General features: G+C 46.8%; 1 protein-coding gene across 1 annotated transcript; it reads left to right on the plus strand.

The window, feature by feature from the left end:
• The first annotated feature begins 44,728 nt into the window (after positions 1-44,728).
• On the plus strand, positions 44,729-154,996 carry LOC142246666 (endogenous retrovirus group PABLB member 1 Env polyprotein-like). Its single transcript, XM_075319731.1, is given in 4 exon segments — positions 44,729-44,926; positions 153,545-154,010; positions 154,013-154,107; positions 154,109-154,996. Coding segments are annotated over 4 exon segments (1,647 nt in total).
• The last annotated feature ends 133,362 nt before the right edge of the window (positions 154,997-288,358 follow it).

A 288,358-nucleotide genomic window follows, 5' to 3' on the forward strand; every position in this document is an offset into this window, starting at 1 on the left:
TTTTTTTAATTATTTATTTATTTATTTCACTGCACAGTATAGACCCGCCCACCGGCTGCTGTGATTGGGTGCAGTGTGACACCTGTCACTCAGAGTGGGGGCGTGTCTCACTGTAACCAATCATAGGCGCCTGTGGGCGGGGAAAGCAGGGAATACGAAATTGTTTAATGGGCGGCCGGCTTTTTCAAAACAGTAAAAGCCGCCGGAGCAGTGAGAATGCCGTGCAGCGCCGGGGATCGGGGATTGGTGAGTATATGAGAGAGGGCTGCTAACTTTTACTCAGGAGATTAGCGGTCACCGGTGAGTCTTCACTGGTGACCGCTAATCAGGACGCGACACAGACAGAGCCGCAGCATGACAATGAAGTCGGGTGAGGTTCACCCGAGTTCATTCTGACAGTGCGGCTCTGTCTGTGTCTGCTGTCATCTGCCATTCAGCTCTGCTACATGGCTGTCTGTGTCTGCTGTCAGCGGCCATGTAGCAGCGCTGAATGGCAGATGACATAGTAAAAAATACGCATTACACACGCATTACACACGCATTACACACGCTAGTAAAATCTCAGAAATAGCATCGCACTTGCGTTGCACTCGCACCTAACGTGAACTAAAATCAGCCGAGTTTTTTTCAGCCCAGTCGGACCGATTTTACTCGCATAGATGTGTTTCCACCCTAACACTGACTCTTTAGAGGATCACTCCCAGGATTTTTTGTATTGTCCCCCTGTTAACGAGTACTTTAACTTTTGTTGATGAGAATAAAGCGGGCTTTACACACAGCGACATCACTAGCGATGTCGCTGATGAAAGCATCAACAACATCACTCGGACCCGTCACACGAACTTACCTGCATAGCGACGTCGCTGTGGCCGGCAAACCGCCTCCTTTCTAAGGGGGCGGTTCGTTCGGTGTCACAGCAGTGTCACTGAGCGGCCGCCCAATAGAAGCAAAGAGGCAGAGATGAGCCGGCCGAACATCCTGCCCACCTCCTTCCTTCCTCATTGAGGGTGGCCGCAGGGACAGTGATGTTCCTTGTTCCTGCGGTGTCACACATAGAGATGTGTGCTGCTGCAGGAACGACGAACAATCTGCGTCCTGCAACAGCAACGAACAACCGGTCAACAATCAATCAGTGAGTAATTTTGATCGTTTAACGGTCGTTCGTGCGTTTCACATGCAACGACGTCACTAACGAGGCCGGATGTGCGTCACGAATTCCGTGACCCTAACGACATCTCGTTAGCGATGTCGTTGCGTGTAAAGCCCGATTTAGACTCATTCTGAGTCTCATAGACTCTTATTGAGAATATAAGACCGGGGCCACATGGGGACTAATGCGATCCTCGCATGACACTCGGCTCACGCTGGCAGCACAGCGGGGCCAAGTGTCATACGAGTGTCACTGTGACTGAGGTCGGGTCATGCGATCGGACCTCAGCTGCGGGGGACGGGCTGGCAATGTTGAGGGGCGGAGTCAGCGCTGAGGAGGGACGGGCCGGTACAGAGGAGGAGAGGGAGTGATTTATCTCCCTCTCTCCTCCGTAGCCGGCTATTGCCATTCTCGCCCTGCCCTCGCGTTTCACCGGTGTACTGCGAGTGCAGTGCGATCTTATTCTTGCCCCATAGACTTGAATAAGTGCGAGAGAAAGAGTCTCGCATTACAGTCGCAGCATGCTGCGATTGTTTTCTCAGTCCGATTGGGGCCGAGAAAATAATTACTCATGTGTGCTGACACATAGGCTAATATTGGTCCGAGTGGAATGCGATGTTTTATCGCATTTCACTCGGTCTGATTTTCATGCCGTGTGACTTAGGCCTAATACAAAGCCTCTCTATACTTTGCAATGTTAATTTCAGATAGCACATGGCTACATCCATGCATCTGCTGCACGTGTTTTTCATGTTCCCATAGACTTGTATTGGCCCTTGTCATCCGTGCTGGCAGTATGAAAAGGACAGGTCTCCAAGTGTTTTGTACGGACACGGGGTTCGTGAAAACAGGGGCATCGCTAGAGTCAAAGATCCGGCCCAGAATGTCTTTCTTCTTTATCATGTCTATGTATCAAAATTGGGGGACCACTTACCATTTTTTTTTTATTATTTTTTTAAATAATAAAAAAAGCTACATGAGGTTCCTCTTATTTTGATACACAACCAAGATAAGCGCACGGCTGGGAGCTGCAGCCTGTAGCCATATGCTTTATCTGTGCTGAGTATCATAATACAGGGGGGGCCCTACTCCAAATTTTTTATTTATCAATCTTTTGAGGGTCATCAGGTGGCCCCTTTCTCCAAATTTTTAGAGCGTCACCAGGCTTTGCTCCAAATTTTAAGTGTCAACAGGCAACCCTTACTCCAAATTTTATGATGGTGATTAAGTAGCCCTTGCTCCAAAATTTGAAAGAGTTATCAAGCAGCCCTTGCTCCATAGTTTAATAGCGTAAACAGGTGTACAAGGGTCATCATGTGACCCTCGCTCTTAATTTTTCCAGGTTGTGTTTGATGCCCTCCTTTATAATTTTTTCAGGATGTGTATGAGGCATACCTCTTCAATTGTCTTACATATTGTTAGGAAAAGGGAGAAGGAAGTGGAAGTTACACCCCTCCTTTCCACCAGACAGAGCACGTGACTCGCTCTCTAGCGTCCCTCTTATAGTCAGGCCAATATTGGAATTGCCCGACAATAAGCAAGGAGGCTGCTATTCTACTATGCCGATGATTGAAGGGTTCCCGGTGAGAGTAAGGTATATATTCCCCCCACTCCTGCAGGCGGAATATATCTAAACCTCCCCAGATCTCACTGGGTGCCCCACAATGATCCTTGGCATAAACTCGCTGCCAGCAATTGATTACAATAACTAATATGCCGAGCTCACCGACGTGGAATTCAGGATCAATATAACAGAACAGCCCAAGATTAAATTATCTATTTTTAATCGCCTTAAGGGCACACTAGATACTACAATATATACAATATGGAATTTACAGAATATATATCTAATATATAAAGCTGAATGTGTGTGTGTGTGTGTGTGTGTGTTTTTGTGTGTGTGTGTGTGTTTGTGTTTGTGTGTGTGTTTGTATGTATGTATGTCCGGCATCTGTACCGTCGCAGCTACAGCCACAAAATTTTGCACACTCACACTTCTGGACCCCGAGAGCGTCATAGGCTATGTTTTGAGGGGAAATTTTAACCCCGCTTTTTACAGTTATTCACCAAAAAACCTGCCTCCATTAAAGCGAATGGAGCTGGGAGCCACAGTGCAGCCAGAACTTCAGAAGAATGCGCAGCCACGCCCTTATATGGAATGTTGGCATGTCACAATGCAGCCAGGGAAAGAGACAGAGACAGACAGGGAAAGAGGCAGACACAGACAGGGAAAAAAACAGACATAGACAGGGTAAGAGACAGACACAAAGAGACAGACACAGACAAAGAGACAGACTGACAGCGAAAGAGCCAGGGAAAGAGAGGCAAAGAGAGAGACCGTTTAAGAGACAGACACAGACAAGTAAAGAGACAGACAAAGAGACAGAGACAGATACAGGGAAACAGAAACAGGGAAAGAGGGAAAAAGACAGACAGGGTAAGAGACAGACAAAGACAGGTAAAGAGACAGACAAAGAGACAGACACAGGGAAAGATACAGAGGGAAAGAGGGAAAGAGACAGACAGGGAAAGAGAGGGAAAGAGACAGACAGGGAAAGAGAGGGAAAGAGACAGACAGAGTGTAAGAGACAGACAGGGAAAGTGACAGAGATAGATAGATAGACAGGGAAAGAGATTGAGACAGACGGAGAAAGAGACAGAGACAGTCAGACAGACAGGGAAAGAGACAGACAGACAAAGAGATAGAGAGAGAGACAGAGAGATATATACAGAGGTGGAGACAGACATTTTAATTACATTTATATGTATCTGTTTTGTGGTTTTTGTGTGCAGAATACATTTTTGTTAATACAGTCTATTTTGTTAACAGCAGTTATTAACCCGGGTGAAGCCGGGTAGTACAGCTAGTATGTATATGTATATATATATATATATATATATATATACACACATATACATATATATATATATACAGTTAGGTCCAGAAATATTTGGACAGTGACACAAGTTTTGATATTTTAGCTGTTTACAAAAACATGTTCAGAAATACAATTATATATATAATATTGGATGAAAGTGCACACTCCCAGCTGCAATATGAGAGTTTTCACATCCAAATCGGAGAAAGGGTTTAGGAATCATAGCTCTGTAATGCATAGCCTCCTCTTTTTCAAGGGACCAAAAGTAATTGGACAAGGGACTCTAAGGGCTGCAATTAACTCTGAAGGCGTCTCCCTCGTTAACCTGTAATCAATGAAGTAGTGAAAAGGTCTGGGGTTGATTACGGGTGTGTGGTTTTGCATTTGGAAGCTGTTGCTGTGACCAGACAACATGCGGTCTAAGGAACTCTCAATTGAGGTGAAGCAGAACATCCTGAGGCTGAAAAAAAAGAAAAAATCCATCAGAGAGATAGCAGACATGCTTGGAGTAGCAAAATCAACAGTCGGGTACATTCTGAGAAAAAAGGAATTGACTGGTGAGCTTGGGAACTCAACAAAGGCATGGGCATCCACGGATGACAACAGTGGTGGATGATCGCCGCATACTTTCTTTGGTGAAGAAGAACCCGTTCACAACATCAACTGAAGTCCAGAACACTCTCAGTGAAGTAGGTGTATCTGTCTCTAAGTCAACAGTAAAGAGAAGACTCCATGAAAGTAAATACAAAGGGTTCACATCTAGATGCAAACCATTCATCAATTCCAAAAATAGACAGGCCAGAGTTACATTTGCTGAAAAACACCTCATGAAGCCAGCTCAGTTCTGGAAAAGTATTCTATGGACAGATGAGACCAAGATCAACCTGTACCAGAATGATGGGAAGAAAAAAGTTTGGAGACGAAAGGGAACGGCACATGATCCAAGGCACACCACATCCTCTGTAAAACATGGTGGAGGCAACGTGATGGCATGGGCATGCATGGCTTTCAATGGCATTGGGTCACTTGTGTTTATTGATGACATAACAGCAGACAAGAGTAGCCGGATGAATTCTGAAGTGTACCGGGATATACTTTCAGCCCAGATTCAGCCAAATGCCGCAAAGTTGATCGGACGGCGCTTCATAGTACAGATGGACAATGACCCCAAGCATACAGCCAAAGCTACCCAAGGAGTTCATGAGTGCAAAAACGTGGAACATTCTGCAATGGCCAAGTCAATCACCAGATCTTAACCCAATTGAGCATGCATTTCACTTGCTCAAATCCAGACTTAAGACGGAAAGACCCACAAACAAGCAAGACCTGAAGGCTGCGGCTGTAAAGGCCTGGCAAAGCATTAAGAAGGAGGAAACCCAGCGTTTGGTGATGTCCATGGGTTCCAGACTTAAGGCAGTGATTGCTTCCAAAGAATTCGCAACAAAATATTGAAAATAAAAATATTTTGTTTGGGTTTGGTTTATTTGTCCAATTACTTTTGACCTCCTAAAATGTGGAGTGTTTGTAATGAAATGTGTACAATTCCTACAATTTCTATCAGATATTTTTGTTCAAACCTTCAAATTAAACGTTACAATCTGCACTTGAATTCTGTTGTAGAGGTTTCATTTCAAATCCAATGTGGTGGCATGCAGAGCCCAACTCGCGAAAATTGTGTCACTGTCCAAATATTTCTGGACCTAACTGTATATATATGTCAGAGTACATTTACAGATAAGACGTCGTCACAAACAGAGTCAGATCTAGCAGTTACCTTATGCATCTGGCCACAAGGGGGCGCCGTTTGACCAGGGTTTCATGGACTACCTCACATGTGTATAGTACACATGACCCCCGAGTAAAGACAATGCGCAGACCCCTGCACCTACTTTTATCTGTTTTGTCTTGGGTTTATACGGCCCCCCCCTCGTGACATCATCCTGGCTGGGAATTCCCTCCCCCTGCTGCTAGCTGAGAATAATCTAATGTTATATTTCCCAGCCTAGCTCTGCCCCTGAGCTACTCACACGGACGATATGACCCTCATTTTTGTCGTCGTGAATTGATCTCCGTTTTGATAGGAAATATGAGAGTCCTGCGGGCTTCCTGTGTCCAGTTGTTAATTATGGAGGGCTACGCATGTCATACAGTTTTGCCGAAATATGTGTTACATACGTCTGTCCCTCAGGAATTGGAAAATATGCCTGTCTTGTTTGTGGGGGCGATGTACCCCCCAATATCAAAACTCTTCTGACGGTTCCGAATTGACTGGAGGAGACATTTGAAATTAGGTTATAAACCTGGAGCTCCCCTCCCCCCTCCTGTGTAGGCAATTCACTCCGCAGGGGGTATACTGGTTCAAGAGCTATCCTAATTTTTATCTTGACACCTTGAGTTTTACATTTGCTGGGTCTCCAGGCAACAGGAAGGGAGGGGGTGACATCCTGGAGTAGCTGACTAACATGAATAACTGTCATAATTCTCATCATCATATCTCAGGATGTCTCTCACACCTCCCTCCTTTAGAGGGCTCTAGGGGGCAGCACATTCCTGTGTTCCCCTGCGCGCCCTTCTGCGACCTCTCCTTGTCGGGACAGGCCATCAGCATTGCCATGGTCACAGCCCTTCTTGTGGCAAATAGGGAAGTTGTATTGTTGGAGTGAAAGGCTCCATCGCAACAACCTTCCATTGGTCCCAGAGACAGTATGTAACCAGCTGAGGGGGTTGTGGTCCATCTGCACGATGAAGCGGCGCCCGTATAGGTAGGGTTGCAGATGCTGTAAAGCCCACACTATGGCCAGGCATTCCTTTTCCATCGTGGAGTAGGCGACCTCCCTCGGCAACAGCTTCCTGCTCAGGTACAAGACTGGGTGCTCTTGGCTCGCAGAGTCTGCCTGGCTGAGCACCGCACCGACGCAGAAGTCACTGGCGTCGGTTTGTACCAAACACAGCTGTGTGAAGTCGGCTGCCTGTAGCACTGGGAAGCTGGACAGGGCAGTCTTGAGGGCCTGGAATGCTGTCTCGCAGTCCACTGTCCAATTGACTGCGGAGGGCAGTTTCTTCTTGGTGAGGTCTGTCAGGGGCTTTGCCAGGCTACTATAGTGTGGAACAAACCTCCTATAGTACCCGGCGGTCCCCAAGAAGGACATCACCTGCTTCTTGGTCCTGGGGGTGGGCCACGACGTGATGGCTTCTACTTTCCCAGGCTCTGGCTTCAGAGCTCCCCCGCCTACCTGGTGACCCAGGTAGAGGACCTCACTCATGCCCAGCTGACACTTCCCCGGCTTGATGGTCAAACCTGCCTGGTGGATCCGCCTGAGCACCTGTGCTAGATGCTTTAGGTGATCCTCCCAGGTGGGACTGAAGATGGCAATGTCATCCAGGTATGCGGCCGCGTACCCTTTAAGTCCCTTGAGCAGGGTGTTGACCATCCGCTAGAAAGTGGCAGGGGCATTCTTCATTCCTAAGGGCATCACCGTGGACTCATACAGTCCAAATGGGGTAATAAAGGCAGAGCGTTCCCTGGCCTCGCAAGTCAGCGGGGTCTGTCAATATCCCCGGCTCGGATCCATGATGGTCAGGTACTGAGCCCCGGCCAACTGATCGAGCAGGTCATCGATGCGTGGCATTGGGTACACATCGGCAACCGTGACAGCATTGAGCACCCTGTAGTCCACGCAGAATCGAGTGGTTTGGTCCTTCTTTGGGACAAGGACTACAGGCGAGGCCCAAGCGCTGTTGGATGCCTGGATCACCCACAGCTTCAGCATCTCGTCAATCTCCTCACGCATGTGTTACTGCACCACCAGGGAGACCCGATATAATGAGCGCCGGATCAGTCGGTGATCCCCAGTGTCCACGTGATGGACGGCCAACTCAGTGCTTCCAGGCTGATTGGTAAACAACTCCCTGGGAACGTTGGTCTTCCAAAAGCTGGTGGCCAACCTCCACATCCTCGATGGATCCACCTGCCCTGACCTGGGCGAGCATATCCAGGAGGGTTTCCGCCTCTCCCTCTTCGGTCAGGTTGCACACGGGGAGTGCACATGCCTCCCGCTCATGATGTGCCTTCATCATGTTCACATGGAAGGTCTTCTGCCTTCCACGGGCAGGGTACAGGGTGACCAGGTACGTTACAGGGTTGAGCTGCTGGTACATGAGGTATGGGCCTTCTCAGGCTGCCTGAAGCGTATCCTTTGGTACGGGGACCAGTACCCACACCTTTTGACCCACTTGGTAAGTCCTCTCACAAGTAGAGATGAGCGAACCGGTCGCGGTTCGGCTCGAGGTCGGTTCGCCGAACGGACGTCCCGTTCAAGTTCGGCTCGTCGAACGTTCGACGAACCGAACTCAAACTGCATAAGAAACAATGGCAGGCAATCACAAACACATAAAAACACCTAGAAAACACCCTCAAAGGTGTCCAAAAGGTGACAAACAACTCACAACACAACACAAACACATGGGAAAGTGACAAGGACATATATTCATGCGAAAACAAAAGAGCTGGACAAGGAAAAAGAGGAGGACACACAGATATATGAGTATATGCAAGGAAACATCGATGCCATTACTGTGCAACTTGAGCCCTGCTCATTTTAGGCTTCCAATCTGGATAAATTGCCTGAGATTGCCACGTACGCCTTGGGGATCTTGTCGTGTCCTGCAGCCAGCGTTCTCTCAGAACGTGTCTTCAGTGCTGCTGGGGGTCTGCTGGCAGATAAGCACACGCGTCTGTCCACTGACAATATGGACATGGCTCTCAGAGGACTTTTCTTCCCCTGGGTCAGCCAGGGGAGGCGAAAGGCACGCGTATTTTTGAGACTGCTTCATGCAAAGCATCTTTTTCATCTTGAAAATTGGGTCAACTGATGCCAGTCAAGTGGGGTGTGTGTGGCCCAATTAGTGGCAACGAGGGAGACTGTGGTTGGAGTCCCCTCGCTGTGTTTCTAAAAGAACCAAGATGAACAAGTCATGGCTCTCAGAGGACTTTTCTTCCCCTGGGTAAGCCAGGGGACGGGAAAGGCACGTGTATTTTTGTGAGTGCTTCATGCAAAGCATCTTTTTCTTTTTCAAAAGGGGGGTCAACTTATGTCAGTCAAGTGGGGTGTGTGTGGCCCAATTAGTGGCAACGAGGGAGACTGTGGTTGGAGTCCCCTCGCTGTGTTTCTAAAAGAACCAAGATGAACAAGTCATGGCTCTCAGAGGACTTTTCTTCCCCTGGGTCAGCCAGGGGACGGGAAAGGCACGCGTATTTTTGAGAGTGCTTCATGCAAAGCATCTTTTTCTTTTTCAAAAGGGGGGTCAACTGATACCAGTCAAGTGGGGTGTGTGTGGCCCAATTAGTGGCAACGAGGGAGACTGTGGTTGGAGTTCCCTTGCTGTGTTTCTAAAAGAACCAAGATGAACAAGTCATGGCTCTCAGAGGACTTTTCTTCCCCTGGGTCAGCCAGGGGACGGGAAAGGCACGCGTATTTTTGAGAGTGCTTCATGCAAAGCATCTTTTTCTTTTTCAAAAGGGGGTCAACTGATGCCAGTCAAGTGGGGTGTGCGTGGCCCAATTAGTGGCAATGAGGGAGACTGTGGTTGGAGTCCCCTCGCTGTGTTTTACATGATTTTCGAAGGGCATGACATGCCTAAGAGGTTGAGTTTCATCATCTGCAACTTGTTGGCAACAGAAAGGCTGCCTTTACACCCTTTTGAGACCGAGGATTTTTGAGACCTTATGCCCATTGCAGTGCCCCAAGAGCCGATGGCCAGTCGTCACTCCTTCTCCAAGAAAGGCGTGCCCGCGCAACCACAGTAGGTCGCACACAACCTCACCGATTCCTTGAGAAACTCTGTGTGTGACAGGGTGCATTTCAACACAGATACTTGGACCAGTAAGCATGGACAGGGGAGTTACATGTTGCTGACTGGGCACTGGGTAACTATGGTGAGAGATGGAGAAGGGTTTGCTGTACAAGTCTTGCCGTCCCCACGACTTGTGTGTCAATCCTTCCTCTGTATGTACAAGTTCCTCCACTGCTTCTGCCTCCTCAACCTCGTGTGGGTCCTCCACCTCGGCCCAAACCCTGTGTGGTCAGGCCACCCTTCCTTGTAACTGCGCCCAAGGAATCCCACACACCTCCTTACTATGCTGGCAGCAGAGCTCAAGGCCATCAGGCGGTCAAATGTTTACTTTGAAATGTTAGGGAAATGTGAGACACCGCTGAGGAATTGTGGACGGTTAGCTCTGGAGAGTGAGACCGAGTTTCATCAATGGTTGTCTACAGTCAACCAGCAGTCAGGGGAGGTCGGGTGCGACAATGATGCAAACCAGTCTGCGACCCTTCTTCAGGGCAATGTGACACACGTGCCTTGTATGGCTCACGTGTTGAACCTGGTTGTCCAGCAATTTTTAAAACACTATCCCGGCCTACATGGCCTTCTGCAGAGGGCACGGTGTAACGCCTGCCTGGATCGACACACTCAGATGGGCTGTAAAGGATAGGCTAGAGGCAAGCCACTCACCAAGCTGGAAACCCAGAACCCTGAAACCCTTTAACCCCTATACAGTGATTTGGAATTACACAGGGCCCAAGTTGATCAATACCTGTGGAAGGCTGCAGTTCCAGAGAATAGTAGTAATGCAGGGTCAAAAACATTAATTGAGGAAGAGGAACAGAATGGGATGGCTAGGACTTAATCAGAAAACAAGCAGAGGTGAAATGCGGATCGGCCAACGAGGTACATAAACAGCAAGCAGGAAACGTAGTCAGGTAACAAGCACACAAACTCATAAAACTGAACTGGGGGTAACAGTAACAATAGGTTCATAGCTTTGTCTGGTAGTGGTCTGCAGACAGGAGGGGCCTAAAAAAGGGTGTGGTGTCTTCCCATTGGGACCAGAGTACAAATTGATTGAGTGGACTACGTTGGTGACTTAACAGCCGTGTGCGGCAATGATGCAAACCTGTCTGCGGCCCTTCGTCACGGCAATGTGACACACGGGCCTTGTATGGCTCACGTGTTGAATCTGATTCTCCAGCAATTTTTAAAATACCATCCCGGCCTACATGGCCTTGTGCAGCGTGCACGCTGCTATGTGCTCACTTTCATCCTTCGCACCCAGCAGCTCAACAACTTTCATCGCTCCGGAAGTATTAGGGTCTGGCAGTTAAACGACGGAAATGCGATGTTCCGACACGCAGGAATTGGAATCTGCACATGTTGCAGCGTGTGTGGCAGCACCGCAGAGCCCTGCTGAAATACGGTATGACGTATACCCTGGGCTAACTTGATCCAGAGGTGGTGCAGATCACGCTGCTGGAGTGGTGTCAGATCAAGGACCTATGCACCCTTCTACACAGTTTACAAATGTCGACGAGGATGTTTAGCACTGGCAATGCCATTCTCAGCGTGACAATTCTGGTCATCTACATGATGGAGCACACTGTAAGCATTATTCGGAGTCAGGTATTGGTCCAAGAGGAAGGTGAGGAAGTACAGGAGGAGTCATATGCAGAAGGGATAATAAGATCTACAAGGTCCATACGGTAAGCGGCACCTAGGCAGCAGTTATGGTGGGGGATAGGGATTAACAAGGGCGCATAGTATCAGCAAAAATTGTTGAGGAAGGTGCAGGAGCCATGAAGAAATGGAGGACGAACTTGCGATGGGCATGGAAGACTCAGCAGATGAGTGAGAGCTTGCTCACATTTCGGTTGTGCGAGGTTGGGGGGAGAGGGCAGAGGAAGGAGGCACGATTCTCACCTCTCTGCCACCAACACACCAAGGACTTGGTCCTCCTGGATGCACAAGACACATGAGCGTCTTCTTGCTGCACTACCTACAACATGACCCTCGGATTGTACAAATTCGAAGTAATGCTAACTACTGGGTTGCCACACTGTTAGATCCCCGGTACAAGACAAAATTTGGCGAAATAATTCCTGCCATAGAAAGGGACGCACGTGTACAGGAGTATCTTCAGAAGGTGGTACGCAATCTTCGATCTGATTTTCCACTAAACACCAGTGCTGCACAGAGTGAATGTCAACGCTTTGTCATGGATAGGAGGAAATGGTCTTTTACTTGTCCATATCTGAGGGACCGAGGGCTGGCTGCTGTGCTGAGATGGCATTGAGTACGGTGTCCCTGCAGAGTTGCACTTTTGGTCATATACAAAATGAGTTGAAAAAGGACAGATGCTGGTGGAAAGGGGAACAGGTGTGTTGGAAAGGGGAAAAAAGTTTTGGTCCGTGGGTTTGGTGGTTAAGCAAAAGTAACATTTGATGAAGAAACACCATCTGTTACGGTGGGACTGGCAGATTTGGATAAGGTGGTATATACTATGTTACCGCTATATAACGAAAATTAATAAGAAAAGAAAGAGAAAGGTATATATCCCCATCAGCAGTCAGTGTCCACCGTGCTCCCAGATGGAAAAGGAGAGGTTGGCAACTGGAAGGTTCGGTGGAGGATACAGTGCTGTGTGGCTATGAAACTAATAGTAGCCTGAACCAAGTTAGACGCCACTCGGATCTTGAGACTGGGAGCCCTGTTAGCGTCACAGGGTCCACACGCCCACCCAGCCCAGGAACTCCCTGTTAACATCACAGGGGCCATTCAGTACGCTGACCGTGTGCATTGGGGCCACACCTGTGGACAGCAGGCGCATCAGCAGCAGCAGGCCTGTTAATGCCACTGGGCTGCACAAGCAGGACTTGTAGGACAGGAGCTGGTCTTAACCGTTCTGCGTTACCAACTGTGGTGGCGGCCTGCATCGACGCCCTATCCCTGCCTACCTCTGGCCTAAAGCCGCAATGGGTTCAACACATGGAGGTGTGCTCTTTCGGAGCATAATAGAAGACGGCGCACCTCCTTGTTGTCTCCAGCCCCTTTTATAACCTGGGTCCGCCACAAACCAGGGTGGACCACAATGCACCTCCTGGAGACAAAAGCAGAGTGATACGTCATGAGTGGCATAACTAGCGTCCTATTTGGAACCACAACTTCAATGATGACCTTATGGCTGTCATGACCCAAACACCTCACCAGTCATCGTCTGACCATCAATAATGAGGTGACAAGTCATAGGGGCGGGCCTCTGCAAGCCATTTGGGAGTGGCCTGGCCACATCGTCAGGACACCTGATGTCCTGTGGTCTAAATGGGCCCCCCACATCAGGGGTAGGGCCAAAGAGTTCATTACCGGACCTAGTTTCTGATGCAGTAAGTGCCTGACCATGGTCAGTTGCATGAAATACAGTCTCTGAAAAAAGACTATCAGCTTTAGCATGGTGTCTAGGCACAACACAGGACTTAGACCCGGCACGGAGTGCAAGTACCTGTGCAAAGAGGCTTTTCGCACTAAGTGTGGGAGCATGCGCTGTAGCCCGAAATGAAGACTTAGCCTCAGGAATGGCACAGTCAGGCTGAGCATACTCACTAGGCGAAACACTGGAGTTAGGCTGTGGCTGGGGTAAATCGGCACACGCATGCGCACTAGCTGCCTCTCCACACTTAGACGTGGAGGAGAAAGCAGCCAGCTGGACAACCCGAGGCACAGGCCTAAATGGCAGCTGATGCCTGGGCGCAACTGAAACCGCAGCAGGCTGCTTGCGTTTAAGGCGTCACCGTTTTGTAGCAACAAATACCATCCAAAAGAACAGGAGTACTTCTTCCCATGGATAATCTGATATGATCCCTTTTTTCATGGACACGACCATCGCTAACAAATGTAGATGAGGCCAAAACAGCAGCTGCTTCAATGGATCTGAAGTGCTCCATAAAGTGGCCTCTCCTCCACCCCAATTTCAAGATCCCAAATACTCCATTCCTCTGTGGTGTCAATCCAATCGCACTTGCTTCCTAACAGCTCTCAAGTTTCCACCAGCCCTGCTGAGTATGGGGTGACAGAGATGGCTGAGTTTGCATAGCTGTTCAGTCGCACTATAGCCTGGGAATCAGAGGTCTGCTCCAAAGCTGCAATGAGTACAGACAAGGAAGTTATTATTATTTTTATTATTATTGATTTATAGAGCACCATTGATTCCATGGTGCTGTACATAAGAAGGGGGTTACATACAGAATACATATACAAGTAACTATAGACAGACTGGTACAGAGGGAAGAGGGCCCTGCCCTTGCGGGATTACATTCTAAAGGATTTTTGGGAGGAGACAGTAGGAGTGGTTTAGGTTGAGCGTCAAGTACGTATGGTGGTGGTGTCATTGAAGGTTATAGTCATTTCTGAACAGATGAGTTTTCAGATTCAGTTTGAAGCTTGCGTGTGTAGCAGATAATCTGACGTGTTGAGGTAGCGAGTTCCATGAGACAGGGGAAATGATCTGCGAAGATGGCCAGAAGCTTTGTGAGTGGGATCAGGGCAGGAAGAGGTTGTCTCGGAGGACTCAGGATGAGGGGAATGAAAACACACAGGGTTATTGATGAGGTTGGAGACCACACTTACTGTCAAACCAAAGTCAGCCAGTCGATGAGGTCAGCAGAGGAGGTGGAGGAGGATGCTACTGACGACGAGGTTACGTTGCGTCTTCCTGGCCAGAGACAAAGTACTGGAAGCACGTCAACAACTGAATCCTGGACCACAACTTTGACTCTGAGCAGAAGTCGTGTTGGCTATGCAGGTCGCATGGGCTGTAAGCCTTGCCTAGCCTGTGAATTTTTGGACATCGCAAAGGATCACCCAAGTCATGGAATCTGTAAGATTTGTCAACAATCTGTAAGTAGAAGGCAAAAACTCACACTTTTGAGTACTTACTCCATGAAGTATCACATGGATATGAATTGACAGCGTGAAGGTGTATTGCTCAGCTTTAGCAACTGTCAACGCAATATGCTTATTTGCCGTTCATTGCATGCATTGTTGCAGACTACACACAAGGGGCTGCTGTTTTTTTGGATCTGCCTTTGGTCACTATAGCAATATAAAATTGCTCTTCGGGTGTGGACTTGGAGATGCTGTCTATGAACAAAAGGAAAAGCTAAAGGTGTGTGTTACAGCAAGGAGCCACCGCGGAAACACTTCGTTCAATTGTGAGAGGAGTTGTGTTGTACTTTGATGATGAGCACTGTAACGTCAGTGAGCAGCATCCTGTGCCACAGACCAACATTCTTACGGTGCTGTCTATACTGTTTACCGTGAGAGGAGCGTAAAGTCTGTATTTCTGGCAACTGGACATCACAGTACCCGGGTACGGTAGGCTGTGCCCAGACAATAATGCGGGCACGCAACACTTTGTTTTATTAGCAAAACACATATCTGTTCTGGGTAGGCCGACTATATAGACAATAAGACTTGCTGCCTGTGCACTGTCAAATTGTCACATACAGTTTAAATCATAGAGGGACAGCAACACATGTTTGCATTGACTGTTGCTTTTCAAGATTTCCATGACTGTGTTGCAGAGCTGTGTGGTTTGCATTCACACTGTTATGATCTGCATTATCTGTGAGGCTGCAGCTAACAAGGGTATTCGGGGGGGTAATGTGTTTTGTCTATGTTTAGGTAGATAACTTGGAAGCTCTTGTGATGCGCCACTGGTAAGTCGTGTTCGCACACACACACACACACACGCACAAACATACAATTACTGCTACACAGAGGGATTAGCAGGTAGTAGGCAACAGAATAGATTGTTCAATTATTTAATATGTATGCATGGTTCTTATTGTTTGTTTTGGTAAAGTTAAACAATCATTTATCAACCCAACTGACTAGAGTCCTTTTCCTGTTGCCTGGTTTTGCTGCATACTGGGGAGCCCACCCTGTACACGACTTAAAATGAAGCATAAGTCGCAATGTGAATTTCACTGTGCTACAATGCAGCCTAGCGTGCCTGTGCAACCACCGCCTGCCCCATCAAGTGCATCTGCGTGCTCTTCATCCTCTGTGACTGTGGGGACAGCAGTCACACATGGTTTTTCACACTGAACTTCCACTCCTTTACCCGCAACAGGGAGTGTGATTGGCAGGTCATCACTTGTTTTGGAAGTGGAAACAGAAGGTATTGTTGAGCTGTCAGACATCGAGAGAACCATCATTGGATGCAGGCTACATTATATCCACGCCTGCACCTTCGTCACAGATTGCCTGGACTACCTGCAGTTAATAATTGCATTCCAGAAATGGAAAGGAGTGTAGAATGCACATGTGTTGTACCTTGCTTGGCAGCAAAGGAACACTTAGTATTCCAGACAATTTTAGGATGGCAGAAAAAGAGTCAGCTCTTTGGGCAAATTAAATAGCGTGGCAAAAGTGGACAGATGGGTACAGTGGCCGTGTTCTGTGGGTACCAGGACAGTAAAAGAAGCCTCACTTTCTATCCCTCCTAATGATCAATTGCAGCAAGGAATTCCCTGAGTTTGCTATAAAATTAGCATAGCAAAATGTGCATGAGGGTAGAATGCAGAGGTGCTTGAGATTGCTTGGCACAAGTGGCACAATAAAGGAGTCCTACAGGCATTTTTTGTATGCCACTAAGTTGCAGTATTTTTTGCTATCATTATAGCTTATTAAAAACAGAGCAGGAGGGTGTCATGCAGAGGTGCTGCACATAGCTTGGCACCAGTGGGGCACTAATGGAGTACAACAGCCACTTCTTGTATGCCACTAAGTTTACTCAGTGTTTGCTAGTATAATGGTTTAGTAACAATGAGTTTGAGTGTGCAATGCAGGCAGACGTGCTGCAAATATCTTTACACTAGTGGGACTATACAGAAGTCCAATAGCCACGTTTAGGATGCCACTAGGTTCACTGAGTGTTTGCTAGTATAATGGCTTAGTAACAATGAGTTTGAGTGTGCAATGCAGGCAGACGTGCTGCAAATATCTGTGCACAACTGGGACTATACAGAAGTCCAATAGCCACGTTTAGGATGCCACTAAGTTTCCTCAGTGTTTGCTAGTATAATGGCTTAGTAACAATGAGTTTGAGTGTGCAATGCAGGCAGACGTGCTGCAAATATCTGTGCACTACTGGGACTATACAGAAGTCCAATAGCCACGTCTAGGATGCCACTAGGTACACTCAGTGTTTGCTAGTATAATGGCTTAGTTATAATGAGTTGGAGTGTGCAGAGGACAGGAGGGTACAGTGCCAGGATTGTGGGGCTCTGGGTAGAGGAATGGAAGCCTGCCTTTCTATTCCCTCCTAATGGAGAAATGCAGCGAGGAAATCCCTGACCTTAGCTACACAGACGCTGTCTCTGTTTTCAGGACCTGTCACCTATGGCTCTGACCCTGCCGGTACGAGCCCTTAAAAGGACTGATAGAAAGTGCTCTCCCTAAGCTGTCCAGCGCTGTGTATGGAGCGCATACAGCTGTATCGGCGATAGGACTCAGGACGGAGCTGCGCCAGTGATGTCTGACACCAAGGATGCAGAAGGCAGATAATGGCGTGCTGGAGGAAAATGTCCATTTTTATAATGCAGGGACATGTGACATGGACATCCTATCACACATGCCGTTGCTTCTCTGGCTAAAAGTCCACTTAGCGGTGTGTGTGTCTGGGATTGGCTGACATGCTGGCCCTCCCCACTACACGCGCGCGCTTAGGGAAGGAAGACAAGGAAAAAAAAAAAATGGCGATCGCCATTATACAAACAGCAGTGATCTGAAGGCGCTGTTCCCGCACACTATACACTGAAATTTCATAATAGTGTGAGTCACAGAGTGACTTACACTATTACAGCGGAAAGCCAGCTAGGAATTAGCTGGTTTTTTTCTGCTAGAAGCGTTCTCGAACGTTTCTAGAACTATCGAGCTTTTGCAAAAAGCTCGAGTTCTAGTTCGATCTAGAACAGGCCCCAAAATCACTCGAGCCTAGTACTGGAGAACCTCGAACCGCGCTCAACTCTACTCACAAGCATTCTGGTCCTACCAATGCTTCTGATTGGCCTGGGCTTGAGCCATATTGTGCACCAGCTGCGTCAAGGCCTGCATTTTGTCCCGGAAGCGCACAACATACTCGATGACCAACACTCCAGGGGTGACCAAATCCCCTTCCCAAACCTCTTTCACCAGAGCCAGGGGGCCCCACACACGTCGCCCGTACAGGAGCTCAAAAGGTGAGAATCCTGTTGAGGCCTGTGGAACCTCCCGATAAGCAAATAACAGGTGGGGGAGATACCGTTCCCTGTCATGCCCATGGAAGTCAACCAACATCTTAAGCATCTGCTTTAATGTGCCATTGAACCGCTCGCACAGGCCATTAGTCTGTGGATGGTACGAGCTGGTCACCAGATGTTGCACCTGGATTTGCTTACAGAGGGACTCCATCAGCTGTGACATGAATTGGGTCCCCCGGTCAGTGAGCATTTCCTGGGGAAAACCCACTTGGGAGAAAATCTCCAGCAATGCGGTGGCCACCTTATCGGCCCGAATGGACGACAAGGCTACCACTTCAAGGTATCGGGTGGCATAATCTACTGCCGTCAGTATGAAGCATTTCCCGGAGCTGCTGGGGATGGCCAGCAGGCCGACCAGATCCACAGCCACCCTCCTGAAAGGCTCATCAATGATGGGCAAAGATACCAGAGGGGTTTTGGGGCGTGGCCCCGCCTTCCCCACTCTCTGACAGGTGTCACACGAACGGCAGTAGGCAACCACATCGGCCCCAAACTTTGGCCAGTAGAAATGCTGGCTTAATCTGGCCCTGGTCTTAGCGATCCATAGGTGTCCGGCCATCGGAATCTCAATGTGCAATCCACAACAACTCCGTCTGGAATGGATAGGGTACCACCAACTGTTGGTCCCTGGGCCACGCCTCTGGTGAACTCTGCTGGATCGTGACTCAGTACAGACATCCTTGGTCCCAGACCACTCGCTCCGGGTCCGATTCCGAGGGAGGCTGTGCCGCCTGCTCTTTAAGAGCTTTCAGGCTGTCGTCAGCTTCTAACACTGCCTAAAACCCCTGATTAGATGTGGCCAGAATCAACGAGACTGCCACATCTTCGGTCAGTACCCCGGGACCTGTGTCATGGCCTCCGTCTGACTTGGCTGCCACTTGGTCAGAAGGGGAGGAGTTATCGGAGTTCCGGGAGGCCCCTTGGGTTCCAGCACTCCCACTGCTGTTACCGTGGGTCGTGCCTGCTTCCCCTCCGTTCCTGACCAAGTCGTCGGTTGAGGCAGACCAACCTGGCTTCCTGACACCCCGGTTGTGGGGGAATCCTGCACCACGATCTTACCTGGGAGCACTTCTGGGCCAGCCCCAATCTCACCTGCCTGTTCCCCCCCTGCAGCAGCAGAACCTTGCTGTGAAATCTCCGGGGGTCACACATTTGCTGTGGTAGCCACCACCTCACGCACTGGCTCTCTCCCTGTAGTATCCTGCTCTCTGCTTATCCCCGCAGAGGGCAACAGATCCCAGCTCACTGGCTGATCACCTGCAAAGGCATTGTCACACCTTTCTCTGACCCCCTCCCCTGTCACAGCTGCAGCTGCGTGTGTGTCTGTGGTGTCAGTGTAAGCAGCAGACTCAGAGCTCACTCCCTCCTCCCTTACAACAGTTAAAGATAACACATCAACATCACCAGGGGGTAGGTCAGCACTGGCTGAAAGATCAGCCCTCGGGGTTTCAGTGGCCACATAGTGGGACATTAGCCACCCCAAATCGGTCCCAAGCAGCACCTTGGCAGGATTATTATCAGTTATTCCCACCTCCCTCACCCCTCGTTCTGCGCTGGAATCCATAGACACCTTCGGGAAGGTAAGCGCCGGTTCAATGCCTCCAATCCCAGAGACAGCAAGGGATTTTCCGGGTACCAAGTCTTTGGGGGACACCATCTCAGGCCGTACGAGGGTCATCTCAGCGGCTGTGTCTCGCAATCCCATGGTCATAGACCGGCCGACGGTGACAGGTTGGAAGTTGTCCAGGGTCCTACCACCATGCCCACCCATACACATCACCATGGACGGCCTTTGGGATGGGGACGGGGCCTTGGGGCGCTGAGGGCACATGGCCTTGAAGTGTCCAGTTTGATTGCACTGGTGGCACCGTCTTGGTTCTGCCACTGGCCTGTAGAGGGTAGTCAAGGGGGACACCCCCTGCAGTCTAGGGGCAGGTGGAGCAGTCGCAGGGTTCATCTTACCCCCTCTCCAGGTGTTGCTGGCGACCGCTCTCTTGGCTTCATGGGCCCGATTGTTGGTGTAGTCATCTGCCAGGGCAGCTGTAGCAGTGGATCCCTTTGGTTTCTGGTCTCGGATGAACTGGCGGAGATCCTCAGGGCACTTCCACAAGAGTTGTTCCGTGATGAACAAATGCAGGATCTCCAGTCCGGTGGTAAGCTGCAGGCCTTGGGTCCAGTGGTCAGCAGCTCTGGCAAGGGCCCGCCAGTGGTCAGCCCAGGTATCCTTTGGTCCCTTCTGCAGGCTCCAGAACTTCTTGCGATAGGACTCCGGAGTAAGGTTATACTGTTGGATCAGGGCCCACTTGATGGTGTCATAGCCCTGAACTGCCTCAGTAGGCATGTCCCCAAGATTATCCAGGGCCTTAACCCTTAAACGGGGGGTCAGGTACTTGGCCCACTGGTCCTTGTCCAGATGGTGCTGCAGGAAAGTCCGTTCAAAGGCCATCAGAAAAGAATCCAAGTCTCCATCCTTCTCGAGTACTGGGAAGTCCTCAACACGGACCTTTGGAAGATTGGTGTCTTGATTGTCACGGGTGGATGATGAGGGCTGAAGCTGAGCTAGCTGCAGCTGGTGGTCACGTTCTGCCTGTCGATCTCGCTCGGCAGCCTCATGCTCTGCCTGTCACTCTGCAGCCTCACGCTCTGCCTTTCGATCCTCCTGCGCTACCAGACGCCCATGCTCTGCCATTAGCATCTTGTAGGTATTCTGGCCTCCAGCTGTAAGACTGGCTACAGCAGCTTGAAGGAGGGCCTCTGAACCTCTCGGGCTAGAGGGATTGGCAAGTGGTCATCTGCGGCACGCTGCTGAGCTGCTGCTGAGCCAGGTGATGAGCGACCCGCTGCAGAGCCTGGTGATTCACTGTACACTGCAGAGTGGAGGACTGGCATCTGGCTCCTTGAGGACCCTTGGGTGAGCTCCTCCTCACCGTGTCCACAATGGCCAGGTTGTGCACTGTCCTCTGCAGAGCGGTTCACTGGTATCGGGCTCCTGGAGGGCTTATTGATAAGCTCCTCATTGCTGCCCACAGCACCGTCCTCCACCTCTTCGGCTCCGGCCATAGCCTTGGCCAGTTGCATAGTTTTACTCCTGGTGCTCTCAGCCATTCTTGCAGACTTTAGTTACTGACTCAGAACTTCCACCTGATGCCTCCACACACCTTACAGTATCTGCACTCTGACACTCTAGTGTTGATCTGGTCTTAAGACCCCAGCAGCCACAGCTGCTACTGGCAGTCTTTAGTGTCTTGGAGTATGGGTCTCACACTCAAACACATTATTATCTCAATCCGACCGCTGCCACCAATATGTCAGGAAAAGGGGGGAGGAAGCGGAAGTTACACCCCTCCTTTCCACCAGACAGAGCATGTGACTCGCTCTCTAGCGCACCTCTTATAGTCAGGCCAATTATGGAATTGCCCGACAATAAGCAAGGAGGCTGCTATTCTACTATGCCGATGATTGAAGGGTTCCTGGTGAGAGTAAGCTATATATTCCCCCGACTCCTGCAGGTGGAATATATCTAAACCTCCCCAGATCTCATTGGGTGCCCCACAATGATCCTTGGCATAAACTCGCTGCCACCAATCGATTACGATAACTATTACACCGAGCTCACCGACGTGGAATTCAGGATCGAGATAACAGAACAGCCAAAGATTAAATTATATATTTTTAATGGCCTTAAGGGCACACTAGATACTATAATATATATACAATATGGAATTTACAGAATATATATATATATGTCAGAGTACATTTACAGATAAGACGTCGTCACAAAAAGAGTCAGATCAAGCAGTTACCTTATGCGTCTGGCCACAGGGGGGCGCCGTTCGACCAGGGTTTCATGGACTACCTCACATGTGTATAATACGCATGACCCCCGAGTAAAGACAATGCACAGACCCCTGCACCTACTTTTATCTGTTTTGTCTTGGGCTTATACGGTTTCCCCTCGTGACATCATCCTGGCTGGGAATTCGCTCCCCCTGCTGCTAGCTGAGAATAATCTAACGTTATATTTCGCAGCCTAGCTCTGCCCCTGAGCTACTCACATGGACAATATGACCCTCATTTTTGTCTTTGTGAATTGATCTCCATTTTGATAGGAAATTTGAGAGTCCTGCGGGCTTCCTGTGGCCAGTTATTAATTATGGAGGGCTACGCACATCATACAGTTTTGCCGAAATTTGTGTTACGTGCATCTGGCCCTCAGGAATCTGAAAATATGCCTGTCTTGTTTGTGGGGGCGATGTACCCCCCAATATTGAAACTCTTCTGATGGTTCCGAATTGCCTGTAGGAGACGTTTGAAGTTAGGTTATAAACCAGGAGCTCCCCTCCCACCTCCTGTGTAGGCAATTCACTTCGTAGGGGGCGTGCTGGTTCAAGAGCTATCCTAATCGGATTTTGACACAGTTTTACATTTCCCATGCTGTTCCCATTGCATTTGAGCTCTATTTCCATCCACCTCAAAGATTTCCCTGCCTCCCCAGACCTCCTGTTAGGGTCTTCAAGAAAAATGCTCAAATTTCCCATTATATTCGTTACTCGAGTCGAGTTCGCCCGAGATTCCAACCTGCTTGATTCAAGTAGTGAGCATTTGAGCATTTTAGAACTCACTCATCATTAGTAATGAGTATTAAGCATTGTCTCTGTCTGACTATTGGCTTTTTTAAGCTGGCTTTTATTAAGGTTCATTTACAAAGGTGTTTTTACACTGTTTTAGAGTGTAAATTAGGACTGCTTAAAGGGGTGATTCACCCATATTCATTATTGGCCACACCAATATGTTGAGAAATAATGTTTCTCTCAAATATCTTGTGTTGCCAATAGTGCCTGTGAGCAGAGCTACTGTGCTCCACTCACCCACTTCACGTGAACACCGGGGTCTGTGAGCTTTGGGATCCAGTGATGTCACGTCAACTGAGGCGGGCTGAAGTCTTCCTGAGTGACTGGGCTCTGGACGGAGTTTTACCGCTCGTCACAGCCCAGTATCACAGCTCAGAACCTTCCTGCTCCCTCCTCCTTCACTGCAGAGCGTTGAAACACCACCTACAGCCCAGTGACTTATGGACATTGGGGCCAGCTGCAGTGATGTCAGGTGAGCAGGAAGTTGACATGACATGTTGATCCCTGAGGTCAAGGAGCCCAGGGGTCAGGTGATGCCGAAGAGCCGACTATTAGCAACGCAAGGTACTTGAGAGAAACCTTGTTACTCAACATATCGTTGTGGCCAATAATGAATATGGGTGAACCACCCCTTTAAATCCCACTTTCAAACACCCCTCCACCTGCAATTATTAGAGGCAGGTACTGGCAATAATATACAGCCATTACCTGCCAAGTATAGGATAGGTTCACCCCATGAGCCCGATCAATATATTTGCTTCAGACTTGCGCCGTACATGTACAGATGTCTTGAAGGGGTTAAAGGGAATCTCTCAGCAAGATTAATGCCCCTAAATATTCATTAATCTTTTAACATAGGTATGTAGGTCAGTGAAAGATAAGTGCAGTGCTACATTTGTATCTTCTATCCAATGCCTGAATCTAAAGAAATACTAATATAAAAAGACTGACAAGCACATCTGTAGCACCCACGGGGCAGGGGTTAGATGTACTCGTCGCCGAGCCGGTGATATCTGGTCTGGGATGTCACGGGTGGCCCCAGCTTCGCGGCCCCAAGGTGTACAATAAAAGGGAAGAGGATGGAGGATGGGATGATCGTAGGATGATGGAGGTTGAGGATATTGAGAGTTGTAGCTGTCCATGACGCCACCTGTGGTACGCGGCCAGGGATTGGCTGCCGCTGCAAGTGATGTCCACTAAGGCTGGTGGTGTAGCAGCAAGGATGGTCCTGCTCCCCAGAGATGGAGAGGGCCCCAGGGAGGATAATGAGGGACTGTAATGGCCATTGGTGCCAAAGTGTGGGGCGACAGCTATGGCAAAAATAGTGTGAGTCAGCTGCTGCGGTTCCAGGTCTTTTTACTCATAGTTCAAGAGCTGCCCTAAGGGTACTGGTCTCTGCCATCATGGGCCCCAGCCGATCCCGGATAATTCGGAGGTCACCGCCAGTGTTCCCACTGTGTGTCCTTTCTGGTCGGGGTCCCTCCAATCCCGTGGATGGAATTTGGAACGGGCTGCGGGTGTTTCCTGCACTCGCCGCAGATCCTGGAATCCCCGGTAGCTGTAGAGAACCCGGGCTGAGCTGCCTGCTCCAAGCCACGTGTCTTGTAGTGCTCCCAGAAGTGTAAAGGTAGAGAGAATATGCCTGGACCGAAGTTCCGGCTGTGCTCCTCACCCTAACCTGTGCCTGGGGCTAACTAATTATGTGTGAAGATGCTCCTTCCTTTTCCCCAAGTGGTGCCCGCCCCCCGGTGGTTGTCCTAGTGACCGGGGAAGTCCCATGCCTCGTGATGGCCACCCCCCCTGTATACCACAGGCCAATCCTAGTGGGAAAGTACCTAACTGTGTGTGGTTTGTGAATGTAAGAAACACCAGCAATTAACCTCTTTGTTACCCAGGATAAGTACGGCACCTTAAGTGGGGTGCAGTATCCTGTGGCGACTAAAGCCTCAGGGACGCCACACATCCACTAGGTGTGAACAAGTGCCCACTTGGTTTACAAATAGGGTCCTGACAAAGAGAGGTACACCTTGTTGTTGGCTGTTGGGCTTAGATGAATAGGCCAATTTGTAAACCAAACTGTAAAAAGTCCTATTTTTTCCAATAGCAGTAATGCAGTGCTAAAATTCCTATATTTCATATTTCAGCTTTTCTGAGTGCTGCTATACATATTTTTGTAACTTTGTTGAATTTTCAGTGCGTACCTGTTCACACTTAGAGGATGTGCTGGTCAGTTTTTTCATGTTAGTATTCCACTACTTTCTGACTGAGCACTCCACTGTTCAGCCAGAGTGTTTTCATTTAGCTGGATCCTACCTGCCCATTAATTTCAAATTGTTTGAAAAAAAACTTCCATGTGGTAGCATAGGCAAATTCTATTCATGGAGGTCACAACACCACCGCTTAGACAAAGAAATAAGTATTAAAACAAATATTTTATTAATTACATAAAGAAAAGAGTGAAAATATTTCTCTTGTAATATTGCAATATCTAGGGTCAATATCATACCAGACATGATTTCTCCAAAGGTAACCACAGAAAATGACAGAAAAAGGCCCACTGGAGATAATAAATAACCACTTAAAATATTCACATACAATTATTGCTGCAAGAAAAGAAAATGGGGTGAAGATTTCCAAGGAGACATATAAATATAAATATCAATGAAACTGTAATATATTCAAGTGATAAGATCTACCTGGGAAATCCGGCACACGTGTGCCGAGAGTCGGGGTAAGCTAGTAACCATGTTACACATTGGGTAACTAAGCAAAGCGGTTTCTATAGTTACCCGATGTGTACCATGGTTACCAGCGTACGCCGGCTCCGGCACACGTGTGCCGGGAGCCGGGGTAAGCTAGTGGTTTCACACATCTGGCTTTTCTTGACTTTGTCGGATGCTTCGCGCCCCAGAGAAAATATGGGTCTTTTTAATAAAAATATTCTCTATATTTACTTCTCTCCAGCGATGTTGTCTCCGACTCTGCTGCCTCCCGCTCCTTATCGCCGCTCATTATACTCACTAAATATTCAGTGCCCTGAGGAGCTGGAAGCAGGAACAGCGCTGGGGACTTCAGTGCCGGGGACCGCATCGCTGGGTGAGTGTACAGCAGAGTATGTGTGTGTGTGTGTGTGTGTGTACATGCATGTGCGCTATGTGTGTATGCGCACGGTGTATCCATGTGTGTCTGCTGTGTGTGTGTGTAACGGGGTGCCAGGGGTGCCTCGGGGGTTGTAGCCGTGGCCCCATTTTCTATCAGGCTAACCCCCGGCTCCGCCGTCACTATTGGGACAGGAGATGGCTTGGTGGGGCAAAGTGTGGTGATGCAGAGAACGTTGTCAGACGTATAAAAACTTTGCAGACGACGGTCAGTTGAATCAGAAGGCACGTTTATTGCACACATCTTTACAACAGTGGCAGTAAGCTGATAGAGTCGTTTCACAACTCCTGATGGGGGAAAAACACCTCTTCTTATAGTCTCCTCTCGTGGGGATGTGCCCGGCTACTCTACTTCACCTGGGCTCCCACTCCGGCTACCGCAGACCTGACCCACTCAAACCTGTTTCACCATAGAGGACACTTTCTCTTTCTCTGTTCTTCGTGCGCTGCTCACTTAGCTCCCACACCCTGCCCCCACTGCTCCTTCTCTCCTGTCCCGGACTCGACTGCCTCCTGACTCAAAACCTTTTTTTCCAACACACTCTCTCCCTCCCCCCAAGCTGCCGGCTCCACCTCTCTCCTGCACTGTTTCTATGGGGACAGCCGTCCCACCCGGCCACTAGAGGAAACCACTAAAACAGTATAAACACAATTTATCATTAACATTAACATTACAACTTTATCTACCCCAGCATGGGGTATCTTCAGGGGGGAAAACTACTCCTCTTTGTAAGGGGAACGTCCACCCCTTACATTCCTCCCCTCTTTTTGCCTTAGCCTCCCGGCAAGGCCCGCACCTGCAAAACACAAACTTAGCAGCAAAGTCACTTTTCTAAAAACCTTAAAAATGTTCACATAAAGGCACACTCAAGGGGCGCACAAGTCCGGCGCCCGGAGTCCTTCCAAGGGAGCTCCCGGTCTTTGCAGTAGATTTGCCCGGAGGCCGTTACAGCACTCCCGGTCTTGGCTGGTCTTCTGCCCGGAGGCTCTCACAGCACTCCCGGTCTTTGCAGGCAGGGAACACAAACAATAAAGCCTCCGTCAACATCACGGAGGGGAGTCCTTGCACAGTTCAGCATCAGGCTCCCTCCGGGCTCGGTACCTTGAACATTGTTACAACTTTAACTCTTTACCGGTTCTTCTCCATAACTCCGGTATTTAACACAAGTATGTCCACCACCTCCGGTCGCTATGATTCACTCGGGGTGGTATGCACGCTGCCATTCAGCCCGCTGAGCCCTCACATAGTCGGACAGGGATTGGCCTGGCAAGCGGTGTAGCCTCCGGAACGGTTCATAGTTGATCGGGGGCTCTACCTCCTCTGTCTCCAGTTTGGGCTCCTCAACCCCCGACGGGGGTAGCTGAACGTGATGGCCGAGGACTACCAACGACGACCACCGGGTGTGTTACCATACTCTGGTGGATCGCTAACACCGCCGGTGTCCCCCTCTCCATCTCAGATGCCGGTCCGGCATCTACTTCGGGCGTTACCGCCAGCGTATTTCTCGGCCGGCAAGTCTCAGCCAGCACCGGTCTCTGTTGAGCACGTCTCCGGTATTGACACTCCTCCCACTCAATCTCTTGTTGCCACTGTGCGGCCTCTTGCTCGGTGGGCATCCGGGTCACCCCCACGGCAAAGAGGCCCCGGCATCCCACTTCTCTCCGGAACTTCACCTTTTCTCCCGGGTACAGAGTATGAAGGCGTTGTGGCAAGCCCTCAGTGTCCAGGTTAACCCGGTTGTAGAAAAAATGGTCCCCGGTCTCTTTGTCCTCAAGGAACCCGTAGCCTTCAGCCTGGTTGAATTTGACCACAGTGCTAACGGTACATTGCCGATCAAACTCCTCGCTAAGGGGACCGGCCATCATCTCACGGGCCACGGTCTCGGCTAGTAACCTCTCCTGCACTGGGTCGGTTTCAGGCGGCGGAGACTGTCGTCGGGTCAGGGGCGTCGGTTTCACCGGCTCCCAAAAGAATCCCCACTCATCTTCTTCTAACTCCGGGGTCGGAACTTCTGTGGGGACTGGGGGACCCACCTTGTCTGGTGTAACCGCCTCCGGGCTCTGGAGCGGTGCTCCCAGGGTTCCGCTTCCCGGTCATAGCTGCGCCTGGTAGGTGGCCCGAACTTCAGTAGAGGTTTCACCGGTCGCGGCATCCCAGGAAATGACCCACGTTACTTTTGTGGGCCGCTCCAGACCTCCTGGCACAGCCGGTAGTTTAATGGTAAGTCCTTCCTCGGCTGCGGTCTGCTTCGGGCGTCCTCTGCCCAGGCTGGTTGCTACCAGCGCGCCCACTGCAGCTCGCTGTTTTCTCTGGGTCTCCATCTCACTCGAAGTCAGTCTCTGAGTTGGCGCTTCTTGCAGCCCTTCTTGTAATGGCGCCGGGGACAGTGGAGATGCTGGGGAAGGTGGAGGCGGGCCTTCTTTTCCCGCTCTTGTATACACTCCACCCCCAGTCTCACACATCAAATCGACCCAGCATAAGCGACTCTTCTTTTTTTCTGTACTGCCGCCCTCTTCACATGTTTTCAGCAACATCTTAGGGCCAGCACCTCCCCTCTTTGGACGGCGTACTCTGTACTTCTTTTTCTTCGCCGGCCAGCTCAGGGTTCTTCTTTTGGCGCCAATCTTCCGCGCACCCACTGTGTTCGTGAAGACGGCGGCCATCTTAGCGCCATCTTCTGCCCAGTCCAACGCCTTAGGCACCACTTGTTCTTCCCAATATGGAACCGGGACCCTTCGCCAATAGTCCGGATCCTGCCGACTACGCCACATGTAACGGGGTGCCAGGGGTGCCTCGGGGGTTGTAGCCGTGGCACCATTTTCTATCAGGCTAACCCCCGGCTCCGCCGTCACTATTGGGACAGGAGATGGCTTGGTGGGGCAGAGTGTGGTGATGCAGAGACCGTTGACAGACGTATAAAGACTTTGCAGACGACGGTCAGTTGAATCAGAAGGCATGTTTATTGCACACATCTTCACAACAGTGGCAGTAAGCTGATAGCGTCGTTTCACAACTCCTGATGGGGGAAAAACACCTCTTCTTCTAGTCTCCTCTCGTGGGGATGTGCCCGGCTACTCTACTTCACCTGGGCTCCCACTCCGGCTACCGCAGACCTGACCCACTCAAACCTGTTTCACCATAGAGGACACTTTCTCTTTCTCTGTTCTTCGTGCGCTGCTCACTTAGCTCCCACACCCTGCCCCCACTGCTCCTTCTCTCCTGTCCCGGACTCGACTGCCTCCTGACTCAAAACCTTTTTTTCCAACACACTCTCTCCCTCCCCCCAAGCTGCCGGCTCCACCTCTCTCCTGCACTGTTTCTATGGGGACAGCCGTCCCACCCGGCCACTAGGGGAAACCACTAAAACAGTATAAACACAATTTATCATTAACATTAACATTACAACTTTATCTACCCCAGCATGGGGTATCTTCAGGGGGGAAAACTACTCCTCTTTGTAAGGGGACCGTCCACCCCTTACATGTGTATACATGCATGTGCGCTATGTGTGTATGCGCTCGGTGTATCTATGTGTGTCTGCTATGTGTGTATATGTGCTCAGTGTGTGTGTGTATACATGCATGTGCGCTGTGTGTATGCGCTCGGTGTATCTATGTGTGTCTGCTATGTGTGTATATGTGCTCAGTGTGTGTGTGTATACATGCATGTGCGCTGTGTGTATGCGCTCGGTGTATCCATGTGTGTCTGCTATGTGTGTATATGTGCTCAGTGTGTGTATGTATACATGCATGTGCGCTGTGTGTATGCGCTCGGTGTATCCATGTGTGTCTGCTATGTGTGTATATGTGCTCAGTGTGTGTGTGTATACATGCATGTGCGCTGTGTGTATGCGCTCGGTGTATCCATGTGTGTCTGCTATGTGTGTATATGTGCTCAGTGTGTGTGTGTATACATGCATGTGTGCTGTGTGTATGCGCCCAGTGTATCCATGTGTGTCTGCTATGTGTGTATATGTGCTCAGTGTGTGTGTGTATATACATACATGTGCGCTGTGTGTATGCGCTCGGTGTATCCATGTGTGTCTGCTATGTGTGTATATGTGCTCAGTGTGTGTGTATATACATACATGTGCGCTGTGTGTATGCGCCCAGTGTATCCATGTGTGTCTGCTATGTGTGTATATGTGCTCAGTGTGTGTGTGTATATACATGCATGTGCGCTGTGTGTATGCACCCAGTGTATCCATGTGTGTCTGCTATGTGTGTATATGTGCTCAGTGTGTGTATATACATGCATGTGCGCTGTGTGTATGCGCCCAGTGTATCCATGTGTGTCTGCTATGCTATGTGTGTATATGTGCTCAGTGTGTGTGTGTATATACATGCATGTGCGCTGTGTGTATGCGCCCAGTGTATCCATGTGTGTTTGCTATGTGTGTATATGTGCTCAGTGTGTGTGTGTATACATGCATGTGCGCTGTGTGTATGTGCCCAGTGTATCCATGTGTGTCTGCTATGTGTGTATATGTGCTCAGTGTGTGTGTGTATATACATGCATGTGCGCTGTGTGTATGCGCCCAGTGTATCCATGTGTGTCTGCTATGTGTGTATATGTGCTCAGTATGTGTGTGTATACATGCATGTGCGCTGTGTGTATGTGCCCAGTGTATCCATGTGTGTCTGCTATGTGTGTATATGTGCTCAGTGTGTGTGTATACATGCATGTCTTCTATGTGTGTATGGGTCGGTGTATCCATGTGTGTCTGCTATGTGTGTATATGTGCTCAGTGTGTGTGTGTATATACATGCATATGCGCTGTGTGTATGCGCCCAGTGTATCCATGTGTGTCTGCTATGTGTGTATATGTGCTCATTGTGTGTATATACATGCATGTGTGCTATGTGTGTATGCGCCCAGTGTATCCATGTGTGTCTGCTATGTGTGTATATGTGCTCAGTGTGTGTGTATACATGCATGTCTGCTATGTGTGTATGCGTCGGTGTATCCATGTGTGTCTGCTATGTGTGTATATGTGCTCAGTGTGTGTGTTGGTATATACATGCATGTGCGCTGTGTGTATGCGCCCAGTGTATCCATGTGTGTCTGCTATTTGTGTATATGTGCTGTGTGTGTATATACATGCATGTGTGCTATGTGTGTATGCGCCCAGTGTATCCATGTGTGTCTGCTATGTGTGTATATGTGCTCAGTGTGTGTATATACATGCATGTGTGCTATGTGTGTATGCGCCCGGTGTATCCATGTGTGTCTGCTATGTGTGTATATGTGCTCAGTGTGTGTGTGTATATACATGCATGTGCGCTGTGTGTATGCACCCAGTGTATCCATGTGTGTCTGCTATGTGTGTATATGTGCTCAGTGTGTGTGTGTATACATGCATGTGCGCTGTGTGCATGCGCCCAGTGTATCCATGTGTGTCTGCTATGTGTGTATATGTGCTCAGTGTGTGTATATACATGCATGTGTGCTATGTGTGTATGCGCCCAGTGTATCCATGTGTGTCTGCTATGTGTGTGTGTGTGTGTGTGTGTGTGTAACCGTACACTGTACAGGACAGTGACTGCTCCGCAACTTCCTGGTCACATGAAAACACGTGATCGGAGGTTGTCGCGCGGCAACTGTAGTATACACAGTGCACGGGAGCGCGCCGGATGCGACAAAGTGGAGAAAAGGTAAGCGACAGTGCTGACGTGTGCTGGGAGCCAGGGTAAGCTAGTAACCATCTTACACATCGGTAACTAAGGAAAGCGGTTTCTATAGTTACCCGATATGTACTATGGATACCAGCCTACGCCGGCTCCGGCACACGTGTGCTAGTGGCTTTTCTCCACTTTGTCTTGCGGTGTGGGCTTCGGGTGCTGCAGCAGTCACCTGGGTGTCGGGCGTCTCCGTGTGGGTTCGGGGAATGCGTGCGGGGGGACGGGGCCAGGAAGAGCATCCAATGCGTGAGGGGGCGGGGCCTGGCCAAGCGTCCAATGCGTGCAGGGTGCCGGGGCGAGCGGCCAATCCATGGGGGGGTGGGGCAAGGGCGAGCCAAGCGGCCAATCCGTGCTGGGGGGCGGGGCCATGCCGAGGCCAGCGGTCAATCCGCTGGTTGTCACCGTAAGGACACAATTTTGGAGCAAGACAGACAGATAGACAGACAGACAGACAGACAGAATAAGGCAATTATATATATAGATACTTAAAATCACAAACTTATCCCACACCGTGAGTAAATACACACAAACTAACAAAACACAATTTGGACTCTATGAGGCCACAATGAAAACCTCTTTAAACATGGAGTCGCTATGGATTTCTTGGTATCATCTGTCTATGTCGGGGCAGATAATCTAAATGCACCCTATACCAAATCTGTCAGCTACCTATCAATGGAGATATAACTTAAGTTAGGGTACCGTCACACTTTAGCGACACTCCACCGATCCCACCAGCGATCTGACCTGGTCCGGATCGCTGGTGTGTCGCTACATGGACGCTGGTGAGCTGTCAATCAGGCAGATCTCACCAGCAACCAGTGACCAGCCCCCAGCGACGCGTGGAAGCGATGCTGCGCTTGGTAACAAAGGTAAATATCGGGTAACCAAGCGCTTGGTTACCCAATATTTACCTTAGTTACCAGCGCACACCGCTTAGCGCTGGCTCCCTGCACTCGTAGCCAGAGTACACATCGAGTTAATAAGCAAACTGCTTTGCTTATTTACCCGATGTGTACTCCGGCTACGTGTGCAGGGAGCAGGGAGCCGGCACTGGCAGCCTGAGAGCGGCGGATGCTAGTAACCAAGGTAAATATCGGGTAACCAAACAAAGCACTTCGCTTGGTTACCCGATATTTACCTTGGTTACAGCTTACCGCAGGCTGCCAGAAGCCGGCACACTGCTCCCTGCACATTCAGATTGTTGCTCTCTCGCTGTCAAACACAGCGATGTGTGCTTCACAGCGGGAGAGCAACATCCAAAAAATGAACCAGCACTGTGTGTAACGAGCAGCGATCTCACAGCAGGGGCCAGATCGCTGCTCAGTGTCACACACAGCGAGATCGCTGATGAGGTCACTGGTGCGTCACAAAAACCGTGACTCAGCAGCGATCTCGCTAGCGATCTAACTATGTGAGAAGTACCCCTTACACGCACCCTAGGGTTCAAGTGGTGGCTCTGCAGTGGCTATCCCTCTGAAGCTGCCCCTAATCTCCCTCACTAAATTAGATTCGGGTAGATTAGACCAATAGACAATAGTTCACAGTAATCACTTATCTCAGATGTATTCAAGGCAGCCTCTTCAAATTGTTTTCATTGGTATGTAATAAAACTTTCCATAGACACAGTCCTCAAAGAGTCCAGACAAACTCAACGCATTTCCCCCCACTAATATATTGGGGTTCATCAGGAGTTAAGGCCCAATCATCATTCTGGTGTTCAACTGCACATGTGGCAGCATATGTCCCTCAAAGACGGTGCTTGTGGCAGATATATGGACCCTGCACTGAACACCATTTACATGTATTTTAGAGAAAAGTCATTTTTCTTACAGGCTCATCGTTTTTATCTTTGTTATAATCTACACAGCATTATTTCTCTAGACTATAATACGTAAATGTAATGTTAAAATCAAAGTGCTACAATCCAATGACGTCTCTGTTCTGCAGCTGCCAATGCTGTAATCTCTGCAGCACAGCAGGTCAGGAGAAACATACAAATGAGAAAAATACAAATGAGCACGGTGCAATGTAACAGAATCCCAATGATTAAGAGGAGAATATAGAAAACATGTCAACACTCATGCTAAAACAGGGAGACGGCAAATGTGTCCCACAGGACAGTCATTGTAAAAAACATGACATAAAGACACAGGGTAGAACGTAAAGAAAGAAGTTCAGAACACACTAATGCCTCAGGATAATATTTATAATAATAATCTTTATTTCTATAGCGCCAACATATTCAGCAGCGCTTTACAATTCAGAGGTTCATATACAAACAAACATTCATAAGTAACAGTTCTAGAAAATACAATAATTAAAACAAAAATAATGACACCCCTACACGTAAGAGCTTACAATCTACAATGAGGTGGTGGTGACATAAAGTACAGGTCCTTATTTACAAAGATTACATTGAGGGATCTAGAAAAGAGTAAGTAGAGAGGTAGCAGGTAAGGTGGGAGTAGACTAGTCCCTCCAAGAATCACTTGATGGTGTTGTCCATCAATGGATAACCCTTATCTCCAGAGAGGATCTCCTTCCTGGTGCTTCCTAAAATGTCTTGCCCACTCCTCCTGGGACTGCCTTGGATTTGTACCCATAAACGTTTTTTAAATTATTTATTAAAACTATTTTTTCCTATGTGGTGTTTTTTTTCACTTTATTGTAAAAGGAATGTCTTAAAGATTCTTCTCCATTACTAACACAAGGGCTTGATTCTAGCTGACAATTCACAGCTGACATCAACCACAAAAAATATTACCCTGATTTCCACCGCACCAGGACAATCAAGAAGAGCTGAGGCAAAGCGTTACTATTGGTGCAACAAATATAGGCTCCAAATCTGGGGCTGCTGCTAGCTGGTATATTTAAGCTGAGAAGCTCCAAATAACCATGAACCTTTACAGACTGATAATACCAGCCCGCAGCTGTCTGTTTTACCTTGGCTGGTTATTCAAAATAGGGGGGACCCTATGTAATTTTTTAAAATTATTTATTTATTTCCCATCAGCGACTTGAGAGTCAGAAATGTATTCAGGCGTCTTCCCCACGCTTTTCCCAATCCATTTTAGCACTGTTTCCATCCATTTCAGTGATTTTCCTACCCATTTAGCCCTCCTAGGGAGGTCCACGGAAAAATCCTTGCGTTTCCCACTGACTTCCATTATACTTGTTACTCGAGTTGAGCCCATCTGAATGTTGGACCTGGTTTATTCAATTAATGAGCACTCAAACAGTTTAGTGCTTGCTCATCACTAAACCACTGGCTTGAGCTTCACACAAAACCTGGAGCAAGTAACTGATTGGTAGTTTGAGTCTCCGCCCACAAACAGCCAGCAACAAGCAGATCACTTTCTGGGGAAGGTAGGCAGGCTTTTTCAAATAATCTTTGGGGTTGCACACTACATCTGATCCCACTGTTGTTACCCCCAGTGCGAGCTGTTCAAACACTACAAGAGACTAGGACAGGGCTGGGCACCAAGCGAACCCGAGCACAGCATTGCTCGCACAAGTGAAGTTCACACATAAAGCATCCACACCCTGAACCTTGATTTTTTAAGTTGTTGTTTGGTTCAAAAATCGAATCTGAGGTTTGCTCGCCTCTAGGGTTGAGTTCCTTTTCAATGGAAGTCTTCAAACAGAGGCAGGACAAGACATCTGTCTGAGATGGTTTACTGAATCCTGCATGGAGCATTGGGTTGGACTTGATGACTCAGGAGATCCTTACCAACTCTTACATTCTATGATTCTATGATCTACTAAGTATTAAAAAAATGAACATTTTATCTATGGTAAAAATAATTTCTCCAAATACTTCTGAGCCCCTGAAATGAGGAGGCTTTGTAGAAAATTGGTTGTAATTCCTAAACATTTCACTTAATATTTTTGTTCAACCCCTTTAATTAAACCTAAAAGTCTACACTTCAATTGCATCTCGGTTGTTTCAGTGTAAATAAAAAATAGTGGTGTGCAGAACCCAAATCATGAAGATTCGGTCATTGTCCAAACCAAATATTTCTGGATTTAACTGTAAGGCTATGGTCCCACGGGGCGTGTTTGCTTCATTTTCTTCTGCAGCAAAACCTTATCCTGTGGCAGGAAGTCTCATGGTGGTTTTGTATGGTTTTGGCCAGGTTTTTGGTGTGGTTTTTATAGCATTAATGCAGTGTTTTTTCCTGTGTTTTTTTGCCTTTCTCTAGAAGTGATGGCCGGACCAAGTCCAAACCCATGGGGGTTCAAAAGTACCCGAAATAAAAAAATAAAAGAAAGAAAAAAAATAAAGCAAGCGCTCTATATTTACCAGTCTCCGGGACGGCTGTACTCGCTCCTGCAGCCCTTATTCACTTCCGTGGTCACTCATTAGCCTCATGCATATTCACTGCATTCCCCGCCTAGTATCGTCTGTGATTGGTTGCAGTCAGACGCACCCCCACCCTGAGTGACAGCGTGTCTGCTGGCTTCCAATCTCAGACGCTACGTGCGCCTAATAGTGATATAAAATTAAAAAAATAAAATAAAATTGGCATAGGGACCCCCTTATTATGATACGCAGCACAGATAAAGCATACAGCTACAGGTTGCAGCCACCAGCAGTGCACTTATCTTGCCTCTATACCAAAACAGGAGGAGCCACACGTGGCTTTTTTATTATTATTATTATTAGTTAAATCATGTAAAAACACAGTGTGCCCCCCCCCACCCCAATTTTGATATCCAGCAAAAATAAAGCCCGACAGCTGGCGGCTGGTATTCTCAGGCTGGGGAGACCCATGCTTATTGGGCCCCCCAGCCTAAAAATAGCAGCCTGCAGCTGTCCGGGATTGTTGCATCCATTAGATGCGATAATTCCAGCACTTTACTTGACTCTTTCCAATTGCCCTGGTGCTGGGGCATTCGGTATAATAAGGGGTTAATTGCAGCTCACAGCTGCCTCTAAGCGCTAGAGTAGTAATGGGAGGCGTTTATGAGACCTCCCTATTACTAATCTCCAAGTGAAAGTAAATAAACACAAACACCAAAAAAATCCTTTATTTGAAATAAAGTACAAAAAAGCCCTCTGTCACCACTTTATTTACCTTGAAAATACCCGACTCAGGGTGGGGGCATGTCTGACTGCAACCAATCACAGACGGATCAATTCTGGGTTTTTTAGTCCTGCCGATCCAAGGTTTTGCAAGTCCACCCATCACTAGGGTGAAATAAAAAACAAAAAAAAAAATGCTGAAAGAATTTACATGGTCATTATTTCAATAATGCATCAAAAACCAAGGAGGTTGACAAAACTGTCAGGAAAATACCACTTGTGTTTTGTGTGTGTTTGTGTGTGTGTGTGTGTGTGTGTGTATGAAATTTCCGTGATCTCATAGGCTTTGCTAGGACTGTGAAAGCAGAGTTTTAAAAAATTCTGCAAAAACGCCCTGTGTGAATATAGCCTAAATGTATGTAACACCTTTTTTGTAAAGCGATGTCTGACTCCGTATTATTGTCTGAAGTTTTGAAATGAGATGTTAAATAAATATATAACGCTGTGCTGTTTGGGGATTTGCTTGCATTGGGCATAATAGTGAAATGTTCAGTCTTCTAGATGGTAAATCTGCAATGTTTGTCTGTCAATATATATTATAGTTATATTAGTTGCTGATCACAGCACATCATTATAAATTATCCTGCAATATCTAAGCTTGTCACTATAACTTACACTGCCAAAATCAGATGCTGACATGTCACACTGAATCTGCAAACTGATCAAGAGCATCCCCATGATATCATTAGACAAATTCACACTACAATTATTTAATATTTGTATTTACTACCAGGAGATGATTTCTAAGAATGAAAGTTGAACTCACCCCCTGCAAATTTTGCGTTTTTGTTTTTTTCCTCCCCTTCTTCCAAGAGCCATAACTTTTTATTTTCTGGCAATATACCTATATGAGGCCTTGTTTTTTGTGAGACGGCTTGTACTTTTGAACGACACCATTCATTCTGCCCCATATTGTTCTGAAAAACGGGAAAAAAATACAAGTGCAGTAAAATTGCAAAACAAAGTGCAATTGTATTGCTTTTGGAGTTTTTTATTTACCATGTTTCCTATATCTCAGTAAACAGAATACCATATTAGTGGTTCCAGTATACATTACCATATACAACCTACAAAAAGAATACTGAAACTCATATTAAAACAATAATTTTTATTATTGAAAATTGTTAAAAAGTTTTTACAAGAAGAAAAGTTGAGGGAGGGGGAAAAAGGGAGCATGAAAAATGAACAGTGAATAATATGTTCCTGAAATGGTCACCCAATATCTATGAAAAGAGGAATGGATTGGTTCAATGCACAGAGTAAAAATAAGGGTCTCAATATAGAATGGAGCAGTAAATGGAGAATTGGACACCTATGTAGAAGGTATCCTATATATATATTTAAATACTTTACAGGTGAAGGGATTGCTATTAATAGCATGTAAGGCCCGAATCGGCCCACATAGATCACTCCAAATCAATGGTCCTCACCATATAAAATTCCAAATGCCAAAATTAATTTTTTTTTGGTAGCCGCAACATTGCATTAAGATGCAATAACAGGTGACTGAAATATCGCATCTACCGATAGATGGTATAATTAAAAATGTCAGCTCAAGACACAAAAAATAAGCCGTCACTGAGCTGCAGATCCCAAAAACGGAGAACACAGGTCTCGGATTATGGCAACAAAAATGCAGTTCTATTTTTTGCCAAACTTCTGAATTTTCTGTCTCCACTTAGATAAAAGTAAAAAGATACATGTTTGGTGTCTACGAGCTCATACTGACCTGGGGAATCAGATTTTCAGATTTGTTTTAACATATAGGAAACATGAAACTCATATTAAAACAATAATTTAAAACTTGTTTCCCTTGATAAAGATGGCGAAACGCGCGAGAAATGAAGGAGTTTTCCTCTGAGTACGGACTCTCTGCCAGAATTCACAGGGAATAAGTCATGACAGCGACAGTGGTTACCATCTGACCTCACGCTCTCATAGCAACACACTGGCACCCCACGATCGTGTCACGGGTCCGACGATGGCGTTGGGGAACAGCACGGTCCCCGTGGAGCATGTTAGATCGCGCTGTCAGTGTTTGACAGTGCAATCTAAGGGGTTAACAGTAGTGAGTGGATCTCCGATCCGCCCACGCCTGTTAGCTGCACATGTCTACTTATCAGATGAGCAGGCAGTTAAATAGGTTATAAAAAGACCTAGGTCCATCTAGTTCTACCTTCCTCCACCAATTATATATTTTGTCACTAAGTCACTTATAACCAATAATGTAATGTGTACTGAGGAAATCATCCAGCCCATTTTTAAAAGCTGTTGTAGTATCTGCCATTACTACCTCTTGTGGTAGGGCATTCCACAGTCTGACTGCTCTAACTGTAAAGAACTCTTTCCTACTTAGCTGCCGGAATCGCTTTTCTTTCACTCGCAGTGTATGTGTTAATTAACAAAACTATTAGTTTAGTGAAAATGATTGCAATTTGTAAAAAAAAAAAAGCATAGACAATGTTCAAATAAGTTTAAGATATATAATAAAGTAAATAAAGTCTTTCCATTTGGGTGTATAGTATTGTAATTAGAATTTTCTCATTTAAATTTCAATAAACGAATAGCACTGACGTTAACTGAAATTACCTTTCAAGTCCCCTGGTGCAAATAGATGTCCTTGACCATCACAGGGTTAATATCTTTTATAGGAAATAAAACGGGATTATAGCGCAAGATGACAAGGTATAATAAACCACTAAACAGTTGCCGATAGATAAAAATAAAAAAAAGTTCCACAATTACCGGTATCTTAGGTGTTGAAGTACTAAAAGCAGATCTGGCAGTCCAGACATTAGATGCCCATAGAAACGAGTGAAAGGTCCACATTCAAAACATCCATTTCCACTAGGCTTTGTCTTTGTAGATTTATTTTCGCCTGAACTTTTGAGATAGTGCCCAGCTACTACCCCAATGTCTGTGATACACCCAAGGAACTCCGAATGACAATGGTGACATCACCTGAATTAGCTACAAAATCTTACTAGGTCCAGCACACTGCGTTATCCTACGTGTTTAAGAGAACACTGTCTCCTTCCTCCTCCAGAATTTCACAAAAGCTTGGAGAAATTAGAACATGATATGAGAACACTAAAAATGAAAAAATACTAATGTGACATCAATGACTATGAAATGACGAAAGTCTACCAATGACAGTATTCAAAAACTATTCTAGAAAAGCAACTCTACAGGAATACATCTAACACATCACTGCCATCTCATACTAGCAGTACAATATCCCGCCATTAATTTGAGCCACCCAATGAAAGATACATAAAGACCAGATACAGCGGCCAAAGGGTTCTCAAGCAAAGACTGGTACAAATGGAGGAAATAAAACGAATAACCAACCTAAGGTAATACATTTATTTTCTCACTGTCTTATATCCCTACAAGAGAAAGTATTTCAAAAAGGTCTAACTTTTCCCCTGCACAAAATCTACATGCACTCATAGTGGTAAAGACATACATCTATTTGCCAAAAAGCTTAACCCTAAAGAGATACCATGATAAATGGACTATTTACACCAATTTAACAAATTCAAAATGTAATAAGAGACTGATGATGAATCCACTGCCACAGTTTCAACAAGAACTGATAACCATCTTAGAAAAAGCTCATTAAAATAGCATCACTTAAAAAACTATGTGACAAATCACATCTACCTACTTGTTATTTAATACCAAAAATACGCAAAAGCCTGGCTGATCGAGCTGGTCAGCCAATATTGTTGGAAAAATGGAGGCTTATGTGAAATAGCCTGCCAATTGATAGACTTCTACTTGAATTGAAGCCACTGTTACATTACCATCTCATAGAGAGTAGAGATGAGTGTTGCTCGAATCGAACCGTTCGCCAATTTCAAATTTGAGTTGTTTTTGGCGATGTTCGAGAGTTCAAGGTTATGTTCGATAATGGTTCGATCACCAAAAGCGTAATTGTAGCTTTTTACAGCTACATGTGCAGGGAGCCAGCGCTGGCAGCCTGTGGTAAGCTGGTAACCAGGGTACATATCAGTTATCCAAGCAAGGTGCTTTGCTTAGTAACCCGATGTGTACCCTGGTTACCAAGCACAGCGTTGTTACACGGGTCACTGGTGGCTGGTCGCTGGTCGCTATGGTGATCTGCCTGATTGACAGCTCACCAGCGACCATGTAGCAACGCACCAACGATCCCTGCCAGGTCACATCGCTGGTCGGTTCATTGGTGCGTTGCTATGTGTGACGGGACCAATACCCCTGCTTCCACCTCCCGTGCGGCGCCATGTTCGGACGGGAGGTGGAAGCAGCTGCGAAATCAAAAGTGAACAGTAGAAAAAAAATAGATCATATTCACCTGTCTGCAGACCGCCCGGTGCATGTCCGCACCCAGCTCCTCTTCCCGGTACCGCCACCCCCGATCCGGCTGTGTGCAGACTCCCTGGACACGTCCGATGGCTGCAGGACCTGCGATGATCAGCTGATACGGTCACCTGACGGCATCAGCTGACAGTATAAGTCCAGCGGTGAGGCCGGCTTTTTACCGCACCGGCTAAACGATCAGCTCATGCCGTCAGGAGACTTCATCAGCTGATTACCGCCGGGTCCTGCACCGATCAGACAGGAGTCTGCACAGAAGTGTGTAGTTTGTTTTTTCTTTTTTTTTTGCACTCATGCACCAGCTGATTGTATAAACGCCGTTTATACAATCAGTTTCTGTTTCATGTGATTCAGGCCCTTGAACCTGACACATCATCTGATCCCTTTGCCGTCCAGCAAACCGATCCTATGATATTGGATCTGGATTGGACGGCACGGGACCCTTGACCCAGGATTACTGCGGAGGGGGGTTCTTTTTTTCAATAAAGAGGGAGTCACTAATTGAGTTGTGTTTTATTTCTAATAAAAATATTTTTCTGTGTGTTGTGTATTTTTTTCTGTTCTAGAAATTCATGGTGGCCATGTCTAATTTTGGCGTGACACCATGAATTTCGAGCTTAGCGCCAGTTGATGATATACAGCTAGCCCTAACCCCATTATTACCCAGCGAGCCAGCTGTCACCAGGACAGCTGGAAGAGTTGGATACAGCGCCAGAAGATGGCGCTTCTATGAAAGTGCCATATTCTGGGGCGGCTGCGGACTGCAATTCGCTGCGGGGGTGCCCAGAAAGCTTGGGCACCCTGCGCTGCGGATTCCAATCCCCAGCTGCCTAGTTGTACCTGGCTGGACTCAAAAATTGGGCAAAGCCCACGTCATTTTTTTTTTTAATTATTTCATGAAATTCGTGAAATAATTAAAAAAAGGGCTTCCCTATATTTTTGGTTCCCAGCCGGGTACAAATAGGCAGCTGGGGGTTGGGGGCAGCCCGTAGCTGCCTGCTGTACCTGGCTAGCATAAAAAAATATGGCAAAGCCCACGTCATTTTTTAGAGGGGCAAAAAACTCCTGCATACAGTTCCTGGATGGAGTATGCTGAGCCTTGTAGTTCTACAGCTGCTGTCTGCTCTCCTGCATACACTAGTGGATGAAGTATGCTGAGCCTTGCAGTTCTGCTCCCCTTGCCTCTCCCTCCAGCATACAGTCCTGGATGGAGGATGCCGAGCCTTGTAGTTCTGCAGCTGCTGTCTGCTCTCCTGCATACACTAGTGGATGAAGTATGCTGAGCCTTGTAGTTCTGCTCCCCCTGCCTCTCCCTCCAGCATACAGTCCTGGATGGAGGATGCTGAGCCTTGTAGTTCTGCAGCTGTCTGCTCTCCTGCATACACTAATGGAGAATGAAGAACATATTGAAGAAGGAAATGACATATCAGACCTTTTTTTTTTCAACAATCTTTAAAAACGCATAAAAACGCAGTGAGCAAAAACGCAGCAAAACGCAGCCAAAAACGCAAAAAGCACATTTTTGATGCGTTTTTTGTGTGAAAAAACGCACAAAACAATGCAGTGTGTGAACTTAACTAAGCGTTTCTATGACTATAAACGCAGCTATAAACGTAAGGGGTGGGTAGTACAATCACGTGTACAAGAAGAGGATTCCTTGTGTTGGCACAGAAGAGTGGATCCTCCTGGTACCGCCACCCCTGCTTCCACCTCCCATCCGGCACCATGTCCAGACAGGAGGTGGAAGCAGCTGCGAAATCAAAAGTGAACAGTAGAAAAAAGAATATCATATTCACCTGTCTGCAGACTCCCGGGACACGTCCAATAGCTGCAGGACCTGGCGGTGATTAGCTCATGCAGTCACCTGATGGTTGCTACTATTGCAACGGTGATCACTGATCACCTGATTCCCGGCGCCGCTATTCACCGGCTGTGGCATCCAGTCCCTGCATGTTTGCTGACTCTGTAAAGAGCACCGACATACAGGAACTGGGAGCCAAGCATGTGCCCGAGTATCTCGCAGGTACTCGCCGAGTATACTGAGTACGGAGATGCTCAGGCGAGCACCGCATACTGGCGACATACACTGACAGGACCTAGCATGACGTCATAGCCATGTGACCAGTGTGTAGCCAATGAGATAATACACACATGACTGGTCACATGCTATGACATTACGGAAAGGTTCTATCATCAGTGCTGGTTATCCGGAGGACACAGCGATGATCGGAAGGAGAGACGGAGGGAGACAGTCTGCAGGACGCATCGCGGGACCTGTAAGTATAATGACAATGTTTATTATTAACTGTATGTGTATACTGTATCTATAATGTGTTTATGTTTGCATGCCATTGTTTTCAATGGGGTTCGAAGGTGTTCAACGAACCGAACTCGAACACTAGGGGGTGGCTCATCTCTAATAGAGAGGATACCACTGCAATAATAAGGAACTATGATAGCCTTTATTTCCAAGAAAACATGATCAGGGTCACGGCAGATGTAGACAGCCTATATATGTTAATTAGGCATGAAGACGGCTTGAAGGAAGTCTCATGGTTTTTACGAACAAGCAACACAGCGCAATGATTATGTCACGCTCCCGACCCAACCACGCCGCTCACCACCCGTCGCTCCAACCCCTGGGGTCCCTCCTCCCCGCCGAGCCCGCTCTCCTGCTACCCCGTCCATACCTTTTCCCCGTCGGTCCTGGCCCTGCACCGCTTACTCACTGCAGCCACCTGCGCTCCAGCGTCCTGCCTCTCCTCCTGTGGTCTCGGCTCTGACTTCTGGGTTCCGGCTCTCACACATGCACCCTAGGAGGCGCACGCGTACACTCTCCTCGACTTAAAGGGCCAGCACAACTGTCCGGAATATCACTAATAAGTAACCTTGGGTATTTAAGACTTGCTACTCCCCATGACCAGTGCTTGTTCAATGTGTCCCTGTAGCTTGTCTCTTGTACTAGTTGTTCAGGTCCCTCTATGCCTGTACTTGGTGTAACTCTGTCTCTGCTTGCATATCCTGAGTACTGTTCTAACCACACACTCCAGCCTGATCCCAGTAATCTGCACTAGTCTCCGGTTCTGGACTTCAGCCTGATGCCGTTAACCTGTAATAGTCTCCACCTCCGGACCTCAGCCTGATCCTGCTAACCTGCACCAGTCTTCTTCTGGACTTCAGCCTAATCCCTGTGAACTGCACCAGTCTCAGTTCTGGACTTCTGCCTGATCCCATTAACCTGTACTTGGTCCAGATCGGATCCTGCATCCAGTGACTCTTGCTGATCCCGGCTTCCGTGCATCTAGGCGCTCTGCGGTTACGCCCGACAGTCCCTGTATAACGGTTCGCTCGAGGCGGCGTAGAAGGGGAGTCTGGTGCATGGTCCAGTGGGTCCACTCTCAGGACTATCCTTACAGATTAGCAGAACTCTTACTTCTTCTATTGGAATTCATCTTAACACACAATTGCTTTATCGGTAACCACCAGATATGCCTCCATCTTTGAGGAACTGGGATGGGTGCGGCCTGTGCCCCTTTGTAAGCTAACTTGTTCCTTGAAGCCTTGGAAATAGAATTCTTAAAAAAGAACAAAATTGATCAAGTCCGTTATTGACAACATGAGGGCACTCTCAAACAACTGGAAGAAATCATGATTAAACTGAATACTAATAACCTCAATATTAAAGTCACCTATGACTATGATCCAAAACTGAGTTTTCTGGATATAGAAATTCAACTAACATCACAAGGCTACCTGGAAACAGATATCTATCGTAAGATGATGGCAACCAATACCATCTTACAAGCTGAGTCTTCCTATCCCACAGGCACTATTCATGGAATTCCAGTAAGTCAATTCTTGAGAGTGAAGAGAATTTGCTCAGCTGAGGAAACATTTAAATCTTTATGAACGATTCCGTGAATGAGGCTACAGCCACAGGACTACCCAATAGGGCTATAAGAGAGAAAAAATACACCAAGAAATCAATTGCTATATAAGCGGTCAACAAACAAATAAGATAAATCAGGTAACATTGTATGAATGATCACCCAATATAAGAACCAATGGGACAATTCCAACAAAAATAACAAACATTCAAATGTACTCCTTACTGAACCATTTTTAAAACATACTCTTTTTCCGAAACCATCCATTGCTGCCAAAAGATCAAAAAACTTATGTGACCTTATAGTAAGAAGTCATTATTAACCAACTGCCAAGAATCAGATTTCTAAGATAACCAAAAAGCTTCTTTCCATGCAGCCTATGTAAAGTGTGCAGAAACATGACAGATGCAAGTAGTTGCTTAGAGAGATGTGCCTTGTGAGGGGACTTCTGCAGTAGGGTTTGAGGAGTAAAGACATGGTGCAGTGTGAGAAGTCAGTCAGAGAACCCTGAGGCAAGCTTATAAAAGTGCGGAGCCTACGGCTCACTCCGGCGGGCTCAGGGAAGTCATGCGACTAGACATCATCTGGGCCCAGAAGTGGACAGCAGTGAGAAGAAGAGTGGGGGAATGGAGCCACAGGTGCCTGGCAGCTTGCAGATGAGATCTACAATAGTAGATAGATTGAGTTTGAGTACCCCAAAAACACAGTGCCATGTCTGTCATAGTGTGGAAAAAATAAACTGTTCAAGTTTTTGTTTGCCAAGAGCATTCAGTGTCATGTTTGCCTACTGCATCTCTGACGGGGACCGGCTGTGGGGTGATGGACACCAACCCAAAGAAAATAGTCCACATTGGGAACTTAGGATGAATCACAAATGGGTTGATTGAAGCGATTTGTCACTGTTACAGAAACAGGAATGATGGTGATTATTTAAAAAACAAAAACAAATACTTAAAGGGGTGGTTCACCCATATTTTTTATTGTCTAGATTGATATTATATTGAGAAACAATGTTTCTCTCAAATACCTTATGTTGGCAATAGTGCCTGTGAGCGCTATTGCAGACCGCTGTTCCCCGCTCCGTGACCCCCGTGCTCTGTGACGTCCGGGATCCGGTGACGTCACGTTAAGTTCCTGACACCGTGACCGGCTGCAGTGTCCATGAGTGATGGGCTGTGGGTGGTGTTTCACTGCTCGTCAAAGCCCATCAGCTCCCTCCTCCCTTACAGCAAAGCGCTGCAAGCAGGAGTCACGCTAGGCTGTGACAAGCAGGGAAACACTGCCCACAGCCCAGTGAATCAGGAAGACTGGGGCCAGCCGCAGGGATGTGACATGTCCGGAACTTGACGTGACGTCAACGGATCCCTGAGGTCACAGAGCCCGGGGGTCACAGAGCGGGGAACAGTGGTCTGCAATAGCGCCTCTCACAGGCACTATTGCCAACATAAGGTATTTGAGAGAAACATTGTTTCTCAATATAATATCAATCTAGACAATAAAAAATATGGGTGACCCACCCCTTTTAAAACAAATGCAACACGTTTCTAGAAAGATCAGTGCTCTTCATCAGGCATGATAAAACAGGAATCTAGGTACAATTTAAAGCACACACAGTGGGTGTGGTACAGGAATTGAATTAATCCTTTCAGGTCATGTACAAATTCCATTCTTTACTGGACACCTATTCAAATAGGGATTCAAGCACACATAATATACAATAGCTAAGATACAGGGATCAAATTAACCCTTTCAGAGCATATACAAATACCATTCACTACTATACACCTATGCACAAAGGAATCCAAACATGCATAATGGATGTGGTACAGACATCAAATTGACCCAATCAGGGCATCCAAAATTACAATTCATTACTAGACACCGCTTCACATAGGGATTCAAGAACACAAAATAGGTGTGTTAAAATGATCAAATTAACCCTTTCAGGGCATATACAAATACCATTACTAGGCATCTATTCACATAGAAATTCTAGCCTACATAATAGGTGTGAAAAAGGTATCAAAGTGTGTGTGTGTGTGTATATATATATATGTATATATATGTAATGTATATATATATATATATATCTATATATACTGTATATATATATACAGTCATATGAAAAAGTTTGGGCCCTATTAATGTTAACCTATTTTCTTTATAACTATTTGGGTTTTTGCAACAGCTACTTCAGTTTTCATATATCTAATAACTGATGGACTGAGTAATATTTCTGGATTGAAATGAGGTTTATTGTACTAACAGAAAATGTGCAATCCGCATTTAAACAAAATTTGACTGGTGCAAAAGTATGGGCACCTCAACATAAAAGTGACATTAATATTTTGTAGATCCTCCTTTTGCAAAAATAGCCTCTAGTCGCTTCCTGTAGCTTTTAATGAGTTCCTGGATCCTGGATGAAGGTATATTTGACCATTCCTGTTTACAAAACAATTCCAGTTCAGTTAAGTTTGATGGTCGCCGAGCATGGACAGCACACTTCAAATCAGCCCACAGATTTTCAATGATATTCAGGTCTGGGGACTGGGATGGCCATTCCAGAACATTGTAATTGTTCCTCTGCATGAATGCCTGAGTAGATTTGGAGCGGTGTTTTGGATCATTGTCTTGCTGAAATATCCATCCCCTGCGTAACTTCAACTTCGTCACTGATTCTTGCACATTATTGTCAAGAATCTGCTGATACTGAGTTGAATCCATGCAACCCTCAACTTTAACAACATTCCCGGTGCCGGCATTGGCCATACAGCCCCAGAGCATGATGGAACCTCCACCAAATTTTACTGTGGGTAGCAAGTGCTTTTCTTGGAATGCCGTTTTTTTTTGCCTCCATGCATAATGCCTTTTTGTATGACCAAACAACTCAATCTTTGTTTCATCAATCCACAGGACCTTCTTCCAAAATGTAACTAGCTTGTCCAAATGTGCTTTTGCATACCTCAGGCGACTCTGTTTGTGACGTGCTTGCAGAAACGGCTTCTTTCGCATCACTCTCCCATACAGCTTCTCCTTGTACAAAGAGCGCTGTATTGTTGACCGATGCACATTGACACCATCTGCAGCAAGATAATGCTGCAGGTCTTTGGAGGTGGTCTGTGGATTGTCCTTGACTGTTCTCACCATTCATCTTCTCTGCCTTTCTGATATTTTTCTTGGCCTGCCACTTCTGGGCTTAACAAGAACTGTACCTGTGTTCTTCCATTTCCTTACTATGTTCCTCACAGTGGAAACTGACTCTGAGACAGTTTTTTATATCCTTCCCCTTAACAACTATGTTGAATAATCTTTGTTTTCAGATCATTTGAGAGTTGTTTTGAGGAGCCCATGATGCCACTCTTCATAGGAGATTCAAATAGGAGAACAACTTGCAAGTAGCCACCTTAAATACCTTTTCTCATGATTGGATACACCTGCCTATAAAGCTCAAAGCTCAATGAGGTTACAAAACCAATTTAGTGCTTTAGTAAGTCAGTAAAAAGTAGTTAGGAGTGTTCAAATCAAGAAATTGATAAGGGTGCCCATACTTTTGCACCGGTCAAATTTTGTTTAAATGCGGATTGCACATTTTCTGTTAGTACAATATACCTCATTTCAATCCAGAAACATTACTCAGTCCATCAGTTATTAGATATATGAAACTGAAATAGCTGTTGCAAAAACCCAGTGTTATAAAGAAAAAAGCTTAACATTAATAGGGGTAGCCAAACTTTTTCATATGACTGTATATATATATATATATACAGTATATATATATATATATATATATATATATATATATATATATATATATATATATATATATATATATATATATATATATGTATATATATATATATACATATACACATATATATATATATTATATATATATATATATATATATATATATATATATATATATATATATATATATATATATATATATAAAAGTGCCTTGCGAGAGTATTCGGCCCCTTTGAATTTTTCAACCTTTTGCCACATTTCAGGCTTCAAACATAAAGATTATTATTATTATTATTATTATTTATTATTATAGCGCCATTTATTCCATGGCGCTTTACAAGTGAAAGAGGGTATACGTACAACAATCATTAACAGTACAAGACAGACTGGTATAGGAGGAGAGAGGACCCTGCCCGCGAGGGCTCACAGTCTACAGGGAATGGGTGATGGTACAATAGGTGAGGACAGAGCTGGTTGCGCAGTGGTCTACTGGGCTGAGGGCTATTGTAGGTTGTAGGCTTGTTGGAAGAGGTGGGTCTTGAGGTTCCTCTTGAAGCTTTCCACGGTAGGGGAGAGTCTGATGTGCTGAGGTAGAGCGTTCCAGAGTATGGGGGATGCACGGGAGAAATCTTGTACACGATTGTGGGAAGAGGAGATAAGAGAGGAGCAGAGAAGGAGATCTTGTGAGGATCTAAGGTTGCGTGCAGGTAGGTACTGGGAGACTAGGTCACAGATGTAGGGAGGAGACAGGTTGTGCATGGCTTTGTATGTCATGGTTAATGTTTTGAACTGGAGTCGTTGGGCGATGGGAAGCCAGTGAAGGGATTGGCAGAGTGGCGAGGCTGGGGAGTAGCGAGGGGAGAGGTGGATTAAGCGGGCTGCAGAGTTTAGGATAGATTGGAGGGGTGCAAGAGTGTTGGAAGGGAGGCCAGAGAGCAGGAGGTTGCAGTAGTCGAGGCGGGAGATGATGAGGGCATGCACTAATGTTTTTGCAGATTCTTGGTTAAGAAAAGCACGGATCCGGGAGATATTTTTGAGTTGTAATCGGCATGAGGTGAAGAGGGCTTGGATGTGTGGCTTGAAGGATAGAGCAGAGTCGAGGGTCACTCCAAGGCAACGAGCTTGTGAGACTGGGGTGAGTGAGCAACCATCAAGTTTGATGGAAAGGCTTGTTGGAGGAGATGAGTGAGGAGGAGGAAAGACAATGAACTCTGTTTTGTCCATGTTAAGTTTTAGGAATCGTGCAGAGAAGAAGGATGAAATAGCAGACAAACATTGTGGTATTTTGGTTAGTAGAGAGGTAATGTCAGGTCCAGAGAGGTAGATCTGTGTGTCATCGGCATAGAGATGATACTGGAAGCCGTGGGACTCTATGAGCTGTCCCAAGCCGAAGGTGTAGATGGAGAACAGCAGGGGTCCAAGAACTGAGCCTTGAGGGACACCGACAGATAGGGGGCGAGATGAGGAAGTGGTGTGAGAATGGGAGACGCTGAAAGTTCGGTCGGTTAAGTATGAGGAGATCCAAGATAGGGCCAAGTCTGTGATGCCCAGAGATGAGAGAATCTGTAGTAGGAGGGAATGGTCTACTGTGTCGAAGGCAGAAGACAGGTCCAGGAGGAGGAGGATAGAGTAGTGTCGCTTGGCTTTGGCGGTTAGTAGATCATTGGTGACTTTGGTTAGGGCAGTTTCGGTAGAATGATGTGGTCGGAAGCCAGATTGAAGCCGGTCAAAGAGGGAGCAGGAGGAGAGGTATGAGGACAATTCAAGATGGACATGCTGTTCTAGTAGTTTTGAGGCGTAGGGGAGAAGGGATATGGGGCGATAGTTTGACACAGAGGATGGGTCAAGGGAGGGCTTTTTGAGGATGGGTGTAATAGAGGCATGTTTAAAGCATGAAGGGAATACACCACTTGCTAGTGATAGGTTGAAGAGATGGGTTAGGGCTGGGATGAGGACTGCGGTGATGTTGGGGATGAGGTGCGATGGGAGCGGGTCCAGTGCACAGGTGGTTAGATGTGATCTTGAGAGTAGAGTGGAGAGATTGTTTTCTGTCATGGTGGAGAAGCTGGATTTGGAGGAAGAGGGATGAGTAGCTATGATGAGGGGCTGTGGTGATTGTGGGCCAAAGCTTGCTCTGATATTGTCAATCTTCCGCTTGAAGAAAGAGGCAAAGTCTTCAGCTGAGATGAGAGGAGAGGGAGGTGGTGCCGGAGGACGGAGGAGAGAATTGAAAGTGTTGAATAGCTGTTTAGGGTTGTGAGAGAAAGAAGATATGAGGGATGAGAAGTAGGATTGTTTTGCAGCAGTGAGTGTGGACTTGAAAGTGGTGAGGGACTCTTTATATGCAATGAAGTGCTCAGTGGAATGAGACCTCTTCCATCTGCGCTCAGCAATTCTGGAAGCCCGTCTCAGTTCTTTAGTCTGCCTTGTGTGCCAGGGTTGCCTGTTGATTGTGCGGGTTTTGGTGTGTGTGAGGGGGGCAGCTGATTCGAGAGCTGCAGAGATTGTAGTGTTGTATAAAGTTGCAGCGGCATCTGCATCATGTAGAAATGCAATGTCTGTGAGGGGGAGAAGGGACTGAGAAAGGGCGTGTAAATCAATGTGTTTGATATTTCTGCGAGGGTGTGAAAATTTGTGGAGGGGGGGTTGGATACTTGGAGAAGAGAGGGAAGAGAATGTGAGTAGGTTGTGGTCAGACAGGGAAGAGGCGAGTTAGAGAGGTTAGATAGGGAACAGAGGCGAGTGAAGATGAGGTCCAGCGTGTGGCCATCTTTGTGAGTAGCTGCAGAAGACCATTGGGTGAGGCTGAAGGAGGAAGTGAGTGTTAGAAGTTTGGAGACAGATGAGTGGGAAGTGTCAATGGGGATATTGAAATCACCCATGATGATGGTGGGGATGTCGGTGGAAAGGAAGTGTAGTAGCCAGGTGGTGAAATGGTCAAAAAAGGCAGTGGCTGGTCCTGGAGGGTGGTAAATGACAGCCAGCTGAAGGTTGGAGGGGGCGTAGATGCGTACGGAGTGCACCTCAAAAGAGGGGAGAGTAACAGAGGGTGGTAGTGGAATTGTTGTAAAGGAGCATTGGTCGGACAGGAGCAAACCAACTCCTCCACAATGCTTGTTACTGGGGCGGGGGGTGTGAGAGAGTTGGAGACCGCCATAAGAAAGTGCAGCAGGAGAGGCAGTGTCAGAGAGGGTGAGCCAGGTTTCTGTGATGGCGAGGAAGGAGAGTTTATTAGTGATGAACAGATCATGAATATAGGATAGTTTGTTGCAGACAGAGCGAGCGTTCCATAGAGCTCCTGTTAGTGGGACTGGGGGAGCGGGGGCTGGGTGGATGGGTATGAGGTTTGCGAGGTTGCGGAAATTTGTGTTAGGTTGTTGAAGAGGGTTTGAAGTGACAATAGGGATGTGGTGAGGAGGACCAGGATTTGAAGCAATATCCCCAGCAGTGAGGAGAAGCAGTGAGAGTGTTAGTAGGTGGGAGCAGGAGAGGCCATGAGATGGACGTGTGCGTCTGGAGACACTGGGTGAAATGTGGAGGAAAATATCTGAGGGGAAGGTGAGATGGGTGGGGAGGATGGAGGGAGAGATGAATAGTTCATTACTGGCTTTAGGGATCAGAGGGGGCAGTAAAAAGTGAAGTATTATAGGGGAGAAAGTAAAGAAAAATGCAAACATTGTTTACAGTGACTATGTATTGTGATATAATCACTGGTACTATGCTGAGAGGGTTAAGGTGTGTTACCTGGGCCGGCTCTGTTGTGGACAGCTAATGAGATAGGTGGGACGGCTGTTCACCATATCTCCACCTCGGGGTGTGGTCCCAGGAATGAAAGTCAGGCCTCTGGACACACTCAGGGCCCTGCTCTGAACTTCCTGTGGTGAAGGAAGTAACCGAGTTTGTCTGGGGGTGGAGGTGTGGAAACCTGCTGTCTGAGAAGGCTAGGCTGGGACTTCTGTGCCGGACTGAACCAGGAGACCTGGTGTTTGGGGAACGTGCCTGTATCCTGCTTGTAATGCCATTGTTGTATGCAGTCCTGGCAGTATGCTGTGTAAAGTCTGAATAAAGCAGCCTGAGAATAAGGATGTGCCTCCCGTGTTTACCTGAAGCCCTCATGCTGAGTGAGTAACCCCCAATGTGCAAGGTGCAACATCACAGTATGCAGGTACCTTCCGGTCACTTCCGGCCCAATTCTGGCCTAATTCAATGCATCATACTTATATGGTGCATACTTGTCATGGTGCAGACGAAAAGTCTTGTGCAGACTTTTAATTGCCCCACTATATACACATACAAGTGCACTCAGCTGTGAAGGGGTGGGTTGCAAGACTAACCCCTTGATCACTCAAAAAAAAAAAAAAAATGCAGCTTAACATAGGCAACATAAACAAAGGTCATAAAAGGGGGGTGCAAAACAGGGGGGGAAAGATCACACAGATGCTGGAGGATGTCAGGAAGATATTGAAGCAAAGAAAGAACAGGTCAGATATAGTGCAAAAGTAGAGTGCATGAATTGACATACCAGGTATTAGCACACACAGCAGAGCAATGTGGAGTGAAGATCAGTTCATGGGAAAGTAGAGTGCATGAATTGACATACCTGTGGGAAGATAGACATGGTGATTAGATGATGGCAGATGATAGATGATAGATGACCAAGTGCATCATAATATCTCTGGCCTAATTCAATGCATCATACTTATATGGTGCATACTTGTCATGGTGCAGACGAAAAGTCTTGTGCAGACTTTTAATTGCCCCACTATATACACATACAAGTGCACTCAGCTGTGAAGGGGTGGGTTGCAAGACTAACCCCTTGATCACTAAAAAAAAAAAAAAAATGCAGCTTAACATAGGCAACATAAACAAAGGTCATAAAAGGGGGGTGCAAAACAGGGGGGGAAAGATCACACAGATGCTGGAGGATGTCAGGAAGATATTGAAGCAAAGAAAGAACAGGTCAGATATAGTGCAAAAGTAGAGTGCATGAATTGACATACCAGGTATTAGCACACACAGCAGAGCAATGTGGAGTGAAGATCAGTTCATGGGAAAGTAGAGTGCATGAATTGACATACCTGTGGGAAGATAGACATGGTGATTAGATGATGGCAGATGATAGATGATAGATGACCAAGTGCATCATAATATCTCTGGCCTAATTCAATGCATCATACTTATATGGTGCATACTTGTCATGGTGCAGACGAAAAGTCTTGTGCAGACTTTTAATTGCCCCACTATATACACATACAAGTGCACTCAGCTGTGAAGGGGTGGGTTGCAAGACTAACCCCTTGATCACTCAAAAAAAAAAAAAAAATGCAGCTTAACATAGGCAACATAAACAAAGGTCATAAAAGGGGGGTGCAAAACAGGGGGGGAAAGATCACACAGATGCTGGAGGATGTCAGGAAGATATTGAAGCAAAGAAAGAACAGGTCAGATATAGTGCAAAAGTAGAGTGCATGAATTGACATACCAGGTATTAGCACACACAGCAGAGCAATGTGGAGTGAAGATCAGTTCATGGGAAAGTAGAGTGCATGAATTGACATACCTGTGGGAAGATAGACATGGTGATTAGATGATGGCAGATGATAGATGATAGATGACCAAGTGCATCATAATATCTCTGGCCTAATTCAATGCATCATACTTATATGGTGCATACTTGTCATGGTGCAGACGAAAAGTCTTGTGCAGACTTTTAATTGCCCCACTATATACACATACAAGTGCACTCAGCTGTGAAGGGGTGGGTTGCAAGACTAACCCCTTGATCACTAAAAAAAAAAAAAAAAAAAAAAAAATGCAGCTTAACATAGGCAACATAAACAAAGGTCATAAAAGGGGGGTGCAAAACAGGGGGGGAAAGATCACACAGATGCTGGAGGATGTCAGGAAGATATTGAAGCAAAGAAAGAACAGGTCAGATATAGTGCAAAAGTAGAGTGCATGAATTGACATACCAGGTATTAGCACACACAGCAGAGCAATGTGGAGTGAAGATCAGTTCATGGGAAAGTAGAGTGCATGAATTGACATACCTGTGGGAAGATAGACATGGTGATTAGATGATGGCAGATGATAGATGATAGATGACCAAGTGCATCATAATATCTCTGGCCTAATTCAATGCATCATACTTATATGGTGCATACTTGTCATGGTGCAGACGAAAAGTCTTGTGCAGACTTTTAATTGCCCCACTATATACACATACAAGTGCACTCAGCTGTGAAGGGGTGGGTTGCAAGACTAACCCCTTGATCACTCAAAAAAAAAAAAAAAATGCAGCTTAACATAGGCAACATAAACAAAGGTCATAAAAGGGGGGTGCAAAACAGGGGGGGAAAGATCACACAGATGCTGGAGGATGTCAGGAAGATATTGAAGCAAAGAAAGAACAGGTCAGATATAGTGCAAAAGTAGAGTGCATGAATTGACATACCAGGTATTAGCACACACAGCAGAGCAATGTGGAGTGAAGATCAGTTCATGGGAAAGTAGAGTGCATGAATTGACATACCTGTGGGAAGATAGACATGGTGATTAGATGATGGCAGATGATAGATGATAGATGACCAAGTGCATCATAATATCTCTGGCCTAATTCAATGCATCATACTTATATGGTGCATACTTGTCATGGTGCAGACGAAAAGTCTTGTGCAGACTTTTAATTGCCCCACTATATACACATACAAGTGCACTCAGCTGTGAAGGGGTGGGTTGCAAGACTAACCCCTTGATCACTCAAAAAAAAAAAAAAAAAAAAAAAAAAAAAATGCAGCTTAACATAGGCAACATAAACAAAGGTCATAAAAGGGGGGTGCAAAACAGGGGGGGAAAGATCACACAGATGCTGGAGGATGTCAGGAAGATATTGAAGCAAAGAAAGAACAGGTCAGATATAGTGCAAAAGTAGAGTGCATGAATTGACATACCAGGTATTAGCACACACAGCAGAGCAATGTGGAGTGAAGATCAGTTCATGGGAAAGTAGAGTGCATGAATTGACATACCAGGTATTAGCACACACAGCAGAGCAATGTGGAGTGAAGATCAGTTCATGGGAAAGTAGAGTGCATGAATTGACATACCTGTGGGAAGATAGACATGGTGATTAGATGATGGCAGATGATAGATGATAGATGACCAAGTGCATCATAATATCTCTGGCCTAATTCAATGCATCATACTTATATGGTGCATACTTGTCATGGTGCAGACGAAAAGTCTTGTGCAGACTTTTAATTGCCCCACTATATACACATACAAGTGCACTCAGCTGTGAAGGGGTGGGTTGCAAGACTAACCCCTTGATCACTCAAAAAAAAAAAAAAAAAAAAAATGCAGCTTAACATAGGCAACATAAACAAAGGTCATAAAAGGGGGGTGCAAAACAGGGGGGGAAAGATCACACAGATGCTGGAGGATGTCAGGAAGATATTGAAGCAAAGAAAGAACAGGTCAGATATAGTGCAAAAGTAGAGTGCATGAATTGACATACCAGGTATTAGCACACACAGCAGAGCAATGTGGAGTGAAGATCAGTTCATGGGAAAGTAGAGTGCATGAATTGACATACCTGTGGGAAGATAGACATGGTGATTAGATGATGGCAGATGATAGATGACCAAGTGCATCATAATATCTCTGGCCTAATTCAATGCATCATACTTATATGGTGCATACTTGTCATGGTGCAGACGAAAAGTCTTGTGCAGACTTTTAATTGCCCCACTATATACACATACAAGTGCACTCAGCTGTGAAGGGGTGGGTTGCAAGACTAACCCCTTGATCACTCAAAAAAAAAAAAAAAAATGCAGCTTAACATAGGCAACATAAACAAAGGTCATAAAAGGGGGGTGCAAAACAGGGGGGGAAAGATCACACAGATGCTGGAGGATGTCAGGAAGATATTGAAGCAAAGAAAGAACAGGTCAGATATAGTGCAAAAGTAGAGTGCATGAATTGACATACCAGGTATTAGCACACACAGCAGAGCAATGTGGAGTGAAGATCAGTTCATGGGAAAGTAGAGTGCATGAATTGACATACCAGGTATTAGCACACACAGCAGAGCAATGTGGAGTGAAGATCAGTTCATGGGAAAGTAGAGTGCATGAATTGACATACCTGTGGGAAGATAGACATGGTGATTAGATGATGGCAGATGATAGATGATAGATGACCAAGTGCATCATAATATCTCTGGCCTAATTCAATGCATCATACTTATATGGTGCATACTTGTCATGGTGCAGACGAAAAGTCTTGTGCAGACTTTTAATTGCCCCACTATATACACATACAAGTGCACTCAGCTGTGAAGGGGTGGGTTGCAAGACTAACCCCTTGATCACTCAAAAAAAAAAAAAAAAAAAAAAAAAAATGCAGCTTAACATAGGCAACATAAACAAAGGTCATAAAAGGGGGGTGCAAAACAGGGGGGGAAAGATCACACAGATGCTGGAGGATGTCAGGAAGATATTGAAGCAAAGAAAGAACAGGTCAGATATAGTGCAAAAGTAGAGTGCATGAATTGACATACCAGGTATTAGCACACACAGCAGAGCAATGTGGAGTGAAGATCAGTTCATGGGAAAGTAGAGTGCATGAATTGACATACCAGGTATTAGCACACACAGCAGAGCAATGTGGAGTGAAGATCAGTTCATGGGAAAGTAGAGTGCATGAATTGACATACCAGGTATTAGCACACACAGCAGAGCAATGTGGAGTGAAGATCAGTTCATGGGAAAGTAGAGTGCATGAATTGACATACCTGTGGGAAGATAGACATGGTGATTAGATGATGGCAGATGATAGATGATAGATGACCAAGTGCATCATAATATCTCTGGCCTAATTCAATGCATCAAACTTATATGGTGCATACTTGTCATGGTGCAGACGAAAAGTCTTGTGCAGACTTTTAATTGCCCCACTATATACACATACAAGTGCACTCAGCTGTGAAGGGGTGGGTTGCAAGACTAACCCCTTGATCACTCAAAAAAAAAAAAAAAAATGCAGCTTAACATAGGCAACATAAACAAAGGTCATAAAAGGGGGGTGCAAAACAGGGGGGGAAAGATCACACAGATGCTGGAGGATGTCAGGAAGATATTGAAGCAAAGAAAGAACAGGTCAGATATAGTGCAAAAGTAGAGTGCATGAATTGACATACCAGGTATTAGCACACACAGCAGAGCAATGTGGAGTGAAGATCAGTTCATGGGAAAGTAGAGTGCATGAATTGACATACCTGTGGGAAGATAGACATGGTGATTAGATGATGGCAGATGATAGATGATAGATGACCAAGTGCATCATAATATCTCTGGCCTAATTCAATGCATCATACTTATATGGTGCATACTTGTCATGGTGCAGACGAAAAGTCTTGTGCAGACTTTTAATTGCCCCACTATATACACATACAAGTGCACTCAGCTGTGAAGGGGTGGGTTGCAAGACTAACCCCTTGATCACTCAAAAAAAAAAAAAAAAAAAATGCAGCTTAACATAGGCTACATAAACAAAGGTCATAAAAGGGGGGTGCAAAACAGGGGGGGAAAGATCACACAGATGCTGGAGGATGTCAGGAAGATATTGAAGCAAAGAAAGAACAGGTCAGATATAGTGCAAAAGTAGAGTGCATGAATTGACATACCAGGTATTAGCACACACAGCAGAGCAATGTGGAGTGAAGATCAGTTCATGGGAAAGTAGAGTGCATGAATTGACATACCAGGTATTAGCACACACAGCAGAGCAATGTGGAGTGAAGATCAGTTCATGAGAAAGTAGAGTGCATGAATTGACATACCAGGTATTAGCACACACAGCAGAGCAATGTGGAGTGAAGATCAGTTCATGGGAAAGTAGAGTGCATGAATTGACATACCTGTGGGAAGATAGACATGGTGATTAGATGATGGCAGATGATAGATGATAGATGACCAAGTGCATCATAATATCTCTGGCCTAATTCAATGCATCATACTTATATGGTGCATACTTGTCATGGTGCAGACGAAAAGTCTTGTGCAGACTTTTAATTGCCCCACTATATACACATACAAGTGCACTCAGCTGTGAAGGGGTGGGTTGCAAGACTAACCCCTTGATCACTCAAAAAAAAAAAAAAAAAAAAAAAATGCAGCTTAACATAGGCAACATAAACAAAGGTCATAAAAGAGGGGTGCAAAACAGGGGGGGAAAGATCACACAGATGCTGGAGGATGTCAGGAAGATATTTAAGCAAAGAAAGAACAGGTCAGATATAGTGCAAAAGTAGAGTGCATGAATTGACATACCAGGTATTAGCACACACAGCAGAGCAATGTGGAGTGAAGATCAGTTCATGGGAAAGTAGAGTGCATGAATTGACATACCAGGTATTAGCACACACAGCAGAGCAATGTGGAGTGAAGATCAGTTCATGGGAAAGTAGAGTGCATGAATTGACATACCAGGTATTAGCACACACAGCAGAGCAATGTGGAGTGAAGATCAGTTCATGGGAAAGTAGAGTGCATGAATTGACATACCTGTGGGAAGATAGACATGGTGATTAGATGATGGCAGATGATAGATGATAGATGACCAAGTGCATCATAATATCTCTGGCCTAATTCAATGCATCATACTTATATGGTGCATACTTGTCATGGTGCAGACGAAAAGTCTTGTGCAGACTTTTAATTGCCCCACTATATACACATACAAGTGCACTCAGCTGTGAAGGGGTGGGTTGCAAGACTAACCCCTTGATCACTCAAAAAAAAAAAAAAAATGCAGCTTAACATAGGCAACATAAACAAAGGTCATAAAAGGGGGGTGCAAAACAGGGGGGGAAAGATCACACAGATGCTGGAGGATGTCAGGAAGATATTGAAGCAAAGAAAGAACAGGTCAGATATAGTACAAAAGTAGAGTGCATGAATTGACATACCAGGTATTAGCACACACAGCAGAGCAATGTGGAGTGAAGATCAGTTCATGGGAAAGTAGAGTGCATGAATTGACATACCAGGTATTAGCACACACAGCAGAGCAATGTGGAGTGAAGATCAGTTCATGGGAAAGTAGAGTGCATGAATTGACATACCAGGTATTAGCACACACAGCAGAGCAATGTGGAGTGAAGATCAGTTCATGGGAAAGTAGAGTGCATGAATTGACATACCAGGTATTAGCACACACAGCAGAGCAATGTGGAGTGAAGATCAGTTCATGGGAAAGTAGAGTGCATGAATTGACATACCTGTGGGAAGATAGACATGGTGATTAGATGATGGCAGATGATAGATGATAGATGACCAAGTGCATCATAATATCTCTGGCCTAATTCAATGCATCATACTTATATGGTGCATACTTGTCATGGTGCAGACGAAAAGTCTTGTGCAGACTTTTAATTGCCCCACTATATACACATACAAGTGCACTCAGCTGTGAAGGGGTGGGTTGCAAGACTAACCCCTTGATCACTCAAAAAAAAAAAAAAAATGCAGCTTAACATAGGCAACATAAACAAAGGTCATAAAAGGGGGGTGCAAAACAGGGGGGGAAAGATCACACAGATGCTGGAGGATGTCAGGAAGATATTGAAGCAAAGAAAGAACAGGTCAGATATAGTGCAAAAGTAGAGTGCATGAATTGACATACCAGGTATTAGCACACACAGCAGAGCAATGTGGAGTGAAGATCAGTTCATGGGAAAGTAGAGTGCATGAATTGACATACCTGTGGGAAGATAGACATGGTGATTAGATGATGGCAGATGATAGATGATAGATGACCAAGTGCATCATAATATCTCTGGCCTAATTCAATGCATCATACTTATATGGTGCATACTTGTCATGGTGCAGACGAAAAGTCTTGTGCAGACTTTTAATTGCCCCACTATATACACATACAAGTGCACTCAGCTGTGAAGGGGTGGGTTGCAAGACTAACCCCTTGATCACTCAAAAAAAAAAAAAAAAAAAAAAATGCAGCTTAACATAGGCAACATAAACAAAGGTCATAAAAGGGGGGTGCAAAACAGGGGGGGAAAGATCACACAGATGCTGGAGGATGTCAGGAAGATATTGAAGCAAAGAAAGAACAGGTCAGATATAGTGCAAAAGTAGAGTGCATGAATTGACATACCAGGTATTAGCACACACAGCAGAGCAATGTGGAGTGAAGATCAGTTCATGGGAAAGTAGAGTGCATGAATTGACATACCAGGTATTAGCACACACAGCAGAGCAATGTGGAGTGAAGATCAGTTCATGGGAAAGTAGAGTGCATGAATTGACATACCTGTGGGAAGATAGACATGGTGATTAGATGATGGCAGATGATAGATGATAGATGACCAAGTGCATCATAATATCTCTGGCCTAATTCAATGCATCATACTTATATGGTGCATACTTGTCATGGTGCAGACGAAAAGTCTTGTGCAGACTTTTAATTGCCACACTATATACACATACAAGTGCACTCAGCTGTGAAGGGGTGGGTTGCAAGACTAACCCCTTGATCACTAAAAAAAAAAAAAAAAAAATGCAGCTTAACATAGGCAACATAAACAAAGGTCATAAAAGGGGGGTGCAAAACAGGGGGGGAAAGATCACACAGATGCTGGAGGATGTCAGGAAGATATTGAAGCAAAGAAAGAACAGGTCAGATATAGTGCAAAAGTAGAGTGCATGAATTGACATACCAGGTATTAGCACACACAGCAGAGCAATGTGGAGTGAAGATCAGTTCATGGGAAAGTAGAGTGCATGAATTGACATACCAGGTATTAGCACACACAGCAGAGCAATGTGGAGTGAAGATCAGTTCATGGGAAAGTAGAGTGCATGAATTGACATACCTGTGGGAAGATAGACATGGTGATTAGATGATGGCAGATGATAGATGACCAAGTGCATCATAATATCTCTGGCCTAATTCAATGCATCATACTTATATGGTGCATACTTGTCATGGTGCAGACGAAAAGTCTTGTGCAGACTTTTAATTGCCCCACTATATACACATACAAGTGCACTCAGCTGTGAAGGGGTGGGTTGCAAGACTAACCCCTTGATCACTAAAAAAAAAAAAAAAAAATGCAGCTTAACATAGGCAACATAAACAAAGGTCATAAAAGGGGGGTGCAAAACAGGGGGGGAAAGATCACACAGATGCTGGAGGATGTCAGGAAGATATTGAAGCAAAGAAAGAACAGGTCAGATATAGTGCAAAAGTAGAGTGCATGAATTGACATACCAGGTATTAGCACACACAGCAGAGCAATGTGGAGTGAAGATCAGTTCATGGGAAAGTAGAGTGCATGAATTGACATACCTGTGGGAAGATAGACATGGTGATTAGATGATGGCAGATGATAGATGATAGATGACCAAGTGCATCATAATATCTCTGGCCTAATTCAATGCATCATACTTATATGGTGCATACTTGTCATGGTGCAGACGAAAAGTCTTGTGCAGACTTTTAATTGCCCCACTATATACACATACAAGTGCACTCAGCTGTGAAGGGGTGGGTTGCAAGACTAACCCCTTGATCACTCAAAAAAAAAAAAAAATGCAGCTTAACATAGGCAACATAAACAAAGGTCATAAAAGGGGGGTGCAAAACAGGGGGGGAAAGATCACACAGATGCTGGAGGATGTCAGGAAGATATTGAAGCAAAGAAAGAACAGGTCAGATATAGTGCAAAAGTAGAGTGCATGAATTGACATACCAGGTATTAGCACACACAGCAGAGCAATGTGGAGTGAAGATCAGTTCATGGGAAAGTAGAGTGCATGAATTGACATACCTGTGGGAAGATAGACATGGTGATTAGATGATGGCAGATGATAGATGATAGATGACCAAGTGCATCATAATATCTCTGGCCTAATTCAATGCATCATACTTATATGGTGCATACTTGTCATGGTGCAGACGAAAAGTCTTGTGCAGACTTTTAATTGCCCCACTATATACACATACAAGTGCACTCAGCTGTGAAGGGGTGGGTTGCAAGACTAACCCCTTGATCACTAAAAAAAAAAAAAAAAAAAAAATGCAGCTTAACATAGGCAACATAAACAAAGGTCATAAAAGGGGGGTGCAAAACAGGGGGGGAAAGATCACACAGATGCTGGAGGATGTCAGGAAGATATTGAAGCAAAGAAAGAACAGGTCAGATATAGTGCAAAAGTAGAGTGCATGAATTGACATACCAGGTATTAGCACACACAGCAGAGCAATGTGGAGTGAAGATCAGTTCATGGGAAAGTAGAGTGCATGAATTGACATACCTGTGGGAAGATAGACATGGTGATTAGATGATGGCAGATGATAGATGATAGATGACCAAGTGCATCATAATATCTCTGGCCTAATTCAATGCATCATACTTATATGGTGCATACTTGTCATGGTGCAGACGAAAAGTCTTGTGCAGACTTTTAATTGCCCCACTATATACACATACAAGTGCACTCAGCTGTGAAGGGGTGGGTTGCAAGACTAACCCCTTGATCACTCAAAAAAAAAAAAAAAAAAATGCAGCTTAACATAGGCTACATAAACAAAGGTCATAAAAGGGGGGTGCAAAACAGGGGGGGAAAGATCACACAGATGCTGGAGGATGTCAGGAAGATATTGAAGCAAAGAAAGAACAGGTCAGATATAGTGCAAAAGTAGAGTGCATGAATTGACATACCAGGTATTAGCACACACAGCAGAGCAATGTGGAGTGAAGATCAGTTCATGGGAAAGTAGAGTGCATGAATTGACATACCAGGTATTAGCACACACAGCAGAGCAATGTGGAGTGAAGATCAGTTCATGAGAAAGTAGAGTGCATGAATTGACATACCAGGTATTAGCACACACAGCAGAGCAATGTGGAGTGAAGATCAGTTCATGGGAAAGTAGAGTGCATGAATTGACATACCTGTGGGAAGATAGACATGGTGATTAGATGATGGCAGATGATAGATGATAGATGACCAAGTGCATCATAATATCTCTGGCCTAATTCAATGCATCATACTTATATGGTGCATACTTGTCATGGTGCAGACGAAAAGTCTTGTGCAGACTTTTAATTGCCCCACTATATACACATACAAGTGCACTCAGCTGTGAAGGGGTGGGTTGCAAGACTAACCCCTTGATCACTCAAAAAAAAAAAAAAAAAAAAAAATGCAGCTTAACATAGGCAACATAAACAAAGGTCATAAAAGAGGGGTGCAAAACAGGGGGGGAAAGATCACACAGATGCTGGAGGATGTCAGGAAGATATTGAAGCAAAGAAAGAACAGGTCAGATATAGTGCAAAAGTAGAGTGCATGAATTGACATACCAGGTATTAGCACACACAGCAGAGCAATGTGGAGTGAAGATCAGTTCATGGGAAAGTAGAGTGCATGAATTGACATACCAGGTATTAGCACACACAGCAGAGCAATGTGGAGTGAAGATCAGTTCATGGGAAAGTAGAGTGCATGAATTGACATACCAGGTATTAGCACACACAGCAGAGCAATGTGGAGTGAAGATCAGTTCATGGGAAAGTAGAGTGCATGAATTGACATACCTGTGGGAAGATAGACATGGTGATTAGATGATGGCAGATGATAGATGATAGATGACCAAGTGCATCATAATATCTCTGGCCTAATTCAATGCATCATACTTATATGGTGCATACTTGTCATGGTGCAGACGAAAAGTCTTGTGCAGACTTTTAATTGCCCCACTATATACACATACAAGTGCACTCAGCTGTGAAGGGGTGGGTTGCAAGACTAACCCCTTGATCACTCAAAAAAAAAAAAAAAAATGCAGCTTAACATAGGCAACATAAACAAAGGTCATAAAAGGGGGGTGCAAAACAGGGGGGGAAAGATCACACAGATGCTGGAGGATGTCAGGAAGATATTGAAGCAAAGAAAGAACAGGTCAGATATAGTGCAAAAGTAGAGTGCATGAATTGACATACCAGGTATTAGCACACACAGCAGAGCAATGTGGAGTGAAGATCAGTTCATGGGAAAGTAGAGTGCATGAATTGACATACCAGGTATTAGCACACACAGCAGAGCAATGTGGAGTGAAGATCAGTTCATGGGAAAGTAGAGTGCATGAATTGACATACCAGGTATTAGCACACACAGCAGAGCAATGTGGAGTGAAGATCAGTTCATGGGAAAGTAGAGTGCATGAATTGACATACCAGGTATTAGCACACACAGCAGAGCAATGTGGAGTGAAGATCAGTTCATGGGAAAGTAGAGTGCATGAATTGACATACCTGTGGGAAGATAGACATGGTGATTAGATGATGGCAGATGATAGATGATAGATGACCAAGTGCATCATAATATCTCTGGCCTAATTCAATGCATCATACTTATATGGTGCATACTTGTCATGGTGCAGACGAAAAGTCTTGTGCAGACTTTTAATTGCCCCACTATATACACATACAAGTGCACTCAGCTGTGAAGGGGTGGGTTGCAAGACTAACCCCTTGATCACTCAAAAAAAAAAAAAAAATGCAGCTTAACATAGGCAACATAAACAAAGGTCATAAAAGGGGGGTGCAAAACAGGGGGGGAAAGATCACACAGATGCTGGAGGATGTCAGGAAGATATTGAAGCAAAGAAAGAACAGGTCAGATATAGTGCAAAAGTAGAGTGCATGAATTGACATACCAGGTATTAGCACACACAGCAGAGCAATGTGGAGTGAAGATCAGTTCATGGGAAAGTAGAGTGCATGAATTGACATACCTGTGGGAAGATAGACATGGTGATTAGATGATGGCAGATGATAGATGATAGATGACCAAGTGCATCATAATATCTCTGGCCTAATTCAATGCATCATACTTATATGGTGCATACTTGTCATGGTGCAGACGAAAAGTCTTGTGCAGACTTTTAATTGCCCCACTATATACACATACAAGTGCACTCAGCTGTGAAGGGGTGGGTTGCAAGACTAACCCCTTGATCACTCAAAAAAAAAAAAAAAAAAAAAAATGCAGCTTAACATAGGCAACATAAACAAAGGTCATAAAAGGGGGGTGCAAAACAGGGGGGGAAAGATCACACAGATGCTGGAGGATGTCAGAAAGATATTGAAGCAAAGAAAGAACAGGTCAGATATAGTGCAAAAGTAGAGTGCATGAATTGACATACCAGGTATTAGCACACACAGCAGAGCAATGTGGAGTGAAGATCAGTTCATGGGAAAGTAGAGTGCATGAATTGACATACCAGGTATTAGCACACACAGCAGAGCAATGTGGAGTGAAGATCAGTTCATGGGAAAGTAGAGTGCATGAATTGACATACCTGTGGGAAGATAGACATGGTGATTAGATGATGGCAGATGATAGATGATAGATGACCAAGTGCATCATAATATCTCTGGCCTAATTCAATGCATCATACTTATATGGTGCATACTTGTCATGGTGCAGACGAAAAGTCTTGTGCAGACTTTTAATTGCCACACTATATACACATACAAGTGCACTCAGCTGTGAAGGGGTGGGTTGCAAGACTAACCCCTTGATCACTAAAAAAAAAAAAAAAAAAATGCAGCTTAACATAGGCAACATAAACAAAGGTCATAAAAGGGGGGTGCAAAACAGGGGGGGAAAGATCACACAGATGCTGGAGGATGTCAGGAAGATATTGAAGCAAAGAAAGAACAGGTCAGATATAGTGCAAAAGTAGAGTGCATGAATTGACATACCAGGTATTAGCACACACAGCAGAGCAATGTGGAGTGAAGATCAGTTCATGGGAAAGTAGAGTGCATGAATTGACATACCTGTGGGAAGATAGACATGGTGATTAGATGATGGCAGATGATAGATGATAGATGACCAAGTGCATCATAATATCTCTGGCCTAATTCAATGCATCATACTTATATGGTGCATACTTGTCATGGTGCAGACGAAAAGTCTTGTGCAGACTTTTAATTGCCCCACTATATACACATACAAGTGCACTCAGCTGTGAAGGGGTGGGTTGCAAGACTAACCCCTTGATCACTCAAAAAAAAAAAAAAAATGCAGCTTAACATAGGCAACATAAACAAAGGTCATAAAAGGGGGGTGCAAAACAGGGGGGGAAAGATCACACAGATGCTGGAGGATGTCAGGAAGATATTGAAGCAAAGAAAGAACAGGTCAGATATAGTGCAAAAGTAGAGTGCATGAATTGACATACCAGGTATTAGCACACACAGCAGAGCAATGTGGAGTGAAGATCAGTTCATGGGAAAGTAGAGTGCATGAATTGACATACCTGTGGGAAGATAGACATGGTGATTAGATGATGGCAGATGATAGATGATAGATGACCAAGTGCATCATAATATCTCTGGCCTAATTCAATGCATCATACTTATATGGTGCATACTTGTCATGGTGCAGACGAAAAGTCTTGTGCAGACTTTTAATTGCCCCACTATATACACATACAAGTGCACTCAGCTGTGAAGGGGTGGGTTGCAAGACTAACCCCTTGATCACTAAAAAAAAAAAAAAAAAAAATGCAGCTTAACATAGGCAACATAAACAAAGGTCATAAAAGGGGGGTGCAAAACAGGGGGGGAAAGATCACACAGATGCTGGAGGATGTCAGGAAGATATTGAAGCAAAGAAAGAACAGGTCAGATATAGTGCAAAAGTAGAGTGCATGAATTGACATACCAGGTATTAGCACACACAGCAGAGCAATGTGGAGTGAAGATCAGTTCATGGGAAAGTAGAGTGCATGAATTGACATACCTGTGGGAAGATAGACATGGTGATTAGATGATGGCAGATGATAGATGATAGATGACCAAGTGCATCATAATATCTCTGGCCTAATTCAATGCATCATACTTATATGGTGCATACTTGTCATGGTGCAGACGAAAAGTCTTGTGCAGACTTTTAATTGCCCCACTATATACACATACAAGTGCACTCAGCTGTGAAGGGGTGGGTTGCAAGACTAACCCCTTGATCACTCAAAAAAAAAAAAAAAATGCAGCTTAACATAGGCAACATAAACAAAGGTCATAAAAGGGGGGTGCAAAACAGGGGGGGAAAGATCACACAGATGCTGGAGGATGTCAGGAAGATATTGAAGCAAAGAAAGAACAGGTCAGATATAGTGCAAAAGTAGAGTGCATGAATTGACATACCAGGTATTAGCACACACAGCAGAGCAATGTGGAGTGAAGATCAGTTCATGGGAAAGTAGAGTGCATGAATTGACATACCTGTGGGAAGATAGACATGGTGATTAGATGATGGCAGATGATAGATGATAGATGACCAAGTGCATCATAATATCTCTGGCCTAATTCAATGCATCATACTTATATGGTGCATACTTGTCATGGTGCAGACGAAAAGTCTTGTGCAGACTTTTAATTGCCCCACTATATACACATACAAGTGCACTCAGCTGTGAAGGGGTGGGTTGCAAGACTAACCCCTTGATCACTAAAAAAAAAAAAAAAAAAAATGCAGCTTAACATAGGCAACATAAACAAAGGTCATAAAAGGGGGGTGCAAAACAGGGGGGGAAAGATCACACAGATGCTGGAGGATGTCAGGAAGATATTGAAGCAAAGAAAGAACAGGTCAGATATAGTGCAAAAGTAGAGTGCATGAATTGACATACCAGGTATTAGCACACACAGCAGAGCAATGTGGAGTGAAGATCAGTTCATGGGAAAGTAGAGTGCATGAATTGACATACCTGTGGGAAGATAGACATGGTGATTAGATGATGGCAGATGATAGATGATAGATGACCAAGTGCATCATAATATCTCTGGCCTAATTCAATGCATCATACTTATATGGTGCATACTTGTCATGGTGCAGACGAAAAGTCTTGTGCAGACTTTTAATTGCCCCACTATATACACATACAAGTGCACTCAGCTGTGAAGGGGTGGGTTGCAAGACTAACCCCTTGATCACTCAAAAAAAAAAAAAAATGCAGCTTAACATAGGCAACATAAACAAAGGTCATAAAAGGGGGGTGCAAAACAGGGGGGGAAAGATCACACAGATGCTGGAGGATGTCAGGAAGATATTGAAGCAAAGAAAGAACAGGTCAGATATAGTGCAAAAGTAGAGTGCATGAATTGACATACCAGGTATTAGCACACACAGCAGAGCAATGTGGAGTGAAGATCAGTTCATGGGAAAGTAGAGTGCATGAATTGACATACCTGTGGGAAGATAGACATGGTGATTAGATGATGGCAGATGATAGATGATAGATGACCAAGTGCATCATAATATCTCTGGCCTAATTCAATGCATCATACTTATATGGTGCATACTTGTCATGGTGCAGACGAAAAGTCTTGTGCAGACTTTTAATTGCCCCACTATATACACATACAAGTGCACTCAGCTGTGAAGGGGTGGGTTGCAAGACTAACCCCTTGATCACTCAAAAAAAAAAAAAAAATGCAGCTTAACATAGGCAACATAAACAAAGGTCATAAAAGGGGGGTGCAAAACAGGGGGGGAAAGATCACACAGATGCTGGAGGATGTCAGGAAGATATTGAAGCAAAGAAAGAACAGGTCAGATATAGTGCAAAAGTAGAGTGCATGAATTGACATACCAGGTATTAGCACACACAGCAGAGCAATGTGGAGTGAAGATCAGTTCATGGGAAAGTAGAGTGCATGAATTGACATACCTGTGGGAAGATAGACATGGTGATTAGATGATGGCAGATGATAGATGATAGATGACCAAGTGCATCATAATATCTCTGGCCTAATTCAATGCATCATACTTATATGGTGCATACTTGTCATGGTGCAGACGAAAAGTCTTGTGCAGACTTTTAATTGCCCCACTATATACACATACAAGTGCACTCAGCTGTGAAGGGGTGGGTTGCAAGACTAACCCCTTGATCACTCAAAAAAAAAAAAAAAATGCAGCTTAACATAGGCAACATAAACAAAGGTCATAAAAGGGGGGTGCAAAACAGGGGGGGAAAGATCACACAGATGCTGGAGGATGTCAGGAAGATATTGAAGCAAAGAAAGAACAGGTCAGATATAGTGCAAAAGTAGAGTGCATGAATTGACATACCAGGTATTAGCACACACAGCAGAGCAATGTGGAGTGAAGATCAGTTCATGGGAAAGTAGAGTGCATGAATTGACATACCAGGTATTAGCACACACAGCAGAGCAATGTGGAGTGAAGATCAGTTCATGGGAAAGTAGAGTGCATGAATTGACATACCTGTGGGAAGATAGACATGGTGATTAGATGATGGCAGATGATAGATGATAGATGACCAAGTGCATCATAATATCTCTGGCCTAATTCAATGCATCATACTTATATGGTGCATACTTGTCATGGTGCAGACGAAAAGTCTTGTGCAGACTTTTAATTGCCCCACTATATACACATACAAGTGCACTCAGCTGTGAAGGGGTGGGTTGCAAGACTAACCCCTTGATCACTCAAAAAAAAAAAAAAAAAAAAAAAATGCAGCTTAACATAGGCAACATAAACAAAGGTCATAAAAGGGGGGTGCAAAACAGGGGGGGAAAGATCACACAGATGCTGGAGGATGTCAGGAAGATATTGAAGCAAAGAAAGAACAGGTCAGATATAGTGCAAAAGTAGAGTGCATGAATTGACATACCAGGTATTAGCACACACAGCAGAGCAATGTGGAGTGAAGATCAGTTCATGGGAAAGTAGAGTGCATGAATTGACATACCTGTGGGAAGATAGACATGGTGATTAGATGATGGCAGATGATAGATGATAGATGACCAAGTGCATCATAATATCTCTGGCCTAATTCAATGCATCATACTTATATGGTGCATACTTGTCATGGTGCAGACGAAAAGTCTTGTGCAGACTTTTAATTGCCCCACTATATACACATACAAGTGCACTCAGCTGTGAAGGGGTGGGTTGCAAGACTAACCCCTTGATCACTCAAAAAAAAAAAAAAAAAAAAAAAAATGCAGCTTAACATAGGCAACATAAACAAAGGTCATAAAAGGGGGGTGCAAAACAGGGGGGGAAAGATCACACAGATGCTGGAGGATGTCAGGAAGATATTGAAGCAAAGAAAGAACAGGTCAGATATAGTGCAAAAGTAGAGTGCATGAATTGACATACCAGGTATTAGCACACACAGCAGAGCAATGTGGAGTGAAGATCAGTTCATGGGAAAGTAGAGTGCATGAATTGACATACCAGGTATTAGCACACACAGCAGAGCAATGTGGAGTGAAGATCAGTTCATGGGAAAGTAGAGTGCATGAATTGACATACCTGTGGGAAGATAGACATGGTGATTAGATGATGGCAGATGATAGATGATAGATGACCAAGTGCATCATAATATCTCTGGCCTAATTCAATGCATCATACTTATATGGTGCATACTTGTCATGGTGCAGACGAAAAGTCTTGTGCAGACTTTTAATTGCCCCACTATATACACATACAAGTGCACTCAGCTGTGAAGGGGTGGGTTGCAAGACTAACCCCTTGATCACTAAAAAAAAAAAAATGCAGCTTAACATAGGCAACATAAACAAAGGTCATAAAAGGGGGGTGCAAAACAGGGGGGGAAAGATCACACAGATGCTGGAGGATGTCAGGAAGATATTGAAGCAAAGAAAGAACAGGTCAGATATAGTGCAAAAGTAGAGTGCATGAATTGACATACCAGGTATTAGCACACACAGCAGAGCAATGTGGAGTGAAGATCAGTTCATGGGAAAGTAGAGTGCATGAATTGACATACCTGTGGGAAGATAGACATGGTGATTAGATGATGGCAGATGATAGATGACCAAGTGCATCATAATATCTCTGGCCTAATTCAATGCATCATACTTATATGGTGCATACTTGTCATGGTGCAGACGAAAAGTCTTGTGCAGACTTTTAATTGCCCCACTATATACACATACAAGTGCACTCAGCTGTGAAGGGGTGGGTTGCAAGACTAACCCCTTGATCACTCAAAAAAAAAAAAAAAAATGCAGCTTAACATAGGCAACATAAACAAAGGTCATAAAAGGGGGGTGCAAAACAGGGGGGGAAAGATCACACAGATGCTGGAGGATGTCAGGAAGATATTGAAGCAAAGAAAGAACAGGTCAGATATAGTGCAAAAGTAGAGTGCATGAATTGACATACCAGGTATTAGCACACACAGCAGAGCAATGTGGAGTGAAGATCAGTTCATGGGAAAGTAGAGTGCATGAATTGACATACCTGTGGGAAGATAGACATGGTGATTAGATGATGGCAGATGATAGATGATAGATGACCAAGTGCATCATAATATCTCTGGCCTAATTCAATGCATCATACTTATATGGTGCATACTTGTCATGGTGCAGACGAAAAGTCTTGTGCAGACTTTTAATTGCCCCACTATATACACATACAAGTGCACTCAGCTGTGAAGGGGTGGGTTGCAAGACTAACCCCTTGATCACTAAAAAAAAAAAAATGCAGCTTAACATAGGCAACATAAACAAAGGTCATAAAAGGGGGGTGCAAAACAGGGGGGGAAAGATCACACAGATGCTGGAGGATGTCAGGAAGATATTGAAGCAAAGAAAGAACAGGTCAGATATAGTGCAAAAGTAGAGTGCATGAATTGACATACCAGGTATTAGCACACACAGCAGAGCAATGTGGAGTGAAGATCAGTTCATGGGAAAGTAGAGTGCATGAATTGACATACCTGTGGGAAGATAGACATGGTGATTAGATGATGGCAGATGATAGATGACCAAGTGCATCATAATATCTCTGGCCTAATTCAATGCATCATACTTATATGGTGCATACTTGTCATGGTGCAGACGAAAAGTCTTGTGCAGACTTTTAATTGCCCCACTATATACACATACAAGTGCACTCAGCTGTGAAGGGGTGGGTTGCAAGACTAACCCCTTGATCACTCAAAAAAAAAAAAAAAAATGCAGCTTAACATAGGCAACATAAACAAAGGTCATAAAAGGGGGGTGCAAAACAGGGGGGGAAAGATCACACAGATGCTGGAGGATGTCAGGAAGATATTGAAGCAAAGAAAGAACAGGTCAGATATAGTGCAAAAGTAGAGTGCATGAATTGACATACCAGGTATTAGCACACACAGCAGAGCAATGTGGAGTGAAGATCAGTTCATGGGAAAGTAGAGTGCATGAATTGACATACCTGTGGGAAGATAGACATGGTGATTAGATGATGGCAGATGATAGATGATAGATGACCAAGTGCATCATAATATCTCTGGCCTAATTCAATGCATCATACTTATATGGTGCATACTTGTCATGGTGCAGACGAAAAGTCTTGTGCAGACTTTTAATTGCCCCACTATATACACATACAAGTGCACTCAGCTGTGAAGGGGTGGGTTGCAAGACTAACCCCTTGATCACTCAAAAAAAAAAAAATGCAGCTTAACATAGGCTACATAAACAAAGGTCATAAAAGGGGGGTGCAAAACAGGGGGGGAAAGATCACACAGATGCTGGAGGATGTCAGGAAGATATTGAAGCAAAGAAAGAACAGGTCAGATATAGTGCAAAAGTAGAGTGCATGAATTGACATACCAGGTATTAGCACACACAGCAGAGCAATGTGGAGTGAAGATCAGTTCATGGGAAAGTAGAGTGCATGAATTGACATACCAGGTATTAGCACACACAGCAGAGCAATGTGGAGTGAAGATCAGTTCATGGGAAAGTAGAGTGCATGAATTGACATACCAGGTATTAGCACACACAGCAGAGCAATGTGGAGTGAAGATCAGTTAATGGGAAAGTAGAGTGCATGAATTGACATACCTGTGGGAAGATAGACATGGTGATTAGATGATGGCAGATGATAGATGACCAAGTGCATCATAATATCTCTGGCCTAATTCAATGCATCATACTTATATGGTGCATACTTGTCATGGTGCAGACGAAAAGTCTTGTGCAGACTTTTAATTGCCCCACTATATACACATACAAGTGCACTCAGCTGTGAAGGGGTGGGTTGCAAGACTAACCCCTTGATCACTCAAAAAAAAAAAAAAAAAAAAAATGCAGCTTAACATAGGCAACATAAACAAAGGTCATAAAAGAGGGGTGCAAAACAGGGGGGGAAAGATCACACAGATGCTGGAGGATGTCAGGAAGATATTTAAGCAAAGAAAGAACAGGTCAGATATAGTGCAAAAGTAGAGTGCATGAATTGACATACCAGGTATTAGCACACACAGCAGAGCAATGTGGAGTGAAGATCAGTTCATGGGAAAGTAGAGTGCATGAATTGACATACCAGGTATTAGCACACACAGCAGAGCAATGTGGAGTGAAGATCAGTTCATGGGAAAGTAGAGTGCATGAATTGACATACCAGGTATTAGCACACACAGCAGAGCAATGTGGAGTGAAGATCAGTTCATGGGAAAGTAGAGTGCATGAATTGACATACCTGTGGGAAGATAGACATGGTGATTAGATGATGGCAGATGATAGATGATAGATGACCAAGTGCATCATAATATCTCTGGCCTAATTCAATGCATCATACTTATATGGTGCATACTTGTCATGGTGCAGACGAAAAGTCTTGTGCAGACTTTTAATTGCCCCACTATATACACATACAAGTGCACTCAGCTGTGAAGGGGTGGGTTGCAAGACTAACCCCTTGATCACTCAAAAAAAAAAAAAAAAAAAAAATGCAGCTTAACATAGGCAACATAAACAAAGGTCATAAAAGGGGGGTGCAAAACAGGGGGGGAAAGATCACACAGATGCTGGAGGATGTCAGGAAGATATTGAAGCAAAGAAAGAACAGGTCAGATATAGTGCAAAAGTAGAGTGCATGAATTGACATACCAGGTATTAGCACACACAGCAGAGCAATGTGGAGTGAAGATCAGTTCATGGGAAAGTAGAGTGCATGAATTGACATACCAGGTATTAGCACACACAGCAGAGCAATGTGGAGTGAAGATCAGTTCATGGGAAAGTAGAGTGCATGAATTGACATACCAGGTATTAGCACACACAGCAGAGCAATGTGGAGTGAAGATCAGTTCATGGGAAAGTAGAGTGCATGAATTGACATACCAGGTATTAGCACACACAGCAGAGCAATGTGGAGTGAAGATCAGTTCATGGGAAAGTAGAGTGCATGAATTGACATACCTGTGGGAAGATAGACATGGTGATTAGATGATGGCAGATGATAGATGATAGATGACCAAGTGCATCATAATATCTCTGGCCTAATTCAATGCATCATACTTATATGGTGCATACTTGTCATGGTGCAGACGAAAAGTCTTGTGCAGACTTTTAATTGCCCCACTATATACACATACAAGTGCACTCAGCTGTGAAGGGGTGGGTTGCAAGACTAACCCCTTGATCACTCAAAAAAAAAAAAAAAATGCAGCTTAACATAGGCAACATAAACAAAGGTCATAAAAGGGGGGTGCAAAACAGGGGGGGAAAGATCACAGTGAGATGCTGGAGGATGTCAGGAAGATATTGAAGCAAAGAAAGAACAGGTCAGATATAGTGCAAAAGTAGAGTGCATGAATTGACATACCAGGTATTAGCACACACAGCAGAGCAATGTGGAGTGAAGATCAGTTCATGGGAAAGTAGAGTGCATGAATTGACATACCTGTGGGAAGATAGACATGGTGATTAGATGATGGCAGATGATAGATGATAGATGACCAAGTGCATCATAATATCTCTGGCCTAATTCAATGCATCATACTTATATGGTGCATACTTGTCATGGTGCAGACGAAAAGTCTTGTGCAGACTTTTAATTGCCCCACTATATACACATACAAGTGCACTCAGCTGTGAAGGGGTGGGTTGCAAGACTAACCCCTTGATCACTCAAAAAAAAAAAAAAAAAAAAAAATGCAGCTTAACATAGGCAACATAAACAAAGGTCATAAAAGGGGGGTGCAAAACAGGGGGGGAAAGATCACACAGATGCTGGAGGATGTCAGGAAGATATTGAAGCAAAGAAAGAACAGGTCAGATATAGTGCAAAAGTAGAGTGCATGAATTGACATACCAGGTATTAGCACACACAGCAGAGCAATGTGGAGTGAAGATCAGTTCATGGGAAAGTAGAGTGCATGAATTGACATACCAGGTATTAGCACACACAGCAGAGCAATGTGGAGTGAAGATCAGTTCATGGGAAAGTAGAGTGCATGAATTGACATACCTGTGGGAAGATAGACATGGTGATTAGATGATGGCAGATGATAGATGATAGATGACCAAGTGCATCATAATATCTCTGGCCTAATTCAATGCATCATACTTATATGGTGCATACTTGTCATGGTGCAGACGAAAAGTCTTGTGCAGACTTTTAATTGCCACACTATATACACATACAAGTGCACTCAGCTGTGAAGGGGTGGGTTGCAAGACTAACCCCTTGATCACTAAAAAAAAAAAAAAAAAAATGCAGCTTAACATAGGCAACATAAACAAAGGTCATAAAAGGGGGGTGCAAAACAGGGGGGGAAAGATCACACAGATGCTGGAGGATGTCAGGAAGATATTGAAGCAAAGAAAGAACAGGTCAGATATAGTGCAAAAGTAGAGTGCATGAATTGACATACCAGGTATTAGCACACACAGCAGAGCAATGTGGAGTGAAGATCAGTTCATGGGAAAGTAGAGTGCATGAATTGACATACCTGTGGGAAGATAGACATGGTGATTAGATGATGGCAGATGATAGATGATAGATGACCAAGTGCATCATAATATCTCTGGCCTAATTCAATGCATCATACTTATATGTAAATTCAAAACACTGCACTCTCTTCAGCATGAGGTAATAGTAAAAGAAAGTCAACAGATTCGTTTTTATCGTGCAAACCAAGTGTCTTTATTTATGAACAAAGTTAGTGGGAGGGACTAAGGGACGTTTCGGCCCAAGCTGGGCCTTCTTCATACCAAGTCACACTGGGGAAGGGTAAAGAAAAAGAAATAACTATTTACATATATCACAAGAATATCAACAGATCATATACATATATACATAATTACATGGAAATTATATGGAAATTATATGGAAATTATATGGTGCATACTTGTCATGGTGCAGACGAAAAGTCTTGTGCAGACTTTTAATTGCCCCACTATATACACATACAAGTGCACTCAGCTGTGAAGGGGTGGGTTGCAAGACTAACCCCTTGATCACTCAAAAAAAAAAAAAAATGCAGCTTAACATAGGCTACATAAACAAAGGTCATAAAAGGGGGGTGCAAAACAGGGGGGGAAAGATCACACAGATGCTGGAGGATGTCAGGAAGATATTGAAGCAAAGAAAGAACAGGTCAGATATAGTGCAAAAGTAGAGTGCATGAATTGACATACCAGGTATTAGCACACACAGCAGAGCAATGTGGAGTGAAGATCAGTTCATGGGAAAGTAGAGTGCATGAATTGACATACCAGGTATTAGCACACACAGCAGAGCAATGTGGAGTGAAGATCAGTTCATGGGAAAGTAGAGTGCATGAATTGACATACCAGGTATTAGCACACACAGCAGAGCAATGTGGAGTGAAGATCAGTTCATGGGAAAGTAGAGTGCATGAATTGACATACCTGTGGGAAGATAGACATGGTGATTAGATGATGGCAGATGATAGATGATAGATGACCAAGTGCATCATAATATCTCTGGCCTAATTCAATGCATCATACTTATATGGTGCATACTTGTCATGGTGCAGACGAAAAGTCTTGTGCAGACTTTTAATTGCCCCACTATATACACATACAAGTGCACTCAGCTGTGAAGTGGTGGGTTTCAAGACTAACCCCTTGATCACTCAAAAAAAAAAAAAAATGCAGCTTAACATAGGCAACATAAACAAAGGTCATAAAAGGGGGGTGCAAAACAGGGGGGGAAAGATCACACAGATGCTGGAGGATGTCAGGAAGATATTGAAGCAAAGAAAGAACAGGTCAGATATAGTGCAAAAGTAGAGTGCATGAATTGACATACCAGGTATTAGCACACACAGCAGAGCAATGTGGAGTGAAGATCAGTTCATGGGAAAGTAGAGTGCATGAATTGACATACCAGGTATTAGCACACACAGCAGAGCAATGTGGAGTGAAGATCAGTTCATGGGAAAGTAGAGTGCATGAATTGACATACCAGGTATTAGCACACACAGCAGAGCAATGTGGAGTGAAGATCAGTTCATGGGAAAGTAGAGTGCATGAATTGACATACCAGGTATTAGCACACACAGCAGAGCAATGTGGAGTGAAGATCAGTTCATGGGAAAGTAGAGTGCATGAATTGACATACCAGGTATTAGCACACACAGCAGAGCAATGTGGAGTGAAGATCAGTTCATGGGAAAGTAGAGTGCATGAATTGACATACCTGTGGGAAGATAGACATGGTGATTAGATGATGGCAGATGATAGATGACCAAGTGCATCATAATATCTCTGGCCTAATTCAATGCATCATACTTATATGGTGCATACTTGTCATGGTGCAGACGAAAAGTCTTGTGCAGACTTTTAATTGCCCCACTATATACACATACAAGTGCACTCAGCTGTGAAGGGGTGGGTTGCAAGACTAACCCCTTGATCACTCAAAAAAAAAAAAAAAAAAAAAAAATGCAGCTTAACATAGGCAACATAAACAAAGGTCATAAAAGGGGGGTGCAAAACAGGGGGGGAAAGATCACACAGATGCTGGAGGATGTCAGGAAGATATTGAAGCAAAGAAAGAACAGGTCAGATATAGTGCAAAAGTAGAGTGCATGAATTGACATACCAGGTATTAGCACACACAGCAGAGCAATGTGGAGTGAAGATCAGTTCATGGGAAAGTAGAGTGCATGAATTGACATACCAGGTATTAGCACACACAGCAGAGCAATGTGGAGTGAAGATCAGTTCATGGGAAAGTAGAGTGCATGAATTGACATACCTGTGGGAAGATAGACATGGTGATTAGATGATGGCAGATGATAGATGATAGATGACCAAGTGCATCATAATATCTCTGGCCTAATTCAATGCATCATACTTATATGGTGCATACTTGTCATGGTGCAGACGAAAAGATAAAATGTTAATGTTACGGTGAAGAATCAACAACAAGTGGGACACAGTTGTTGAACGATATTTATTGCTTATTTTACATTTTTGTAAAAAATAAATAACTGAAAAGTGGGACGTGCTATATTATTCGTCCCCTTTAAGTTAATACTTTGTAGCACCACCTTTTGCAGCGATTACAGCTGCAAGTCGCGTGGGGTCTGTCTCTATCAGTTTTGCACATCGAGAGACTGAAATTTTTGCCCATTTTTTCTTTGCAAACAGCTGGAGCTGAGTGAGGTTGGATGGAAAGTGTTTGTGAACAGCAGTTTTCAGCTCTTTCCACAGATTCTCGATTGGATTCAGGTTTGGATTTTGACTTGACCCTTCTAACACCTGGATACATTTATTTGTGAACCATTCCATTGTAGATTTTGCTTTATGTTTGGGATCATTGTCATGTTGGAAGACAAATCTCTGTCCCAGTCTCAGGTCTTTTGCAGACTTCCACAGGTTTTCTTCAAGAATGGTCCTGTATTTGGCTCCATCCATCTTCCCATTAATTGTAACCATCTTCCCTGTCCCTGCTGAAGCAAAGCAGGCCCAAACCATGATGCTGCTGCTACCACCATGATTGACAATGGGGATAGTGTGTTCAGGGTGATAAGCTGAGCTGAGCTGGTGACCAGAGCACCTTCTTCCACATGTTTGGTGTGTCTCCCAGGTGGCTTGTAGCAAACTTTAAACAACACTTTTTATGGATATCTTTGAGAAATGGCTTTCTTCTTGCCACTCAAACATAAAGGCCAGATTTGTGCAGTGTATGACTGATTGTTATCCTATGGACAGACTATCCCACCTCAGCTGTAGATCTCTGCAGTTGATCCAGAGTGATCATGGGCCTATTAGTTGCATCTCAGATCAGTCTTCTCCTTGTTTATCAAAAAATTGTTGAGGGACGGCCAGGTCTTGGTTAGAGTTGAGCGCGGTTCGCGGTTCCAGGTTCTCCAGTTCGCGGCTCGAGTGATTTTGGGGGCTGTTCTAGATCGAACTAGAACTCGAGCTTTTTGCTAAAACTCGATAGTTCTAGTTACGTTCGAGAACGGTTCTAGCAGCAAAAAGCAGGGCTTTTTACAGCTACAGTGTGCAGGAGCCATCGCTGGCAGCCTGCCAGAAGCTGGTAACCAAGATAAACATCGGGTATCCAAGCAAAGCGCTTTGGTTAGTAACCCGATGTTTATCCTAGTTACGTGCAGGAAGCCCACACTTCCCCGCTCAGCTCACTCCGCCCCCTCCTGCACGCGGCATGTACACACACACACACACCTACACACACACACTCACACTCACCTGTCCCCAGCCAAGCAGTCCACGACACTGACGTCCTCAGCGCCACCCACTTCGCACTCCGCCGCCAGCACACATTGCTCCGCCCACCTGCACTCTGCACACATGGTCCCGATTGGCTTACCTGCGGTGATGAAGTCCCGACCTCAGCGCTGTCACTGTCCTCCATGGCCGCCGCTTGTCACATCACCTTCTCTCGCTTCCGACCCGAGACTGACTAGCGGTGACGTCACGGGCCACTCGCGATACTTGGCTGTGAAGGCGGCGGTCATTGAACTCAGTGACAGGTGCTGTCAGCAGTGCAGGAGATCAGCGCAGGTAATGTACCTCGCTGACAGCAGCACTTGTCATCCCCTGCAGTGACCTGGGCTGACCCATTGATGTTAGCTCAGGTCACTGCACTGCTCTCCCAGCCAATGGGGAACATCCTGCTCTTCATTAACTGGGACAGTGTGGATCGTCATGGCAACCCCTTGGATTACACCAGACCTGGATTTGTTTTTCTTTCAAATAAATTGGTTAAAGAGGGAATGTATTGGGGAGTGTTTTTTCAAATAAAAATGTGTTTGTAGTCTATTTTTTTTTATTACTGACTGGGTTGGTGATGTCGGGTATCTGATAGACGCCTGACCTCACCAACCCCAGGGCTTGATGCCAGGTGACATTACACATCTGGTATTAACCCCATATATTACCCCGTTTGCCACCGCACCAGGGCGCGGGATGAGCTGGGGCGAAGCACCAGGATTGGCACATCTAATGGATACGCCACTTCTGGGGCGGCTGCGGCCTGCTATTTTTAAGCTGGGGAGAGTCCAATAACCATGGACCTCCCTAGTCTGAGAATATCAGACCCCGGCTGTCTGCTTTACCTTGACTGGTGATCCAATTTTGGGGGGACCCCTACGTGTTTTTTTTTTTTTTAATTATTTATTTAATTTAAAATAACAGCGTGGGGTGCCCTCAGTTTTGGATTACCAGCCAAGGTGAGGCTACCAGCTGTGGTCTGCAGGCTGCAGCCGTCTGCTTTACCCTAGCTGGCTACAAAAATAGGGGGAACCCTACGTCATTTTTTTTTTCATTTTTTTGGCTAAATACAAAGCTAAGCACCCCTTAGTGCTACATGAAAGGCACCAAAGGGTGCAAAATTACAAAATGCAGGAGAGTGGGACATTATGTGTCTTTCTGCCATTATAATGACAGAAAAGACTGATATGAAGTGTACAAGCACAGGAAAATCACCAGAGCGCTCTACGCTGTGAAAAGCAGTAGAAAATGGCACTGGAGTGAACATGTGACCGCCTCATGTAGGATGAAGCTATGGATCCTGGGTAAATTTATGCATTTTCCCTCCTTCAGTTTTTTTGCAGTACACAAAAAAAACGGAAGGCACACGGATGACAAACAGATGACATACGGACCGTCTACGGAACGGAAACGGATGCCACACGGATGCACCCGTGAAAAAAAACGGACTGTTTTTTGCAGACCGCAAAAATGGATCGGTCGTGTTAATGTAGCCTTATTCTGATCTGCCGTTTATAAACAGCAGGCAGAAATAAGTGAATAGCGCCCCCCAGCGTCAGAAAATCTCCGGGGTTTCACGGCTAGCTGAGACCCTGGAGATCATGATTCAGGACGGTTTTTCCGGTCCCCGCTCACATGATCACAGGTATACACCGTACACCGATGATCACGTTACAGTAAATGACAGCGCCGGTAAAAAATTATTTATCTCCCATCTGGCATGAACAAACATGATAAATCTCCTCCCCGGTCCTCCCCGGTTCCCTCCGGTCCCCCGGTGTCGCCAAAGTGCCTCCCCTGATGCCCTCCCAGAAATCCAAGATGGCCGCGCACACAGCAGCGCGCCGGCCGCATTCACCCTACTCCTCTGATTTCTGTCGCATGTGCCATGACACATGCGACAGAAAACTCCTCCCCGGGCCCTGCCAGGTCACCCCCTATAACCCCACCGGTGTTCCCCATTGTCCCACGGTACCTGTGCAGCGTTGATCCCCCCACGGCCCTCTCCTTCACAATAGTCGCTGCCGCATCCACAGAGCGGCTGTCAGCTCAGCTTCCTGTGTTCAGACACAGTGAGTGGTGGTTAAACATCTGTAAGCTAAATGGGTGGCACAGTGGCTCAGTGGTTAGCACTGCAGTCTTGCAGCGCTGAGGTCCTGGGTTCAATTCTCACCAAGGACACCATCTGCAAGGAGTTTGTATGTTCTCCCCGTGTTTGCGTGGGTTTCCTCCGGGTACTCCGGTTTCCTCCCACACTCCAAAGACATACAGCGCTATGGAATTCATAACGCTATATAAATGAATATTATTATTACTGCAATGCCCTGCTCATGAGGTAAGGAACATAATTGATCAGGAGAGCTATATACTACATTTCCAAATGGAGGGATTTGCTTTTATAGTTTCCCTGCTGAATGACTACCAAACATGAGAGTCCGTTATACACCACAATAAAACACATCTAAATAGCGAGCTCTGTTGTTAAGTATTCATTCAGCTGGATAACTGGACTTAAAGGGGTATTCCATCTCCAAGATCCTATCCCCAATATATAGTAGGTGGAATAGCAATAATATCAGCAAATACCAATATTTGGAAATGTAGAATAGTTCTCCTGATTAGGCATGCCCTTACCTCATGACCAGGGCATTGCAGCTTTGGTAGCAACCATTACGACATGGACTCTGCTGCTGTGGACCCGGGGAGAGTGTGTGCAGATTCATTGCACCCACACTCCTCACATGAAGGGTCTGCACTCCTAGAAAATGGGGGATACGTTCCCTGAGTGTCTCCCCCCCATATTCTAGATGGTCCAGAGTCGTCGTGGGACCCCTTTATTTTTTTCTTACAATAAATTGGTGAAAGAGGAAATGTTTTGGGGACTGTTTTTTCAAATAAATTTCTTTTGTCGATTTTTTTTTGTTAGTACTGACAGTTTATGATGTTGGGTATCTAATAGATGCCATGACATCACAAACTGCTGGGCTTGATGTCAGGTGACCTTACAGCTAGTATCAACCCCATTTATTACCACGTTTGCCACTGCACCAGGGCACGGGATGAGCTGGGGTGAAGCGCCAGGATTGGCGCATCTAGTGGATGCGCCACGTCTGGGGTGCCTGCGGCCTGCTATTTTTAGGCTGTGAAGGCCCAATAACTATGGACCTTCCCACCCTGAGAATACCAGACCACAGCTGTCCGCTTTACCTTGGCTGGTGATCCAATTTGGGGGGGACCCTACTTTTTTTGTGTAATTATTAATATTTATAAAATAATTATAAAAAAAGAGCCCGGGGGGACCTCCACATTGGATCCCCAACCACGGTAAAGCTGCCAGCTGTGGTTTTCAGGCTACAGCTGTCTGCTTTACCCTAGCTGGCTATCAAAAATGGGGGGACCCAACGTCATTTTTTTTTTTTAACTATTTTTTAAATAGAAAAAATTAATGGGCTTCCCTGTATTTTGATTGCCAATCAAGGTAACAGCAGGCAGATGGGGGTGGCAACCCATAGCTGTCTGCTTTATCTGCGCTGAGAATCAAAAATACCGCGGAGCGCTACGTCATTTTTTTTAAAGATTTATTTTTACAGCACTGTGATGTCCAGCAATCAAAATACAGGGAAGCCCATTTTATTTTTAGTTATTTAAATAAATAATTAAAAAAAATATATATGGGCTCCCGCTGCATTTTTTGTATTGGGGTAATCCAAGCAGCTACTGGCTGCTAACCCCCACTGCTTGGTGTTACCTTCACTGGCAATGGAAAATCCAGGGAAGCATTTTTTATTTTTTTGCCAAAAAACTACAAAAAAAGGACGTGAGCTTCGCCATATTTTTGTATGCTAGCCAGGTATAGCAGGCAGGTGCTGGAAGAGTTGGATACAGCGCCAGAAGATGGCGCTTCTATGAAAGTGCCATTTTCTGAGGCGGCTGCAGACTGCAATTCTCAGCAGTGGTGCCCAGAAAGCTCAGGCCAACCTGTGCTGCGGATTCCAATCCCCAGCTGCCTAGTTGTACCTGGCTGGACACAAAAATGGGGCGAAGCCTACGTCATTTGTTTTCTAATTATTTCATGAAATTCATGAAATAATAAAAAAAGGGCTTTCCTTTATTTTTGGTTCCCAGCCGGGTACAAATAGGCAACTGGGGGTTGGGGGCAGCCGTACCTGCCTGCTGTACCTGGCTAGCATACAAAAATATGGCGAAGCCCACATAATTTTTTCAGGGGGCAAAAAACTTCTGCATACAGTCCTGGATGGAGTATGCTGAGCCTTGTAGTTCTGCAGCTGCTGTCTGGCTCAGCATACTCCATCCAGGACTGTATGCAGAAGTTTTTTGCCCACCAAAAAAATGACGTGGGCTTCGCCATATTTTTGTATGCTAGCCAGGTACAGCAGGCAGCCACGGGCTGCCTCCAACCCCCAGTTGCCTATTTGTACCCGGCTGGGAACCAAAAATATAGGGAAGCCCGTTTTTTTTAATTATTTCACTTATTTCATGAAATAATTAAAAAACAAATGACGTGGGCTTCGCCCCATTTTTGTGTCCAGCCGGGTACAACTAGGCAGCTGGGGATTGGAATCCGCAGCACAGGTTAGTCCGAGGTTTCTGGGCACCTCTGCTGCGAATAGCAGTCCGCAGCCGCCCCATAAAATGGCGCTTTCATAGAAGCGCCATCATCTGGCGCTGTATCCAACTCTTCCAACAGCCCTGAAGCCGGGTGGCTTGTTGGGTAGCAATGAGTTAATACTAGCTTTGTTTTACTAGCTAGTATTAAGCCAGAGATTCTTAATGTCAGGCACGTTTGACCCAGCCATTAAGAATCTCCAATAAAGGATTAAAAAAAAGACACCACACAGAGAAAAAATACTTTAATATAAATAAATACACAGACACATTAGAGACTCCATCTTTATTACCCCCTGTCAGCCCTCCACGATCCATGGTCTTCTGTCTTTCTCGTTCAACAAATGCAGCTCTGCTCCATCACTGCTGCATGGGGGAAGACGCTGCTTCCCGTGCAGCCTTCACTCCGTGAAGGCTGCACGGGAAGCAGCGTGCAGCCTTCACTCCGTGAGTGATCAGTGCTGCTGGCTGCCAGCGGTAACAGCGGTAACGCTGACAGACGCGTTACCATAGCAACGGTGCTCCCGGAGCCGCGGTTAGCGGTGACGTCACCGCTAACTATGGCAACGGTGATCTCCGTTAATGACCGGCTGTGTCAGCCGGTCCCTAACGGAATGGGGAGTCGAACGTGTGCTAGAGCATGTCGCCGGTACACGGCGATACACAAATGTGCACCGTGTACCGGAGAGTGCAATGACAGGTCCTACATGACGCGTCATAGTCATGTGACCAGTCTGTAGCCAATGAGATAATAGCCACGTGACTGGTCACATGGCTATTTTGACGTCACGATAGGTCCTGCATCACTGCTGGCAGTGCTGGTCACCGGGAGGATTCAGCGATCATCGGATGGAATAGCGGCAGGAGACAGAGTGCAGGAGGGATCGCGGGGACCGGTAAGTGTTATGGCAATGTTTATTAACTGTATGTGTACATTTATAATGCGTTTTTATGTGTTTGTGATTGCCTCCCATTATATCCTATTGGTTCGAGTTCGGTTCGTTGAACGGTCGCCGAACTGAACTCGAACGAGACCTCCGTTCGACGAACCGAACTCGAGCCGAACCATGGCCGGTTCGCTCATCTCTAGTCTTTGTAGATTTGCAGTGGTATGATACGCCTTCCATTTCAATATGATCACTTGCACAGTGCTTCTTGGGATATTTAAAGTTTTGGAAATCCTTTTGTAACCAAATCTGGCTTTAAACTTCTCCACAACAGTATCACGAACCTGCCTGTTGTGTTCCTTGGTCTTCATGATGCTATCTGTGCTTTAAACAGACTATCACAGAGCAGGTGCATTTATACGGAGACCTGATTACACACAGGTGGCTTATATTTATCATCATCAGTCATTTAGGACAACATTGGATCATTCAGAGCTCCTCAATGAACTTCTGGAGTGAGTTTGCTGCACTGAAAGTAAAGGGGCCGAATAATATCGCACACCCCAATTTTCATTTTTTTGTATTTTTTACAAAAATTTAAAATAAACAATAAATGTCACCTTCACCTTCACAATTGTGTCCCACTTGTTGTTAATTCTTCACCATAAAATTTAAACTTTTTATCTTTATGTTTGAAGCCTGAAATGTGGGAAAAGGTTGAAAAATTTAAGGGGCCCGAATACTTTTGCAAAGCACTGTATATATGTCATTTCAATGCATCTGAAAAATTGTAACTAGTAAAAAAATTTAAATCATCACCATCATTCCTGTTCATCATCCAGATGTCTCACAGTTGACTTTGTCTCTGTTTGGAGTTATTCTCTTTCTTTTCTTCATCTTGTCCAGACACCATGATGACTTTTCAAATCAACAGCTTATCTCTACCGACTTCCATCTTCTGTGGTCTTTTGCAGCAGATCCTGACACAATGTCCTCAAAAGTAGGAGAGTGATTATAACGCTCCTGAATAAAAATATCTGTCCTACACTGTGCGCCTGAATAAATAATTGATCCCCATTATGTTCCCTGCAAAAAAAAAACAACACACAATGCCTTCCATCACACTCCCATCTTGGCATACTGACCTCTCCTGTCTGTGCCCTCACACTTTCCTCCCATGCTATCTCCTCTCTATATAACCCCACACACACAGTACCCAGTTTCTATTCTATACCCCCACACATTTTTCTCATCACATACTGTCTCCTCAGTACGTCCACACTCATCACCCCTTGCTCCCCATACTGTGTCCTCAAATTTGGCTCCTCACTCCCCTTACTGTGTCCTTAAATTCCCTCCCCCTTTTCTCACCATACTGTGTCTCTATACATTCCCCCCACCCTCTGTCTCAATACTGTGTCTGTATACATTCCTCTCATCCTCTCTCCTCATACTGTGTCTGTATACATTCCCCCACACACTCTCCCCACACTGTGTCTGTATACATTCCCTCCCAAACTCTCTCCGCAGACTGTGTCTGTATACATTCCCCACAACCTATCTCCCCATACTGTGTACTCAGATTTCTGCCCCATCCTCTAATTACAATAAATCTTTGGAGTCTTCTGTCCATTGAAGCACTTACAACCAACTCTGTCAGCCGCCTCTGAAGCGCAAGGAATGAGGTCAGCAGCATGATCAGCTGACCTGATCACGTTGCTGAAGTCGCCCTGACCTGGAAGTGCTGGCGGTCTGGGTTTCAATTGTATACATGCCTGAAAGACATGAGAACAATTGATCGCTTAGGCCTGGCGCACTGCACCTTCTATGAGCCAATTGTAAGCTTAACAGCTAGGTCAGAGAATGTCCGACTCCCAACTACGGAGGCGGTGAAATGCAATCACTGGCGAGACACTTCAGACTGCAGCATAAGGTGGGCCAATGGCGCCCCCTGCCAGCTGAGCCCGGGGCGTATGGTTGCTTGCCCTCCCTTGATACGCCATTAGGTAGGCCGCAAGCCATGGAAAAAGAGCCAGATAGTCTATTTGATGAGCTGCTGACTAAATACACAGAGACTTGCTGCAGAATGAGGAAAAATGTCAGCACACTGTCAGAAGAGAAACAGTAGTAGAATGATGGAGTGCTGCTGAGGAGTTTGCTAGCAGACTGTTGAAAGTGTCAGCAAGTGTTGCAAATGTAAACTGTCCAAACTTTCAATAATTTACCTCTGGCGAAGTCCCCTTGTTGCCTCATGTGAGAAACCATCAAGTTAGTTTCCCCATGGAGGACTATTTACTACTAAGATCCTTGTGTATTTGTGAATAAAATTCTTCAACCATCTAGTTTGTTCACTTTGCGCAATTCTGCAATCCTTGAGTAGGTACCTACTCAGGCCATAGTTACTCCAACACACTTCAGCAGTGGTTCCTGTTTTCAGGGATGGTGTAATGCCCATATTGGCATCCCTGCACTGTCCTGCCCCTTTCCCCCGGCTGTTAGTTTGAGGAAAATTAGAAGCTGATTTTACAGTCCCAGCATAAGAGAACCAACACAAATGTATATTTTTCCTGACTGAAATGTAAAACTGTTGCATGTTTGAAAGAACGCTAAGTGTGAACATAGGCACAGGGGTGGAGGAGGCCATTTTTTTCTCATTCTTAATCTTCCTTATTCCTAACATTTTGTCCTTTAAAATCAATTTTATCTTTGTTTTTGTATGTTTTATTGTCAGTCTGTAAAAGTGGCGTAATACTGTGACTACATTGTTTCCAGCAGCGACCTGGGAGTCAGAAATGTGTCCATGCGTCTTCAACATGCTGTTTCTCATTCCGTTACAGTGGTGTTTCCATCCATTTCAGTGATTTTCATGCCCCGCAGACCTCAATTTCCCATTGACTTTTATTATGCTCATTAATCGAGTCAGCACTCGAACATTAGAAATTACTCGAGTAATGAGTACTCAAGCATAATTAGCTCACCACTAATATTCATGTCTTTCACAAAAAGGACTAAAGGGTACTTTACACGCTGCGACATCGCTAGCATCGGCTAACGATGTCCAGCGCGATAGTACCCGCCACCGTCGCACATGCGATATGTTTTGATTGCTGCCATAGCGAACATTATCGCTACGGCAGCTTCACACGCACATACCTGCTCGGCGATGTCGCTGTGACTGCCGAACAATCCCTCCTTCAAGGGGGAGGTGCGTTCGGCGTCACAGCGACGTCACCGCGACATCACTAATCGGCCGGCCAATAGAAGCGGAGGGGCGGAGATGAGCGGGACATAACATCCCGCCCACCTTCTCCCTTCCACATTGCCGGTGGGACGCAGGTAAGGAGATGTTTGTCGCTCCTGCGGGTTTACACACAGTGATGTGTGGAGCTGCAGGAACGACAAACAACATCGTACCTGCGGTCGATCCGACATTATGGAAATGAACGACGTTACACAGATCAGCGAGATTGTACGCTTCTGTGCTCGTTCATTGTTCTATCTAGGATTTACACGTTGCGATGTCGCTACCGGCGCCAGATGTGCGTCACTAACAACGTGACCCCGATGATATAGTGGTAGCGATGTCGCAACGTGTAAAGTACCCCTAAGACTCCTGGATTTATGGCTCACTAAAAGAACTCATTTCACATTTTCTCCAGACTGACTGCAGATAACCAAACTCCTAAATCTTCACCCACACCTCCTATCCACTTGTCATAAAGACCACTATTTTATTACCTTGGCTTATCTTTAGGAGGCATCACCTCAATCACCCCATGCACAAATGTCCTGTTGTTAATGTCATAAATATTGAGCTCTTAACTTAAGCTGGTGTCACACATAACGACAGTGACAACGACATCGCTGTTACGTCACCATTTTCTGTGACGTAACAGCGACCTTGTAAGTCGCTGTTATGATCGCTGCTTATCTGTCAAACACAGCGACGAAGCAGCGATCATAACGTCGCTACATGTGCAGAGAGCAGGGAGCCGCGCACACTGCTTAGCGCTGGCTCCTTGCTCTCCTAGCTACAGTACACATCGGGTTAATTAACCCGATGTGTACTGCAGCTACATGTCACAGTGCAGAGAGCAGGGAGCCGCGCACACTGCTTAGCGCTGGTTCCTTGCTCTCCTAGCTACAGTACACATAGGGTTAATTAACCCGATGTGTACTGCAGCTACATGTGCACAGAGCAGGAGCCGGCACTAGCAGCAAGAGCGGCGGAGGCTGGTAACGAAGGTAAATATCGGGTAACCAGGGAAAGGTCTTCCCTTGGTTACCCAATGTTTACAGTGGTTACAGCTTTCCGCAGCTGCCAGACGCCGGCTCCTGCTCCCTGCTCGCTTCATTTCGTCGCTGTCTCGCTGTCACACACAGCGATGTGTGCGTCACAGCGGGAGAGCGATGACGAAAAAATGAAGCAGGACATTCAGCAACGAGCAACGACCTCACAGCAGCGGCCAGCTCGTTGCTGGATGTCACACACAGTGACAGCGACGGGACGTCACTGCAACGTCACAGAAAATGGTGACGTAGCAGCGACGTCGTTGTCGTCGTCGCTGTGTGTGACACCGCCTTTAGTAAATGAAAGTATAATTCCTAGAATTATTTTGTCTTTTTTGGACATAAAAATAATTACATAGCCTGTCCTGACTAATATGTTAATATAATATAATATAATATTTTATTAGATATCATTGTATCTCAAGCCTGAAAAGGTACATATAGTATAAAAGAAAAGAAAGAAAGAAAGAAAAGTGAGTACACCCCTCAGATATTTGTAAGTATTTTATTATACCTTTTGATGGGATAACTCCAGGAGGTTATCTTTTCAAAATAGATGTACAAGTGCTGCCAGTATCGCTGTAGAGGTTAAAGAGGTAAGGAGTCAACCTGTAGGTGCTCAGACCATACGCCGCAAAATGCATCAAATTGGTCTGCATGGCTGTCATCTCAGAAGGAAGCCTCTTCTAAAGACGATGCACAAGAAAGTGCACAAACAGTTTCCTGAAGACAAGCACATTAAGTACATGGATTACTGGAACCATGTTGTCTTATGAGACTAAAATAAACTTATTTTGTTCAGATAGTATCAACCGTGTGAGGCAGCAGTCAGGTGAGGCATGCAAAGATAGGTGTGTCCTGTCAACAGTTAACTACAAGTAAAGAGTAGTGATGAGTGGACCAGTGGAAGTTCGGGTTCACCAGAATTGGATGGACTTTAGTTAAAAGTTCGGTTTGAGACTTGGACTTGACCCAAACGCTGACCCCCATAAATGTCAATGGGGGCCTGAACTTTGAATCAATGCAGGTAAAGCAGACAGCTGCAAGCTGCAGCCCTCAGCTGTCTGCTTTACCTTGCCTATTTATAAAAAATGGAGGGGATTCCACCTTGTTTTTTTAACATACTTATGTAACTAATTTTAAAAAATAGCTTGGAACCATCTATTATTGACAAGCAGCCAAGATAAAACAGATAGCTGAGGGTTGCTATTATCAGGCTACAAAGTAAATAATTATTTGGCCCTTCCAAGCCTAAAAATAGCAGCCCACAGCTGCCTCAGAAGTGGCGCATCCATTAGAAGCACCAATTCTAGCACTTTGCTTACCTCTTCCCGATTGCCCTGGTGTGGTGGCAATCAAGGTAATACTTTTGGGGCTGCTGTCAGCTGTGAATTGATAACTAGCATCAAGCTCAGGTTTTAGTAATGGATAGGTGTCGATCAGACATCTCCATTACTAACCTGGAAAGTGTAAAGTTAAAAAAACACACACAGGAAAAAACAAATTTATTTAAATAAAGACTCCCCTACTCTCCCTCTGATCAATTTTGGAAGAGAAAAAAGGAAAGTTATCTGATAAGATATATTACAAAGTTGCCTATTTTCATGTGTACTATTAATTTATGAAATAAAAATTAAAATGATGGTTACTCTTTAACATGAAAGACAAATGCAATAGTGGGAGTGCTTTCGTGTTTTATTCCCCTTTCCCCAAATATCTAATAAAACGTCTAGATTTATAGGTATACAAAAATGTTTGTTTTTGTGCTTTTTTTTAAACGCCTTTTTCTGCAAAATACAAGCCCTCGTTGTTACACATCAACAGACTACTCTAAAAATGATGGCTTTTGGAAAGCATCAAACAATTCTTTTTAGTATGAGATATTGTATTTCTCTGCAAAAGATGCAAAAGATAAATGTATACTATGACTCTGAATATGAAAATGTAAAAATTGGAAAAACCTCTCCCAATTTTTGTAGTGAAATCATTAGGTCTTTTAGTATTGAAGTGGTTAATGTCATAAAGCAGCCAAAATGTACAACACCTGAATTTAGAGTTCCCGGGAGGATACGGTGAATTCAGATCACACAATCTAAAGATATATTAACTGCAATTAATCATTTAGAACCAGGTCATAAATAACTTGTATGAATTAATATCTCTCATGGATACATTGATTGTATACATTCATCCATCATGACTTGATATAAAAATAGACGTGCCCCAGCTCCGAAGTGATTAATATACGAAAACAGACTCACAGGTAACCTAAGATAACAGGCTTTGAGGATTACACCAATCAACACAGGAAAAATATATATTTGTATCGTGTTAGCAAGTAGAATGTTATAAAAAATTATCAAAATTGAGAGTTCTCAATGGTTGATACCTTTGAACTGAAAAAATGGTAACAAATAGCAGCTTCTGAGACTGAAAAAATCTGAGCAGTCACATATTTATATACAACAGTACATAGAATAAGGCAGAAAACAAGACAAGTGACAGCAAATATTCATAGATAAGAAGAGTGAAAGTCTTATTGTCCTCTGTTTGAGGTCTGCTCGTTGTGATGCCTATGAGTCATTGGCGAGTTGTTTTTCCCTGACGTTTCTCAACGTTGGCAGGAAACTAGCCAGGTCTTTCACTGGGAAGGAACAACCACGAGAAGGGCAGTTTCCAGTCAAGGAAACCACCTATGCCAAAACATGGTATCCATCCACAGACAGCTGTTTCGGGGTATTTGCCCCTCATCAGTGTGGAGTAGGAAACTAGCTAGTGGGAGCAATGCTTAGTAGAAGACTACATAGGTAAGGATGGTTGACCTTAGGGAGATCAACATCCAGCACCGCGGAGCACCATCATGTGTTTCTCAACGCAGTTGGATGTTGATCTCCCTAAGGTCAACCATCCTTACCTATGTAGCCTTCTACTAAGCATTGCTCCCACTAGCCAGTTTCCTACTCCACACTGATGAGGGACAAATACCCCGAAACAGCTGTCTGTTTTGGCATAGGTGGTTTCCTTGACTGGAAACTGCCCTTCCCGTGGTTGTTCCTTCCCGGTGAAAGACCTGGCTCGTTACCTGCCAACGTTGAGAAACATGTGATGGTGTCTCCGCGGCTTCCTTGTTTTGCATATTTTCCAGGGGGCATTGCTCTAGAATCACTGTGTTGAGAAACATGTGATGGTGCTCCGAGGTGCTGGATGTTGATCTCCCTAAGGTCAACCATCCTTACCTATGAAGTGCGAGTTTATAGACACCAAACATGAATAGGTTTATTTTTATCTAAGAAGTTAAACAAAATTCAGAAGTTTGTCCAAAAAAGTGGCACAATTTTTGCACCATATTCCGCGACCTGTAGCGTTCTCACTTTTTAGTATATGAAGCTCAGCAATGGCTTATTTTTTGCATCTCAAGCTGATGTTTTTAATGGTACCATTTTTGCACAGGTGCTACTTTTTGATTGCTTATTATTGCATTTTCTGCAAAATTTGCAACAACCAAAAAACGTAACTTTAGCGTTTGGAATTTTTTTGCCGCTACGCCGTTTACCGATCAGATTAATTGGTTTTATATTTTGATAGACCGGGCATTTCTGAATGTGGTTATACCAAATATGTGTATATTTTTTATTGTTTTAACCCTTTAATTTTCAATGGGGCGAATGGCGGGATGATTAGAAATTTTAGGGTTTTTTACTTTTACATTTTTTAAAACCTTTTTTTATTTTACTAGTCCCTAGGGGACTCTAAGGAACAGCAGTCTGATCACTTATTCATTTCTGCTGATCATAGCTGCACAGCTCAGATCAGCAGAAATGCTGCATTTCTGTTACAGCCAGTGCTCTGCTGGCTGTAACAGGAAGTGAGTCATGATAGCGACTGGAGTCATCACATAACAATATGCTACCATAGCAACCATCGGCTCCTCATGATCACGTCACAAAGCCACCGATGGTGGCTGGTAAGTGCACGTTACCAGCTGAGACGCTTTAAATCGCGCTATCACATTTTGACAAAGCAAACTAAGTGGTTAACAGGTGCGGGTGAATCGCGGATCCAGCTGGGCCTGACAGCCGCACATGTCTGCTGTACAAATCAGCAGACGTGCAGAACTGATAGCCGGCTCACCGCAGCAGCCGGCGGTGATTACACCGACATGAGTCGTGACGTACCCAGTACGTCCAAAGTCGATAAGAGGTTAAGCACAACTTCTTCAGACACATCCTGGATGTTCCTGTTCTCATAGGTACAGCTAACGTCAGCACAAGCCAGCTTAGCTACACAGTGCATTCTGTGGAAACCATTTTACCCTCTCTGGGGTTCCGCTTCTGATTCTCCTTGTAAAAAGGGGAATTTTGCCAATATGGTGGGATTCAAGCTTCAAGCTTTCAGATGCTTGGAGAACTCTTACCTGGGACGGTCTCTTGTTTCATGTGTTTTTTTGTTTTGGCCCTTTACCTTTAAAAGCTGTAAGCCATTCAGGTCTTGACTGCTTAAAGTCCTTTAATCAGGACTGTTCCAATTAGGTCACTCAAATTTAAATGTTGGTCCCAGGACCTGTTACAGTCCCTTATTCTGTGTCTTGGTTGGTTACTTTGGATCATACTAACCTGGTTCCAGTCTACTTACTCCTGTCTGCCGCTGGTCACCTATTGTATGTAGTCGTGAGGACCATTCAGACCATAGGACTGCTATAGTCACACGTTGGGCTCTAACTGATTCTCTCTAAGGTAACTGTCTCTTTCACTAAGTACTAACCCTTCCCACTATGGGCTAGCCTCAACTTTAACTACTTATTGCCCTATTGTCAAAAGGACCACATTCTACATTGTTACACAATGTACATTACATCACAATTCACATTACATCACCTTCACAATACACAGGTCATATTACACATTACACATCACATGACAATAACATGATTAATGTATTCATGGAGGAACCCAACAACTAGTCCACCTACTTCCACAAGCTTAGGCACAAGTATGCAAAACCTAATGATCCCTCTACCGAGTATAGGCATATAACCCGTGGAGAGAAGAGGTGATCGAAAGAAACAAAAAAAATGAAATATAAAATTATTTTATTGAAATAATCGGTTAAAAAACATGTAACAACAACACAGTAATAATAAAAGGCTGGTAGATTCCTAGATAGTAGCAGCGGAAACAAGTATAAAGTGACAGTGCATATACAGAGCCTTACATATTACCGTACAACAAACACATGTAAAGAGAGTGCGGTGAGTGCTGTGCAAATATGCAAAAAATACAAAAAATGTATGTTAATGGTCGAGGTAAGGAAAGATAGTAAGCTATATTGAAATATAATAGCATACCCGCAGGGTGAATATATAGATAGAGGGAATGCGGTAGCCAAAAATCGCCAAAGGAGATGTCTGCTGGTAATGGCAGGCAAATCACTAAATGGATATACCTCAGTATGTAGGTCTGTAGGGTCCAAGTGGTCAGTGTATCCGCTGCCGACCCCGACACGTGTTTCGTGAGTTCCTCAGGGGGTGCTGGGTCACCTGCAACAAAAACACTGAAAGAATTTACATTCTGTAGATTTCAATCTGCACTAAATCTGCAAGTAGAAAATACTCTACATGTGCAGGTCCTGCCAAGGACCCTGAGGAAAAAAACAGAAGCAGTCTTCGGGTAAGCTTCTGGCTTCTCTTTTGTAGGATACATAACTCTCAATGAGCATTATATACATAGAAGCACCAACAACGAAGGTTGTTCTATTGGACTTGACAATCACATGGTAAAAAAAATAAAATTAAAATATAAGTTTTAAAACCTCTCTATCCCTCAAAAAACATGTGAAAAATCTGTCTATTAAGCATAGCATTTTATTTGACAAAAAAATAAACATAAAAACCTATTTATTAGGTATCAACACTAAACTGGAGAATTAAGTACCGTATTTTTCGGAGACACACTTTTCCTCACAAAAAATTCGGAGGAATATGAGGGGTGCGTCTTAAAATCCGAATGTAGCTTACCGGGTCATGGTGAAAAGGGGTCACAGGAGGCAGGAGCAATGCTGTGCGCTGTGCTGCGGGCGCTTCTCTGTGCGGTGGGCGGCGCTACTTTGTGCGGCTCTGTGTGGCTCTGTGCAGAGGCGCTGCTCTGTGCGATGGGTGGTGAGGCATGAGCTATTCTGAAGATGTTGGCTGTGAGGGCTTCAAATAATGGGGCCCAAAATCGGCACGTGCGCAGATGGAGCTCTCAGCTCAAGCTCTCATCTGCACACATGCCGCATCTGGCCCATTGAAGTCCCAGCAGCGGACTTAAGGAAAATGGCGCCCAGAGGTGGCGCATGCGCAGATGAGATCTCAGCTTGTCCTTGAACTGATAACTCAACCTCCCCATGCAATGACTTCGACCACCATTTCTTTGAAACCCGCAACTCTGACATCTTCAGAATGGCCGGTGCCTCATCACCCACTGCCCCAGCATAAAGTAGTGCTTGCTGCCCCAGCACAGAGCAGCGCCTGCTGCCCCAGCATAGAGCAGCGCCCTCTGCCCCAGGACAGAACAGCGCCTGCAGCTCAAGGACAGAGCAGCGCTCACAGCCCCAGCACAGTACCGCTGCCCGCAGTGAGCATCTGGACCCCGCTCTGCACTGCTCGCAGCACTCCAGCACTGCCCCTGCCTCTTGTGACCCTCGCTTCACCACTGCTGCCGCCCCTCTTCCCCGTTAAGACACCACCGGATTTCAATATGAACCCCATTATTTTTTTTTCTAAATTTGGGGTGCGTCTTATAATCTGGTGCATCTTATAAGACGACTAATACGGTAAATAGGCTGTTTAGTATGAAGTATGAACAGTATTAAAACTAAGAAACAAAAAATGCAAAACATTATTTCCTTTTTGCATGTCACAAAAAGAGTATATAAATTATAAAGTAACTTAAATGTGTCATGAAACTACACCAAAAATATAAAAGGATTTATAATGTTTAAAATAAGGCCTCATATACAGTAGCTATGTCAGAAAAAAAATGAAGGGTGTTGAATTTCTGAGAGGAAAGATGAAGATAAAAAAAGGGTGGTCATAAGTGATGAGCGAGCACGACCATGCTCAGGTGCTCGGTACTCGTAACTATGGTAGTGATGAGCGGGCACTACCATGCTTGGGTGCTCTGTACTCGTAACTAGTGATGAGCGAGTACTAACATGCTTGGGTGTTCGGTACTCGTAACTAGTGATGAGAGGGCACTAACATGCTCGTGTGCTTGGTACTCGCAAAGAGCAGTTGGATGCTCGGATGAGTGCGACTCAAGTACCCAAGTACAATCAAAGTCAATGGAAACTCGAGCATTTGTCCGGAAAATCTTCCTAAAAAATGCTCGAGTTTCTCATTGTCTTCCATTATACTTAGTACACGAGTCTCACTCATCCGACTGCTCTTTACGAGTACCAAGGACCTGTGCATGGTAGCAATCACTCAACACTAGTGGTCATTAAGGCTCTTCTAAGAGCATGTGCACGTCATCCCACCAGGTTCTTTAAGGAGAGGCCGTTTAAGAAAAATGTCAGCATTCATTTTCCAGAAGCAGCTTTACCGTGGTCTTTTCGGAGATTTTTGCGGTGGCCTTATCACCGACATCTTTTACTCTGTACTTTCAAACACAGATTTTCACCCTAAAAATATGCAGGTTCAGTTTCTGATCCCTAAAATATCTGAAAGAAGTGACATAACATGTGCACAGCAATGTCCGCCAGAAAAAGATGCCAAATGCACATACCCTCAGTCTGGCAAATAGGGAGTTAAACATAATTTTTCTTCTCTTTCTACACAATTGGCAGAAATTGGGATTTTTAGTGATTGCTTCAACAGAATAAATAGACTATGGTTTCATTACTTTAGTAAAGTTGAATGTAAATCGATGGTTAGTGAAATATACATGTGGAAAATGACTACTGGAACTGAATAAACTGCTTGGATGGAGCTCAGGGCAATAAGTGACAATCTGTAGATAAAAGCTAATTTTAGTATGCAAGCAGCTCAAATAGACTGCAGTGAAATGGCCTTTGTGATCCAAACCAATCAACTATCCAAAGCTTTATCTCCAGAAAATAATTTCCAGATGGATAACCAGTTACTAACATGCACGATGGTACTGTGGATTGTGAGCAATGGAGAAAGCAATAAAAGCAGCTTTCCATACACTCTACTTATGTATCCTAAAGTGACAGCAAATGAATAATTACAGAAATCAGGTCCACTTCATTTATTGGATAGCTGGGAAGCACAAAGACGTGCGAGATATTTTCAGACATTGTTATTTCATCAGTGTTCTATTACATTTGAAAGTTTTTCTTATCCAATTTCTAATAAATAATATAAGCCAAGAATTCATACTGTACAAGTGAATCCTTACCATTTACTAGCATGTTGTCCTTAGGTCTAAATTTCCACAGTGATTCATTTTTTTAGGTATAAAGCAACAGAAGCTCAATTTTTTTTTTCTGATATAGAGTTCAATTTTTTTTCTTCTGTTACCACTAGAGGGAGCTTAGCGCTAACCGCCCTCTCTAATTACTGGAGATGAGCAAATGAATTTGTAACAAATAAATTTAAGGCTAATCAGCACCCCCCTTGAAGAAGTCACGCAAGACGAATTGTGTGTCAGAGACGGAGTGATACAGGACTAACAGACTATGCACCAGGTATGATCCTTTGCCATAATTCTGTTACTTATTGTCACAGTCTGCTATATGAGACTTGTGACGGATCCAGGACTGGAGAGTCATTTCCATTCTTGACTCTCAATATTAAACATGTTTTCCTGTCTTTTGGCAGTCATAGGATTAATGTCAGTTTGCTTTCCAGCAGCTTCTAACTACTGCTTAGGTGTTTCTAGCTTGGGACCACTCCCAGTCCCTTGATATACCCTCTGCTACTAGCAAAGGGTGCCAGTTATTCTCTTTGCCATTTGGATGCTGAGCCAGGAGGTGGAAGGAGCTGCTGAAACTGCTGAAACCCTCTGTTGCTGTGGTGGTTGAAGTCTTGGTACTGAGTTTAGCAGTCTATTGTTGTGTTTCTTCCTGTCTGTCTTCCTTTTCCAGTGTGTTGTTTCAGTGCAACAGTGGGGCTAGTGTCCCTTACCTGCTCACTCCCTAGTCAGGGACTATTGTAGGTTCTCTCAGACCTTCAGGTTCCTGTTTGGCAACAGGTGAGGAACCTGTATAGAGACTGGCTAGGAGTGCAAGGTACAGCTGCAGGTAAGTGGATGAGATGTCCATCTTCCCTCTCACTAGTCCTAGGGCCTTGCATTGTTAAAGTGTCCCTGGGGTACTCCTTGTTTGTTATGGGGTAACACTTGTAAATTGTGTGTTTGGCCTCACGCTGGACCTTCCCCTAGTTATATCATGACATTTCAAGCCACTTAGCCTGTAATTAACACTTTCTAACTTTAGGCCACTGAGCTCGCATGTAGGGACGGGCGAACCCGAACTGTAAAGTACGGGGTCCGTACCAATCACATGGTGTTCATTCACATGACTCCGAACACAAGCTTTCTGGGACATTCGTGTTACAGTTCGTGTTAAAGTTCGGGTCCAGGGGCTGTTAAAAAGAAGCACATTATTAAATAAACATTATGATCATACTTACAGGTCCCGCAACGCGTCCTGAAGACTCTGCCTCCCAGCGTTTCTGCTTCCGCGTCCATCTGATCATTGCTGTTCCCCCCGATAAGCACCTCTGGCTAAAAGTACCTGCTGTGATGGTGATGTCATACCCATGTGACCAGTCACGTGTGAATGCGAGTGTCATTGCATCATGGCGCACAATCTCCCAACGGCAGCGGGTCAGCTGTATGTATTTCCACAGCTAAGGTGCTGCTGTTGGGAGAGTGGTGTGATGCAATGCGAGACGCAAGTGCAATCATCCCCTCACTGTCAGCCTCTGCTTCATCGCTCTGTCCAGAGCAATGTAGCAGGCTGACGTGGCTCTCTGTGCTTCTGATTGTGTATAGACACTGTCTGTGCACAGTGATGAAGCAGAGTTGACTTTGCTCTTTGCTTCTCACTGTGTATAGACTGTGTCTGTGCAGAGTGATGAAGCTGACATGGCTCTCCCTGTGGATTACATCGGACTAAGGATTTTTTTATAATAAAGATGGAGTCTCGAAATGTTTTTTATTTCATTTCTAATTAAAAAAAATGTCACTGTGTTGTGTTTTTTTAATGTTTCCTAGAAATTCATGGTGGCCATGTCTAATTTAGCGTAACACCATGAATTTCGGGCTTAGTACCATCTGAAAATACAAAGATTGTATTAACCCCTTTATTACCCAGCGAGCCACCGCCATCACGGCTGCTGGACGATCCAGGTAAAGCACCTGGAAATGGTGCTAAGAAACAATGCACCATTTCAGGGGTGGCTGCGGAGAATCCTAGCCCCCAGCTGCCTGGCTTTACCTGACTGGTGATCAAAATACGGCTGGAGCCCACGCATTTTTTTTTTTAATTATTTTTTTAAATAAAAAAAAATTAATGGGCTTCCCTGTATTTTGATTGCCAGCCAAGGTAACACGCGCCATCTTCTGGCACTGTATCCAACTCTTCCAGCGGCCCTGGTCACAATCTCCGATAAAGGGTTAAAAAAAAGACACCTCATAGAGAAAAAATACTTTAATAGAAATAAATACACAGACACACTTAGAGACTCCATGTTTATTACTCCCTCTCCCCCTCCACAATCCTGGTCTTCTGTCTTCTTTCTCCTTCAACCCATGCAGCTCTGCTATATCAGACAGCACAGGGGAGGAAGAATGCTTCTGCTCCCCTGAGCTGTATAATCACTCAATGAGTGAGCAGAAGCTGCAGGTTGGTAAGCGGTGACGTCACCGCTGCCACCATTGCCATAGTAACCTGACGAGCGGGTTACTATAGCAACGGTGATCTCCAATCACCTGATTCCCTGCACCGTGATTCACCGGCTGTGGCAGCCAATCCCTGCATGTTGGCTGACTCTGTAAAGAGAGCCGACATGCAGGGATGGGGTGCCAAGCATGTGCCCGAGCATCTCGCCGGTACACGGCAGTTGCCGAGTATACTGAGTACTGAGATGCTCGGGCGAGTACCGCATACTGGCAAGATGCACTGACAGGACCTAGCATGACGTCATAGCCATGTGACCAGTCTGTAGCCAATGAGATAATACACACGTGACTGGTCACATGCTATGACGTCACGAAAGATCATTTGGTTACCGGGCAGCACAGAGTTGATCGTACTCAGCCGGAAGGAGAAGCAGTGGGAAACAGGGTCTGCAAGACGCGTTGCGGGATCTGTAAGTATACTGACAATGTTTATAATTAACTGTATTCTTTATTTTACAGCCCCCCCGCCCCATCACTTAACTGTAAAGTCTAAGTTCAGGGTTCGGACGCTCGTTCACGTTATATCAGAACCCGAAAGCGAACTTTACAAAACAATTGGGCGAGTCTCCCAAACACGAACACTGGGGGCTCGCCCATCCCTACCCGCATGCAATACACTTATAGTTCAGGCCATTTGGCATGAATTTGTTATAGCTACATTCCATCTTCCAAGGATCATTTAATTCATTGGCAGCATAATAATGATTTTATCAGATAATATTATGTATACTTTTCCAGAGCTTGTTACACTGGGCAGCCATTAATTCTAAATTCCTGTCATACCCCATATAATCACCCTGCTGTTACTGAATTATGTGCATTGGATTTAAAAAAAAACAAAACAAAAAAAACTATTGTAAAATTAAAATATATTATTTTATTCAGTTTATTTTTGTTTTGTCACTTTATCCCCAACATGAGGAGTTTTTCCATACTTGAAGGGGATTTTTGAGATTCAGACATTCATGACAAAAAATAGAGAGTTTTTTATGTTAATTCTTGGAATTATTGCAACAATCCAGCTCAGGATCAAAGGTACTACTATTTCTTAATTTGTAAGGGTCATATTTACTTTCCCATCAAAAAAAAACTTTAATTTTCAAATTGAGACAAAATGTATAAAATTCAGCCATAAAATCCAAAAAGGTCGTGGAAAATGTAGGAACAAAATTGAATCCTTTATTAGTTACTGACCTTTCTGCATAGTCCAGTTCAACATCCGAGATGTTTATAAGTAAAGCTATTTTTTTGTTTTTATAGGTTGTTTCTGGAGCGGATTTATGTCATTTTCCTTGTTCATTTCTTCATTGTTGCTTAATGAGTCTGTCTTCTTCTGTGGAATAGATCTCTTTAAAAAAACTTTTATTCTGGTTGATGTTTGATCTTAAGACCATTCTTTTGCTTTTATTATTGTAGCTTTCTCTTGATATATCACTTTCTGAGTCGTAAATCCTAGAATTAGTTACTCGTGTCTGTTGTCTCCCTTTAGCCCAACTATATACTCTATATATATTAAACAGAAAGTCTTTTGTTTCACTGTCAAACTTCTAAGTTTATTTTTCAACAGTGCCTAAAGGGGAAGCTATTCTCCTTGCGGAGACTGACAGACCATTCCAGCATGCCAGTGGTGAGGAGACTTTAGAAACAGTGCTCCTCTGCAAATTGTGTCTTCAGAGAGGAAGTAGACAAGCTCTAGTGCCACCTATTGGAGGTATCAATCCTAAAAGTCAAAAGCAACCCTTTAACGAGTTTTGTCATATGACCTTTGCAACAGTGTAATTTTTAGTTTGTCCATATCATCTTTAATTTCTTTATTTTCTCTAGTTCTTCTATTGTACGTTTGTGTCTCAACTCAGCTTCCACTTTTTTTTATTTCCTCTTTTAATTAAATTACTGCCTGCTGTAATTGTTTGACTTTCAATAACATAAGATCCAAGGAATGTCTATTGCATAAAGCCCCCCAATTTGTAGGTATAAATTATCCTCTTTAAGGAGAATTGGAGTTTGACTATTTCTCAGTCCTCTAGGAATACGAAAGACTTTTAAGTATTATGTTAGCGTTATAGCATGTAATGTAAGATTTAATTCTCCTCCCTTAAGTTGATCAAGTTTCCTCATCAAGTTTGTGGCTTTGTTTCCTTGAGTCAGATCCCACTTTAGGCCATATGCCAATGCATTTTGCAAGATGCCTTCTCTCTCCGTATCACTAAACATTAACGTTTCTGCTTTATTTTCTGTCATTTCTGTAATTTCATTGAACAACATTATGTCTTAGTGATTTCTGTAAATTTTTGCCCAAGAAGATCAATGTCCAATAAATACTATATAAATGGGCTAATAATTATCCAACACCGCGAATACCTTTATAGTGGGGGAAATAATTATTTGATCCCTTGCTGATTTTGTAAGTTTGCCCACTGACAAAGACATGGACAGTATATCATTTTAAGGGTAGATTTATTTTAACAGTGAGAGATAGAATATACAAAATAAAATCCAGAAAATCACATTGTATGAATTGTATAAATTTATATGCATTTTGCAGAGAGAAATAAGTATTTGATCCCTCTGGCAAACAAGACTTAATACTTGGTGGAAAAACCCTTGTTGGCAAGCACAACAGTCAGACGTGTATTGTAGTTGATGATGAGGTTTGCGCACATGTCAGGAGGAATTTTGGTCCACTCCTCTTTGCAGATCATCTCTAAAACATTAAGATTTTGAATCTGTTGCTTGGTAACTTAGAGATTCATAATAGTTCATAATGTTGTCCATAACACTCCCTCCATAGGTTTTCTATGGGATTAAGGTCAGGAGACTGGCTAGGCCACTCCATGACCTTAATGTGCTTCTTTTTGAGCCACTCCTTTATTGCTTTGGCTGTATGTTTTGGGTCATTGTTGTGCTAAAAGACCCAGCCATGACCCATTTTTAATGTCCTGGTAGAGGGAAGGAGGTTCTCGCTTAGGATTTTACAGTACATGGTTCCATCCATTGTCCCCTTGATGCGGTGAAGTAGTCCTGTGCCCTTAGCAGAGAAACACCCCTAAAACATAATGTTTCCACCTCCATGCTTGACAGCGGTGATGGTGTTCTTTGGGTCATAGGCAGCATTTCTCTTCCTCCAAACACGGTGAGTTGAGTTACGGTCAAAGAGCTCAATTTTTGTCTCATCTAACCATAGCACCTTCTCCCAATCACTCTTAGAATTATCCAGGTGTTCATTGGCAAACTTCAGATGGGCCGGCTCCACATGTCCACATGTGCCTTCTTCAGACCAGCCTGCACTTGTGCCTTCTTGAACAAGATTTTAAGCCATTATGGTGTAATGTGTTACCAATGGTTTTCTTGATGACCATGGTCTCATCTGTCTTGAGATTATTAACAAGTCCCCCCCCCCGTGGAGTTTTAGGCTGATCTCTCACCTTGCTTATGATCTTGGATACCTCACAAGGTGAGATTTTGCATGGAGCCCCAGATCGATTGACACTCATTTTCTATTTCTTCCATTTTCTTACTATTGCACCAACAGTTGACTCCTTCTTACCCTGCGTCTTACTTATGGTTTTGTAGCCCATTCCAGCCTTGTGCATGTCTATGATCTTGTCTCTGACATTTTTAGAAAGCTCTTTGGTCGTGCTCATGTTGTAGAGGTTACAGTCTGACTGTAAATTTGAGTCTGTGTACAGGAGTCTTTTATGCAGGTGACAATTTAAGACAGAGCTGTCTTTAATGTAGGTAACAAGTTGATTAGGAGCATCTAAGGGTGGTGTCACACACAGCGACAACGACGTCGCTGCTACGTCACCATATTCTGTGACGTTGCAGCGATGTCCCGTCGCTGTGTGTGACATCCAGCAACGACCTGGCCCCTGCTGTGAGGTCGCCGGTCGTTGCTGAATGTCCAGCTTCATTTTTTGGTCGTCGCTCTCCCACTGTGACGCACACATCGCTGTATGTGACAGCGAGAGAGCGACGAAATGAAGCGAGCCAGGAGCAGGAGCCGGCATTTGGCAGCTGCGGTAAGCTGTAACCACAGTGAACATCGGGTAACCAAGGGAAGACCTTTCCCTGGTTACCCGATATTTACCTTCGTTACCAGCGTCCACCGCTCTCACTGCCAGTGCCGGCTCCTGCTCTCTGCACATGTAGCTGCAGTACACATCGGGTAATTAACCCGATGTGTACTGTAGCTAGGAGTGCAGGGAGCTAGCGCTAAGCAGTGTGCGCGGCTCCCTGCTCTCTGCACATGTAGCTGCAGTACACATCGGGTAATTAACCTGATGTGTACTGTAGCTAGGAGTGCAGGGAGCCAGCGCTAAGCAGTGTGCGCGGCTCCCTGCTCTCTGCACATGTAGCTGCAGTACACATCGGGTAATTAACCCGATGTGTACTGTAGCTAGGAGTGCAGGGAGCCAGCGCTAAGCAGTGTGCGCGGCTCCCTGCTCTCTGCACATGAAGCACAGCGACGCGTGTCGTTATGATCGCTGCTGCTTCTGCTGTGTTTGACAGCTAAGCAGCGATCATAACAGCGACTTACAAGGTCGCTGTTGCATCACAGAAAATGGTGACGTAACAGCGACGTCGTTGTCGTTGTCGCTATGTGTGAACCCAGCTTAAGACCAGAACCAGAACTCTTAATGGTTGTTAGGGGATCAAATACTTATTTCTCTCTGCAAAATGCAAATAAATTTATATAATTTATACAAGTGATTTTTATGGACTTTACTTTGGATATTCTATCACTTACTGTTAAAATTAACCTACACTTAAAATATAGGCTGTTCATGTTTTTGTCAGTGGGCAAACCTACAAAATCAGAAAGGGATCAAATAATTATTTCCCCCACTGTATACAGGCTATCTTCTCTTAGCCATAGAATCCAATATTGAGAAAATATAATGGTAATAAAGGGTCTTGTGAAATCTTTATATCTTTACTTTTAATTCAGAATTATTACATATCCAAAGATGAATTTTCTCCAAATTTTTTTCATTTAATCATTATTTCTACGGAGTATACATCAGGTCCACTTCATTTCCACTTGCACAATGCACCAACATATTATTAGGATGAATGCAATTTCATTCCATTTCCAATAAGTGCAAGTGGATAAATGTCTTTTGACTTGAGTATGTCGGCATACAGTCCACAAACAATATTGCCCATTGGGTGTATATTTATAAAGTGCAAATATTAAGTTTATTTTCCCAGAAATGTCTGGCAACAGTGGTCTCACACCATTTTATTAGTATCCTTATTTTGTCTCTTTCTGTCTTTTTTTCAATATTTTCCATTTGTTCTTTATTTTTTGTATTTTTCCACAAATTGTTTAATTCTAGATCAATATTCAATAATTCTAATTTTTATTTCTAAAACACCACTAAAACACTCTTCTGACCAGTGTCACGTTATGAGGTTATAAATCTAGAACACTTCAATGGATCCTGGTGATTCTGACATTGTTTTTCGTGACATATTGTACTTCATAATAGTGGTAAATGTAGACCGATATTTTTTGCGTTTATTTGTGAAATTTTGGAAATTTGGCAAAAATGTTGAAAATTTTGCAATTTTCAAACTTTGAAATTTTATGCTCATAAATCTGAGAGATATGTCACACAAAATAGTTACTTAGTAACATTTCCCACATGTCTACTTTGCATCAGCGCAATTTTTGAAGCAATTTTTTTTTTTCGTTAGGAAGTTAGAAGGTTTCAAATTCAGCCATTTCTAATTTTTCCAACAAAATTTACCTTTAGGTAAACCTTTAGGTTCTTCACAGGAACCAAAATAATGTGCAAGGAAAAAAATGAAAATTTACTTTTTTAAACAAAAATGTTACTTTAGCCATGAAGTGTTGTATTTTCACAAAGATATCAGGGGAAAAAATGCACCATAAAATATATTGTGCACTTTCTCCTGAGTACACCGATATCTCATATGTGGTGGAAATCAATCGTTTGGGCGCACGGCAGAGCTCGGAAGGGAAGGAGCGCTATTTGAATTTTTTTAAAGCAAAAAATTGGATGGCATCATGTCATGTCACATTTGGAGACCCCATGAGGTGATTAAACAGTGGAGCACCCCCCACAAGTGACCTTATTTTGGAAACTGACCCCTCAAGGAATTTATCTAGTTGTTTGTTGAGTTCCTTGAATCCCCAGGCGCTTCACAGAAGTTTATAACGTTGAGTTGTGAAAATAACAAAAATAAATTTACCATAAAATTTTTGCTTCAACCAGGTAGCTTTTTTCACAAGGGTATCAGGAAAAAAATGCACCACAAAATTTATTGTACAATCTCTCCTGAGTACGCCGGTTCCTCATATGTGGTAGAAATCAATTGTTCGGGTGCACAATTGCACAATTGCAAAATTGACTTGAATCATTAGTGGACGCCAAGGACTTCACAGACGTTTATATAGTTGAGCCACTAAAATATATATATATATATATATATATATATATATATATATATATATATATATATATATATATATATATATATATATATATATATATATATAGAGAGAGAGAGAGAGAGAGAGAGAGAGAGAGAGAGAGAGAGAGAGAGAGAGAGAGAGAGAGAGAGAGAGAGGTTTTTTTTTTTTTTTTTACTACAAATTTGTTACTTCAAATAGGTAGTTTTTTTACAAGGCTATCAGGAACAAATGAACCATAAAATTTATACTGATACCTCATATGTGGTGAAAATCAATTGTTTAGGCACACGGCAGGGTTCAGAAGGCAAGGAGCGCCATTTGTCTTTTCAAACGCATGGACACCGATCTATGATGTGTATCACTGATCAGCGCTTGGTCAGGATGCACGGTCGGATGAGATGCAAAAAGCAACGGGGGCAGCGGATGGAACAAAAAAAAATCCTGCCCAAAATTGAGCACGGATGCCGATTTATGATGTGCATCACTGATCAGCACTCTGCAGCTACAGGGCGCATGGAAGGATGAGGTGCAAAAAGTGACGGTGGATACGGCCAAAAGCAAAAAAAATCCTGCCCAAAATTGAGCATGGATGCCGATCTGTGATGTGCATCACAGATCGGCACTCAGGACACACAAACGGATGAGGTGCAAAAAGCGATAGGAGATGACGGACAAAAACAAAAAACAAAAATTATACTCACAAGACCCAGGGGATTACCAGGAGGATCAGTGACCACAGGAACTGCAGGAGGAAAAAAAGGCAGCAAGAAGGACAGCTCATCACAGGACACAGCAGCAGGCAGCAAGATAGATGGCTCAAGCTCCTGGACCTAGGAAGGACCCAGCGACGGAGGCAGATGTGATAGTGTCGCGGGCGGGGAGGACGCCGCCGCTGCTGCGCTCTCGCTAACGCTCGGGTCCGGCGCTGCTGCGGCTGCTGCTGCTGCTCGGTTTTCTCGAGCGGTGGGCCGGATCCGGGGACTCGAGCGGCGCTCCTTGCCCGTGAGTGAAAAGGGTGGTTGGTTTGGGGGTTTTAGTCTGTGACGCCACCCACGGGTCGTGGTGAAGATGGGCACCACCGCTGGTGGTGACCGGGATCCCGAAAGCAATGGTAGGGAGCAGCTGGGATGTTGTTTTCCCCCTCCGTGGGTAGGGGTCGGTAGTCCCGGGGCCCGATGATGTGACGGGGAGGCCGGGTTGGTGAAGTACAGGGTTGCAGGGACAGCGCGGTGCGGTGCCAGATGGCACGGGTGTACTCAGTAAGAAACGTACAAAGTCCTCGGTAAACCAAACGGCTGGATGGACGGGTCCCGCAGCCGGCTGCTGTGTCTCTCCCCGGACAGCTGATGGCGGCTGTCTTTTCCTGCACCTTGATGTTCTCGTTTGACTACTATGGATCCCCAACGGTAGTCCGCTCCCCGGTGTATGGGTACCTGAGGAGCCCGTTTGCCCGCAGGTGCTGGCCCTAGGGTCTCTAGCCTTAGGCGGTAGCTGTATACCCTCACGGTGTGGGCGGTTGCCTTCAATCGGGACTTTTGCTGTTAGGAAACCCCTGGGGTTCCGGTCACATTCGGATTTGACTATTGTCGGCGGCTCCAAGCCTGGTCGGGGTCAAGATGGCCCTGCCTGTGTGTGCTGGCTTCACTTCACTCCCCGGTCGGTACCAGTGGGCCATCGCCCGACCCCGGTCCTACGGTTCCGCGTTGCTTCACCACTTCTGCAAACGGCCACCACCGTCAGCCAACCTTGCTGTCAGTGCCTGGGCCACAAACCCAGACACCCAAGTGTTTACTCCTCTCACTTCAAACTCCAAACTCTATCTCTCACTTTTCCCGCCTCCAGGCCTGTGAACTCCTCGGTGGGTGGGGCCAACCGCTTGGATCTGCCCCACCTTGTGTGGACATCAGACACTGGAGGGAGGCAACAAGGGTTTTGTGTTTGGCTGGTGTCCCTCTCTAATGGGGGTGGGGGTGTTTGTGTGTTATCTGTGACGACCTGGCTAGTCCAGGGCGCCACATTCCCCCTTGGTGAAATGCAGACCGTCCGCGGGCTGCCTGTCCATCACCGATTTTATTTTTTTCAAAAGCTGTAAAAATATAAATTAACATATAAAACATTTTGAACATGTAAGCATTTTTGTGAGTACACTTAAACGTTGCACATATAAACAAAAACATTTTTAATAATGACAGACCGACGGACGGATGTCTTCCGCTCTCCCACCCAAGCAACCTAGCCCTGATGCTGCCCCTAAGAAGTGGGCAGCACCCCTTGACCCCAGTCCAGGTTCAGGCTGCCCGAGCGGGAACAGGTACGGTTACTCGCACCCGGCTGTCACTTCAGGGGACCCCACGTCCTTGGGGGACCCCTGACCCCCGGAGGATGGCCACCGGTCCTGGTGGTGGCCGGGCCCCAGCCTGCTCTGCTGCGGGCCCTTCCTCCAGTCTGCCTCTCCGGAGGCGGCAACGGCTTCCATCCCATAAAATTATTTACATGCCCACCAGTTCGTGGGTGGCCTGCCAGTTCTCGGCCATGTTCATGAGTAGTCTCTCATGCAGGTGGTACAAACACATAAAGTCCCTCCTGGGACAACTTGCCAGCAATGGCAGGAATAATCACGTAGTCAATCAGGTGAAGGTCACAGTTGATTAATGTCATTCATTTAAACTGCTGAGAGTCCCAACGGGGGACAACTGCTTGCAACGGCGGACTGCTGCCACTACTTGAGGTCATACTCCTCCAGGACCTCTTCTAGCTCCACGCCCGGACGGCTTGGTGGAGGAGGAGGGGGCTGGGGCCGCATCTGCTCACTGCGGCTCATCCTCTGCTTGACGTCCAGGGCAAACCAGCCCCTCTCCCCGTAGTGGCGGGTGTAAGTCACCAGGTCTCCCGGCAACAGATCACGACCTGGATGGCCCGTGGGGAGGTGCGAATTGACATCGCGGCGGGCCACAAATACTTCGGCCTCGGACTCCTCTCACTTCAAACTCCAAACTCTATCTCTCACTTTTTCCGCCTCCAGGCCTGTGAACTCCTCGGTGGGTGGGGCCAACCACTTGGCTCCGCCCCACCTGGTGTGGACATCAGACACTGGAGGGAGGCAACAAGGGTTTTGTGTTTGGCTGGTGTCCATGTCTAATGGGGGTGGAGATATTTGTGTGTTATCTGTGACGACGTGGCTAGTCCAGGGCGCCACAATAGGACTAATGAAGACCTCAGATGACCCAGTGGCAGCAGGTATGGGACACTGGAGGGAGACAGCAGATGCCGAGGGGGAGACCGGAGAAGCCGAGGGATCGCATTGCCCACAGAGGCAGGAGAATCCGGGCAGGAGGAGAGAACCCAGGGGGGCAGATTGAGAGATTACAAGGAAAGCGCAAGGGGGGGGGCAGATCAGCAGGGGGGGCGGATTGACAGGAGGGCAGGTGTAGGGCCAACAATACTTACAGCGGCAGCAGGAGCGGCGATCAGACAGCAGCGGCAGCATGGTACTACAAGTACCATCAGAGGCACGTCACCAACATGCTGGGGGAGTTCTCTCTACGCCAAAACAAGCCTGAGGCGGGTGGTCACCGCCAGGCCAGACCACCCCCCTGCATGCTGATTGGAGTGATTGCACGTCATAGCACGATCGCTTCAATCAGTGCGTCAAGGGGTGGGGGCGCCATGTTTGCTGGCCTCCAGCCAATGATCAGTTGCTGCTGCAGCACCTCATAGCTGGATCTCACCGGATCACTTGGTTTGGGGAATTTTTTTTAGACAAAATCAGTACGATCACAGTGATTGGTGGTTCAGATTTGAACAGCCAACCACAGCGATCGTGGATGCCACCCCCATGGTCAAGCAAAGGTCTCCCGCTGTAAGAAACAGCAGGGGGCATTATTTGAAAGCCGTTGCTATGGCCATGGCGATCAGTTGAATTTTAGGCCATACCGTTACGTCCCTGGTTGTTAAGTCATGTAAAAATAGGGCGTAATGTTACGGTCATCAGTCGTGAAGGAGTTAATTGGTATTAGCCCATTTATTTGGTATGTATTGGATGTAAATTTAGCTACCACCATTTAGCTAAATCCATAGCTTTATGTAGATGAGATACATGATAATAATAATAATTTGTATTTGTATAGCGCCAACATATTCCGCAGCGCTGTGGAGTCTGCAAATATAATTCACACTATAGGAGGTAAAAAACTCACCAAGTACTCAACATGTGCACATGGCCTATGTGTACACGTTGAGTACTTGGTGAGTTTTTTACCTCCATATTTGTAGCCAAAACCAGGAGTGGGTGTAAACAGAAGTGGTGCCCGTGTTTCTATTATACTTTTTGTGAAAGGATAAATATATGACAAAGAGAAACCAAGGAAAAAATTTGTGAAAACATACCCTGCTGTAACTAAATAAAAGCATAGTGCATATAAACATAGGGTACTTAGTAAACACTGTTTTTGATCAAAAAAAGCATAAAGCTATCCCACCAAACGTCAAGGTGTACCCAGTTGGGATAGTACCTACACTCTCTAATATTAAAACCTTACCATGGGTCTAAAATAGGCCTCAATGTGGCTAAGGGCTGAGAGCGACCGGGTCCCAACAGGACACACACAGTCAGGGGGATTCACAGAATGAAATGTCCAGCTCGCTAAGAAGGGGGCCACTCCCTGTTTGTACTGAATACAAAAAAACTACATAAAAACAAAAAAGTGAGCCGGAGTATGAAATGGTATACATGGAACTTGTGAGACCATGTTCACACTGGCCATGAGACAAAGAGAAACCAAGGAAAAAAAATTGTGAAAACATACCCTGCTGTAACTAAATAAAAGCATAGTGCATATAAACATAGGGTACTTAGTAAACACTGTTTTTGATCAAAAAAAGCATAAAGCTATCCCACCAAACGTCAAGGTGTACCCAGTTGGGATAGTACCTACACTCTCTAATATTAAAACCTTACCATGGGTCTAAAATAGGCCTCAATGTGGCTAAGGGCTGAGAGCGACCGGGTCCCAACAGGACACACACAGTCAGGGGGATTCACAGAATGAAATGTCCAGCTTGCTAAGAAGGGGGCCACTCCCTGTTTGTACTGAATACAAAAAAACTACATAAAAACAAAAAAGTGAGCCGGAGTATGAGATGGTATACATGGAACTTGTGAGACCATGTTCACACTGGCCATGAGACAAAGAGAAACCAAGGAAAAAAATTGTGAAAACATACCCTGCTGTAACTAAATAAAAGCATAGTGCATATAAACATAGGGTACTTAGTAAACACTGTTTTTGATCAAAAAAAACACCTCATAGCTGGATCTCACCGGATCACTTGGTTTGGGGAATTTTTTTTAGACAAAATCAGTACGATCACAGTGATTGGTGGTTCAGATTTGAACAGCCAACCACAGCGATCGTGGATGCCACCCCCATGGTCAAGCAAAGGTCTCCCGCTGTAAGAAACAGCAGGGGGCATTATTTGAAAGCCGTTGCTATGGCCATGGCGATCAGTTGAATTTTAGGCCATACCGTTACGTCCCTGGTTGTTAAGTCATGTAAAAATAGGGCGTAATGTTACGGTCATCAGTCGTGAAGGAGTTAATTGGTATTAGCCCATTTATTTGGTATGTATTGGATGTAAATTTAGCTACCACCATTTAGCTAAATCCATAGCTTTATGTAGATGAGATACATGATAATAATAATAATTTTTATTTGTATAGCGGCAACATATTCCGCAGCGCTGTGGAGTCTGCAAATATAATTCACACTATAGGAGGTAAAAAACTCACCAAGTACTCAACATGTGCACATGGCCTATGTGTACACGTTGAGTACTTGGTGAGTTTTTTACCTCCATATTTGTAGCCAAAACCAGGAGTGGGTGTAAACAGAAGTGGTGCCCGTGTTTCTATTATACTTTTTGTGAAAGGATAAATATATGACAGCAGCAAGTAGTCATAAAGTAACATCTCTACACAAATGGCATACTATTTAGGCATTTTGATTACATGAACTTAGAACCAAGGAGATTTCTATGAGACTACAGAGGGTGTAATTTATGGCACCTCAGTCTGAGCTTCAAAGCCTGAACTTCAAAGCCTGAACAGATAGTTCCTAGTGACCAGGCCTGACATTCTCTATTTACTATTGGAAATGGAGTGCTTGGGGAAAAAAACAGGACATTTAAAATGCATACTCACCCCTAAAATACTCAACCCTAAAATTGCCCAAGGTCCAGTCACAGGCCTGAGATTAGAATATTAAAATCTAGGCCACCCTGAAAACACGAGTCTAGCATCAAACTAAAGCTGTTCACATGTGGGGGTTGGCCAATGCTGATGTGATCCATATTTCATTTTCTCCTCTCCCCAAGGAAGCAGAAGACTTCTTTATACTTTAAAGTTTAGATATTTCTGTTATTTTCTCCCTTTTATTTTATAATTGTTTTACATACAGTATTTGTGTGTAATTTTATCTTTTATATCTTTTTACTGTAAGCACTGTATTTATTTATATTAAAGCTCAAAACTGGAATAAGTGCGATCCTTGCATGCTCTAAAGAATCCAAAGCCTAACAGCGAGCGTGTGACCGTGCTGGTTGTCAGATTGTATTGATTGTATAGGACTCATCACCCCTTGTGTTTGATGAGTGGTGGCAGCGTGTTGTGTAACTGGGGTCTGTGGACTGTATCGGGGTGTGCTTTATGCTTACTTGATAGCCTATAACAGAGGTTGATTGCTGGATAGATTGAGTGGAGATAAATTAACCATCGTGGGTGCACCCCACGTGTATGTGACAAATTGGCGGCAATGGTTGTATAAAGATTACTTTTATTAGGGCAATATGTAGTGCATGGTTTAAGCAATTATTCCCTGCACTAAAGAACTGGTCCTTACGATTACACCAGTTCTGCAAGGTTCAACTTGGTGCTTAATTAGACATAAGGCCCCGTTACTCACAACAAAATAGCTAATGAGATATCGCTGGGGTCAAGGAATTCATGACCCACATCCGGCCTCGTTAGCGACGTCGTTGCGTGTGACACTTACGAGCGACCGCTAACGATCCCAAATGCTCACCAAATCGTTGATTGCTGACACGTCTTTCATTTTCCAAATATCGTTGCTTGTTTGGGATGCAGGTTGTTCGTCGTTCCTGAGGCAGCACACCGCTACGTGTGACACCCCTGGAACGACGAACAACAGCGTTCCTACGTCCTCCGGCAACGAGGTGGGAGTGACGTTCATGCGGCTACTCTCCGCCCCTCTGCTTCTATTGGAAGCCTGCTGTGTGATGTCGCTGTGACGCCGCACAAGCTGCCCCCTTAAAAAAGAGGTTGTTTGCCGGCCACAGTGACGTCGTTACGAAGGTAAGTTAGTGTGACACGTACCTGTGATATTGTTCACCACGGGCAGCAATTTGGACGTGACGCACAAACAACGGGGGCGGGTGCTACCGCTAGCGACATCACTAGCGATGTCGTTGCGTCTAAAGCAGCCTATACTTATGCGGCCTATACAGTTTTCCCCTTCTCTGTTTTACTATTCTGTCTTTTATTTAGCTAAAGGCTGTTCACTAATATGTCTTGTACAAGAAGCAGAGCAAGGAGGCTCTGATCAACCTCGGAATAGAGAGAGCAGACAAATCCAAGGATCTGCCGATTAATGCCTTGATGGAGCATGACTCAGAGAAGTGTACTGTGGTACTTGGAAAAGAGAAAGCCCAACTCAGGGAAGTATTAGGCCCCTTTCACACATCAGTTTTTTTTTTTCCATCCCTCACAGTCGGTTATGTGACTGATGTGAGGGATCCGTTGCAGATTGTGGTAAAACTGATGCGACAGATCCCTATAAAAAAAAAACGGATCCGTCGTACCACTTTTTTTTAATGCCAAAGGTTATTTGCTATTGAAAACCTATATCACCCCATCCTGTAGGAGAGAGAGAGAGAGAGAGAGAGACTTTTTCTGAGCAGCAGGAAATTTACATCTGAGCGTGCTCAGTTAAAAAAAAAACGGATCCGTCGCTGGAATCTGTTATTTAATGGTTTACAATGAATCCTGCCTGTGCCAATAGGCTCCCATCATGACAAATGACGGACGGCGACGGATCCGTCGCCGTCTGTTTTTTCGTCGCAAACAAAAAAGTTACTGGGGACATCGTCTCCGTCGGATTTTTTGACGGATCTGTAGAATGACGGATGAAACATGAGGCCATCCGTCGCAATCCATCACTAATACAAGTCCATGAAAAAAAACGGATCCAGTGCTGCATCCGTTTTTTTTCAAAATGCGAAGGATTGTGACTGATGGCAAAAAACAGATGTGTGAAAGGGGCCTAAAGTAATGGACTTATCCCAGAAATAACTTCTGGAGGTACCAACACTGCCAGTTTCGAGGAGCGCATGGTCTTTTCTTTCCAAATGGCCTTACAACAGCTGAGAGCAAGTGATGCCAGTATGCATGCAGCTTATTCTACAAAACCAACAGGTTGAGAGAGAGGCTGCAGAACACTGGGCTGAGAGAGAGGCTAACCAAGCTGAGAGAGAGGCTGCAGAACACTGGGCTGAGAGAGGGGCTGCTGCGGGTCAACATCAGGCGCAAACTGAGAGAGAGGCTGCAGAACACTGGGCTGAGAGAGGGGCTGCTGCGGGTCAACATCAGGCGCAAGCTGAGAGAGAGGATTCAGAATGCCAGACTGAGAGAAATTTCCATCTTCAGATGACTCAAGTACAAAGGGGGAGCAGTCATCAACTAACCAACTCTCCGGATATCAACCCAAGGAGACCACGCTTGGAAAACTTCCCTGTGATGGAGAAAGGTGGAGAAACTTTTCTTCAGGGCCTCAAAAAAACCTGCAGGCAATAGCATCTGCCCTGTTATCAATAGGCACAGTATTTAATTCCAGGGTTGAAAGGCAAAGCCTTGGAAGTTTTTGCTGACCTCTCCACAGAGATTGATAGGGACTAAAGGGTGCATTACATGCTGCGACATCGCTAGCGATAGCTAGCGATGTCTCGTGCATTAGCACCCGCCCCCGTCGTTCGTGTGACATTTGGTGATTGCTGCCGTAGGGAACATTATCGCTACGGCAGCGTCACACGCACATACCTTTTCAGCGACGTCGCTGTGACCGGCGAACAATCCCTCCTTTAAGTGGGAGGTGTGTTCGGCGTCATAGCGACGTCACTGCGGCGTTACTAAGCGGCCGCCCAATAGCAGAGGAGGGGCGGAGATAAGTGGCCGGAACATGACGCCCACCTCCTTCCTTCCTTATTGCCGGTGGACGCAGGTAAGGAGATGTTCCTCGCTACTGCGGCGTCACACATAGCGATGTGTGCTGCCGCAGGAACGACAAACAACCTCGCTACTGACCAGACAACGATTTTTGGTAAATGAATGACGTGTCACAGACTAACGATTTTTGTCTCCTTTTGTGATCGTTTAAGGTCGCTCATAGGTGTCACACGCTGCGATGTTGCTAACGTTGCCGGATGTGCGTCACAAACACCGTGACCCCGAAGATATATTGTTAGCGATGTCGCAGCGTGTAAATGGCCCTTTAGATGTAACAAAAGAGGCTTTGGTCAGGAAATACAACCTCACCCCAAAAATGCATGTAACAGAATTTGAAGCATGGATTAAATGACAGCTATGTGTATGTCATGAGCACCTTGAGGACCACGTTCTGTCAATGTATCCGAGGAATTTCTGTTACCAGCTTCGAGGAACTAGAGGATCTTGTGGTCAAGTATCAATTTCTCCATATATGTCCGATAGATGAGCGACAATTTGTGTGTGATCAACTGCGGAATCGGGCTACAAAGATTGCAGACTGTTATGTGGCTAACAGGATGCCAGAGAATTGGAAACCATTGGGATTCAGCTGGAGAAAAAGTAGGCCAGTCGAGCACCGCTCTGCTTCTGCCAGCTCATGACCAGTGCTGTCTAAATCTACTTTATCTGAGGCCCCTGGGACCAGGCATTCTTTTGCTGATTCATGTTGATACTTTATATTTAACAAGGAGGAAGATGTTAGTGTCCTTTGTCCCGACAGGGCAAAGTGTCCACCTACAACCAGAAAGCTGTTTGGGCCCCAAGTTGTCTTTTTCCTGACTGGCACTGAAGTGAGGAACTGTCAATATGTCACTGTGGGCAATAAGGTTATCATTGGCCCCAGAGCAGTGGTGTAGCAAAGGGGGGCAGAGGGGGCGGTCCGCCCTGGGCAGCAAGTGGCAGGGGGGTGGCATTTTGGGGGTACAAAATAAAAAATAGAAAGCTTATAGAAAAGGGCCATCCGCAGCTGCATTCCCAGTACGTCATGGCGAAATCGCGGCCCCGGAGCCCCGGTGGCTGCGATTAGTGTGCAAAAACCTTAGATTCGGGGAGGAGGGGACCTCTGCCTGACCTCTGGATGGGTGGTGTATCCCCCCGGACCTACGGAGGCTGTGATTGGCTGACGAAAGCCGCTCAGCCAATCACAGCCACTGTGATGTTTCAGCCATTGAAAATGTCTGAAACATTGAAATCCAGCCATGATCAGTGCAGCTATAGCACTGATCGTTGGCTGGAGCTGGGCAAACTTTGTTTCACCCGCCCCCAGCTCTGATTGGAGAGATCGGCCTTGTGACCGATCTCTCCAATCATCTTGAATCTGGGGTCGGTGACCTGTTGGTGACCACTCCCCTCAGGTTCACTCCATCCGTGAAAGCTGAGGAAGAGTGATCCCTGCAGGTGCCATTTGGTAATTACCCCCGATCTACCGCTGCACCCGATCAGCTCCCACAGCAGCAGCAGCAGTAGTCACCGCCCCCGATCAACCACCGCTACTGCCTCCGATCTGCCACCGCCCTCCTCCATCTGCCACCGCTCTCCCCATCATCCGCTGCCCCCTTCATCCGCCACTGTTCTCCCCATCAGCCGCTGCCTGCCTTCATCCACCACCGCTCTCCCCATCAGCCACTACCCCCTCCATCTGCCACCGCTCTCCCCATCAGCTGCTGCCCGCCTTCATCCGCCACCGCTCTCCCCATCAGCCACTGCCCCCCTTCATATGCCACCACTCTCCCCATAAGCCGCTGCCCCCCTCCATCCGCCACCGCTCTCCCCATCAGCCGTTGCCCCCTCCCCAATCTGCTGCCCACTCTCCCCCACCTCTCACCCTCCTCCATCTGCTGCCTCCTCCATCTGCTGTGATCCTGCTGTCTAGATCCATCCTGTAAGGTAGCTATCCCCAATCTCACCTTCCACCCTCCCTCCCCCCCCTCACCCCTCGCCAACGGAGGGGGCAGCTAATTTGACAATCACCCCTAGCGGCAAAAGCAGTTGCTACGCCACTGCCCCAGAGAGACCAGAGCAGAAGTAACCCTGGTGCGTCCAGAAATAGAGACCCCCTGTGGATATAATTCCAGGAAAGGCAATGTCTGTAACTGGAGATGGGGGGGTGTCAGCACTGGGTGTATCTGAACTGGGAAGCAGGGAAAGGATTGAGGAAAGTGGGAGTATCAGACACTATCCCTACCAATGTGTGTGCTAGGCACAGATTTGGGCAAGATGGTTTCCCACTAAGTCCCTGCCTTGCCAGTAAATGTCACAGAGACAAAAGAAGCCAATGACCCACTCGAGACCCTGTGTGATTCAGGGAAATGTACCAATGCGCATCAACCCACTTATGTGTCAGCTGTGACCTGCAGTCAGGTTGGTACTCAGACTCAACCCCAGAAATTAGAGGATGAGCCTCAGAAAGAACTGACAGAAATGGAGAGCCCTTCTACCACCCAGGAACCTTCCAACATGGCAGACCCACTGGAATCCCTGATAACAGCCATTGGAGAGTTAGCATCAGACCAGAGGCTGCAGTTCCCATTAGGCTGTGGCCTACAGACTGATAGAGCTTCCAGAACGCCTTTCTAACAGATGCCAGTCTGGAGAAGCTGAGATGCCTTGCAGTTCAACACGCTGATGGGTTCGACAAGGAAAGATTATACTGGGAGTAAAGCCCCCGTCACATTTGACGACTTTCCAGCGATCCCAAAAAGAATACGACCTAATAAGGATCGCTGGAAAGTCGCTACGTGGTCGCTGGTGAGATGTCAAACAGTCAGATCTTCCCGACGAAGCAGCAATGATACATTCACCTGTATAATGATCTTGGTGGGTATGTTTCTGAGCTGAGTCATCAATGAGGTCGTTGATAAGGGGTCAAACACACCGATGCATCTTGCCCAGCAGGACCTCGACGACCAAAAAATGGTCCAGGCCATTCCGACAAGACCAGCGATCTCACAGCAGGAGCCTGGTCACTGCTATGCGTCAAACGTAGCGAAATCGCTGGCGAGGTCGCTGTTGCGTCACAGAATCTGTGACTCGCTAGCGAACTCGCTATGCTGTATAACGAGACCCTCCCCCATGACACAACAGAGTGTTGGGACTTTGAAAAGCGTCTGGTTGTTCCTTATCTATTCATCGAATAGTTATTAAGAATCACTCATGAAATCCCTCTGGCCTGGCACCTTAGAGTACAAAAGACAAAAGCCCGTTTGAGACATAACTTTTATTGGCCCAATATGGGGACAGACATAGCCAATTACTGTCAATCTTGCATGATTTGTCAAACAGTTGGAAAGACCAGGAACATCTATAAAGCCCCCTTAATACCACTACCAGTGATTGATGAGCCTTTCCAACCAGTACCCACTGGCGCATCGCCATTGTGAAGGCTCTCACCCGCTTCCTCGGACTCCGAGACCGGTTCTGTGTCAGCCCCCGAGCTGCTGCTGTCATCTGACTCCAGGGAACTAACGGTGGGACTTGGCAGGTCGGTGACGGTTTCCAGCTGAGCCCAGACTCGTGGCTCCTCAGTGGCAAGTGACCCGTCATTGGCCGGTGTATGGAGGTCCGCCATCAGTCCTTTTACGTTGCCCGCTCCAGCGGTTGATTGGCTGGCTTCCTCTCGGGCCTCCGGGCCCTGGCGGGGCAAGACGGACTCTGTCACCTCCATCGGGGACGGTGATCTGGGTGGGGTTGTATGGGCGGTCAGCACAGGCGATGGGTTGGGCCCTGCTGGGGCCAGGGGTAGACCGGATCCTTCCGCCGCAGCGGCCGGTCCTCTGGGGACACAAGGGTGTGGGTCTCTCACCAGCTCCTCTAGCATGGTCTCTATCTGGACTATCAAGTCGTCACAGGCTATTGTGCAAACTGCCCTTCTGCACGGTATCCAAATCCTCCTTAGTTACGGATCAGTGTCCTTCGGTGTTGCTAAGAGCAGAGCCAGTCAAAACCCTAGGAACACTCTGCACCACACCCACCAGACACACCATTGGGGGGGCCTGAAGGGAATAGGGCCACCCACTTGGGGGGTTGTTAGGGGATAGTGAGAAGTGTTAGGAGCAAGAGAGTGAAAAGTGTGAGGAGCAGGAGAGAGGAGGTCAGGAGCAGGGCTCCCTGTAAACACTAGGTGGCAGACGTTGCTCTGAGCATGATAGGAGCTGGAACCCCGGTCACCGGGGATCGTGTCAAGGGGCACGGATATGTCGAGGAGGGCAGCCGGCAGCCTTGAGCCATTTCCGGGCAGGGGCCAGGGCACGACGGAGCACGTGGACCCTAGAAGTAGCTTCACACATCCTGGTAATTTACTCGACGAGGGTGAAGTCTTCAAGATTCATCCTCCACCTGCTCCAAAATCGGGGTACTAGTGGAACGAGGGGATAGGACTTTCCCAAACATAGTCCAGAAAATCCCAAGCGTGAACCCTGAGAGCAAGCTCACTCCGTTAACCATACGGGTGAGCAGCATCCAACTAGTTCCACGCTACAGGGTCCAAATAGTGAAGAAAGTGCCACGGAAAAGGTCACAGGCTAACAAGCAACACCAAGGGGCACTGATCCACGCGTGCTACCTCCTTGCTGCAGCGGTGCTTAGAATTCTGGTTTACAAGTTGTCGGTGTCAGGATTCTTGGAATGAGTGAGTACGCAGAAAACCCTTTCCTCCCCAACGTCCCCCCTTCACTACCATCACCGGGCCCCCGGGGCAAACCCCCTACCCACGGAGAGGTTAAACACCTTGCTGCCATACCACCGCCACCAGGTGCTCCCAACAGCAGCAGTGGTACTCCATCTTACCACACACCGTGGGTGGCATCACGAACTTCTAACTCCCCTGTACATATCCCTCCTTTAAAATTCGAGTGTACGCACGACCCCTCCACAGGTCCGGAGACCCCTCGAGCCACCGGATCCGAGTGGCTCGGCCGCTGACACGGGGGAAGTACAATATCATAGGGCCACTCACAATACCTAGCAGCTCTGGCAAATGCTTCATTGTCGCAGTTGTCGACTATGCTATGCAATATCCAGAAGAAGGGCCACTGTCCTTGCACTACTACTGTGTTTTCTCATGTGGGATTCCCCAGGGAGATGTTAACTGAAAAAGGGACCCAATTCATGTCTAATCTGATGGAAAGTCTCTGCAAGAAAATAAAAGTGCACCATCTTGTAGCCAGTTCCTATCATTTCAGACCAACGGACTATATAAATTTTTTAATGGAATGCTAAAACAAATGCTCAAGATGCTGGTGGAGATGGAAGGAAGATATTGGGAACGTTACCTCCCTCATCTCTTGTTCGCGTACCGAGTAGTACCTCAAGTCTTTACAGTATTCTCCCCCTTTAAACTCTATTATGGTATAAAGGTCAGGTGGCCACTTGATTTGATTAAGGACTGTTGGGCGGGTGACGCTAAATTTCAAGGAGTCTCCGTGGTGGAATATGTACTGAGACTCAAGGAACAAATGCAAAAACTGAGCAACTTGGCACATGTGAATGTGACCTTGGTCCAAATCAACCAGAAGGTCTGGTATGACCGTAATGCCAGACTGAGGGCCTTTGAGTAGGGGCTGAAGGTTTGGGTGTTGGTCTCTATTAGTGATGAGCGAGTACTAAAAAGCTCGGGTGCTCGAGGCTCGGGCCGAGCATCCCAAGATACTCGTGTACTCGGCCCGAGCACCGAGCCCAATGTTATCCTATGGGAGACCCGAGTATTTTTCTGAAATGACCCCCGGCAGCATGTAGAAACCCTAAAAATGTCACAAAAGTCTCAGAAGAGTGCTCAAATGACATGGCAACAGCATGGGGAAGACCCCTTGAAGCATTTATCACTCAAAAGTCACAGCTGTGAACAATTTTGTCCGAGTTTTACGCCATTTTTACGGACTCACCAGAAAACCTTCCAAAATGACACCAAAATGAATTTTCATGGCGGAAATGTTAAGGGCACATACCCAATAGTGAGATAGAGCCGGTGTATGTTACTTTTTGAGATTAATACATGAAAGATTTTACGTAAAACATTGTGTGGCACTCCGATGTACAAAACGCACGTTTTGTGCTTTTTACTAGCGATGTCGGTCATTTTTTTTCATTCTATCTCCCGTCGGTCGGTCTCGCTCTGTCTGTCTCTCTCTGTCTCTCTGTCCCCCTCTCACAGTCTGTCGGTCATTCTCCCCCCTCTCTCTTACTTACCGTTCCCCGATCACTGCCGCGGCGCTGCACAGCTGTTCACTAAACTCCGGCGGCTTTTCCTCTTTTGAAAAAGCCGGCCGCTCATTAATCAATCTCGTATTCCCTGCTTTCCTGCTTTTCGGCGCCTATGATTGGTTGCAGTGAGACACGCCCCCACGCTGAGTGACAGGTGTCTCACTGCACCCAAACACAGCAGCCGGTGTGTGTGTGTATACTGTGCAGTGAAATAAATAATTAAATAATTTAAAAAAACGGCGTGCGGTCCCCCCCAATTTTAATACCAGCCAGATAAATCCATACAGCTGAAGGCTGGTATTCTCAGGATGGGGAGCTCCACGTTATGGGGAGCCCCCCAGCCTAACAATATCAGTCAGCAGCTGCCCAGAATTGCCGCATACATTATATGCGACAGTTCTGGGACTGTACCCGGCTCTTCCCGATTTACCCTAGTGCGTTGGCAAATCGGGGTAATAAGGAGTTAATGGCAACCCATAGCTGCCACTAAATCCTAGATTAATCATGTCAGGCGTCTCCCCGAGATTCCTTCCATCATTAATCTGTAAATTACAGTTAAAAAACACACACACCCGAAAAATCCTTTATTAGAAATAAAAAACACTAACAAAGCCCCTCATCACCAATTTATTAACCCCGACAAACCCTCCATGTCCGGCGTAATCCACGGACCTCCAGCGTCGCGTCTAGCTGTGCTGCATGAAGGTGACAGGAGCTGCAGAATACACCACCGCTCCTGTCAGCTTCACACAGCAACTGAAGACAGCTGCGCGATCAGCTGAGCTGTCACTGAAGTTACTTGGATCCAGCGGTGGATGCAGCGGTGGCCGCGGGTAACCTCAGTGACAGCTCAGCTGATCGCGCTACTCACCGCCGCTCCGGTCAGCTCCACGCAGCAACTGAGGTGAGTATAGCGATCAGCTGAGCTGTCACTGAGGTTAATCGCGGCCACCGCTGGATTCAGCGGTGGCCGTGAGTTACCTGACTGACAGCAGCTGATCGCGCTGCTCACCTCAGTTGCTGTGTGGAGGTGACAGGAGCGGCGGTGTATTCTGCAGCTCCTGTCACTTGCATGCAGCAGAGCTGGACGCGACGCTGGAGGTCCGTGGATTACGCCGGACATGGAGGGTTTGTCGGGGTTAATAAATTGGTGATGAGGGACTTTGTTATTGTTTTTTATTTCTAATAAAGGATTTTTCGGGTGTGTGTGTTTTTTAACTGTAATTTACAGATTAATGATGGAAGGAATCTCGGGGAGACGCCTGACATGATTAATCTAGGATTTAGTGGCAGCTATGGGCTGCCATTAACTCCTTATTACCCCTATTTGCCAACGCACTAGGGTAAATCGGGAAGAGCCGGGTACAGTCCCAGAACTGTCGCATCTAATGTATGCGGCAATTCTGGGCGGCTGCTGACTGATATTGTTAGGCTGGGGGGCTCCCCATAACGTGGAGCTCCCCATCCTGAGAATACCAGCCTTCAGCTGTATGGCTTTATCTGGCTGGTATTAAAATTGGGGGGACCGCACGCCGGTTTTTTTTAATTATTTATTTATTTATTTTACTGCACAGTATAGACACGCCCACCGGCTGCTGTGATTGGGTGCAGTGAGACACCTGTCACTCAGCGTGGGGGCGTGTCTCACTGCAACCAATCATAGGCGCCTGTGGGCGGGGAAAGCAGGGAATATGAGATGCTGTGTGCAGAGCACAGCGCGCCCGCCGGTATAAAGGCTCGGTCACGCTGTGCAGGCCGGCCAATCACTGCAATTCCACAACTAACAGGGCTGTGGCATTGCAGTGGTCTGCCAGCCAATCCCTGCATGAGGGCTGGCTCTCAAAAGAGCGCCAACATGTAAAGATGAAGACCACGAGTACAGCACGAGTATCGCGAAATTACTCGGTACCCGCCGAGTAGCCCGAGTACAGTGATACTCGTGCGAGTACCGAGTAGTAACAAGCATACTCGCTCATCACTAGTCTCTATGTTACAGAACAAATTAAAGGCCCCATGGGAGAGACCGTACACTGTACATAATGATGTTAAATATGTTGTGAACCTGGATAAGCATACAAAGTGTCAGAACATTTTCATGTGAATTTGTTGAAAGCTTATCATGAGAGGGAGAATTGTGTCTTGTCTGTCTGCAGTATGTCAGAGGAGGGTGACCTGCTGCTGGATCTGGGGGCTGGGACTCAGTGTATAGAGTCCTTAGAGTCAGCAAAGTTAAAACCTGAACAAGGGAAGGTAGAAGCCATCACAGCCTGGCCTACATCCCAAATCAAAAAGGTAATGTCCTTTCTGGGTACGGCCAGCTATTTTAGGAAGTTTGTGCCAAACTACTGTGCTCTGGCTAATCCATTAACCGATCAGACAAAGAAAAAGCTTCCCCAAATGATTTCCTGGAATTCTCAATGTGAGAAATCAATTGGTGCCCTAAAATCAGCATTGGCTAGTTCATCCGTCTTTCAGGCCCCAGATTTCAGTCGCTGGTTTGTTGTGCAGACTGATGCCAGCACTTTTGGACTAGGTGCAGTTCTTAAGCAGGAAACGTCTGCCCTGAGAGGTTGCTTATGCCACAATCGAAAAGGAGTGTTTAGCAATTGTGTGGGCTCTGCAAAAACTACAGCCATACCTGTATGGGCGCAACTTCACTGTGATCACAGATCATAACCCACTGATTTGGCTCAACCGAGTAGTTGGAGATAATACGAAACTGCTCAGATGGAGCCTGATTTTACAACAATATGATTTTACAATTCAACATAAATAAGAATTTCAGCTGCTCCATCTAGTGCTTAAGAGTGGAAAATATCAAACTTTTAAAATTATTTTTTAAAATTTTGCTCAATTAAAAACAAATAATAATATTTAAACAAAACATTAAAAATTAATACTTTACAATTTTTTTTTCAATTATTGAATCTTTTATTTTTTATTGACGACTCCTTCCTTTTAAGAATCAGAAGAGCAGACAAAAAGGGAAATGTCAATTTTGAAACAGCACACAGTGAAAGTCAGGTTAACCACAGAGGTTTTGCAAAGATATGTCCAGAAAATGAAGAGTCCAATACATGATATACTGCAACCAGGAGACAATAAGCAAAATGTTAAACAACATCACTGAAGGTATGTTATTCAGGAGTCATAGGAGTTTTGCAAGATAAATGGACAATATGATTAACAGTTTATGCTTACTGTAACCGAAGGGTTAATACAGATGGTGGCTAGCAAAGGGTTAACCAGCAAAACTAAGGCATGTAAAAATCACAGGAGAACTGCAAAATGACTGCACATTGTGAACAAATATTGGAGCACGCCAAACAACTGAAATCTAGAGTCTCAATACTATGACACAGGCCTAGGGAGATGATGTCGCAGAGAGATACACAAAAGAACTTGTAAAATTTGACATGAAGTACACAAAGTGCAGTAAGTAACCTTAGTGTAAGGGAACGGAGACCAGCCTAGTACTTGTTGTCCTAGGGCACTGTTGCATGATCATTTTTGTGAGGAAACCATGGGGGCAACACACTGTGATGTGGTATGTACTATGGTGGCATCATACTTCCTGGGGTCATTGTGGAAGCAGCATACTGTGTTGTAGGCACTGAGGGGGCATCATACTTCCGGGGGTCATTGTGGAGGCAGCATACTGTGTGGTGGTCACCTAGGGGCATCATACTTTTTGGGGATTGTGAGAGAGTGTAGGTGACGCCTGCAGTGTTTACTCCCGTCTGTCAGAGGAGTGTCTGCGCAGTCAGGACAAAAAACTTTATGTGTTCAGATACAGGACAGTGTGTGGACCAGGAGTGCAGATGTGCTGTGAATTGCTCTTGGTCCGCTTATCGAGAGTCTTGGATCTGGTCGCCAGACTGAGATTGTCTTTCGAGCATGTGGGTGGTGAGAGTGCCACACCTGGAAAACAGGGCATTTGCTGTCCTTCTGAGAATTGAAATCAAGAAGATCCTTAGGGATTGCTAGTGTCGCGGGCGGGGAGGCCGCCGGCGCTCTGCGCTCGCTAACGCTCGGGTCCGGCGCTGCTGCGGCTGCTGCTTGGTGGCTCGAGCGGTGGGCCGGATCCGGGAACTCGAGCGGCGCTCCTCGCCCGGGAGTGAAAAGGGTGGTTGGTTTGGGGGATTTAGTCTGTGACGCCACCCACGAGCCGTGGTGAAGATGGGCACCACCGCTGCTGGTGACGGGGATCCCGGGAGCGATGGTAGGGAGCAGTTGGGATGTTGTTTTCCCCCTCCGTGGGTAGGGGTCGGTGGTCCCGGGGCCCGGTGATGTGACGGGGAGGCTGGGTTGGTGAGGAGCAGGGTTGCAGGGACAGCGCGGCGCGGTGCCAGATGGCACGGGTGTACTCACTCAGTAAGAGATGCACGAAGTCCTCGGTAAACCAAACGGCTGGTTGGATGGGTCCCGCAGCCAGCTGCTGTGTCTCTCCCCGGACAGGTGATGGCGGCTGTCTTTCCCTGCACCTTGATGTACTTGATTGACTACTATGGATCCCCAACGGTAGTCCGCTCCCCGGTGTATGGATGCCGGAGGAGCCCGTTTGCCCGCAGGCGCTGGCTCTTGGGTCTCTAGCCTTAGGCGGTAGCTGTATACCCTCACGGTGTGGGCGGTTGCCTTCTATCGGGTCTTTGGCTGTTAGGAAACCCCTGGGGTTCCGGTCACATTCGGATTTGACTATTGTCGGCGGCTCCAAGCCTGGTCGGGGTCCGATGGCCCTGCCTGTGTGTGCTAGCTTCACTTCGCTCCCCGGTCGGTACCGGCGGGCCATCGCCCAACCCCAGTCCTACGGTTCCACGTTGCTTCACCACTCCTGCAGACGGCCACCACCGTCTGCCAACCTTGCTGTCAGTGCCTGGGCCACAAACCCAGGCACTCAAGTGCTTGCTCCTCTCACTTCAAACTCCTAAACTGTTCTGACACTTTTTCCGCCTCCAGGCCTGTGAACTCCTTGGTGGGTGGGGCCAACCGCTTGGCTCCGCCCCACCTGGTGTGGATATCAGACTCTGGAGGGAGGCAACAAGGGCTTTGTGTTTGGCTGGTGTCACTGTCTAATGGGGTTGGGGGTGTGTGAGTGTTATCTGTGACGACCTGGTTAGTCCAGGGCGCTACATTCCCCCTTGGTGAAATGCAGACCGTCCGAGGGCTGCCCGTCCATCACCGGTTTTATTTTTTTTCAAAACTGTAAAAACATAAATAACATTTAAACATTTCAAACATATAAGCATTTTTGTTAGGTCACTTGAACGTTGCACATATAAAAACATTTTCAATACTGACGGATGGACGGATGTCTTCCACTCTCCCACCCAAGCGACCTAGCCCTGATGCTGCCCCTAAGAAGTGGGCAGCACCCCTTGGCCCCAGTCCAGGTTCAGGCTGCCCGAGCGGGAATGGGTACGGTTACTCGCACCCGCCTGTCACTTCAGGGGACCTCACGTCCAGGGGGGGACCCCTGACCCCCGGAGGATGGCCACCGGTCCTGGTGGTGGCCGGGCCCCAACCTCCTCTGCTGCGGGCCCTTCCTCCAATCTGCCTCTCTGGAGGCGGCAACGGTTTCCATCCCACAAAACTATTTACAAACCCTGAAGTTCGTGGGTGGCCTGCCAGTTCTCGGCCATGTCCATGAGTAGTTCCTCATGTGGGTGGTAAACACAGAAAGTCCTTCTGGGGACAACTTGCCGGCAACGGCCGGAATAATCAAGTAGACAATCAGATGAAGAACTCGGTTGATTTTTGTCATTCATTCACATATTTACACACTTAATATATGACACCCCTAAATGGTAGTTTCCCTGTACCTAAGCGGGGGTTGGCCTAGGTTGGGGCGTGTGGACCTTCTGGGTCCAATGCTATCAGTGGAGGGCAAGGGGACAGAAGAGACAGTCAGTTCCTCTTCCCGTCTACTGTGTGGGGCCGGCGGAGACTCAGGGGGACTGGGTACAGGTGCAGCCCTGGGCACTGGTCCACTGGCGGTTACTTCCGTCTCCTTTTCCTCCACGGGTTGTGGGAACATTATTACCGGAATAGGCACCGCGCCGTTCTCTGTAGGCCAGTCCGTTGGAAATCACCCATCACTGTGTGAATCACCTCTTTTTCTTTCTCCCCAGTTGGTCTGGGGGTTGGAACTTCAGTTGCCACCTTCAACGGCGACGGGCACCTCTTCAGGTGGTCCCTGGACACTGTAGCCGAAGTCTTCCCCTGGTCACGACTAATCTGGTAGGCCTTCTCATTCTCCCATTCAGTGGGTTGTATGACATACGGGGTCTTTTCCCACTGGTCATGAAGCTTATGGGTTCTTCTCTTTCGTTTCAGCACTACATCTCCAGGTTTAAAGGGGCCAGCTGGAGCCCGCTTGTTGAAGTACTGTTCCTGCTGTTCCCGGCTCCGACACAGGTTCCTTTCTACGTACTCCTGGACCTGTCGGTACTGCGCTCTCCGCCGAGTGTCCCATCCAACAGTCAAAGGGAGGGCTTCTGGAGCTTCCAAGCCCATTTCTAGGTCCACCGGCAACCGGCCTGGCCGAGCTCTCATCAAATACGCTGGTGTACATTTGGTAGAGCTAGAAGGCATGTTATTGTACATATCGACCAGGTCAGCCAGCTTTTCTGGCCACAGGTTCCGCTCTTCTAGCGGTAACGTCTTGAGGAGACCCAGGACCAGATGGTTCATCTTTTCACACATGCCATTAGTCTGGGCATGGTAAGGCGTGGTCCGAATCTTCTTGCAGCCGTACAACTGGAAGAATTCTTGAAACACCTCCGCTTCAAAAGTCGGGCCCCAGTCGGTAAGCACCCTCTCCGGGTACCAGTGCGGTCGGCAGAAATAGGCTTGGAATGCTCTAGCAGCGGTGCGGCCGGTCAGGTCTTTGACTGGGACAACCACCATGAATCTTGAATAGTGGTCTACAATGGTCAGGGCGTAGGTGTACCCACTTCGGCTAGGGGTGAGCTTCATGTGGTCGAGGGCGACCAACTCCAGCGGCTGATGAGTGATGATTGGGCATAGAGGGGCCTTCTGGCTGGCCTCGTCCCTTCTTCTCAGCGCACAGGGACCACACTCTCGGCACCAGGCCTCCACAGACTCCCGCATCCCATTCCAATAGAACCGCTCTCTCAACAGCATCAACAGCTTCTTCCACCCAAAGTGCCCGGCACCGTCATGGTAAGCCCGTAGAACTGTGGGCACACTAGCCTGAGGAACCACCAGCTGACGAACCTTCTCATGGGTCTTCGGGTTGATCAGTTCCCGATACAGTGTCCCCCGGTCCAGATGCAGCCGGGCTCGTTCTTTCCACAGCCGTTGGGCCTCAGGCGGAGCAGCAGGGTCCAGTCTAGTGGAACCTTGTTCAATCATGGCCTTGATCACTTGGACGGCAGGCGCTTGGTCTTGGGCTTCTTGCCATCCCTGACTGGGCAGCGGGTCCAGGTTCGCCTGCTGCTGCTTGACATGCAACTGCTTGACTGGTGGCCGGTGAAATGCAGGCAGCTCGATTTCTTCGAGATCATCGCCTTCCGGCCCCTCATCCGACAGGTGGGGCAACCATAGCCATTTTTATATTTGCAATACACCGGGATAGCGCGTCCGCGTTGGTGTTCTTGCAGCCGGCTCGGTACTTGATAGTGAAGTCATAATTAGACAGCCTGGCCACCCACTGCTGCTCCAACGCGCCCAGCTTGGCCGTGTCAAGATGGGTTAGCAGATTATTGTCCGTATAGGCGGTGAACTTAGCTGCTGCGAGGTAATGGCTGAATCGCTAAGTAATGGCCCACACCAGTGCTAGGAACTCAAGTTTGAAGGAGCTGTAGTTTTCAGGGTTCCTCTCCGTGGGCCGGAGTTTTCTGCTGCCGTAGGCGATCACTTTTTCCCTTCCGTTCTGGACCTGGGACAGGACGGCTCCAAAGCCTACATTACTGGCATCGGTGTAGAGGATGAATGGGAGATTATAGTCAGAATACGCCAGGATTTCTTCCCCGGTCAAGGCCGTCTTCAGCTAGCGGAAGGACTCTTCATGCTTCTCTTCCCATGCCAACGGGGTTCCAGAGGGCCTACCACCCTTGGTCTGTCCCACGAGGAGGTCTTGCATGGGGGCGGCCATCTTCGTATACCCCTTAATGAAGCGACAATAGTAGCCCACCAGGCCCAGGAACTGTCTCACCTCTCTCACCGTGGTCGGCCTCGGCCAGTCCTGAATGGCAGTGATCTTCTCGGGATCTGGGGCGACGCCTTCCGCGCCTACCACGCGTCCGAGGTACTGCACCCTGGGTTTCAGTAGGTGACACTTAGAGGGCTTCAATTTCATCCCATATTTGGCTAGGGACGCGAACACTTCAGCCAGATGTTCCAGATGGGCCTCGTACGTCTGGGAGTACACGATCATATCGTCCAGGTACAGTAGGACCGTTTCGAAGTTGAGATGTCCTAGGCAGCACTCCATTTGCCATTGGAAGGTTCCAGGGGCATTGCACAGCCCGAAAGGCATGCTGTTAAACTCACAGAGTCCCATGGGAGTGGCGAATGCCGTCTTCTCACGGTCCTCTGGCGCGACCGCTACCTGCCAGTACCCGCTAGTGAGGTCGAGGGTAGAGAAGAAGTTAGCAGTTCTCAGTGCAGCTAGCGACTCTTTGATACGGGGGAAAGGATAGGCATCTTTATGCGTGATCTGGTTGATCTTCCGGTAATCCACACACATTCTCATGGTGCCGTCCTTCTTTTTTACCAGCACCAGTGGGGCTGCCCAGGGACTACAACTATCCCGAATGACCCCCGCCTCCTTCATGTTCCTCAACATGTCTTTAGCGCATTGATAGTGTGCTGGCGGAATGGGCCTATACCTCTCTTTAATGGGTGGGTGTAGGCCTGTAGGGATATGGTGTTGAATCTCCTTAATCCTCCCGAAATCTAATGGGTGCTTGCTGAAAACCTGTTCATACTCTTGCACTACCCGGTATACCCCCTCTTTGTGATGTGTGGGTGTGGTTTCAGTACCTACGTGAGTTCCTGGCACCATCCCTCTAACTGTTCAGAGGGTGTATGGTTACTGGCAGGGGATGCTGAGGTAGGAGGGACAGCTTCGTGAATGGTGTGAGGGTCTAAGGTGAGCAACTTGGCGAGGGTAGCGTAACGGGGGAGCCTGACTTCCTCCTCTCCACAATTCAGCACTCTTACAGGCACTCTCCCCTTTTTAACGTCAACCACCCCTCTGGCCACCATCACCGTGGGCCAGTGTTCAGAAGGCGTGGGTTCCACCATCGCCGGGTAGTCGCGCCCCTGGGGGCCTACTGCTGCCCTGCACCAGATCATCATTTCACTACTAAGGGGGCCACATTCATCACCCTCACTCCACCAATCTCTCCGCCAGTCGAGCTCACTTGCTGCCAATACAGAAGGGCCCGGATCTCATGCTGCACAGCCCTCTGCCGGCCCCCTGCTACTGTGGCGGCCAACTGCTGCAACAGATTCAGCACCTCACTCATACAATGCTCCATCACGTTGGTCCCCAAGATTATTTTCGGGGTGTGATCACTGGGTTCATTCATTACCACAATCATCCCTTGATTCTTTAACTCCGCACGTTCCACAGTCAGGGTCACTTGCTTGTAGCCCACCTGGGTTAGCGGGAGTCCATTGGCTGCGATACGGGTCAGGCTATCATCAGAGGGGGCAAGTTCGTCAGGGCCCCAATACTGCTGGTACAGTGTATATGATATGGTGGTTACCTGTGATCCTGTGTCCAAGAGGGCTATGAGCGGGACGCCGTCCACTGCCAGGGGGATGATGGGGTGAGCTCCGACGTCCCGGCTCGCCAATCGGGGGGGCCGTTGGTGTCTACTCCTGAGGATTGGCCCTTGGCCCCAGGGGTTGCTCGTTTAACGGGCACCACCTAGAGTAGTGGCCAGGCTTGCTGCACCTGTAACAGATAGGAGGCCCATACCGTGAGTCATTGGTCCTTCTCCGCTGCATCCAGGGGACGTCCTCCGGGCTGTCGGCGAGCTGGATCCCTCCTGGGGGCTTGACTCTTGCCGGAAGCTGGAGTGCGGCGAGGATCTTGGCTAGGTCTCCATCCATGCGGCGGACCTGGGCCGCTAGTTCCTCCATCATCCCGACGGGCGCTGTTGGGCCCGATAGAGCCGGGGGTGGAGGTGCCACCGTGATAGGAGCGGTTTCAGCCAGCTATGAAGCTGCTTCAGGAGCATCTGGCGTTGGGGCCTGCAGGGCCTTGATAGCCCACTCTTTCAGCACGGCAAAGTCCAGATTGGGGTGTTCTAGGGCCCACAGCCGCAGCTGCTTGCGGTCTTCCGCGGATCCCAGCCCTTGCAGGAATTGTTCTACTAGCATCTTATTGCTGTCCGCATCATTATTAGTGTCCACCCGCTTCAGCGTACGCAGGGCTGTTTGCAGGCGCAGGGCATAGTCTCTTATATTGTCCGCAGGCCGTTATCGGCACTGATAAAACTGCATCCTCAGCTCCGCTTCTGTGCGGGTCTCAAAAGCGATTTGTAGTTTCTCGAAAATGGTAGTCACCGAGGCCTGGTCCGCGTCGGTCCAGGTCTCCGCCTCCTGCTCAGCCACGCCGGTTAGCTGCCCTAGCACTATCGCTGCCCGTTGCCTATCAGCCAAGGGATATAAATCAAGGACCGGGCTAATCTTTTTCCGGAACACCTGCAGAGCATCAGGCTTCCCATCGTACTGCGGTAGCCAGGTAGCACCGGGCACATAGGGCAGGGAGAACGGCATCACCTGGGCGACCGCTGGGCCCGTGCCCCCCCCCGCTCCTGCGGCCGGAGCAGGGGCTATCCCGTTTCCCACTATGGGTGCGGCGGCAGCTGCCACCGCCACTCCTCCAAAAGCTCCGTTGGGCGCAGACATCTTTTTCCTGTCCCCCCTTGGTTCTCTTCAGCACGTCCGCTAGTTGGGGGCGGGGCTTTGCTTTCGCGCCTTCCCTGCTCGGAGAAGACACTCGAGCGGGAGATTTTTGCGCCAAGATGGCGGCGCTTCAAAATTTTCGGCCGGACACCACCGGCGGAGATCACAAGGCGCACTTCTACTGGTAAGTAGATGGGTTCAATCCTGTTCATGACGCCAAGTTGCCGCGGGCGGGGAGGACGCCGCCGCTGCGCACTCGCTAACACTCGGGTCCGGCGTTGCTGCGGCTGCTGCTTGGTGGCTCGAGCAGTGGGCCGGATCCGGGGACTCGAGCGGCGCTCCTCGCCCGTGAGTGAAAAGGGTGGTTGGTTTGGGGGATTTAGTCCGTGACGCCACCCATGGGTTGTGGTGAAGATGGGCACCACCGCTGCTGGTGACGGGGATCCCGGGAGCGATGGTAAGGAGCAGCTGGGATGTTGTTTTCCCCCTCCGTGGGTAGGGGTCGGTGGTCCCGGGGCCCGGTGATGTGACGGGGAGGCTGGGTTGGTGAGGTGCAGGGTTGCAGGGACAGCGCGGTGCGGTGGCACGGGTGTACTCACTCAGTAAGAGACACACAAAGTCCTCGGTAAACCAAACGGCTGGATGGACGGGTCCCGCAGCTGGCAGCAGTGTCTCTCCCCAGACAGGTGATGGTGGCTGTCTTTCCCTGCACCTTGATGTACTTGATTGACTACTATGGATCCCCAACGGTAGTCCGCTCCCCGGTGTATGGATGCCGGAGGAGCCCGTTTTTCCGCAGGCACTGGCCCTTGGGTCTCTAGCCTTAGGCGGTAGCTGTATACCCTCACGGTGTGGGCAGTTGCCTTCTATCGGGTCTTTGACTATTAGGAAACCCCTGGGGTTCCAGTCACATTCGGATTTGACTATTGTCGGCGGCTCCAAGTCTGGTCGGGGTCCGATGGCCCTGCCTGTGTGTGCTGGCTTCACTTCGCTCCCCGGTCGGTACCGGCGGGCCAACGCCCGACCCCGGTCCTACGGTTCCGCATTGCTTCACCACTCCTGCAGATGGCCACCACCGTCTGCCAACCTTGCTGTCAGTGCCTGGGCCACAAACCCAGACACTCAAGTGCTTGCTCCTCGCACTTCAAACTCCTAAACTGTTCTGACACTTTTCCCGTCTCCACGCCTGTGAACTTCTCGGTGGGTGGGGCCAACCGCTTGGCTCCGCCCCACCTGGTGTGGACATCAGACTCTGGAGGGAGGCAACAAGGGTTTTGTGTTTGGCTGGTGTCACTGTCTAATGGGGGTGGGGGTGTGTGAGTGTTATCTGCGACGACCTGGCTAGTCCAGGGCGCCACACTAGCATGAAAACCCTTGTTGAATCTGTTAATGTGGTGACTTTTCCGATACAGATAATCTGTCTAAATCTACTGACACCACCTTCCAGCCCGTTATTCATGTACAGGATGAGTTGAACTGTAAGTCCTAAAATCAGGCCCCTAGTGGATATTTTTTGGCAGGAGGTTTGCACACATCCGATAGAATTTTATGTCAAACTAGAGGAGGTAGACTGCAGGTGTTTAGACAGGAACTGAACTTGTTCTCACAGTAGACTGCAGTTGCTGTTAAAGCATGGCACCCGGGTAGCCTGCTGCGGTATGTGGCGTTCAGGGGAGGGGGAGATTGGCATTGTAGCTAAGTTTGTAAATCATTGTGCTGACCCACCGACAGGTCCTTCTGCTCATGGAGTGATTTTCACCTCCCATACAGAGCGCACGTTAGGTAAATTTGTTTTGAGATTTTCAGACATATTGGAAAGTGTCACTTGGGCAGCACAGTGGTCCCGATCTTTCCTGGCTTGATGTATATTATATTTCCTTCTTGATTATCTTTGTGATTTACTTTCTTCTACCTATTCCAATCCCCTTTGATCATAAAAACCTGCTTCCACTACATTGTATGGTCTCATTTCTGATCTGTGACCTAATGTGTTGTGATAGTAACCTCGTCGGTTCACAGGGACTGTGTGGGGACATCAAAAACGTAAAGTAATGCACCATGGCTGGAATAATCATATTGTTACATATACAATAGATTGAACTATAGTCAGGATTATAGAACAGGAGAAGGATTTAAGTATTCTGGTTACAAATAGGCTGAGAAGCAGCACTCAATGTCAGACAGCAGCTGCAAAAGTAAGCAAGACATTGTGGTGCGTAATCCTGTTGTCGCGGGCGGGGAGGACGCCACTGCACTGCGCTCGCTAACGCTCGCCCGTGAGTGAAAGAGGTGGTTGGTTTGGGGGATTTAGTCCATGACGCCACCCACGGGTCGTGGTGAAGATAGGCACCACCGCTGCTGATGACTGGGATCCCGGGAGCGATGGTAAGGAGCAGCTGGGATGTTTTTTCCCCCCTCCGTGGGTAGGGGTCGGTGGTCCCGGGGCCCGATGATGTGACGGGGAGGCAGGGTTGGTGAGGTGCAGGGTTGCAGGGACAGCGCGGCGCGGTGCCGGATGGCACGGGTGTACTCACTCAGCAAGAAAGGTACAAAGTCCTCGGTAAACCAAACGGCTGGATGGACGGGTCCCGCAGCCGGCTGCAGTGTCTCTCCCCGGACAGGTGATGGTGGCTGTCTTTCCCTGCACCTTGATGTTCTCCTTCTGACTACTATGGATTCCCAACGGTAGTCTGCTCCCCGGTGTATGGGTACTAGAGGAGCCCGTTTGCCCGCAGGCGCTGGCCCTTGGGTCTCTAGCCTTAGGCGGTAACTGTATACCCTCACAGTGTGGGCGGTTACCTTCAATCGGGACTTTTGCTGTTATGAAACCCCTGGGGTTCCAGTCACATTCGGATCTGACTATTGACGGTGGCTCCAAACCTGGTCGGGGTCCGATGGCCCTGCCTGTGTGTGCTGGCTTCACTTCGCTCCCCGGTCGGTACCGGTGGGCCGTCGCCCGACCCCGGTCCTACAGTTCCACGTTGCTCCACCACTCCTGCAGACGGCCACCACCGTCTGCCAACCTTGCTGTCAGTGCCTGGGCCACAAACCCAGACACCCAAGTGACACTTTTCCCGCCTCCAGGCCTGTAAACTCCTCGGTGGGTGAGGCCAACCGCTTGGCTCTGCCCCACCTGGTGTGGACATCAGACACTGGAGGGAGGCAAGAAGGGTTTTTGTTTGGCTGGTGTCCCTGCCTAATGGGGGTGGGGGTGTTTGTGTGTTATCTGTGACGACCTGGCTAGGCCAGGGCGCCACATTCCCCCTTAGTGAAATGCAGACCATCCACGGGCTGCCCGTCCATCACCGGTTTTATTTTTCTTTTCAAAAACTGTAAAAAAAATATAAATAACAGGTAAACATTTTCAAACATAAGTATTTTTGTTAGGACACTTGAACGTTGCACATATAAACAAAATATTTTTAATAATAATGGAAGGACGGATGTCTTCCGCTCTCCCACCCAAGCAACCTAGCCCTGATGCTGCCCCTAAGAAGTGGGCAGCAACGTTTGACCCCAGTTCAGGTTCAGGCTGCCCGAGCGGGAACGAGTACGGATACTTGCACCCGGCTGTCATTTCAGGGGACCTCACGTCCAGGGGGGACCCCTGACCCCCAGAGGATGGCCACCGGTCCTGGTGGTGGCCGGCCCCAGCCTGCTCTGCTGTGGGCCCTTCCTCCAATCTGCCTCTCCGGAGGCGGCTCCGACGGAAAATCACCCCTCAACTTATCTACAAGCCCACAAGTTTGTGGGTGGCCTGCCAGTTCTCGGCCATGTCCATGAGTAGTCTCTCATGCAGGGGGGGGGGGTAAAAGCACACAGGGTCCCTCCGGGGATAACTTGCCGGCAACGGCCGGAATAATCACATGGACAATCAGATGAAGGTTTACGGTTCATTAAAGTCATTCAATCACACTACTGAGGGTCCCAACGGGGGACAACTGCTTGCAACGGTGAACCGCTGCCACTACTTAAGGTCACCATCACCACTCACTTCCTCCGGATCCGCCCTAGGACTGTATGGCGGGGGAGGTGACCGGGGCTGTTCGTGATCGTCATGGCTCACCCTTCTCCGGACATCCAAGGCGAACCAGCCCCTCTCTCCCAGATGGCAGGTATAGGTGACCAACTCTCCCGCACAAAGGTCACGCTCTGGACGGCCCAGAGGCAGTTGGCTGTGCACGTCCCGACGGGAGAAGAACGCTTCGACTCCCAGGTAGGGCTCATGAATGAACCCCCATCCTCGCCGGGGGTAGAACTGCTGGACTTGACCTTCAAAGACCGGGCCCCGAGCTTCAGGAGAGGCCCTCCGGAAAGCATCCTTTGCTTCTACAGTACGGGCCAGGATTGCAGCCTTCTCCCGGGCCTATGCCTGTCGTCCCATCAGGTCTGGCCGCCGATCCCAACATGGCGGCTCCTCTAGCGCAGGGGTTGGGCCCAGCTGGTACCCCCCGATGCGGGCTACGACCGGCACCTTCTGGTTAGGGGGGCATCGCTGTGTCGCGGCCTGCTTTGCTGCCTTGCAGCGGCAACCCTCCGCAGCCCCAGCCGAGGCCTGGAGTTTGGAAGTGGTCAGCGTCACCTTCCGGGCTGGAGGCGAGCTACCCTCCACCTCTGTACTAGCCGGACAGACTGCCGGGGCCTCTTTGGATGCGGCCGCCTCCGGACGGGATGACTCCCTTTTGGAAGCGGGCGTCTCCCAGGGGAGCAGGGTCGGGACTGGCAGGGCAAGTTGTCGTTCGCGGGCAGCACCCGCAGGTGGATCTTCGCAGGCAGGGGTGATGTCATCTGTTCTCGGGTTCAGGAGCAGCTGGCCGGCCGACGGGGTGGCGCCGACCAATACGGGCAGCGGGGAACGCAGCTGGCTGAGCGACGGCAGACCGGGCCCCTCGGCCGCAGCGACCGGTCCCTCTGGGACACAGGGGCGTACGTCACTCACCTCCTCCGATTCTGTTTTCGCCTCACGGGCCTGCATGGTCATCACCACTTCCACCATTCCAGCCTCCCATTCTTGCACCAGGAGCTCGAGCCGGGTCTGCAGCCTGCGGCTTAACTGGGCCACCCGAGCCTCCACCCATGCCGCTGTTCCGGGCGTGGGTCTGCTGAACCGGATGGACATCCTACTTGCTCGGCCTCCAGGAACGGGATATCTTGCAGAGTCCTGGCGTCCCCGCTTTCCATAGCCTCGGCTACATCAGGCAGACACACTCTCGCGCCCCCTTGGTACTCTTTAGCACTTCCGTTTGTTGGGGGCGGGGCTTCGTTTTCGCGCCTTCCCTGCTCGGAGAAGACGCTCGAGCGGGAAATTTTCGCGCCAAGATGGCGGCGCTTCAAAATTTTCGGCCGGACACCGCCGGCAGAGATCACAAGGCGCACTTCTACTGGTAAGTAGAGGGGTTCAATCCTGTTCGTGATGCCAAGTTGTCGCGGGCGGGGAGGATGCCACTGCGCTGCACTCGCTAACGCTCGGGTCCGGCGCTGCTGCGATAGCTGCTCGGTGGCTCGAGCGGTGGGCCGGATCCGGGGATTCGAGTGGCGCTCCTCGCCCGTGAGTGAAAGGGGTGGTTGGTTTGGGGGATTTAGTCCGTACGCCACCCACGGGTCGTGGTGAAGATAGGCACCACCGCTGCTGATGACGGGGATCCTGGGAGCGATGGTAAGGAGCAGCTGGGATGTTGTTTTCCCCCTCCGTAGGTAGGAGTTGGTGGTCCCGGGGCCCGTTGATGTGACGGGAAGGCAGGCTTGGTGAGGTGCAGGGTTGCAGGGACAGCGCGGCGCGGTGCCGGATGGCACGGGTGTACTCACTCAGCAAGAAAGGTACAAAGTCCTCGGTAAACCAAACGGCTGGATGGACGGGTCCCGCAGCTGGCTGCAGTGTCTCTCCCCTCTCTGGCGGCTGTCTTTCCCTGCACCTTGATGTTCTCCTTCTGACTACTATGGATTCCCAACGGTAGTCCGCTCCCTGGTGTATGGGTACCGGAGGAGCCCATTTTCCCGCAGGCGCTGGCCCTTGGGTCTCTAGCCTTAGGCGGTAGCTGTATACCCTCACGGTGTGGGCGGTTGCCTTCAATCGGGACTTTTGCTGTTATGAAACCCCTGGGGTTCCAGTCACATTCGGATCTGACTATTGACGGTGGCTCCAAGCCTGGTCGGGGTCCGATGGCCCTGCCTGTGTGTGCTGGCTTCACTTCGCTCCCCGGTCGGTACCGGCGGGCCGTCGCCCGACCCCGGTCCTACGATTTCGCGTTGCTCCACCACTCCTGCAGACGGCCACCACCGTCTGCCAACCTTGCTGTCAGTGCCTGGGCCACAAACCCAGACACCCAAGTGTTCGCTCTTCTCACTTCAAACTTCAACACTGAACTCCTCGACTCAACTGACACTTTTCCCGCCTCCAGGCCTGTGAACTCCTCGGTGGGTGGGGCCAACCGCTTGGCTCCACCCCACCTGGTGTGGACATCAGACACTGGAGGGAGGCAACAAGGGTTTTTGTTTGGCTGGTGTCCCTGTCTAATGGGGGTGGGGGTGTTTGTGTGTTATCTGTGATGACCTGGCTAGGCCAGGGCGCCACACTGTAATCCAAATGTATGGTTACCTCTCTATAAATCACTCATAAGGCCACATCTACAATATAAGCTCCATTTTTTGGCTCCACATTTTAAAATGGCTATTAAAAAGCAAGACTTGGTTCAAAAGCGAACAACTAGATTTTTATATGGGACTAACTGTAGTACCTGCCGTTGCCCGGGATAGAAACTAAGTGTCTCTCTCACTCTCCCCCTCTCCACTCCCTCTCTCTGTCTGTCTGTCTGCCTCCCTGTCTGTCTGTCTCCCTCTATGACGAGCAGTTGGAAAAGTTGGGCTTGTTAGAAAAAGACATCTCATTTATATGAATAAATACATGTGTGGTCAATACAAAGGACTGGCACATGACTTATTTCTTCCAAAGACCTTACAAAGGACAAGGGAACATTCATTATTTATGGAGAAAAAGGCAAATCAGACAGCTAAATAGGAAAGGGTTTTCTACAGTTAGACTGTAGAATGCTCTACAGCAAGAGGTAATAATGTAAGACAATATATCATCATGTAAAAAAAGCTGGATTCTTTTCTAATAAATAATGTCATTGTAGGTTATAAATAATCTGGCTATAGATAACTTATAATTAGTCGTGAAAACTTGATGGACCTATGTCTTTACATAACTAATTTTGGGGCACTTTGGGGGCCTCAAACTGTGTTGACCGCTCTACGAGAAAATTATACTGCACGGAAGGAAGTGTGGAGGCATCATATTGGGTAGGGGGGATTGTGGGGGCATTATACTTGGTTGGGTGCCCTTTGGGGGTATCATATTGTGCATGTGGGGTACTGTTATTGTAAATAGAATCAACATACAGTATGTGAGCTGTGATAATAGTATTGTACTGGGTGAAAACACAAGAGCACCTCAGTAGGGGCACTATTTTTGTGTTGGGAGGAATTGTGTTGGGGAAATTGTGGGGGCATTATACTTTATTGGGTTCACTTTGGGGGTATCATATTGTGCATGTGGAAGTACTGTTGGGGTTACTGTTATTGTAAAAAGAATTAACATACAGTTTGGGAGCTCTGATAAGAGTGTTGCACTGGTGAGAACGCTAAGGCAAATCAGTAGGGGCACTATTTTTATGTGTGCCCCATACTACTTAGTTTGGACTATTTCTATTGGGTCCAATGATTTCTATGTTTGCCCCTGGTTATTTAGCATCTTACGAAAAATCAGAATTGTTATTATTGCATTGAAATGAAGGGGAAAAAAGGCTCTGTAATCCATAGAAGCAATTAGGGATTAATGTTGATAAATCAGTAAAAGCAAATCCCTAATTAGTTGACACAGGCTGCTCGTAATTTACATTTACATACATTATTCTATAATAAGTTTTGGTAAAGTCCTTTATGAACTCGCAGCACAGTGTAGTTATAATAGAATTTGCACTTAGCCTTGCAAAAGCAATGGATGGTTAGGATTTACATTCAGTTCTCCTAGGTGACACTATTACAAGCTTCACTGCATACACATATGCCGGCTAAGATTTGTCCAATACGAAAACAAATAAATGTCAGTCATTCCGTTGAAATTGAGTCTCTCTTAATAATCATTGACATTTCGCATCCAAATATGCGTTATATTTCTAAAGCATCTATTAGCCAGAAAATACTTGGCTTTTGCTATTTTTTCATTAAAAATATACAAGTGAATTTTTCTGGAAATTTTAACATTAATGGCACTGGCTTGCAATCACGGGAAAATAATAGTATCATAAAGTGAATTGCTCTCTTTCAGCCGGCTGCTCACGCTACAGTACTTTAGCATATGCGCGGCTTGTGCTGAAGGTCATTGGTGCAGCACCTGAAGGTGAGCCAAGCAAACAGCTGTTATATTCCACGTCCTCTGAGAGTAAGTAGTAAAAAAAGCACTTGGAATAGAAAGCAGATTCGGAACTATCAATGGGCATCAAGTGTTAATTACATCCAAAATTCATGTTTTCTGAAAACCCTCAAGTGGAGTGGTCTATCAATACCATATCATAACCGGAGCTAATTTGAGTGGTAGAACAGGCAAGCAGCACACATCATCATAAAAAAATATATGTTTTAAAAAATCAGAAAAAAAATATTGTATAATAGTATAATTTATATAGTTATCAAAATGTATCTTTATATACAAAGAACACAAGGCTTTTAAGTTGTCAGGTTGAACGTGTTGCCCGGTCTGCTGGCAATATATAACAGAGCAGAAGGAGCAGAACAGGTTGATCTAATTTTGTAGGAAAATAGGCAGTAAAACTTGAAAATTATTAATTAAAATATTCTGGGCTGAGCAGTCTAGTGGGCGGGGTTTTCAATGATTGACAGTTTTGCATGTATTTGTGCACATGATTTCTTGAAGAAGGAGATGGTTCTCTCCGAAACGTGTAGAAAATAAATCACCAACTTGTACCCTTGGACTAATTTCTTATGTGACAGCTTGGCATTTAACCCTTTCCATTGTCTCTTGAGTCCAAATATTTGTAAACTGAGATATTCTACAATCTGTTCAGTTTCTCTTCTTCTATAACACGACTACAAATCACACAGCATGTTCAGTGTCACAGGTTTCCCATAAATGTAAACCTTTGAAAATGCACTAATATATTTACAATTGCAGAAGAACTGCCATCAAAGTGTCACGCATGGACTTGGGAAGGGCTGGCGTGGAATGAGGCACACAACAAATAGGAGTTTCACAACAACAAAAAGAGGTACACTGGGGGCACTATAACAATGATGGGCCCTGGTGGTAGTAAGATGGAAGATGGAACATCTCTTGCATTCACCTGGAGCTGTACCTTGCACGTCTATATAGGTTCATAGGTTCCGCACCTGTTGCTGAGCAGGATACCTGAAGCCTTGAGAGACCCTGTAATCACCGTGGCTGGTGAGTTGGCAGGTAAGAATCATTAGTCTCCACACTGCAGTAATACAACATGAAAGGAACGTACGACAAACAGGGGAAACAACAAAAGGATAAAGCCCAGTTACAAGGCTGCAGTCAGATACCCCTTCACTGCAACAAGGGCTCCAGCAGCTCCTTCCACCTCAATGCCTAGCTGGAAAATGGATTCAGAATAATCAACCCCCTCTGCTGGGAGATGTGACCATATATAGGGGAAGGGAGTGGTCACCAACCCGAAGCACCTGAAGCCAGAAGTCAGAAGCTGCTGGAAAGGAAAACTGACATTAACCTTTTCAGGACCAAAGGAAAGGGAGTATGTTTAATTTGAGGAGTATAAGGCCAGTTTCACACATCCTTCTTTTGCCGGTTTCGCGGATCCGGCACGCTCCCGTACAGTGAATACAGTACAATGACAGCGCTGTAACCTCCGGGTCACATGCGCCGGTCACATGACAGCACGTGACCGGCGCTTGTTGCGCTGTCATTGTACTGTAGTCACTGTACGGGAGCGTGCCGGATCCGCGAAACCGGCAAAAAGAAGGATGTGTGAAACTGGCCTTAGATGGCAAAGAGAGACTTTGGCCCAGATCCTGTCACAAGTCTCTAGTAACAGAGTGACGGCCATGACAAAAAGTTCTTAAAGGGGTTGTATAGTGATATACAGCTGTGAAGGAAGCACTGATGCAGACCTCTGAAGACCCATTTTCCCAAACTGGGCAGAAATACTTGGGGATGAGGAGAAGCTCCCCAAAAATCTTGGAAGAAATTATTAGGGTAAGCGAGCAGTGATCTGTGCGTAATGGAGCCAATAACATTTTTGTTTTCTACATCTTTTAATCCTTCACACCTGCAGCACCAGAACATTGAAGGTCTAATCTACCAAGGATCAAAATGATCATTAAATATGGCCATGTCTGAAGGGTGCCAGAGGAGAGGAGTTTTGGAAATCGGTGAGGCTCTTTTGTTGTTTTTTTTTTTAAATCTGTATAGGCCCCATTCACACATCCGTGCAAAAAAACCCAAATGTTTTGCAAAGTCCGTGGTGTAGGTACGGAAGTCCGTCCATGTGTCCGTGTATGTGTGTGCCACACTGGCAAAACCAGGGTGTCACAGAGGTCTGCATCCATCTTTTTGGTGCAGATCTCACTCTCCCTTGGGTAGTTTCCCACACAGATACACACCAGCCAATCAGGCCCTACTCACTCCCTCCCCAGGAAAACGGGAAGGGGGCGAGAGGAGCTTAGGAAGGGCAGAGCAGAGTTTGAGCTGTAGTCAATCTGCAGGAGGAGAGAAGTCTGGAAGGAGCTCCATTGTGGAGCTAGGAGGAGTGGCAGCAAGGGCCTCAGGAATAGGCCAGCCGCTTGTAGGGAACCGAAGTGGACCGGGGCAGGGTAGTGGCCACCGGTGTCGACTGTCAGTACCCTGTCCGGACCGGTGCACTTAGCAGACACAGACATCAGGTAGGAGAAAAACACCTGAATTACACACACGGGTGTGGGACCCATCCTCACAGCATCCGTGGGCACCAGTTACAAGCAACTTGGTTAATTCCTGGACTCAAGTCAGTTATTGCCTTATGCTGTGAGTACTCCTGCACCACCCGGTCCAAGCCGTGGACTGCACCCGTCACTCCCCAATCCATTACACCGGGCTCCCGGGACAACAACACCCTACCTGTGGAGGGAAAATCACTACCTTGCTGCCCATCACCATCCCCGGGATCCTCTGACCGACAGCAGCGGTACTCCATTACCTCACCGCACACCACGGATGGCGTCACGGATCATAGACTTACAAATTCCCCTGTACATAATCCCCCTTTTTGGTTGTGGAGCCTGGGATCACAGACCGGGTCAAGCCACCGTGATACCTACAGAGGTGATCCCTTTGCCTGAATCTGAGTACCCCTTACCCCCGGGCGACACATGTGTGTTCTGTGTGCTGTTTGTGTGCTATCCGTGCAACATCTGGATAGCACGTGGACAGCATAAACTAGAATTTTACCTGAGTCCGGCACTGCTGTCACACTTGCTTCTGAGTCCGCAGTCAGTGCAGTGAATATTCATGAGCATAATAAGTGGGCCCAGAAGCAAGTGTGACAGCAGCGGAGACAGCAGCACCGGAGACATCTAAGTATAAAAATACATTTATTTCTCAGTAACGTCTTTCCTCTGAAACGTGTCACACTGATGTCACATGGATCACATCAGTGTTCGGTCCGTGTGACAGACTAAGAACTATACAGTTCGAAACGCGTCCTCTCCGTTTCTTTGCTCTGGACCCTATTTGGACTTTTTAATATGTTTCAATAAACGTCATTAATTTTTAATACATTTCCTTGATTCGGTGCTGGATTTTTTTGAAAAAGTCTCCATACAAGATTGCCAGCTGGTTTATCCTTGCACGTGTCTGGGAAGCATTGGTCTCCTTCATACCACAGGTGAGCGGATACATACACTTTCCTTGGACTTCGGTCCATGTGATATCTGTGCTACCGGCAGAAAACGGACACGTCGCCATATGGAGCACATGGACACTTGTCTGCTCCACATGGACACATGGTCCGTGTCAAAACACGGGCGTGTATACAAGCCCGTTGATTTTAATAGGTCTATGTGTGTCTGTGTCTCCGGTACATGTGAAAACGGATGTCACACATACTGAAGACACGTATGTATGAAGGAAGTCTTAGTCGCTACACTCACAGACCCTTCTGATTATAGTAAACACATTATAACGTATTTTTCGGATTGTAAAACGCAATTTTTCTCTCAAAAATTTGAGAGGAAAATGAGGGGTGCGTCTTAAAATCAGCTTACTGGGAGGTGAATTGGTGAGGGCTGTCTGTGCGGCTATTTGTGCGGGTGGCTGGGTGCCTGTTGGTGCATGCATGCGGCCGGCAAAGAGCCTGTCGGTGCGTGCGGGCGGCCGGGTGCCTGTCGGTGTCGGCAGCCGGCTGCCTCTCTATCCCGGCGGCCGGCTGCCTTTCTGTGCGAGTGGGCGGGCGGCTTGCTGGCTGCCACTCTGTGCGGCTCGGTAGGCGGCAGGGTGGCTGTGCGGACTACGGTGGCTGTAAGGCGGGTGTCCTAGTCTGTCCTCGGTCCCGGCTTCAAATGATGGCGCCGGGAGTCAGCGCGTGCGCAGATGGAGCTTTTGGATGAGAGCTCCATCTGCGCATGCGCCGCTCTGGGCGCCATTTCTTTGAAGCCCGGACCGCGGACAGACTGGGACACTCGCCGCACCGGCCTGCTCTAGCACACAACCACCGCATTTGCCGCTGCAACCACCGACCCACCGCTGCCACCACTGACCCACCGCTGCCACTACTGACCCACCACCGCCGATTCCACCACTGACCCGCTGCTGCCACCACTGACATAAGCTGCAAGGCATTTCCAGGAAATAGCACACCAGCCCTTTAAGAGGAGGGCCGGTGTGCACGCACACACTCAGCACACTCCCGCGACACTTGGGCCATGCGCACAGGACCTGGGAAGAAAAGGAGGAAGCATCACACGTGGATGGCAGGGGGAATGCAGAGGAGGACGCGATCTGGCCAGGGCGGTAAGTCGGCATCTCTGCAGAGATGCCAGCGCTACCCGCTTACTATCATACTAGATACTCTTCCTACACATGGTCTTCACCTCCCACTCCCTGGGTATTCTACCACCACCGGTAATATTTAACTATGTAAATCTTCTCTTGCCAGCAGTCTCCACACCCCCTGATGAAGCTGTGCTGAACAGTGATACGCATGGGGTTTGTCTTGCCTGACATCCAGGCTTTTCATTCTCTTGCCTCTTGATTCCTATATCCCTTATCTTCCCTGTTGACTGCATCTGACATGCTATAGTTTATCCATTGTCTTCCTCTTCCCCCATGTGGTTTATTGGATTATTATTATTCTATTGCATTTTTTATAGTATATCCTGTATATCCATCTTTGATATCTAGCTGTTTTGAAATGTTGTGTACAGACATTGTGTGGCGCCCCTGACCCGATCAGGCGCCACTGAGTACTGCACCCATGCTGGGACAGTACTTTCAGGTAATCCTAAAGGCCAGAACGAGGTGTGTACGCACAGACACATAGCAACCAGTTCTCCCACACCAGTAGATGGGACCCTTGGGTAGTCTCCGGAGGGGGCTGGCCTTCAAATATTATCAAGGGGTGTAGCGGAGGGGCTGGGAACTAGAGTGCAGAGGTTGTCAGGAGGAGAGTGGAGTTTTGTAGAGGAAGAGAGACAGTCTGGTGGTGGTAAGCGGTGGTCGCGAGGCGGTTACGTGCGCTGCCACTAGTCAGACCCTGCACGGGGTACTAACCATTAGCGGGGGAGAACGGTCACCTGGTAGAAACAGTGGTGTGTTACTGGTTACTAGGCACGTACGTGGTACAGGTCCCTAGAGCAGACTCCAGGTTTAACTACCTGCTAAACCTGCCGGTGAGGGGAACTACACGTACCTCACCAACCTCACAGAGTCCGAGCCTCAGCAGCAACGCAGGGACCCATAAGGGGACAGAGCCTGGAGACATCTCACTTAGTCCACGCTGCTGGCAAACGGGCCAAACACAGGGGAGAAAAGGCAGCAGTGACTCCCTGGATAGACCCCCATGGTACTCCACATCAGGGGGTTATCTGAACACAGAGTGCTAGGAAGGCGAGCTAACAGGTTACCCTCAGGCTGGCCCGAAGGAGCCCTGGTCCTACCTGGTTCATCACAGCAACACCCGGGTCAGCTCACCGCAACATCTAAAGTGAGTAAAAAACAGTTAAAAGACTTTTGGACTCAGCCTGTGTTATTCCGGGACCCGCTATCCTCCTCACTCGAGTCCCTGGGGCCTGCCTCACTCACAGGAGGCTACATCATCTGGCTGCAGACCCCATGAGCCCCAGACGCTTGAAAAACCTGCAGCGGCGGTCATTCACATCCCTGACCGCAAGCCGTGAGTGGCGTCACGACATAAAAACTGACATTACCTGTTCACCATATTGAACAAGCCCTGTGGCATCCCCGAACAGGATCGGCACCCCTGGGACGTCACAATTGCACATTCTCTTTACATTTTTCTGCATAAAAACACATTTTTGGGGGGGTTTATATATTTAAGTAGCCTGCTTATCTCTGGTGGCTACATTTAGGGCTCATGCGTATGTTGCGTACTGACATGCATTTATGCTGTTGTGAGGAAAGAGTTAACTCAAATGCCTAGAAATATCATGGAAATTCATTCTTCTTTGCAAAGTGCACGAATAGACTTGTTTACGCAACAGACGCTGAGAACTCGAAATGTTATGTCTTAAAGGGGAGATAAGACTTTTCTGGGAAAGAACGTGCTTTTTGTTTTGAGAATAAAATTTATGTTATGTTGTTTTTGCTGGGAAAATGTAATCCACGCTTATGACTAATCTAAACTAATGAATATGCATGTCACATAGTTACGCCCAAATTAGTTTGGTATAACACTGTATGTAAACAATAAATCAGTATTCTTTTCGGAGCGCACACTCCAGCTTTTATGTGTAGATACCAGCGTCTGTTTGTATCTCATTGTGGCTGGGGAAAGCAGGGGGGGTTGCCGGTACTTCCTCCGCATTTGGTCATCGCTGGCAACAGTTGTGACCTATTGGTCAACCTAACATTTCTGGTGCCCGAACAGGAACCCGTGTGTCTAATCCAGGACCTAGTGGACTGTTTTGCCACCCAAGGACGAGGAGACCAGACGTGGGGACCAAAAACACCTGGCCAGGTAAGAGCTGAACCTTCTTCTGCTCTTTTGCTCCTCATCTCTGCTCTCCCTCTCTTCACTGCTGCAAGAGGGACACTGTGAGTAGAAACTGGGTAATTGGCAGGTCACCACTGAACTCTGAGAGAACTTTTGCCAGCAGATGTTTTTTTCTGTGCTCAGTCTCTTTGTCTGTTTTTCTGTGCTTTGTCTCAGTGTGTCTGCTTTTCTGCGTTTTCCCTCTGTGTTTCTGTCCTGTCTAAATGGATGTGATATTCACTGCCCTAGTGTTAGTTGGAGGAGCCCTGTTTGCGATTGCTATCGGATATAGAGTATACCTCTGGTACAAGAAGGGTAACCCACCACCATTCAACATACTCAGCCCCCTGTGAACACAGTTAGGACCCCACCTTAGTAGGAATACAGATAAGGAGTCAGTCTATGGGGACTTCCAGGATAGGTGAGGCTAGTCCAAGGGACGTTCAAGGGTCTAAAAGCTGGAAAAGGCATTGTTGGGCGCCAAACTGCTCTTGGACAGTTGGGAGAAGTTGCTCTTGGAGGACATTCTGGTACCATTCTTTATTCATGGCTGTGTTTTTAGGTAAGACTGTGAGTGAGCCGATTCCCTTGGCTGAGAAGCAACCCCACACATGAATCGTTTCAGGATGCTTAACAGTTGGCATGAGACAAGACTGGTGGTAGCACTCACCTCTTCTTCTCCTAATAAGCTGTTTTCCAGATGTCCCAAACAATCGAAAAGGGGATTCATCTGAGAAAATGACTTTACCCCAGTCCTCAGCAGTCCACTCCCTGTACCTTTTGCAGAATATCAGTCGGTCCCTGATGTTTTTTCAGGAGAGAAGTGGCTTCTTTGCTGCCCTCCTTGAAACCAGGCCTTGCTCAAAACGTCTCCGCCTCACAGTGTGTGCAGAAGCACTCACACCAGCCTGCTGCCATTGCTGAGCTAGCTCGGCACTGCTGGTAGTCCGATCCCGCAGCTGAAACAGTTTTAAGATATGGTCCTGGCGTTTGCTGGTCCTTCTTGGGCATCCTGGAGCCTTTTTGGCAACAATGGAAGCTCTCTCCTTGAAGTTCTTGATGATACGATAGATTGTTGACTGAGGTGCAATCTTTGTAGCTGCGATACTCTTCCCTGTTAGGCCATTTTTTTGCAGAGCAATGATGGCTGCACGTGTTTCTTTAGAGATAACTATGGTTAACTGAAGAGAAACAATGATACCAAGCACCAGCCTCCTTTTAAAGTGTCCAGTGGTGTCATTCTTACTTAATCATGACTGATTGATTGCCAGCCCTGTCCTCATCAACACCCACACCTGTGTTAATGGAGCAATCACTAAAACAATGTTAGCTGCTCCTTTTAAGGCAGGAATGCAATGATGTTGAAATGTGTTTTGGGGGTTAAAGTTCATTTTCTTAGCCAATATTGACTTTGCAAGTAATTGCTGTTAAGCTGATCACTCTTCATGACATTCTGGAGTTTATGCAAATTGCCATTAGAAAAACTTAAGCAGCAGACTTTGTCAAAATTAATATTTGTAGCATTCTCAAAACTTTTGGCCATGACTGTAGACTGATGCAGTCATTCGGAGATGAAGGGCTGGACTTACAAGCAGGTGCGATACATCACCTGATGGTAAGATCCTTCATGGATGGAATACATGCACCTCTGGCAGATAGGTTGAAAGCGTGCTGCCCCAAATGGAGGAACATGGAAGTCATAGATCTTCTAGTCAACAAAGCAAGTGGATTGGAAACCGACGCAAAAGATAAAAGGACCAAGAAGGTCGTCATAGCGGCAGTGGACGGTCACCCAGAAGTCACAAGAAAAAAGAGACCGACCTGCTACCATTGTGGGATCAGAGGACACGTGATCAGAGACTGCAGAAAGAAGAAGAGGGACACTCAAAACCAGCCCGAGAGTCAGGAAGAGAAGACTGCCTGACTTGCGGCAGCACGGGATAGGGATGCCAGAGGTCCATTTATACACGTCCCCCTTCAAATTGGCAACAAGGAAATAAGGGCTCTGGTGGACTCAGGAGCCTCACGCTCCGTACTCCCCAGGAACCTGGTGCCTGAAGGTTCCATCTCATCTGAAGCTACTGTAGTATCCGGTTTTGATGGGCAAGGTGTTACGGACCGGCGGCGCCATAGCTGCAAGCAGCCTGCTGCGGTTCCTGTTGCGCCCAGGCGCCGGCTGCCGTTCTTGGCCGTGCCTCGGGTCGTCCAGTTGGCTGTTCCTTCCACCACGTCTAAGTGTGGAGAGGCGGCTAGTGCACATGCGTGCGCCGATTTACCCCAGCCAGAGTTTAAGCCCGGTGTTTTGCCTAGTGAGCATGCTCAGCCTGATTGTGTTATGTCTGAGACTAAGTCCTCAGTTCAGGCTACTAAGCATGCTCCCACAATTAACCCTAACAGCCTCTTTGCACAGGTACTTGGACTTCGTGCTGTGTCTAAGTTCTGGGATGTGCCTACTGAGCATGCTCAAACTGATAGTCTGCTTTCTGAGCCTGTTGCTCAGGCTACTGGGCATGCTCAGGCACTTAGTGCACCAGAGTCTAGGTCCGGTAAGGACCTCACTGAGCATGTCCGTGAGGTGGCAGGCCCTGATAGGGCAGAGGGTGTCAGGTGTCCTGATGACGTGGCAACTCCGGGCTGGCTCGCAGAGGCCCGCCCCTATGATCTGGCACCTCAGTATTGGTCGTCAGACGATGACTGGTGAAGTGTTTGGGGCGTGGCTGCCATGAGCTCATCAATGACGTGGCGGTTCCGGATAGGTCGCATGTGACGTCACTGAAGACATGGCACTCTGCTATTGGACCTTGGTGGTTCCACCCTGGGTTTGGGGCAGACCCAGGTTATAAAAGGGGCTGGAGACAACATGGAGGTGCGCAGTCTTCACTTTTGCTCAGTCAGAGAACACCTCCATGTTAGAGCCTCATTGCGGCATAAGCCTATGTTGGGAAGCGATAGGTAGGGTTAGGCGAACGGTGCCTGTCATGCCAAGATTCGTGGCTCGGCACATCAGGGTCAGGCGCCGTGCTTCCCTCCTGCCGTTCCAGTCTTGCTATAGCAGCCCAGTGGCGTTAACTGGGCTGCGGCTGCTGTGCTTCCTGTCCGATTGTGCCCCCTACGCACACAGACAACGCACCTGCTGCGCCACCTGTCCGATTGTGCCCCCTACGCACACGGACAACGCACCTGCTGCGCCACCTGTCCGGTTGTGCCCTCTACGTGCACGGACAGCGTACCCCAGGACCCCTGTGGAGTTAACAGGGTGTTCCTTATCCTCCTCGGCTTCCCGGTCAACGCTACTGGTGTACCCATCTGGCCTGACGTGTCCTACACACACGTGGCCAGTCGAGAGGTGGCCAGAAACGCAAATCGGAGGACCGCTCGGCCTGACGTGTCCTACACACGTGGCCGACAGGGCGCTTTCGTGGTGGTCTTCCGGTCAACGCTACCTGGTTACCACCCGGCCTGACGTGTTTCCTACACACGTGGTTGGTGTAGCGCTAGGTGCACCAAAACGCTAATCGGGTTGTCGTCCGGTCTGACGTGTCCCAACACACGTGACCGGTTCCCAGAGTTCCTGGGTTATCTCAGAGCCATCCAGCTCTATAGTCTCCGCCTAACCCTCAGGTGCCAGCAGCTCCTTTGTCATCTGGAGCACGGTGGGCCCCGACTGGCGATTAGGATATATACCCCCTGGTCCTAATCTGCCGGTCCCCCCGTAACACAAGGCCAGATAATCCCAATAACACATCCATTGAAGGTAAAACTGGGACCACACATGTTTGTGTCCAAATTCTTAGTGTCCCCCCTGGGTGGAGATGCCCTAGTGGGAGCAGATGTACTATTAAAATTACAAGCTCAGATTGTCTACAATGAAGATGGATCTGCTATCCTGCAAATTCCGGAAGATATTCCAGAAGAAGTCCTGTGCACCATTCAGATGATCGAAGATCGACCAGAATTTGATGCCACACAGGAAGCAAACACGGATCGTGTACTTCTACAAGTTCCTGCAAAACTCTGGTCCACATAGAAAACTGACCTCAGCACACTACCCGTGCCCCCCGTAAAAGTTTCAGTCAAGCCTGGAATTACACCTGCAATGTGATAGCCTAACATCTTATGTTGTCTCCCTGCAGCAGAGACTAACTGAAACCCACCAAAGGGTCTATTCTTCTCTACTCGACCCTGATGCCGTTCCAGGAACACACTCCCTAAAGCCTGGTGACCGGGTCTACCTAAAGAAGCACATGAGAAAGACCCTTGAGCCACGATTCGAAGGGCCTTTGACTATCCAGCTGACCACTCCAACCTCCGTCAAACTTGAGGGGAGATCGACATGGGTCCATTCCAGCCACTGCAAGAAGGCCGAATACTGCTGATAAGTATTTCTATGTGTACTTCCTTTTTGGGGCCTTCTACACCACGGCAGAATTCATTTGAGACCCACCATAAAGTGTTAGCTGAAATACTTGAGATCACAGACTGCTGGATATGTACACCCGCACCTGTGACAGCCTCCTCCATGCCTTACTTAGCTATACCAGTCCCAATAAACGAGGTGTTCCAATGGGGAGGCTGTTACAATAGACTATCAGTCAATGACACAAAGTACCAAAAACTGTGGAACACTAGTGTGCCCATACCAATAGTAGGATGGGTAGATTTCCCCTGGTGGCAAGGCAACCTTATTACTGGCCTTCCCGGAACCCAGCAATACTTAGCCTTTGAAGGAAACAGCTGGGTACCCCGTAATTACACAAAAACACCTATTATGGGCAATATTCCAACAGAAGGAATCAAAATAAGTTTTAGGAGAACCTCTGATAGTACAGATGCATTTAAACCCTTGCTGTTAGAGAGACATCTGCATGACCATGGGTGGGTATACAATTCATTGTCCCAGAAGGCACAAATAATACTTGTTACTCCAAACCAGGAAATTTATGGTGCAATGATTCAGACCCATATGTGCCTGGCCGAGAAACCTATGGTTGAACAGTCCGCAGGGTATTGTAGTCCCCTAGGCCAACTTCCCGGATGGTGTATGCTGAGAAACATATCGGCCTTTATAGATATAGTACATAGACTCATACTACAACATTCTGACATCTGGGATCTCCCGCTGCAGACCTACTGGGTTTGTGGTTACAATGCCTACAAATGGCTGCCAGTAGGAGTAAATGGCACCTGCACCCTTGCTTGCTTGACTCCTGCCACCTTTATTATCAATACTACTGATATACCGGCAGGAAAAATGCCTCTCCACCTACTGGTAAAGAGAGTGGCAGATAACAAAGACAGGCCTAGTGGCCGACCCGATGTGGTTCAAATGAGCCATGTCAACAAATTTTTCAGTACCCTTTTTCTCTACCCTATGGTAATCCAGATGTATGATAAGTTGGTAGAAAGCACCGACTATCTTGATGATCAAATTTTTGAGGTTCTCCAAGCAGCAAATAGTACTATTGCCATACAGAGACAATTAATCATTATAACCAACCAACATACTTTGGTACTGGATTACCTCACAGCGGTCCAAGGGGGGATGTGCCAGATAATAGGTCCCAGCTGTTGTCACTATATAGATCCAAAGGGAACCTTAAAAGCCCAAGCCAGTCTAACTGAGATACAAAAGTTAAGAAAAAAACATGATGAGGAGGTACTCAGGAGCTCAGATGGTTGGTGGAGCAATACCTTCTCAATGTTCAACCCTGCAAACTGGTTTAAGGGAATAGGAGGATGGTTAATGGAGATACTGCAATCAGTATTCCAAGTGCTACTATGTTTATTAGTTGCCTATGTAGTGTTTAGATTGCTAATGGCTTTGTTTTCCTGCTGCTTGAGGAAATGCAGATATAAAGATTATTCAGCACCAATATGAAATCCCTAATATGCTTTTTTTTTCCTCTGCTCTTTCCTCTAGAATCACCTTTGCATATTATGATGTGACTCTTGTCGGGTATGCAGGCAGTTTCTGGAGGACGGATGTGGATTTCCAGCTTTCACGTCCCTAAGCAACCCACGGCTTGGATAGCATCTGGTGGCTAGCCTGCACCACAGCTTCTCGATAGGACCCAGTCCCATCACGCACGCCAAAAGGGGGAATTGTGAGGAAAGAGTTAACTCAAATGGCTAGAAAAATCATGTAAATTCATTCTTCTTTGCAAAGTGCACGAATAGACTTGTTTACGCAACAGATGCTGAGAACTCGAAATGTTATGTCTTAAAGGAGAGATAAGACTTTGCTGGGAAAGAACCTATTTTTTGTTTTGAGAATAAAATTTATGTTATGTTGTTTTTGCTGGGAAAATGTAATCCACGCTTATGACGAATCTAAACTAATGAATATGCATGTCACATAGTTACGCCCAAATTAGTTTGGTATAACCCTGTATGTTAACAATAAATCAGTATTCTTTTCGGAGCCCACACTCCAGCTTTTATGTGTAGATACCAGCGTCCGTTTGTATCTCATTGAGGCTGGGGGAAGCAGGGGGGGTTGCCGGTACTCCCTCCGCATTTGGTCATCGCTGGCAACAGTTGTGACCTATTGGTCAACCTAACACTGTGTATTGCACTTCAACGGAAATGCATGCGTCCTGCGTCCCCTGCACAATCTTTGTAGATTGTGCATGACACGTGCGCACAATGCTTTTTTTAACGCAGCAATTTGGGTGCTAAGATTTTGACCCAAATCCGTGCGTTCATAAAAGCAGCATGTCAATTATTTCTGCGTTCTGGATGCAGCTCCCACTCTGTCTATGGTGGGGGCAGCAGCCATAGCGCATGAAATCGACTTTTTTAAACAAAAATACTGCATTCATTATGCAGTGTTTCTACAGCGATTTGAAGCGCACATGTGCTGTCAAATCGCTGCAGAATATTCAGCAGTTACGTGCGCATGAGCCCTAAAGCAGCAGAGGTAACAGGCTTTCAAAATAGAGTTAACTGGTACATACAGTGAACAAAAATACAAAAGCAACGCTTTTTTCACATATTTTACATTTTTCTAAATTGTCACTGAATTTATCTTTTCATAAATAAACACACATTTTATCATTTTAAATTTACCAATTCAATGAATTAAGGGTGCTTTATACGCTGCGACATCTCTAGCCGATGCTAGCAATGGCGAGCGTGATAGCACCCGCCCCTATCGTTATGCAGATATTTTGTGATTGCTGCCACAGCGAACATTATCGCTACGGCAGCAACACACGCACTTACCTGGTCGGCGGCATCGCTGTGACTGCCGAACAATCCCTCCCTCAAGGGGGAGGGACGTTCGGCATCACAGCGACGTCACCGCGACGTCACTAAGCGGCCGGCCAATCAAAGCGGAGGGGCGGAGATGAGCGAGACGAACATCCCGCCCACCTCCTTCCTTTCTCATTGCTGGCGTGTGGCAGGTAAGGAGAGGTTCCTCGTTCCTGCGGCGTCACACGTAGCGATGTGTGCTGCCGCAGGAACGAGGAACAACTTCGCCCACGCGACAGCAGCGATATTTGAGAATGGACCCCCCATGTCAACGAGGAGCGATTTTGGATGTTTTTGCAACAATCCAAAATCGCTCCTAGGAGTCACACACAACGAGATCGCTACAGCGGCCAGATTTGCGTCACAAAATCCGTGACCCCAATGGGATTGCTGTAGCGATCTCGTAGCGTGTAAAGCCCGCTTTAGGCTATGGGCCCATGGGAGCTCGTACCTGCAGATACATCTGCAGGTACAGCCGCAGGTTTACCGCAGCTGCCTGCCGGCATCCGCAGCTAAAAATAGCTGCGGTAGTACAGCGGAATAGCTGCAGTAAACCTGCGGATATTCATGTAATTTACCTGCGGTCGTCCCGACCTCTATCTCCATAGTGGAGAGCCGGGATTTCCGCAGGTAATTCCGCAGGAATAATTGACATGCAGTTATGTGCGGCTGCGAGACATCCGCAGTATATTCCGCAGCCGCACATTCCGCAGCGTGGACACAGACACTCCCCATGTCCCATAGGATAACATGGGGAGTGTTTGTAAGTGCTGAAACCTGCGGATTTATCTGGAAAAATTCAGAAAAATCCGCAGGTTTTCCGCAGCAAAATCCGCAGAAGCAAGCTCCTGTGGGCACATAGCCTTACAAAGTTTTGATAAAAAATAATCTCAGAATCATTAATTTCTAAGATGCATTGCAAAGTTATTAACAAATAAAGTAACATGTTAAATTTGAAAATTGGGGCTCTGACATGATGTTTGTCATAAATGGAATAATAATCATATAGACCAAAGGCTGGGGGATATGGATCTCAGTCTGCAACACCCCTCCCCCCCTCCCGATGTGAACAGTTAATTGAAATACCTTATCTTATGGAGATAAGAATTGGAGTGTATACACAGAGGAATTAACAGTTGACAGAATGACAAACTTTGACTGTATACATCCTAATTACTAAAAAGGTGCAAATCAAGGCAAGGTCAGATATGATGCATTGCAGGCAGACTGACTGGCTCCAGGTCAGAATGTTTCACATGACAATGGAAGTACAATATTTTCTATGCGATTTCTATATAATCTAAGTGTGATACAATTCGTGGATATATCCATGATCGGGGAACATATTTTCATCTGTGGGTAAAATTTAAAAAGTTTTGATAATTGTCAACCAAATGTGATGTGACCCAGACTAGAAAGTTAGGGACAAAATTGAGCTATAATCACTTCCAATCAGCCATCCAGAAAGGACGGAGCATTGCCCCCCCTCCCCCCGGGGCATTTGCGGAGGCCGTCATGACACCTGATTGGTGGGGTGGTCAGGGTGTCATGGGTGGGGGAGAGACCCCGACTTTGAACAGAAGTGATAGCCAAGGGGGAGGAGCGGCACTTTTCCCGCTCCTGTGACTCAAGTGAGAGTCCCACCCGCCCTCCCTAATATTTTGGGGTATGACTGGGATGTGCAATTGGTGGGAGGGGGTGGTATGGGGTTGTTTCTCGGGTCGTAGTGGCTGGTTGGCGTTTTTATTGGTGGGTCCTTGAAGTTGGTTTAAAATTGGTTTGGGGAATCCATCCAGGTATGGATCCCCTCATTGGCAGAATGGATGGTCACCTGGTGATTTTGGGGGGAATCCCGACGGGGTATGTCGGGGCCCCTGTGGGTGTGTTTGGGGTTAACGGAGGATTAACCCTTACCGTTTGGTGCTCCTGAGCCAGTGTGGGTAGCGGCTGGGAGCAAGTTGGTTTTATGGTTCGGTTTGTAGGAATCACCAGGGTTTGTAGCTTCAAGGACCTTACCATATTGCAATTTTATTGGTTATGTATTTTGTTTAATAAATAGCTGCTATGGCCAAAATTATCCAAAGATAACTTGGTGTCTGTGTAGTTATTTTAGATAAGAAATGGGAATGGAGAGGTGGAGCATGAAAGAAGACCGGAGTCAACAATTCCAGGGTCATGCTCTGAGCTCAGCTGCGGGAGACGTGAGGGGTCTGGTGCAGCGGCGGACATATAATTGGTGCAGCCTGTGCAGTAGCACAGGGGCCCAGGAGGTTGGGGGGCCCATTTCTATCTCTAAAGCAGGTAGATTTGTTCATTTTCATGAGCTCTTGGGCTGAAAAGGGTACCTGTAGGCTGTGTGCACACGTTGCGTTTTTTACCGCGGAAACGCTTCGTTTAGAATCGCAGCGTTTCAGTGGCAAATTGCATGCGTTCAGCTTTCCCAGCAAAGTGTATGAGAAAGCCGAAAAATCAGTGCACACGCTGCGTTTCTAAACGCAGCGTTTTGGATGCCAAAAATCGGTGCGGAAAGAAAAGCAGCATGTCACTTCTTTTGTGCGGTGTGGCTGCGTTCTCTCCCCCATTAAATCAATGATGTGGGGTCAGATGCTTTTTTGTTGCGGTCCGCGGGCTTTGTCGGCATGCCAGAACGCAGGCATTTTACCTAGAAGTGAGGTCTAGAGGTTTCCTGTTGACCTCACTTCCTGGCAAAGTCCTGGAAAGCCCCCGGTGTCGCCAAAGTGCCCGCCCCGACCCCAGACCCCTCTCCCGAAAATCCAACATGGCCGCGCGCACAGTAGCGCACCGGCCGCCCTGCTCCTATGATTTCTGTCGCATGTGCCTTGAGACATGCGACAGAAAAAATGCCCCCCAGGCCCTGCCAGGTCACCCCCTATTCCCCCCGGTATTCCCCCTTACCTGTCCGGTCGCAGCGCTGATCCCCCGCGGCCCACTCCTCCTTCACAGTGCACGCTGGCCGGTCACATGAGCAGAGCAGCTGACAGCCAGCACTGTGTTCAGAGAGCTGTGCTGGCTGCTCGGCACTCTGCAGCTGTGACCCGGGGAGAGTGGGTGCAGATTTTTGGCACCCACTCTCCTCAAATGGAGGGTCTGCCCTCCTAGAAGATGGGGGATACGTTCCCTGAACGTGCCCCTATGTTCTAGAAGGTCCAGAGGCGACGTGGGACGTCCAAATGGATTTCTGCGGACCCATTTTTTTCAAATTTTTTGATTAAATTGGAGAACAAGGGAATGATTTGGGGAGTGTTTTTTCTAATAAAAATTTTTTTGTAATTTTTATTTGCTTTTGTTTACTGTCAATTAGTTATGTCTGGTATCTGATAGATGCCGTGACATCACTAATTGCTGGGCTTGATGCCAGGTGACATTACACATCTGGTATCAACCCCATTTATTACCCCGTTTGCCAACGCACCAGGGCGCGGGATGAGTTGGGGCGAAGCGCCAGGATTGGCGCATCTAATGGATGCGCCACTTCTGGGGTGGCTGCAGCCTGCTATTTTTAGGCTGGGAAGAGTCCAATAACCATGGCTCTTCCCACCCTGAGAATACCAGACCCCAGCTGTCAGCTTCACCTTGGCTGGTGATCTAATTTGGGGGGACCCCACGTTATTTTTTTTTTAATTCTTTATTTATAAATAATAAAAAAAAGCCTGGGGAGCCCTCCAAATTGATCACCAGCCAAGATGAAGCTGCCAGCTGTGGTTTGCAGGCTACAGCTGTCTGCTTTACCCTGACTGGCTATCAAAAATAGGGGGGACCCCACGCCATTTTTTTCATTGTTTTTTTTTTTTTTTTTTGGATAAATACTAAGCTAGGCACCCTTCTTTAGTGCCACATGAAAGGTACTAAAGGTGCCAGCTTAGAATATGCAGGCGGGGGTGGGACGTTGTATATATTTGACATCCTTTCATCCATTGACGCTTTTTAGGCTGTGTGCCCACAATCAGGGTTTGCAGCGTTATGGGCGCAGAGTGTTTTCCCTGCGTCCATAACGCTGCGTTGTGCAGTAGAAGCACAGTGGAAGGATTTTTGGAGATCCCATGCCCACTGTGCTTCTTTTCTCCGCAGCATAAACTGACCAATGGCGTGGCTTCCCGAGCCTCAGCATGTCAATTTATGCTGCGGAGACGAGAGTGCTCTCTGCAGGTAGAATAGAGCTAAAGTCCACAGCAGCCTGAACCCAAATCGTGGGCATGGGCAGCTGCGTTCTCCCGTGGACAACACTCACATCTCTGCAGGAAGGCTGGCACTGTGTACTAGACGCCGAGTCGCTGGATCATGGCCACATAGCCTTAGGCCTCTTTCACACGTCAGTGATTCTGGTACGTTTGTGCTTTTTTTTTTTTAAACGTACCAGAATCACTGACATACGCAGACCCATTATAATGAATGGGTCTGCTCACACGTCAGTGATTTTTCACTGCACGTGTCTCCGTGCAGCGTACCCGCGTGTGCGTGTTTGCCGCACGGAGACATTTCCATTTTTTTCTGGCATCACTGATGTTCCACGGACCACGCAGTGGTGTGGTCCGTGAAACACGTGCCAGAAAAAACGTGCTTTTAAAATAAAAATCATTTTAACTCACCCAGCGTCCAGCGATGTCCTCTGCAGCCCGTGCAGCTTGCTGCTTCTGAGCCGGCTCATTATTGTCGCGCATATTCATGATGCGCGACACAGCCGACCCGGAAGCAGCTGCTGCGGGGGTCAGCGCCAGCCGGATGCTGCACCGCGGGAGCGATCACCACCATGGAGAGCGGGAGCGGGCGCAGGTGAGTTGATTACTGAGTGCAATCACAGGCCACGGAGAACGGAGCCCGGATTGCACTTAGACAACCCACGTGTGCCGTGATTCACGGCACACGGAGGGACATGTGCGTGTTTTACACGCCAGTGAAAAACGTCAGTGTTTTTCACTGACGTGTGAAACGGGCCTAAAAGTGAGAATATTGTTGCTACAACAACATTTTGGGTGAAGTAGCTGTGGATTCAAAATGCTTAATATACTCCTGAATAAAATCCTTGAGGGGTGCAGATTCCAAAATGGGGTCACTTGTGGGGGTTTTCTGACGTATAGGTACCCAAGGGGCCCTGCTAATGTGACATGGTGCGCGAAGTTTATTTCAACTTTTCCAAAATTCAAATGGTGCTCCTTCCATTCCAAGCTCTCCCATTTATCCAAACAGAATGTGGAGAAGGAAATGACATCACAGGTTTTTTTTTTCCAAAGGTCTGTGTTCAACCAACTTTATTAACACTGACAAGTCTTAAAAAAACGCACCTAAAAAAACGCATGAAAAACGCATGAAAACCACATGCATGCATTTTCGATGCGTTTTTCTCAAAAAGCATTGTTTACAATTCTCCCCTCTGCCAGAGGGTGCGTTTTTTTCCGCGCTGAAAAAAAAGCAACGTGTGCACATAGCCGTATTGTTCTTGCACAGGGGCCCGCTTCTGTCTGTGTCCACCAGTAGTGTCGTGAAACCCTTTATAACATCTCATCTAACCAATATAATTTTCAAATCCAAGGAAAATCAAATCAACATGTATTGTAGACCTAACAATATTCCCGGTGGTGTTCTCACAGATACAAGAGATGCCCTCACAGATACAATTCGTAACATGTATCTGCATTTTTTTTCCATTTATTTTGTACTGTTTTGGCCTGTATTTATGTTGTTTAATTAACAGTATTTCATGTTTTGTAACTTTTTTAAGCCCTGTACTTCTGTTTGTATATCAAATCTAAAATGTAATAAGTTTTTCCTTGCTGATCTAAATGTACCCCCAAACAACGAGTAGGGTGAGAATAGCTTAGTTGTAATTTATTAGTAATGACATATATATACAGTCAGGGCCAGAAATATTTGGACAGTGACACAAGTTTTGTTATTTTAGCTGTTTACAAAAACATGTTCAGAAATACAATTATATATATAATATGGAATGAAAGTGCACACTCCCAGCTGCAATATGAGAGTTTTCACATCCAAATCGGAGAAAGGGTTTAGGAATCATAGCTCTGTAATGCATAGCCTCCACTTTTTCAAGGGACCAAAAGTAATTGGACAAGGGACTCTAAGGCCTGCAATTAACTCTGAAGGCATCTCCCTCGTTAACCTGTAATCAATTAAGTAGTTAAAAGGTCTGGGGTTGATTACAAGTGTGTGGTTTTGCATTTGGAAGCTGTTGCTGTGACCAGACAACATGCGGTCTAAGGAACTCTCAATTGAGGTGAAGCAGAACATCCTGAGGCTGAAAAAAAAGAAAAAATCCATCAGAGAGATAGCAGACATGCTTGGAGTAGCAAAATCAACAGTCGGGTACATTCTGAGAAAAAAGGAATTGACTGGTGAGCTTGGGAACTCAAAAAGGCCTGGGCGTCCACGGATGACAACAGTGGTGGATGATCGCCGCATACTTTCTTTGGTGAAGAAGATCCCGTTCACAACATCAACTGAAGTCCAGAACACTCTCAGTGAAGTAGGTGTATCTTTTCTAAGTCAACAGTAAAGAGAAGACTCCATGAAAGTAAATACAAAGGGTTCACATCTAGATGCAAACCATTCATCAATTCCAAAAATAGACAGGCCAGAGTTAAATTTGCTGAAAAACACCTCATGAAGCCAGCTCAGTTCTGGAAAAGTATTCTATGGACAGATGAGACAAAGATCAACCTGTACCAGAATGATGGGAAGAAAAAAGTTTAGAGAAGAAAGGGAACGGCACATGATCCAAGGCACACCACATCCTCTGTAAAACATGGTGGAGGCAACGTGATGGCATGGGCATGCATGGCTTTCAATGGCACTGGGTCACTTGTGTTTATTGATGACATAACAGCAGACAAGAGTAGCCGGATGAATTCTGAAGTGTACAGGGATATACTTTCAGCCCAGATTCAGCCAAATGCCGCAAAGTTGATCGGACGGCGCTTCATAGTACAGATGGACAATGACCCCAAGCATACAGCCAAAGCTACCCAGGAGTTCATGAGTGCAAAAAAGTGGAACATTCTGCAATGGCCAAGTCAATCACCAGATCTTAACCCAATTTAGCATGCATTTCACTTGCTCAAATCCAGACTTAAGACGGAAAGACCCACAAACAAGCAAGACCTGAAGGCTGCGGCTGTAAAGGCCTGGCAAAGCATTAAGAAGGAGGAAACCCAGCGTTTGGTGATGTCCATGGGTTCCAGACTTAAGGCAGTGATTGCCTCCAAAGGATTCGCAACAAAATATTGAAAATAAAAATATTTTGTTTGGGTTTGGTTTATTTGTCCAATTACTTTTGACCTCCTAAAATGTGGAGTGTTTGTAAAGAAATGTGTACAATTCCTACAATTTCTATCAGATATTTTTGTTCAAACCTTCAAATTAAACGTTACAATCTGCACTTGAATTCTGTTGTAGAGGTTTCATTTCAAATCCAATGTGGTGCCATGCAGAGCCCAACTCGCGAAAATTGTGTCACTGTCCAAATATTTCTGGACCTAACTGTATATATATATATATATATATATATATACTAGAAGGTTGCCCGATTCTAACGTATCGGGTAGTCTAGAATGTGTATGTAGGGTAGCAGATTGAATAATAATATAATCAGCAAGTCTTCAATAATGATGGTTCATTTCTTGCTCGTTGGTCTCCTGCTGTGCAGCACGCATTGGCGTATTTGACAGTGAGAGACCAACGATCTGAATGGGCAGGGAGCCGGCGTACACTGGTAACCATGTTACACAACTGGGTAACTATGCAAAGCGCTTTGCTTAGTTACCCGATGTGTACCATGGTTACCAACGTACGCCGGCTCAAGCACACATGTGCCGGGAGCCGGGGGTAAGGTGGTAACCATGGTACACATTGGGTAACTAACGAAAGCGCCTTCCATAGTTACAGGATTGTGTACCATTTGTTACCAGCGTACGTCGGTAAGCTGATAATCATGGTACACATTGGGTAACTATGCAAAGCGACAGTGCTGGTTTATTTTTTGCTTGTTGGTCTCCTGCTGTGCAGCACGCATCGGCGTGTTTGACAGTGGGAGACCAATGATCTGAATGGGCAGAGAGCCGGGGTAAGCTAGTAACCATGGTACACATCGGGTAACTATGCAAAGTGGTTTCCATAGTTATCCAATGTGTACACTGGTTAACAGCATACGCCGGCTCCGGCACACGTGTGCCGAGAGTCGGGGTAAGCTAGTAACCATGTTACACATTGGGTAACTAAGCAAAGCAGTTTCTATAGTTACCCGATGTGTACCATGGTTACCAGCGTACGCTGGCTCCGGCACACGTGTGCCGGGAGCCGGGGTAAGCTAGTGGTTTCACACATCCGGCTTTTCTTGACTTTGTCGGATGCTGCGCGCCCCAGAGAAAATATGGGTCTTTTTAATAAAAAATATTCTCTATATTTACTTCTCTCCAGCGATGTTGTCTCCGGCTCTGCTGCCTCCCGCTCCTTATCGCCGCTCATTATACTCACTGAGTATTCAGTGCCCTGAGGAGCTGAAAGCAGGAACAGCGCTGGGGACTTGAGTGCCGGGGACCGCATCGCTGGGTGAGTGTACAGCAGAGTATGTGTGTGTGTGCGTGTGTGTGTACATGTGTGTATGCGCACGGTGTATCCATGTGTGTTTGCTGTGTGTGTGTATACATGCATGTGCGCTATGTGTGTATGCGCTCGGTGTATCTATGTGTGTCTGTTATGTGTGTATATGTGCTCAGTGTGTGTGTGTGTGTATACATGCATGTGCGCTGTGTGTATGCGCTCGGTGTATCCATGTGTGTCTGCTGTGTGTGTGTATACATGCATGTGCGCTATGTGTGTATGCACTCGGTGTATCTATGCGTGTCTGCTATGTGTGTATATGTGCTCAGTGTGTGTGTATATACATGCATGTGCGCTGTGTGTATGCGCTCGGTGTATCCATGTGTGTCTGCTGTGTGTGTGTATATACATGCATGTGCGCTGTGTGTATGCGCCCAGTGTATCCATGTGTGTCTGCTATGTGTGTATATGTGCTCAGTGTGTGTGTGTGTATACATGCATGTGCGCTGTGTGTATGCGCCCAGTGTATCCATGTGTGTCTGCTATGTGTGTATATGTGCTCAGTGTGTGTGTGTGTGTATATACATGCATGTGCGCTGTGTGTACGCGCCCAGTGTATCCATGTGTGTCTGCTATGTGTGTATATGTGCTCAGTGTGTGTGTGTATATACATGCATGTGCGCTGTGTGTATGCGCCCAGTGTATCCATGTGTGTCTGCTATGTGTGTATATGTGCTCAGTGTGTGTGTGTGTGTGTATATACATGCATGTGCGCTGTGTGTATGCGCCCAGTGTATCCATGTGTGTCTGCTATGTGTGTATATGTGCTCAGTGTGTGTGTGTGTATATACATGCATGTGCGCTGTGTGTATGTGCCCAGTGTATCCATGTGTGTCTGCTATGTGTGTATATGTGATCAGTGTGTGTGTGTATATACATGCATGTGCGCTGTGTGCATGCGCCCAGTGTATCCATGTGTGTCTGCTATGTGTGTATATGTGCTCAGTGTGTGTGTGTATATACATGCATGTGCGCTGTGTGTATGAGCCCAGTGTATCCATGTGTGTCTGCTATGTGTGTATATGTGCTCAGTGTGTGTGTATACATGCATGTGTGCTATGTGTGTATGCGTCGGTGTATCCATGTGTGTCTGCTATGTGTGTGTGTGTGTGTGTGTGTGTGTGTAACCATACACTGTACAGGACAGTGGCTGCGTCGCAACTTCCTGGTCACATGAAAACACGTGATCGGAGGTTGTCACGCGGCAACTGTAGTGTACACAGTGCACGGGAGCGCGCCGGATGCGACACAGTGGAGAAAAGGTAAGCGACAGTGCTGACGTGTGCCGGGAGTCGGGATAAGCTAGTAACCATCTTATACATCGGTAACTAAGGAAAGCGGTTTCTATAGTTACCCGATGTGTACTATGGATACCAGCCTACGCCGGCTCCGGCACATGTGTGCTAGTGGCTTTTCTCCACTTTGTCTTGCGGTGTGGGCTTCGGGTGCTGCAGCAGTCACCTGGGTGTCGGGCGTCTCCGTGTGGGTTCGGGGAATGCGTGCGGGGGGGATGGGACCAGGGCGAGCATCCAATGCGTGAGGGGGCGGGGCCTGGCCAAGCGTCCAATGCGTGCAGGGTGCCGGGGCGAGCGGCCAATCCATGGGGGGGGCGGGGCCAGGGCGAGCCGAGCGGCCAATCCGTGCTGGGGGGCGGGGCCATGCCGAGGCCAGCGGCCAATCCGCTGGTTGTCACCGTAAGGACACAATTTTGGAGCAAGACAGACAGACAGACAGACAGAATAAGGCAATTATATATATATATATATATATATATATATATATATATATATATATATATATCTAATATATAAAGCTGAATGTGTGTGTGTATGTGTGTGTGTGCGTTTGTCCGGGATTGGCATCCGCACCGTCGCAGCTCCAGCCACAAAATTTTGCACACTCACACTTCTAGGCCCCGAGAGCGTCATAGGCTATGTTTTGAGGGGAAATTTTAGCCCCGCTCTTTACAGTTATTCGCCAAAAAACCTGCCTCCATTAAAGCGAATGGAGCTGGGAGTCACAGTGCAGCCAGAACTTCAGAAGAATGCGCAGCCACACCCTTATATGGAATGTTGGCGTGTCACAATGCAGCCAGGGAAAGAGACAGACACAGACAGGGAAAGAGGCAGACACAGACAGGGTAAGAAACAGACATAGACAGGGTAAGAGACAGACACAAAGAGACAGACACAGACAAAGAGACAGACACAGACAAAGAGACAGACTGACAGGGAAAGAGACAGACAGGGAAAGAGAGGGAAAGTGACAGACAGGGAGTGACAGACAGGGAGTGACAGACAGGGAAAGTGACAGACAGGGAAAGTGACAGACAGGGAAAGAGATAGATAGACAGACAGGGAAAGAGATAGACAGACAGGGAAAGAGATTGAGACAGACAGGGAAAGAGACAGACAGGGAAAGAGACAGACAGACAAAGAGAGAGAGACAGAGATATATACAGAGGGGAAGACAGACAGAGAATGGGAGAGAAACAGAGAGACAGTTACTATCCTGGGCAGCGCCGGGTGCTATGCTGTGAGGCGAAATTTTAACCCCGCGCGTTCCAATTTACCAATCAATTTTGCCCCTATCTACATAATGGGGAAAAAGTGAAACGAAAAGTGTTGGGGGCAAATTGACAGCTGCTAGATGTGAACAAGGGGGACTTAAAGAATGAGAGCGATGGCACCAAAGAGTATATACCGTACAGTTGCTAAGGTGGGGCCCCGACATGGGATACTCACCACACTCGGGGATATGAACACACACACAAAATGCGCCACACACTATCACGTGCTTGAACACATATACCACCCTCAGCACACATCTCACCACACATACACCAACCTCATTCACATTCCATGACTAAGACCGCAAGGTTGAAACGCGTAGGTGGGGATAAGCCCCGTGTCTCTCACTGTGTGCCTCTTTGCCCTTTTTGTGTGTAGCATCCTGTTTTTAATGGACTAAATAAATGTTCTAGTTTTATAACAATTCTCCATATACCGATGCTGGAAACATTTTTTTTTCGCCTCCTTTCTATGGGGGCGGTTCGTGCTGCGTCACAGCGACATCACACGGCAGGCGTCCAATAGCAGAGGAGGGGCGGAGATGAGCGGCCGGAACATGCCGCCCACCTCCTTCCTTCCTTCCTCATTGCCGGTGGATGCAGGTAAGGAGATGATATTCGTTCCTGCGGTGTCACACATAGCGATATGTGCTGCCGCATGAGTGACAAACAACATCGTACCTGCAGCAGCAACGATATTTGGTAAAAGAGCGACGTGTCAACGAGCAACGATTTTTCACGTTTTTGAGCTCCTTGATCGTTGCTCCTAGCTGTCACACGCTGCGATGTCCCTAACGGCGCCGGATGTGCGTCACTGACGACGTAACCCCGACGATATATCGTTAGCGATGTCGCAGCATGTAAATCACCATTAACTTCTTAATTTCAGTAGCTTTTTTTTTTTTTTTTTTTTTTACGTGTTACTTAGTGCAACTATTAAACTGTTAACAGTTTAACTCCCCCACATCCATTTGGGTGTACAGTCATGGACAAAAGTTTTGAGAATGACACCAAAATTATATTTTCACATGATCTGTTGCCCTCTGGTTTTTAATTGTGTTTGTCTGATGTTTACATCACATACAGAAATATAATGGCAATCATATTATGAGTACCAAAAGGTTATATTGACAGTTTGAATGAGTTCATGCAGCAAGTCAATATTTGCAGTGTTGACCCTTCTTCTTCAGGACCTCTGCAATTCTCCCTGGCATGCTCTCAATCAACTTCTGGACCAAATCCTGACTGATAGCTGTCCATTCTTGCATAAGCAATGCTTGCATTTTGCCAGAATTTGTTGGTTTTTGTTTGTCCACCTGTCTCTTGATGATTGCCCACAAGTTCTCAATGGGATTACGATCTGGGGAGTTTCCAGGCCATGGACCCAAAATCTCTATGTTTTGTTCCATGAGCTATTTAGAGATCACCTTTGCTTTATGGCAAGGTGCTCCATCATGCTGGAAAAGGCATTGTTGGGTGCCAAACTGCTCTTGGACAGTTGGGATAAGTTGCTCTTGGAGGACATTCTGGTACCATTCTTTATTCATGGCTGTGTTTTTAGGCAAGACTGTGAGTGAGCCGATTCCCTTCGCTGAGAAGCAACCCCACACATGAATCATTTCAGGATCCTTAACAGTTGGCATGAGACAAGACTGGTGGTAGCGCTCACCTCTTCTTCTCCTAATAAGCTTTTTTCCAGATGTCCCAAACAATCAAAAAGGGGATTCATCTGAGAAAATGACTTTACCCCAGTCCTCAGCAGTCCACTCCCTGTACCTTTTGCAGAATATCAGTCGGTCCCTGATGTTTTTTCAGGAGAGAAGTGGCTTCTTTGCTGCCCTCCTTGAAGCCAGGCCTTGCTCAAAAAGTCTCCGCCTCACAGTGTGTGCAGAAGCACTCACACCAGCCTGCTGCCATTGCTGAGCTAGCTCGGCACTGCTGGTAGTCTGATCCCGCAGCTGAAACAGTTTTAAGATATGGTCCTGGCATTTGCTGGTCCTTCTTGGGCGCCCTGGAGCCTTTTTGGCAACAATGGAAGCTCTCTCCTTGAAGTTCTTGATGATGCGATAGATTGTTGACTAAGGTGCAATCTTTGTAGCTGCGATACTCTTCCCTGTTAGGCCATTATTGTGCAGAGCAATGATGGCTGCACGTGTTTCTTTAGAGATAACCATGGTTAACTGAAGAGAAACAATGATACCAAGCACCAGCCTCCTTTTTAAAGTGTCCAGTGGTGTCATTCTTACTTAATCATGACTGATTGATTGCCAGCCCTGTCCTCATCAACACCCACACCTGTGTTAATGGAGCAATCACTAAAACAATGTTAGCTGCTCCTTTTAATGTAGGAATGCAATGATGTTGAAATGTGTTTTGGGGGTTAAAGTTCATTTTCTTAGCCAATATTGACTTTGCAAGTAATTGCTGTTAAGCTGATTACTCTTTATGACATTCTGGAGTATATGCAAATTGCCATTAGAAAAACTTAAGCAGTAGACTTTGTAAAAATTAATATTTGTAGCATTCGCAAAACTTTTGGCCATGACTGTATATATTGAGGGGCTTTTCATTTATTGTACAGACACCTGAGGAAGGGGTCTGTTCGTCTCCATAACACATAGTGTCCTTTATTCCCACTGTCATTTTCCTTATTACTAATAAATTTCTTTTCCTTAACCTCATTGTCACTGCCTATCATATTTGATCAGCAGCGCACCACACACTGCAAATTTTCATCCTTTTTCGGCAATTATCTGCACCTACTACACAGTGGGTGAGCGGTGGTGCTGCAGCGATCAGATTGGCATACATGTGGCCACTTTGAACCCCTGGTATCCAGTGGGGTTCATACATCCAGCTTCTTGCAGCACCTACTGGTTAATTGAAGCGGGGTAACCCAAGTCTGTGTCTTACCACATGGTGGTGAGACACAGTCCTTTCATCTCTCTGTGCGCTCGGCCGGCTCTCCACTGCCGTGCCTGCGCTACAGACTGCAGGACGCTCTCCCACAGCCCTGACCATTGGACGGTCTACAAGCAGCGCTTCCTACCCCTCGAGTCACAGCAGCAACCTCCTTTCACGGAGAGGATTAATCAGACGCTGATACAAGCGTCAGTGTTGAGCCTGCTGCGCAACACATCCAGGTGAGTGCATTGCACTCCTATACCTTTTCTCAGATCTCTCAGAAGTTTACACAGGAGCACCCCTCTTTTCTTTGTGGGTGTGGAAACTGACTTTGATGGACTTAGCGGATTGTCAGCCTATAGTTGAGTGGATGAGTGAGTGTGGTAAGCCGAGGCTGGAGGGAACAGACAGAAGCCGGGAGAAGCATGGAACGATCTGCCCTGTTGTGGATAAACTGAAGGTCCAGTTCGTGAAGTGGATGAAAAGTTGCTTTATTTCCATGTTTTGGAGTGAATCCCCACTTCTTCATCAGAACAGGTACCAAATTTGGTGCCTGTTCTGATGAAGGAGTGGGTTTTCACTCTAAAACGTGTAAATAAAGCACCTTTTCATCCACGAGATCAGAACTGAGCTTACTACAGATATACAAGATCAGAACTGAGCTTACTACAGAGATATGGGAGCAGAACCAAGCTTACTACAGAGATACAGGAACAGAACCAAGCTTACTACAGTGATACGAGATCAGAACCGAGCTTACTACAGAGATACAGGAACAGAACCAAGCTTACTACAGAGATATGAGATCAGAACCGAGCTTACTACAGAGATACGAGATCTGAACTTTGCTTACTACAGAGATACAAGATCAGAACTGGGCTTACTACAGAGATTGGGCTTACTACAGAGATACAAGATCAGAACTGAGCTTACTACAGAGATATGGAAACAGAACCGAGCTTACTACAGAGATACGGGAACAGAACCAAGCTTACTACACAGATACGAGATCAGAACCGAGCTTACTACAGAGATACGAGATCAGAACTGAGCTTACTACAGAGATACAAGATCAGAACTGGGCTTACTACAGAGATTTGGCTTACTACAGAGATACAAGATCAGAACTGAGCTTACTACAGAGATATGGAACAGAACCGAGATTACTACAGAGATACAAGATAAGAACTGAGCTTACTACAGAGATGCCGCACGTACTTATTTTAACCTATGGTGCTGCCCACAAGTCTGTGTTTTTCTGGCAGAACTGATGACAAAGGCTGATACAAGTCTTAGATCCGTGAAAAACATAAACAGCACACGGATGGCAGCAGTGTACAGTCCGTGTGCTGCACATGTTTAACATTGCGAAGTATAGGAGAAACGTTGTAATTTCATTTTCTATATATTCATACCGAAAAAAAACGGATGGCACACTGATAGCACAGTTTTAATAATGTACACAAGAATGGGTAATAAAAATAAACACAGTCAAAACGGAGCGAACCACACATATTTGTTTATATATGGATGTGTATAGGGGCCTAACAGCCACCAGAACCCCAATGTATACAGCGCAACACACAGCACACAGGGCAATATGTCCCCAGTATATAGCGCAACACACAGTACACAGGGAAATGTCTCCAGTATATGGGCGGCACGGTGGCTCAGTGGTTAGCACTTGCATCGCTGGGGTCCTGGGTTCAAATCCCACCAAGGACAACATCTGCAAGGAGTTTGTATGTTCTCCCTGTGTTTGCGTGAGTTTCCTCCGGGTACTCCGGTTTCCTCCCACACTCCAAAGACATACAATTAGGAACTCTAGATTGTGAGCCCCAATGGGGACAGTGTTGCCAATGTACTGTATGTAAAGCGCTGTGGAATTAATCTAGTATATAAAGCTGAATGTGTGTGTGTATGTGTGTGTGTGTGTATGTGTGTGTGTATGTCTGGGATTGGCATCCGCACCGTCGCAGCTACAGCCACAAAATTTTGTACACTCACACTTCTGGCCCCCGAGAGCGTCATAGGCTATGTTTCGAGGGGAAATTTTAACCCCGCTCTTTATAGTTATTCGCCAAAAAACACCTGCCTCCATTAAAGCGAATGGAGCTGGGAGCCACAGTGCAGCCAGAACTTCAGAAGAATGCGCAGCCACGCCCTTATATGGAATGTTGGTGTGTCACAATGCAGCCAGGGAAAGAGACAGACACAGACAGGGAAAGAGGCAGACACAGACAGGGTAAGAAACAGACATAGACAGGGTAAGAGACAGACACAGACAAAGAGACAGACTGACAGGGAAAGAGACAGACAGGGAAAGAGACAGACAGGGAAAGAGAGGGAAAGTGACAGACAGGGAAAGTGACAGATAGGGAGTGACAGACAGGGAAAGTGACAGACAGGGAAAGTGACAGACAGGGAAAGTGACAGACAGACAGACAGGGAAAGAGATTGAGACAGACAGGGAAAGAGACAGACAGGGAAAGAGACAGACAGACAAAGAGATAGAGAGAAAGACAGAGAGATATATACAGAGGGGGAGACAGACAGAGAATGGGAGAGAAACAGAGAGACAGTTGCTATCCTGGGCAGTGCCGGGTGCTATGTTGTGAGGCGAAATTTTAACCCCGCGCGTTCCAATTTACCAATCAATTTTGCCCCTACCTACATAATGGGGAAAAAGTGAAACGAAAAGTGTTGGGGGCAAATTGACAGCTGCCAGATGTGAACAAGGGGGACTTAAAGATTGAGAGCGATGGCGCCAAAGAGTATATACCGTACAGTTGCTAAGGTGGGGCCCCGACATGGGATACTCACCACACTCGGGGATATGAACACACACACAAAATGCTCCACACACTATCATGTGCTTGAACACATATACCACCCTCAGCACACATCTCACCACACATACACCAACCTCGCCACATAATCGCCCTAAAACACACACAAGTCTGGTATTATCCTTCAAAAATAAAAATCTGATTAATAAGCAGCCAAACTACAAGAACAACAAATGCACCACATAGGAAATACGGCAGCTGTCAGTCACATGACCTGTCTATATGTGTATGTGTGAGCTAATATATACTGTCAGGGGGGAGGGCTTTCTGTTGCCTGGAGATTTATCAGGCTGCCAATAGCAACCAATCACAGCTTAGCTTCTATTTTGCTACAGTTAATTAATCTGAGCTCTGATTGGTTAATTTAGGCAACAAAGGATATTCTCAGTATGTGTGAGGTCATAGGATGTTAAATCTGTGTGGAATATCTGTGGTGTTGAAATATATGTTGTGAAATGCTTCTATTAGCTTAGTTTTTGCCTTTTAATAATTACATTTCTATCTATTTCTTTTGTGGTTTTTGTGTGCAGAATAAATTTTTGTTAATACATTCTATTTTGTTAACAGCAGTTATTAACCCGGGCAAAGCCGGGTAGTACAGCTAGTAGCGCTATATAAATGTGTCACGCTCCCCGGGTCCCGTCGCCGCCTGTCACTCACCGCTCCGGCTCCGATTCTCCTGCCCACGGCGGTCCCTCTCACTCCCCCTCCTGTACATCCTCTGTGCCTTCTGTCAGCCAGTCCCGGCGTTCCCCTGCGACCCCGGACACTCCCTCTGGCTCCCCTGCATCTCCTTCACCTTCCCCGTCGCTTCCTGCTCTGGTCTCCGGCACTCGGGCCTCGCGCATGTGCATTAGGGCACGCGCGCGCTCACTCACCTCTTCTTAAAGCGTCAGCGTCCCGGGAACAGGATATGGCTGATTACAGGTACAGGGTATATGAGACTTCCTTTTCCCTGTGGGCGGTGCCTGTTCAACGTGTTCCCATAGCTAGGTGTTCAGTTCCCTCTGTGCCTTGTACCCAGATTAACCCTGTCTCTTCCGCAGAGCCCGTCTGCCGTCCTGACCTGGTCCCAGAGTGCCAATTACCCAGGAAGTGTTCCGGTGACTGTTTGCTAAGGATCCCACCATCTCCCGTCAGCCCAAACCTGTCACCTGGACCTCACCTGGATGCTCCAGCCTGCACGTTCCGCTGGATCCGGACCCCGTCGGCTGTGACTACTCAGCACTAGAGATGAGCGAACCGGTCGCGGTTCGGCTCGAGCTCGGTTTGCCAATCCGAGGTCTGGTTCGCGTTCGGTTCGGCGAACCACTCGAACCCATAGGAAACAATGGGAGGCAATCACAAACACATAAAAACACCTAGAAAACACCCTCAAAGGTGTCCAAAAGGTGACAAACAACTCACAACACAACTCATGCGAAAACAAAAGAGCTGGACAAGGAAAAAGAGGAGGAGACACAGATATAGGCACGGCATGCCCTTCTAAAATGATGTAAAACACCGCAAGGTGACTCAAAGCGGAGTCTTCCTTTTTTCCAAAAATTGGGCCACACAGACACCCCTTCAGTGGCAGCACTTGTGCCCCAGTTGTACACTTCACAGGTAGATTTGCATCAAGCACATTCAAGAATACGCCCTCCTTAACCGTCCCCAGGATGACACCGGGGTAGGTAGCAAAGTCTTTGCTGAACCATGACTTGTTCATCTTGGCACCTTTTTAAAAACACAGCAAGCAAGGGTTACTCCAAGCGGAGTCTCCCTTTTTTCCAAAAATTGGGCCACACAGACACCCACCCCTTCAGTGGCAGCACTTGTGCCCCAGTTGTACATTTCACAGGTAGATTTGCATCAAGCACATTCAAAAATACGCCATCCTTAACCGTCCAAAGGATGACACCGGGGTAGGTAGCAAAGTCTTTGCTGATCCCAGATCTGTTCATCTTGAATCATTTTTAAAAACACAGCAAGCAAGGGTTACTCCAAGCGGAGTCTCCCTTTTTTCCAAAAATTGGGCCACCCAGACACCCCATCAGTGGCAGCACTTCTGCCCTAGTTGCAAACAGGATGTTTTGATTTGCATCAAGCACATTCCAAATCCACAAGCATTTACTCTCCCCAGGATGACACAGGGGTAGTAAATTCCTTGTAGATCCATGACTTGTTCATTTTGATGAACGTTAGTCTGTCCGCATTGTCACTGGACAGACGCGTGCGCTTATCTGTCAGCACACACCCAGCAGCACTGAAGACACGTTCAGAGACAACGCTGGCAGCTGGACACGACAAGATCTCCAAAACGTAAGTGGAGAGCTCTTACCATTTTTCAAGATTTGAAGCCCAAAATGAGCAAGGCTCCATTTGCAAAGTCATGGCATCGATGTTCATTTGGATATACTCCTGTATCATCCTCTCCAGCCGTTGACTATGCGTCAGACTTGTTGTCTCTGGTGGCCTTGCAAAGGATGGTCTAAAAAAATGATGAAAAGATTCAATAAAATTGCTGATACCAGCAGCAGATACGGTGCTGCTGGTACGGGTAGACTGTTGAAGATGACGAGACCGTCCCATGTTTCTCAAGTTACAACTGGGAGATTCACTCCGTGCACCACGGAAAAGCCGAGTTAAGATCGAGTAACAGCTTTTGCTGATACTCCTGCATACGTGCGTCCCTTTCTATGGCTGGAATTATGTCACAAAATTTGGACTTGTACCGGGGATCTAATAGTGTGGCAAGCCAGTAGTCATCATCACTTCTAATTTTGACAATACGAGGGTCAGGTTGGAGGTAGTGCAGCAAGAAGGCGCTCATGTGTCTTGCGCAGCCATGCGGACCAAGTCCACGCTGTGTTTGTGGCATAGAGGTGCTAACCGTTCTTTCTTCCTCTGACATTTTCCCCCAACCTCTTTCAACTGAAATTTGACCAAGGTCTCCCTCATCCGCTGAGTCTTCCATGTCCATGGACAGTTCGTCCTCCATTTCTTCATGTTCTCCTGCACCTTCCTCAACATTTCGCCTGCTACCAGGCGCCCTTGTTGATCCCTGCCCCCCATGGTCCCATGCCTGCCGCCTTGGTGATGATGAATGTCTGGACCTTGGTGATGTTGTTGTCCCTTGCGCATATGTATCCTCCTGTAGTTCCTCCCCTTCCTGTTGTCCCACCCCCTGACTCAGAATAGTGTTTAGCGTGTGCTCCAGCATGTAAATGACTGGAATCGTCATGCTGATAATGGCATTGTCAGCGCTAAACATATTCGTCGCCATGTTGAAACTGTGCAGAAGGGTGCATAGGTCCTTGATCTGAGACCACTCCATCAGGGTAATCTGACCCACCTCTGCATCTCGTTGGCCCAGGCTATACGTCATGACGTATTGCACCAGGGCTCGGTGGTGCTGCCACAGTCGCTGTAACATGTGGAGAGTCGAATTCCAGTGTGTCGGCACATCGCATTTCAGTCGATGAACCGACAGGCCGAAAGACTTCTGGAGCGATGCAAGTCGCTCAGCTGCGGCGGTTGAACGGCGGAAGTGGGCAGACAGTTTTCGTGCCCTGTTCAGAAGGCCATCTAGGCCGGGATAGTGTGTTAAATTGCTGGACAACAAGGTTCAACACTAGAGTTGAGCGCGGTTCGCGGTTCGAGGTTCTCCAGTTCGCGGCTCGAGTGATTTTGGGGGCTGTTCTAGATCGAACTAGAACTCGAGCTTTTTGCTAAAGCTCGATAGTTCTAGATACGTTCGAGAAAGGTTCTAGCAGCAAAAAGACCAGCTAATTCCTAGCTGGCTTTCCGCTGTAATAGTGTAAGTCACTCTGTGACTCACACTATTATGAAATTTCAGTGTATAGTGTGCGGGAACAGCGCATTCAGATCACTGCTGTATGGATAATGGCGATCGCCATTTTTTTTTTTTTCCTTGTCTTCCTTCCCTAAGCGCGCGCGTGTAGTGGGGCGGGCCAGCATGTCAGCCAATCCCAGACACACACACAGCTAAGTGGACTTTTAGCCAGAGAAGCAACGGCATGTGTGATAGGATGTCCATGTCACATGTCCCTGCATTATAAAACCGGACATTTTCCTCCAGCACGCCATTATCTGCCTTCTGCGTCCTTGGTGTCAGTCATCACTGGTGCAGCTCCTATCGCCGATACTGCTGTGTACGCTCTATACACAGCGCTGTACAGCATAGGGATAGCACTTTCTATCAGTCCTTTTAAGGGCTCATACCGGCAGGGTCAGAGCCATAGGTGACAGGTCCGTGAAAACAGAGTTTAACAGCTACACAAGATGACAGCGTCTGTGTAGCTAAGGTCAGGGATTTCCTCGCTGCATTTCCCCATTAGGAGGGATAGAAAGGCAGGCTTCCATTCCTCTACCCAGACCCACAACCCTGCCACTGTACCCTCCTGCCCTTTGCACACTCAAACTCATTGTTACTAAGCCATTATACTAGCAAATACTGAGTGAACTTAGTGGCATCCTAAAAGTGGCTATTGGACTTCTGTATTGTCCCACTAGTGCAAAGATATTTGCAGCACGTCTGCCTGCACTGCACACTCAAACTCATTGTAACTAAGCCATTATACTAGCAAACACTGAGTGAACTTAGTGGCATCCTAAACGTGGCTATTGGACTTCTGTATAGTCCCAGTAGTGCAAACATATTTGCAGCACGTCTGCCTGCATTGCACACTCAAACTCATTGTTACTAAGCCATTATACTAGCAAAAACTGCTGCAACTTAGTGGCATCATAAAAGTGGCTGTTGTACTCCATTTGTGCCCCACAGGTGCCAAGCTATTTACAGCACGTCTGCATGACACCCTCCTGCTCTGTTTTTAAAAGCTATAATAATAGCAAAAACTGCTGCAACTTAGTGGCATACAAAAAGTGCCTGTTGTACTCCATTTGTGCCCCACAGGTGCCAAGATATTTACAGCACCTCTGCATGACACCCTCCTGCTCTGTTTTTAAAAGCTATAATAATAGCAAAAACTGCTGCAACTTAGTGGCATAGAAAAAGTGGCTGTTGGACTTCTGTATTGTCCCACTAGTGCAAAGATATTTGCAGCACCTCTGCCTGCATTGCACACTCAAACTCATTGTTACTTACTAAGACATTATAATACCAAAAATTGAGTAAACTTAGTGGCATACAAGAAGTGGCTGTTGTACTCCATTAGTGCCCCACTGGTGCAAATCTATGTGCAGCACCTCTGCAGGACACCCTCCTGCTCTGTCTTTAATAAGCTATAATGATAGCAAAAAATACTGCCATTCAGTGGCATCATAGAACTGGCTGTTGTATTTCATTATTGTCCCACTGGTGCCAAACTATTTCTAGCACCTGTGCAGGACACCCTCCTGCTCTGTTTTTAATAAGCTATAATGATAGCAACAAATACTGCCATTTAGTGGCATCATAGAACTGGCTGTTGTATTCCATTAGTGTCCCACTGGTGCAAATCTATTTGCAGCACCTCTGCATGACACCCTCATGCACATTTTGCTATGCTAATTTTATAGCAAACTCAGGGAATTCATTGCTGCATTTGATAATTCGGAGGGATAGAAAGTGATGCTTCCTTTAGCTTTTCCTTCTGTTCATAGACAGCATCTCCAAGTCCACACCCGAAGAGCAATTTCTCCTCCACGTCTAAGTGTGGAGAGGCAGCTAGTGCGCATGCGTGTGCCGATTTATCCCAGCTGCAGCCTAACTACAGTGTTTCGCCTAGTGAGTATGCTCAGCCTGACTGTGCCATTCCTGAGGCTAAGTCTTCATTTCGGGATACAGCGCATGCTCCCACACTTAGTGCGAAAAGCCTCTTTGCACAGGTACTTGCACTCTGTGCCGGGTCTAAGTCCTGTTTTGTGCCTAGACACCATGCTAAAGCTGATAGTCTTTTTTCAGAGACTGTATTTCATGCAACTGAGCATGCTCAGGCACTTACTGCATCAGAGACTAGGACCGGTAATGAACTCTTTGGCCCTGCCCCTGATGTGGGGGGCCCATATAGACCACAGGGCATCAGGTGTCCTGACGATGTGGCTAGGCCACTCCCAAATGGCTTGCAGAGGCCCGCCCCTATGACTTGTCACCTCATTATTGATGGTCAGACGATAACTGGTGAGGTGCTTGTGTCGTGGCAGCCATGAGGTCATTATTGAAGTTTCAGTTCCAAATAGGACGCTAGTTATGCCACTCATGACGTGTCACTCTGCTTTTGTCTCCAGGAGGTGCATTGTGGTCCACTCTGGTTTGGGGCGGACCAAGGTTATAAAATGGGCTGGAGCCATCAAGGAGGTGCGCAGTCTTCTATTATGCTCCGAAAGAGCACACCTCCATGTGTTGAACCCATTGCGGCTTTAGGCCAGAGGTAGGCAGGGATAGGGCGTCGATGCAGGCCATCACCACAGTTGGTAACGCAGAACGGTTAAGACCAGCTCCTGTCCTACAAGTCCTGCTTGTGCAGCCCAGTGGCATTAACAGGCCTGCTGCTGCTGATGCGCCTGCTGTCCACAGGTGTGGCCCCAATGCACATGGTCAGTGTACTGAATGGCCCCTGTGATGTTAACAGGGAGTTCCTGGGCTGGGTGGGCGTGTGGACCCTGTGACGCTAACAGGGCTCCCAGTCTCCAGATCCCAGTGACGTCTAACTCGGTTCAGGCAACTATTAGTTACATAGCCACACAGCTCTGTATCCTCCACCTAACCTTCCAGTTGCCAACCTCTCCTTTTCCATCTGGGAGCACGGTGGACATTGACTGCTGATGGGGATATATACCTTTCTCTTTCTTTTCTTATTAATTTTCGTTATATAGCGGTAACATAGTATATACCACCTTATCCAAATCTGCCAGTCCCACCGTAACAGATGGTGTTTCTTCATCAAATGTTACTTTTGCTTAACCACCAAACCCACGGACAACAACTTTTTTCCCCTTTCCAACACACCTGTTCCCCTTTCCACCAGCATCTGTCCTTTTTCAACTCATTTGGTATATGACCAAAAGTGCAACTCTGCAGGGACACCGTACTCAAAGTCTCAGCACAGCAGCCAGCTCTCGATCCCTCAGATGTGGACAAGTAAAAGACCATTTCCTCCTATCCATGACAAAGGGTTGAGATTCACTCTGTGCAGCACTGGTGTTTAATGGAAAAGCAGATCTAAGAATCCGTACCACCTTCTGCAGATACTCCTCTATACGTGCGTCCCTTTCTATGGCAGGAATTATTTCGCCAAATTTTGTCTTGTACCGGGGATCTAACAGTGTGGCAACCCAGTAGTTAGCATTACTTCGATTTCGTACAATCCGAGGGTCATGTTGTAGGTAGTGCAGCAAGAAGGCGCTCATGTGTCTTGTGCATCCAGGAGGACCAAGTCCTTGGTGTGTTGGTGGCAGAGAGGTGAGAATCATGCCTCCTTCCTCTGCCCTCTCCCAACAACCTCGCACAACCGAAATGTGAGCAAGCTCTCACTCATCTGCTGAGTCTTCCATGCCCATCGCCAGTTCGTCCTCCATTTCTTCATGGGCTCCTGCACCTTCCTCAACAATTTTTGCAGATACTATGCGCCCTTGTTAATCCCTCTCCCCCACCGTCCCTTGACTTCCGCCTAGGTGCCGCTGACCATCTGGACCTTGTAGATCTTATTATCCCTTCTGCATATGACTCCTCCTGTACTTCCTCCCCTTCCTCTCGTCCCAACACCTGACTCCGAATAATGCTTACAGTGTGCTCCATCATGTAGATGACCAGAATTGTCACGCTGAGAATGGCATCGCCAGTGCTAAAGATCTTCATCGATATTTGTAAACTGTGTAGAAGGGTGCATAGGTCCTTGATCTGACACCACTCCAGCAGCGTGATCTGCACCACCTCTGGATCAAGTTAGCCCAGGGTATATGTCATAACGTATTTCAGCAGGGCTCTGTGGTGCTGCCACAGACGCTGCAACATGTGCAGATTCAAATTCCTGCGTGTCGGAACATCACATTTCAGGCGTTTAACCGCCAGACCCTAAGACTTCAGGAGCGATGAAAGTTGTTGAGCTGCTGGGTGCGAAGGATGAAAGTGAGCACATAGCAGCGTGCCCGCTGCACAAGGCCATGTAGGTCGGGATGGTATATTAAAAATTGCTGGAGAATCAGATTCAACACGTGAGCCATACAAGGCACGTGTGTCACATTGCCCTGACGAAAGGCCGCAGCCAGGTTTGCATCATTGCCGCACACGGCTATTAAGTCACCAACGTAGTCCACTCCATCAATTTGTACTCCGGTCGCCAGGTGACAACGTGTTCCTTTCGTGCATAGTGCTGATGATGGGAAAGGAGTCGATGCCAGCGGCGCAGGTGGACGCAGGTTATGCTCACCCACTGGGCTGCGTTACCTTGACACATGCAGAACCACAGGCTGAATGTAGGTGGTGGGTATCTCACAGATGAAGTACCATCATTCAGCTACAACCAATGGGAATACACCGCACCCTTTTTTATGCCCCTCCTGTCTGCAGACCACTGCCAGACACAGCTATGAACCTCATTACTGTTACCCCCAGTTCAGTTTTATGATTTTGTGTGCTTGTTACCTGTGACTACTTTTCCTGCTTGCTGTTTATGTACCTCGTTGGCCGATCCGCATTTCACCTCTGCTTGTTTTCTGATTAAGTCCTGGCCATCCCATTCTGTTCCTCTTCCTCAATTAATGTTTTGACCCTGCATGACTACTATTCTCTGGAACTGCAGCCTTCCACAGGTATTGATCAACTTGGGCCCTGTGTAATTCCAAATCACTGTATAGGGGTTAACGTTTTCAGGGTTCTGAGTGTCCAGCTTGGTGAGTGGCTTCCCTCTAGCCTATCCTTTACAGCCCATCTGAGTGTGTCGATCCAGGCAGGCGTTACACCGTGCCCTGGTCAGAAGGCCATGTAGGCCGGGATAGTGTTTTAAAAATTGCTGGACAACCAGGTTCAACACGTGAGCCATACAAGGCACGTGTGTCACATTGCCCTGAAGAAGGGTCGCAGACTGGTTTGCATCATTGTCGCACCCGACCTTCCCTGGCTGCTGGTTGAGTGGAGACAACCATTGATGAAACTCGGTCTCACTCTCCAGAGCTAACCGTCCACAATTCCTCAGAGGTGTCTCACATTTCCCCTACATTTCAAAGTAAACATTTGACCGCCTGATGGCCTTGAGCTCTGCTGCCAGCATAGTAAGGAGGTGTGTGGGATTCCTTGGGCGCAGTTACAAGGAAGGGTGGACTGACCACACAGGGTTTGGGCCGAGGTGGAGGACCCACACGAGGTTGAGGAGGCAGAAGCAGTGGAGGAACTTGTACATACAGAGGAAGGATTGACACACAAGTCGTGGGGATGGCAAGACTTGTACAGCAAACCCTTCTCCATCTCTCACCATAGTTACCCAGTGCCCAGTCAGCAACATGTAACTCCCCTGTCCATGCTTACTGGTCCAAGTATCTGTGGTGAAATGCACCCTGTCACACACAGAGTTTCCCAAGGAATCGGTGAGGTTGTGTGCAACCTGCTGTGGTAGCGCGGGCATGGCTTTCTTGGAGGAGTGACGACTTGCCATCGGCTCTTGGGGCACTGCAATGGGCATAAGGTCTCGAAAATCCTCGGTCTCAAAAGGGTGTCTTAGTCATGTGATGCCCTTCGAAAATCATGTAAAACACAGCGAGGGGACTCCAACCACAGTCTCCCTCGTTTCCACTAATTGGGCCACACACACCGCACTTGACTGGCATCACTTGACCCCACTTTTCAAAATGAAAAAGATGCTTTGCATGAAGCACTCTCAAAAATACGCGTGCCTTTCACGTCCCCTGGATGACCCAGGGGAAGAAAAGTCCTCTGAGAGCCATGACTTGTTCATCTTGGTTCTTTTTTCAAAAGCGAGGGGACTCCAACCACAGTCTCCCTCGTTTCCACTAATTGGGCCACACACACCCCACTTGACTGGCATCACTTGATCCCCCTTTTCAAAATGAAAAAGATGCTTTGCATGAAGCACTCTCAAAAATACGCGTGCCTTTCATGTCCCCTGGATGACCCAGGGGAAGAAAAGTCCTCTGAGAGCCATGACTTGTTCATCTTGGTTCTTTTTTCAAAAGCGAGGGGACTCCAACCACAGGCTCCCTCGTTTCCACTAATTGGGCCACACACATCCCACTTGACTGGCATCACTTGATCCCCCTTTTCAAAATGAAAAAGATGCTTTGCATGAAGCACTCTCAAAAATACGCGTGCCTTTAACGTCCCCTGGATGACCCAGGGGAAGAAAAGTCCTCTGAGAGCCATGACTTGTTCATCTTGGTTCTTTTTTCAAAAGCGAGGGGACTCCAACCACAGTCTCCCTCATTGCCACTAATGCATGAAGCACTCGAAAAAATATACATGCCTTTCGCCTCCCCTGGCTGACCCAGGGGAAGAAAAGTCCTTTGAGAGCCATGACTTGTTCATCTTGGTTCTTTTTTCAAAAGCGAGGGGACTCCAACCACAGTCTCCCTCGTTTCCACTAATTGGGCCACACACACCCCACTTGACTGGCATCACTTGATCCCCCTTTTCAAAATGAAAAAGATGCTTTGCATGAAGCACTCTCAAAAATACGCGTGCCTTTCACGTCCCCTGGATGACCCAGGGTAAGAAAAGTCCTCTGAGAGCCATGACTTGTTCATCTTGGTTCTTTTTTCAAAAGCGAGGGGACTCCAACCACAGTCTCCCTCGTTTCCACTAATTGGGCCACACACACCCCACTTGACTGGCATCACTTGATCCCCCTTTTCAAAATGAAAAAGATGCTTTGCATGAAGCACTCTCAAAAATACGCGTGCCTTTCACGTCCCCTGGATGACCCAGGGTAAGAAAAGTCCTCTGAGAGCCATGACTTGTTCATCTTGGTTCTTTTTTCAAAAGCGAGGGGACTCCAACCACAGTCTCCCTCGTTTCCACTAATTGGGCCACACACACCCCACTTGACTGGCATCAGTTGACCCCCCTTTTGAAAAAGAAAAAGATGCTTTGCATGAAGCACTCTCAAAAATACGTGTGCCTTTCGCCTCCCCTGGCTGACCCAGGGGAAGAAAAGTCCTCTGAGAGCCATGTCCACATTGTCAGTGGACAGACACGTGTGCTTATCTGCCAGCAGACCCCCAGCAGCACTGAAGACAGGTTCCGAGAGAACGCTGGCTGTAGGACACGACAAGATCCCCAAGGCGTACGTGGCAAGCTCAGTCAATTTATCCAGATTGGAAGCCTAAAATGAGCAGGGCTCAAGTTGCACAGTAATGGCATCGACGTTTCTTGCATATACTCATATATCTGTGTCTCCTCCTCTTTTTCCTTGTCCAGCTCTTTTGTTTTCGCATGAGTATATGTCCTTGTCACTTTCCCATGTGTTTGTGTTGTGTTATGAGTTTTTTGTCACCTTTTGGACACCTTTGAGGGTGTTTTCTAGGTGTTTTTATGTGTTTGTGAATGCCTGCCATTGTTTCCTATGCAGTTCGAGTTCGGTTCGTCGAACGTTCGACGAACCGAACTCGAACGGGACCTCCGTTCGGCGAACCGAACTCGAGCCGAACCACGACCGGTTCACTCATCCCTATTCAACACGTGAGCCATACAAGGCACGTGTGTCACCTTTCCCAGGAGAAGGGCCGCACCCAGGTTTGCAGCATTGTCGCACACGGCCTTTCCAGGCTGCAGGTTGAGTGGAGACAACCATTTACCAAAACTCAGTCTCCAAAGCTGCCCACAACTCAGCCGCTGTGTGACTCTTAGTTCCAAGACATTTCAAGACAAAGACCGCCTGATGCCGTTGCGCTCTGCTGCCAGCATAGTAATGAGGGGTGCGTGATTCGTTCTGCGCAGTTACAACGCTGGTGGCGTGACCAGGCAGGCTTGGGGCGGAGGTAAAGGACCCAGACGAGGTTGAGGAGGCAGAAGCAGTGGCGGAACTTGGACAGACAGAGGATTTACGTCCAAGTTGTGGGGACGGCAAGACTTGTGCAGCAGACCCTTCACCATCTATCACCATAGTTACCCAGTGCCCAGTCAGCGACATGTAACGTCCCTGTCCATGCTTACTGGTCCAAGTATCGGTGGTGAAATGCACCCGTTCACACACAGAGTTTCTCAAGGAAGCGGTGATGTTGTGTGCGACATGCTGGTGTAGCGCAGGCACACCTTTCTTAGAGAAGTAGTGGCGACTGGGCATCTGGTACTGGGGCACAGCGACAGACATAAGGTCTCTAAAATCCTGTTTGTCCACCAGGTGGAAAGGCAGCATTTTGGTAGCCAAGAGCTTACAGAGGGATAAAGTCAACCTCTTAGCTTTGTCATGGGTCGCAGGAAATGGCCTTTTATTTGTCCACATCTGAGGGACAGAGATCTGGCTGCTGTGTGTAGACGGTGGTGAGTAGGGTGTCCCTGAAAAAATGCTGGTTTGTGAGGAAAGTGCGTATACATGATGCAGGCGTATACATGATGTTGCCTTCATCCAACGTTGATGCTATCGATGTCTGAGAGAGCAGTACACACGCACTTATTTCCCCTTCTAAACCAACTGACGACCTACCAAGCAAACTGCCTGTTGCGGTTACAGTGGTGGAAGGTGTGCGTGGAAAACCAGGTGTGACAGCTGTTCCCACAGTCCTAGAAGATGAAGAGTGCGCATATGCACTGGAAGGGGCAGGCGGTGGATGGTCCGCTCCGCTAGGACGCATTGCAGCACGGTGAGCTTCACTCTGGGACATATGATATTTATTCATGTGACGATTCATGGAAGAAGTTGTCAAACTGCTGAGGTTTTTGCCTCTACTAACAGATTCCCAACAAATTTTACAGATCACATGATTTGGGCGATCCTTTGCAAGGTCAAAAAAGGACCAGGCTAGGCAAGGCTTAGAGGGCATCCGACCTGCTGAGCCACCCCGACTACTGCTCAGAGGAAGAGTGGTGGCTAGGGATGCAGTTGTAGACGTGCTACCAGTACTCCTCCTCTGTCCAGGAAGGCGCAAGATAACTTCGTCGTCAGTTGCATCCTATTCCACCACCTCTGTTGACCTCCTCGAGTGCCTGACTGTGGGTTGACAGTAGGTGGGATCTAGAACTTCCTCATCAAGCGTTGTGTTTGCACTCCCTTCACCCTCAGACCGAGCCTCTTCCTGCCCTGAATGAATATTTAAATTGTCATCCCAATCTGGTATCTGCGTCTCATCGTCATCAGTATGTTCCTCATTGTCTATTACAACAGGTGTTTCAGTTTGTGAATAAGGGTCAACATTATGCTCAGAAACTTGGTCATCACGGCCTGAATCTGAGTCACAAAGGTTCTGGGCATCACTGCAGACCATTTCCTGGTCTGTACTCACTGTAGCTTGGGAGCAGACCTCTGATTCTCAGGCTATAGTGTGACTGAACAGCTCTGCAGACTCAGCCATCTCTGTTCCACCATACTGTGCAGGGCAGATGGAGACTTGAGAGCTGGGAGAAAGCAAGTGTGATTAGGATGACAACTCAGAGGACTGGTGTTTTTTGGATGTGGTAGTTCAGGTGGCGGAGAAGGCACTTGTTGGGCAACTTGAGATCCATTCAAGCATTTTCTTTTTTTGGCCATCATCTACCTTTGTTCCTGTTGTTCGTGTTCGTAAAAAAGGGAGCACATCTGATTGTCCACGAAAAGTAGTAGACATCTTATTTTTGCTGGAAGATGGCCTATCATCAGCAGATGTTAATGGAGCTTTGCCACCTTCCCCACGGACAAACCCTTTTTTTTTCCTTTTCCAACACGCCTGTTCCCCTTTACACCAGCATCTGTCATTTTGCCACTCATTTATATTGCGACAAGATTGTGCACTTAAAATGTGGTAGTAAAAATTGAGAGGTGGTGTAGATTGCAGGGGTGGTCTACCTTTATTGACAGCAGAATAAACAACAATAACTATCCCGGACAATGCAACTATGGCTCTTAAACTGGCAGCACAGTTTGCTATTCTAATAGCTTAGTAAAAATGAGTTTGAGTGTGCAATGCAGAGGTGCTGCAAATATCTTAGCACCAGTGCGACACTAATGAAGTCCAACAGCCACTTTAAGAATGCCACTAAGTTTCCTCAGTGTTTGCTATTATAATGGCTTAGTAACAATGAGCTTGAGTGTGCAATGCAGAGGTGCTGCAAATAGCTTTGCACCAGTGGGACACTAATGAAGTCCAACAGCCACTTTTAGGATGCCACTAAGTTTCCTTAGTGTTTGCTATTATAATGGCTTAGTAACAATGAGCTTGAGGGTGCAATGCAGAGGTGCTGCAAATATCTTTGCACCAGTGGGACACTAATGAAGTCCAACAGCCACTTTTAGGATGCCACTAAGTTTTCTCAGCGTTTGCTATTATAATGGCTTAGTAACAATGAGCTTGAGTGTGCAATGCAGAGGTGCAGCAAATATCTTGGCACCAGTGGGACACTAATGAAGTCCAACAGCCACTTTTAGGATGCCACTAAGTTTCCTCAGTGTTTGCTATTATAATGGCTTAGTAACAATGAGCTTGAGTGTGCAATGCAGAGGTGCTGCAAATAGCTTTGCACCAGTGGGACACTAATGAAGTCCAACAGCCACTTTTAGGATGCCACTAAGTTTCGTCAGTGTTTGCTATTATAATGGCTTAGTAACAATGAGCTTGAGTGTGCAATGCAGAGGTGCTGCAAATAGCTTTGCACCAGTGGGACACTAACGAATTCCAACAACCACTTTTAGGATGCCACTAACTGGCAGCACTCTGCAATTAAAATGGCTTTGCTAAAAAGGGCAGGAGGGTAGAGTGGCCGGGTTGTGGGTCAGTGTAGAGGAAAGGAAGCCTCACTTTCTATCCCTCCTAATGGTGAAATGCAGCGAGGAAGTCCCTGAGCTTAGCTACACAGACGCTGTTATCTGTAGCTGTTAAAAACTATTTCCACGGACCTGACTGTCACCTATGGCTCTGAGCCTGCTGTAATTAGCCCTTACAAGGGCTGAAAGAAACTTCTATCCCTATTCTGTATAGCGCTATGTCTAGAGCGTACACAACAGGATCGGCGACAGGAGCTGCGCCAGCGGTGACTGACACCCAGATGCAGAAGGCAGATAATGGCGTCCAGACGGACAGATACCCGTTTTTATAATGCAGGGACATGTGACATGGACAGCCTATGACACATGCCCTTGCTTGTCTGGCAAAAAGTCCACTTAGCTGTGTGTTTCTGGGATTGGCTGACATGCTGGCCCACCCCACTACACGCCGCTTAGGGAAGGAAGACAAGAAAAAAAAATGGCGATCGCCATTATCCCAGCAGCAGTGATCTGAATGTGCAGTCCCCGCACACTATACGCTGAAGTTTCATAACAGTGTGAGTCACAAAGTGACTTACACTATTACAGCGGAAAGCCAGCTAGTAATTAGCTTGGCTTTTTGCTGCTAGAACCGTTCTCGAACGTAACTCAAGCTAACGAACTTTTAGCAAAAAGCTTGAGTTCTAGTTCGATCTAGAACACCCCCCAAAATCACTCGAACCGCGAACTGGAGAACCACGAACCACGAACCGCGCTCAACTCTACTCAGCACCTGTACCCGGTTCCCGTCATCTGTCCTGCCTCCGGTTCCCGTTGGACTATTAGTCATCTCCCGTGCCGATCTCTGAAGGACCCGTACCCCGTACTCCCTGTGTTCCGGCTGCCGTGCATTTAGGCCCTCTGGTGGGGTGACCAGACAGTCCCTGTATAGGGGTTAGCTCTCGGTTGCCTCTCTGGGGGAGTTCGGTGCACGGTCCCGTAAATCCACCTCCAGGACGTTACAGTATGAATATATATATATATATATATATATATATATATATATACACAGCACAGCACACAGTACATGGGGCAATATGTCCCCAGTATACAGCACAGCACACAGTACACAGGGCAATATGTCCCAATATACAGCATAGTACACACAGCAATATGTCCCCAGTATACAGAGCAACACACAATACACAGGGTAATATGCCCCTAGCCAGGGTCGGACTGGGGTGTCTGGGGCCCACCAGGGGAATTGACTCCAGGGGCCCACCCTACAGCTACATGCAAATATCAATTAGCCGCTATCCCCGTAATAGAGGAGCGCTGACTGTAAAACACAGGCGGCTCCTGCACATCTATGTATTGTGCACCATAACTGATGTATAATTACAGTAGTTTGCAGTAATCGGGGTCTTTGGTGAAAAGTTATCACCGATCCTCAGATTCGGTTGGTGATAACTTATTGATCGGTGGAACCAGATCAGTGTAAACCGCACCGATCGGGAGAATGTGGAACTTTTATCCCTGACAGGACACTTATATCCCCATTATAACATGCAACAGCAGGTGGGATGTGTGACCGCAGCTCCATTCATCCTCTTTGGGGCAGTCAGATAAAAACAAGCGCAGCGCTCGCAGCCACTGAGGGAATGAATGGATCAGGGGTTGAGTTGGAGTCGGGCTCCAAGGGGAAAAAAGTTGCACATTTTGCTGATCACTTCGGGTCCCAGCAATCCTACCACCACTGATGAATAAGTTATCACATACTTAGGCCACGTTCACACTTAGGCCACGTTCACACTTTCAGTATTTGGTCAGTATGTTACCTCAGTATTTGTAGCTAAAATCAGGAGTGGGTGAAAAATGCAGAAGTGGTGCCCGTCTTTCTATTATACTTTTCCTCTGATTTTACAACTCCTGGTTTTGGCTTCAAATAGAGGTAAAAAACTCACCAAATACTGTGTGCCTTAGTAAAGGAGATTACTTGTTTTCACTGGACAACTTGTAAGTGCATACTTGCTACAGTGCAATAGTGACAGGACAGCGAAGGGTTAAACGTTCAAATATTTAAACTACTAGATGGTGGCCCAATTCTAACGCACCGGGTATTCTAGAATTTATTGTGTAGTTAATGTATGATTTTTGTTATATATATAGATGTTGTGTGTAGTTGCCAAGTGTTTGTGTAGGGCGCTATAAATGTTCTGGGTGTTGTCTGGGTGTGGGGGTGTGTGAGAGCGGTGTTGTTTGTGTGTTGCGTTGTTTGTGGAGCTTTGTGTGTCTACAGAGTTGTGTGTGTGCGGTGCTGTGTGTGTTGCGCGGTTTGTGTGTATGTGTGTGTGTGGGGTGCATGTGTGTGTTTTGAGGGAGGTATGTTTTGTGCAGTGTGTGTGTTGCGCGGTGTGTGCGTATAATTGTGTGTGCCGCGGTGTTTGTGTGTTGGGTGTTGTGTGTGTGTACAGCATTGTCTGCGTGTGTGGGTGTCTGTGTAGGGCGGTGTTTGTGGTTCCCAGTGTGTGTGTGGTGTGTTGTGCAGCCCCCATCGTTCTCAATCCCCCATGCTGCGCACCCCCATCTTGCTCCATCCCCCATGCTGCGCACTCCCATCGTGCTCCATCCCCCAAGCTGCGCACCCCCATCGTGCTAGATCTTGTGCACTCCATCATGCTCCATCCCCCATGCTGCACACCCCTATCGTGCTTCATTCCCCCATGCTGCGCACCCCCCATCGTGCTTCATTCCCCCATGCTGCACACCCCTCAGAGAGGAGTATAATAGGAGGACTACAATAGGAGGAGTACAATAGGAGGGGTAGTCCTGGTGGGAGAGGAGTATAATAGGAGGAGTAGCCATGGGGGGAGATGAGGATAATAGGAGGAGTAGTCCTGGGGAGATAGGAGTATAATAGGAGGAGTAGTCCTGGGGAGAGAGACGTATAATAGGAGGAGTAGTCCTGGGGAGAGAGGTGTATAATAGGAGGAGTAGTCTTGGGGAGAGAGGAGTATAATAGGAGGAGTAGTCCTGGGGGAGAGGAGTATTATAGGAGGAGTAGTCCTGGGGGGAGAGGAGCATAATAGGAGGAGAAGTTCTGGGGAGAGAGAAGTATAATAGGAGTACTCTTGGGGGGAGAGGAGTATAATAGGAGGAGTAGTCCTGGGGGGAGAGGAGTATAATAGGTGGAGTAGTCCTGGGGAGAGAGGAATATAATAGGAAGAGTAGTCCTGGAGGTGAGGAGTATAATAGGAGGAGTAGTCCTGGAGGTGAGGAGTATAATAGGAGGAGTAGTCCTGGGGAGAGAGGAGTATAATAGGAGGAGTAGTTCTGAGGGGAAAGAAGTATAATAGGAGGAGTAGTCCTGGTGGGAGAGGAGTATAGTAGGAGGAGTAGTCCTGGGGAGAGAGGAGTATAATAGGAGGAGTAGTCCTGGGGAGAGAGGAATATAATAGGAGGAGTAGTCCTGGAGGTGAGGAGTATAATAGGAGGAGTAGTCCTGGAGGTGAGGAGTATAATAGGAGGAGTAGTCCTGGGGAGAGAGGAGTATAATAGGAGGAGTAGTTCTGAGGGGACAGAAGAATAATAGGAGGAGTAGTCCTGGGGAGAGAGGAGTATAATAGGAGAGGTAGTCCTGGGGGGAAAGCAGCATAATAGGGGGAGTAGTCCAGGGGGGAGAGGAGTATAATAGGAGGAGTAATCCTGGGGAGAGAGAAGTATAATAGGGGGAGTAGTCCTCGGGGGGAAAGGAGTATAATAGGATGAGTAGTCCTGGGGGAGAGGAGTATAATAGAAGGAGTAGTCCTGGAGGTGAGGAGTATAATAGGAGGAGTAGTCCTGGGAGGAGAGGAGTATAATAGGAGGAGTAGTCCTGGAGGTGAGAGTATAATAGGAGGAGTAGTACTGGAGGGTGAGGAGTATAATAGGAGGAGAAATCCTGGGGGGAGAGGAGTATAATAGGAGGAGTAGTCCTGGGGGGAGAGGAGTATAATAGGAGTAGTCCTGGGGGAGGAGTCTAATACGAGGAGTAGTCCAGGGGAGAGAGGAGGATAATAGGAGGAGTAGTCCTGGGGGAGAAGAGTATAATAGGAGGAGTGGTCCTGGGAGGAGAGGAGTATAATAGGAGGAGTAGTCCTGGGAGGAGTATAATAGGAGGAGTAGTCCTGGAGGTGAGAGTATAATAGGAGGAGTAGTCCTGGAGGTGAGGAGTATAATAGGAGGAGTAGTCCTGGAGGTGCGGGGGGCGGGGCCAAGTGACCAATGTGTGCGGGGGGCGGGGCCGAGTGTCCAATGTGTGCGGGGGAGTGGGGCCGAGCGACCAATGTGTGCGGGGGCGGGGCCGAGAGGCCAATGTGTGCGGGGCCGAGCGGGCAATGTGTGCTGGGGTGGGGCCGAGCGGCCAATGTGTGCGGCCGAGCCGAGTGGCCAATGCGTGCGGGGGGCGGGGCCGGGCCGAGCCGAGCGGCCAATGCGACGATTGTCACTGTAATGATGTCATTTTGGAGCAAGACAGACAGACAGAATAAGGCAATTATATATATATATATATATATATATATATATATATAGACTAGCTGTACCCGGGCATTGCCATGGATAGTAACTGTCTCTCTGTCTCTCTCCCAGTCTCTGTCTGTGTGTCGCTGTCTGTCTGTCTCTTTTTCTGTCTGTCTGTCTCTATCTATCTGTATTTGCATCAGTCTATCTGTCTCAATCTCTGTATCTGTCTCTCTCTCTCTGTCTCTTTGCCCGGCTGTCTTTTTCCCGGTCTGTCTCTTTCCCGGTCTGTCTTTCCTGGTCTGTCTCTTTCCCGGTCTGTCTCTTTCCCGGTCTGGCTCTTTGCCCGTCTGTCTCTTTCCAGGGCTGGCTCTTTCCGGGGCTGTCTCTTTCCAGGGCTGTCTCTTTCCCCATCTGTCTCTTTCCCCGTCTGTCTTTTTCCCTGTCTGTCTCTTTCCCACTCTGTCTCTTTCCAGGTCTGTCTCTTTTCAGGTCTGTCTCTTTGCCCATGTGTCTCTTTGCCCATGTGTCTCTTTGGGCATCTGTCTCTTTGCCCGGCTGTCTCTTTGCCCGGCTATCTCTTTCCCCGTCTGTCTCTTTCCCTGTCTGTCTCTTTCCCGGTCTGTCTCTTTCCCGGTCTGTCTCTTTGCCCGTCTGTCTCTTTCCAGGGCTGGCTCTTTCCGGGGCTGTCTCTTTCCGGGGCTGTCTCTTTCCAGGGCTGTCTCTTTCCCCGTCTGTCTCTTTCCCCATCTGTCTTTTTCCCCGTCTGTCTCTTTTCCGCTCTGTCTCTTTCCAAGTCTGTCTCTTTCCAGGTCTGTCTCTTTGCCCGGCTGTCTCTTTGCCCAGCTGTCTCTTTCCCCATCTGTCTCTTTCCCTGTCTGTCTCTTTCCAGGTCTGTCTCTTTCCAGGGCTGTCTCTTTCCAGGGCTGTCTTTTTCCAGGGCTGTCTCTTTGCCCGTCTGTCTCTTTGCCCGTCTGTCTCTTTGCCGGGCTGTCTCTTTCTAGGTCTGTCTCTTTCCAGGGCTGTCTTTCCAGGGCTAGCTCTTTCCTGGTCTGTCTCTTTCCCGGTCTGTCTCTTTGCCCGTCTGTCTCTTTGCCTGTCTGTCTCTTTGCCCAGCTGTCTCTTTGCCAGTCTGTCTCTTTCCCCATCTGTCTCTTTCCCTGTCTGTCTCTTTGCCCGTCTATCTCTTTGCCCATCTGTCTCCCTCCAGGGCTGTCTCTTTCCAGGGCTGTTTCTTTGCCCGTCTGTCTCTTTGCCCGTCTGTCTCTTTGCCCGGCTGTCTCTTTCCCCGTCTGTCTCTTTTCCAGTCTGTCTCTTTCCAGGTCTGTCTCTTTGCCAGGATGTCTCTTTCTAGTTCTGTCTCTTTCTAGGTCTGTCTCTTTCCAGGGCTGTCTTTCCAGGGCTGGTACTTTCCCGGTCTGTCTCTTTCCCCGTCTGTCTCTTTGCCCGTCTGTCTCTTTGCCCGTCTGTCTCTTTCCCTGTCTGTCTCTTTCCCCGTCTGTCTCTTTCCCCGTCTGTCTCTTTCCCTGTCTGTCTCTTTGCCCGTCTGTCTCTTTGCCCGTCTGTCTCTTTGCCGGGTTGTCTCTTTCCAGGGCTGTCTCTTTCCAGGGCTGTCTCTTTGCCCGTCTGTCTCTTTGCCTGTCTGTTTCTTTTCCCGGCTGTCTGTTTGTCTGGCTGTCTCTTTCCTCATCTGTCTCTTTCCTCATCTGTCTCTTTCCAGGGCTGTCTCTTTCCAGGGCTGTCTCTTTCCAGGGCTGTCTCTTTGCCCGGCTGTCTCTTTTTTTGTCTCTCTCTATCCGTCTATCCTATCTTATACTAACAGTTTATTTTGTTCCCATAGTAACCACTGACAGTTGCTATTTATAGCCTATAGCTCCCAGCTCCATTCAGTTTAATGGCTGCAGGATTTTTGTAGAGTAACTGGAAGCACAGGGTTAAATTTTCCTGCCCAAACATAGTCTATGAAGTTCCCTGAGTCACATGGAGTGTCTGTGCAAAATTTCGTGATTGTAACTGCGACAGTGCGGATTCCTTTAGCGGACATACACACATACACATACACTCAGCTTTATATATTAGATTGGAAATAAAGAATCATCCCCACATTGACATCAGAGAGAAAAAATGACCTCCAGACAGAACACAATCCACTATACCAAGATAACCACATACAAGGGAGAAATAACACCACATAGTGACTGAATACATATTACCACCACCATATAGTGACTGAATACAACCACATACAAGGGCAAAATACCGCCACATAGTGACCACACAACATACCACATAGTGACTGACTAAAGCCACATACAAAAGAGTAATATCGCCATACCATAATTAGACCACATAGTAACCAAATATTACCACATACAAGGGAGAAATACCACGACACTATGACCAGACTACCAAATAATACTACATACAAGCGACAAATACCACAAAACCATGACAAGACCACATATTACTACTACACAATGACGAATACTACAATAAATGATCATGAATAAAAACTACAATACTAATAACACTAATATTACCATCAGTGCCATTATACACAGGAGCTCTGTATATAGTGTCAGGTAATACAGTGATCACCAGTGCCATGATACACAGGAGCTCTGTATATAGTGTCAGTGTACAGGTAATACAGTGATCACCGATGACTTTATAAACAGGAGATCTGTATATAGATAATACAGTGATCACCAGTGATATTATACACGGGAGCTCTCTATATAGTGTACAGTGTGTGTGTCAGGGCCGTATTTACCATTAGGCACCCGTGGTCCGGTGCCTAGGGCGGCAGATTGTGAGGGGCGGCACCTTCTGGCAGCAAAAAAAAAAAAAAAAAAAAAAAAAAAATTTTTTTTTTTTTTTTTTTTTTACATTTTTTTTTTTTTTGTGGCCGCCGAGCACAGGGAGCTGATTGACCCCGGAACTGCCGGCGCCTGCACTTCCGGGGTCACAGGCGCGCGCCAATCAGCTTCTTCCTCTGTGCTGCGTCCACTGCTGTGTGGACGTCACATGCAGAGCTCACAGCAGGACGCCGCGGAGGACGTGATGGAAGCCGGTGTCAGAAGAGGATACTCACGTGAGCCAGGAAGATGGCGGCGGGAACTGGAGCAGGTAAGTGGATTCATAAGGAGCGTGGGAGTGTCTCTAATGCAGACCGGAGATCTGCGCATGCGGGGGGGGGGGAGGCGGCAAAGGCAGATACTGGAGGGAGGCAGAGGCTGAGACTGGGGGGAGGCTGGAGGGAGGCAGAGGCTGAGACTGGGGGGAGGCTGGAGGGAGGCAGAGGCTGAGACTGGGGGGAGGCTGGAGGGAGGCAGAGGCTGAGATTGGAGGGAGGCAGTGGCTGAGACTGGGGGGAGGCTGGAGGGAGGCAGAGGCTGAGACTGGAGGGAGGCAGAGGCTGAGACTGTGGGGAGGCTGGAGGGAGGCAGAGGCAGAGACTGGGGGGAGGCTGGAGGGAGGCAGAGACTGGGGAAGGCTGGAGGGAGGCAGAGGCTGAGACTGGGGGGAGGCTGGAGAGAGGCAGAGGCTGAGACTGGGGGGAGGCTGGAGGGAGGCAGAGGCAGAGACTGGGGGGAGGCTGGAGGGAGGCAGAGGCTGAGACTGGGGGGAGACTGGAGGGAGGCAGAGGCAGAGACTGTTGGGAGGCTGGAGGGAGGCAGAGGCAGAGATTGTGGGGAGGCTGGAGGGAGGCAGAGGCAGAGACTGGGGGGAGGCTGGAGGGAGGCAGAGGCAGAGACTGGGGGGAGGCTGGAGGGAGGCAGAGACTGGGGGGAGGCTGGAGGGAGGCAGAGGCTGAGACTGGGGGGAGGCTGGAGGGAGGCAGAGGCAGAGACTGGGGGGAGGCTGGAGGGAGGCAGAAGCAGAGACTGGAGGGAGGCAGAGGCTGAGACTGGAGGGAGGCAGAGGCTGAGACTGGGGGGAGGCAGAGGCTGAGACTGGGGGGAGACTGGAGGGAGGCAGAGGCTGAGACTGTGAGGAGGCTGGAGGGAGGCAGAGGCTGAGACTGGGGGAGGCTGGAGGGAGGCAGAGGCAGAGACTGGGGGGAGGCTGGAGGGAGGCAGAGGCAGAGACTGGGGGGAGGCTGGAGGGAGGCAGAGGCAGAGACTGGGGGGAGGCTGGAGAGAGGCAGAGGCTGAGACTGGGGGGAGGTTGGAGGGAGGCAGAGGCTGAGACTGGAGGGAGGCAGAGGCTGAGACTGTGGGGAGGCTGGAGGGAGGCAGAGGCTGAGACTGGGGGAGGCTGGAGGGAGGCTGAGACTGGAGGGAGGCTGAGACTGGGGGGAGGCTGGAGGGAGGCAGAGACTGGGGGGAGGCTGGAGGGAGGCAGAGGCAGAGACTGGGGGGAGGCTGGAGGGAGGCTGAGGCTGAGACTGGAGGGAGGCTGAGGCTGAGACTTAAGGGAGGCTGAGGCTGAGACCGGAGGGAGGCTGAGGCTGAGACTGGAGGGAGGCTGAGGCGGAGACTGGGGCAGGCTGAGGCTGGGGGGAGGCAAAGGCTGAGACTGGGGAAGAGAGGCTGATGCTGAGGGAAGATAGAGGCTGATGCTGGGGGAGAGAGGCTGATGTTGGGGGAGTGGGAGAGAGGGGCTAATGCTAGAGACAGAGGACAAGGGATGAGGGATAGTGCAATGACAAAATCGATTGGGTGGGGGGAGTGTAAGGACTCAGAATAAGAGGGGGCAGCATTGGGAGCTCATTGTGAAGAAGGGGCAGCATGTGGGGGATCAGTATGGAGTGGAGCAATGTAGGGGAGTCAATATCAAGAGTGAGGTAGTGTGTGTGGGGGGGGTCTCAGCATAAGCGTTAGTGTGGTGGTCTTAGCATGAGTGGGGCAACATGAAGGTCTCATTATGGAAAAGAGGAAGGCAGCATTAGGAGCTCATGGAGAGGGACAGCATGCATGGGACAATGTGAGAAGGGGGCAGCATGCATGGGACACTGAGGAGGGGGCAGCATGCATGAGACATTGTGAGGAGGGGGCAGCATGCATGGGACATTGTGAGAAGGGGGCAGCATGCATGGGACACTGAGGAGGGGGCAGCATGCATGAGACATTGTGAGGAGGGAGCAGCATGCATGGGACATTGTGAGGAAGGAGCAGCATGCATGGGACATTGTGAGGAGGGAGCATCAAGCATGAGACATTGTGCGGAGGGAGCAGCATGCATGGGACATTGTGAGGAGGGAGCAGCATGCATGGGACATTGTGAGGCGGGAGCAGCATACATGAGACATTGTGAGGAGGGGGCAGCAAGCATGAGACATTGTGAGGAGGGAGCAGCATTCATGGGACATTGTGAGGAGGGAGCAGCATGCATGGGACATTGTGAGGAGGGGCAGCATGCATGGGACATTGTGAGGAGGGAGCAGCATGCATGGGACATTGTGAAGAGGGGGCAGCATGCATGGGACATTGTGAGGAGAGAGAAGCATGCATGGGACATTGTGAGGAGGGGGCAGCATGCATGGGACATTGTGAGGAGGGGGCAGCATGCATGGGACATTGTGAGGAGGGGGCAGCATGCATGGGACATTGTGAGGAGGAGGACAGCATGCATGGGACATTGTGAGGAGGGGGCAGCATGCAAGGGACATTGTGAGGAGGGAGCAGCATGCATGGGACATTGTGAGGAGGGGGCAGCATGCATGGGACATTGTGAGGAGGGGGCAGCATTCATGGGACATTGTGAGGAGGGGGCAGCATTCATGGGACATTGTGAGGAGGGGGCAGCATTTATGGGACATTGTGAGGAGGGGGCAGCATGCATGGGACATTGTGAGGAGGGGGCAGCAAGCATGGGACATTGTGAGGAGGGAGCAGCATGCATGGGACATTGTGAGGAGGGAGCAGCATGCATGGGACATTGTGAGGAGGGGCAGCATGCATGGGACATTGTGAGGAGGGAGCAGCATTCATGGGACATTGTGAGGAGGGAGCAGCATGCATGGGACATTGTGAGGAGGGGCAGCATGCATGGGACATTGTGAGGAGGGAGCAGCATGCATGGGACATTGTGAAGAGGGGGCAGCATGCATGGGACATTGTGAGGAGGGATCAGCATGCATGGGACACTGTGAGGAGGGGGCAGCATGCATGGGACATTGTGAGGAGAGAGAAGCATGCATGGGACATTGTGACGAGGGAGCAGCATGCATGGGACATTGTGACGAGGGAGCAGCATTCATGGGACATTGTGAGGAGGGGGCAGCATGCATGGGACATTGTGACGAGGGAGCAGCATGCATGGGACATTGTGAGGAGGGGGCAGCATGCATGGGACATTGTGAGGAGGGAGCAGCATGCATGGGACATTGTGAAGAGGGGGCAGCATGCATGGGACATTGTGAGGAGGGATCAGCATGCATGGGACACTGTGAGGAGGGGGCAGCATGCATGGGACATTGTGAGGAGAGAGAAGCATGCATGGGACATTGTGACGATGGAGCAGCATGCATGGGACATTGTGACGAGGGAGCAGCATTCATGGGACATTGTGAGGAGGGGGCAGCATGCATGGGACATTGTGACGAGGGAGCAGCATGCATGGGACATTGTGAGGAGGGAGCAGCATGCATGGGACAATGTGAGGAGGGGGCAGCATGCATGGGACATTGTCCTCACATCATGCTGCTCCCTCCTCACAATGTACAGATCATATTTCATAATCGAGGAAGGTGTGGTGCATATACAGTAGTTTATAAGGGAGGGCAGTGTGGTGTTTATTAGGGGCAGTGTCACAGTATATAAGTGGGGACGGTGGGGATATTTTATACTCATGCTATGTTTTGATGTGCCTGTGGTGATTCCCATTGGGGGGGGGGGTCGTTTCTTATTGATACTTTTTAAAGTGTGCTACAGAGTAGATCTGCCTTAAACAGATGTCGTGTGCGAAAACTCAGTTTTACGTTGTCACTAAGGGGCGCGACCACTTAAAGTGCCTAGGGCAGCATGAAGGCAAAATACAGCCCTGGTGTGTGTACATGTAATACACTGACTTACCAGCGACATCTCTAGCTGAAGTTATTCATCTTTGCTTTCTCTCTTCATCTGGCACTGATCGTCATCACTTCTTCCTGCCATGACGCGACTCTACAGAAAATAACACAGTCACCTATAGCCGATCACTCCCAGGGTACATTCCACACTTTTTCCCCAATTTCTACACTACATCAGACGTTTGTTTCCCCATGGAAGACAGTATCCTTAAAATCTATATATATAATTGCCTTATTCTGTCTGTCTGTCTGTCTGTCTGTCTGTCTGTCTTGCTCCAAAATTGTATATCTAGGTTAGAACCTGGCTCAACCAATCTAATAGCAGGTGCTCTGGAGAAACAGCAGACTATGTAGAAAATATACTCCGGCACACTATAGAAAAAAGTAAGGAGAAGTCCAATATGATGCTCAATAGTGTCTTTATTTTAAATTTGAATATTGTCCGACGTTTCAACCCGTCAAGGGTTTTCTTCGGGGACTAATATATAATAACAAAAGAGAAAGAAAATACATTGTCACAATAATACATCATTGTTACAAAACAACACATATCACACACAGGTGAAAATCACGTTCACATTGTTACAGAATTTGCAAACGCTGAGCTTTTCATAAAGAATGTACATGAAAAATACCCGTGAATTAAATATGGTGAATACAAGGGGATATTTACTTTTCTGTGGAAATCAATGTATGATGTGGTTATAGAACCAAGGAGACCAGAAATCAGGACATACCTATGATAGATAAGATTACATTTCCTTAAACGAGCACCGAAAATTGCGTAGGGTAATTTGACACAATGGTGTCCACGGACGGTACTAGAGGGTGAGACATGAATATGTTAATACCGTAAATAAATATGAGACAAGCATAAGAGAAAAAGAGCTGTGTTTTTAGGGGTTCAGGTGAGTATACCTCAATGGATCAAGGACATCCAATCAAGTGAGTATGAAGAAACGTAAACGACCTCCACTGTTATATAGAAAGGGTTCAATATGTGAATTCCTAGAGGGTCATGTGCCTCATGTTTCTAAATGAGAAAGATCATTTATTTAAAAGAAATGCACGCATATGGAATCCAAAAAGTAATTGGTCTATCTGGAAAAGAGTACCTCATGGGCGGGGCCGAGTACGAGCCGGAATACCCAGGTCACGTTTTGGTCAAAATGACCAGTACGAATGAGAAAGTGGTGCTATGATATACAAAAGGATAAAATCCAAATTAAGACCAAAGACACATAAGGGAATAAAACCACTAAGGGTAAGGCAAAATTATGCTAACTATGAGTGTAGGAATAAGTCCTAATGGGTGCTCCAGCCGTTTCAAGAATCCAAACGCGCCTATGGTTATTAACAACAACAGGTGGACCACATGAAAGTAAGGTTGTATAAGCCCCTGGATCTAAAGAGGTGAATCTATATCCTGTTCTGAGAAAACGTATATGAATATATGACACAATGGTATAAACTGTAATGATGTCATTTTGTAATATGCGTTAGACCAATCATAAAGGCTATGTCATACCTTCTGAGAATGATGTTGCAAAAAATATGAATAAGGCTGCCTCTGTGTGGTCGCAGAACGGCAATACAGATATATGTATACCATGAATGTGAAGGTGACTGCAATAGGGCAATAAACAGAGACAGATATATGAGGTCACTAATCACCAACCAACAGGAGATATACGTAGCAGTAAAACAACGTACCTGACCTAATGGTGACTGGACATAGGGTCTAATTATGAGCAGGCCAAAGGCTCTATAAGGAGTAGGAGAGATGATAAATGTGGAACAAATGTCAAGTAAAGAAGGTAAAGTCACGAAAAAGAGGGCAGATATTAGCAAACCAAATGTAGAGGATATGCATCATACCTGTGTAGCAAACCACCACGTGCGAGGTGCCGGACGCCATATATGGGCAGTATGGGCTTTTTATATTGTACCCGGAAGTCATAACTTCCGTTGCATGTGGTATCGTGTACGTCACACGTCACGTGTGCGCACGTCGACGTGATGGCGTCGCGTGACGCGCATGCGCGGTAAGGCCGATCGCCGCCTCGGCAGCGTCGGCGCCGCGCATGCGCGGCAGACGAAGCCCACACGCCGGCGAGTGAGGTAGAGGGAGACAGTGTGTATACACGGCGACGTGATGACATCGCGCGCCGCGCATGCGCGGTATGGCCGATCGCCGCCTTGGCAGCGTCAGCTCCGCGCATGCGTGGCAGACAAGGCCCACACGCCGGCGAGTAAGGAGGGGGGGGTTAGTGTGTGCAATGGCCCGCGCACGCGCGGAGGGACATTCCTCCCTGTCACACCCGCGGATGCGCGGAAGCCAAGCACATAATCACGGATGGTGTTTTACGCGCGTGCGCGTAGGGACACATGGCCAGGGCGCGCGCCTCGGGACAGGGCGCCACTAGGACGCCGTGCGCCGAGGGCGCGCGAAGGGCAGGTGACCCCGCGCACGCGCCTTTGTGATCTATACAAACCGTAGTACAAGTGCTGATGATAATACACGGGTGGCGTATGTGATAATCAGGTGTTGTGGGTGACCTACGAAAAAAAGAGGAAAATGTTAGAGATGCAATATGTTAGCAAATGCTACACTCCTGTGGGAAGAAATGAGATACGACTGTACAAAGCTATTCATCAATACAACCGGTTGCACTAACACAACGGGACCATCTAAATGATCACATCAAATTCGCGATTTAACCCATGTGGTTCCAAGGTTCTGAGAGTATGGATCCAGTAGGCCTCGCGCTGTTTCAACATCCTGATTCTATTGCCGCCCCTTCTGATGGGGGGTACGTGTTCCAAGATTTGGAACTTCAGTTGTGCTACCGTATGTTTAAAAGTGACGAAATGGTGTGGGATGGGTAATAATGTTTGTTGGCAACGGATAGTAGATTTGTGCTTATTGATGCGGTCCCGGACATGCTGGGTGGTTTCCCCAACATATCCGAGACCGCACGGACATTTAATGAGATATACCACAAATGAGGAGTCACAAGTTAGGTAATCCCGTATATGAAATACCCTACCAGTATGTGGATGGGTGAATGTGTCTCCCCGGGTTAAATTATTGCACTGTAAGCAATGTAGACAAGGAAAGTTGCCTACTTTAGGAGTCCCTAAGAAGGTTTGTCGTGGTGTGCTAGTGGTAGACCCTATGTCGGCCCGTACTAACTTATCTTTAAGATTTTTTGATCGTTTATAGCAAAACAATGGGGGTTGGGAAAATTCAGGAACGGTAGGATAAGCAGTGTGGAGTAACGGCCAATGTTGCGCAACGATACCTTTGATGAGTGGTGAGAACGGATGATATGTGTTGACACATGCTACACGGGGCTCATTGGACCGAGTGATATCAGTCTGTAATGTGCAATTGTCAGCTATATGGGCAGGATAGCCTCTGGCTGCGAACTTCGAACCCATCTCTTTCATTCTAAGTTCACGTGTCAAAGGATCAGAAACAATCCTCTCCACCCGTTTATACTGCGACATAGGAAGGGCTCTTTTGGTGTGAGCTGGGTGACAGCTTGTATAATGGAGAAGGCTGTTCCGATCAGTGGTTTTCACAAAGAGGTCCGTTTCAATATGGCCCTCTGAGGAAAGACACACCATAGTGTCCAGGAAGCTGATGGAGTGAACATCATGGTGTATAGTGAAACTGAGACCTGGTCTGCAGGTGTTGATTTGTTGGAAGAAAAGCTCCAGGGAGGAAGAGTCACCATGCCAGATCATGAAAATATCATCAATGAATCTCTTCCATACCACTGAATGCTTCTTCCACAAAGGGTTCTGATACACATAAAGGGCCTCAAAATGTGCCATATAAATGTTCGCATAAGGCGGTGCCATATTTGACCCCATCGCTGTGCCCTTGCATTGTAGAAAAAAAGAATCTTCAAAAATGAAGAAGTTATTTCCCAAAATTGTATGTATGAGGTCCATACATAAGGATTGCTGTGCCGTGGTAAAGACGCCTTGTGATTCAAGGAACCAGTCCACCGCCTGTATTCCATCTGCATGCGCTATGCTTGTGTATAAGCTATTCACATCAAGTGTAACCAATAGAGAATTAGAGGGAATGGTTTCAAGTGAACGTAGATGACTCAAAAAATCAGAAGTGTCTCTAAGGTAAGACGCTATGGTGGGAATCATAGGTGTCAAAATCCTATCCACAGTAATGGCTAGAGGGGACAACACTGAATCCGTGGATGCTACAATCGGACGGCCGGGTGGTGCCCGGAGGTTTTTATGAATCTTAGGCAAAGTGTAAAAGACTGGTGTGACAGGATCAGATTTGATCAGGAACTCAGCCAGTTTGTTGTCAATGCTTCCCTGTGATAGATGGTAATTAACCAAGTCTTTAATCTTAATCTGAATGTCCCTTGTTGGGTCCCTAGGGATAGGACAGTATGTGTGCCTATCCTGTAGCTGTTTATGAATTTCCGAAACGTAATACGATTTATCCAAAACTACTATCGCCCCACCCTTGTCCGCTGGCTTAATGACAATCTGGGTGTTGTCCCTAAGTGTTCGAATGGCCCTGTGTTCTTCTGGTGTGACATTGCTTTTAACTCTGTACTCGCCCCTCTCAATGGATTTCAGTGTCATCTCAATGTCCTTGGAGACTAGTGAGATGTAAGTCTCTACAGGGTGATAATTTCTCGGGGGACTAAATTTACTGGGATGTTTCAGATCAAGGCCACGTAATGTAAAGGTCCCAGGGGTGTTGTCCGAACAGGGTGTAGATAATGAAGTGTCAGAGTTAGAGAAATGGGCTTTAAGACGTAAAGTTCTATAAAACCGTCTGAGTTCCTGATCTAGTAAAAATGAATCAAATGGTGGTGTTGGACAAAATGTAAGGCCTTTTTGCAACACCTGCGTTTCAGATACAGAGAGGTTATATGCAGAAATATTGAACACTAGATTCCTCATACCTGAGAACGAGTTTGAACACGATGGGGTGTGTACGCCTTTCCTCTTCCCCCGCCTGGTCGCCCTCTTGTGGATGAACGTTGTTCTAAAAAATGGGGGGGTCGGGAGAAGAAAGAATCACTGTCCGAGCCAGAGGAGGCTGAGTAGCGTGAAGGACCCGAGGGTCGTCTTGAAAAGGTGTCGAATGACCGCCACTTGTAAACTCGGTCCCGCGAGTAATCCTCCTGGTCTCGGACAAACTTTTGGCGCTTCCTCTCCTGTAGAGTTTTCTGAAATTCCGAAATCGTCTCCTGGGTTTTTTTGTGAATTTTGTCCCACTCAGCGCTAGGTAGACAGTTGGTGAGTTGGTCCTCGATGGAGCGGATTTTGGGTCCGAGTTCCTCTATATCCTTTTGTAAGAACTCAATGGTCAGTACAATGATGTCCATTGAACATTTATTTAATATGCTCTCAAATTTAGAACAATAATCAGCGTTTTCTGAAAAAAGGGTGGGTCGTAATGATACCCTTAAACCCCTCGGGATCCGTTGTACTCGATGGTACTGTGCCAATGTGGCACAATGTAATTCATATGCAGTCCGTTTCCTAAGTTCTTTCTCGTAATCGCGGGTGCGAATTTCCTCTGAGGGTGTAGAGAGAAAGGAATCTGGAATAGTGACTCTTGATAATATGTCAGTGACCTCAGTGGCTCCATAGGAAAAAGTAGAAAAAGACATGAAAAAATCTTCTTATAAAAGGGATTGAATCTTGGGTAGATGGGGGCACAGGTAAAAAATAGTAGTATATCTAGGTTAGAACCTGGCTCAACCAATCTAATAGCAGGTGCTCTGGAGAAACAGCAGACTATGTAGAAAATATACTCCGGCACACTATAGAAAAAAGTAAGGAGAAGTCCAATATGATGCTCAATAGTGTCTTTATTTTAAATTTGAATATTGTCCGACGTTTCAACCCGTCAAGGGTTTTCTTCGGGGACTAATATATAATAACAAAAGAGAAAGAAAATACATTGTCACAATAATACATCATTGTTACAAAACAACACATATCACACACAGGTGAAAATCACGTTCACATTGTTACAGAATTTGCAAACGCTGAGCTTTTCATAAAGAATGTACATGAAAAATACCCGTGAATTAAATATGGTGAATACAAGGGGATATTTACTTTTCTGTGGAAATCAATGTATGATGTGGTTATAGAACCAAGGAGACCAGAAATCAGGACATACCTATGATAGATAAGATTACATTTCCTTAAACGAGCACCGAAAATTGCGTAGGGTAATTTGACACAATGGTGTCCACGGACGGTACTAGAGGGTGAGACATGAATATGTTAATACCGTAAATAAATATGAGACAAGCATAAGAGAAAAAGAGCTGTGTTTTTAGGGGTTCAGGTGAGTATACCTCAATGGATCAAGGACATCCAATCAAGTGAGTATGAAGAAACGTAAACGACCTCCACTGTTATATAGAAAGGGTTCAATATGTGAATTCCTAGAGGGTCATGTGCCTCATGTTTCTAAATGAGAAAGATCATTTATTTAAAAGAAATGCACGCATATGGAATCCAAAAAGTAATTGGTCTATCTGGAAAAGAGTACCTCATGGGCGGGGCCGAGTACGAGCCGGAATACCCAGGTCACGTTTTGGTCAAAATGACCAGTACGAATGAGAAAGTGGTGCTATGATATACAAAAGGATAAAATCCAAATTAAGACCAAAGACACATAAGGGAATAAAACCACTAAGGGTAAGGCAAAATTATGCTAACTATGAGTGTAGGAATAAGTCCTAATGGGTGCTCCAGCCGTTTCAAGAATCCAAACGCGCCTATGGTTATTAACAACAACAGGTGGACCACATGAAAGTAAGGTTGTATAAGCCCCTGGATCTAAAGAGGTGAATCTATATCCTGTTCTGAGAAAACGTATATGAATATATGACACAATGGTATAAACTGTAATGATGTCATTTTGTAATATGCGTTAGACCAATCATAAAGGCTATGTCATACCTTCTGAGAATGATGTTGCAAAAAATATGAATAAGGCTGCCTCTGTGTGGTCGCAGAACGGCAATACAGATATATGTATACCATGAATGTGAAGGTGACTGCAATAGGGCAATAAACAGAGACAGATATATGAGGTCACTAATCACCAACCAACAGGAGATATACGTAGCAGTAAAACAACGTACCTGACCTAATGGTGACTGGACATAGGGTCTAATTATGAGCAGGCCAAAGGCTCTATAAGGAGTAGGAGAGATGATAAATGTGGAACAAATGTCAAGTAAAGAAGGTAAAGTCACGAAAAAGAGGGCAGATATTAGCAAACCAAATGTAGAGGATATGCATCATACCTGTGTAGCAAACCACCACGTGCGAGGTGCCGGACGCCATATATGGGCAGTATGGGCTTTTTATATTGTACCCGGAAGTCATAACTTCCGTTGCATGTGGTATCGTGTACGTCTCCCCCTCTACCTCACTCGCCGGCGTGTGGGCTTCGTCTGCCGCGCATGCGCGGCGCCGACGCTGCCGAGGCGGCGATCGGCCTTACCGCGCATGCGCGTCACGCGACGCCATCACGTCGACGTGCGCACACGTGACGTGTGACGTACACGATACCACATGCAACGGAAGTTATGACTTCCGGGTACAATATAAAAAGCCCATACTGCCCATATATGGCGTCCGGCACCTCGCACGTGGTGGTTTGCTACACAGGTATGATGCATATCCTCTACATTTGGTTTGCTAATATCTGCCCTCTTTTTCGTGACTTTACCTTCTTTACTTGACATTTGTTCCACATTTATCATCTCTCCTACTCCTTATAGAGCCTTTGGCCTGCTCATAATTAGACCCTATGTCCAGTCACCATTAGGTCAGGTACGTTGTTTTACTGCTACGTATATCTCCTGTTGGTTGGTGATTAGTGACCTCATATATCTGTCTCTGTTTATTGCCCTATTGCAGTCACCTTCACATTCATGGTATACATATATCTGTATTGCCGTTCTGCGACCACACAGAGGCAGCCTTATTCATATTTTTTGCAACATCATTCTCAGAAGGTATGACATAGCCTTTATGATTGGTCTAACGCATATTACAAAATGACATCATTACAGTTTATACCATTGTGTCATATATTCATATACGTTTTCTCAGAACAGGATATAGATTCACCTCTTTAGATCCAGGGGCTTATACAACCTTACTTTCATGTGGTCCACCTGTTGTTGTTAATAACCATAGGCGCGTTTGGATTCTTGAAACGGCTGGAGCACCCATTAGGACTTATTCCTACACTCATAGTTAGCATAATTTTGCCTTACCCTTAGTGGTTTTATTCCCTTATGTGTCTTTGGTCTTAATTTGGATTTTATCCTTTTGTATATCATAGCACCACTTTCTCATTCGTACTGGTCATTTTGACCAAAACGTGACCTGGGTATTCCGGCTCGTACTCGGCCCCGCCCATGAGGTACTCTTTTCCAGATAGACCAATTACTTTTTGGATTCCATATGCGTGCATTTCTTTTAAATAAATGATCTTTCTCATTTAGAAACATGAGGCACATGACCCTCTAGGAATTCACATATTGAACCCTTTCTATATAACAGTGGAGGTCGTTTACGTTTCTTCATACTCACTTGATTGGATGTCCTTGATCCATTGAGGTATACTCACCTGAACCCCTAAAAACACAGCTCTTTTTCTCTTATGCTTGTCTCATATTTATTTACGGTATTAACATATTCATGTCTCACCCTCTAGTACCGTCCGTGGACACCATTGTGTCAAATTACCCTACGCAATTTTCGGTGCTCGTTTAAGGAAATGTAATCTTATCTATCATAGGTATGTCCTGATTTCTGGTCTCCTTGGTTCTATAACCACATCATACATTGATTTCCACAGAAAAGTAAATATCCCCTTGTATTCACCATATTTAATTCACGGGTATTTTTCATGTACATTCTTTATGAAAAGCTCAGCGTTTGCAAATTCTGTAACAATGTGAACGTGATTTTCACCTGTGTGTGATATGTGTTGTTTTGTAACAATGATGTATTATTGTGACAATGTATTTTCTTTCTCTTTTGTTATTATATATTAGTCCCCGAAGAAAACCCTTGACGGGTTGAAACGTCGGACAATATTCAAATTTAAAATAAAGACACTATTGAGCATCATATTGGACTTCTCCTTACTTTTTTCTATAGTGTGCCGGAGTATATTTTCTACATAGTCTGCTGTTTCTCCAGAGCACCTGCTATTAGATTGGTTGAGCCAGGTTCTAACCTAGATATACTACTATTTTTTACCTGTGCCCCCATCTACCCAAGATTCAATCCCTTTTATAAGAAGATTTTTTCATGTCTTTTTCTACTTTTTCCTATGGAGCCACTGAGGTCACTGACATATTATCAAGAGTCACTATTCCAGATTCCTTTCTCTCTACACCCTCAGAGGAAATTCGCACCCGCGATTACGAGAAAGAACTTAGGAAACGGACTGCATATGAATTACATTGTGCCACATTGGCACAGTACCATCGAGTACAACGGATCCCGAGGGGTTTAAGGGTATCATTACGACCCACCCTTTTTTCAGAAAACGCTGATTATTGTTCTAAATTTGAGAGCATATTAAATAAATGTTCAATGGACATCATTGTACTGACCATTGAGTTCTTACAAAAGGATATAGAGGAACTCGGACCCAAAATCCGCTCCATCGAGGACCAACTCACCAACTGTCTACCTAGCGCTGAGTGGGACAAAATTCACAAAAAAACCCAGGAGACGATTTCGGAATTTCAGAAAACTCTACAGGAGAGGAAGCGCCAAAAGTTTGTCCGAGACCAGGAGGATTACTCGCGGGACCGAGTTTACAAGTGGCGGTCATTCGACACCTTTTCAAGACGACCCTCGGGTCCTTCACGCTACTCAGCCTCCTCTGGCTCGGACAGTGATTCTTTCTTCTCCCGACCCCCCCATTTTTTAGAACAACGTTCATCCACAAGAGGGCGACCAGGCGGGGGAAGAGGAAAGGCGTACACACCCCATCGTGTTCAAACTCGTTCTCAGGTATGAGGAATCTAGTGTTCAATATTTCTGCATATAACCTCTCTGTATCTGAAACGCAGGTGTTGCAAAAAGGCCTTACATTTTGTCCAACACCACCATTTGATTCATTTTTACTAGATCAGGAACTCAGACGGTTTTATAGAACTTTACGTCTTAAAGCCCATTTCTCTAACTCTGACACTTCATTATCTACACCCTGTTCGGACAACACCCCTGGGACCTTTACATTACGTGGCCTTGATCTGAAACATCCCAGTAAATTTAGTCCCCCGAGAAATTATCACCCTGTAGAGACTTACATCTCACTAGTCTCCAAGGACATTGAGATGACACTGAAATCCATTGAGAGGGGCGAGTACAGAGTTAAAAGCAATGTCACACCAGAAGAACACAGGGCCATTCGAACACTTAGGGACAACACCCAGATTGTCATTAAGCCAGCGGACAAGGGTGGGGCGATAGTAGTTTTGGATAAATCGTATTACGTTTCGGAAATTCATAAACAGCTACAGGATAGGCACACATACTGTCCTATCCCTAGGGACCCAACAAGGGACATTCAGATTAAGATTAAAGACTTGGTTAATTACCATCTATCACAGGGAAGCATTGACAACAAACTGGCTGAGTTCCTGATCAAATCTGATCCTGTCACACCAGTCTTTTACACTTTGCCTAAGATTCATAAAAACCTCCGGGCACCACCCGGCCGTCCGATTGTAGCATCCACGGATTCAGTGTTGTCCCCTCTAGCCATTACTGTGGATAGGATTTTGACACCTATGATTCCCACCATAGCGTCTTACCTTAGAGACACTTCTGATTTTTTGAGTCATCTACGTTCACTTGAAACCATTCCCTCTAATTCTCTATTGGTTACACTTGATGTGAATAGCTTATACACAAGCATAGCGCATGCAGATGGAATACAGGCGGTGGACTGGTTCCTTGAATCACAAGGCGTCTTTACCACGGCACAGCAATCCTTATGTATGGACCTCATACATACAATTTTGGGAAATAACTTCTTCATTTTTGAAGATTCTTTTTTTCTACAATGCAAGGGCACAGCGATGGGGTCAAATATGGCACCGCCTTATGCGAACATTTATATGGCACATTTTGAGGCCCTTTATGTGTATCAGAACCCTTTGTGGAAGAAGCATTCAGTGGTATGGAAGAGATTCATTGATGATATTTTCATGATCTGGCATGGTGACTCTTCCTCCCTGGAGCTTTTCTTCCAACAAATCAACACCTGCAGACCAGGTCTCAGTTTCACTATACACCATGATGTTCACTCCATCAGCTTCCTGGACACTATGGTGTGTCTTTCCTCAGAGGGCCATATTGAAACGGACCTCTTTGTGAAAACCACTGATCGGAACAGCCTTCTCCATTATACAAGCTGTCACCCAGCTCACACCAAAAGAGCCCTTCCTATGTCGCAGTATAAACGGGTGGAGAGGATTGTTTCTGATCCTTTGACACGTGAACTTAGAATGAAAGAGATGGGTTCGAAGTTCGCAGCCAGAGGCTATCCTGCCCATATAGCTGACAATTGCACATTACAGACTGATATCACTCGGTCCAATGAGCCCCGTGTAGCATGTGTCAACACATATCATCCGTTCTCACCACTCATCAAAGGTATCGTTGCGCAACATTGGCCGTTACTCCACACTGCTTATCCTACCGTTCCTGAATTTTCCCAACCCCCATTGTTTTGCTATAAACGATCAAAAAATCTTAAAGATAAGTTAGTACGGGCCGACATAGGGTCTACCACTAGCACACCACGACAGACCTTCTTAGGGACTCCTAAAGTAGGCAACTTTCCTTGTCTACATTGCTTACAGTGCAATAATTTAACCCGGGGAGACACATTCACCCATCCACATACTGGTAGGGTATTTCATATACGGGATTACCTAACTTGTGACTCCTCATTTGTGGTATATCTCATTAAATGTCCGTGCGGTCTCGGATATGTTGGGGAAACCACCCAGCATGTCCGGGACCGCATCAATAAGCACAAATCTACTATCCGTTGCCAACAAACATTATTACCCATCCCACACCATTTCGTCACTTTTAAACATACGGTAGCACAACTGAAGTTCCAAATCTTGGAACACGTACCCCCCATCAGAAGGGGCGGCAATAGAATCAGGATGTTGAAACAGCGCGAGGCCTACTGGATCCATACTCTCAGAACCTTGGAACCACATGGGTTAAATCGCGAATTTGATGTGATCATTTAGATGGTCCCGTTGTGTTAGTGCAACCGGTTGTATTGATGAATAGCTTTGTACAGTCGTATCTCATTTCTTCCCACAGGAGTGTAGCATTTGCTAACATATTGCATCTCTAACATTTTCCTCTTTTTTTCGTAGGTCACCCACAACACCTGATTATCACATACGCCACCCGTGTATTATCATCAGCACTTGTACTACGGTTTGTATAGATCACAAAGGCGCGTGCGCGGGGTCACCTGCCCTTCGCGCGCCCTCGGCGCACGGCGTCCTAGTGGCGCCCTGTCCCGAGGCGCGCGCCCTGGCCATGTGTCCCTACGCGCACGCGCGTAAAACACCATCCGTGATTATGTGCTTGGCTTCCGCGCATCCGCGGGTGTGACAGGGAGGAATGTCCCTCCGCGCGTGCGCGGGCCATTGCACACACTAACCCCCCCCTCCTTACTCGCCGGCGTGTGGGCCTTGTCTGCCACGCATGCGCGGAGCTGACGCTGCCAAGGCGGCGATCGGCCATACCGCGCATGCGCGGCGCGCGATGTCATCACGTCGCCGTGTATACACACTGTCTCCCTCTACCTCACTCGCCGGCGTGTGGGCTTCGTCTGCCGCGCATGCGCGGCGCCGACGCTGCCGAGGCGGCGATCGGCCTTACCGCGCATGCGCGTCACGCGACGCCATCACGTCGACGTGCGCACACGTGACGTGTGACGTACACGATACCACATGCAACGGAAGTTATGACTTCCGGGTACAATATAAAAAGCCCATACTGCCCATATATGGCGTCCGGCACCTCGCACGTGGTGGTTTGCTACACAGGTATGATGCATATCCTCTACATTTGGTTTGCTAATATCTGCCCTCTTTTTCGTGACTTTACCTTCTTTACTTGACATTTGTTCCACATTTATCATCTCTCCTACTCCTTATAGAGCCTTTGGCCTGCTCATAATTAGACCCTATGTCCAGTCACCATTAGGTCAGGTACGTTGTTTTACTGCTACGTATATCTCCTGTTGGTTGGTGATTAGTGACCTCATATATCTGTCTCTGTTTATTGCCCTATTGCAGTCACCTTCACATTCATGGTATACATATATCTGTATTGCCGTTCTGCGACCACACAGAGGCAGCCTTATTCATATTTTTTGCAACATCATTCTCAGAAGGTATGACATAGCCTTTATGATTGGTCTAACGCATATTACAAAATGACATCATTACAGTTTATACCATTGTGTCATATATTCATATACGTTTTCTCAGAACAGGATATAGATTCACCTCTTTAGATCCAGGGGCTTATACAACCTTACTTTCATGTGGTCCACCTGTTGTTGTTAATAACCATAGGCGCGTTTGGATTCTTGAAACGGCTGGAGCACCCATTAGGACTTATTCCTACACTCATAGTTAGCATAATTTTGCCTTACCCTTAGTGGTTTTATTCCCTTATGTGTCTTTGGTCTTAATTTGGATTTTATCCTTTTGTATATCATAGCACCACTTTCTCATTCGTACTGGTCATTTTGACCAAAACGTGACCTGGGTATTCCGGCTCGTACTCGGCCCCGCCCATGAGGTACTCTTTTCCAGATAGACCAATTACTTTTTGGATTCCATATGCGTGCATTTCTTTTAAATAAATGATCTTTCTCATTTAGAAACATGAGGCACATGACCCTCTAGGAATTCACATATTGAACCCTTTCTATATAACAGTGGAGGTCGTTTACGTTTCTTCATACTCACTTGATTGGATGTCCTTGATCCATTGAGGTATACTCACCTGAACCCCTAAAAACACAGCTCTTTTTCTCTTATGCTTGTCTCATATTTATTTACGGTATTAACATATTCATGTCTCACCCTCTAGTACCGTCCGTGGACACCATTGTGTCAAATTACCCTACGCAATTTTCGGTGCTCGTTTAAGGAAATGTAATCTTATCTATCATAGGTATGTCCTGATTTCTGGTCTCCTTGGTTCTATAACCACATCATACATTGATTTCCACAGAAAAGTAAATATCCCCTTGTATTCACCATATTTAATTCACGGGTATTTTTCATGTACATTCTTTATGAAAAGCTCAGCGTTTGCAAATTCTGTAACAATGTGAACGTGATTTTCACCTGTGTGTGATATGTGTTGTTTTGTAACAATGATGTATTATTGTGACAATGTATTTTCTTTCTCTTTTGTTATTATATATTAGTCCCCGAAGAAAACCCTTGACGGGTTGAAACGTCGGACAATATTCAAATTTAAAATAAAGACACTATTGAGCATCATATTGGACTTCTCCTTACTTTTTTCTATAGTGTGCCGGAGTATATTGCTCCAAAATTGTGTCCTTACGGTGACACAAAGCTGATTGGCCGCTGGGCTCGCCATGACCCCGCCCCCCCGCACGGATTGGCCGCTCGCCCAGGCTCCGCCCGCACACGGATTGGCCGGCCGCTCGCCCAGGCTCCGCCCCCCACACGGATTGGCCTCTCGCCCCGGCACCCTGCAGCATTGGCAACTCGGCCACGCCCCGCCCCCCTCACGCAATGCATGCTCGCTCTGGCCCCGCCCCCCACACGAATTCCCCGAACCGACACGGAGCCACGACTCCCAGGTGAGTACTGTACCCCCGGGAGCCCACATCAGCGTACGCCGCCAACCCAGCTGACACATACCCTCGCATTGCTGGGGTTGCCGCCGTATGCTGGTGTGGGCTCCCGTGCGAGCGGGGGACGTGATACGCTGGTAACCATGGTAGCATAGTTACCAGCGCATCAAGGTCCTGCAGCGGCGGAACACACACACACACATCAGATCACACTCACTCTCACACACACATCACATCGCATCCACACACTCACAACATCTTGGGATATCGCTTGCTTCTCGGCGGCGATACTGTGGAGTGACCTTCCAGGACCTGCCGGAGGATCACATGGCCAGAAGCATGTGGTATCTCCGGATGTTGTGAGTGTGAGCGCGTATGTGCGATATCTTCAGTGTGTGTGTGAGTGTATGCGATCGGATGTGTGTGAGTGTGTTCAGATGTGTGAGTGTGTGTGTGTGAGTGTATGCGATCGGATCTGTGAGTGTCGGCAGAGGAGCACGGCGTGCTGGGGGAGGCTGGGAGGAGAGAAGCTGATCCTGGGGAAGGCTGGGAGGGGGAGGCTGATGCTGGGGGAGGCTGGGAGGAGAGAGGCTGATGCTGGGGGAGGCTGAGAGGAGAGAGGCTGATGCTGGGGGAGGCTGGGAGGGGGAGGCTGATGCTGGGGTAGGCTGATGCTGGGGTAGGCTGATGCTGGGGGAGGCTGAGAGGAGAGAGGCTGATGCTGGGGTAGGCTGATGCTGGGGGAGGCTGGGAGGGTGTAGGCTGATGCTGGGGTAGACTGATGCTGGGGTAGGCTGATGCTGGGGGAGGCTGGAACGGTGTAGGCTGATGCTGGGGGAGGCTGAGAGGAGAGAGGCTGATGCTGGGGGAGGCTGGGAGGAGAGAGGCTGATGCTGGGGGAGGCTAGGAGGGGGAGGCTGATGCTGGGGGAGGCTTGGAGGAGGGAGGCTGGGAGTAGAGAGGCTGATCCTGGGGAAGGCTGGGAGGGGGAGGCTGATGCTGGGGGAGGCTGGGAGGAGAGAGGCTGATGCTGGGGGAGGCTGGGAGGCGAGAGGCTGATGCTGGGGGAGGCTGGGAGGGGGAGGCTGATGCTGGGGGAGGCTGGGAGGGGGAGGCTGATGCTGGGGGAGGCTGGGAGGAGGGAGGCTGGGAGGGGGGAGGCTGAGAGAAGAGAGGCTGATGCTGGGGGAGGCTGAGGCTGGGAGGAGAGAGGCTGATGCTGGGGACAGAGAGGCTGATGCTGGGGACAGAGAGGCTGATGCTGGGAGGAGAGAGGCTGATGCTGGGAGGAGAGAGGCTGATGCTGGGAGGAGAGAGGCTGATGCTGGGGGCAGAGAGGCTGATGCTGGTGCAGCATGGGGAATGGAGCACGATAGGGGGTGCGCAGCATGGGGGATGGAGCACGATAGGGAGTGCGCAGCATGGGGGATGGAGCACGTTTGGGAGTGCGCAGCATGGCGGATGGAGCACGTTTGGGAGTGCGCAGCATGGCGGATGGAGCACGTTTGGGAATGCGCAGCATGGCGGATGGACCACGTTTGGGAGTGCGCAGAATGGCGGATGGAGCACGTTTGGGAGTGCGCAGCATGGCGGATGGAGCACGTTTGGGAGTGCGCAGCATAGCGGATGGAGCACGTTTGGGAGTGCGCAGCATGGCGGATGGACCACGTTTGGGAGTGCAAAGCATGGCGGATGGAGCACGTTTGGGAGTGCGCAGCATGGCGGATGGAGCACGTTTGGGAGTGCGCAGTATGGCGGATGGAGCACGTTTGGGAGTGCGCAGCATGGCGGATGGAGCACGTTTGGGAGTGCGCAGCATGGCAGATGGAGCACGTTTGGGAGTGCGCAGCATGGCGGATGGAGCACGTTTGGGAGTGCGCAGCATGGCGGATGGAGCACGTTTGGGAGTGCGCAGCATGGCGGATGGACCACGTTTGGGAGTGCGCAGCATGGCGGATGGAGCACGTTTGGGAGTGCGCAGCATGGCGGATGGAGCACGTTTGGGAGTGCGCAGTATGGCGGATGGAGCACGTTTGGGAGTGCGCAGCATGGCGGATGGAGCACGTTTGGGAGTGCGCAGCATGGCGGATGGAGCACGTTTGGGAGTGCGCAGCATGGCGGATGGACCACGTTTGGGAGTGCGCAGCATGGCGGATGAATCACGTTTGGGAGTGCGCAGCATGGCGGATGGACCACGTTTGGGAGTGAGCAGCATGGCGGATGGAGCACGATGGGGGGTGCGCAGCATGGGGGATGGAGCACGATGGGAGGTGCACACCTCCCCCCAACACACACACACACAACACACCACACACACACTGGGAACCACAAACACCGCCCTACACAGACACCCACACACACAGACAACGCTGCACACACACAACACCCAACACACAAACACCGCGGCATACATAAATATACGCACATACCACGCAACACACACACATTGCACAAAACATACCTCCCTCCAAAACACACCACACCCACACAAACCGCGCAACACACACACACACAACGCTACAGACACACAGCGCTCCACAAACAACGCAACACACGCAACACACATACAACACCGCTCTCACCCCCCGCCACACCCAGACAACACCCAGAACATGTACAGCGCCCTACACAAACACTTGGTAACTACAGACAACAACATCTATATATATATATATATATATAACAAAAAACATACATTAACTACACAATACGTAAATTCTAGAATACCCGATGCGTAGAATCGGGCCACCTTCTAGTTAACTTATATTACAGCAGTAATAATCTCCCCTAATTTGCCCCTACAGTAATTATGCCCCACGTGTATAAACCAAAAACCAATAATATATGTCCCTCATCCTGGCCCCTTTTATTTAATAATATCTGGGGGAACAAGTGGAATCTGAAGGGGTTTTTAATTGCTTCCTGCACAAAATATCCTCCCACACTGCTCCTCTCCAAAATAGCCTCACAAAATGCCCTTTTCCATAATGTACCCCCAAAACTTGCCCTTTCTATAATATCTCTCTGCATAAATTCCCCCCACTCCTCAGTAATCTATGCTGCCTGTCACAATTCCGTTCATAATTGCCTCATATTGATTCTCATTTCCCCATAAAGTCCCCCTCTACCCCATAATGTAACTTGTAAAGTAATACCGTTCCTCCCCCACCAAGGCCCCCTCATCCCAAGTTACCGTATATACTCGAGTATAAGCCGAGGGCCCTAATTTAACAAAAAAAACTGAAAACTTATTGGCTCGAGTATAAGCCTAGGGTGGGAAACGCAGCAGCTACAGGTAAATTTCAGAAATAAAAATAGACCCCAATAAAATGTAATGTGCTCCCTTGTAGTAATGTGCCCATCCTTGTATGAATGCCCCCCCATCCTTGTGCACTGTATGAATGCCCCCCCCATCCTTGTGCAGTGTATGAATGGGCCCCCCATCCTTGTCCAGTGTATGAATGCCCCCCCATCCTTGTGCAGTGCATTAATGGGCCCCCCCATCCTTGTGCAGTGTATGAATGGGGCCCCCCCCATCCTTTGGTAATGTCCTCATTCCAGTCCCCTTCCAGTCCCCTATTATGCCGTTGTTTACACACACGTTATTCTCACCTGTCCTCCGTTCCTGCGGTGTCCTTACCTTACCAGACCGCAAGACACATAGACCCCTCCATGATCTCGTCCGATGCATGGAACCACCGCCGCAGGATGCCATCATGGCTTTACTGCAGTTAAATGCTTTGCAGCGCCATAAAGCATTTAACTGCAGTAAAGCCATAAAGTCAGCCTGCAGCGACAGCTCCGTGTAGCGGACGGGTCACTGAGGGGTCTATGTGTCTTGCGGTCTGGAGCACCGCTAGAACGGAGAAGAGGTGAGTGTTTTTTTTTTTTTCTTTGGCTCCTCCTGAGCGCTTACCTGCGGGCCCTGCGCGTCCTCTTCTCTGCGGCCCCGGCGGCAGTGTGATGATGGCTGAGCAGCTCCTAAGCCTCCTGTCACCAGCCGCACTGTTCAAATGCTTCAGACGCGCGTACATTTGAATAGCGGCACGGTCTCCAGGCCTGTACACCGGATATGTACAGGCCTGGGACTTCCGCAGTGCAGGACGTACGATGAGTCACATGACTGTGATGTCACCACAGGTCCTTCTGCAACCGTGAAAAACTGCAGCGATAGTACAGAACTTGTACTATCGCTGCAGTTTGTGATGGAAAGGCTGGGGGGCCCTCAGAGCATAGGGGTGGAGCCCATCAGAGCATGAAGGCCCTGCCCACTCTGCCTGCACATAACGCCAGCCCTGAGAAACAGGCGGCTCCGCGGCACTGTACACAGCCCCTCATTATATAAGGCACGTGGGGCCCACTGAGGGCTCGAGGCCTACCGGGGGATTCCCCGCTACCGCTACCCCGGCGGGTCAGACCGACCCTGCCCCTAGCCCTTAATAGTAGAGAGTGCAGCACCTCTCCTTGCAGGGCAATGTGTAGCAGACCTCAGCCTCTCATAATTAACATAGCAATAAACCCCCAGTCCCATATAATATACACAGCTCAACCACCCCAGCTTCTTATAATATACACAGACCCCCAGCTCCTAATAACATACTGAGGTGCAGACCCTTTATTTGTCCTCCATCCAGCCCACCGCCCACCACAGTGCACAGTATAGCACACCCAGACCCCTATCATGAGCTGTCACCACACATCCATCTTACCAGCCTCTGACTAGCCAGGAGCTTTATGTCGAGGAGAGAAGCCATGAACCACAGCACAGGAGGAGGAGGGGGTGGAGCCTGCACTGAGCTCCGCAGGTCCTGTCTGGAGAGCAGAGAAGATGCCGGGATCCTCTTCACACAGATGATTTGCCAGGACCTTGTAATGGGATCAACAATTCAGACTGCATCATTAATGTAGAAATGGATTTGAATATTGCTTCAGCCCTTGCCCACAAGGGGGCAGTGTCAGACTGTGCAATCACAAACACAGAGATGGGAAATCCCCTACAGGAGTTTGTGTGTTCTAACCAGGAAGAGAAAGTGCGGGAAATTTATTCAGCCCCGGAGCTTAGCCAGGAGAGAGCTGCGTGTGGTCTCTCTGAACACAGGGCTCTTTTGCCACCGGATTCTTGGAGGAATCACCCTGTGGAAGTGGTTCCTGCCATCCCCGGACTGCAGAGCATCGCGCCCGGAGTGCAAATCCAGGGGCTGTGACAACTTGACTGCAGAGCATCGCACCCTGAGTGCAAATCCAGGTGCTGTGACAACTTGACTGCAGAGCATCGCACCCTGAGTGCAAGTACAGGGGCCGTGACCTCCCTTCTTCTGCTCGGTGTGCCCCGGGACTAAAAGACTGACTAGAATCCGTTACCAGCGGGAGAAGATCAAAGGAAAAGACCGAGGAGCTGCATCCCTTCAGCGCTGCACCGGGACCCATCATCGTGAGACTCCAGGCCTGCGACGTGGGAGCGGCATCTTCTTCTGGGATAGACCGGTACGTGATTGTAGGGAAAGTTAGGGAAAGTTGCTGCCATTTCTTTGTTGTTTTCTTCCTTTCTTTTTGCTGCGTACCCGGAAGGAGTGTAGATCCGGGGGGACTCCACTATACACATGTGTGCAGATAGTTCGGTTGATTGTATTATAAATATGTTTCCTAGTAAAGAAATGTTACTACCGGTAAAATTTGAGTATGGGGATTTTGTTGGAATAGAGCATACACACACACCCGCGGCCCTACCACCGGTCGCTTCATGTGGCGTAGTCGGCAGGATGTGTGACCAACAAAATCATCCCCCGGTAGTAACTTATAACCGGACAGCTCCCCCGCCATCTATTGTCAATCAGGTGAGAAAGTTTGACGGACGGAACTATCCTGTAACTGAATGGACTGAACAGCTTAAGATAGTGGGGGAAATGTATAACACTGATCCTAAGACCTTAGCAGAAATGGCCATGCTAACATTAGAGGGGGAAGCGTGGACGACAGTCAGGCTGGAGACGGTTAGGGGCCAGCGCACGTTGGATGACTTGGTGCGAGTGCTGGGGAACACCTATGGGCCGACCACATATGCGGGAACATTGCGCTATATGTTCTTCCGGCGTGCTCAGCTCGAGTCGGAGGACATTCCTCAATATGCCAATGCCCTTCAAGTGCTACTAGAACAAGCCTGTAGAAACGAAGAACAGATAGCTAGTACGGGTGCCCGTGACCTGGTGTTGAGAGATCAGTTCGTGACCGGATTGAGAGACCCGTACCTTAACCGCTCGTTGCAAGATCTACACCGGATAAATCCGGCCTTTACGTTCACTGAGGTCAAACAAGAAGCTATAGAACGTTCAAGGGGACCTGTCGTGGAGACACAGACATATACCGCGGCTTGCAGGTCCATATCTGGTATCGGGACTCCGAACAGCAACACGGAAGAACTGAAGCAGATGGTGGCAGAGTTGCAGAAACAGGTGTTACAGCTCACCCTAGACCAACAGGCGGGCCGGCAAGCGAGACAACAACCCAGCCGGCCGATGGGAAGATGCTGGACATGCGGCGATCCCCGCCATAGAGCCAACCGTTGCCCCCAGAACTTTCAAGTTCATCCACAGTCCGAACTACCAGAACCAGCAAGCTATGTCCCACAACAGTGGCCGCCTTTAAACTAGACGCCCCTGCCAAAGAGGCTCACTCGGCAGGGGACGCCAAAGAGAGGGGTGTAGGAAAACAGAGCCAGCCACGGAACAAACTTGCATCAAATAGCCCCACCCTGGAAGTATTACTGGAAGGGATCGCCGTACAAGGGTTAATGGATACTGGGTCTAAGGTATCTACCATCTCCGAGCAGTTCTACGAAGAGTGTCTAAAGCCACGGGTTGCCTATGACCCTGATACCGCCATCAAGATCAAAGCAGCCAATAATCTACCCATTCCGGTGACGGGAGTTGCCTGGATGAACACCGAAATCTGTGGCCAAGATCTCGGGAAGAGAGGGATAATCGTGGTTAGGGAAGGCTTTGGATCAGAGACGCCCATGATTATTGGGATGAACATCTTGAAAGACCTGAATCTGGTGTTGTTTACCAAGAAGGGGCCCAAGTACTGGCAAGAAGTGACCGCACATAGGGCCACCCGCCGTGCCTTTCAGCAAGTGGTCCGGACCTGCAACCTCCAGCGAATGACAGAAGAACAACTGCCGCTGGCCATGATCACCGTACCCCGCCATACTAGGATCACCTTACCGGCTGGGAAAGAGACAGTTATCTCACTACCCCTTAGCACCACGAGACAGCTTGAAGGCGTGGAGGTGCTGATTGAGCCGCGCACCCCGAAGGAAGGGAAGCTGAATCCACTAGTCGCTCGAACTCTAGCAGTAGTGAGAAAGGGAAGAATTCCTGTCAGGCTGGGCAACACAGCTAACGTGAGCGTTGACCTAGAAGCCGGGACACAGCTCACCCGAGTCTACGCTCTAACCGAAGAGGTGAACCCTATGAGCCCCCTCCAGTTTGTACCGTCTACAGAGGGAGATTGGACAGTGACGGTCTCTGCCATGGCCGCTGTCGCGGGTGACACCAACGCGGGGCGAGAACTACGAGAGAAGTGTCAGTTGGACGTATCTCAATACTCCAAACGGGAGGTGTCCAGGTGGAAGAGCTACTTCAAGAGCATCAGGCGTCCTTTGCCCGGCATGACACCGACTTTGGGTGCACCACCAGTATCAAGCACGAAATCCCCACAGGTGACACTGCTCCTATCCGTGAAAGGTACCGCCAAATACCTCCCCAGCAATACCAAGAAGTGAAAAATCTCCTGAATTCCATGCTACACGCTGGAGTGGTACGAGAAAGCCAGAGCCCCTGGGCTGCACCGGTGGTGTTAGTCAAGAAGAAGGACGGGTCCCTGAGGTTCTGTGTGGACTACCGCCGTTTGAATGCTTGCACCATCCGAGACTCATACCCTTTGCCAAGGATCGAAGAATCCCTGACAGCCCTGAAGAAAGCCAAATACTTCTCTTCGTTGGACCTGGCCAGCGGATATTGGCAGGTACCTATGCACGAGAAAGATAGAGAGAAGACTGCTTTCATCCTACCCATGGGCCTGTACGAGTTCGACCGGATGCCCTTTGGTCTGAACAACGTGCCGGGGACTTTCCAGCGGCTGATGGAGCGTTGCTTGGGAGACTTCAACTTCGACTTCACCCTCATCTACCTGGACGACATTGTAGTCTATTCGGCCACATTTGAAGAACACCTGCAGCAGCTGGGCCGTGTGTTCAGTAGGTTGAGAGAACATGGCCTGAAGTTGAAACCCAGCAAGTGCCGTCTTCTGCAGCCCGAGATCAATTACCTGGGCCACCGGATCTCAGCCGAAGGTGTCCAGCCATCTTCAGAGAAGATAGCTGCTGTACGGGATTGGCCGCAGCCCACAAACGTTAAAGAGGTCAGGGCTTTCCTGGGGTTGGCCGGCTACTACCGCCGGTTCGTCAAAAACTTCGCCCGGCTTGCTGCACCCTTGCATGACCTGCTTCGAGGGACCACCAACAGCCCCAGAGGACGACCCATCAGCTGGGGACCCAGCCAGGAAGAGTCCTTCCAAGCCCTAAAGGGTGCCTTAACGTCTCCCCCCATCCTGGCATATGCGGACTACAACCTGCCCTTCCAACTACACACCGATGCCAGTCTACAGGGTCTAGGGGCAGTACTTTCACAGGTCCAAGAAGGCAAGGAACGGGTCATAGCCTATGCCAGTCGGTCCCTACATGAGGGCGAGAAGAACCCCACCAATTATAGCTCGTTCCGACTGGAGCTGTTGGCCCTAACGTGGGCTATGGCGGAGAAATTTGCAGGATACCTCACGGGGGCTGAAGTACTAGTCCTGACCGATAACAACCCATTGGCCCACTTAGAAAATGCGAAGCTCGGAGTCATGGAGCAGCGTTGGATGGCTCGGCTCTCCAAGTTCAATTACAAGATCAAATATAGGGCTGGAGCTGAGAATCAAAATGCGGACAGCCTGTCTAGAGTGTCATACCCCTTACTCAACCGAGACCGGGATGAAGAATTAGAAGGGGACGAGACGCCTGACTTTGCAAAGCTCGCCCAACAGATGATGGATTACCGCCAGTTAGTTGTGGGCGAAGCTGGAACTCCAGTGGGGGTCGCCTTACCACCCCAGGAGTGGTGCAGACTCCAGGACCAGAACCCTGAATGGGCTCTACTCAAACAATGGGTGAAGCGGCAGCAGAAGCCTCCCGCCGATATACGGGCACGACTGTCTACCGGGACCTTGACCCTGCTCAGTCAGTGGGACCGGCTGATTCTGAGAGAAGGAGTGCTATACCGGAAGGTTCTCCTGTCGCACATGCTGGAGGAATGCACACAAGTTGTGGTGCCTGATCAATTGGCCCGTGAGATGGTAGCCCAAGCCCACAAAAGGAATGGACACTTCGGAATAGACAAGACCTTTCGGTGGATTCAACAGTCCATCTATTGTCCGGGGCTCCGCAAGCTGGTTGAAGACGTCTGCCAGACCTGTCGCACCTGTGAACTACACAAGTCCTCTGAGCAGCGTGCACCTGTCCAGACAATTAAAACATCCAGGCCCCTTGAGCTGTTGATGGTGGACTATCTGCTGATTGGGACGGCGAGCAGTGGCTATCAGTACTGCCTAGTCATGGTGGATCACTTCACAAAATTCGCTGTCGCTGTTGCTACCAAAGACCAGACGGCTGAATCGGCTGCGCAGGCCATCTGTCGACAGTTCATCCACGTCTATGGGTGTCCGGAGAGGTTGCACTCCGACCAGGGGGCTTGTTTCGAAGGCCGAGTCATCGAAGAGCTGCATCGGATGTATGGGATCCAGAAGTCGAGGACCACTCCTTACCACCCACAAGGGAACGGTGCATGTGAACGCTTTAACCGGACTCTACTCCAGCTGATCCGCACCTTGGCCGATGATAAGAAAGACCAATGGCCCCAATTCCTTCCCGATCTAGTATGGGCCTACAACAACCAGGTCTACTCCGTGACTGGTTACACCCCACACACCCTTCTCTTTGGCCGCCCCGGAAAAGGGGTCCATGAACTGAACCTATTCCGCCCTGGAGATGATGTCTGCCATAACTACCCCTCCTGGCTAAATGCTCACCGACAGAAGATGGAGACTGTACACCGGCTGGTGAGCCAACAAATCCGGGGCCAGATACATGCTGACCCACTCCCCATGCAAGAACAACCCTTGAAGTTGGGACAGCTAGTCCTGCTCCGTATCAAGAAGCCACAAGGGAAACTTCGAGCCAAGTGGGAGACTGAAGTCTACCGGGTAATCGAACGCCCCTACCCCAACGGGCATGTATACCGAGTGCAGGGTGAAGACAGTCGCAACATTCGCACTGTGCACCGAAATATGTTGCGTCCCTGCCGATCCCAGCCTGACTCCCCTACCACAGTACCCGGAGGGGGTGACGCTGCCAACACGACTGACGTCACGGACGTTTCCCAGCATAGTGATCACGTCGACTCTGAGATCGGTGACCCACCTACACAACCCAGTTCTTCCCCCGGAGTGCTGACTGAAGTGGGGCGTAAAGACAGTGACGGGGAGGGGAACAACCGACCCTTGAGACGCACTGACCGCATCACTGCTGGGATCCCGCCCGGGCGGTCTTACAGGGACCAGTATGTATGGCCCACTTCTCAACCAACCCCTGTGACATCTGCAGTCATCGCTGCCTGGGAACCGACGGTAGTTGACAGGGACTGCCAACCTTTAAGTGGGGGGGTATGTAATGGGATCAACAATTCAGACTGCATCATTAATGTAGAAATGGATTTGAATATTGCTTCAGCCCTTGCCCACAAGGGGGCAGTGTCAGACTGTGCAATCACAAACACAGAGATGGGAAATCCCCTACAGGAGTTTGTGTGTTCTAACCAGGAAGAGAAAGTGCGGGAAATTTATTCAGCCCCGGAGCTTAGCCAGGAGAGAGCTGCGTGTGGTCTCTCTGAACACAGGGCTCTTTTGCCACCGGATTCTTGGAGGAATCACCCTGTGGAAGTGGTTCCTGCCATCCCCGGACTGCAGAGCATCGCGCCCGGAGTGCAAATCCAGGGGCTGTGACAACTTGACTGCAGAGCATCGCACCCTGAGTGCAAGTACAGGGGCTGTGACCTCCCTTCTTCTGCTCAGTGTGCCCCGGGACTAAAAGACTGACTAGAATCCGTTACCAGCGGGAGAAGATCAAAGGAAAAGACCGAGGAGCTGCATCCCTTCAGCGCTGCACCGGGACCCATCATCGTGAGACTCCAGGCCTGCGACGTGGGAGCGGCATCTTCTTCTGGGATAGACTGGTACGTGATTGTAGGGAAAGTTAGGGAAAGTTGCTGCCATTTCTTTGTTGTTTTCTTCCTTTCTTTTTGCTGCGTACCCGGAAGGAGTGTAGATCCGGGGGGACTCCACTATACACATGTGCGCAGATAGTTCGGTTGATTGTATTATAAATATGTTTCCTAGTAAAGAAATGTTACTACCGGTAAAATCTGAGTATGGGGATTTTGTTGGAATAGAGCATACACACACACCCGCGGCCCTACCACCGGTCGCTTCAACCTGACCATGCACGGTGTGCTGCGTAGCCACATCTGAAGCGGCGAGACACGAAGATTTACAGTGCCGCCCGTGGGCTTTGTGAAGAGGGGACAGCCGGGGCTTAATAAAGCTATGTAATTACCCCAGGCTCCCCCTTCACCAGGCCAAGTACACCAGTCATGGCTGTAATACCCTTATAGTGCTGATTCCTGCTTCCTTGACCATGCCATCTTCTTCTCTACAAATCACAATCCCCAATCCAGACTACTCCAGGAATCAGAAACTTGATAATTCACTGCAGTTAAATACACTGTCATGCGATGTTCAGTTCCAAACTCATTAGGTGTCACGGCGGTGACAGGCTCTGTTCCCACCACAGAGTCTGACAGGCAGCCTGCTGTCTCCTAGTTGTTCAGCCAGAGCTGGGTGTTGGCTGTTTCATGTGTTCTGTTCCTCAGTCCTGAAGGAGATAATTCCTGCTGACCTAGGATACTCTGCTAGGAGCTCAGGTTGCTAATTACCAATCACAGCAGTTTCCTTCCTATATAAGGTATTGGATCATGCTGCTCTGTGCCAATGAGAGCCCCAGCTTGTGAAGCTTGTGAAGCAATTCTGGTCTTATTGTAGTGACCCAATCTGTTAGTGATCTGTCATGTGCTTACTGTGCGGTTTGGAAGTTTCCCAGTTGTCAGTTCACTTCCTCCCTTTTACGTTATTTTCCCCTGTGCACATATTGTAACTCATCTGTGTTTGATTGCAGTGTATATCAGTTTTGTTTTTTCCCCTGTCCATGTTTAGATTAGTTTAGTTGTGGGGTTTTTGACTACAGGCCTATCTCACCCCTTGAGCAGGGGAGGGGAGTTACACTAGGACTTGGACAGGAGTTAGGCTATGTGCGCACGTTGCGTACTAGCCCTGCAGAAATTTCTGCAGCGATCTGAAGAGCACATGTGCGCTTTAGATCGCTGCAGAAATGTCCGTAGTGAGCGCCGATTCCATGCGCTCTGCCTGCAGCTCCTCCCATAGACAGAGCAGGAGCTGCCGGCAAAGCGCAGGAAAGAAGTGACATGTCACTTCTTTTTGCGCAGCGGTTCGGCAGTAGCCGAAGCGCTGCGCTCTGAGACGCCACGTGCGCACGGCCCCTGCACAATCTCCATAGACTGTGCAGGGGACGCAGGACGCATGCAGTTACGCTGCGCTGCAAAGCGCAGCGTAACTGCATGAATTTACGCAACGTGCGCACATAGCCTTAGGGTCCCGCTGGTGACTCAGACCTGACTAACATGAAGCATACCTTTGAGCTAAGGGACAGCGCGGGGTCCATATTCAAAGGGCCAGCCTAGGTGTCCCTGTCGAGTCATCTCATCCCCGTGACATTTACACCTCCACGAGGCATTTTCAAGGTGATTTAGGTAGAGTTGAGCGCTGTTCGCGGTTCGAGGTTCTCCAGTTCGCGGCTCGAGTGATTTTGGGGGCTGTTCTAGATCGAACTAGAACTCGAGCTTTTTGCTAAAGCTCGATAGTTCTAGATACGTTCGAGAACGGTTCTAGCAGCAAAAAGACAAGCTAATTACTAGCTGGCTTTCCGCTGTAATAGTGTAAGTCACTCTGTGACTCACACTATTATGAAATTTCAGTGTATAGTGTGCGGGAACAGCGCATTCAGATCACTGCTGTTTGGATAATGGCGTTCACCATTTTTTTTTTTTTTTCCTTGTCTTCCTTCCCTAAGCGCGCGCGTGTAGTGGGGCGGGCCAGCATGTCAGCCAATCCCAGACACACACACAGCTAAGTGGACTTTTAGCCAGAGAAGCAACGGCATGTGTGATAGGATGTCCATGTCACATGTCCCTGCATTATAAAAACGGACATTTTCCTCCAGCACGCCATTATCTGCCTTCTGCGTCTTGGTGTCAGTCACCGCTGGCGTAGCTCCTGTCTCCGATACTGATGTGTACGCTCTATACACAGCGCTATACAGAATAGGGATAGAAGTTTCTTTCAGCCCTTGTAAGGGCTAATACCGGCAGGGTCATAGCCATAGGTGACAGTCAGGGCCGTGAAAACAGATTTTAACAGCTACACAAGATGACAGCGTCTGTTTAGCTAAGGTCAGGGATTTCCTCGCTTCATTTCCCCATTAGGAGGGATAGAAAGAGAGGCTTCCTTTCCTCTACCCAGACCCACAACCCTGCCACTGTACCCTCCTGCCCTTTGCACACTCAAACTCATTGTTACTAAGCCATTATACTAGCAAACACTGAGGAAACTTAGTGGCATCCTAAACGTGGCTGTTGGACTTCTGTATTGTCCCACTAGTGCAAAGATATTTGCAGCACGTCTGCCTGCATTGCACACTCAAACTCATTGTTACTAAGCCATTATACTAGCAAACACTGAGGAAACTTAGTGGCACCCTAAAAGTGGCTGTTGGACTTCTGTATTGTCCCCCTAGTGCAAAGATATTTGCAGCACGTCTGCCTGCATTGCACACTCAAACTCATTGTTACTAAGCCATTATACTAGCAAACACTGAGGAAACTTAGTGGCATCCTAAACGTGGCTGTTGGACTTCGGTATTGTCCCACTAGTGCAAAGATATTTGCAGCACGTCTGCCTGCATTGCACACTCAAACTCATTTGTTACTAAGCCATTATACTAGCAAACACTGAGGAAACTTAGTGGCATCCTAGACGTGGCTGTTGGACTTCTGTATTGTCCCACTAGTGCAAAGATATTTGCAGCACGTCTGCCTGCATTGCACACTCAAACTCATTGTTACTAAGCCATTATACTAGCAAACACTGAGGAAACTTAGTGGCATCCTAAACGTGGCTGTTGGACTTCGGTATTGTCCCACTAGTGCAAAGATATTTGCAGCACGTCTGCCTGCATTGCACACTCAAACTCATTGTTACTAAACTATTATACTAGCAAACACTGAGTAAATTTAGTGGCATCCTAAAAGTGGCTGTTGGACTTCCATTAGTGTCCCACTGGTGCAAAGCTATTTGCAGCACCACTGCATTACACCCTCATGCACATTTTGCTACGCTAATTTTATAGCAAACTAAGGGAATTCCTTGCTGCATTTGATCATTCGGAGGGATAGAAAGTGAGGCTTCCTTTACTGTCCTGGTAACCACAGAACACGGCCACTGTACCCACCTGCCCACTTTTGCCACGCTATTTAATTTGCCCAAAGAGCTGACTCTTTTTCTGCCTTCCTAAAATTGTCTGTAATACTAAGTTAGTGTTCCTTTACTGCCAAGCAAGGTACAGCACATGTGCATTCTACACTCCTTTCCATTTCTGGAATGCAATTATTAACTGCAGGTAGTCCAGCCAATCTGTGACGAAGGTGCAGGTGTGGATATAATGTAGCCTGCATCCAATGTTGGTTTTCTCGATGTCTGACAGCTCAACAATACGTTCTGTTTCCACTTCCAACACAAGTGATGACCTGCGAATCACACTCCCTGTTGCGTGTAAAGGGGTGGAAGTTCAGTGTGAAAAACCATGTGAGACTGCTGTCCCCAGTCACAGAGGATGAAGAGCACGCAGATGCACTTGATGGGGCAGGTGGTGGTTGCACAGGCACGCTAGGCCGCATTGTAGCACAGTGAAATTCACATTGCGACTTATGCTTCATTTTAAGTCGTGTACAGGGTGGGCTCCCCAGTATGCAGCAAAACCAGGCAACAGGAAAAGGACTCTAGGCAGTTGGGTTGATAAATGATTGTTTAACTTTACCAAAACAAACAATAAGAACCATGCATACAATTTAAATAATTGAACAATCTATTCTGTTGCCTACTACCTGCTAATCCCTCTGCGTAGCAGTAATTGTGTGTTTGTGCGTGTGTGTGTGTGTGTTCGAACACGACTTACCAGTGTCGCATCACAAGAGATACCAAGTTATCTACCTAAACATAGACAAAACACATTACCCCCCCTGAATACCCTTGTTAGCTGAAGCCTCACAGATAAGGCAGATGATAGCAGTGTGAATGGAAACCACACAGCTCTGCAACACAGTCATGGAAATCTTGAAAAGCAACAGTCAATGCAAACATGTGTCGCTGTCCCTCTATGATTTAAACTGTACGTGACAATTTGACAGTGCAGAGGCAGCAAGTCTTATTGTCTATAAATAGTCGGCCTACCCAGAACAGATATGTGTTTTGCTAATAAAACAAAGTGTTGCGTATTGTCTGGGCACAGCCTACCGTACCCGGGTACTGTGATGTCCAGTTGCCAGAAATACAGACTTTACGCTCCTCTCATGGTAAGCAGTATAGACAGCACCGTAAGAATGTTGGTCTGTGGCACAGGATGCTGCTCACTGGCATTGCGGTACTCCTCACCAAACTCCAAAATGACTCCCCTCACAATTGAACGAAGTGTTTCCGCGGTGGCTCCTTGCTGTAACACACACCTCTGGCTTTTCCTTCTGTTCATAGACAGCATCTCCAAGTCCAGACCCGAAGAGCAATTTCTCCTCCACGTCTAAGTGTGGAGAGGTAGCTAGTGCGCATGCGTGTGCCGATTTATCCCAGCTGCAGCCTAACTACAGTGTTTCGCCTAGTGAGTATGCTCAGCCTGACTGTGCCATTCCTGAGGCTAAGTCTTCATTTCGGGATACAGCGCATGCTCCCACACTTAGTGCGAAAAGCCTCTTTGCACAGGTACTTGCACTCTGTGCCGGGTCTAAGTCCTGTTTTGTGCCTAGACACCATGCTAAAGCTGATAGTCTTTTTTCAGAGACTGTATTTCATGCAACTGAGCATGCTCAGGCACTTACTGCATCAGAGACTAGGACCGGTAATGAACTCTTTGGCCCTGCCCCTGATGTGGGGGGCCCATATAGACCACAGGGCATCAGGTGTCCTGACGATGTGGCCAGGCCACTCCCAAATGGCTTGCAGAGGCCCGCCCCTATTACTTGTCACCTCATTATTGATGGTCAGACGATGACTGGTGAGGTGTTTGTGTCGTGGCAGCCATGAGGTCATTATTGAAGTTGCGGTTCCAAATAGGACGCTAGTTATGCCACTCATGACGTGTCACTCTGCTTTTGTCTCCAGGAGGTGCATTGTGGTCCACCCTGGTTTGGGGCGGACCCAGGTTATAAAACGGGCTGGAGCCAACAAGGAGGTGCACTGTCTTCTATTATGCTCCGAAAGAGCACACCTCCATGTGTTGAACCCATTGCGGCTTTAGGCCAGAGGTAGGCAGGGATACGGCGTCGATGCAGGCCGCCACCACAGTTGGTAACGCAGAACGGTTAAGACCAGCTCCTGTCCTACCATTCCTGCTTGTGCAGCTCAGTGGCATTAACAGGACTGCTGCTGCTGATGCGCCTGCTGTCCACAGGTGTGGCCCCACTGCACACGGTCAGCGTACTCAATGGCCCCTGTGATGTTAACAGGGAGTTCCTGGGCTGGGTGGGCGTGTGGACCCTGTGACGCTAACAGGATTCCCAGTCTCCAGATCCGAGTGGCGTCTAACTCGGTTCAGGCTACTATTAGTTTCATAGCCACACAGCTCTGTATCCTCCACCTAACCTTCCAGTTGCCAACCTCTCCTTTTCCATCTGGGAGCACGGTGGACACTGACTGCTGATAGGGATATATACCTTTCTCTTTCTTTTCTTATTAATTTTTGTTATATAGCGGTAACATAGTATATACCACCTTATCCAAATCTGCCAGTCCCACCGTAACAGATGGTGTTTCTTCAGCAATTGTTACTTTTGCTTAACCACTAAACCCACGGACAAAAACTTTTTCCCCTTTCCAACACACCTGTTCCCCTTTCCACCAGCATCTGTCCTTTTTTCAACTCATTTTGTATATGACCAAAAGTGCAACTCTGCAGGGACACCGTACCCAATGCCATCTCAGCACAGCAGCCAGCCCTCGGTCCCTCAGATGTGGACAAGTAAAAGACCATTTCCTCCTATCCATGACAAAGCGTTGAGATTCACTCTGTGCAGCACTGGTGTTTAGTGGAAAAGCAGATCTAAGATTGCGTACCACCTTCTGCAGATACTCCTGTATACGTGCGTCCCTTTCTATGGCAGGAATTATTTCGCCAAATTTTGTCTTGTACCAGGGATCTAACAGTGTGGCAACCCAGTAGTTAGCATTACTTCGAATTCGTACAATCCGAGGGTCATGTTGTAGGTAGTGCAGCAAGAAGGCGCTCATGTGTCTTGTGCATCCAGGAGGACCAAGTCCTTGGTGTGTTGGTGGCAGAGAGGTGAGAATCGTGCCTCCTTCCTCTGCCCTCTCCCCCCAACCTCGCACAACCAAAATGTGAGCAAGCTCTCACTCATCTGCTGAGTCTTCCATGCCCATTGCCAGTTCGTCCTCCATTTCTTCATGGGCTCCTGCACCTTCCTCAACACTTTTTGCTGATACTATGCGCCTTTGTTAATCCCTCTCCCCCACCATGACTGCCGCCTAGGTGCCGCTGACCATCTGGACCTCGTAGATCTTGTTATCCCTTCCGCATATGACTCCTGCTGTACTTCCTCCCCTTCCTCTTGTCCCAACACCTGACTCCGAATAATGCTTACAGTGTGCTCCATCATGTAGATGACCAGAATTGTCACGCTGTGAATGGCATCGCCAGTGCTAAACATCTTCGTCGACATTTGTAAACTGTGTAGAAGGGTGCATAGGTCCTTCATCTGACACCACTCCAGCAGCGTGATCTGCACCACCTCTGGATCAAGTTAGGCCAGGCTATATGTCATAACGTATTGCAGCAGGGTTCAGCGGTGCTGCCACAAACGCTGCAACATGTGCAGATTCAAATTCCTGCGTGTCAGCACATCGCATTTCAGGCGTTTAACCACCAGACCTAATGACTTCTGTAGTGACGAAAGTTGTTGAGCTGCTGTGTGCGAACGATGGAAGTGAGCACATAGCGAGCGTGCCCGGTGCACAAGGCCATGTAGGCCGGGATGGTGTTTTAAAAATTGCTGGAGAATTAGATTCAACACGTGAGCCATACAAGGCACGTGTGTCACATTGCCCTGACGATGGCCCGCAGCCAGGTTTGCATCATTGCCACACATTGCGGTTAAGTCATCAACGGAGTACGCTCCGTCAATTTGTACTCCGGTCGCCAGGTGACAACGTGTTCCTTTCATGCATAGTGCTGATGATGGGAGAGAAGTTGATGCCAGTGGCGCAGGTGGACGCAGGTTATGCTCACCCACTGGGCTGCATTACCTTGACAGATGCAGAATCTCTGGCTGAATGTAGCTGGTGGGTATCTCACAGATGAAATACCATCATTCAGCTACAACCAATGGGAAGACACCACACCCTTTTTTATGCCCATCCTGTCTGCAGACCACTGCCAGACATAGCTATGAACCTCTGGTTACTTTTACCCCCACTTCAGTTTTATGATTTTGTGTGCTTGTTACCTGACTACTTTTCCTGCTTGCTGTTTATGTACCTTGTTGGTCGATCCGCTTTTCACCTCTGCTTGTTTTCTGATTAAGTCCTGGCCATCCCATTCTGTTCCTGTTCCTCAATTAATGTTTTGTCCCTGCCTGACTACTATTCTCTGGAACTGCAGCCTTCCACAGGTATTGATCACCTTGGGCCATGTGTAATTCCTAATCCCTGTATAGGGGTTAAAGGGTTTCAGGGTTCTGGAGGTCCTGCTTAGTGAGTGGCTTCCCTCTAGCCTATCCTTTACAGCCCATCTGAGTGTGTGGATTAAGGAAGGTGTTACACTGTAGAAGGCCATGTAGGCCAGGATAGTGCTTTAAAAATTGCTGGACAACCAGGTTCAACACGTGAGTCACACAAGGCACGTGTGTCACATTGTCACGGCGAAGGGCCGCACCCATGTTTGCATCACTGTCACACCCGGCCTTCCCTGGCTGCTGGTTGAGTGGAGACAACCATTGATGAAACTTGGTCTCCAGAGCTAACCGTCCACAACTTCTCAGCGGTGTGACTCACATTTCCCATACATTTCAAAGTAAACATTTGACCGCATGATGGCATTGAGCTCTGCTGCCAGCATAGTAAGGAGGTGTGTGGTATTCCTTGTGCGCAGTTATAAGGAAGGGTGCCCTGACCACACAGGGTTTTGGCCGAGGTGAAGGACCCACACGAGGTTGAGGAGGCAGAAGCAGTGTATTAACTTCTACATACAGAGGAAGGATTGATACAACTCGTGGGGACAGCAAGACTTGTACAGCAGACCCTTCTCCATCTCTCCCCATAGTAACCCATTGCCCAGTCAGCAACATGTAACGTCCCTGTCCATGCTTACTGGGCCAAGTATCTGTGGTGAAATGCACCCTGTCACACAGTTTCTCAAAGAAGCGGTGATGTTTGGTGCGACATGCTGGTGTAGCGCGTGCACGCCTTTGTTGGAGAAGGAGTGGCGCCTGGGCATCGGCTCTCGGGGCACTGCGATGGGCATAAAGTCTCGAAAGTCCTCGGTTAAAAAGGTTGGAAAGGAAGCATTTTGGTAGCCAACAGTTTGCAGATGCTGAAAGTCAACCTCTAAGCCATGTCATGCCCTTCTAAAAGCATGTAAAACACAGCAAGGGGACTCCAACCACAGTCTCCCTCGTTTCCACTAATTGGGCCACACACACCCCACTTGACTGGCATCAGTTGACCCCCATTTTCAAGATGAAAAAGATGCTTTGCATGAAGCACTCTCAAAAATACACGTGCCTTTCGCCTCCCCTGGCTGAGCCAGGGGAAGAAAAGTCCTCTGAGAGCCATGACTTGTTCATCTTGGTTCTTTTAGAAACACAGCGAGGGGACTCCAACCACATTCTTCCTCGTTTCCACTAATTGGGCCACACACACCCCACTTGACTGGCATCAGTTGACCCCCCTTTTCAAAATGAAAAAGATGCTTTGCATGAAGCACTCTCAAAAATACGCATGCCTTTCATCTCCCCTGGATGACCCAGGGGAAGAAAAGTCCTCTGAGAGCCATGACTTGTTCATCTTGGTTCTTTTACAAACACAGCGAGGGGACTCCAACCACAGTCTCCCTCGTTTCCACTAATTGGGCCACACACACCCCACTTGACTGGCATCAGTTGACCCCCCTTTTCAAAATGAAAAGATGCTTTGCATGAAGCACTCTCAAAAATACGCATGCCTTTCACCTCCCCTGGATGACCCAGGGGAAGAAAAGTCCTCTGAGAGCCATGACTTGTTTATCTTGGTTCTTTTACAAACACAGCGAGGGGACTCCAACCACAGTCTCCCTCGTTTCCACTAATTGGGCCACACACACCCCACTTGACTGGCATCAGTTGACCCCATTTTCAAGATGAAAAAGATGCTTTGCATGAAGCACTCTCAAAAATACACGTGCCTTTCACCTCCCCTGGATGACCCAGGGGAAGAAAAGTCCTCTGAGAGCCATGACTTGTTCATCTTGGTTCTTTTACAAACACAGTGAGGGGACTCCAACCACAGTCTCCCTCGTTTCCACTAATTGGGCCACACACACCCCACTTGACTGGCATCAGTTGACCCCATTTTCAAGATGAAAAAAATGCTTTGCATGAAGCACTCTCAAAAATACACGTGCCTTTCACCTCCCCTGGATGACCCAGTGGAAGAAAAGTCCTCTGAGAGCCATGACTTGTTCATCTTGATTCTTTTACAAACACAGCGAGGGGACTCCAACCACAGTCTCCCTCGTTTCCACTAATTGGGCCACACACACCCAACTTGACTGGCATCAGTTGACCCCATTTTCAAGATGAAAAAGATGCTTTGCATGAAGCACTCTCAAAAATACACGTGCCTTTCACCTCCCCTGGATGACCCAGGGGAAGAAAAGTCCTCTGAGAGCCATGACTTGTTCATCTTGGTTCTTTTACAAACACAGCGAGGGGACTCCAACCACAGTCTCCCTCGTTTCCACTAATTGGGCCACACACACCCCACTTGACTGGCATCAGTTGACCCCCATTTTCAAGATGAAAAAGATGCTTTGCATGAAGCACTCTCAAAAATACGCGTGCATTTCGCTTCCCCTGGCTGAGCCAGGGGAAGAAAAGTCCTCTGAGAGCCATGACTTGTTCATCTTGGTGAACGTTAGTCTGTCCACATTGTCAGTGGACAGATGCGTGTGCTTAGCTGTCAGCACACCCCCAGCAGCACTGAGGACACGTTCCGAGAAAACGCTGGCTGCGGGACACAACAAGATCCCCAAGGCGTACGTGGTGAGCTCAGGCAATTATCCAGATTGGAAGCCTAAAATGAGCAGGGCTCAAGTTGCACAGTAATGGCATCGACGTTCCTTTGCATATACTCATATCTGTGTCTCCTCCTCTTTTTCCTTGTCCAGCTCCTTTGTTTTCGCATGAGTATATGTCCTTGTCACTTTCCCATGTGTTTGTGTTGTGTTGTGACTTGTTTGTCACCTTTTGGACACCTTTGAGGGTGTTTTCTAGGTGTTTTTATGTGTTTGTGATTGCCTGCCATTGTTTCCTATGCGGTTCGAGTTCGGTTCGTCGAACGTTCGCCGAACTGAACTCAAACGAGACCTCCGTTCGACGAACCGAACTCGAGCCGAACCGCGGCTGGTTCGCTCATCTCTAGATTTAGGATTATCCTGCATAAATTGGATTGATGGAATAGAACATCCACTGTTGCTGAAAGTTAATAAGGCCATGGATCCTAGGAAAGAAACAGCTTTTGTGTCTATATTCACAGATGTCTGGAAGTTTACGGATCAAGACTGTCAGTCAGCACGGAGAATGTCAAGACATCCAAGATCTTGTCCCTCATTTGGACTCTCAGTCTCTGGAACTCTAACTGCCACCAAAGTTTTTTTTGCCACCATGATGAATAGTGAATGTGCCATAGGTTGAAAATTTGTTGATCAATTGAGGGCAGGGTGGTCCCCGGATATTTAGGAATTACAGTTAGAAAAAAAAGTTTATATTTCATTCATCACACTATTCACCATCTTAAGAAAAGTCTAGTTGGCCTTTTTTTGTCTTTTGTAGGACAGATAGATTTGTCCAATCTTAATCTTATGTGCAGGCAATAGTTTTAGCGCCTAATTCACAATTCTGCTCCAATGTTTCATAGAAGATTCAGATAGATTACATATGTGGTGGTGATGCCCTGGCATATAGCATGTGTGCTGATTACACTGTTTAGCAGTATCTCAGGTGCTCCCTTATTTTCATCCTTGGTGGAATAAGTATAGTCCAATGAGCCCCAGTGCAAAATTTGGACCTGGTTCCCACCTCATGTTGGTCAGATGTATAGGGCCTTGTAGAGTTTTAAATCCTATAAAGATACAAGTTGCGCCGCCCCACCCCCCTTCATAATGTCACCCATACTGTACTAATGTCCCCATCCTGGGCCCCTTCATTGTAAACATGTCTCCCATCCTGGGATACAGTGGTGTGAAACAGTGTTTGCCCCTTCCTGATTTCTTATTCTTTTGCATGTTTATCACACTGAAATGCTTCAAATCCCCAGACAAATTTAAATATTAGACAGAGATATCACAAGTAAACAAAATATACAGTTTATAAATAAAGGTCTTTATTATTAAGGGAATAAAAAATCCAAACCTACAGGTCCTTGTGTGAAAAAGTGATTCCCCCCTCTTAAAACATAAATTAACAAATTTTCCCATTTTAGGAAGTTGAGTTCAATTACTCTAGCCACAGCCAGGCCTGATTACTGCAACACCTGTTTTTAATTAAGAAATCACTTAAAAAGGACCTGCCTGACAAAGTGAAGTAGACCAAAAGATCCTCAAAACCTAGACATTATGCTGCGATCCAAAGAAATTCAGGAACAAATGAGAAAGAAAGTACAGTACTTGTAGATTGCGAGCCTCACGGACGGGGTCCTCTCACCTCCTGTACCTGTCAGTGCCTTGTATTGTTTATGATTATTGTATTTGTCCCTATTATGCATATTTTTGCACATAATATTCCTTAATTTAAATTCTAAAACTATTACTTTTTTATAAACACCTTAAAATCACAAAACTATCCCACACCGTGAGCAAATACACACAAGCAAAACAAACCAAAAAATTGGACTCTATGAAGCCACAATGAAAAAAACTCTTTACACAAAGAGTCACAAAGGGATATTTTGTATAATCTGTCTACAACAGGGCAGATAGTCTATTTGCACCCTAGACCAAATATATTCGCTACTTGTCAATGGAGATATAACTTACGTTACACACACCCTAGGGTTCAAGTGGTGCCCCATTCCACGATGGCTGTCCCTTGGAAGCTGCCCCTAACCTCCCTCACTAAATTAGATTCAAGTAGATTAGATCAATAGATAATAATTCACAATAATAACCACTTATCTTAAATGTATTCACGGCAGCCTCTCCACATTGATTTCATTGGTATACAATCATATCCAGGCTTTTCATAGACATCATCCACAAAGAGTCCAAAAACTCAATATGTTTTCTCCCACTTATATATTGGGGTTCATCAGGAGACGAAAATAAGGCTCCATCGCCATTCTGATATTTGACCGCACATATGGCAGTATATGTCCCTCCAAGACGGTGCATGTAAAAGAATGGCGATTGAGCCTTAATTTCGTCTCCTGATGAACCCCAATATATAAGTGGCTGGAAACGCGTTGAGTTTTTGGACTCTGTGGATGGTGTCTATGAAAAGCCTGGGCATGATTGTATACCAATGAAATCAATGTGGAGACGCTGCCGTGAATACATCTAAGATAAGTGATTATTATTGTGAATTATCTATTGATCTAATCTACCCAAATCTAATTTAGTGAGGGAGATTAGGGGAAGCTTCCAAGGGACAGCCGTAGTGGAATGGGGGCACCACTTGAACCCTAGGGTGCATGTAACGTAAGTTATAGCTCCATTGACAGGTAGCGGATAGATTTGGTCTAGAGTGCATATAGACTATCTGTCCCGTTGTAGACAGATTATACAAAATATCCCTTTGCGACTCTCTGTTTAAAGAGTTTTCCAGGACGCCTCATGACAGCACGGTAGGAGTTGCTCCTTTGACCTTTACAGGGACAGGAAATGCAAGAGTTTAAAAGCCCCTCCCCATCTCCCTCTCCTCAGTGTTTTTCCTGTCCATGTACAGGACAGACGCATGTCTTACCGTCGGGATGTACGGGGTCCAGGCGGATCGGGGGGGCTTGCTCTCTCGTTCCGGCCTGTCAAGCAGCCCCTGGCCGACACCTCTAAAGGTGAGGTCACTCAGCCGGCCGGTGGAGCAGGAGTTCCCGGCAAAAGCCGCTTCCCTCAGGTGAGGGCTCTCGGCATCCCGCTGTCTGCCGCGGCCATGTGGCACTTCCGGGTGTGCGCGCGCATGCGTTCCAGCCTGACACGCTGATGCATGTGCGGTGCAAAGACTTCCGCATTTCCTGGTCGGAATATGGCGGCGCCCTGGAAGGCGGCGTGTGATCCGGGACGGAACACTGGAGGCGGGAACGGGCCCTGTCGTTGCCCAAACAGGTATAAACCTTGGGAACGGGGAAATGTGCACACTATTTTCTGTATAACGACCTACTCACTGCTTCTTCCAATGGATGAAGGAGGGTGACAGGTCAGATGCTTGCCCCTGACGAGCCCAGGAAAACAAATAGGTCACGTAAGTACAGATGCGTCAGGAATCTGACCTGTAGTGGTGTGGGTTGAGCCTGATTCAGTCTCCCCTTCCTTTTAGTCTGTCATTCACATCTGTCAGAGTCCTGCACTAAAATTAGTAATTTTGCCTTGGAACTTTCTAAGTAGATTATGCTGCATGGTGAGGTTGCTGCCTCGTGTTTTGCTGGGATCAGCAGACGTCATGTTTAAGTTCCGAATTTACCTGTTGAGGGAACCTTATGTGGATCCTCCTGGTGTGGTTAATAACACATTTGATTCCACTATTACCTCACCAGACCGGATTTTGTCTGATTTACTCCTTCTATAGGAGGGAAAATTGCGGATATAACACATTATCTCGCATTTGGAACTTGCCCTCCAGCTGAACCTCAAGGTGAGTTAATTGGTTCAGGTGTGACTAATTTGGCATTAGGATACCACTCATGCAGTAGGTGTATCCTGAAGTTCACAGATGAATTACACTCTTAGGGGTAACTGATGGGGCCTCACAACTCTGGCCTCGCGCCTCAGGGTTCTGGCCTCGTGATGACTCTGGCTCACGCCTCACTGCTCCGACCTCCTGGCTCCGACCTCCTGGCTCCAGCATCGCGCCTCACGGCTCCGGGCTCCGGCCTCGCGCCTCCTGGCTCGTTCATCACAACTTGGGGCTCCGGCATCGCGCCTCACGGCTTTGGCCTCGGCCCACACGCCACAAAGCTCTGACCACACGCTGGCTTGGCACCTTGGGACTGTCAAGGCCTCCCTGCTTGACGTCTGGTCTTACTGTTTCTCAGCCTTGCCCTTCATGGCTTGGCTTCACTGGCTCTTGGCCTCTGGGCTTGTGCTTGGGCCTCTGGGCTTGTGCCTTGGGCCTCTGGGCTTGTGCCTTGTGCCTCTAGGCTCGTGCTGGGCTTGTGGCTTGTGCCTCTAGGCTTGTGCCTCTGGCATTGTGCCTTGTGCCTCTAGGCTTGTGCCTCTGGGCTTCTGCCTTGTACCTCTAGGCTTGTGCCTCTGGGCTTGTGCCTTGTGTCTCTGGCTTGTGCCTCTGGGCTTGTGCCTTGTGTCTCTAGGCTTGTGCCTTGTGTCTCTAGGCTTGTGCCTCTGGGCTTGTGCCTTGTGTCTCTAGGCTTGTGCCTCTGGGCTTGTGCCTTGTATATCTGGGCTTGTGCCTCTGGGCTTGTGCCTTGTGTCTCTAGGCTTGTGCCTTGTGCCTCTAGGCTTGTGCCTCTGGGCTTGTGCCTTGTGTCTCTAGGCTTGTGCCTCTGGGCTTCTGCTTTCTGCCTCTAGGCTTGTGCCTCTGGGCTTCTACCTTGTATCTCTGGGCTTGTGCCTTGTGTCGCTAGGCTTGTGCATCTGGGCTTGTGCCTTGTGCCTCTGGGCTTGTGCCTTGTGCCTCTGGGCTTGTGCCTTGTTCTTCTGGGATTGTGCCTTGTGCCTCCGGGCTTGTGCCTCCGGGCTTGTGCATTACGCTTCATGATTCTGGCCTTGCGCCTCTGGCATTGCGCCTTGTGCCTCTAGCCTTGCGCCTCTGGCATTGCGCCTTGTGCCTTTGGCCTTGCACCTCTGGCATTGCGCCTTGTGCCTCTGGCCTTGTGCCTCTGGCCTTGCGCCTCTGGCATTGTGCTTCTGGCCTTGCACCACTGGCATTTCGCCACTGGCCTTGTGCCTATGGCATTGTGCCTTGCACCTCTGGCCTTGTGCCTCTGGCATTGTGCTTCTGGCCTTGCGCCTCTGGCATTGCGCCACTGGCTTTGCGCCTCTGGCATTGTGCCTTGCACCTCTGGGCTTGCACCTTGCGCTTCATGTTCCGGCCTTGCGTGTCTGGCAATGCGCCTTGTACCTCTGGCATTATGCCTTGTGTCTCTGACATTGCGCCTCTGGCCTTGCGCCTCTGGCCTCTGGCTTTGCGCCTCTGGCCTTGCGCCGCTGGCCTTGTGCCTTGCGCTTCTGGCCTTGCGCTTCCGGGCTTACGCCTTGCGCTTCATGTTCTGGCCCTGCGCGTCTGGCATTGGGCTTGCGCCTCTGCGCCTTGCACTTCTGCGCCTCTGCACCTTGGGCCTTGCGCCTCTGCCTCTTGGGCCTTGCGCCTCTGCGCCTTGGGCCTGGCGCCTATGCGCCTTGGGCCTTATGCCTCTGCACCTTTGGCCTTGTGCCTCTGCGCCTTTGGCCTTGCAGTGGTCTCATTCCTTGCGCCTCGGGCTGCATATTTCGCATCTTGGGTCTCTGGCATCGGCTTTGGTTAAGAGGGGCCTCACATTTCTGGACGTGCACTTGGCTTAGCGTGCTAGGCAGCCATGTTTGCGTTGGCCTAGTATTTCTCCTTATTGTGGCTTCGGAACTGGAATCTAAGTTCAGCTACGGTCCTTCCTTTCTAATCAGTTGTATTCAGCGGTACTTAGTTGCTTAGCTCTGGTCTTTCATTTGTAACTTATGACTAAAGAGAAATGTTTATCGAGTTCATCCTATAGTGGAAGGAACTGAATGTAGCCGATCATGGTATTAGCCCCGTTTTACTGTGACGGGTCCTTTGATGGCAATTGGACTGGTTTCTGGACCATTGTTCAACATACAGAATCTCGTGAATAACCTGTGAGGTTTTCCAACATCTTGTGGCCGGGAGCTCCATAGTCTCCCTCATAGGCTCCCCACTCTCATGGGATAAAATCCAGGGTCTCACCACGGTCAAATGAAATATCACTCTGTGATTTTTAGAGGCTCTCACTCCTCTAGATGATGTTCCCTGGTCCCTTTGGAAGACTGTGTGGTATGTTTACGCTAGAGTCCGATATAGTGGTGATTACATGCTAATGGAGTACAGTGCATTTCTAGTTGGGTAGTCTGCCCAGGTGGTAGTGGTTTCTTTATACCAGCTCAGGGCCACACTTGACTCCTGTATTAGCAGCCACGGATATGTCAAACCACTTCTTTAAATTCCACTATATCTACTGTATTCAGTGTATCTATGAGGTTTGGCCACCTACATATTCTGGGACATTTCCTCACATCCAGAGTCCATGCCCCGCTGTCCTTGACATCTGCATCTTGGGAACGATGCTTCTTTCAAGTGGTCGGATGCTGTACTTGGCTTGCGAATGTCGGACATCGTGCCTTCCAGACGCCGACTCTTCATGTCTTTAGTTTCATGAAGGTCCTTCTCATTTCTCGAGATCCCGTAGTTTCTGCATTGACATCTTGGGCTTCTGGAGCCAGACTGTGAACTCTGGTGGTACGGTGGGCTGGTCTGTGACCAGGGGTAGTCGTTTGAGCCTAGGAGAGCTGATGACAGTACTGACCTGGTTTATTAAACACGGTCAAGTTTATTCTTGGTCTAAGACGGTGGTCATTCTATCGGTCTGTGGTTTATTCGTTCCTTGATAGGCTGTTAAGGACTTTATCATCTATTCTTTGGTTGCGATGTTAAGTATGTTCATTTAACCCATTTCAGGTATATCTCTCTATTTCTGGTCTCTGTAGTATGGGCTGTCTACCTCATTTATTCTCATTCCCAACATGAAGAGCACCTTCACTCTTTGGATGTCAGCCGATCGGTTATGGCATATTTGGAGGCTGCCCGGAGCTGGCGCGTAGCTTCTCCCCTCTTTGTGCAACTTGCGGGAAAGACCAGAGGGCAGGCGGTGTCTGAGACAACTCTGTCTCGGTAGGTTAGGTCCACTATTTCAGCTCCTTACTGGTCCGCGGGTCGGGTCCCCCAACTCGCATTTGAGCCCACTCCACCAGGGCTCTGTCCTCTTCTTGGGCGAAGAGGGCGGGGGGTTCCTTGGAACTGCTTTGTCGTACGGCAACGTGGTCGGGTCCCCACACGTTTTTGTGAGCGTTATATACTGGGCCTTCTCAACGCTCTGCACATGTTGTTTGGTAGGAGGGTTTTGCAGGCTGTGGTCCCCCCCTCATAGGGATTACTTTGGCATTCTCCTACCGTGCTGTCATGAGGCGTCCTGGAAAATAGGAATTACTACTTACCGGTAATGATGTTTCCAGGAGCCATCATGACAGCACTATTGTTTCCCTCCCTTCTTGTTCTCTTATGTGTCTATTGTAAGATTATGCATTAATATTATGGTGTTATCTCCCATCCTGGTGTGGTACTTGAAAAATCACTGAGGAGAGGGAGATGGGGAGGGGCTTTTAAACTCTTGCGTTTCCTGTCCCTGTAAAGGTCAAAGGAGCAACTCCTACCGTGCTGTCATGATGGCTCCTGGAAACATCATTACCGGTAAGTAGTAATTCCTATTTTTTTCATTGTGGCTTCATAGAGTCCAATATTTTGGTTTGTTTTGCTTGTGTGTATTTGCTCACGGTGTGGGATAGTTATGTGATTTTAAGGTATTTATAATAAAGTAATTGTTTTAGAATTTAAATTAAGGTAGATTCTGTGCAAAAATATTGATATACTGCCTTGAAAAAACAACTTCTAAATCTGTATTCCCTGTTATGCATTCACAATTTCACATGAAAAGCAAGTTCACAGAAAAAACTCACGAGAAATAAAGCCGCCAGCCCAAAAAATGGTCAAATAATGGCAAAAGTACATGCAAGGTGCATACAACCCCCCATGATAAAGGTTGGAATTTCACAGGTGCAGAATGCCTATAAAACAACCACCCACAGCCTAATATGTCAGGAGGGGGGGTTGCTGGCATAAAACTGCACATTAATAAGATCTAATAGAGCGCGTCAGTCACACAGATACGTGCAATGCACAGTGTCCAGACAAAGCCTATTGATCACGCCCTTCTATTAGATCAGGCGGGCTGCCCAGCACTTAAATGGTGCACTGGCACAGTGGACAGACATCTCAGGGGACCGGCTGCATCCTGCGAAATGTACACGTATCTGTGTGACTGATGCCCTATATTAGATCTTATTAGTGTGCAGTTTTATGCCGGCAAACCCCCCCCCCTCCTGACATATTAGGCTGTGGGTGGTTGTTTTATAGGCATTCTGCACCTGTGAAATTTCAACCTTTATCATGGGGGGCCGTATGCATCTTGCATGTGCTTTAGCCATTATTTGACTATTTTTTTGGCTGGTGGCTTTATTTCTGGTGAGTTTTTTCTGTGAACTTATTTTGAGTATGTCCTTTGGTGAGCTTTTTTGACATGAAAAGCACCATGGAATAAATGGCGCTATAATAATAAATAACAACAATAATAATAAATGAGGTCTATCTGGCTGGAAAAAGTTATAAAGCCATTTCAAAAGATTTGAGAATCCAGCGAACTACAGAGAGCCATTATCCACAAATGGTGAAAACATGGAACAGTGGTGAACCTTCCCAAGAGTGGCCGGCTGATCAAAATTACCCCAAAAGTGCATTGATGACTTATCAAAGAGGTGACAGAAGACCTTACAATTAGAGATGAGCGAACCGGTCCCGGTTCGGCTCGAGGTCGGTTCGCCGAACGGAAGTCCCGTTCGAGTTCGGTTCGTCGAACGTTCGACGAACCGAACTCGAACCGCATAGGAAACTATGGCAGGCATTCACAAACACATAAAAACACATAGAAAACACCCTCAAAGGTGTCCATATACTCATGTGAAAACAAAAGAGCAGGACAAGGAAAAAGAGGAGGAGACACAGATATAGGCATGGCACGCCCTTCTAAAATCATGTAAAACACCGCAAGGTGACTCCAAGCGGAGTCTCCCTTTTTTCCAAAAATTGGGCCCCACACACACCCACCCCTTCAGTGGCAGCAGTTGTGCCCCAGTTGTACAATTCACAGCTACATTTGCATCAAGCACATTCAAAAATACGCTATTCTTAACCGTCCCCAGGATGACACCGGGGTAGGTAGCAAAGTCTTTCCTGATCCCAGCTCTGTTCATCTTGGCTTCTTTTAAAAACAATGTAAGCAAGGGTTACTCCAAGCGGAGTCTCCCTTTTTTCCAAAAATTGGGCCCCACACACACCCACCCCTTCAGTGGCAGCAGTTGTGCCCCAGTTGTACAATTCACAGCTACATTTGCATCAAGCACATTCAAAAATACGCCATAATTAACCGTCCCCAGGATGACACCGGGGTAGGTAGCAAAGTCTTTCCTGATCCCAGCTCTGTTCATCTTGGCTCCTTTTAAAAAACACAGCAAGCAAGGGTTACTCCAAGCGGAGTCTCCCTTTTTTCCAAAAATTGGGCCCCACACACACCCACCCCTTCAGTGGCAGCAGTTGTGCCCCAGTTGTACACTTCCCAGCTAGATTTGCATCAAGCACATTCAAAAATACGCCATAATTAACCGTCCCCAGGATGACACCGGGGTAGGTAAAAGTCTTTGCTGAACCATGACTTGTTCATCTTGGCTAATTTTAAAAACAATGTAAGCAAGGGTTACTCCAAGCGGAGTCTCCCTTTTTTCCAAAAATTGGGCCCCACACACACCCACCCCTTCAGTGGCAGCAGTTGTGCCCCAGTTGTACAATTCACAGCTACATTTGCATCAAGCACATTCAAAAATACGCTATTCTTAACCGTCCCCAGGATGACACCGGGGTAGGTAGCAAAGTCTTTCCTGATCCCAGCTCTGTTCATCTTGGCTCCTTTTAAAAACAATGTAAGCAAGGGTTACTCCAAGCGGAGTCTCCCTTTTTTCCAAAAATTGGGCCCCACACACACCCACCCCTTCAGTGGCAGCAGTTGTGCCCCAGTTGTACAATTCACAGCTACATTTGCATCAAGCACATTCAAAAATACGCTATTCTTAACCGTCCCCAGGATGACACCGGGGTAGGTAGCAAAGTTTTTCCTGATCCCAGCTCTGTTCATCTTGGCTTCTTTTAAAAACAATGTAAGCAAGGGTTACTCCAAGCGGAGTCTCCCTTTTTTCCAAAAATTGGGCCCCACACACACCCACCCCTTCAGTGGCAGCAGTTGTGCCCTAGTTGCAAACAGGATGTTTTGATTTGCATCAAGCACATTCCAAATCCACAAGCATTTACTCTCCCCAGGATGACACAGGGGTAGTAAATTCTTTCTGGATCCATGACTTGTTCATTTTGATGAACGTCAGTCTGTCCACATTGTCACTGGACAGACGCGTGCGCTTATCTGTCAGCACACACTCAGCAGCACTGAAGACACGTTCAGAGACAACGCTGGCAGCTGGACACGACAAAATCTCCAAGGCGTAACTGGAGAGCTCTGGCCATTTTTCTAGATTTGAAGCCCAAAAGGAGCAAGGCTCCATTTGCAAAGTCATGGCATCGATGTTCATTTGGAGATACTCCTGTATCATCCTATCCAGCCGTTGACTATGTGTCAGACTTGTTGTCTCTGGTGGCCTTGCAAAAGAGGGTCTAAAAAAATTATGAAAAGATTCCATAAAATTGCTGTTACCAGCACCAGATACGGTCCTACTGGTACGGGTAGACTGTTGAAGATGACGAGACCGTCCCATGTTTGGCAAGTTACAACTGGGAGATTCACTCCCTGCACCTGCACGGTTGTTTGGTGGAAAAGCCGAGCTAAGATCGAGTAACAGCTTCTGCTGATACTCCTGCATACGTGCGTCCCTTTCTATGGCTGGAATTATGTCACAAAATTTGGACTTGTACCGGGGATCTAATAGTGTGGCAATCCAGTAGTCATCATCACTTCTAATTTTGACAATACAAGGGTCATGTTGGAGGTAGTGCAACAAGAAGGCACTCATGTGTCTTGCGCAGCCATGCGGACCAAGTCCACGCTCTGTTTGTGGCATAGAGGTGCTAACCGTTCTTTCTTCCTCTGACATCTCCCCCCAACCTCTTTCAACTGAAATTTGACCAAGGTCTCCCTCATCTGCTGAGTCTTCCATGTCCATGGACAGTTCGTCCTCCATTTCTTCATGTTCTCCTGCACCTTCCTCAACATTTCGCCTGCTACTATGCGCCCTTGTTGATCCCTGTCCCCCATGGTCCCATGCCTGCTGCGTTGGTGATGATGAACGTCTGGACCTTGGTGATGTTGTTGTCCCTTGCGCATATGAATCCTCCTGTAGTTCCTCCCCTTCCTGTTGTCCCACCCCCTGACTCCGAATAGTGTTTAGCGTGTGCTCCAGCATGTTAATGACTGGAATTGTCATGCTGATAATGGCATTGTCAGCGCTAAACATATTCGTCGCCATGTCGAAACTGTGCAGAAGGGTGCATAGGTCCTTGATCTGAGACCACTCCATCAGGGTGATCTGACCTACCTCTGCATCTTGTTGGCCCAGGCTATACGTCATGACGTATTGCACCAGGGCTCGGCGGTGCTGCCACAGTCGCTGTAACATGTGGAGAGTTGAATTCCAGCGTGTCGCCACATCGCATTTCAGGCGATGAACCGGCAGGCCGAAAGACTTCTGGAGCGATGCAAGTCGCTCAGCTGCGGCGCTTGAACGGCGGAAGTGAGCAGACAGTTTTCGTGCCCTGTTCAGAAGGCCATCTAGGCCGGGATAGTGTGTTAAAAATTGCTGGACGACAAGGTTCAACACGTGAGCCATACAAGGTACGTGTGTCACCTTGCCCAGGCGAAGGGCCAAACCCAGGTTTGCAGCATTGTCGCACACGGCCTTACCAGGCTGCAGGTTGAGTGGAGACAACCATTTATTAAACTCGGACCGCAGAGCTGACCACAACTCCTCAGCTGTGTGACTCTTATTCCCAAGACATGTCAAGCTAAAGACCGCCTGATGCCGTTGCGCTCTGCTGCCAGCATAGTAATGAGGGGTGCGTGATTCCTTCTGCGCAGTGAGAACGCTGGTGGCCTGACCAGGCAGGCTTGGGGCGGAGGTGGAGGACCCAGATGAGGTGGAGGATGCAGAAGTAGTGGCGGAACTTGGACAGACAGAGGATTGACACACAAGTCGTGGGGACGGCAAGACTTGTGCAGCAGACCCTTCACCATCTATCACCATAGTTACCCAGTGCCCAGTCAGCGACATGTAACGTCCCTGTCCATGCTTACTGGTCCAAGTATCGGTGGTGAAATGCACCCGTTCACACACAGAGTTTCTCAAGGAAGCGGTGATGTTGTGTGCGACATGCTGGTGTAGCGCGGGCATACCTTTCTTAGAGAAGTAGTGGCGACTAGGCATCTGGTACTGGGGCACAGCGACAGACATAAGGTCTCTAAAATCCTGTGTGTCCACTAGGCGGAAAGGCAGCATTTCGGTAGCCAACAGCTTACAGAGGGATAGAGTCAACCTCTTAGCTTTGTCATGGGTCGCAGGACGTGGCCTTTTATTTGACCACATCTGAGGGACAGAGATCTGGCTGCTGTGTGTAGACGGTGTTGAGTAGGGTGTCCCTGGAAAAATGCAGGTTTGTGAGGAAAGTGCAGGCGGAGACATGATGTTGCCTTCATCCAACGTTGGTGCTATCGATGTCTGAGAGAGCTGTACACACTCACTTGTTTCCCCTTCCAAACCAACTGACGACCTACCAAGCAAACTGCCTGTTGCGGTTACAGTGGTGGAAGTTGTGGGTGGAAAAACAGGTGTGACAGCTGTCCCCACAGTCCTAGAAGATGAAGAGCGCGCGGATGCACTGGAAGGGGCAGGCGGTGGATGGTTCGCTCCGCTAGGCCGCATTGCAGCACGGTGAGCTTCCCACCGGGACATATGATATTTATTCATGTGACGATTCATGGAAGAAGTTGTCAAACTGCTGAGGTTTTGACCTCTACTAAGAGAACCATGACAAATTTTACAGATCACATAATTTGGGCGATCTTTTTCTATGTCAAAAAAGGACCAGGCTAGGCAAGGCTTAGAGGCCATGCGACCTGTTGATCCACCCCGAATAATGCTCAGAGGCAGAGTGGTGGCTGAGGATGCAGTTGTAGACGTGCTACCAGTACTCCGACTGTGTCCAGGAAGGCGCATGGTAACTTGGTCATCAGTTGCATCCTCCTCCACCACCTCTGTTGACCTCCTCGAGTGCCTGACTGTGGGTTGACAGTAGGTGGGATCTAGAACTTCATCATCAATTGTTGTGTTTGCACTCCCCTCCCCCTCAGACCGAGCCTCTTCTTGCCCTGACCGAATATTTAAGTTGTCATCCCAATCGGGTATCTGCGTCTCATCTTCATCAGTATGTTCCTCATTGTCTATAACCACAGGTGTTACAGTTTGTGACAAAGGGTCAACATTATGCTCAGAAACTTGGTCCTCACGGCCTGAATCAGAGTCACAAAGGTTCTGGGCATCACTGCAGACCATTTCCTGTTCTGTACTCACTGTAGCTTGGGAGCAGACCTCTGATTCCCAGGCTATAGTGTGACTGAACAGCTCTGCAGACTCAGCCATCTCAGTTCCACCATACTGTGCAGGGCTGATGGAGACTTCAGAGCTGGGAGAAAGCAAGTTTGATTGGGATGACAACTCAGAGGACTGGTGTTTTTTGGATGTGGTACTTGACGTGGTTGAGAGGGCACTTGTTGGACCACTTGAGATCCATTCAAGCATTTTCCTTTTTTGGCCATCATCTACCTTTGTTCCTGTTGTTCGTGTCCGTAAAAAAGGGAGCACATCGGATTGTCCACGGTAAGTAGTAGACATCTTACTTTTGCTGGAAGATGGTCTATCTTCAGCAGATGATAATGGAGCTTTGCCACCTTCCCCACGGACAAACCCTTTTTTTCCTTTTCCACCACGCCTCTTCCCCTTTCCACCAGCATCTGTCATTTTGCCACTCATGTTGATTGCGACAAGATTGTGCACTTAAAATGTGGTAGTAAAAATTGAGAGGTGGTGTAGATTGCAGCGGTGGTCTAGCTTTATTACCAGCAGAATAATAAAGAATAAATATCCCTGACAATGCAACTACGGCCCTTAAACTGGCAGCATCAATTACTAGTATAATGGCTTAGTTATAATGAGTTGGAGTGTGCAATGCAGGCAGAGGTGCTGCAAATATCTTTGCACTAGTGGGACTATAGCAAAGTCCAATAGCCACGTTTAGGATGCCACTAGGTACACTGAGTGTTTGCTAGTATAATGGCTTAGTTATAATGAGTTGGAGTGTGCAATGCAGGCAGAGGTGCTGCAAATATCTTTGCACTAGTGGGACTATAGCAAAGTCCAATAGCCACGTTTAGGATGCCACTAGGTACACTGAGTGTTTGCTAGTATAATGGCTTAGTTATAATGAGTTGGAGTGTGCAATGCAGGTAGAGGTGCTGCAAATGTCTTTGCACTAGTGTGACTAGACAAAAGTCCAATAGCCACGTTTAGGATGCCACTAGGTACACTGAGTGTTTGCTAGTATAATGGCTTAGTTATAATGAGTTGGAGTGTGCAATGCAGGTAGAGGTGCTGCAAATGTCTTTGCACTAGTGTGACTAGACAAAAGTCCAATAGCCACGTTTAGGATGCCACTAGGTACACTGAGTGTTTGCTAGTATAATGGCTTAGTTATAATGAGTTGGAGTGTGCAATGCAGGCAGAGGTGCTGCAAATATCTTTGCACTAGTGGGACTATAGCAAAGTCCAATAGCCACGTTTAGGATGCCACTAGGTACACTGAGTGTTTGCTAGTATAATGGCTTAGTTATAATGAGTTGGAGTGTGCAATGCAGGTAGAGGTGCTGCAAATGTCTTTGCACTAGTGTGACTAGACAAAAGTCCAATAGCCACGTTTAGGATGCCACTAGGTACACTGAGTGTTTGCTAGTATAATGGCTTAGTTATAATGAGTTGGAGTGTGCAATGCAGGCAGAGGTGCTGCAAATATCTTTGCACTAGTGGGACTATAGCAAAGTCCAATAGCCACGTTTAGGATGCCACTAGGTACACTGAGTGTTTGCTAGTATAATGGCTTAGTTATAATGAGTTGGAGTGTGCAATGCAGGTAGAGGTGCTGCAAATGTCTTTGCACTAGTGTGACTAGACAAAAGTCCAATAGCCACGTTTAGGATGCCACTAGGTACACTGAGTGTTTGCTAGTATAATGGCTTAGTTATAATGAGTTGGAGTGTCCAATGCAGGCAGAGGTGCTGCAAATATCTTTGCACTAGTGGGACTATAGCAAAGTCCAATAGCCACGTTTAGGATGCCACTAGGTACACTGAGTGTTTGCTAGTATAATGGCTTAGTTATAATGAGTCGGAGTGTGCAATGCAGGCAGAGGTGCTGCAAATATCTTTGCACTAGTGGGACTATAGCAAAGTCCAATAGCCACGTTTAGGATGCCACTAGGTACACTGAGTGTTTGCTAGTATAATGGCTTAGTTAATCCCTGACCTTAGCTACACAGACGCTGTCTCTGTTTTCAGGACCTGTCACCTTAACTCTGACCCTGCCGGTACGAGCCCTTAAAAGGACTGATGGAAAGTGCTATCCCTATGCTGTCCAGCGCTGTGTATGGAGCGCATACAGCAGTATCGGCGATAGGACAAAGGACGGAGCTGCGCCAGTGATGTCTGACACCAAGGACGCAGAAGAGATAATGGTGTCCGGACGGCCAGATACTCGTTTTTATAATGCAGGGACATGTGACATGGACATCCTATCACACATGCCGTTGCTTCTCTGGCTAAAAGTCCACTTAGCTGTGTGTGTGTCTGGGATTGGCTGACATAATGGCCCTCCCCACTACACGCGCGCGCTTAGGGAAGGAAGACAAGGAAAAAAAAAAAAAAAATGGCGATCGCCATTATACAAACAGCTGTGATCTGAAGGCGCTGTTCACGCACACTATACACTGAAATTTCATAATAGTGTGAGTCACAGAGTGACTTACACTATTACAACGGAAAGCCAGCTAGGAATTAGCTGTTTTTTTTGCTGCTAGAACCGTTCTCGAACGTTTCTAGAACTATCGAGCTTTTGCAAAAAGCTCGAGTTCTAGTTCGATCTAGAACAGGCCCCAAAATCACTCGAGCCTAGAACTGGAGAACCACGAACCACGAACTGCGCTCAACTCTACTTACAATATCATCCAAGGAACTGCAGGCCTCACGTGTCTCAAGTAAAGTCAGAAGAAAAAAATGTTTTGGTACTGTGTTAGCCAGTTGAAAAATGATTGATTGCTCTCAGTGTGCTAAAGGCTGCTAGAGATGAGGAAACAAAAGGCGCAAATAGGGTCTTACCCGGCAATAACCGTTTAGAAAAACACGAATGAGAACACTCACCTGATGAGGTTGTGCCAGTCACAACCCCTTGAAAAGCCTGTGAGTGTCAGCGTGGTTCCAAGCAGCGGCCCCGAGATGATCGTGACAAAGATTTTTATATATGTATATACATATATGAGAAACGGGTTTATGCCGCGCTCAAGAATCACTGTATCCAAGGAATTTACTTTAAATCTCTTTTTTTATTTCAGTTCCAACGCGTTTCAGAGACATATACCGTCTCCTTCTTCAGGGAAAAGAGAAAACGGCTGGATGGACAGGTCCCACAGGCGGCTGCGGTTGTTCTCCTCCCGGTAGGTTGATGGTGACTGCCTTTCCCTGCACCTGTGTTGTGTTTACGGTTCCAATGGCTTCCCACCGGTAACCCGCTCCCCAGCTTGGATGGATGCTGAGGGAGCCCCTTTTGCCCGTAGGCTCTGGCCCTGGGAACTGTAGCTTTGGCGGTGACTGTGTTTCCCTCTACGGTGTGAGCTGTTGCCGTTGCCTTCAATCGAGTTTTGACTGCTGGGAAACCCCGTCGGTTCCCTTCGCTAACGGATTTGACCGGTTTTACGGCGACTCCTAGCCTGGTCGGGGTCCGTAGGCCCTGCCGAATGGTGCTGGCTTCTCTTCATTCCCTGATCCGGTACCGGCGGGCCACCTCCTGTCCCCGGTCCTTACGATTCACTCCAATCAGCCTCTCCTGCAGACGGTCACCACCGTCTGCCAACCTTGCTGTGTGCCCGGGCCACGCACCCGGACACGGTCAGTCTCCTCTACTACCACTTCACTCTCCAAAACTGTTCTGCCTACTTTTCCCACCGCCAGGACTGGGAACTCCTCGGTGGGTGGGACCAACCGCCTGGCCCACCCCCTGGTGTGGACATCAGCCCCTGGAGGAAGGCAACAAGGATTTGTGTTTGACTTAGGTGTGCCTAGCCGGGGTGTGGGGTGTGTTGGTGTAGTACCTGTGACGACGTGGCTTGTCCAGGGCGCCACATTCCCCCTTAGTAAAATGCAGACCGTCGCCGGGCTGCCCGTCCATCACCGGTTTTATTTTCACAACTGAAAAAGAGTAAAAACGGTAAAAGCACACATAAAAACGTCATAAACATTTTCAACGGTACGGCTTCCGCTCTTCTCCCACCCAAACAACCTGGCCCTGATGCTGCCCCTAAGAAGAGGGCAGCACCCCTTGACCCCAGTCCAGCACCAAGTTGCCCGAGCGGGTTCTGTCTCTTTCAGGGGACCTGTGTCCATGGGGACCCCTGAACCCCCCGGAGGATTGCCACCGGTTATGGTAGTGGTGGGCCTGGGCCATCCCTTTCCTCCAGGCCCATCCTCCCAAATCAGCCTCTCCAGAGGCGGCAACGGTTTCAAGCCAACAAACATTTTTATTTACACTCCACTAAGTTTGTGGTTGCCCTGCAAGTTCTCGGGCTTGTCCGTAAGCAGTTCCTTACGCAACGGTTGCAGACAGTCTCTACGGGGACAACAGTTGCCGGCAACGGCCGGTTCAATCACGGTTCTAATCAGGTCACTTCTTCGGTTGATTCATCCTTCACTTATCATTCAAACTTTTAAACTGGTGGTCCCAACGGGGACAACTTGCAGTGGAGCTCCGCTGACTTTGGGGCGGCTACCACCGCAGGGTGTCTGCCCATTCGGGGACCGGACGGTACATTGGGTTCTCCTTCCATAGGCAGTTCAGTCCAGAACCACTGACGGTCGTTAGGAACGGTGGCAGGGGGTAGCGTGCTCGGGACCCCCTCCTCCATCAGCGGCATTCTCTCTGGACCTCCGGCTGTGGTGCTGGCCCCCGGCTCCCACGCAATCAGGGCTGGTTCTGGAGTTTGGGTGGACTGATCGTGACGCGGCACGGCTGCAACGGCCCCTTGCTCACGGGCCCCCACTACGGCAACCATTCTGCGCATCTCCGCCTTTCAATCCAGCAGCTGCTGCAGGCTCTGCGCCCTCACCTTCAAGCAGAACCGGCCCAGCTCCCGCTCCAGCCACGCAGCGGTCCTGGCGGGGAGCTCACCCGGGCCGCAGTCTTTAAAGGCTACTCCTCCACGGTTCCCCCAGAGCTTGGACGCCCCGGTGGCGGGTGCTCCCGTGCTCCAATTCGAGTATGCCGCCATCTCTCCATCCGCGTCCCCCTTAGTCTTTTTCCGGCTCCTCCTCTACAGGGGCGGGGTTTCGGTTTTCGCGCCTCCACTACTCGGGAAGATCCTCGAGCAGGGACCTTTCGCGCCCAAAATGGCGGCTTCTCAAAATTTTCGTCCGGACACCTCCGGCGGTCACAAGGCGCACCTCTACCAGACGGCAGAGCGGTAAGATCCTGTTCGTGACGCCAAGTTGTCGCGGGTGGAGGAGGGGACGCTGCACTCACCCACTGCTCGCGTCCGGTTGCTGCTGCTGCTCGGTGGTGGCTCGAGCGGTGAGCCGGATCCCGGGGTCTTGAGCGGCGTTCCTCGCCCGTGAGTGAAAGGGGGTTTGGTGTGTGGTTTGGGGATGTTGTCCGTGATGCCACCCACGGTTGTGGTGAAGTTGTGACACCACCGCTGTTCTGGACGGGGATCCCGGGAGCGATGACAGGGAGCAGCTTGGATGTTGGTTCTCCCCTCCGAGGGTAGGGGGTTGGTTGTCCCGGGGCCCCGGTGAGGGTTTTAGGGATGGCAGGCGGGTTACGGGGCCTGGTGAGGTGCAGGGTCGCGGGGGCAGCGCTGTGCCACATGGCACGGTGGTACTCACTCAGCCAGTAATTCACACAGAGTCTCTGGTCAAACAAACGGCTGGATGGACGGGTCCCACAGGCGGCTGCGGTTGTTCTCCTCCCGGTAGGTTGATGGTGACTGCCTTTCCCTGCACCTGTGTTGTGTTTACGGTTCCAATGGCTTCCCACCGGTAACCTGCTCCCCAGCTTGGATGGATGCTGAGGGAGCCCCTTTTGCCTGCAGGCTCTGGCCCTGGGAACTGTAGCCTTGGCGGTGACTGTGTTTCCCTCTACGGTGTGAGCTGTTGCCTTCAATCAGGTCTTGACTGCTGGGAAACCCCGGAGGTTCCCTTCGCTAACGGATTTGACCGGTTTTATGGCGACTCCTAGCCTGGTCGGGGTCCGTAGGCCCTGGCAAATAGTGCTGGCTTCTCTTCACTCCCCGATATGGTACCGGCGGGCCACCGCCCGTCCCCGGTCCTTACGGTTCACTCCAATCAGCCCCTCCTGCAGACGGTCACCACCGTCTGCCAACCTTGCTGTGTGCCCGGGCCACGCACCCGGACACGGTCAGTCTCCTCTACTACCACTTCACTCTCCAAAACTGATCTGCCTACTTTTCCCACCTCCAGGACTGTGAACTCTTCGGTGGGCGGGACCAACCGTCTGGCCCACCCCCTGGTGTTGACATCAGCCCCTGGAGGAAAGCAACAAGGATTTGTGTTTGACTTAGGTGTGCCTAGCCGGGGGGGGGGGTGTGTTGGTGTAGTACCTGTGACGACTTGCTTGTCCAGGGCGCCACATATGTACTGAGGGGATGTGTCTGTGTGGGGGGGAGGGGGGTTGTATATTATAAAGGCCTGATCACATGTATGTACTGAAAGGATGTGTGGGGGAGGGGGGTGTAGTGGCCCGGTCCAGATTGTGTCTGTTTCTTTAAGTACATTTACTTATATGTAATATTATGCTATATGTTATAAGTAAAGCATTTTTCATTTGTTGTGTTCTAGCACCATCTACTGGTGAAAACTGTAAGAATCTGAAGTGTTCATTGGGTGTTATCCTATTGGCTAGTTCTTGGTCACATTGCTCAATAGGTGGAGCTATTCTCCAGCCTCTGTCTAGAAACAACTGGAATGAGCTGGTTGTGGCTGAGTCTCCTCTGAGGGAAGACATTATGTGGAGAATTTCTTCACCACAAGACTCCTCCTAGGCCCGAGGCCTAGAATTTCATCATTTCCTGATTTTTACAGCCAATTTGCTGAAGGCTTCCTATCCTGACATTGTGCATCTCTTCAGACAGTAGGGCATACTGACTATATACCAGACCCTACTGCACGCAGATTGGGGAAGTTTGAGGGTCTCCCACCCCACTGCAATATTAGTGGCTTTCATGCCATTGTCCATGCACCAGCCGTCCGCTCCCCGTAGCACGCTGGGCAACTGTCTTCATTTGCTTACAAGTACTGCACGTGTCTGAACTAGCAGTGAAATTAACCCCAGGACTCCAGGTCTGTACAATCTTATCATATCTACCCTCTAAACTCAAGAGACTCTGAACCTAAAGCATACCAGTATTAATTCTGAAACAAATCGTGCACTTAAAGCTCCAGTACCCTAATTGCACTTCAGAATTCAACTCCAAGCTGTATTTGCCGTGGCCTACCCACGAGAGACTGTGAAACATATATTCCGTATTGATTTGCTTTGTTCCTGCTATATTAAAGCAACTGTTATCCCCATGACCGTGTCTGTGGACTGTCCATCAGCTGTGGATACTGTGTGGGGGTGGATAGCAGGGAACATCTGGGCCCTTACAGGGCGCTGTATATTATAAAGGCCTGATCACATGTATGTACTGAGGGGATGTGTGTGGGGGGGGGGGGCTGTATATTATAAAGGCCTGATCACATGTATGTACTGAGGGGATGTGTGGGGAAAGGGGGGTGTATATTATAAAGGCCTGATCACATGTATGTACTGAAGGGATGTGTGTATGTGTATGTGTGTGTGGGGCTGTATATAATAAAGGCCTGATCACATATATGTATTGAGGGGTTGTGTGTGTGTGGGGGAGGGGGGCTGTATATTATAAAGGCCTGATCACATGTATGTACTGAAGGGATGTGTGTATGTGTATGTGTGTGTGGGGCTGTATATAATAAAGGCCTGATCACATGTATGTACTGAAGGGATGTGTGTATGTGTATGTGTGTGTGGGGCTGTATATAATAAAGGCCTGATCACATATATGTATTGAGGGGTTGTGTGTGTGGGGGGAGGGGGGCTGTATATTATAGAGGCTTGATCACATGTATATACTGAGGGGATGTGTGTGTGTGTGTGTGTGTGTGTGGGGATGTATATAATAAAGGCCTGATCCCATGTATGTATTGAGGGGTTGTGTCTGTGGGGGGAGGGGAGCTGTATATTATAGAGGCCTGATCACATGTATGTACTGAGGGGATGTGTGTGGGGGGGAATGGGGGCTGTATATTATAAAGTTGATTAATAGCGGGAGCAGATACCCAAGGTATAGGTAATTAGCAGGGTACAGATAAAATATAGCTTTTAATAATCCTATTAAAAACAGAGGGGGTGAACACAGACAACAAACACATAATGGTGATAATGCGGTAAAGGAAAGCTGTATAGAACAGCAGCGATTGGCAACCCTGAACCAGAAAATCACTACAGCCTGTTGAACAATAAGGCTATGTGTCCACGGTAGAATGTATCTGCGGATTTTTCTGCATGAAAATCCGCGACTTTCGCGGCAAATCCGCACCTTATTTTTGCCGCGGATTTGCCGCGGATTTGCCGCAGATTTACCGCGGATTACTGCGATTTTGCCGCGGATTTTGATGCGGATTTTTTTTTTTCCCCCATTCTATACCCAAAATCCGCACCAAAATCCGCAACAATAATTGACATGCTGCAGATTTTTCCGGATCAAAATCCGCGGCAAATCCGCCGCGGAAAAATCCGCAGCATGGACACAGCATTTCCAAAATGCCATTGAAATGGCTTGGAAGTGCCGCTGCTGCAGATTTTCGGAAAATCCGCGGTAAATCCGCGGCAAATCCGCGGCAAAATCCGCGCAAAATCCGCAGCGTGGGCACATAGCCTAAATAATTGCAAAGGCTGAATAATAAACCTTCAATGGAAAGGCAAATAAAAAGGATTGATCTCACCAGTATTTTTTTTTCCTGGTGATAATGGGATCACAGAGGGGGAGCTATTAAGAGCTTAGCTACCACAAACCCCTCAGAAACAGATCAGCTGCAGGCATGCTCCAGTTCTCCCTACGCGTTTCGTCATTTCCAACTCATCAGGGGAGCCTATCTGGACTGTGGAGCCAAAAGTGAATAGCCTCTTATGTAGAGGTGGACGCCTCTGAGATCAATCCTTTTTATTTGCCTTTCCATTGAAGGTTTATTATTCAGCCTTTGCAATTATTTATTGTTCAACAGGCTGTAGTGATTTTCTGGTTTAGGGTTGCCAATCGCTGCTGTTCTATACAGCTTTCCTTTACCGCATTATCACCATTATGTGTTTGTTGTCTGTGTTCACCCCCTGTTTTTAATAGGATTATTAAAAGCTATATTTTATCTGTACCCTGCTAATCACCTACCTGTATATTATAAAGGCCTGATAACATGTATGTACTGAGGGGATGTGTGTGTGGGGGGGAATGGGGACTGTATATTATAAGGGCCTGATCACATGTATGTACTGAGGGGATGTGTGTGTGGGGGGAGGGGAGCTGTATATTATAAGGGCCTGATCACAGGTATGTACTGAGGAGATGTGTGTGTGTGTGTGGGTGTGTGTGTGTGTGTGTGTGTGGGGAAGGGAGGGCTATATATTATAAGGGCCTGATAACATGTAGTGTGGGTCCATCATACTGTGTATAGGGGAGCTGTGGGCCCATCATACTGTGTATAGGGGAGCTGTAGGCCCATCATACTGTGTATAGAGGAGCTGTGGGGGCATCATACTGTATATAGGGGAGCTTTAGGGGCATCATACTGTGTATAGAGGAGCTGTGGGGGCATCATACTGTGTATAGAGGAGCTGTGGGGGCATCATACTGTGTATAGGGGAGCTTTGGGACCATCATACTGTGTATAGAGGAGCTGTGGGGGCATCATACTGTGTATAGGGGAGCTGTGCTCCCATCATACTGTGTATAGAGGAGCTGTAGGTCCATCATACTGTGTATAGGGGAGCTGTGGGCCCATCATACTGTGTATAGAGGAGCTGTGGGGGCATCATACTGTGTATAGGGGAGCTGTAGGCCCATCATACTGTGTATAGGGGAGCTTTGGGACCATCATACTGTGTATAGAGGAGCTGTGGGGGCATCATACTGTGTATAGGGGAGCTGTGCTCCCATCATACTGTGTATAGAGGAGCTGTAGGTCCATCATACTGTGTATAGGGGAGCTGTGGGCCCATCATACTGTGTATAGAGGAGCTGTGGGGGCATCATACTGTGTATAGGGGAGCTGTAGGCCCATCATACTGTGTATAGGGGAGCTTTGGGACCATCATACTGTGTATAGAGGAGCTGTGGGGGCATCATACTGTGTATAGGGGAGCTGTGCTCCCATCATACTGTGTATAGAGGAGCTGTGGGTCCATCATACTGTGTATAGGGGAGCTGTGGGCCCATCATACTGTGTATAGAGGAGCTGTGGGGGCATCATACTGTATATAGGGGAGCTTTAGGGGCATCATACTGTGTATAGGGGAGCTTTGGGACCATCATACTGTGTATAGAGGAGCTGTGGGGGCATCATACTGTGTATAGGGGAGCTTTGGGACCATCATACTGTGTATAGAGGAGCTGTGGGGGCATCATACTGTGTATAGGGGAGCTGTGCTCCCATCATACTGTGTATAGAGGAGCTGTAGGTCCATCATACTGTGTATAGGGGAGCTGTGGGCCCATCATACTGTGTATAGAGGAGCTGTGGGGGCATCATACTGTGTATAGGGGAGCTGTAGGCCCATCATACTGTGTATAGGGGAGCTTTGGGACCATCATACTGTGTATAGAGGAGCTGTGGGGGCATCATACTGTGTATAGGGGAGCTGTGCTCCCATCATACTGTGTATAGAGGAGCTGTGGGTCCATCATACTGTGTATAGGGGAGCTGTGGGCCCATCATACTGTGTATAGAGGAGCTGTGGGGGCATCATACTGTATATAGGGGAGCTTTAGGGGCATCATACTGTGTATAGAGGAGCTGTGGGGGCATCATACTGTGTATAGGGGAGCTTTGGGACCATCATACTGTGTATAGAGGAGCTGTGGGGGCATCATACTGTGTATAGGGGAGCTGTGCTCCCATCATACTGTGTATGGAGGAGCTGTAGGTCCATCATACTGTGTATAGGGGAGCTGTGGGCCCATCATACTGTGTATAGAGGAGCTGTGGGGGCATCATACTGTGTATAGGGGAGCTGTAGGCCCATCATACTGTGTATAGGGGAGCTGTGCTCCCATCATACTGTGTATAGGGGAGCTGTGGGCCTATCATACTGTGTATAGGGGAGCTGTGGGCCTATCATACTGTGTATAGGAGATCTGTGGGTCCATTATACTGTGTGTAGGGATGTGTGGGCTAATCATAGTTTGTATAGAAGAGCTATGGGCCCATTTTAATTTATACAGTCAGGGCCAGAAATATTTGGACAGTGACACAAGTTTTGTTATTTTAGCTGTTTACAAAAACATGTTCAGAAATACAATTATATATATAATATGGGCTGAAAGTGCACACTCCCAGCTGCAATATGAGAGTTTTCACATCCAAATCGGAGAAAGGGTTTAGGAATCATAGCTCTGTAATGCTTAGCCTCCTCTTTTTCAAGGGACCAAAAGTAATTGGACAAGGGACTCTAAGGCCTGCAATTAACTCTGAAGGCGTCTCCCTCGTTAACCTGTAATCAATGAAGTAGTTAAAAGGTCTGGGGTTGATTACAGGTGTGTGGTTTTGCATTTGGAAGCTGTTGCTGTGACCAGACAACATGCGGTCTAAGGAACTCTCAATTGAGGTGAAGCAGAACATCCTGAGGCTGAAAAAAAAGAAAAAATCCATCAGAGAGATAGCAGACATGCTTGGAGTAGCAAAATCAACAGTCGGGTACATTCTGAGAAAAAAGGAATTGACTGGTGAGCTTGGGAACTCAAAAAGGCCTGGGCGTCCACGGATGACAACAGTGGTGGATGATCGCCGCATACTTTCTTTGGTGAAGAAGAACCCGTTCACAACATCAACTGAAGTCCAGAACACTCTCAGTGAAGTAGGTGTATCTGTCTCTAAGTCAACAGTAAAGAGAAGACTCCATGAAAGTAAATACAAAGGGTTCACATCTAGATTCAAACCATTCATCAATTCTAAAAATAGACAGGCCAGAGTTAAATTTTCTGAAAAACACCTCATGAAGCCAGCTCAGTTCTGGAAAAGTATTCTATGGACAGATGAGACAAAGATCAACCTGTTCCAGAATGATGGGAAGAAAAAAGTTTGGAGAAGAAAGGGAACGGCACATGATCCAAGGCACACCACATCCTCTGTAAAACATGGTGGAGGCAACGTGATGGCATGGGCATGCATGGCTTTCAATGGCACTGGGTCACTTGTGTTTATTGATGACATAACAGCAGACAAGAGTAGCCGGATGAATTCTGAAGTGTACCGGGATATACTTTCAGCCCAGATTCAGCCAAATGCCGCAAAGTTGATCGGACGGCGCTTCATAGTACAGATGGACAATGACCCCAAGCATACAGCCAAAGCTACCCAGGAGTTCATGAGTGCAAAAAAGTGGAACATTCTGCAATGGCCAAGTCAATCACCAGATCTTAACCCAATTGAGCATGCATTTCACTTGCTCAAATCCAGACTTAAGACGGAAAGACCCACAAACAAGCAAGACCTGAAGGCTGCGGCTGTAAAGGCCTGGCAAAGCATTAAGAAGGAGGAAACCCAGCATTTGGTGATGTCCATGGGTTCCAGACTTAAGGCAGTGATTGCCTCCAAAGGATTCGCAACAAAATATTGAAAATAAAAATATTTTGTTTGGGTTTGGTTTATTTGTCCAATTACTTTTGACCTCCTAAAATGTGGAGTGTTTGTAAAGAAATGTGTACAATTCCTACAATTTCTATCAGATATTTTTGTTCAAACCTTCAAATTAAACGTTACAATCTGCACTTGAATTCTGTTGTAGAGGTTTCATTTCAAATCCAATGTGGTGGCATGCAGAGCCCAACTCGCGAAAATTGTGTCACTGTCCAAATATTTCTGGACCTAACTGTATAGGGGAGGTGTGGGCCCATAATAATAATAATAATAATAATAAGAATTTTATTCATTTATACAGCGCTATTAATTCCACAGCGCTTTACATACATTGGCAACACTGTCCCCATTGGGGCTCACAATCTAGAGTCCCTATCTGTATGTCTTTGTATGGGTACTGTGTATAGGGGAGTTATGAACCCATCATACTGTGCATAGGAGAGCTGTGGGCCCATTATACTGTGTATAGGGGAGTTGTGGACCATTATACTGTGTATAGGGGAGCTCTGGACCCATTATACTGTGTATAGGGTAGTTGTGGGCCCATTATAATGTAAATAAAGGAGCTGTGGGCTCATTATACTGTGTATAGGGGAGTTATGGGCCCATTATAATGTATATAGGGGAGCCTTGCGCCCATCATACTGTGTATAGAGGATCTGTGGCCCCATCATACTGTGTATATGGGAGTTATGGGCCCATTATAATGTATATAGGGGAGCTGTGCGCCCATCATACTGTGTATAGAGGAGCTGTGGCCCCATCATACTGTGTATATGGGAGTTATGGGCCTATTAGACTGTGTATAGGGGAGGTGTTAGTTCAGTACACTTTATAGGGGAGCTGTGGGCTCATTACACTGTATAGGGAGCTGTGGGCTCATTACACAGTGTATAGGCAGCTGTGGGTCCATTACACTGTGTATAGAGGAGCTGTGGAGACATCATACTCTATATAGAGAGCTGTACCTGGGAGATTCAGGAGACATTTTTAAATGTTAAGTACTGGACATGTCGCGGGCGGAGGAGGGGACGCTGCGCTCTCCCACTGCTCGGGTCCGGCCGCTGGTGCTGCTGCTCGGTGGTGGCTCGAGCGGTGGGCCGGATCCCGGGGACTTGAGCGGCGCTCCTCGCCCGTGAGTGAAAAGGGGGTTTGGATTGATTGTGGGGATTTATTGTCCGTGACGCCACCCACGGCTGTGGTGATAATGGTGACACCACCGCTGCTCTGGATGGGGATCCCGGGAGCGGTGACAGGGAGCAGCTTTGTTGTTAGTTCTCCCCTCCGTGGGTAGGGGGTTGGTTGTCCCAGGGCCCAGTAATGGGGTAGGGATGGATGGCAGGCGGGTTACGGGGCCTGGCGAGGTGCAGGGTCGCAGGGGCAGCGCTGTGCCGCACGGCACAGTGGTACTCACTCAGCCCAAGGATGAAGACACAGTTCTCGGTAAAACACTCAGCTGGATGGACGGGTCCCACAGACGGCTGCGGTGTTGTTTCTCCCGGCAGGTTGATGGTGACTGCCTTTCCCTGCACCTAAGTGCGGTTGATGGTTCCGATGGGTTCCCACCGGTAACCCGCTCCCCAGCTTGGATATGGGCTGGAGGAGCCCCTCTTTGCCCGCAGGCTCTGGCCCTGAGAAACGGTTGCCTTGGCGGTGGCGGTGTCTCCCTCTGTTGGTTGGACTGTTGCCTTCTGTCGGGACTTGACTGTTTGGAAACCCAGGAGGTCCCCTTCACTAACGGATTCAGCAAATTCACGGCGACTCCTAGCCTTGCCGGGGTCCTAAAAGCCCCTGCCAGATGGTGCTGGCTTCTCTTTGTGTACCGGTCCGGTACCGCCGGGCCACCGCCCGTCCATGGTCCTTACGGTAACTCGGATAGGCCACTCCTGCAGACGGTCACCACTGTCTGCCAACCTTGCTGATCTGTCCGGGTCACACACCCGGACCAACTTCAGGCTGCTCTCTTACTACTTTCCTCCTTCCACTTCAAACTCCACAACTAATCTGCCTGGTTTTCCCGCCTCCAGGACTGTGAACTTCTCGGTGGGTGGGACCAACCGCCTGGCCCACCCCCTGGTGTGATCATCAGCCCCTGGAGGAAGGCAACAAGGGTTTTGTGACTGACTTCGGTGTCCCTGCTGGGAGCGTGGGGTGTGTGGGTGTTGTGCTCTGTGGCCCCTGGCTTGTCCAGGGCGCCACAGACACTTAAGAAGCATTATTGTTATAGGGGCACTCAGGGTATTGTGACCGTCACAGGCACACTGGGGGCATTATTACATTCCTGGGGCAAAATGTGGACACTTTTCTAGGGCACTTGCCAAGGGAAATAATATTTTTGAGGAGGAATATTACCATCTAGAGGGCACAAATGAGGCATTATTACCATGTTGGGGTACAGCGGTGGCATTAGTAATAGGTGTGGTAAGAGGAGCACTATTATTGTACCACACAGCAGGTGCAAGTAATAGGGGCACATATGGCAGCAGTGGTTCAGTATTGGGGTATCAGGAGGATGTGCAGGTCGGAAATAGATGGGGTCGGGGCTGGAAATGTGAGAAGTCAGATGAGTCTGTGTTGTAATTTCTGCAGACGAGCCCTGGCTGGAGAAGTCGTCATGTCGGGCTGGGCCAGAAAGAAAAGATGAGAGAGGTGAATGATGCCATCAGAACATTAGCTGTAAGTCACCTTCTATAACTGTACTATAATCTCTCACATGTACTGCAGGACTGATATCTAAGGGAAAGAAGGTGATTCAGCTCAGCTGTGGCAAGGTGCGGCATGCAAGGATAACACTCTGGTAGTGCAGGGATCCAATAGAAGAAAAAAATAATCCAGCTTCCGGAATAATATAAAATCTTGTGCAAGCTTTATTTTAAAGGACGTAAAAAATACTTGTCATTACAAGGGACAAAATAGGGAACCCATGTGTGGCAACGCGTTTGGAACGCTGCCTGCAATCTTTGTCAAGCCTGAATAAGCGAATGTTACCCACAAGCTTTTAAACTCACTCCTACCAATGGGAGGGGTGAGTTTAATCAGAAAAACACATGTGCTATCACAGGGTAGACAATATACAAAACACACGATACAAAAATTCCACAATAAGTGAACAAGGAAAATTATATACAAGAGAAAAAAATCATGTATACATGAACATACAATAATTTTTCTTTTTTTTTTCTTTTACATATACAGTCATATGAAAAAGTTTGGGCACCCCTATTAATGTTAACCTTTTTTCTTTATAACAATTTGGGGTTTTGCAACAGCTATTTCAGTTTCATATATCTAATAACTGATGGACTGAGTAATATTTCTGGATTGAAATGAGGTTTATTGTACTAACAGAAAATGTGCAATCCGCATTTAAACAAAATTTGACCGGTGCAAAAGTATGGGCATCTCAACATAAAAGTGACATTAATAATTTGTAGATCCTCCTTTTGCAAAAATAACAGCCTCTAGTCGCTTCCTGTAGCTTTTAATGAGTTCCTGGATCCTGGATGAAGGTATATTTGACCCTTCCTGTTTGCAAAACAATTCCAGTTCAGTTAAGTTTGATGGTTGCCGAGCATGGACAGCACGCTTCAAATCATCCCACAGATTTTCAATGATATTCAGGTCTCAGGACTGGGATGGCCATTCCAGAACATTGTAATTGTTCCTCTGCATGAATGCCAGAGTAGATTTGGGGCGGTGTTTTGGATCATTGTCTTGCTGAAATATCCATCCCCTGCGTAACTTCAACTTCGTCACTGATTCTTTCCCATTATTGTCAAGAATCTGCTGATACTGAGTTGAATCCATGCGACCCTCAACTTTAACAAGAATCCCGGTGCCGGCATTGGCCACACAGCCCCAAAGCATGATGGAACCTCCACCAAATTTTACTGTGGGTAGCAAGTGCTTTTCTTGGAATGCTGTGTTTTTTTTGCCTCCATGCATAATGCCTTTTTGTATGACCAAACAACTCAATCTTTGTTTCATCAGTCCACAGGACCTTCTTCCAAAATGTAACTAGCTTGTCCAAATGTGCTTTTGCATACCTCAGGCGACTCTGTTTGTGGCGTGCTTGCAGAAATGGCTTCTTTCGCATCACTCTCCCATACAGCTTCTCCTTGTGCAACGTGCACTGTATTGTTGACCGATGCACATTGACACCATCTGCAGCAAGATGAAGCTGCAGGTCTTTGGAGGTGGTCTGTGGATTGTCCTTGACTGTTCTCACCATTCTTCTTCTTTGCCTTTCTGATATTTTTCTTGGCCTGCCACTTCTGGGCTTAACAAGAACTGTACCTGTGTTCTTCCATTTCCTTACTATGTTCCTCACAGTGGAAACTGACAGTTTAAATCTCTGAGACAACTTTTTGTATCCTTCCACTGAACAACTATGTTGAATAATCTTTGTTTTCAGATCATTTGAGAGTTGTTTTGAGGAGCCCATGATGCCACATTTCATAGGAGATTCACATAGGAGAACAACTTGCAAGTGGCCACCTTAAATACCTTTTCTCATGATTGGATACACCTGCCTATGAAGTTCAAAGCTCAGTGAGGTTACAAAACCAATTTAGTGCTTTAGTAAGTCAGTAAAAAGTAGTTAGGAGTGTTCAAATCAAGAAATTGATAATAGTGCCCATACTTTTGCACCGGTTAAATTTTGTTTAAATGCGGATTGCACATTTTCTGTTAGTACAATAAACATCATTTCAATCCAGAAATATTACTCAGTCCATCAGTTATTAGATATATGAAACTGAAATAGCTGTTGCAAAAACCCAAATTGTTATAAAGAAAAAAGGTTAACATTAATAGGGGTGCCCAAACCTTTTCATATGACAGAATATAAAAAATTAAATACACATAAAACACTCTTTTATCCGGGATGTACATGCAAACATTATCTACATGAAACATGACATCTCGTCTCAGATTAAGACCATTGGGTATTCTAGTTCCCAAATGAAATAGCCAAAAGGCCTCACGCGTGAGAACCTGATTTGGATATTCCCACCACGAGGAGTGATTTTAACTTTTTCCAAACCGAAAACACACAAGGAATCAGTATTGCAATTATGATGTGAAATAAAATGCCTAGATGCTGATGAAAGGTTTCTAGTTGGAATAACGGTGCCTTTGGAATTATAATTATCCCAGATGTGTTCATTAAACCGCACATTGAGTTTTCTCACTGTACAGCCAATATAAAGTAAATTACAACTGGTGCACTTCATGCAATAAACCACATTAGTGGTGTTGCAATTAATGTACCTAGAAATAGGATATGTGGCAGTCTCACCAGTGTTAGAAAAGGAACTGCACGGCATGGCAAATTCACATGTGCGGCATTGTGAGGTACCGCACCTAAAAAATCCTTTGTGTTCAAGCCAAGTGGACACAGGTTTATTTTTTACAAAAAAACTAGGTGAAAGAATGTTGCCTAATGAAGGTGCTTTTTTAGCAGCCACATTGCACCCTGATTGTAATATAGTTGCAAGAACAGGATCCTCATTTAAAGCAGGTAAGTAGCGCTTAATAATGTGCTTAATATGATTAAATTGTGTGCTATATTGTAAAGATAGCACTATTTTATTATGTGGCTCAGCATTACTTTTGTTGTTATTTTTGCGTTTGGATAGATTTTCTGAAAAATCTATCAATTGTTCGTGTTTTTTATTTTCTTCTATTTTGCGTGCTCTCTGAATTGTCTAGGACAGATAACCCCTTGTATTTAATCTAGATTCAGCTGATCTTACTTCATTGCTATATACTCGTACAGAGTGCTCACTGCAATTTCGTAGAACCCTAGTAAACTCACCCACTGGCACGGCTTTAATCGTATGATTAGGATGGCTACATTTAGCATGCAAAATTGTGTTGCCGGCCAAGGGTTTGCGATAAATGCAAGTAGATATGATCTGGCTCAGCATACCAGTGAAAGTAAATTCCAAAAAATGAATTTTATTGTTATCACTGTAATGGGTGAATTTTAGATTAAATTGATTACTGTTTAGATAATTCATGAACTCAGGAATTAATGAGATGGAACAGTTCCAAATAAATAACTGGTCATCGATATATCTACCGTACCAGTGGATAAATTTACAGTAAGAGTTTTCAGTGCAATTTAGATGTTTTTCCTCCCAATGAGCCATAACTAAATTCACGATTGAAGGCGAAAATTTGGCACCCATAGAAACTCTGTGGTACTGTAAATAAAATTGTTTGTTAAACACAAAAAAATTGTGTTCCATCAAAAATTGTGCAACCTGAATAATATAGTTTTGAAATGCTGAAGAAAAGGAGCTATATTTATTCAAATGAAAAATCAGAGCTTGTATAGCAACAGATAAAGCGATAGTAGTGTAAAGCGATATGACATCGCAACTAAAGCTGGTGTCACACATAACGACAACGACGTCGCTGCAACGTCACCATATTCTGTGACGTTGCAGCGACCTCAACAGCGACGTCGCTGTGTGTGACACATAACAACGATCAGACCCCTGCTGCGAAATCGTTGCTCGCTCCTGAATGCTCCAGGTCATTTTTTGATCGCTGCTATCCCGCTGCGCCATGCTGATAAGCTGATAATCCTTGTGTTTGACACCGCAGCAGCGACGCTACGCTACGTCTGAAACCACACAACGACCGTCGACGTCGCTATGATCGCTGCTCCGTCGCTGCTTTATATAACATGTTTGACAGCTTACTAACGATCATCTATGGTCGCTGCTACGTCACAGAATATGGTGACGTTGCAGCGACGTCGTTGTCGTTATGTGTGACACCAGCTTAAGCCAACTAAAATTCGGTTGCCAAATTTTATTAGAAAACTGGTCAAGAAAATCAATACTGTCTTTAATGTACCCTGGAGTTCTATGGGTGAATTGCTGCAGAATTGAGTCCAACCATTCACTCATATGTTCATTAGATGATCCGATGCCTGAGACTATTGGTCTCATTGGGGGAAGGGATATTCCTTTGTGTGTTTTGGGTAAAGAATGCAGTGTTGGAGTGACAGGGTGCTGTACAACAAGATAATCTCTTTGTTTTTGGTAATATAATTCAAGTGCACACCTTCATCAATCAGCCAGGTAATCAATACAGAAAATTTCTCAGGAGGATCAGAATCCAATTTTTATATACGGTGGGGTCGTTGAGCATGGACTCAACCTGGGTACAATAAGCCAGTGAATCCATTACTACAACAACCCCACCCTTGCCTGACATTCTAATCACAATATCAGTCATTGTTTCAAGATCATGTAACGCTTTTCTTAATTTGAAAGATAAATTATGCTTGGTGGATAGAGTGTAAACACAGTCATGCAGTTTTTTTAGATCTTGTTCGATTAAATCCTGAAACCTGTCTATGCATTCAACCCGTGAATTTATTGTGAACACTGCCGATGATAACTCAATTGATCAAGCTACTCAGTTTTTTCCACAAAACCCTGCATTTTACGCAATAAATTCACGGGTCGAATGCATGGACAGGTTTCAGGACTTAATCGAACAAGATCTAAAAAAAACTGCATGACCGTGTTCACACTCTATCCACCAAGCATAATTTATCTTTCAAATTAGGAAAAGCGTTACATGATCTTGAAACAATGACTGATATTGTGATTAGAATGTCAGACAAGGGTGGGGTTGTTGTAGTAATGGATTCACTGGCTTATTGTACCCAGGTTGAGTCCATGCTCAACGATCCCACCGTATATAAAAATTGGATTCTGATCCTACTGAGAAATTTTCTGTATTGATTACCTGGCTGATTGATGAAGGTGTGCACTTGAATTGTATTACCAAAAAACAAAGAGATTATCTTGTTGAACAGCACCCTGTCACTCCAACACTGCATTCTTTACCCAAAACACACAAAGGAATATCCCCTCCCCCAATGAGACCAATAGTCTCAGGCATCGGATCATCTAATGAACATATAGGTGAATGGTTGGACTCAATTCTGCAGCAATTCACCCATAGAACTCCAGGGTACATTAAAGACAGTATTGATTTTCTTGACCAGTTTTCTAATAAAATTTGGCAACCGAATTTTAGTTGGCTTAGTTGCGATGTCATATCGCTTTACACTATTATCGCCTTATCTGTTGCTATACAAGCTCTGATTTTTAATTTGAATAAATATAGCTCCTTTTCTTCAGCATTTCAAAACTATATTATTCAGGTTGCACAATTTTTGATGGAACACAATTTTTTTGTGTTTAACAAACAATTGTATGTACAGTACCACAGAGTTTCTATGGGTGCCAAATTTTTGCCTTCAATCGCGAATTTAGTTATGGCTCATTGGGAGGAAAAACATCTATATTGCACTGAAAACCCTTACTGTAAATTCATCCACTGGTACGGTAGATATATCGATGACCAGTTATTTATTTGGAACGGTCCCATCTCATTAATTCCTGAGTTCATGAATTATCTAAACAGTAATCAATTTAATCTAAAATTCACCCATTACAGTGATAACAATAAAATATTTTTTTTTAATTTAACTTTCACTGGTATACCGAGCCAAATCATATCTACTTGCATTTATCGCAAACCCTTGGCCGGCAATACAATTTTGCATGCTAAAAGTAGCCATCCTAATCATACGATTAAAGCCGTGCCAGTGGGTGAATTTACTAGGATTCTACGAAATTGCAGTGAGCACTCTGTATATAGCAATGAAGTAAGATCAGCTGAATCTAGATTAAATACAAGGGGTTATCTGTCCTGGACACTTCAGAGAGCACGCAAAATAGTAGCAAACAAAAAACACGAGCAATTGATAGATTTTTCAGAAAACTTATTCAAACCCAGTAATAACAACAAAAGTAATTCTGAGCCACATAATAAAATAGTGCTATCTTTACAATATAGAACACAATTTAATCATATTAAGCACATTATTAAACGCTACTTACCTGTTTTAAATGAGGATCTTGTTCTTGCAACTATATTACAATCAGGGTGCAATGTGGTTGCTAAAAAAGCACCTTGATTAGGCAACATTCTTTCACCTAGTTTTTTTTTTTTTTTAAATAGACCTGTTTTTACTTGGCTTGAACACAAAGGATTTTTAGGTGCGGTGCCTCACGATGCCGCACATGTGAATTTGCCTTACCATGCAATTCATTTTCTAACACTAGTGAGACTGCCACAAATCCTATTTCTAGGTACATTAATTGCAACACCACCAATGTGGTTTATTGCATGAAGTGCACCAGTTGTAATTTACTTTATATTGGCTATACAGTGAGAAAACTCAATGTGCGGTTTAATGAACATATCCGGGATAGGCAAAGCTTGAAAGATTTGCTTAACAAGCAATCAGCCAAGTTATACATGAACTGGAAAAATAAGCTATATGTACACGGACGGGGACAGGGCATCAAAACTAATGATGTCCCTAATCAAAAAGCGCCAAGCACGCACCTTTGTTCAATCGCTTAAAACAGCAGGGGGCGGCCGCACCACGGACCCTTCTGGGATTTCTGCAGAATTTCTAAGATTCTATACAGATCTTTATCAAATCCGCCCGAACGAGACATTCGAGGAAAAAGAAAAGAGAATCCCCCTCATCCATGATTTTCTTTCCAAACTACAGCTACCCAAGTTGACCCTAGACCAACAAACAGCTCTTTCTAGGCCCTTTAACTTTACGGAACTCCAGTCCACCCTGTCCAGAACCCCTCAGGGAAAAGCGCCAGGGCCTGATGGTCTCCCGATAACTTACTACAAATCATTCTCTAGAATATTAACACCTCATCTACTTAACACGTGTAACACTGTCATGGCTGGGCATCCCTTCCCTAAACAGGCTTTAGAAGCTCACATTTCGCTAATACATAAAGAGGGGAAGGACCCGGAACTTTGCAGCAATTACAGGCCAATTTCTCTCCTGAACGTTGATTTAAAAATTTTTGCTAGAATGATTGCTAGTAGAATGGCCGAGTCCCTCCCCCATCTTATCTCCACGGACCAGACAGGATTCGTAAAGGGAAGGGAAGGCAAAGATAACGCTATACATGTTCTACATCTCCTACAGCACGCTAATCTGAACAAAACCCCCTTGGTACTACTGGGCACAGACGCTGAGAAAGCGTTTGACAGAGTGGACTGGACCTTCCTTAGGGGGACCCTCACACACCTACTATTCCCCCAGCCCCTTATTCAGGCTATAATGCAAATGTACACCTTCCCATCAGCAAGGATTAAACTCAACAATTCCTTAACGGACCCATTTGATATCCAGAACGGGACTAGGCAGGGGTGCCCGCTGTCCCCTACTCTTTTTGTCTTAGTGATGGAGCCCCTGATACAAGCTATTAAAAACTGCGGGGATATTCAGGGAATAAAAGTAGGCGGCGCAACGCATAAAACCGTGGCTTTTGCGGATGACCTCCTTGTCATCTTATCACAACCCAGCAAAGGCATCCCAGCGCTCATGACAATTCTGGAAGAATATAGCTCCTTATCTAATTTTAAAATAAATCCATCTAAGTCGGAAGCCATTGGTTTAAATATTCCTACACATCTAATTACCAGCCTTAAAGCTAACTTCCCTTTTCGTTGGCCACCAAAGTTTATTACATACCTAGGTATTAAGATTGGCCGGAATCCCAAAGATCTCTTTGAGCTGAACTTCAAACCCTTACTACCAAAGATCTCAGAGTGTATTAATTCCTGGAGGGCCCCATTTTTGTCATGGATAGGGCAAAAGAACTTGATAAAGAGTATAATCCTTCCAAAATTCATTTACTTATTCCAAATACTACCAATTCAGGTCCCAGATTCATTCCTAGCACAGGCCAACTCACTTATTAGAAAAATTATTTGGAACAACAATAGATCCTGCATAAACTTCCGCACTCTGTCTTTACCCAAACATAGAGGAGGAATGGGGGCACCAAACATCCGTTTATATTATCAAGCGGTACTAGCTACCAGAGCACTGGACTGGATCCGGGGACCCAAGGAGAAGGCATGGGTTAGTGTAGAGGACTGTTTGTCCCCAATCCCCCTTCGCTCCCTCCTACTTCTACCTCCTGGACTCGATCGGAAAAGGAAAATACCTAATATCCTGACGAGGGCCACGTTCCTGGAGTGGAGAAACCTAGCAAGGGTACTGGCTCCATGTGGGTCTCCCTTAACTCATGTCTCAGATATTTTGTGCCTCCGCCAACCACACATAGATGGAAACACTGATAATCGGTCCCTTAACCTCGTTATCCCTGTACATGAGTTGATGAAAGATGGAGCTCTACTAACATACCACGAATTGGGTAATTTCCCTGGACTCGCAAACTTAACTTTTCTACATTATAATAGAATAAAAACTTCGTCCACAGCCTGCAACTAGAAAGGAGCCCACCAAGGCCACTCACGAAATTTGAGGCACTATGTTCTCAGCTGAGGTCTCCCACGAAGGTCCTTTCACAAATGTACAGTCTTTTGATCTCCGATAGTATACCCAAGAAGAGGGCCTTTGTGGGAAACTGTGAGAAGGACATAGGCATCACCTTTTCGGACCCACAGGTCAACCTTATTTACAGGCGATCACACGGCCCTTCACGCTGCATCAGAATTCAGGAAAACTCATATAAAGTGGTAACCAGGTGGTACACTACGCCGGTGCAGTCGCACCAATGGTATCCATCCTCTTCCTCATTGTGCTGGAGATGTGGTGCGGAGGAGGGTACGTACATTCACATATGGTGGGGGTGCCCAATAATTAGCTCCTTTTGGCGGGACATCTCACTGCTGATTTCGTCTCTTGTGGGCGGTAAAGTCCAGCTCACCCCAAAAATGGTCCTACTCAACTTTCCGATCTGGCCGGCTAATAATTATCTGTCAAAACTGGCGCCTTTTGTGGTGGCAGCAGGTAAGCTTTCAGTCCCCACGTTCTGGCTTACATCCAACACCCCGACCAAAAAGCAGGTACTTAGCAAAATAGATCTGTTATTTCGCACGGAGGAACTGGCCTCCCTCTCTTAACTTAGCCTAGACTCCTTCCACAAGGTTTGGAACCTGTGGATGGCTTATAGGAAATCCGCAGAATTTCTCTCAATAATTGCAGCAGAAGAGGAAGCACAAGGGTGAGGTTCATAGAGGACAAGGGGTACCTGTCCTCACCAAGCATCCTCTTTCTCACTTGAATGCTCTCAGAGTCTACCCATCTCTTATTCCCGTACTCCACCCTTCCCTACTTCTTCCTCCTCTTCCCTTTGTCTTCTATGTAGTTTTATTGAATTGATTATTTAGTTGATAACTGATCTAATTATATGCTAAGGCCATTCTCGAGATTTTTTCAGCTCCAAACTAACGATGGCCAATGTCTGAAGCATTGTATGCTGTTATTGTTCTTCTCTGAAATACATCCTGATGAGATATGCATATGTTCCAATGAAAATGTTATGTTACATGTGTTTAAAAATTAATAAACAACACATTGAAAAGAAAGAACATATCCGGGATATTTATAATTCCAAAGGCACCGTTATTCCAACTAGAAACCTTTCATTAGCATCTAGGCATTTTATTTCACATCATAATTGCAATACTGATTCGTTGTGTGTTTTCGGTTTGGAAAAAGTTAAAATTTCTCCTCGTGGTGGTGATATCCAACATCAGGTTCTCACGCGTGAGGCCTTTTGGATACTTCATTTGGGAACTACAATACCCAATGGTCTTAATATGAAACGAGATGCCATGTTTCATTATTAAATACTAGAAGGTGGCCCGATTCTACGCATCGGGTATTCTAGAATTTACGTATTGTGTAGTTCATGTATGATTTTTGTTATATATATATATATAGATGTTGTTGTGTGTTGTTACCAAGTGTTTGTGTAGGGCGCTGTACATGTTCTGGGTGTTGTCTGGGTGTGGCGGGGGGTGAGAGCGGTGTTGTATGTGTGTTGCGTGTGTTGCGTTGTTTGTGGAGCGCTGTGTGTCTGTAGCGTTGTGTGTGTGTGTTGCGCGGATTGTGTGGGTGTGGTGTGTTTTGGGGGGAGGTATGTTTTGTGCAATGTGTGTGTTGTGCGGTATGTGCGTATATTTATGTATGCCGCGGTGTTTGTGTGTTGGGTGTTGTGTGTGTGCGGCGTTGTCTGTGTGTGTGTGGGTGTCTGTGTATGGCGGTGTTTGTGGTTCCCAGTGTGTGTGTGTTGTGTGTGTGTGTTGGGGGGAGGTGTGCACCTCCCATCGTGCTCCATCCCCCATGCTGCACACCCCCCATCGTGCCCCATCCCCCATGCTGCGCACCCCCCATCGTGCTCCATCCCCCATGCTGCCCACCCCCCATTGTACTCCATCCCCTATGCTGCGCACCCCCCATCGTGCTCCATCCCCCATGCTGCGCACTCCCCATCGTGCTCCATCCTCCATGCTGCGCACTCCCCATCGTGCTCCATCCCCCATGCTGCGCACCCCCCATCGTGCTCCATCCCCCATGCTGCGCACTCCCCATCGTGCTCCATCCCCCATGCTGCGCACCCCATCGTGCTCCATCCTCCATGCTTCGCACTCCCCATCGTGCTCCATCCCCCATGCTGCGCACCCCATCGTGCTCCATCCTCCATGCTTCGCACTCCCCATCGTGCTCCATCCCCCATGCTGCGCACCCCCCATCGTGCTACATCCCCCATGCTGCGCACCCCATCGTGCTCCATCCTCCATGCTGCGCACTCCCCATCGTGCTACATCCCCCATGTTGCGCACCCCATCGTGCTCCATCCTCCATGCTGCGCACTCCCCATCGCACAAGACCCATTTAGACTAAAGGTTTATTTTATTATGCAAAGGGACAGGATAAAGGAAAGGGATGATGGGAATAGGGAGGAAGGGAATTGGGAAAAGGTGTTCTTTAGTGCACACTATAAATTATGATAATAATCAATAGTAAACTTTATATATGGAAAGAGGAAAACAAAGAAAAGTTGGAGAGATAAAAAAGGGAAAAAAAGGGGGGAGAAAAAAGACAAAAATAAGAAAAATAAACTCAGAAATAAAAAATAAAAAATAAACAATAAAAACTAAAATAAAATAAAAAGAACCTACGATTAAATAAAGAAAATTAAAATAAAAATAAAAATAAAAAATGTGTGAAAAAATAAAAAAGAAAATAAAAATTTATTTTATTTTTCTACTTTTTTGTAGTGTTATTATACCTGATGAAGGTCGTGTGACCGAAACGTTGTTTTTTTTTTTTTTGATAACACAAATATTGCTTGAAAAACTTGGATATCTTGGAAAATAAAAAAATTCAATTTATTTTCAACCTGAGTGCCGAATTTAATATATTATTGATACGGGGTTGGACCCTATTCTGGCACCTAAATAAAGCAGGAGTGCCGCACTTCTATAACTAATTGATACTCCTTTACTGCGAGCACCCAGCAAGAAGGCATGACAAGTGAGGCCTTTTCGTACACTGTTAATGAAACAGCTGACATAGTTGGACGTGTCATGCTGCAGAGTGATTTTCTTCACACATCTACACAGGAACTTCGAACTCGGGATTACCAGAGAGAATCTCGCAAACTTCAGAGTCTCGAACTACATTGTGCTACAATTGCTGAATATTTACGGGTACAAAGAATCCCTAGGGGATTAAGGGTTGGTGTTCGGCCGACCATCTTCAGTGACAATCAAGATTACTGTAACCGCTTCGAACAAATTCTCAACAAGTGCTCCTTCGATTTAATGACTTTGACTCTGGATCATTTGAGTCAGGCAATTATCTCTAAGAGAGAAGAGATTAATTCGATAGAACAACAGTTGACTTCGACGTCTTCTACAGAAGATTTTGCCAAGATCAAGGATCAGATTACACGTGATTTACAAGCACATAAAATTGAGAATCAGAGGATAAAACGTGATAAATTCTTACGGGATACCGAAGATTATAAGAACAATCGGGTATACAGATGGCGCGACACTTCTTTTCGGATGTTTCCAAGACGTTATCAGTATTCCTCAAGCGACAACTCAGCTTCAGACACAGAATTCCCTCACATTCGACGACCAAGACCTCCTCATTTTTTAGGGCACAGAAACCGAAGAGGTCCAAAAGGCAACCAAGGCGGGGGGGACAATGTCGTCGACTCAATCAGGTCCACAATGGTAACCAGATCCCAGGTACGTCGGAATCAATTGTAGTCAATATTTCTTCAAAAAATTTATCTTGTGATCAAATTAATCTTCTTCAAAAGGGTCTTTCCTTTTGTCCATCATATAATTTCAATTGTTTCCAGTTACAAATGGACTTATTAAGGTTTTATCGTAACTTAAGTATTAAGGCACACTTTGCATCAACCCCCAGTACCGGCTTACGACCATTAGAACCCTCTACAATGATGACTCCTATCAATATAAAGGATCTAGGACTTAAAACCAAGAGCACTTTTATGCCTCCTAAAAATAGTCCTCCAGTAGAAACCTTTATAGGTTTACTGGAGAAGGATGTAGCATCATTTTTTAGAGAGTTATCAAATAAATCACTATACTGTCCCTCCAATTTTTCTGTCAAGGATCAGACTGCTTTAATATCACTAATAGAAGATAAGAATCTTATTATCAAACAGGCAGATAAAGGTGGGGCATTAGTGGTTATGGACCGACATACTTATTTACAGGAGATTGATAGACAACTAAGTGTTAATGAGGTATATGGGGTCTTATCTCACAATCCAACAGCCAGAATACGTGACAGAATTAGAACCGCTACCGACCACTATCTAAAGAAGGGTATTATTGACAAAAAAACTTTTGATTTTTTACAAAAACAAAATCCCATTGTTCCAGTCTTTTATGTGTTGCCTAAAATTCATAAAACGCTAGTTAATCCCCCCGGAAGACCGATAGTGGCGGGCACGGATTCTATTCTGTCACCGCTGGCAATTCTTCTTGAGAGAATATTGACTCCACTAATTAAAGAGACATTGTCCTTTCTCCTAGATACTAACCATTTCTTGCAAGTACTTAAAAATTTGGGCAATATTCCTTCTGAAGCCTTATTAGTTACTTGGGACGTGACGAGCCTATATACCTCTATTACTCATAGTAAAGGCAAGACAGCAGTACATGACTTGTTGTTAAAGAATAATTTTCCGGATGATGTACGGGAGTGTTGTTTGGATTTTCTGGATATTGTTTTGACTGAAAACTTCTTTTTATTCCAGGACACTTACTATATTCAAAAACAAGGTACCGCGATGGGGTCCAATGTAGCTCCCCCCTACGCTAACGCTTATATGTCATTTTTTGAAGAAAAATTTGTATATGCATATCAAGGGTTTCAAGAACATTGTGTTTGTTGGAAAAGATATATTGACGACGTTTTTTGCGTATGGGGGGGCTCATTGGACTCTCTCATGGAGTTTCATCAATACATTAATAGTATATGGTCCGAACTTCAATTTGTCATACAATATCATTCACAACAGATAAATTATCTAGACACAACTATTATTAAGGACGGCAGAGGTCACTTACAAACTGATCTATTTGTAAAGCCTACAGATAGGAATAATTTACTTCTATATGACAGCTGTCATCCGAAAGCGACAAGGAATTCTATTCCCAAGTCACAATTCTTAAGAGTACATAGGATTGTTAGCCAACCCGAGACTAAAAATAATAGATTGCAGGAAATGGAATCTAAGTTTTTAGCAAGAGGCTATCCTAAGGGGGTTTTGAACAGTGATGCTACTATTCCGGCACTATCATCTGATAAAACTAAAAGAAATCGACTGGCATTTGTACATACATTTCATCCGTTTTCTTACAAGATTCACAAATTCATTAGAAGCCATTGGAACATTTTACATAAAGGTTATCCAGAGGTAGAGGAATTTAAATCACCTTTTCTTCCATGCTTTAGGCGTCCCTCTAATTTAGGTAATAAATTGGTTAGGGCTGACTTGGGTCCTAAGTCGACTGGCCCAGTGCAGACTCACTTACTCACTCCAAGACGAGGGACTTTTCCATGTTTAAGTTGCCCACAATGCAGTAATGTACAAAAGGGAGATAAGGTCCTACATCCTTATACTGGTCGAGGTTATCCTATAAAAGGTTTTTTCACCTGTGAAACCTCATTTGCAGTTTATGTCATCAAATGTCCTTGCGGGCTTTTATATGTAGGAGAAACAACACAGCAGGTTAAAGACCGCATTTCTCAACATAAGTCTACCATCCGTTGTGAGAAATTGACATTACCTCTTCCATTTCATTTCCATCAACAAGGGCATAGAGTCAGCCAATTGCGTTTTCAAATTTTAGAACAGATTTTACCACATAGGAGGGGGGGTGATAGGGTTAAAACCCTGAAGCAGAGAGAAGCCTACTGGATTTTTTTGCTTCAAACTCTGGAGCCTAGGGGTCTCAATCGAGACTTCGACACTTCAAGCTTTATGTGAATTGCTTCTATTTTGATTCTTGTTATTCATTAGTGTTTTTTATCCTCTTTTTCCCTTCTAGCAGAAAAATTGATCGAGCACCGGAGATGGTCGAACCATATAGGTATTCCTTATATCCTCTTCCCCTTCCCTCCTTTCCCTAATATCCCTCACTATTAATTAATTTGTTCCTTATTAATTTTTAATTATCTTAATTTTAAATCTCAATCTTTATTTCTTATTTTTATTATTTTTCTGGTCTTCTTCTTCTTTTCTTCTTTTCTTTTATTATTAATTTTCTATTTAATTGTTTATATTTTATTTTTTATTCTTCATTAATTACAGGTTTTTTCTTTCATTTATTCTCTTTTTTAAAAAAAGTTTTTTATTTATTTTTTAATTTTTTATTTTCTTTTTTATTTTTTCACACATTTTTTATTTTTATTTTTATTTTAATTTTCTTTATTTAATCGTAGGTTCTTTTTATTTTATTTTATTTTAGTTTTTATTGTTTATTTTTTATTTTTTATTTCTGAGTTTATTTTTCTTATTTTTGTCTTTTTTCTCCCCCCTTTTTTTCCCTTTTTTATCTCTCCAACTTTTCTTTGTTTTCCTCTTTCCATATATAAAGTTTACTATTGATTATTATCATAATTTATAGTGTGCACTAAAGAACACCTTTTCCCAATTCCCTTCCTCCCTATTCCCATCATCCCTTTCCTTTATCCTGTCCCTTTGCATAATAAAATAAACCTTTAGTCTAAATGGGTCTTGTGCTGTACTTCTAATGGATCGCTATTTTGTATACATATACAAGCGATCCAAACCGAGATACGTGCAGGAGTTTGCCAACCAAACCCTCTTACATATTGCCATCCACGGACGCCACTTCCGGTTTGTTACCGGAAATGACGTTACGCTATCGTACACATAGCATTATTCCATTTCCATCTGAGCGGACGCGGATGAGTTCTGCGCAGGCGCCGGCCTGCCAACCAAGTCTGTGGATATATTGCCATCCAGATTCGTCACTTCCTTTTCATTATATCGGAAGTGACGTAACGCTACACCTTGATTATACGCCCATCGTTCTATTAAGCGGGCTATTTAAACCCAGACAGCAGACAGGCAGGTCACATGCATTACGGACCCGGAGAGGCAGCTTCTTAACTTCATATTTACCACAATTTAATCATTCTATCTTACAAGCTTTGGTGAGTTTAATGGGTTATACTGCATTTCTAATCTAGGTTTTTTTGGAATGTATTTCGTCAGTTCCAGTCTTGATGTTATCTATTTGTTTATCTTTCATTTTATTATTGTTATTTTTATTGTTCCCTTTCTCTATAGGAAACAGATCTAATTGTTCTGTGAATATAGATTTATGCTTTATAGTCCAGGGACAAAGCAATTTTTCTGATATCCAGTATTCCTTGTTGTTCCAGTTATATATGATGTATTTTTTGATTGACAAAAGGATCCTTTTTGTATGAATTGAGGACACGTCTTTCAGTTTATGTACATTGCATGTTAATGTTATTTCATGCCATTTGATTTGTTCACATGCTTATTTTGTATTTTATTTTTCTACTTTTTTGTAGTGTTATTATACCTGATGAAGGTCGTGTGACCGAAACGTTGTTTTTTTTTTGATAACACAAATATTGCTTGAAAAACTTGGATATCTTGGAAAATAAAAAAATTCAATTTATTTTCAACCTGAGTGCCGAATTTAATATATTTATGATACACATCGGGTAACTAAGGGACCTTAGTTACCCGATGTGTATAATGGTTACCAGCGTTCACCGGCTCCGTCAAGATCCCAGCATCGTCTGGCGCTGCTGGGATCATGACGGAGCCCGTGTACACTGGTAACTATGATACACATCGGGTAACTAAGGGACCTTAGTTACCCGATGTGTATAATGGTTACCAGCGTTCACCGGCTCCGTCAAGATCCCAGCATCGCAAGGTTATGTCTGGCGCTGCTGGGATCGTGACGGAGCCGGTGTACACTAGTAACTATGATACACATCGGGTAACTAAGGGACCTTAGTTACCCGATGTGTATAATGGTTACCAGCGTTCACCGGCTCCGTCAAGATCCCAGCATCGCAAGGTTATGTCTGGCGCTGCTGGGATCGTGACGGAGCCGGTGTACACTGGTAACTATGATACACATCGGGTAATTAAGGGACCTTAGTTACCCGATGTGTATAATGGTTACCAGCGTTCACCGGCTCCGTCACGATCCCAGCAGCGCAAGGTTATGTCTGGCGATGCGTGCGGAGGGCCGGGGCGAGTGGCCAATCCATGCGGAGGGCGGGGCCAGGCCGAGGCGAGCGACCAATCCGTGGGGGGGCGGAGCCGAGGCGAGGCAAGCGGACAATCCGTGCGGGGGGGCGGGGCCATGGCGAGCCCAGCGGCCAATCACCTTTGTGTCACCGTAAGGACACAATTTTGGAGCAAGACAGACAGACAGAATAAGGCAATTATATATATAGATTGGTAGATAATGTTTGGATGTACATCCCAGATAAAAGAGTGTTTTATGTGTATTTTATATATATCTATATATATATATATATATATAGATATATATAAAAAGGGAAAAAAAAAGGAAAATTATTGTATGTTGCATTTATGATTTTTTTCTCTTGTATATAATTTTCCTTGTTCACTTATTGTGGAATTTTTGTATCGTGTGTTTTGTATATTGTCTACCCTGTGATAGCACATGTGTTTTTCTGATTAAACTCACCTCTTCCATTGGTAGGAGTGAGTTTAAAAGCTTGTGGGTAACATTCGCTTACTCAGGCTTGACAAAGGACGCAGGTAGCGTTCCAAACGCGTTGCCGCACATGGGCTCCCTATTTTGTCCCTTGTAATGACAAGTATTTTTTACATCCTTTAAAATAAAGCTTGCACAAGATTTTATATTATTCCGGAAGCTGGATAATTTTTTTGTTCTATAGGACTGATATCTACCACTATATGGTCACCATATGGCGGTAATATCAGTGTTGGCCTTTGTGTAGATCTATTTTCAGTAACAGTGTGGTCATCTGCTGAGGTTCCTCTTTAAACATTATTAAGGCGTGATACTATAGTTGTTACACAGTTAGGGGCCCATTCAGATGTTTCGCCCCCCCCCCCCCCTCGCCCTGAGCTGAACGACTAGCTACGCCACTGAGTACTGTATATCCGTCAGTTGTCTGTTTGGTTCTTTAATGCAGTCCGTTGTATTCAGGAGAACTATGGCACCACCTTTATCTGCTAGCTTAATAGTGATCTCCTTGTTTTTCTTCAGGCTATGAATTGCCCTTTCTCCCACACTGATAAAGCCAGAGCTCATGACTGCACCATAAGATGGGGGATGATCAAAAGAAATCGGGTTAAATGCTGCGCTAAAAACCACAATCCAAAGATATATCGTGAATTCCTTTTCTTTATTTTCACAGGTCAACGCGTTTCAAAGGCATCTCCACCTTCTTCATCAGGACAAAAGTCAGAAAGGAATAGCATAACACATGCTGCATGCAGAGGATACATATATACAACTGAAGAGAAACAGAAAGGTAGAATCAGCTCACCCAGATCACATGGAGACTCCAATGAAGGACAGGTGCACGGGAAGGCCGGCCCGGCCAAGAAACTCCAGGAAAAAGAAAAAAATCCAGCACTCGTGTCCAGGAAATGTAATAAAATTTGCTTCTTTTATTTATTCAATTTTCATAGTAAAATTGGATCGTATCCACAAGGTATAAAAAATCCCCATAAAGACGGGATGGGATGACAGAGGAGTACGCGTTTCGAGCTATATGCTCTTAATCTCAATCCACATTGAATGAACAACCACATGGGGATTTAAAGGGAAAAAAAAAAAAAAAAGAGGAGGAAAAATTTGAATTTAAGACGGATATGACACCATAGAAAGAAAAAAAAAGTCAAAACCAAACAAAATAGCAGCAGATAAAAACAGAGCAGAATAACTAAGTACATTGTATGAATAGCAACCCCATATACATATATAGAGAAGGGACGATCTGCAGTAAAAATATGCAAAGTGACAAAACACATGTATCAAATATATTATAGACGTACAAGTGCATCCTTATATATTTTATATTATAAATCTTTATCGACATTGTACATATAAGGAATTTTTTTTTTTTTTTTTTTTTTCTTTCTATGGTGTCATATCCGTCTTAAATTCAAATTTTTCCTCCTCTTTTTTTTTTTTTTTCCCTTTAAATCCCCATGTGGTTGTTCATTCAATGTGGATTGAGATTAAGAGCATGTAGCTCGAAACGCGTACTCCTCTGTCATCCCATCCCGTCTTTATGGGGATTTTTTATACCTTGTGGATATGATCCAATTTTACTATGAAAATTGAATAAATAAAAGAAGCAAATTTTATTACATTTCCTGGACACGAGTGCTGGATTTTTTTCTTTTTCCTGATATATACAACTGAAGTAGCCACGTTTACAGAGATGACGTCAGCTGTGATGACTAAGAGTCACATGGGGAGGGCAGGAACATACAGACAAAAAGAGAACAAAGAAAAAAAAAAAGGAGAAATCAAAAAAGGAAAAAAATGAATAAAAAACTGAAGTACGAATAATTAATATTAATACAAATGTAATAATGTGAACAATTGCTATTTTTTTTATTATTTATCAGTGTAAGTAATAAAAAAAAAAAAACACACCTATGGGGGAAGTGTTATTTGTGAAAATGAAAAATCATGGTAGAACATTATAATCGTCCCTTGAAAATAATGTTATAAGGGGCAATAAACTGACTGGTGCCAGAAAAACCATATAGGGTTATAAAGAGGGATTTATGAAAATCATATTTAAAGATTGATTATTTATTTTTATTATTCACCAAAAAAAAGGGGATTGTATGGAGAAAAAGGTGAGTGTAAAAGGGAACAAAAATAGTTTCAAAGAATGTAAATGGGTCCAAAGAAAACAATTGTAATAGTCTTGGAGGGCCAGAAAAAGGCAAAAATCACTAGATGGAAAGGTAAAAAAAACTTTTTTTTTTTTTGTTGTTGAACGCGAGGATACTGTAGCAGAGTGATAGGGAGAAAGACCTGTGCTGTGAAGGAGGTGACGAGGGTTCAACATCGTGAGAAAAAATATACTGCGCATGCGTGAAGAAGCACCGCTGCAGAGAGAACCCGCGGGGAAAGGTGAAATAAGTTCATAGCGTGGGAAAAAAAAACCAAAACTATTTGCGCGTGTGCGGGACTCTGTCTACGAAGGAGCCATCCTAAAATGGGTTGTAGTGAGTTCATGGTGTAAAGGGGGGGGGGGGGGGAAGGGGGAGGGGAGGGGGAGAAATTAGAAAGGCTGATAATGATGAAGGGAAAAAAAACAAAACAAAACCGTGCAGGTTTATATTTAGGAAAAATGAACATAAGGAGTTATAAATGTAGAAAATGACAGCTACAACACAACAATGAAGGAGAAAGACAAATATTGTGTATACATATGAAGAGAGTCAAAAGTTGATATCTGAATAAATATTATAAAATGAAATAAAATGAGACGCGTTGAAGATTAAAAAAAAACCCCATAAATTAACCTGATATATTATTATTAAGGGAAAAATAAAATAAAAATTCATAAAAATATATAGTAACATTGGTTTATAATAATAATTAGATAAAATACATATATATATATATATACATATATATATATATATATATATATATATATATATATACAAATCTGAATAAAATGGAGAAATTACCCATATAGGAAGAAATAAAAAGATAACACTATGTGGGTAGAATAAAATTGTATATCTTATACTAAAAACATTTTTTGCATGTATATATGAATTTTAAAATGCATATAAAAACAAAGTTTTATGGAAAAACGAACAAGCAATACCCTAAGAAATAAATTAATAAAAGAGATCTTCATTTAGACCTGCAGGTTTCAAGGTACCAAGTTTATCGATCCAGAAGGTCTCCTTTTTACTTAACATAGCCAACCTATTGGGTGTGTTAGGTGGAATATGTTCAATGGGAGTGATTTTGAAAGACATAGTCTTATTATGGAACAAGGCGCAGTGTCTAGAGAGGCCATGTAGCATATACCCTATTTTAACATTATACCTGTGTGAATTCAGTCTGTTGTGCAAAGCTTGACAGGTCCTGCCTACATATTGTTTGCCACAAATACAGTCAATGAGGTAAATAACATGATCTGATAGGCATGTTAGATGGTCCTTTATAGGGAAATTTTCAGACCCTGAGTGGGAACAAAAAAATGTCCTCTTATGGTAAATGCTCTTGCAGCATAGACAATTTTTGGTATTGCATTTATAGGACCCTATCAGGGAGGTCAGGGTTTTAATTTTCTGTGTCTCCCTTAATCGACTGGGAGCTATTATATTTTTGATAGTGGGGGCCCTCCTGAAAGTGATGCCAGGACGAGCAGGTAAAATGTCTTTCAAAATGGGGTCGTTCAATAGTATGTCCCAATGTTTGGCAAATATATTCCTAATTCGGAGATTATCACTGCTGAATGTAGTTAGGAAGTTGAGGGAAAAGGCATTATCCAGATCATCCACCCTTTTTTTCGGTTGTTGGGATTTTTTGGACATTAATAAATCCCTTTGTTTAAAAGTCCTGGTTGCGTTATATGCTTTCTTGATCAAGGTTTTGGGGTATCTTTTCTCTTGGAAGCGGTCCCTTAAAATGTCTACTTGCATCTTAAAGTCCTCTTCTGTCGTGCAGTTTCTCCTAATTCTTTTATACTGATTGATAGGTATATTTCGCAACCATTTGCTATAATGTTCACTGTTATAATTAATATAGCTATTGGCATCTACCTGTTTGAAATACGTTTTAGTGTATATTCTATTATCCTTATGGTAGATGGTCAGATCAAGAAAGTGAATCATGTTATTATCAATAGCGGGTGTGAATTCAAGACCCCAAGTATTATTATTAAGTGAATCAAGGAATGGTTCTATGGTGCCATGTTCATTGTCCCAAATAAAGAACAGATCGTCTATGAATCTTCTGTAAACGATTATATTATTTACAAGGCAACTATCAAATATATATAGGATTTCAAAGAGTCCCATGAATAAATTGGCATAAGAACATGCTGCTTTGGACCCCATTGCTGTATCGAGGCGCTGGTGGTACAGTTTATTTGAGAAGGTGAAAAAATTATTCTGCAGGATAAAACTCATAGCCTCTAAAAGGAAATTCTTCTGCAAGGCAGGGATCCTGATGTCCTTTTTGAGGAAGTACCCAAAACTATAAAGACCCAAATCATGTGCAATATTAGAGTACAGTGCGGATACATCAATGGTAACAAAAAGGTAAGTAGGTTTCCATGGAATGTCTTTGATAACATCAATCAGATGGGAAGAATCCCTAAGCTGGCTTTTGAGACTCAATACATGTGGTTGCATTATTTGATCAACATAAGCGGCTAGATTGGCTGTAAGCGAATTGATGCCCGAAATAATAGGGCGCCATATATACATGCAAAAAATCTTTTTAGTATAAGATATACAATTTTATGTTACTCACATAGTGTTATCTTTTTATTTCTTCCTATATGGGTAATTTCTCCATTTTATTCAGATTTGTATATATATGTATATATATATATATATATATATATATATATGTATTTTATCTAATTATTATTATAAACCAATGTTACTATATATTTTTATGAATTTTTATTTTATTTTTCCCTTAATAATAATGTATCAGGTTAATTTATGGGGTTTTTTTTTAATCTTCAACGCGTCTCATTTTATTTCATTTTATAATTTTTATTCAGATATCAATTTTTGACTCTCTTCATATGTATACACAATATTTGTCTTTCTCCTTCATTGTTGTGTTGTAGCTGTCATTTTCTACATTTATAACTCCTTATGTTCATTTTTCCTAAATATAAACCTGCACGGTTTTGTTTTGTTTTTTTTCCCTTCATCATTATCAGCCTTTCTAATTTCTCCCCCTCCCCTCCCCCTTTCCCCTCCCCCTTTTACACCATGAACTCACTACAACCCATTTTAGGATGGCTCCTTCGTAGACAGAGTCCCGCACACGCGCAAATAGTTTTTTTTTTTTTTTTCCCACGCTATGAACTTATTTCACCTTTCCCCGCGGGTTCTCTCTGCAGCGGTGCTTCTTCACGCATGCGCAGTATATTTTTTCTCA

The sequence above is a fragment of the Anomaloglossus baeobatrachus genome, chromosome 7 (assembly GCF_048569485.1).
Source record: "Anomaloglossus baeobatrachus isolate aAnoBae1 chromosome 7, aAnoBae1.hap1, whole genome shotgun sequence".
Taxonomy (NCBI): Eukaryota; Metazoa; Chordata; class Amphibia; order Anura; family Aromobatidae; genus Anomaloglossus; species Anomaloglossus baeobatrachus.